The 288,358-nt window shown below is 41.9% G+C and overlaps 14 protein-coding genes and 2 long non-coding RNA genes across 23 annotated transcripts in view; 7 read left to right on the top strand and 9 right to left on the bottom strand.

Moving 5' to 3' along the window:
- grin3bb (glutamate receptor, ionotropic, N-methyl-D-aspartate 3Bb) overlaps positions 1-10,462 on the bottom strand; it is a 24,113-nt gene extending 13,651 nt beyond the window's left edge. The window contains exons 1-2 of the mRNA XM_074668353.1: positions 9,709-10,462; positions 1-199 (exon numbers count right to left, since the gene is read on the bottom strand). The exon at positions 1-199 is cut by the window's left edge and continues 433 nt beyond it. Coding sequence (XP_074524454.1) covers positions 1-199; positions 9,709-10,236 — 727 coding nt within the window. The 5' untranslated portion in view covers positions 10,237-10,462. The remainder of the gene's footprint in view (positions 200-9,708) is intronic.
- Positions 10,463-14,714: 4,252 nt separating this feature from the next.
- Positions 14,715-38,250, bottom strand: wdr18 (WD repeat domain 18). The gene is made up of 10 exons (XM_074668399.1): positions 37,980-38,250; positions 37,448-37,558; positions 37,222-37,355; positions 35,206-35,347; positions 32,444-32,587; positions 30,318-30,382; positions 30,110-30,234; positions 15,236-15,396; positions 15,082-15,150; positions 14,715-14,941 (listed from the first exon to the last, which is right to left on the bottom strand). Exons 1-10 carry the CDS (start codon positions 38,187-38,189, stop codon positions 14,813-14,815), a joined length of 1,290 nt encoding a protein of 429 aa, XP_074524500.1. The 5' UTR covers positions 38,190-38,250; the 3' UTR covers positions 14,715-14,812.
- Positions 38,251-49,758: 11,508 nt separating this feature from the next.
- Positions 49,759-57,472, bottom strand: stx6 (syntaxin 6). The gene is made up of 8 exons (XM_074669117.1): positions 57,268-57,472; positions 55,312-55,481; positions 55,141-55,235; positions 54,945-55,001; positions 54,624-54,752; positions 53,981-54,087; positions 51,856-51,950; positions 49,759-51,773 (listed from the first exon to the last, which is right to left on the bottom strand). The coding sequence occupies exons 1-8, from the start codon at positions 57,300-57,302 to the stop codon at positions 51,697-51,699; spliced, it is 765 nt and encodes a 254-aa protein (XP_074525218.1). The 5' UTR covers positions 57,303-57,472; the 3' UTR covers positions 49,759-51,696.
- Positions 57,473-58,527: 1,055 nt separating this feature from the next.
- On the top strand, positions 58,528-70,121 carry LOC141789024 (ELAV-like protein 1-B). The gene is made up of 8 exons (XM_074668287.1): positions 58,528-58,737; positions 60,741-60,790; positions 61,132-61,191; positions 61,305-61,473; positions 65,290-65,393; positions 65,963-66,116; positions 67,420-67,645; positions 69,515-70,121. The coding sequence occupies exons 2-8, from the start codon at positions 60,755-60,757 to the stop codon at positions 69,831-69,833; spliced, it is 1,068 nt and encodes a 355-aa protein (XP_074524388.1). The 5' UTR covers positions 58,528-58,737; positions 60,741-60,754; the 3' UTR covers positions 69,834-70,121.
- Positions 70,122-70,543: 422 nt separating this feature from the next.
- On the bottom strand, positions 70,544-71,605 carry LOC141788599 (uncharacterized). Its single transcript, XR_012598155.1, has 5 exons — positions 71,551-71,605; positions 71,338-71,427; positions 71,043-71,210; positions 70,793-70,909; positions 70,544-70,678 (listed from the first exon to the last, which is right to left on the bottom strand). It is a non-coding gene; the product is annotated as an uncharacterized LOC141788599 (long non-coding RNA).
- Positions 71,606-77,831: 6,226 nt separating this feature from the next.
- LOC141789418 (uncharacterized) lies at positions 77,832-148,989 on the top strand. Of its 2 annotated transcripts, XR_012598208.1 has the most exons (6): positions 77,832-78,327; positions 80,234-80,349; positions 147,482-147,592; positions 147,689-147,856; positions 147,971-148,087; positions 148,210-148,989. XR_012598208.1 is itself a non-coding variant. In XM_074668816.1 (5 exons), the coding sequence occupies exons 1-5, from the start codon at positions 146,846-146,848 to the stop codon at positions 148,437-148,439; spliced, it is 675 nt and encodes a 224-aa protein (XP_074524917.1). In that variant the 5' UTR covers positions 146,744-146,845; the 3' UTR covers positions 148,440-148,989. The 2 variants fall into 2 exon arrangements, 1 of the variants encoding a protein (XP_074524917.1); XM_074668816.1 differs by lacking the exons at positions 77,832-78,327; positions 80,234-80,349 and adding an exon at positions 146,744-146,894.
- Positions 85,367-87,191, bottom strand: LOC141789420 (uncharacterized). The gene is made up of 5 exons (XR_012598209.1): positions 87,034-87,191; positions 86,440-86,529; positions 86,179-86,346; positions 85,943-86,059; positions 85,367-85,822 (listed from the first exon to the last, which is right to left on the bottom strand). It is a non-coding gene; the product is annotated as an uncharacterized LOC141789420 (long non-coding RNA).
- Positions 88,434-92,847, bottom strand: LOC141789377 (phospholipase A2 inhibitor gamma subunit B-like). The gene is made up of 5 exons (XM_074668767.1): positions 92,789-92,847; positions 92,135-92,227; positions 91,875-92,036; positions 89,825-89,941; positions 88,434-89,709 (listed from the first exon to the last, which is right to left on the bottom strand). The coding sequence occupies exons 1-5, from the start codon at positions 92,838-92,840 to the stop codon at positions 89,534-89,536; spliced, it is 600 nt and encodes a 199-aa protein (XP_074524868.1). The 5' UTR covers positions 92,841-92,847; the 3' UTR covers positions 88,434-89,533.
- Positions 99,124-100,567, bottom strand: LOC141789375 (phospholipase A2 inhibitor 31 kDa subunit-like). The gene is made up of 5 exons (XM_074668766.1): positions 100,469-100,567; positions 100,028-100,138; positions 99,775-99,933; positions 99,509-99,628; positions 99,124-99,394 (listed from the first exon to the last, which is right to left on the bottom strand). The coding sequence occupies exons 1-5, from the start codon at positions 100,515-100,517 to the stop codon at positions 99,138-99,140; spliced, it is 696 nt and encodes a 231-aa protein (XP_074524867.1). The 5' UTR covers positions 100,518-100,567; the 3' UTR covers positions 99,124-99,137.
- LOC141789419 (urokinase plasminogen activator surface receptor-like) lies at positions 135,044-145,460 on the top strand. Of its 2 annotated transcripts, none has more exons than XM_074668818.1 (5): positions 135,044-135,114; positions 142,790-142,900; positions 142,996-143,163; positions 143,323-143,439; positions 143,562-145,460. In XM_074668818.1, exons 1-5 carry the CDS (start codon positions 135,066-135,068, stop codon positions 143,780-143,782), a joined length of 666 nt encoding a protein of 221 aa, XP_074524919.1. In that variant the 5' UTR covers positions 135,044-135,065; the 3' UTR covers positions 143,783-145,460. The 2 variants fall into 2 exon arrangements, with proteins under 2 accessions (XP_074524919.1, XP_074524918.1); XM_074668817.1 differs by lacking the exon at positions 135,044-135,114 and adding an exon at positions 142,232-142,329 and having other exon boundaries at positions 143,562-145,459.
- Positions 148,990-161,615: 12,626 nt separating the features above from the next.
- On the top strand, positions 161,616-163,259 carry LOC141788769 (phospholipase A2 inhibitor gamma subunit B-like). Its single transcript, XM_074667829.1, has 5 exons — positions 161,616-161,673; positions 162,267-162,377; positions 162,471-162,638; positions 162,791-162,913; positions 163,030-163,259. The coding sequence occupies exons 1-5, from the start codon at positions 161,625-161,627 to the stop codon at positions 163,257-163,259; spliced, it is 681 nt and encodes a 226-aa protein (XP_074523930.1). The 5' UTR covers positions 161,616-161,624.
- Positions 163,260-167,295: 4,036 nt separating this feature from the next.
- On the top strand, positions 167,296-168,793 carry LOC141789671 (phospholipase A2 inhibitor gamma subunit B-like). The gene is made up of 5 exons (XM_074669208.1): positions 167,296-167,615; positions 167,780-167,890; positions 167,989-168,156; positions 168,281-168,403; positions 168,526-168,793. Exons 1-5 carry the CDS (start codon positions 167,567-167,569, stop codon positions 168,747-168,749), a joined length of 675 nt encoding a protein of 224 aa, XP_074525309.1. The 5' UTR covers positions 167,296-167,566; the 3' UTR covers positions 168,750-168,793.
- A 1,541-nt stretch (positions 168,794-170,334) lies between these two features.
- LOC141789472 (urokinase plasminogen activator surface receptor-like) lies at positions 170,335-172,043 on the bottom strand. Its single transcript, XM_074668881.1, has 5 exons — positions 171,531-172,043; positions 171,259-171,369; positions 170,995-171,162; positions 170,707-170,829; positions 170,335-170,584 (listed from the first exon to the last, which is right to left on the bottom strand). Exons 1-5 carry the CDS (start codon positions 171,577-171,579, stop codon positions 170,355-170,357), a joined length of 681 nt encoding a protein of 226 aa, XP_074524982.1. The 5' UTR covers positions 171,580-172,043; the 3' UTR covers positions 170,335-170,354.
- A 1,450-nt stretch (positions 172,044-173,493) lies between these two features.
- LOC141789349 (urokinase plasminogen activator surface receptor-like) lies at positions 173,494-226,567 on the top strand. Of its 6 annotated transcripts, none has more exons than XM_074668730.1 (5): positions 173,494-173,535; positions 221,852-221,962; positions 222,042-222,209; positions 226,082-226,198; positions 226,316-226,567. In XM_074668730.1, exons 1-5 carry the CDS (start codon positions 173,520-173,522, stop codon positions 226,543-226,545), a joined length of 642 nt encoding a protein of 213 aa, XP_074524831.1. In that variant the 5' UTR covers positions 173,494-173,519; the 3' UTR covers positions 226,546-226,567. The 6 variants fall into 6 exon arrangements, with proteins under 6 accessions (XP_074524831.1, XP_074524830.1, XP_074524833.1 ...); XM_074668729.1 differs by lacking the exon at positions 173,494-173,535 and adding an exon at positions 199,244-199,320; XM_074668732.1 differs by lacking the exons at positions 173,494-173,535; positions 221,852-221,962; positions 222,042-222,209; positions 226,082-226,198; positions 226,316-226,567 and adding exons at positions 199,267-199,320; positions 214,460-214,570; positions 214,667-214,834; positions 214,932-215,048; positions 215,169-215,423.
- Positions 177,255-178,929, bottom strand: LOC141789521 (phospholipase A2 inhibitor gamma subunit B-like). The gene is made up of 5 exons (XM_074668950.1): positions 178,434-178,929; positions 178,161-178,271; positions 177,897-178,064; positions 177,609-177,731; positions 177,255-177,489 (listed from the first exon to the last, which is right to left on the bottom strand). The coding sequence occupies exons 1-5, from the start codon at positions 178,480-178,482 to the stop codon at positions 177,260-177,262; spliced, it is 681 nt and encodes a 226-aa protein (XP_074525051.1). The 5' UTR covers positions 178,483-178,929; the 3' UTR covers positions 177,255-177,259.
- Positions 226,568-234,316: 7,749 nt separating the features above from the next.
- Positions 234,317-236,808, top strand: LOC141788770 (urokinase plasminogen activator surface receptor-like). Its single transcript, XM_074667830.1, has 5 exons — positions 234,317-234,373; positions 234,507-234,617; positions 234,699-234,866; positions 236,372-236,488; positions 236,579-236,808. The coding sequence occupies exons 1-5, from the start codon at positions 234,325-234,327 to the stop codon at positions 236,806-236,808; spliced, it is 675 nt and encodes a 224-aa protein (XP_074523931.1). The 5' UTR covers positions 234,317-234,324.
- The last annotated feature ends 51,550 nt before the right edge of the window (positions 236,809-288,358 follow it).

A 288,358-nucleotide genomic window follows, 5' to 3' on the forward strand; every position in this document is an offset into this window, starting at 1 on the left:
AGACCCCACCTCCAACGTCCCACAATGCACCTCTACTGCTCTGACCGTCCAGCAGCTGCAGAAGATGACCAGACTCCTCCCACCCCCGACACAGAACCACGGTTCCTTCGCTCCAACCGGACCGCTGCAGAACCCTCAACAACAGGTCCGACAGACTGGACTCTGGAACCCCGGTCACCATCTGCAGGTGGTACTGGTTCTACACAGAACCAACAGGACCAGGAGATTCAGGAAGACCAGGACGACCAGGAAGACCATAGAGACCAGGGAGAAGAACAGAAGAACAGAGTTAGAACATTTGTAGATCGATCTAGAATCAAACAAATACAGAATTCAGGATCCAGACACAGACTTATCACGCTCTACTGTTTCTACTAAACTTAACTGTTTCTGCTGAACTCTGCTGTCTTAACTACTTACCCACTGATGATGTCATTAAATACACTTTAACTTTTTCAGCTCAACAACACAGATGTCTCTCTGTGCGACCGACCATAAATCACTTCCTGTTTGGCTCAATGTTTACATAGAAAACTATAATGTAGCTGTGTGAAGAACACAGTGGGGAAAATAAGTATTGAACGCGCCAATTTTTTTTCATCACATTTATTTCCAAAGATACAATTCAAACAAAATTTCTCCCACTCATTGGTATTAACTCAAATAATCCACACATGAAAAGAAATCACAACGTTCAGGTCCATAAATAATGATTATGGTGAATTAAGCACGATAACACAGGAAAAATGTGAACACGCTTGAACACGCTTTTTTGAAACCATTTGAGAGTCAACTTTGCCGTGTGCTTTGGATGGTTGTCCTGCTGGAAGGTCCAGCCACGTCTCATCTTCATCATCCTGGTGGATGGTGGTGGATTTCTCCTCCAAACATGGTCTGTAGTATGACAGCCCAAAAGTTCAGTTTTGGTCTCATCTGAACAGACAACATTCTCCCAGTATTCTACAGGCTTGTCAAGATGCTGTTTAGCAAACTTTAAACCAGCTTCAACATGCCTTTTCTTGAGGAATGGAGTCTTGCGGGCTGAGCGTCCATAGAGGCCATGGTGGTGGAGTGCATTGCCTGTTGTTTTCTCTGTAACAATTGTACCTGCTGCCTCCAAGTCTTTCTGGAGCACTTTCAGGGTGGTCCTTGGCTGGTTGAGTCCTCTTCTGACTATCTTTCTGACTCCCTGGTCAGAAATCTTCAAGGAGCTCCTGTGCGTGGCCTGTTGATGGTAAAGTGGTGCTTCTTCCACTTGTGAATAATGGCCCCAACGGTGCTGACTGGAATATTCAGGTGCTTTGATATAAGTCTGTAACCAGTTCCATTCTGATGCTGAGCAACAATCAGGTTGTGAATGTCTTCAGAGAGCTCTTTGCCTTTACCCATCATGAGGTGTGTGCTATTTAACTGCTTGGTGTAAAAAACACCTTTTTTATAGGACCATCAATTTGCTCTAGCCCAGCTGATGTTGGTTTGCACTAATTGGAAGTTAAAGTAATAATTTCAGATTTCAGGTGGTATGGTGCATTTCCTTGCTAAAGTATTCAGCCTTTCCATGGTGTGTTCAATACTTTTTAAGATGCTACTTGAGTGTCAGATTTGGATTGGTGGGGCCCTCTGAATCAAACCTTTTAACAAAAAGTCAGTCTTATTTTCCCCACTGTAAGTCAAATGGTTTTATTTGGAATGTTATAAACACTAAACAACTGTTTCTATGGCCCTTATCTCACTTTATTTAACACACACTGATCTGAAACGCAGAGGAAGCATCTCCACACCAGCTCTGCTTCTATTCCTACATATCCCATGATGCCCCAGTTTGCACCGGCCTTGAGGGGAAGGGGGGATTCAGCTGCGGGGGAACAGAGTCAGCTGATTTTATTATTCTAACCTCAGGGAACACTGACTGCTTCAGTCTGCAGAATTATCTTTAACGACTTATTTACATTTGTAGCTGGCTGTGGCTCAGGGGTGCAGCGGGTCTCCTGAATGTTTAATCCCAGGCTCCCAGAGCCCACATGCAATATCTCCCAGCAAACATCAACATCAGCCTTTTGCTTCTTTTCATACGAGAAAAGCCTAACACAACCTAATTTCTATTTGCTGAGGTGTAGCAGCGTGGGGGGAAAAAAACAAACTTTTTTTCTGGCACTAGGGGGCAGCACCTGAGGCCAAACACACTTAAAGCACTACCTGAATCTGTGCGAAAAAAAATTCTGTATCTGAACTGTTTATCAAAAGTAATCTCAGTAATGAAGGCCATCTTCATCTTTATCACAATCATCATCATCATCACAAAAATTACCATCATCACAATCAACATCATCATCTTCATCTGAATTACCATCATAATCATCTGTGTGCTCTCATCTGAGTTAACATCTGTTCCAAGGGTGTTTGTTCATGTATGGGAGTGTGTGTGTGTGGGTGAGTGTGTGTGTGTGTAAGAGGGAGAAAGAGAGTGTTTTGGAGGGTTCCCCAGCTTTACAGTTTCATCTCACTAAAAGCTTGTTACAGTCCAGAGATCAAGGAGTCTGGCTCTCATCCACTCCATCACTTCCTGTTTACATCCAACATTGAGCCAATCAGGCGGCTCGCAGCCAGCTGGGCTTCTTTGACGACCTCAACCAGGACTTTGAGTAATCGACATTTGTAAATTTCTTTATTAACAGGATTGAGATGAATCGTCTCATTTTCAAGGGGGTCATGAGAACCAGCCCACTGTGGACCAGATTAACAGGAGTAAACAACCTTTAAGATGAGAGCTCACAGACTGAGAGCCAGGCTTACAGAGGGTTATGTTAATGGTGGATCATGTTTACAGTGGTTCCCAGTTATTGAAGGTCACGTTTACTGTGGGTAATGTTAACAGTGAGTCATATTTCTAGTAAGTGCCATTAACAGTGGGTCATGTTAACTATGGGTCCCAGTTACTCAATTTGTGTGTACTGAGAGTACAGGTTAAGGTAGGTCATGTTCAATGCTGGTCCCAGTTACAGTGAGTCATGTTTACAGTGGTCCCAGTTAATGTGGGTCCCAGTTAATGTGGGTCCCAGTTACAGTGAGTCATGTTTACAGTGGTCCCAGTTACTGTGGGTCCTGGTTGGTGAATCCTTTTTACTATGGGTCAAGTTACTGTGGGCAATTTGACTGTTGTTAATGTTCACTGTGGGTCCCAGTAACTGTTGGTCCCAGTTCCTGCAAGTCCTAGTTACTGTTTGTCTGAGTCACTGTTGGTCCAAGTTACTGTTAGTCCCAGATACTGTGGGTCCTGGTTACTTTTTGTCTGAGATACTGTTGGTTCAAGTAACTGTAGGTCCCAGGACCTGTTGGTCCCAGTAATGTTGGTCCAGTTTACTGTGGGTCATGTTTACTGTAGGTCCAAGTTACTGTTGGTTCCAGTTCCTAATGGTCCCAGTTCCTAATGGTCCTAGTTACTGTTTGTCTGAGTTACTATTAGTTCAAGTAATTGTAGGTCCTAGTTACTGCGAGTGGTTACTTTTTTGTTTTCGTTACTGTGGGTCCCAGTGAATGCTGGTCGTGTTTACTGTGGGTCCAAGCTACTGTTGGTCCCAGTTAATGTTGATACCAGTTACTGCAGGTCACATTTACTTTGGGTCCCGGTTACTGTTGGTTCCAGATCCTCCGGGTCTTAGTTACTGTTTCTCTGATTTACTGTTGGTCCAAGTTATTGTGTGTCATGTGTACTTTGGGTCCAAGTTACTGTTAATCCCAGTTACTGTCGGTCCCAGTTACTGGGGTCCTAGTTACTGCTAGTCTGAGTTACTTTTAATCCTAGTTACTGTTGGTCCCAGATACTAAAGGTCAGGTTTACTTTGGATCCCAGTTACTTTTGGCCCCCTGTTACTGCTGTTGGTTCCAGTTACGGCCAGTCACGTTGGGGGTGGGGTGGGGGGGTAAGGAACATATTTTGGTCAATTTAGAAGGAGAGTAAGTGGGGGGTAGGACATGAAAAGCTTTAGCTGCTGTCTTCTCCTTTACAGACACTTTGAATGTTTATTTAGTATTTATGAGCAATTGTGGTATTATGTACCCTTAAATTGACTGTTTTTATTTTCAACTGTTTTCTTTGTCTGAAATAAACTGAAACTGAAACTTAAACAGTGGGCCCAGTTTCTGTGGGCTCTTGTTAGGGTGGATCTTGTTTACTGTTGGTCCCAGTTTCTGTTGGTCATGTTTACTGTGGATCCTGGATTAGATCTAGACCATGTCACAAGCAGGACTCAGTCTGACCTCAGGTACCATGAGTACACACCTGTGCAGCAATTAGAGAGTTACAGAGGAGAGGACAACTTCCTCTAAAGGACAGAAACCTGAAGCAGAACTCGACTCAGCTTAGACAGACAGCTGCTGAGACAACAAACAACAAACAAACAAACAAACAACAACAACAACAAACAACAATAGTTTTCACAGTCATGTTGGTCAGACAGAAATCTGCTGACATGTTGTGCTGCTTGTTGTTGACAGTTGTTGTGTTGGTCAGGTGTTTCAGTTGTAGATGTGTTTTTAAAATGTAGTTTCTGTGTTGTAGCATGGAACAGCTGTTAGCATGAAGAAAGCGGATTCAGGAGAGGGAACTCTCACTCTGATGTTTATTTATGAACCAGAGTCCTGACTCACTGAGAGCAAAGCCTTCTGGGAGAACAGCTGCTGCTCTCTGCTCCATGCAGAAAAATAAAACTGAAGGAACTTCAATCAGCTGATGAGCAGCCAATCAGCTGATAGGCTGCTACAGTTTGATCCCTCACATTCTGCAGTGGTATGAGGAGGTCCAAACCTCCCTCTGCTCCTCCTGAAGGACCTCCAGCTGGATCGGATCCTGATTCTGGAGGAAGCCAGCCTCCTCCCGACTATTTAAGATTTCTCTTTTCTGAAACCGATCTGAACAAACTCAGGCTGTGACTCCATCCGGTTTCCTGCTTCCTGTCCCCGTCACTCAGCCAAACAGCTCGCAGCAGATGCAGGTGTCACCGTGGAGTCATAGTAACAGCAGGAAGATCAAAGGGGCTCGCACAGGAGATTCAAGGGAGAGACACACTCCATCAGAGCGTGCACACACACACACACAGACACACACACACAGGCAGACATACACACACAGAACAGACAAAACAATCTCTCCTTCTCCGTCTCCCCCCTCTTCCTCTCCCTGGCTTTGAAGCTGGCTGGTTGCCATAGTAACAGAGAAGGTTATGTTCAAAGTTTTAGATTTCCCCCTGATGATACTCTTCATGTGTGTGCGCGTGAGAATGTGTGTTCGCGTATGTGTGTGTGATAAGCAGGCCGTGGTTCTGAGTGTAAGTAGCTAATTATCCGCTCGTTAAGTCTCTAACGAGGGACTCTTAACGAGATTCTGACATCTCATTCAGAGTTTAAACATCACTTCATCATTACGTCTTTTAAAACCTGCTCTTCTTCACTCATTCAAGACAACTTTTCCCAGGATGCAAAGGGTCAGGGTTATGTATTTATTGTAGTTTGAACGGTGACACCAATAACATTCAGTACCAATAACTGCTGACTGTGGGTTGGAGTCAACATTAGCCTTTAGCTCGTGCTCTATCACTCTTCTGTTTATCTTTCTTCTGCACTTCTGTCTTTTTCTGTCTGACAGTTAGGCTCCAGTGTCCACCATCACTACAAAATTAATCACAGAAATTGTTTTCAGCAGAGAAAAACACAGATTTTTCCATCTCTTTTCCTCATGTTTGTATTTGGAGTGGATCGTTACTTTGTATGGCTCATTTGTTGGTCGTGGACACCAAACTGGTTTTGTCTTCAGTGACATTTTTACTACTTTTCTCCTGAGTTTGTCTGGAGATCCTACATGTAACCATGGCTGCATTGTTTACATGTGAAATCAGCTGTTAGCAGCCTGTAGCATATCAATGCTAACTGGTGCAAGGCCGGATGTTTCCCACAAGGTGAGAAGAAGGAGGTGAGGATGACGTGCTGGTTCTCAGGTGTGAGCTAAGAAGTGATGACATGGACCTGTCCTTCCATCCATCGTTATTGGGAACGTAAGATCTATTTCCAATAAGATGGACGAGCTAGCTGTGCTAACCCAGCAACAGAGGGAATACCAGAAGGCAGAGCAGCATCATGCTAAGATACAGGATCCAGGAGACAGAGACTGAACAGACTGCTGAAGAAGCTCAGTCCTGGACCCTGTGGAGGTGGAGACTGGCTGACTGGACAACGATGGACAAGCTGTCAGTATCTATTTTCTTATGGAGCTTTTTACACTTTCTATACACGTTCTTACTTTTGTTTTCTTAATTGCTCCTCCTGAATTTCCCCTCAGGGTTAGATAAAGTGTTTTCTATTTTATTCCATTCTATTTCTATGTACTGTTATTATTTGTAGATAGACCGAACTTCTGGACAAACAGGCCCTAGACTTTCAGGGTTGGTACATTGGCACCCCACAGGGATCCGTCCTCAGCCCCATCCTCTACACCTGATTAATCCCTGACTGAGTCGCCTCCCACAAAGACAACATCCTCCTGAAGTGTGGGGATTTCACCACACTGATGGGACATGTCACTGGCCAGCCTGGTGTCATGGTGTGAGGACAACAACCTCACCCTCAACACAGACAAGACGAAGGAGACAACAGTGGGAGCCCCCAATGTCAACTGTCCTACCCCTCAGGCTGGAGGTCCAGGAGACTCAAACCTCTTTCTCCCCACTGCCATCCCACTCAACAACTGATGGGAGTCCACTGCCTCATGTACTTCATGCTAGTTTGCACATCATGCATTTCTATTCACATTTCCACTGCCTCACTCTTAGACTTGTTATATATTTGCATAAATTGAAATTGTTACTGTATTATAGATGACCTGTGGATGGTCTGCTGATGATCTGTGGAGGTCGTAGGATAGATGAGTCAGATCCCCTGATCTGCATAGTTATTTTTTTTTCTTTGCTTTATCCACTGATGAGTGTAATGGCGAACACAACACCAAACCTGCAGCCTCTACGGCCCCCAACCTTGTTTGAACCATGGACCAGTTTAACGTCAGGCAATATTTTCACAGACTTTCCAAAAGAAACTTTCCAAAGATGTTTGTTTTTCGTCCATTTTACTAGCGTGGGGATTTGGTGTCAGGAATGAGTCATAGACAGGTATGACGTAGAGATTGCAGGTCATTTTTCAAAATAAAACATTGTTCAGATAAATCAAACTGAAACAATTTAGGTTGAGTATTTTTTGTGTACCAATTGGCCCCTGGACCTGTACTGAGTCGCGGCCCAGGGGTTGGGGACCACCGCTCAACAGGACAAGTTTCACTGTTTTTTAAACTAAGATACTAACTGGCCAACTTTGAATGAATGACTAACTTAATTTCCCAGTAAAGCTACCTACTGACCGACTAACCAACTCACTAACTAATAATAAAATGTTTATTTTGGAAATTTAAAAAAAGTAAGACTTTTTTGCTAATTATGCAAAAAAATAAATAAATAAATAAATAAATAAATAAATAAATAAATAAATCACAGATTTAACTTCTTTGAAATTTCCAAAAATGATCAGAAAAAAGTAAAAATTAATTTCCAAAGCTAAAAAAATCAAATTATTATATAATAATTAATTAAAAAAAAAAATATTTTGACTAATTATTGTTATACATTTATACTGTGCAAATATAAACTTATAAATTAGCCACTATAAATATATAAATTTTTTTGTTAATATATCTAATGAATTGACTTGTCTGAACTCATATTTGCCTTCATTTATGGAGCTAATTAAATATTTTAACACCCTACACTTATATACACATATACATAATTTTACAAATATATACAGTATACACGCACACACATAAAATACACACACACACATATATACACACACATATATATATATATATATATTTATATATATATATATATATATATATATATATATATATATATATATATATATATATATATATATATATATATATATATATAGATAGATAGATAGATAGATAGATATGTTATTAAATCTTGTCTTTAGTCATATATTTTGTGGGACAGACTGTTCCAAAGTTAAATCCCGCAGCAGGAAGTAAACTGTATCTTTTCCTTGAATCCCAGTTTGATGTTTCACAACATCTGAAAACATAAACAGATTTGACCGTAGAAATAATGAGTTGGTGTGATCCAGGTGTCTGACTTTATGAGTAATTCTCACCGCAGGTTTTTTGAAGCATGGACAATGAATGCATTGAACATTTGTAGGTGTTGACCCAAATCTCTGCACGGTAACTTGAATACAGTAAAACCAGAGAACAGTTCAGATTGTGGACTGGTTTTTGACCCAGAACCTCTTTGACTTTGTTCAGTATTTAAATGTTTTTGATTTGTTTGGTCTACTTTTTTTTAAATGTGAGATTTCAAATTTCATTTCTCATCTACTGTTAGTCCAAGAAATTAATTTTCAGTAACCCTTCCTAAATTTTCCCTATCTATCTCTAAATGAATATCTGTGTTTCCTCTCTGGTTACCAAATGCCTTCTTTTTTTTTTTTTAGTTATACTTACTACTTTTTATCAAACCACATTTCTATTTAGTTCTTTTTTTTATTTCAGTAATGTTTTCAAATTCTCTCTGGAGCAGAAAATACTTAGGCTACATCATCAATGAAGGGTATTAGTTTGAAAACATGTGTTTCCCATAGGCTGTAAAAAGGCTCTCAGTGAGGTCTCCACAAAAACTGCTCCCCCTGGTGGCTGGCTGCAGTATGGGTCAAAAAATCCATCTCCCCAGTCATTCCAGATGGGCTGTGGTCAAACTTTAAAAAATTAATACACCTGGTAGAAATGTTTCTCACGTCTGATTGTTGTGGTTCTTTGAAGATATCATTTGGCTGCCTAGTATTCAAGTCCTCTTTTTTCTGAAAAGTTTTTTTTTCATCAGTCATAAAAGGTTAAAAACGAGGCTTTGTGTAAAGTTTAACAATGATTGGCAGCTGCTGTTGTGTATTTTTTTCGGGGATTGTAAAATATGTCGGGAGGTAGAGACAGGAAGTGATTAGACTCGAAAGAAAAAATAATTATTATCATTTTTGTCACCCAGCTTCACTCAGATTCTCCCAGAATCCCTCACAGTCTCTACTGCACAGACTCTGGCTGCACAACTGGCTGTACATCCTGTGACGGGGGAATTTTGGTGTTACCTTATATATTTCATTAACATACAATATAAAGGATTTGGGACCCAACACTGACCCCTGGGGGACACCACGAGAAAAGTTTAAAGCTGAGAAACAAAGTTCATCCAATTTCACAGACACAGCACCTGACCTCTGACCCCAAACTGTCCAGTGTGTTAATTAACACGTTTTTTGAGGCCAATCATGCAACTAATTAACTTACTAACTGACCTTATAACTAACCCACCGACTATTGACTAACTTACTTACTGACAAACTTACTGACTTACTAATTTAATAACTAATTAACTAAGGTACTGATTTAGTCTCAGCACAGAAACCTGAGACTTCTAACAGGTCAAGGTCAAACTCTTTCTATCACACACACACACACACACACACACACACACACACACACACACACACACACACACACACACACACACACACACACACACACACAGGCACAGAGTGACAGGAACCTGTGAGCGCACGCGCCGCCCTGGGTCCAGGTGTTGATCAGACTCGTACCTGTGTGCGGAGCGGCTCCTCGTGCTCGAACACGCTGAGGAACGGGATCTCCAGGTAGGAGGCCAGCAGGTCCACCTGTAGCAGCTCCTCGCGGCTCTGCGGGAAGGCAAGTACAGCGGAAACCCCCCGCACCACCACGCCCTCACACACAATCCGGATCACGGACTGTGGGTCCGCGGCGGCTGGCTGCCGGGAAACCAGCTCCAGACTCAGGTTGTAGGGCAGAATCCCGTCCCACTCCCGGTCCGGGTCCGGGTCCAGGTCAAGGTCCAGGTCCATATCCCTATCCCGCTCTCGGTCCCGCCTCAGAGCCGCCGTAGCGCGGCTGAGCGCCGTCTGGACCCGCACGCGAGCCGCGCGCTGTGCCGGCAGGAGCGCACCGACGCGCACCGAGTGTCCGATCTGCGTCAGGAGGTGACACGGCTCCGGGTGGAGGAGACACGAAGGCGCGAGGAGGAGCAGCAACAGGAGGAGGACTCGGAGAGCCTGGGACCCGGAGGAAGAGGAGGAGGAGGAGGAGAAAGACATCCTGCTGGGCTCTCCGCATTGCTCTGTCGCCACCGCTTCTCCTCCCGCTCCGCCGAAACACCGACAGGCTGCCGCTCCTCCTGCTGCTGAGGGGAGACTGAGACGGGAGGAGGGGGAGCCGGCAGGAGGGGGGGAGGCTCCGAAAACACAGGAGGTGCAGAGGAGATCCACAGAGAGTGAGAGAGAGGAGAAAAGATGAAAGAGGAGCAAACGAGATGGGAAGAGAGGAGAAGAAAAGAGAGGAGGCGCAGGAGGAGGAGAAGAAAGAAGGAGGTGATAACACAGGAGAAAAAGAAAAGGAGGTGGAGGGAGGAAGCTGGATGTCAAAACATGAAGGGGGTTTTTATCTAAAGACAGTAAGTGCAGGGGAGAGGGAGGAGGTGAAGAGGAGTAGACCAGGAGGCGCCCAGGGAGAAGAGGGAAAAGGAGAGGAAAGATGAAGGTCAAACTGGTGAGGAGGCGTTAAGGAGGAAAAGAGGGAGCGCTGAGGAAGAGAAATAAGGAGGTGAAGGAGAAAAGATGAAAAGGAGGAGAGGTGGAGGAGGAGGGAGTAAAAAGAAAGTCGGGAGCAGGGTGAAAAGAGGAGGAGGTGGTGAACAGATGAAAGGAGAAGGAGAGGAGGAGGAGGGAAGGAAGGGTATATGCAAAGGGAAGGAGTGGGAAGGAGAGGGGAGGAGGGAGAAAGGAGGAGAGAGGAGAGACAGGAAAGAAGGAGAGGAAATGAGGAGGAGTGAAGGAAAGAAGAGGAGATAAAGGTAAGGAGTAGAGGAGAGAGGATGGAGGAAAGAGGAGAGAGGAGTTGAAGGAAAGGAGGAGAGGAAATGAGGAGGAGTGAAGGAAAGAAGAGGACAGGAAAGAAGGAGGGAGGAGTTGAAGGAAAGGAGGAGAGGAAAGAAGGAGGGAGGTGATGAGAAAAAGGAAGCAGGAGAGGGAAGAGGGAAAGGAGGAAATGAAGGAAAGAAGGAAAGGGAAAGATAAGTCCAAGGGAATAAGGAGAGGAAAGGAAAGAGGAGGCACAGGAAAGGAGGAGAGGGAAGATGGAGGAAAGGAGGTGTCATGGGAGAAAAGGAGAGGAGATCAAGGAAAGAAGGAAAGAAGGGTTGAAGGGAAGGAGGGGAGGGAAAGAGGAGCTGAAGGGAAGGAGGAGAGGGGAGAAGGAGGAGAAGGAATGGAGAGAAGGAAGGAGGAAAGGGAGGAAGGAGAGAGGAGATGAGGAGGAGTGAACAAAAGTAGGAGATGGGAGGAGGAGAGACGAGATGAAGGGAAAGAGGAGATGAGGAGAGTAGGAGAGGGGAGGAGGAAAGAGGAGAGACAGGAAAGGAGGAGAGGAAAGGAAGAAGGTGATGAAAATAAGGAAAGAGGACATGAAGGAAAGAAGGAGAGGAAAGAAGGAAGGAGGAGTTACAGGAAAGAAGTATAGGGGAGAAGGAAAAAAGAGACAAAGGAAAGGAGGAGAAGGACGCTATTTTTGTTTATCATTATTTTGGCTCTGTGTGTGTGTGTGTGTGTGTGTGTGTGTGTGTGTGTGTGTGTGTGTGTGTGTGTGACATAAATACAGTTAGTGGTCTGGCTTCAGTACAGCATCCTTGGGCGGAGCCAGGAGAGTCCTGAGCCCTGATTGGTCGATCCAGCGCCTGTACTCTTTATCTTAAATCATCGTCTTCTTCACTTTAAACGCGACTCATCGTGAAAATCTCACGTCGTTTTTCTCTGACACGAGAAGTTACAGCAAAAACCCGGTGGAGATGACCCTAAACCAGTCTAAGCTCCGCCCCCAAACACAGCAGCTGTATATAAACAGCACAGAAAGTACGTAAAGGTGTGTTTGTTGTGTCTTTGATGATTCCCTTTGAGGAGCCTGAACACACACACACACACCTGCGAGCACCTGCTCCAGCCGTCAGCCGGTGTCTGCTCCAAGAAGAGATCAGGTCTGACTGATCTGGATTGGGCATCTTTAAGCTGGTGATCCTCAAAACCGCGGAGTCAGGCTGAGAAACATCTCCAGAGATGAGTCCAGTTCCCTCAGATCCACGTTCCTCACAAACATGAAAACAGGACAGCAGTCACAGGGAAATAAACAGGCTGTCCAACAGTCGAAGATTTATTACTGAGGAAATAATCTACAAACACACACTCCCTCACTCTCTGGCCTCACTTGTGCAGTATTAGTACACAGCAGCAGTATTCTTTGCTGCAGAGGATTTGGGGGAGAATCCGACTCGTCTTTACTCCGTGAGGTTTTGATTCGTCATCCTGAGAACATCACAGCTGAGAGCTGGGCCAGTGTTACATAACACTCGCTCATACACACACTCACACACACACACACACACTCACAGATCTTTATTATAAATCAAGCCGTTAAATGTGTCAAAACAAGCACCCTGAGGTCTCACTCTGATGTTTTTCTGCTGACCCTGATCAGATTAAACAATCCCGAGGTCTCACTCTGATGTTTTTCTGTTGACCCTGATCAGGTTCATCTCCATTAAAATCATTAAACTCTCTTTCCGAAGAGTCGTCATCTGACTGCAGGCAGATCTTCACTGACCGAACACACTTCCTCTGCACCCTCCTCTTCTTCTTTGGTGTCATCTCCCTGCAGTCGACACTTGGAGCGCAAACAGCTCAGTGACATTCAAAGAAAGGCTCTGATTCCCCCGACACTTTGAGTCCTGACACACCCAGACTCCAAAATCACAACATCAATAATTAATACAACAACGACCTCCTATTCCCCCTGCCTCATCTACAACTACTTCTATTCTGTCACTATTACCACAAGAACTAGTTCTGGTTGGTTCTTGGTAGTTCTGATTGGCAACTGTAGTTCTGGTTGTTTGGGGTAGTTATAGTGGGTTAGGGGTAATTCTGGTTGGTTATTAGTAGTTCTGGATTGTTTATTTCAGTTCTGGTTGGTTATGGGAAGTTCTGCTAGGTTAGTGGTAGCTCTGGTTGGTTTTTGGTAGTTCTGATAGGCTATAGCCGTTCTAGTAGGTTAGTTTTAATTCTGATTTCTGGTTGGTTTTAAGTAGTTCTAGTTGGTTAATGGTAGTTCGGGTTTGCTAGTGGTAGTTCTTGTTAGTTTTTAGTAGTTCTGGTTGATGAGTTGTTTTTGTGGTTTGTTAGTGGTTGATCTGGTAGGCAATGATAGTTCTGCTAGGTTGGTGGTAGTTTTGGTTGGCCAGTGGTAGTTCTGGATTGGTAATGTCCGTTCTAATTGGTTTTTGGTAGTTCCAGGAGGATAGCGGCAGTTCTGCTAGGTTAGTTATAGGTCTGGTTAGCCAGTGGTAGCTCTGGATGGTTCTTGGTAGTTCTGATAGGCATGTGGCAGTTTTAGAAGTTAAGTGGTAGTTCTGGTTGGTTAGTGGTAGCTCTGGTTGGTTTTTGGTAGTTCTGGTTTGTAAGTGGTAGTTCTCGTTAGTTTTTTTGTTTTTCTGGTTGATGAGTGGTAGTTGTGGTTTGTTACTGGTAGTTCCTGTTATCCAGTGGTAGATCTGATTAGTTCAAGCTAATTGTAGTTTTTCAGTGGTTAATCTGGTAGGCAATGATAGTTCTGCTAGGTGAGGTGGTAGTTTTGGTTGGCCAGTGGTATTTCTGGATTGTTAATGTTGTTTCTGGTTGTTTTTTTTTGTAGTTCCAGTAGGTTAGTGGCAGTTCTAGTTGGTAAGTGGTTATTCTGAATCCTGGTTGGTTATTAGTATTTCTAGTTGGTTAATGGTAGTTCAAGTTGGTCAGTGGTAGATCTGGTTTGTTGGTAGTTCTGGTTTGTCAGTGGTAGATCTGATTTATTCTTGGTTATTGTGGTTTGTCAGTAATTGGTCTGGTAAGCAGTGGGAGAGCTGGTCCGTTAGTGGTGGTTTTGTTGGCCAGTGGGAGTTCTGGTTAGTTTATTGTAGTTCTGGTAAACAAGTGGTTGTTTTGGATTGTTAGAGGTAGTTCTAGTTTTGTAGTAGTTCTGGTTGGTTAGTGGTAATTTTATTTGGCTAGAAGTAGTTCTCGTTAGTTTTTTGCAGTTCTGGTTTACAAATGGTAGTTCTGGTTAGTAGTAGTTCTAGATGGTCAAGGGTTGTTTTGGTTATCCAGTGGTACATCCGATTGGTTCCTGGTAACTGTGGTTTGTCAGTGGTTGATCTGGTTGGCAGTTCTGCTTGTTTAGTGGTAGTTTGGTTGGCCGGTGATAGTTTGGGGTAATTATTGGTAGTTCTGGTGTGGTGGTAGATCTGGCTAGTTATTGGTAGTTCTGGCTAGTTAGTGGTAATTCTGGTTAGTTAGTGGTAGTGCTGGTTAGTTAGTGGTAGTTCTGGTTAGTTAGTGGTAATTCTGGCTAGTTAGTGGTAATTCTGGTTAGTTAGTGGTAGTTCTGGTTGGTTACTGGTAGTTTTAGTTTCTCTCGGCTTTTTGAGCAGTACAAACACTTACAACACATTATCAAAAAAGTTTTTATTTTGAAAAACGGACAAAAAAACAAACTTTCAGACAATGTTCACAAGTTTATCTCAAGTTTATGTGTGTTTGTGTATAATGTTTAGCTGCATGTTGTGTGTACACAGTGTGTATAGTGTGTAGTTGTCTACGTGGGCTTGGTGAGCAGCTGGCTGCTGAAGTCGTAGAGATCTTTGTTGACTTTCTTCAAAGTTTGGACTTCTTCTTCCAGCTCTGCCACACGGACCTTTGAGTTCTCTCCATCACCAAACACAGACTGGAACACACACACACACACACACACACACACACACACACACACACACACACACTACAGTTATTAACTCTGTAAATAAATTTTGTTTGCAAACATTTTGTGATGTCCCATCTCGTCACCAGAAGCCCCGCCCACCTCACCTTATCAGCGACGGCGTTCATTAAGGAATTCAGCCTGTCAACTTTCTGTAGGTATGACTCCTCCTCTTCCTGAAACAAAGGAAGAGCTCTTCAAAATAAAACCCCAACAGGAATAACCTCCCCCTTCCCCTCTCACTTTTTCCTGCAAACTCACCTGTGTGTAGACCCCGAGCCGCACGCACACCTCCCCGGCCTCGCCACCATCCTCGGCGGCGTGCAGGTGGCGGCTGAAGCGTGGCAGAGGGAGGGCAGGGCGGCTATCAGGGAGGAACATGTTCGCCGGAGCGGCCATAATGACAGCGTTGGTCACTGGACCTGCACACAAACAGGAAGTGATGGTGTGACAGGTGAATATAAACTCTGACGGTTGGACAGGTGAATACAAACTGACGGTTGGACAGGTGAATAGCTGGGGCTCATAAATACTGAAATACGATATCAAAGCTGCAGCTTTTGTCTGCCTGAGCAGAGAAGACTGTTCATCCTCAGGACGAAGACGTGCTCAGAATATTTAAGCCCGAGCTCTCACTCTGTTTTTATTCCACAGAACAAATCTGAACACCTGAATAAAAGATGGAGACACCTGGGAGACAAAGAGCAGGGTGAGAAAATGAAAAAGAAAATAAAATGACCTCCAGGGGACCTCACAGCTGAGACAGGAGGGAGGTGTGTGTCATCCACCTCACAGCTTCCAGGATTTAAAAGATCTCCTGCTAACACCTAGCGCCTGATACCACAGCACACATTCAGACAGAGACGGACCGACATGATACAGTCGATCCTGCTTCATTGTTTTGGCCAATCAGTGAATTATTCAGCATTGATGGAGCCTTCGCAGTGTAACTCTTCTAATCCCCAGACCATCAGGGATGCTGGCTCTGAAACTGAGAGCTGAGATCAAGCCGGGGGCCCCCCTCCTCTTTAGAGCTGAGGACACAGAGTCCAGGGATTTCAGAAAGACTGTCAGATTCTCAGTCCATCTTCAACAGGGTCCATCTAGAGAAGTCTCCACTGTTTCTGGATCAGGATGATATCTGTACTCTGGCTCGACAAACGCCATCAGCTCTCTGAAGCCTTCACCTTCGACAAAACTTACCAGGAGCAGATCTCCAAGTTAGCATTTGGGTTATTAGCAAGCTAATCTTCTGGGCTTTGGTTTAATATCACATATCTGTCACTGCACATTAACTTCAACGTTTTTGTTGAAGGACTTTCAGACGTCACTTTTCTTGACTGACATGTCGCAGGTGTAGCAGACACTTCTGGATTTTTTGTGCTTTTGCTTTCGGTGTAAAAACATGTTCCTAGAGAGTTGCCAAGACCACATGTTTGTATCTTGTTAACTTTTTTCCTGCCTAGCATACTCAGTTAGGCAAAGACGGAAAGCTGGGTCACACGTGTAACGCTGTGTAGCCCCGTTTCCACTGAGTAGTCCGGTTTAGTACAGGTTGGATCAGTAAGCCTAGTCCTGTTTGTGTTTCCACAGCCAACCCTGCCCCCTTGTGGTAGGCAGCCTTTAAGCCGGATGCTGGTAGCTGTATCAGCTTCACATAGGGATGGGTACCCAATTAGGTACTTTTACAGGTACCAACTGAATTCTGTCAAAAGTGGAATCAAAAGGTACCATGTTTAAGTACCTAAACCCATCATTGTGACTGTAAGGGAGTTGAGGAGTAGGCCATTTTCCATGCTGGACATGAACACAGCATTGCAAGGTTAAATATTAACATATAAATATGTTAAATGGAAAAAAATATATACTTTATTATTGAACAAATTATTATTTTTTTCCCACATAAACACAAAAAAGTACTGAAAATGGATGCTGTTGAGTACCGGTACCTGGCATTGGTACTGTATTGTTTCAAATGTAAAAGGTACCCATCCCTAGCTACACAATGGTGCAACAGTGTACCCCGCTAATAAATCCAACAAAGAAGAAACATGTGACACAGTAAACAAAGAGCAACGATGGAAGACATCCAGCATCCTCTCTGTGATTGGCATGTGGCTCTTTGATACAAAGAACAATCAAGTTTTGTTTCAGAGAAGTCTCCCGGAGAAATACAGCCGCTGCAGCCACAGAGGAAGTGACGATTCCTTCAACCAATCAATCGACTACAGTGTTTCTAGCTCCACCTTCTGGGATCTGATTGATTTGGTATGGCACTGCAATGGAAGGGTCCCAAAAAGTGGGACGGTTCTTCTTAGTTATTTGGTGATCTGTCTCGGGATAAATCAGTGGAAACACCACAGAATGCGCACCGTACCAAGAGGAACTAAACTGTATGGTGGGGCTTTGGTGTTAAAGTTATGTCGCCAAAAGCAGCGCTGATTAAAAAAGTTACTCGAATGATAGGGTCAACAGCAAGTATTCGAGTACTCAATTACTCAATCACTCGTACCCATCCCCACTACAGAGTCACGTCTGTTCCTCATGCAGTGCTGGCTGAGGGTCTCAAGATCTGGTCCATCCATTCTTGGTTTTGGTCCTTGACCCTGTTGTTCAGAGGTTTCTCCAGACTCTCTTTATCTTTTAATTACATTTCTGTATATTTTGTTCTGTAGATGTTGAAATCCACTAATCCTCCATCATTTTACTCAGAGGAACACACACAGCATCTATTGTACACCATTTCTCAAGACTCAACATTGCGTTGGTCGATCCTCCTTTCAATTCAAAGCTCGGCTCGACCAGAACACCGTGCCTGGTTGTGACGGGGTCGCTTTGCTAAAAAATGAGGGGAGATGAAAAGTGAACAATAAAAAGGAACTGAGTAACGATAATAATGTTAGGCTTGGTTCTCTATGGTCTTGATGTAAGTCCCTGTGTTTAAGGTTTGTAATGGGTGCGACAAAAATGACATTATTGGAAAATCAAGTTGATAAAAGGGAGGATGTTGTGTGGGGGACGGAGGATACAAAGGAGCCGCTAGGCTGGGGGATATTCCTTCTCGGACCTGGGGTGAGATCGTTATTTTTTTCACCAAAAGTATTTTAGGTAGGAGGAGTGCAGACGTGCCTCTGCTTGCTCCTGCTGCTTACTGCTTTGCTTTGCTTTTAAATCATTCTACTTTTTCTACAAGTCTTGGATATGATTTTATTCTCTTTCTTTAATTGAACCAAGACTTTTTAAATCATTTTATGTTTTTTTTTTTTTTTTACAACTTATCTGACGAGCCTGCGACTACAATCTTCTCAACATGCTGGAAGTGGAGTCTCCCTGTGAAAGCTGTCGGATGTATCAACAGGAAATCTATGCACTAAAAGAAAAGATTTTTGCCCTGGAAACTGAAAAAGGACTTCATGAAACACTCCCAGTGGAACCCAGTGGTAAGAAGTCCACTTTTACTTTCAAAGGAAAGGGGGAAAAAACGACTACCTTCAATGTAAAGCTAAATGATACCGTGTCTTTTCCGAGACTCTGCAGAGACATTTATGATGAACTTGGTGCTAAGCCAAAGCGAAGTCAAAATGTTGGTATCAATGGAAGATGTGCAGCATCACCCGTAAAGTTAACAAACAGATTTTTGCCACTGTCAGAGCCAAATGTAATGGACTACAACAAACAGAGAGCAAACAGCAAAATTCCTGTGCATAACAGTAACCATGAAGCCAGTACAAAGCAGCAGACGGACAGAAAAACTGTGCCACAAGTCAAGGTCAAAGATACCCTTGTGCTTGGAGACGGAGCCATATCTGATATAAGCATGAACAGAATGGTTACTTGCAGCTATCCCAGTGCCACTGTCTCTGACATCACTAAACTCCTACCCAAGGTACTGGCAAAACACCAAGGGGTGAAACGGCTGATTGTTCACGCAGGTGCAGTGGACGTCAGGAAGGATCAGTCTGAAATCTTAAAGAAAGACTTTGATGAGCTATTTGAGAGTCTTGATAAACTGGAAATAACAACGTTTATTAGTGGACCTCTCCCAAATATTGACAGGAGGATAAACAAATTCAGCCGGCTGCTTCAATTAAACACATGGCTGTCTGGAGTCTGTGAGTCCAGGGGACTGCATTTCATTGAAAACTTTAACCTTTTCTGGCAAAGAGACGATCTGTTTAAAGGAAAAGGCCCACACCTGAACAGAGATGGAGTGAGTCGACTGACGGATAATCTTCTCCATGCTCTGCGGCATCATAAAAGGCCGAGACCTGGCCCTGTGCTCCCAGAAAAGGAAAGGAGTGAGAAAAGAGCTCCTGCCTTGCCACCCAAGGACCCAGCAAAAGACTCAGCCACAGCAGCACCTCCAGCATCCAGAAAACAGGATTCAGACGCAGCGGGACCTCCACTGCACTCACCACAGCCTTCACCACGGCCCTCAACACAGCCTTCATCGGGGTCCTCAACACGGCCCTCACCAAAGCCTTCATCGAGGTCCTCAACACGGCCCTCACCAAAGCCTTCATCGAGGTCCTCAACACGGCCCTCACCAAAGCCTTCATCGGGGTCCTCAACACGGCCCTCACCAAAGCCTTCATCGAGGTCCTCAACACGGCCCTCACCAAAGCCTTCATCGGGGTCCTCAACACGGCCCTCACCAAAGCCTTCATCGGGGTCCTCAACACGGCCCTCACCAAAGCCTTCATCGAGGTCCTCAACACGGCCCTCACCAAAGCCTTCATCGAGGTCCTCAACACGGCCCTCACCAAAGCCTTCATCGAGGTCCTCAACAGGGTCCTCACCAAAGCCTTCATCGGGGTCCTCAACAGGGTCCTCACCAAAGCCTTCATCGAGGTCCTCAACACGGCCCTCACCAAAGCCTTCATCGAGGTCCTCAACAGGGCCCTCACCACAGCTTTCACCACAGCCCTCACCACAGGCCTGGGACCCGCCTGCTGCATCTACACCCTCCGGAGACGCTTCGCTGTCGTTCTTGTCTCCACCCTCACCCATGAGACTACCTGATCACCTTGAAAGCTTGGTGAAATCAGGGATCAAAATGGTTCCCCTCACGCCAGATGTGACAAGGTCAAGGATTTTATGCTCCAAAAAGAATCCAGCCCCCCTCCCACCCCGGGCTACTCCACCAACCAAAGCCCCCCCAGCTCGGCCCCCACCATCGGTGCCCACAGCTGTTATCACCAGCAGCGTCACTGCTGTTGTCTAGGACACTGAAGGCCTCTGTGTTGCTCTATCCCATATCAACCAGAGGCCCAGGGAGGAAGTGTTGTCTTCTTCAGCCATAACAATCATCAAACCCCGCAGATTAGAAAAGAGAGGGACAGTCAGACTGTCCCATCAGAGAAATCTAATCCATATCCCTTGTAAGAACACAGCGCCCACTTCAACCTTAGTTAATCTTAAACATGCAGTACTCAATGTCAGATCTTTAAATAACAAATCACTTTTAATTAATAATTTTATTTCCTCTTATGATCTTGATTTTATGTTTTTAACTGAGACATGGCTTGACAAAAACACAGCTAAAGCAGTCCTGATTGAGTCTAGTCCACCTCATTTCAGTTTTGTGTCTGAAACACGACAAAACCAGAGGGGTGGGGGAGTCTGTGCCATATTCAGGGACAATATACTCACCCGCAAGTTGTGGTTTGGAGTTTTTTCATCATTTGAGTATGTGTCATTCAAAATGGAGCTAAAACAGTCTTCCATACTTTATATCACCATCTACAAACCACCTCAGAGTTGTTTTATTGATGATTTTACCGAATTTCTTTCAGTTGTGTGCACTGATTTCGACTGTTTGGTCATAACAGGGGACTTGAATGTGCACCTGGATGTAGCCCATGACAAACAAGCCAGAGAACTCACTGCTGTCCTTGAGACGTTTGGTTTAACTCAGCATGTAACTGAACCCACCCACAGCAGAGGACACACTTTGGATGTGGTCATTACTAAGAATGTTTTCATTTCAAAAGTGGATGTTGTCGATGTTGCTCTGTCTGATCATTTCTGTGTTTTCTTTGACCTGTCTGTTACACCCAAACCAGCATTTGGGTCTGCAGTCGTTAAGAGGAGACTCATCAATGACAGCACAGGGACACAGTTCAAGGAAATGATTCAGTTTGATGATGCCCTGTGTTCTAATGTTGATGACCTGTTGAGCTCTTACACGTCAAGTGTTTTAAATGTTTTGGATACCATTGCTCCTGTCAAGGTTAGAATGGTTAAAGATATGCAAAAGGCGCCATGGAGAAAAGAAGACTCAGTCAGGGCACAGAAAAGGGAGTGCCGTAGAGCTGAGCGGAAATGGCGCAAGTCAAAGCTCCAGGTTCATTATGAGATCTACAAAGAAAAGTTATGTGTGTTTAACCAGACTTTACGTAGAACAAGAGAAAACTATTTTTCTCAAATCATCAAAAGCTACAGTAACAACTCTCGTGTCCTGTTTGCTACAGTCAACAGATTAACAAATCCTCCAGCTTCACTGCCCCCAGAACTCATTTCTACATCCAAATGCAATGAGTTCGCAATATTCTTTAACGACAAAGTTCAAGCCATTAAAAGTACAATAATTCCATCAATACAAGGAACTACTCTGCAGCCACTTAGACACCCAGAACTGACACATTTCTCATTAGTAACTAACAAAACAGTTGAAGAGATCATCTGCAATCTGAGTCCATCAACGTGCTGCCTTGACGAGTTACCCACTAGATTTCTAAAGTCTGTGTTAAGCAGTTTGTTACCACAACTCGCTCATCTGGTCAACATCTCCCTTCAGACTGGAACATTTCCAAAGGCCTTAAAAACTGCTGTCATTAAGCCTCTCCTGAAGAAGAGTAGTCTTGATGCCACAGTACTGAATAACTACCGACCTGTATCAAACCTGCCATTCTTAGGCAAAGTCCTAGAAAAAGTTGTATACCAACAGCTTACTGACTTTCTCCTGCATAACAATGTGTTTGATACCTTCCAATCAGGCTTTAGGCCCCACCACAGCACTGAGACAGCTCTGGTCAAGGTGACAAATGATATCCGCCTGAACACAGACGCAGGCAAAGTCTCAGTCTTAGTTTTGCTGGATCTGAGCGCTGCCTTTGACACTGTTGACCATGTGATCTTATTACAGAGGTTAGAAAACTGGGTGGGAATATCTAGTACTGCTTTAAACTGGTTCAAGTCTTATCTCGAGGGCAGGACTTTCTTTGTTGAAATTGGTAACTGTGTCTCAGACCAAATGGCCCTGACCTGTGGTGTTCCCCAGGGTTCAATCTTGGGACCCCTATTGTTTAATTTGTACATGCTCCCATTGGGTCAGCTAATACGCAGCTGTAATGTGTCCTACCACAGCTATGCTGATGACACTCAGATCTACGTGTCAGTGACGGCAGGCGAACATGGGCCTGTAGATTCACTCTGTCGCTGCGTTGAACAGATCAGTATGTGGATGCAGAACAATTTCCTCCAGCTGAACTCAGACAAAACTGAAACCATTGTCTGTGGCCCACAGAAACAAAGAGAAAGGGTTATCAGTCACCTTCAGACTCTCTCTCTAAATGTGAGTAACCAGGTTAGAAATCTAGGGGTGATATTGGACTCAGACCTGAACTTTAACAGCCACATCAAATCAATAACATCAGCGGCTTTTTACCATCTCAAAAACATTGCGAGGATTAAAGGAATAGTGTCTAAACCTGACTTAGAGAGACTGATCCACGCATTTGTCTCCAGCAGGTTAGATTACTGTAACGGCCTGCTCACTGGACTCTCAAAACGAGCTGTAAGACAGCTGCAGTACATCCAGAACGCTGCTGCTCGGGTCCTGACCAGAACCAGGAAATACGACCATATAAGTCCAGTGCTCAGGTCTCTGCACTGGCTTCCTGTGGCTCAGAGAATAGACTTTAAAACAGCTCTGCTTGTTTACAAGTCCCTTCATGGTCTAGCACCAAAGTACATCTTGGACATGCTAGAACCATATGAACCAACTCGGTCTCTGAGAACCTCAGGGAGGGGTCTCCTGCTGGTGCCCAGAGTCAGGACTAAACACGGTGAGGCTTCATTCCAGTTTTATGCCCCCAAAATCTGGAACAGTCTGCCAGAAGATGTGAGACAGGCCTCAACTCTGACAATGTTCAAAGCCCGGCTGAAAACAGTTCTGTTCAGCATAGCATACAACACCTGAAGTATTTTATCTGCACTCTCCTCTTCTAATTTAATTAATCATTTTTAATGTTTTATGGTGTGATTTTATGCAATGATTTTATTTTGCCTATTGTGATTTTATTTTATGTTAGCTGTAAAGCACTTTGAATTGCCTTGTGTATGAATTGTGCTCTACAAATAAACTTGCCTTGCCTTGCCTTGCCTATTTTCCTGGTATACCGGAGTATTATTTTCGATCGATCATTCTCCTTTTGGACTATTTTTCCTTTGTTTTGTGGCGTTTTGAGCCCAAACTCTCAGGGCAGGAAGTGCGCGGAAGCGAGGAAGGACTTTTCTTTTATTTAAAAAAAGACTCTTGAACACAAACAGTTTTCTGGGGAATTGTGGTTTTCGTTCGAGGGTTTTTTGGGGGTTATTTCAAATTCATGAAGTCTCAGTTTTGGACAGTATGTTGTGTTTTTTTTTTTATCTTATTACTGAGACGTCTGCTGTCTCGGACATTAGAGAGCACGTCATTGAAAGAAAGTTTTTTTTTTTTGCTTATAACGATTTATGGTTGGGATATTAGTTGTTAAAAGATCGGGAAAGGTTGAACGGTTACTTTCAAATTACTGAAAGTCTAATCTGAGGGTTCACAAAGACTATCATGTTCCAATAACGAGTCCCCCTTTTTGATGTCATGTGGTGACAGAGGCTAAACGTTACATGGTTTTTAAAAATCTATCACTTCTTTTTATCTCTTCAAGAAATCCCTTTTATTCACGTAAAAAACCTGATGACAACACAGATCTGTGATGAACTGTTGATAAATTATTGATAATGAATAGTAAGTAGCATTGATGACAATAGGTAAAACATAACAGTTGTATATTACCTTCATATATAATTGTGAATTTTGAGGGTCTGGGTCACAGGGAACAGCTGGACCCAGAGTGTATCGTGCAGATGTTGTTGTCTGGTAATGAACTGTCTGGTTCTTGTGTTTCCTGTTAAGTCTTCAAAATCAAGATAATCCATCTTAAGGGACGATCCTTCAAACAATTAAATATATAGATAAATAAAATACGTAAATGAAATTACAAAGGACCCTTGTGGTTTTCAGGAGCTCACTCAAACCACCTTCCCTCACGGCACTGACAACCCAACAACATCGCAGGAAGTGTGACTCTGAGCTTTAAACTGCTGATGAGCGATTCACAGATTTATGTTTCAGGTTGGTTTTAAAAAAGCTGTTAAAAGGTTTCCTCACTTCAGCTCAAAGTCCCCCATTAATCATCAGACTCCTCCTCCTCCTGCAGTAAAAACCGTCTGTGATGGAGGACGCACGCTTGTTCCTCAGAGTAAAGTAGGTTTCCTGCTTGTTGTGGTCATAGAAACTGGATAATTATCTCACACTCAATTACAAATATCGATAGGCTGCTGCGTTCCAACTGCAGGAATTACACTAATGGTCTGAAAGAGGTCCAGCATGGGGACACAAATCAGACTGAGAGTCTGAAGAGCTGCCAACACACTGCAGAGAGCTGGGCATACACACCCAGTCCCACTCCAACACACACTCACACACACACAAACACAACCACACATCATCTTAGGAAACATCCAGAAAACTCAGTTTAAAGCCAGACAATAAAAAGTCTGAACTGACTCAGTTTACCTCATAAATCAGCGTGATGCGTTCAGGTGACTCTGTATAAATCAGTGTGATGCGTTCAGGTGACTCTGTATAAATCAGTGTGATTTGTTTGGTGTATGTGTATCAATCAGTGTAGTGTGTTCTGGTGTCTGTGTGTGTTAACCAGTGTGATGTGTTCAGGTACCTCTGTGTAAATCAGTGGGATGCATTCATGTACCCCCTTAAAAATTAGTGTGATGTGTTCAGGTACCCTTGTATAAATCAGTGAAAAAATTAGCGTGGTGTGTTTATGTGTCCCTGTAATAATCAGTGTTCTGTTCAGGTGCCTCTGTATAAATCAGTGTGTTGTGTTCAGGTGCCTCAGTATTATTCAGCGTGATTTGTTCAGTGTAACAGTAATAATCAGTGTGATGTGTTCCTGCGTCCCTGCAATAAGTATGATGTTTTCAGGTACCCCTGAAAAAATTAGCGTGATGTGTTCAGGTGTCCCTGTAATAATCAGTGTGATGTGTTCAGGTACCCCTGAATAAATCAATGTGGTGAGTTCAGGTGTGACTGTAACAATCAGTCGGTGTGTTCAGGTGTCCCTGTATAAATCAGTGTGATGTGTTTGGGTGTCTTTGTAATTATCAGTGTGGTGTGTTCAGGTGTCTGTGTATAAAGCAGTGTGATGTGTTCAGGTACCTCTGTATAAATCATTGTGTGGTGCATTCAGGTGTCCCTGTTTTTATCAGTGTGATGTGTTTAGATGTCTGTGTAATAATCACTGTAGTGTGATCAGGTACCCCTGAATAAATCAGTGTGGTGTGTTCAGGTGTCTATGTAATAATCAGTGCGATGTGTTCAGGTGCCTCTGGATGAGTCAGTGTGATGTGTTCAGGTACCCCTGAATAAATCAATGTGGTGTGTTCAGGTGTCTCTGTAATAACCAGTGTGATGCGTTCAGGTACCCCTGAATAAATCAGTGTGATATGTTCAGGTGTCTCTGAAATAATCAGTGCGATGCATTCAGGTGTCCCTGTATTTATCAATGTGATTTGTTAAGGTACCCCTGTATGAGTCAGTGTGATGTGTTCAGGTACCCCTGAATAAATCATTGTGATATGTTCAGGTGTCTGTGTAATAATCAGTGTGTTGTGTTCAGGTGTCTCTGTAATAATCAGTGTGATGTGTTCAGGTACCTCTATATAAATCAGTGTGGTGTGTTCAGGTGTCCGTGTAATAATCAGTGTGTTGTGTTCAGGTACCTCTATATAAATCAGCGTGTTGTGTTCAGGTGTCCGTGTAATAATCAGTGTGTTGTGTTCAGGTACCCCTGAATAAATTGGTGTGATATGTTCAGGTGTCCGTGTAATAATCAGTGTGATGCGTTCAGGTACCTCTATATAAATAAATCAGCGTGTTGTGTTTAGGTGCCTGTGTAATAATCAGTGTGATGCGTTCAGGTACCTCTATATAAATCAGCGTGTTGTGTTCAGGTGTCCGTGTAATAATCAGTGTGTTGTGTTCAGGTACCCCTGAATAAATTGGTGTGATATGTTCAGGTGTCCGTGTAATTATCAGTGTGATGCGTTCAGGTACCTCTATATAAATCAGTGTGTTGTGTTCAGGTGTCTCTGTTATAATCAGTGTGATGCGTTCAGGTACCTCTATATAAATCAGCGTGTTGTGTTCAGGTGCCTGTGCAATAATCAGCGTGATGCGTTCAGGGCCCCTCCCCCTCTCTTATCAGTCTGCAGACTGAGGGACTGTGGGAGCAGACGGTCCGGCTGGAGGAGGATTATATTCTGCTGACGCTCCGTTTGAAGTGAGAGGATTTGGTTAATTACAAAGTGTCAGTCTTCATCACGGCGAGACGTTCTCCTCTTCATGTTCCTGTCAGATCGATTATTAGGAACAGGACCAGAGAGCGGGACCGGCTCCAGAGACAGACACAGGGAGAAAGCCACAGAGATAGAAAGAGAGCCACAGAGGGGGGGCTGATGAATAAACCAACAGCTCAACCAAAAAGGAGTCAGTCCACTGCAAAACACTCTGACCACACACTAACACCCTGATAACCAGGACACACCATCAGCTAGGGCTGCAACGACGAATCGATAAAACTGATAAAGATCGATTAGTCAAAGCTTCAACAACGTTTTTCCATAATCGAGGCACTGTGCTGCGTCATTTCTGTATTAATTTGTCTTCAGTTTATTGTCTTCTTCCTTTTTGTCAGGTTATTTAGCGGTTAGCAGCTAGCTGAAGGTGCATTACTGCCACCTACTGGACTGGAGTGTAGATTACCTGGGCTGTGGGGCTGTATGCGTCACATGTAAACAGATCAGCGTGGCGGAGGAGAAGTGGAGCTGGCAGGTGAGAGAAACAAGTAGTGTTGTTGTAGTGTTCGATACGATACCGGCCTAAAAAATTTTGATATTGATACTAAATATTCCGTTGCTAGGCGCTACCCAAGTAGCTGCATGTTGCGGCAGCTCTCTCGTCTTTGTCCGTTTCTTGTAATTTTTTTGTCTCTTTTTCGCCATCTTTGTATTTGGAGTGGATCATCACTTTGTATGGTTCATTGTCGGTCGCGGACACCAAACTTTTAGTGGCTTCGGCGATATTTTTTACTACTTTTCTCCTGTGTTTGTCTGGAGATCCTACATGTAACCATGGCTGCACTGTTTACATGCAAAATTAGCTGTTAGCAGCCTGTAGCATGTCAATGCTAACTAGTGTAGGGCTTGATGATTTCCCTCGAGCTGAGGAGGAGGAGGTGAGGACGACGTGCTAGTTCTCGGATGTGAGCTGGGAGGTGACGACGTGGACCTGTCCTTCCATCCATCGTTGTTGGGAACGTGGGATCTAGCCCCAGGGGATGGACGAGCTAGCTGTGCTAACCCAGCGGCATCGTGCTGTTCACGGACGTGCCTGACGGAGCTGACATCGGACGCCGGCCCCACATTGGAGGAGCTTCGCCTGCTGTGGGCAGACAGGATCCAGGAGACAGAGACTGAACAGACTGCTGGGGAGGCTCAGTCCTGGACCCTGTGGAGGTGGAGACTGGCTGGGCTGGAGAGTGGTGGACGAGTGGTGGACGGGGGATGTCGTCATCTAATTTCTTATGGACTTTTTTTGCACTTTCTATATTCTTTCTTACTTTTGTTTTCTTAAATGCTGCGGTGACTCCTGTATTTCCCCTCGGGGATAAATAAAGTATTTTCTATTCTATTTTATTCTATTCTAAATCGATATCATGGCAGACCTTAAACATCAGAAAATGAATAGAACAAGCAGCTTGAAGAGAAGGCTGCCTCAAGTGAGTTTTCTGACATCTGTTTGTGTGTATGTGGGGCTAAGGGGGATTTGCAAATTGTGCTAATATTTCACACACACACACACACACACATAGATTATAGATTACATGCAGAATCAATTCCTGGAGGGAACCTGAACTCATTTATTATTCTCAAGTATAATTTAACTAAATAGAAAAACAGAAAACAATAACTGTTGTACAGAAATGAGCAGGTAAAATAACCGTGCCAGACTTTAACATCCATCTATTGATTTCATGCTCAGCACACTGTAGTTTAGCTCACACTGTGTGTGCTGAGACACTGAAAGCACACTTTTAACATGAATACTCTAAAAGAAATGTATCCGTGTTATTTAAGCTCTTCGCAAGCAGAGTAATGCCAAATTTCGCTCTGTGCACCGGCTTTTTCGACAAGCTGTGGCTGGTTCACAGGAGCGCTGGAAACTTGAACCCATGTCTGTATGTTTGCATGCAGCTTAAGAAATCAAACTGTGAGCTAGTCAGCACGAGATCAGATAATTAAGATGCTCGTTAACAACTTCGTTCGACTGAAAACAGCTGTGCATCGACACATGTAGCTAATACAGGCTCACTGTCAAACTTCACAACAACACACACACTTTGGAAAGAGAGCAAGTCTCCGCCCACATCAGAGAGGAGAGAGGACCCAGCTGGGTGGCTGCAGACTCACAAGTTGCCTGAGTCAAAATGTCTCTGATTCAGACGAAAAAAAATGCCTTGGAGGATCGATACTTGAAACACGTGGTATTGTTCACTTTTTGAAAACAGGGGGTATTGATACTTTCTCAGTATCGATGTATCGTGCAACCCTAGAGACAAGTAAACACGGGAGTAATGGCAGAGCTAAGGAAGCTGTTAGTCCAAAAACTCCAGAGGTTAGGAGAATTTCACACTGATGTAACCGGGTTGACATTTATTTATTTAGTCCGTCCGGTCCTTTACGACCAACTTCCTGTCACGTAGTGGCGTCATCACGCACGTAGTGTAACGTCATCACGGACTACAATCCCGAGGGGTCCGCGGTCGTCCAATCATTGCGTTCGTAGCGCCTGTTACAAGAGCTATCAATTAACCTGCTTACTGGTTACACTGAGTTTATTAAATCGTCACCCCGTTTGAAAACCATGAGGAGTTCATTAAACCAACGTTAGCATTAGCGTTAGCTGCTACAGATAGTGGTAGGGCAGAGGGGGTGAACTGTTTAACCCGCAGGTGAAAAGATTTATTTATTTATTTACCTTTTTGGCCCATTAAGTTCGTAATCTGATGACATAACAATAAATTTTCTGTTATTTTGCCCAATACATTCGATACATTCATATCACTTTTTATACTTTATGAATGTAGCATCTGGTCAGTTTAATTATGTTTTTTCTTTGTTTATATCATTAAGCAAAAAATATTTAGTGAATTTTACTATCATTTTGAATTCTCATATTTTTTCCGATTCGATTCGATTAATCGTAAAAATAATTGAGTAATCGATTACTAAATTAATCGTTAGTTGCAGCCCTACTATCAACGAACTCTAAACACCGTAACAACTAGGGCTGGGATTATATGCTATTCTTGCCATTTGACTCTATTACGATTTTTGGAGCGTCTATTCGATTAAAATTGTGATTCTTCGATATTTATGATTTTTGCGATTTTTAGCTTGCTTTTGAACACCACACCATGTGGAACGATAAATCATAATATTGTCTACGGATTACATCAGGAGCCAAATTTTCCTATAAAATGCACATCATGTGAGTCAGAGAGGAACATTTCGCCCTCTGCTGGAGAAAAGTGGTAACTTTTTTCCATTCCAGTTTATAAACAAAGACTGAAACGAAGAATTTGAATTAGGATCAGTCTTACAGGATGAAAAGGGGATTTTTGCTTTTTGTCACAATGTTACACAAACCTGACCGCACTCAGAACAACCAGGTCAGACCTGAACTTCAGTTATTTCTGCGCTGATGATGTCACAAGGGGCGTGGCTTACCTTTGTGGGCCAGGCAGCGGATGCTCTGTTTGCTTTGGATGTCCCAGAGTCTGACCGTTTCATCGTGTGACCCTGACAGGAGGAGCGTCCCGTCCATGGACACAGAGAGACACGTGACCAGATTCCTGAGAGACGGAAAGACAGTCTCACACACTGCAAAAATACACCCAACAAATAGCTCTTTAAAAAGTTAGAAATGTGGTTTCACCTGTGTCCTTTGAACACCTGGTTCCCCTCGTTGTCGGACGTGAAGGACTTGTCCCGACCGAGACTCTGGAGATCAAAAAACAGAAAATTCACACAGGTCAACTTAATCGACACTAGCCTGTTATAATCTACGAAAGGCCTCTGTGATCGAGGTTTTAATTCAAGGACAATCCGCAAAACACCCTCATCAAAGTCATAATCTCATGAAAACAATCCCCCAAAATAACCACGGTATCAGTGCTCCAGCGACAGGAGCAATGGAGGGAAAGGGAGTGTGTGACAGAAGGGGTGAGGAGGGGAGAGTGTTTACGCTCCGGCGTTTGTTTGCAGGATTAGCTGTGCAGATTTAAAATGTAAATCCTGTTTGAATAGAAGCGACAGAGCGAAGAGGAGGAGAACCAGTGATGAAGATGAATGAATGAAACGACTCTCCAAGATCCATCCAGAGTGACACGCTTGGTGTGTCAGATCCAGATCAATATTCAGACCTCCTACGTATAAAAACCACGACTGATTCAACCCTGAACGACACCTCAGCTCAGAGATTTTCCTCTTTGTCAGACCGTGATCAGAGCTCAATCAGAGCCGTCATCACAGTGATCGAGCCTGCATTCATTAGAGATAACGACTCATTAAGAACATTCAGACTTTTCGTTTAAAGGTTTGATTCAGAGGGCCCCACCAATCCAAATCTGACACTCAAGTAGCATCTTAAAAAGTATAGAACACACCATGGAAAGGCTGTATACTTTGGCAAGGAAATGCACCATACCACCTGAAATCTGTCAGTAATTATTACTTGAACTTCCAATTAGTGCAAACCAACATCAGCTGGGCTAGAGCAAATTGATGGTCCTATAAAAAAGGTGTTTTTTTCACCAAGCAGTTAAATACCACACACCTCATGATGGGTAAAGGCAAAGAGCTCTCTGAAGACATTCACAACCTGATTGTTGCTCAGCATCAGAATGGAACTGGTTACAGACTTATATCAAAGCACCTGAATATTCCAGTCAGCACCGTTGGGGCCATTATTCACAAGTGGAAGAAGCACCACCTTACCATCAACAGGCCACGCACAGGAGCTCCTTGAAGATTTCTGACCAGGGAGTCAGAAAGATAGTCAGAAGAGGACTCAACCAGCCAAGGACCACCCTGAAAGTGCTCCAGAAAGACTTGGAGGCAGCAGGTACAATTGTTACAGAGAAAACAACAGGCAATGCACTCCACCCCCATGGCCTCTATGGACGCTCAGCCCCAAGACTCCATTCCTCAAGAAAAGGCATGTTGAAGCTGGTTTAAAGTTTGCTAAACAGCATCTTGACAAGCCTGTAGAATACTGGGAGAATGTTGTCTGGTCAGATGAGACCAAAACTGAACTTTTGGGCTGTCATACTACAGACCATGTTTGGAGGAGAAATGGCTCTGCACATCAGCCAAAAAACACTACACCAACAGTGAAGTTTGGAGGTGGAAGCATCATGGCATGGGGTTGTTTCTCATCTCATGGTGTTGGCAAACTTCATATAACTGACGGAGCAATGAATGGAGCCATGTATGGGGAAATTCTTGATCTGAATCTGCTGCCATCCACCAGGATGATGAAGATGAGACGTGCCTGGACCTTCCAGCAGGACAACCATCCAAAGCACACGGCAAAGTTGACTCTCAAATGGTTTCAGAAAAAGAAAATCAACCTGTTAGAATGGCCTAGTCAATCACCTGACTTCAATCCAATTGAACATTTGTGGAAAGAAGTAAAGAAAAGGGTTCACCAGAGGGCACCAAAGAATATTCCAGATTTAAAGACAATCTGTGCAGAGGAATGGGCCAAAATCATACCTGAGCAGTGTGGGCCATTAGTTCAAACATACAAGAAGCTTCTGGAAGCTGTCATTGCAAACAAAGGCTTCTCCACTAAGTATTAGATGAGTCTCAGTTAGCGTGTTCAATACTTTTTTCCTGTGTTATCGTACTTAATTCACCATAATCATTATTTATGGACCTGAACGTTGTGATTTCTTTTCATGTGTGGATTATTTGAGTTAATACCAATGTCTGGGAGAAATTTTGTTTGAATTGCAGCTTTTGGAAATAAATTTGATATCTCTAAAGTGGGACACTTACCTGGCTGCATAGAGACACCTGGTATATGTTGCCGTCGCTGCCTCCACAGAACAGGAAGTATTCACAGGGGTCAAAGGTCACAGACATAATTTCCACATCGAACAGAACAGACAGGAGCAGCTCACCTGAGGACAACTCCCATACCTGGAAAACAATAAAAATCGGTCATGTGACGCAGGGATTCAACTCAAACACCAACTAACTTAACCAACTCAATCCCCATGTGTGACCTCACACGTCCTCAGCGCTGACCCATGGTTAAAGCATCTTTCCCTCACTCATACCTCAGCCTCTGGAGTTCACCCTCATCACACATCACTCACCTCGTTTTTAAGTTCTGGTTTTGGTCTAGAGGAGCGGTTTCAGAGACCTGGAACTGAACTGTTTCTATTTATAAAACATGAATCTCTGACTTCAATATAATTTTTTGGAGAAGAGACGACAGCTTCTGTCCCCACAGGGCGACCAACCAATCAGGAGACAGACAGTTGAGACAAGCAGTGAACACTCAGAGCCTCTGGGAGGATTTATCAGCACACACTGTAATTCACTTCCTGTTCAGTAACATTGTGACAATGTGAGGAAGAGTTTTATCTCCACTGCCTCTCTCTCTTTTAATCAACACATTCACTCTGTGACGGAGACAATCAGCGGCAGACAGACATCATCACGAGACATCAGACCAAACTAACTCAGACCAAACCAGGAGGTCTGCTGAGCTGTGATGTGATTAGACAGAGATGCAGAGACAGATTTGGAACTTTAGAGCTCCTCTGCAGTGGCTCCTTGTAGCTTTAAAAAATATTATTGATTAAAGAATAGTTATTTTTCTTACAGAGGGTATTGATGATTAAAGACACTGACACTAAATAAAATCCTGTGTTAACATTTAGTTGAACTAAATCTTCATCCCATCTGTCAATAAAGCCTGCCACCGCTCTACTTCACCTCCTACAACATCAACAGCCCACCAACTTTCCATGCACCTGTGGCTAACCTCAAGTTTTACAACCCTGGGAAGATAACTACATCTACAAAAAGACTAATCTGGAAGAAAGTACAGATTTTAATTCTGTGAGGATGGATTAATTAAACTGACAACGTGCTGGATTAATATACATAAATTAAAAGTGGCAAGAAATTAGCAAACAACAAAAAATGGTAAGTTGAGCGATATTATCAATATATACTATGAGATTTAATTATTTAGAAATTTTTGCCTTTTTTAGAAAGTGAACAAATTTTTGAAATTTCAAAGTAGTTTAAATATAAAACACATTTTTTCCATCTCAAATATTTTAATTTTTGCAATTGAAAAAAGAAAATGCAATTTTTGAAATTTTAAGTTTTAACATCCTTGATATTGCAATGCATTTTTTTTTTGCAATTTTTTTTTTCTTTTTTGGAAATTTCCGCACATTTTTGAAATTCTACGAATTTTGTAAATTTTTTTCCAAATTTTTGAAACAACATTTTTAAAATACTTTTAACTTTTTGATTCTTTTTGCAAATTTTTAAAATATTTAATACATATCTGAAATTGTTTGCAAATTTGCAAATTACGTTTTTTTTAAACAAATTTAACTTTTTGATTCTTTTTACAAATGTTTTAAATCTTGATAACTTCAACCTTTTAGATTCTTTTTTCAAATTTATGAAATTTTAATAAATATCAGAAAAATTTTGCAAATGTTATAAATTTTAATAATTTCAACTTTTTGATTCTTTTTGCAAATTTTTGAAATTTTAACAAATATCTGAAAAATTTTGAAATTTCAATAATTTTAACTTTTTTATTCCTTTTGCAATTTTTTGAAATTTTAACAAATATCCGAAATTTTTAAATTTTTATTTCTAATTTTATTTTTTGTACATTTCTGAAATATGCAAATTGATTACAAATAAAAAAAAAACTAAGGCATCACATGTAACATTTTATAAAAATTAAAAAATATTTTCTTTTTGATAATTATCTGAACTATGTATAGAATTTTATACACTTATTTGTCTTTGTTGTGTAGGTAAAGTACATTTTGTGGCTCCTGAATGACTTCAATTCAGGTGAGCTGAGGCAAAATGGCTTCTATGAAAGTTAAAGTACCTGTGGTACCTGTCCAGGTGTGTGTGCTCTGTAGTGTGCAGCAGCAGGCTGTAGTCCGTAGGTGGACTAACCCCTGACACACGAGACACTATGTCAATCCAAATTATCAACCAAAAATAACTGAATCCCCACTTCGCCTTGGCAGACAGATAAGTTCATGGTGTCAGCAATCAGACGTAGCCGACCGCCTAGCAAAGGTCAATATGGACTTCTGGGACCTGCTAGTCTACCTTTAGACCAGTTGGTTAACAGCAAATGGTTTTTAGAAAACCAAAAAAGTCACTTTAGCTCAGTATATTCAAGTTTAAGTTCAAAAATGTATATCCAAAACAAAAATCCTATCCAACCTGTATGACAATACGACTCCCGCTGCCACACAATGAATAAACAGGAAACTCTGACTCCAACAGTCCTGGGATCCAACGCCAAAGTTAATCCACTGAATGAAATGAGTCTTCTTTATAGGTTAGATCAGAAAGTAAGAAAAAAATGCAGCAACGCCGACCAGGGTAGCTCCACTCATCTTGAAAAAGACCTTCTCAGGTCACTTAAACACTGGCTGAACCTTTCCAAACCCTCCCATACAGATCCTCTGGCGTAAATCCACCAGCTGAGCACATGAATACCTGTGTTACCTGGACACCTGTTTGAATGGACTTACTTTGACGGTCTGGTCTAAGGAGGCGGTGGCCACCCTGGCCTGGGCTCCCATCAGGCCACAGTGCAGGTCTGTGATCGGCAGGGAGTGACGGGACAGGACGTGACGAGGTTCAGGGGTGTGGTTCAGATCAAGCTGGATCACACTGAAGCGCACACACACACACACACACACACACACACACACACAGACACACACACACACACACACACACACACACACACACACACACACACACACACACACACAGACACACACACACACACACACACACACACACACACACACACACAGACACACACACACACACACACACACACACACACACACACACACACAGACACACAGTATGTGAAAATTTATAAGAATGACTGAACAATGACTGAAAGTTGTTTAATATCAGGTGTGATCAGGTGTGTCCAGGACCCGTTAGCACGTCCAACCATTAGCGTGGAAAACAGACAGATTGATTAGCAGTAGCATGAGTGGATAAAACCCCAACAGAGCATCATTGCATTGGAAACAGCATTGCTGCAGTGCTTGATGCTTGAAGCAGCTTTCATATTGCTTATGCTGTTTTTACCAAAACTACTTTATTTATAAAGCACTTTTAAAAACAACCACGACTGTAAACAAAGTGCTGTACAAGTAGATAAAATATAAACGTAAAAACTATGGTGGCCCTGAAGTGCAAACCACAACCACAAATGACTTAACACAACTGCAAATTAAAAAACACAACAGTAAAAAAGCAAGTTATTTGCGGTTGTGGTTTGCACTTCAGGGCCACCATAGAAACAGATAAGAAAAACACACATAAAAGAAAACATATTAAAAACAACTAAAAGCAAATAAAAAGAATGAGACTAGGCAAAGAATTTACGTTTCCTAAGGTTAAAAGCCGATGAATAAAACTGTTTTTTACACACACAAACTTACTCTCCTAATGTTCCCTGTCTCTTTGTTCGTTATCTGAATAACTCGCTGATAACAGCTTTTATTATTCTATATTCTTGTTATTAAATGTCCATTTCTTCACAGAGAAAAAATGTTTTTTTTTTTATCTTCTCTCAGTCACAGCTTGACATGTGTATCGTTGTTGATGTGTAGTAGGCATGCACAATTCAAATTTGCTTGATAAGAGTTTTCCTGCTTCTCCCCTAACCAGTGTTGCCACAGTTACCTTAAAAAAGTAATCGATTACTCCTTTAAAAAGCAACTAAGTAAGATTACAAGTTACTTTATTAGTTACATTCAGCAGCTGCCAACATCTGGAGCAGTAGGATTTGACAAAATTGTGCGAATACCATTAAAATGAATAATAATTTGAGTCTCCCTGTCATGTTTTAAAGTAATATGCAGACACTAACTGTACAATTAAAAACAAAAATATTCATTTTATACATTTTGAATTTCAAAATACAACTTAAGTTAGTTAAAATAAAATAAAATTTTAGATTTAATTTAGATTAAATTATTTATTATTATCATTATTATAATTTTTTTAAATGCTTTGTTTTAGTGTAGTTTGGTTTTTATCAGTTTCTTTTTTTTTCTTTAATTTTTATTGATAAAGCTATAGCCCATTGATCCTGTATTTGTAATACAATAAGCAAAAATAAATGTTACTGGAACGTGGGCTCACATAATCCTCACATCCTTTCCTCAAATCCTTTACCTATACCTATATATATATATATATATATATATATATATATATATATATATATATATATATATATATATATATATATATATATATATATATATTATCTTTTTTTAATTTTCACTTTTATTTATTTTTTAATTTTGGCAGTTTTGGTCCTCCATACGCTCAGGCACCAAAGTCCCAATCCACACCTGCCTTAGTTTCATGGTGTAATTAGCTTATTATTTGCAGTCGTGCATGCGGCTAACGCTATGGCTAAACAGGCTGTTCCATAATAGTGTGTCAGGACTAATGGTCCCGTTTGTGTAATGAATGGACCAGGTGTGACTGGGTTTGTTAGGGTGCCTCACCTGGAGAGACTCCACACCAGGGCCAGGTTGTCTTTCCCTCCAGAAACAAAGTGGCTGCTGTCGTCTGTGAACTTCAGGCAGGTGACGTCCTGGTAGTGACGACTCAGGACTGACAGCAGCTTACCTGTAGGTACCTGAGCCAATCAGAAGCCAGACATGACCAATCAGAGAAATTAAAAAAAAAACCTCTTCAGTCAGAAACAGAGGATTGGATAGACGGACAGACCTCCCATAGGTAGATAGACTCAGCTACAGCTGCGGTGAGGAAGAGACCGTTGGGTGAGGTGGTCAGACAGGTGACCACACCTGGGCACACGATCTTGTGCTGCAGCTGATCCTGGAGACAAACAGGAAGAGACATGAGCCTGAAATCTCCTCAGAGCTTTTACCTGAGCATTCAGAGATCAGAGCAGGCAGCATGACACGAAAAAGTCAAATTCATCCAAAAATCTAAAGGTGGCAGAACAAAGTTTGATGTAATAAATGTGTATCTACATCAAAACAGAAGATTAAAGTTAGTTTGATCCAGTTTTGGTCCAATACACTCAGCTTATTGTGTCTTTAAATCCTAAATGTTGTTGAACCCTGTCAGTGCAGCTCTTCTATTGTGTTGTATTATACTCCTTGTTCCCGCCACTCAGCCCACACACACTCTCCTGCCGGTTCAGGTGTGTTTTCTGAGACCGATGAATTCGCGGTGGTTAAGGTGTCTCCTGTGATGCTCAGGTGCTCTCTGCTGTCTCCAGGTGGACGCTTACCTTCCTCTGGATCTCCCACACATTGATGAAGTTCTTGCCGAGCTGGGCGGACAGCAGGAACCCTCCGCGGAGCACCGCGAGCGTCCGGGCCGAGCTGTTCCCGCCCCGGTAGGAGAGGAGGCTGGAGCCGCTGTGCAGGTCGAAGACCGAGCAGTTCCAGAGCTGAGAGCCGGAGTCACTGCTCACTATCACCTCCAGAGGAGCCGCCATGTTGACTCCAACACAACTAAACACACGAGGGAGGGACGCAAGCGTCGGATGCTCTGTTTCCTGCCGAGGTGCATTGTGGGGGATGTAGGAACAAGACACTGAAAGTCTGACGTGAAGCCAGCTGAACTATGGATTTACGAGGGGGAAAAGAGAGGAAACAAGTAAAGAGGAGAGGAAATAGGAAACAGAAAATAGAGGGGAGGAAACAAGGAGACACGGAAAGAAGGAAATGAAGATGGGAAATAAGGAAATGAAGAGAGGAGAGAGGTAACAAGACAAGAAAAGCAGAAAGGAAAAAAGAAAATGAGGAGAAGAAACAAGTTAAGATGAGAGGAGAAAGGATCTAGTGAATGAAGAGAGAAACTAAGAAACAAAGGGAAGGAAACGAGGACACAAGGGAAGCAGGAGATAAATATTGGAAACAAAGAAATAAAGTGATGAAATTAGGAGACAAGGACAGAAGAAGATGGAGGTAGGAAACAAGGAAATAAGAGAGGAAACAAGAGGGAGAAAAGAAGGGGAGATAGGAAACCTGGTGAATAGGAGAGGAAACAAGGAGATAAGAAGAGGAGATAGGAAACAAAGAAATTAAGTGCAGAAATGAGTAGAGAAGGAAAGGAGGAGATGGAGATAGGAAAAAAGGAAATGAAAATAGGAAGGAGGAAACAAGACAAGTGGAAAGAAGAAAGGAAACAAAGAAATAAGGACAAGACAAAAGTAAAGATCAGAGGAGATAAGAAACTAGTGAATGAAGAGAGAAACTAAGGAACAAAGGAAAGGAAACAGGAAACTAAAGAACTAAATGAGGAAACGAGGACACAAGGAAAGCAGAAGATATATATTGGAAGCAAGGAAATAAAGTGAGGAAATGAGGAGACAAGGAAAGCAGACGATTGAGATAGGAAACAAGGAAATGAAGAGGTGAAACAAGTAAAGAGAAGGGGAGATGGGAAACCTGGTAAAAAGGAGAGGAAACAAGGAAATAAAGAGAGGAGATAGGAGACTAAGAAATTAAGAGAGGAGATGAGGAGACAAGGAAAGAAGGAGAAGGAGATCAGAAACTAGAAAGTAAGTGAGGAAATGAGAAGACTAGGAGCAGAGGAGATGGACATAGGAAGCAAAAAAACAAAGAAAGGAAACAAGTAAAGAGGAGATTGGGAACTAGGGAATGACGAGAGGATCCAAGGAGACAAGACATAGAGGAGATGGAGAGAGGAAACAAGGAAATAAAGAGAGGAAAGAAGGAAATAGAGAGGAGAGGAAATGAGGAAATGAATAGAGAAGGGAGGAAATATATGTGTGTGTGTGTGTGTGTGTGTGTGTGTGTGTGTGTGTGTGTGTGTGTGTGTGTGTGTGTGTGTGTGTAAGGCCAATTAGTTCTGACAAGTTGCTTAGATTAATCCTCCTTCGTCTGTCACAGCAGCCAATCAGAGGTGCTGATGTCATCCCTCCCCCTCCCCCACCGTGTGTCCCTGTGTGATCATGTGTGTTCATGTGTGTTCATGTGTGTAGGACATTGTGAACGTGTGTGTGTACGTTAGTCTCACTGTGTGCACCTGGTTGCTGTGGTAGCAGCAGTGTGAGGACGACGCTCATATGAATCGCCGCTGCGTTCCTCTGAGAGCTGACCACAACCTGTGGACCCCCAACACACACACTCAGTGAGTACACACACACACACACACACACACACACACACACACACACACACACACACACACACACACACACACACACACACACACAAACACTGACACAAGAATCACACAGACTAAACAGTAATTTCTAAAATACACACACATGATCATTAAGACACACACTATACGACACTGTTTGTCTAAAGTTCTGAGTCTTTTAAAGTGGTTTCTTTCTTTACAGTGCTGCTGTTTGTTGTTTTGTTGCTAGTTTTTGATTTTTGCTTGTTGTTGTTGTTGCTTTTATTTGTCATTTTGGTTGCTTGTTATTGTTGTTGCTTGTTTTCTGTGTTGTTGCTTGTCATTGCTCATTATGGTTGCTTGTTGTTAATGTTGCTGGTTGTTGTTGCTGGTTGTTGTAATTATTTGTTGTTGTCTTTGCTTGTTGTTGTTGCTTGTAGTTGTTGCTTGTTGTTAATTGTTGTTCTTGCTCATTTATGCTTATGGTTGTTTTTTTTTGCTTGCTTTGTTGTCATTGCTCTTTGTTTCTTCTTGTTGCTTGTTGATGCATGTTGTAGTTGTTCTTGGTTTTTTTTGCTTGTTGTTGCTTAGATTTGTCAATTTTGTTGGTTGTTGGTTGCTGGTTGTTGTTGCTAGTTGTTGTTTCTGTTACTTGTTGTTGCATGATGTTTGTGTTGCTTGTTGTTGTTGTTTGTCACTGTTGCTTGTTTTTGTTGCTGCTTTTTGTTGTTGCTTGTTGTTAATTGTTGTTGTTGCTTGTTGTTAATTGTTGCTGTTGCCTGTTGTTGTGTCCGTTGCTTTTTGTTGTTGCTTTTTTTGTCATTTTTCTTGCTAGTTGTTGTTTTTGTTGTTGCATGTCATTAATTGTTGTTGTTGGTGTTGTTGTTGTTGTTCGTCACTGTTGCTTGTTTTTGTTGCTTGTTGTTAATTGTTGTTGTTGCCTGTTGTTGTGTCAGTTGCTTTTTGTTGTTGCTTTTTTTGTCATTTTTTGTTGCTTGTTGTTGCTAGTTGTTGTTTTTGTTGTTGCATGTCATTAATTGTTGTTGTTGATGTTGTTGTTGTTGTTTGTCACTGTTGCTTGTTTTTTGTTGCTGCTTTTTGATGTTGCTTGTTGTTAATTGTTGTTGTTTCTTGTTTTTGTTGCTGCTTTTTGTTGTTGCTTGTTGTTAATTGTTTTTTTTTGCTAGTTGTTGTTGTTTTGCTCTGAAGGTGTTGCGTTTCATGTTTTTTTGTGTTTGTTGATTTTAACAGTTTAAATCAGTCTTTTAGCTGAAAATTTGAAGAAATAAAAAAATTGGTAAATTTTATAATGAATACATGAACAGGGTCAAAGGTAAACGCTCATCTGCCCAGATTTACCTGTTCAGGTGCAGGAGTAACAGTCTGGCCTGTTTGGAACTGTCGAAGGTTTCATGATGGACCAGTTTTAGTAAAAGCATTTATGGCTTACTCTCCACAGGTCGGGGGTCAGATTGCATCCTTCCATCCAGGAAAGGTTGGAGGTAACGCCTTCCTCACTCCAACACTTGAGTGATTCCCCAAACAGCCAATCAGGTGCCAGAAAAACTCAGAGGCACCGCCCCCCTGTGACTTCTCTGCCCCGTCGTTTACGGTTCGAGGATGAGACGGAAACGGAGGCAGAGTGTCGTTACCTGGAAAGACTGGGACAGAGGAAAGGGACCAGACAGCGCGGGACAGGTGTCCTGGTCTCTAAACCTGACCTGAACCTTTATATAAAGGGCTCCTCAGGGACAGGGCCTCAGGGGGTGGGGCTTGTTGGTGAAGGACATCAAAAAGGACGGCTGTCAGGGGCACAGGTGGGCCAGTTTGGCTCCTGCAGGACAGGTTTAGGAGGCGGAGTCAACCTGAATCTCTGTCCTTACCCACCTGTACCTGAGGAGCAGGTGAGGAGACTTCACAGGCCCCACCTCAGGCTACGAACCGAGCCAATCAGAGAGACCTATATTGGCTCTGTCACATATAGTGAGCCCTGTAGGGGAGGGGCCAAGGCAGGGCAGTTTACCCAAAACCAGGTGAGGAGGGGGGCTGAAGTTAATGGGAACCATGTGACCATTTCTCAGGCCACGCCCACCCCAGATCTGCCAATGAATCCCTACAGCCTCAGCCAGGTAACCACGCCCACTCAGCTGTCAGGGTGCCTGTTACCTGCCTTTACCTGTCCCCCCACCTCATCTTCTCCACCTATGACATCAGAGATGATGTCACAGAGTATTGAGCCCAGCAGCACAAAGGTCAGGAAGAACCAACACCCGGACATCAAAAAGAACCAGAACCAGGAAAAAAACCTGAACCAGGACAGGAACCAGAACCAGGACAGGAACCAGTCCCAGGAGGAGCAAAGAAAGCTGACTGAGCCCCACAGTGAGCTCTGTTTGGGGGCGGAGCCAAAGGAGGGGAGCAAGTGTAGGGAGGTCAGCCTAAAGAGTTCAGCTTCCTCCTCGTCAGCAGGAAGGAGCTCAGGTGAGACAACAGGTGAGACAACAGGTGAGACATCAACCCTTTGTCAGCACCGTCTCACAGTATGACATCATCTTAGTTCAGCTAAAACATGGAGATGACGTCATCATTATATCAAACTGTAACTTCCTGTGTTCTTTGAACAGCAGACAGCCAAGCTCCACCCATCTCAGGAAGCGCCAGTGAGGAGTTCAAACAGCCAATGAGAGCAGAGCTCCAGGTCACTGACGCCTCACTTCCTGCTCAGTGAGTGTGAGAGATGGAGCACTGCAGAAATCAAAACATCCTGATTCTAGAGATGGTGACCAAGACAAGAACCAGAGAACCAAAACACTTTCTAATCATTTTGATCCTTTCATCCATCATCAAACATCCATCCATCACCACTGACATCCAACCATCACCTCAAACATCCATCCATCACCTCAAACATCCATCCATCACTGCTGACATCATCTATCACTGCTGACATCCATCCATCTTCTCTGACATCATCCATCACTGCTGACATCATCCATCACTGCTGACATCATCCATCACCTAAGACATCCATCCATCATCTCTTACATCCATCCATCACCCTAGAAATCCATCTATCACTGCTGACATCCATTTATGACTTCTTACATCCATCCATTACCTAAGACATCCATCCATCACCTCAAACATCCATCCATCACTAAGACATCCATCCATCATCTCCGACATCCATCTATCACCTCTAACATCCATCCATCACCTCAAACATCCATCCATCACCTCTAACATCCATCCATCAACTCAAACATTCATTCATCAACTCAAACATCCACCCATCACCTCAAACATCCATCCATCACCTCTAACATCCATCCATCACCTCAAACATCCATCCATCACATTTACATCCATCCATCACCTCAAACATCCATCCATCACTGCTGACATCATCCATCACTGCTGACATCATCCATCACCTAAGACATCCATCCATCACCCTAGAAATCCATCTATCACTGCTGACATCCATCCATGACTTCTTACATCCATTCATTACCTAAGACATCCATCCATTACCTAAGGCATCCATCCATTATCTTTGACATCCATCCATTATCTTTGACATCCATCCATTATCTTTGACATCCATCCATCACTGCTGACATCCATCTATTACTGCTGACATTTATCAATCACCACAAACATCCGTCAATTACTGCTGACATCCATCAATCATGTCTGAAATCCAGCCATCACTACGTCATCCATCACCTAAGACACTAGGGATGTCCAGATATCGATACTAGGTATTTTGCACTTAAGTTTACTTTAAAAAAATACTGAAACTCTGACAGTTGTTGGTTTTATTGTGCACTTTTAATACATATATATTTTAATATTCATCATAAAAAAAATCAAAACTCAGAGAGAGTTGTTTGTGTTTTATTTGGACCTTATGTCAGAGTGACTGTGCTGTCTTTGATCATCATGATCTGTCACAGCAAATTGAAATTTTATGTATCAAAAGTGCTAGTGGTATCAGTACTCGGTATTGGTGAGTACTCAAGAAGGAGTACTTGTACTGGCATCGGTCTGCATAAAATGTGGTATCAAACATCCCTATTTGACATCCACCCATTACTGCTGACATTCATTAATCACTTAGGACATCAATCCATTACCTGAGACATACATAATTTACCGCATCCATCCATCACTGCTCACATCCCTCACCTAAGACATCCATCCATTATTTTAAAAACCATCTTATCATCACCTTAAACATCCATCCATCCATCCATAACCTGTAACACCCATCACCTCTAATTCTATCCTTTACTACTAACATCCATCCAACAAGAAAATCCTCTAAATCCATTACCTGAGATAAATAAAGCCATTACCTTAAACACCCATCCATCTCCTCTTACATTTTTTATACCTAAGATATTCATTGAACACTTCTTACATCCATTAATCACCTCTAAAACTTAGTCATCAGCTTTAATATCCATCCATCACCTCTAAATTCATTTTTAATTTCTTCCATCCACTGATAACTTAACCATCCATTTATCACCTTTAACATTCATTCTTTACCTCTAACATCCGTCAAACACCTTGTACATCAATCAATTACTCACCTCGTTCATCCATTTCTTACCTTTAACATTTTGTATTTTCCATGATGACTCTAAAGATTTGAGATTTCTTTTTTAAGGAATTCATGATTCACTTGTAATTTACTCTACAATTTGTCTCTTGAATTTTAGAACTGTAGTTTTTTGTCATGTCATATGGTGAATTTTATTTATGCTTTTTAATTTCAGCCCCATGAACAGAGGTGAACCTGCTCGGCTTTCTTTGCGTCGACTTTTTGCTAGTGTCAGACTGAAAAGGACCCGGGCTTCCAGCCTAGAACGTCTCAGCTCCACCTGCTCTTCACAACCATTCACCACCAACACAGAAACCTCATCTGCCTGTTTGGGGAAGTCCTCCAGTCTGCCAAAGACATCGCCATCTTTACAGTCCATTAAGGTGGTGAGAAAGTCTACAATCCTACCTGGGTCTGTTTCGGTCAAATTCTAAAATAGACTGTATCATTTTAAGTCTATGACAGTCCAAGTCTATAATAAACTTCAACAGTCAAAGTTTAAAACAGACTAAGTCTATAAAAGTCTGTAACAGTCTAAGTCAGGGGTATTCAATGTTTTTCAGACCAAGGACTTATTAACTGATGAAGAGACAGACCGTGGATGGACCCCCTTACAAAACTGTGTGTGACTGAATATAACAGTGTATAAGAGTTGTTAACAGTCTATTGTCTAAGTCTTTAATAGTCTAATTTTAAAACATTCTACAACAATCTATAACAGTCGATAATAGTCTTAGTCTATAAAAGTCTAAGTCTATATAAGCCTTGAACAGTCTAGCTCTATAGCACTCTAAGTCTATATAAACCTTAAACAGTCTGAATCTATGAAAACCTTTAACAGTCTAAGTCTATTTATAAGTCTAAGTCTATATAAACCTTTAACAGTTGAAGTCATAGAAGCCTTAAACAGTCGAAGTCTATATATCCATCTAAGTCTATATGAACTGGACAGTCTAAGTCTTCAACAGTCAAAGTCTTTATATAAGTCTAAGTCTATATAAACCTAACAAGCGAAGTCTTAAACAGTATAACTCTCTATATAAGTCTATATCTATATAAACCTCAAACAGTTAAAGTCTTTAACAGCCAAAGTCTATATACAGTCTAAGTCTATATAAACCTTTAACAGTCCAAGCCTTTAACAGTCTAAATCTATAAGTCTAAGTCTATATAAACCTCAACAATCTAATTCTATATAAAAGTCCAAGTCTATGTAACCCTAACAGTCTTACTCTATAACAGTATAACTCTATGTATAACTCTGAGTCTATATAAACATATAACAGTCTAAGTCTATTTAAAAATTCTGGTCTGTGTAAACCTTTAACAGTCGGAGTCTTCAACAATCTTAGTCTATATATATATATATATATATATATATATATATATATATATATATATATATATATATATATATATATATATATATATATATATATATATATATATATATATATATATTTATATATATATATATATATATAAGTCTATACAGACCTTTTTAAGTCTAAGTCTATGCATAAGTCTTAGTCTATATAAACCTTTAACAGGCTAGGTCTTTAACAGTCCAAGTCTCTATATAAGTCTTGGTCTATATAAACCCCACTAGTCTTACTCTATATATAAGTCTAAGTCTAGATAAACCATAACAGTCTAACTCTTGAACAGTATAACTCTCTGTTTAAGTCTAAGTCTATATAAACTATAACAGTCTAAGGGCTCTAATTTCGTGGCACTGGCACTAAGTTTATTTATAAGTCTAAGTCTATATTAACTTTAACATTCAAAGTCCTTATATAAGTCTAAGTCTATATTAACTTTAACATTCAAAGTCCTTATATAAGTCTAAGTCTATATTAACCTTACACAGTCTAAGTCTTTAACAGTCGAAGTCTATTTATAAGTCTTAGTCTATATAAAATTAACAGTCTAAGTCTTTGTATAAGTCTGAGTATAAATAAACCTTTAACAGTCTAAGTCTTGAACAGTGTAGGTCTATATGCAAGTCCAAGTTTATAAACCTTTAACAGTCTAAATCTATATCAAGAAGGCTTGGTCTATATAAACCTTTAACTGTCTAAGTCTATATGCAAGCCTAAGTTTATAACATCAGATAACGGTCTATTGTAGTCTTAGCCTTTCACATTCTTTAACTGTCTTTAACAGTCTATGGCAGTCCAAATCTTGAGAACGATCCTCAGTGACTGTTTTCAGCTCTGTCTTTCTGCGATAATTAAGCTCCAGTGATGTGAAGTTTCTGAGTAGTCTGAGCCACTGCAGCGTCCAATCAGTGAGCGACACTCTTAGATCCGTCTCCCCTCTCCTCTGAGCACAATCAAGGCTTTGAGATGTCCCTCGTTATGGCAGCTCAAAAAGTACTTCCAGTGCCGTGAAGGAGAGAAGAGACTACAGTTTAACCCTCGGAGACACACCCTATAACAGGCTAAACCTGTGCTGTGTTTTTGGCATCTTTCCTGCAGGGGGCTCCCTTCTATCCGTTGAGAAAGTCGTCATCAGTCCAGAGTTTGAGGTCAGAGCAGAAGAAGAAGAAAGATCGATCGTGTGACTACAGACCTGCTGCTGATCAGTAAAAAACATCATCACTAACTGATCAATACTAAAAGAGAGCAGCATTAGATATTATCATGACCTCTCTCTGCCTGTCTGTCTGTCTCTCAGGTGTGCTCAGAGGTGTTTCAGTATCGAGGACGTGGCTTCACCATCCTCTGTGCGTTCTGTGGGTCGGGTTCTCGAGGTGTGTCCTGACGGGACGTTTCTGTTGGAACTGAATCGACCTGAGGACCGGATGTTTGGCTTCATCATCAGCAGAGGAAGAGGACGACCAGATCCTGGTACTGCAAACACTCAGCAAGGCCCAGATCAGAGTGTATAATCTAATTTCTTTGACAAAGACAACAACATAGATGGTATAAACTTACACTCATATGTTTATACATGAGACAGGACAGCAGAGGAACTGTAAAATGTGCTGGAGTGTTCCTACATGTTCGTCAGGGTACTAGTCCTTATTAATAAGATTATCAAAACCTTTCAGATCAGAGTAATACAGCTTACCGTTGAGGAAGTGTGTGAGCTGTATTAACAGGTCTGTGCTCTGCAGGTGTGTACGTGGAGGACATGGTGGACTGCAGCACTAAGAAGCTGTACTCTGGTCTGCTGGCAGTTGGGGATGAGATCCTGGAGGTGAACGGGCAGGAAGTCGCTGGTCTCAGTCTTGATCAGGTGACCCAGCTACTGACTCAGGAACCAACAATAACCGTCCGTGTTCAGCATCAGCAGTGAGGAACACCCAGAGAGGGAAGCAGCTTCACTGTACGTTCACTGACTGTTGATGTACTGACTGTACATCCACTGACTGTGTGTCCAACGACTGTTCATCTACTGACTGTATGTCCATTGACTGTACTGTTCATCTACGGCAGGGGTCACTAACTTTTTGAGACCGAGGGCTACCTCACTGCAAACAAGTGGCATGAAGGCTACTTGTCTGATTAAAACTTTCTAAACGAAATTGTACAGATCATGTTTTAATGATTATATTGTGGTAGAAGTGGTAATACTATGTGAAGAGACTGCTTAGAGGTCAATGTAAATTATTTCACAATAACTATTAATGATTTACAGAACAGTGATGGTAAGAAGGAGCTCCATTGTGAGCAGTGCTGTGTTTTGGATCATGCCTCGTCGGCACCTTGAGTGGTTCTTGCAGGTACCAAGTTGGTAACCCCTGATCTACTCTCTGTATGTCAACCGACTGTTTATCTATTGACTGTTCATGTACTGACTACATCCACAGACTGAATGTCCAAACACTGTATGTCCACCAGTGGCGATTGCTCTAAGACTGCAAGGGAAGCTCAGCTTCCCCTAAAATGTCCCTAAAAAAAGTGTTGATATGTTCTGCTGTGTGAACATTTCATTGATAAAATCTGCGCTAGAATTCCTTCATCTTTAGTTCAGAATCAGCTCCTATCACAGCTAACTGGCTCCACCTCCTTCTCATTCATCCCTGCAGTGTCTCAGCGCTTCAACATAGTGGGACGCTGAGCGTCTTCTGACTTCAGCGGGGAAGCGTAGAGTGGGTTGTTCCACTGTGGAAACTGAACGGTCATTGGATAAACGCTGGGCTTTGTCCCGCCCATCGGACGCTCAGCGTCTCTGGGGGTCTATGAGGCAGTGGGCTGGCCTAGACGCTGGGCTTCTGCATGATGATTGGATGATCTGTCTGAGGCTGAATCCCTTTTTGATTGACAGTGAAATGAGCCAGTCAGCAATCTTGAAGTATGACCCTCCACCGGAGCATCTTCTCAGTTGTTCTTGTCTGATCCAGAGGCTTTATCGATCCCCAGCGAGTTTACCTTTCTTAAAAACGACGAGCGTTGAGAGAACACTGGTAAAATCCCTGGAAAATTCACCTGGTTGGTACAACAGGTTCACAGATCATTTTCTTGAAAAGGAACAGAGGGTAGAATTTACGTTTAAATAAATAAAATTTATGATGTAGGCCGGAAAAGAATGAGCTTCCCCTCCGTGACTGACCAGCAGCCCCCACTGATGTCCACCTAGAGCAGGGATGTCAAACTCGTGCCATGGAGGGCCAAGAGGCTGCAGGTTTTCTTTCCAACCAGAAACTCCACCAGCTGATTACACTGATTACCTCACCTTCAAGCAGAGAGCAGGGACTAATCAGTGAAACCAGCAGGTGAAGTTCTTGGTTGGAAAGAAAACCTGCAGCCTCTTGGCCCTCCATGGCACCAGTTTGACATCCCTGATCTAGAGAATGTCCATTGACTGTGTGTCAACTGCATGTTCACTGACTGTACATTTTATAACTGTATGTCCTCTGACTGAATGTCCATTTACGGTATATCCAATGACTGTATGTATGCTGACTGTGCGTCCACTGACTTTATGTCCACTGATTGTGGACACTGTGTAAGGACTCTGTCTACAGCGAATGAATGTCCAGTTGCTGTTGTGGGACTTTATGTTTGATACTGGTTGCCTGATGAGAACACAACATTTTTATGCAGTATTGCTATGCGTACTACAGTGTTTTAGTACACTGTGCAGCGAGATGTATCCATCTATTTATGTGAGAGTATTTTAATGCTTGTTGCTTTTTTTATTTTTCATCTTAAATAAATGGAATCTTTTGACATTTCTTCTGTCGCACTAGACATTATTTCTAATGATAAAAGACATTGTTTCATCTCAAAATGTGAAATCTTTTAGATTTTACCTCTAAATGGAAAAACTGAAAAGTGACAGGAAACAATGCTGTAATAACAGTCAGCCTTTATTTTCTCTGAACCAGATGGTTGAAAAACAAAATTCATTTTCAGACATTTAACTTCAGTCAGAAAGAAGAAAAAAAAAACACAAAAACACACAAACTTCAGTCATTCAGAGATCAATGAAACACTTAAACTTCAGTCATCAAAGTGTTCTTACAGTTTGATTCAACACAAGCCAACAAATTATTGAGAAGTCGATTTTATCATTATTATTACTATTATTATTTTTTCAATAAAATGATCTTTTTGGGTTCCATGGTTGTTTTTTTGTCTGTGACCCACTTTGACCTTATATAAACAGTCTCAGCATCTGTCTGTCTGTCTGTCTGAGATATTGTCTGTCTAACATGAGTCTGGTTCTGCTCGAGGTTTCTGCCTGTGAAAAGAAATTTATCCTTTCTCTGTAACGTCTGTTTTCATGTTATTACTGTAACACAGGTGAAGAGTTTTGACCTGTTCTGTTTGTGAGGAGGCTACAGGAAGATGACATTTGTTGTGAAGTGGTGCTTTATAAATAAAGAACGATATTCAAAGACATAAACATAAGATCAGTCAGGAAATGAAAAGCTCGTATAAAGATGTGAAACCAAAGATTTTACTGTTGGAAGCACTTCCTGATAATACGTGGTTTTAACTGTTTTCATGTTGTTTCAGAGATTTTCAAGCACAATCTTATTCAGTGATTCATTTCGCGCGTACCACAGATGGTGGGAGGATGTGATTGGCTGCTTGTCTCTCGCTCATCTACCACCTGATTTCCTGCTCGAGCGTCACAATAAGAGCCTCCCAGGGGCTTAGTGGAGAAGGGCTTTTACTTTGAAGCAGCAAGAGGAAGTCTGAGGTTTCACTGAGTTAACAGCAGAACAAACCACAGATCAATAAAATGATAATAAACAAAGTGAAAATAAAACATTAAAGAATTCAGTCACTTAAATAAAACTGTAAACAGGAAGTCTTAGTGTTCTTTCAGATAGTGTTTTTAGATCCATCTCATCACATCCTCAACATGAACCAATCAGAGAGGATTAGACCTGAAGAGAACCCAGGACACACTGAACTGGTTAAACCAGGGTCAGTCAACTGGTTAAAGTGGTTAAACTTGAGTCAATGAACTGGTTAAAGTGGTCAAAGAGAGTGGAAAGTTATTAACTATGAGATCTGATGATTAAAACTCAGTCACTAAATATTAGGCTGAGGTTAAAAAAAGTTAAACTGAAGCTAAGAAAGAGTTAAAATGACAGTAACACTGGTTAAACTGGAGTTTTATTACAGTTAAATAGTTTTATTTTGATTTGTCGAAGTTAGAATGGACGAACATTTGGCTTTCATTGCAGCTCAGTTTTGCTTTCAAATACTTTTCAATTGCAATTAAATATAAGTTATACTGGTTTAGTTGGAGTTGGGTTAAACGTAAACAAGCGTTTTTAATGGAGTTTAGTTTGAGTTAAACTGTGTTTTTTTTAAGTCCAGTTTAAGATAAACTTTTTTAAGTTAAACACTGGTTTTACTGGAGCTTAGTTTAACTGTTTTCTGTTTAAGTTGAGTTTAAGTAAAACAGTAGTATTACTAGAGTCTAGTCTAGGTTTAACTGTTGTTTTAGTGGAGTTTAGTTGTGGTTTAGTTGGACTCAAACTGTAGTAAAAACAGTTACTTTCAGTCTTGGCAATTAAATATCAAAACAAATATTAATTTCAAACCATGAAACACATTTTATGCCTGGTTTGACCTTTGACCTTCGCCACAATTCAACAACCACTCCATGAAATGAAAGTGACTGTTCAGTCTGACACTCCTGTAAGGTCTGATTGAGAGTCCGTTTAAGACGAGTAGAGTCCAGTGTAGTCTAGTAGAGTTTGAAAGAGTCGAGTTCAGTTAATCCAGTAGACACAGCAGGACGATGAGATGGGGGGTGGAGTCATCAATCAGAGGATGAAGAAGAGGAGGATGACCACAAAGAGGATGGCAAGCAACACACCGATAGCACACCACTGCCGACGGTCTGTAACACAGAAAGAAAAAAAACATCTCAGGCAACTTGAACCCAAAAATGGGTTGACATCATGGGCTGCTGGGGTCATTACCGCTGGTCATGTGAGACACTTTTGCCAGTTTCTTCATGACATTGTCCAGTCTGGTTTGAGTGTTGTCCACATCATGAGTGAAGTCGTCCAACATCCTGCAAGCAAACCACATTTCAGCTCCACAGGTTCGACCAGGAAACATGACACAAGCAAGATATCTGATATAAACATGGTGTCCTTATCTAACTCCTTTAACATCCTGATTAAACTCCTGCAAAAATAGTTTATTGTTCGTTCACACTCGCAAATATCCTGTTCACAATTTTTACTAACCAATTCATATGCTGTAATAACCTTTTCACCGTCCTCAATATCCTTTTCACACTCCAAAATATTTTGTTCATTCTCCGAAATATCCTGTTCACTCTCCTTTTCACACTCTGAAAATATCTAGTTCATACTTTTAAATTTCCTGTTGGTACTCCAAAGTATCCTGTTCACACTGGTACTAACCAATTCATACTTCTTAATATCATTTTCATACTCCAAAATATCTCATTCATTCTCCATAAAATCCTGTACACACTCCTAAATATCTTGTTCATACAAATGAATATCTAGTTCACACTCCAAGATATCTAGTTCACACTCCAAGATATCTAGTTCACACTCCAACAAACCAATTTATGTGCCATAATAACCTTTTTACCGTCCTTAATTTCCTGTTCACATTATTAAGTACCTTGTTCATACTAATAAATATCTTGTTCGTACTTCTAAGTATCCTGTAAACACTCCTGTTCACACTCCACAATATCTTTTTCATTCCAATATATATTTTGTTCATTCTACTTAATATCCTGCTCATGCTCCCTAATATCCTGTTCACACTCCTAGATATCCTGTTTCCACTCCTAAGTATCCTGTTTACACTCTAAAATATCTTGTTCATTCTCCGTAATGTCCTGTTCACATTTTAAATATCTTGTTCATACAAATGAATATCCTGTTCACACTGCGAAATATCTTGTTCGTACTTCAAAATATCCTGTTTACACTCCTCAGTATCCTGTTCATACTCCTAAATATCCTGTTCGTACTTCTAAGTATCCTGTAAACACTCCTGTTCACACTCCACAATATCTTGTTCATACTTGTAAATATCTTGTTCATTCCGATATATATTTTGTTCATTCTACTTAATATCCTGCTCATTCTCCCTAATATCTTGTTCACACTCCTAAATATCCTGTTTACACTTCTTGGTATCCTGTTCACACTCTAAAATATCTTGTTCATACTCCTAAATATCCTTTTTCACACTCCTAAATATCTTGTTCATACTAATGAATATCTTGTTCATTCTAACATATATTTTGTTCATACTCCTGAATATCCTGTTCACCATCCTAATTATCCTGTTCACACTCCAAAATAGCTTGTTTTTACTTTTAAATATCCTGTTCACGCTCTTGTTCACACTCCCAAATATCCCGTTCACACTCCAAAGTATCTTGTTTGTATTTCAGAATATCCTGTACATACTCCAAAGTATCCTGTTAACATTCCTACTAACCAATTCATACTCCTTAATATTTTTTTCATACTCCAAAGTATCTTGTTCATTTTTCTTATTATCCTGTTCACACTCTGAAATATCTTGTTCGTACTTCTAAATATCCTGTTCGTACTTCTAAGTGTCCTGTAAACACTCCTGTTCATTCCAAAATATCTTGTTCATACTTGTAAGTATCCTGTTCACTCCTAAATATCCTGTATACACTCCTAAATGTCCTGTTCCTACTTCCAAGTATCCTCTTCAAATTCCTAAATATTCTGTTGATACTCCTTAATATCTTGTTCATACTCCTTTATGCCTCCTTTGTTCTTTCTTAGTATCCTGTCCATGCTCTCCATCCATTTAATGTCCAAAAACAAAAGGGTCTTGTTCTATCTTGTTTTACACTATAAGTTAACACAACCAAACAAATCCTTTTCATTCCACCCTGTCCTGTTCTCAGCCTCAGATGTGTTGTTGTCACCTTGACCTTTTCATGTATTTTGAACGTTGAGTCTAGTATCTGTTGGATGTCTGATGCAAACTGGACAGACAGTGTCGGTTAAAGCTCAGGGATGATGAAAACAGTCAGATGTTAGAGTTGGTGGTCGTTCTCTGTGAGCTTACACAGATTGTTCGTCTAACTCCATGCCGATCCTCTCAGACATGTTCTTCAAGACTCCGATTGTTCCCGACACGAGCTCCAGCTGTTCATCCTGCTGCTCGGCAATAAGCTAGCACAACACACACATTAAAGAAAGATTACATTAATAACCTTATTTTAGCTTCAGCTGACAAAAACAGATGGTTTAGTTTTAACTCAAAACAGTGCAAAGACATTTTTTGATAAAAATATCTGCTCATTTTAAATGTGATGAAGTTTCAAAAAGGTGTTTCAGGAACATGTTTCTATCATATGTCATCAGCTCGCCCTTTAACATCTCACTGCAAATGTTTGTGAAGCAGGAAACCAGTTTCTGAGCTTCCATCTTTCCGTCTTAGACACTCAGACTCTGTGTGGTCTCCCAGTTATGTGAGTAACTTTTTGGTAATGACCCGGGTTAGTTAGAGATGTTCCTCCGGCTATTTTTGTTTAGCATTACACCACTTTTCACTGATTGGTTGTTCCTGAACAAACTGTTAGAGTTTGTCACAAAATGACTTTTTTCACACAACATCAGAAAGGTTTTGACTTTTTTTAAAAAAGAGTTTTGTTTGTTTATAGTGTGGATAAAACTTCAGGTCTCATTATTTAGCAGTGTGTCTGTACCTGCTGCTGCACCTGCTGCTCTTCTATAAACTGGGAGTTGGCGTTTTGCAGTTGTCGGTCCAGTCTGCTGAATTTATCAGGTCCAGGCTGCCAGATTGGACCCTGAGCACCGCGTTCACCAAGCAGAGCCTGAAAGTCACACACATCAATCATCAGACACCATACAGTCTAATTACCCAGACCTCCAGGGGCCTCAAGGACTTTAATTTCAGTTTTATGGGTCAGTCTGAGGTTTTTAAGCAGCCGTGAAGTCTGACTTCAGGTGTGTGTATAACTTATGACCGAGTGTGAGTGTGTGTGTGTGTGTTTCAGGTGTGTTACCTGTTTATTCTTCTTGTCAGGGGCAGCAGTGGGGCTTGACATTTGTTCCTTCATCTCCTGAAAGAGCCAATCAGATAGATTTGTCAGATTAAACTCAGCCAATCAGAAGCCCCCCCCCTTCATGTGAGGACTGTTAGAGGGAGTGTTCACCTGAGCAGATGGGCACACAGGTAAGTTAATAAAGGAGTAACTCTACCTTGACGGTCTGCCTGGTGGTGCTGATGAAGGCCTTCCTCTTCATCAGCTCTGCAGTGTCCAGGTTAAACTTCTTTGGGTTGGACTCTACGATGCGTTCAAAGACGGTTAAGAAAAACTTTTAAAATGTTCAAATGTTCAAACTTTGGGGCTTTGAGGGTTTAAAGGATATTGATTGTCTCGTCCAGGTCTTCCAGGTCCCACTCGATGGAGCGCAAACTGTTCCTCAGCTCATTGGTTGTCCAGTCCATTTCCTCCTTGGAGGCTCCGCCCCCTTCTTGCAGCAGTTCCCTCCATCTATGATGGAGGCTTTGTGCTGCGTTCACTGCTTTAAGGACTTCCCTGTTTAAACAGAATAAAACAATGACTATTGAACTTCTGTCTCCTATCTCTCTTAATCTCTCTGTCTGCATATCTCTTAGGGATGGGCTGATTTTCACATTTTTGAATGTTTGAACAGTATGTGTGTTTACATCATGCACAACAGCTTATCTACACTGTCATACACAACTCCCACTTGTGTCTTGGTAGTTCATGTCCTCCCGTGGCTTGACAAACCACTGTACTCTGCAGTGCCTCTGCAGTCGAGATGTGAGTGCAGCCCAAAATGTTTGCAAAAAGTATGGGGGTTTATTGCGAGGGAAGGAAAAAGTCTTCCTAAAAACCCTCAGGGGGCTCTGTAACTTGGAAATAAATCTGATTTTGAGAAAACAAACAAAAAGCAGCAACAACAACAAATGGCCACACCGGTGGTTCAGGCCCTTGTGATTTCACACATCGACTACCGCAACTCCCTCCTAGCAGGCCTCCCTGTACATTCAAACCTCTGCAGATTACCAAGAATTCAGCAGCTCGTCTGGTCTTTAACAAACCCAAAACAGCACATGTCACCTCGCTGTTAATCTCTCATCACTGGCTTCCAGTAGCAGCACCAATCAAATCCAAAGCTCTTCTTCTGGCTTACAAAACATTAACAGGGACAGCTCCTTCCTACCTGGGGTCCCTCATCCAGGTCTACACTCCCTCTGGTCCTCTACGCTCTGCTTGTGAAAGACGCCTGGTGCTCCCAGCCCAGCGCGGCTCCAAATCACTAGCCAGACTCTTCTCCTCTGTTGTTCCCAAATAATGGAATGAATTACCTAACTCTATACGATCCACAGAGTCTCTTTCTACTTTAAGAGATGTCTGAAGACTCATCTGTTCAGGGAACACTTCGACCTTAATCTGAGCCTTCTCCTCTTTGTCCTCAGGGGTAGAATGAGCTGGAACGTCTAAGACCCAGCTCTTAGTGAAATTTCAGCTTTGATTACTGAATGTTGTTGAAGGTTGAAGTATACGGTTGCAGCAATTAATTGTGGATAGTTGGCTATTTCTACATAAACAAAATTTCTTGCACTTAATGGCAGCACCTGCAGCCAAATCACTTGTAGCACTTTGTCATTTCTTTATCAGTACACCAGCTAATGGCCTGGCTTATCACTTCATCCAAAACTTAAACAAGCTAGTCTGAGTCAAGCTTTTTTAATACTTCTCTGCCAATGAAAGGCTTTAAAACTCTCCATCAGAAGCAGATGGGTGACATCACAGAGGATGGCCATATATTTTACAGTCTGTGGTTTACGCCTGTAGGTGATGCTACACACCTGACTGCTTCACCTTGCTATTAGCTGATCCTAGGTAAGAACACACCTGAGACAGGAGGTACTTTACCCCTTCTCCACCAACCTAGGAAGGTGCCTGATATTGATACTGCCTTCATGTAACCTGCTGAAGTGAAACAATCCAGAGACCCTTATCACAACAATGAATTCAAAGACAAAACCCTAACACTGCCCAGAATGGCCATAGTAAATGTGAGACAGTGATTGGGGGATCATGTGTAATGCGTTATTTGATATGTGGGAGGATTTCTACTCAGTAACAGCTCTTCAGCACCTGGTGGCTTTCTGATTATCATTAACGACCTCTCTCAAAGAGCATTAGCTCCTGTTAGCCCAAATTACGTCTCCAGAGGCTAATAGTAGGCACCACGTTCATAATTGTTCTGAACAGCCTTTCTTACAGATAGCGTTAGCTCTAGTTAGCATCCTCGTTAGCATTAGCTCCAGTTAGCTCTGTATGAACTGACCCTTTGACGACGAAAAACGGGTCTTCCATGGACATGTTTCCGGCTCAGTTACAGCGCAGCTCCATTACAAACAGTTTACACTCCGGATCCGTTCGGACTAACCGAACCTTGCTGAGTTTATCCTGGGTTAAACTTTATCTCGGGTCAGACTTGGTTCGGACCCATCGGTGCAGCGGCTTTTCATCCCTTTGTTTACATGCAGCACAGGAAATGACGTTGTCACTGTACCATGCAGCCTTAGGTATTTAAATAGTTAATTTTTTTCAAACTTAATTCCTCATTTAAATAAAAAATACAACATATATTATGTTGGCTTTCAGAAAAAAATACCGGACAAATAATATGTAATTAACATTCTTTTAATTATAGCCAAATTTTGACATTTACTGTTAAAGATTTGGTAAACAACGACCAAATATTATGTTTTCAAGGCCATATTATTGTCCTTATAAAAAAAATGTTGCAAAAAGTTCAAACGCCAAAGCGTAAAAAATAAAATATGATTGAAATTTTTTTTTTATTTTTTTTTTAACCTTTTACATTTCTGCTATTTTTTCCAGTTGTTAACTTGATATATACCTGATGAATTCCGTGACTTTTGAAACTGTATTTCTCCCAAACGTTTTGTAAGATTTCTGCAAATAGTTTGTCAATATGATAGAATAGAATAGAATAAAATAGAATAGAATATTATTTATTGATCCCCCTTGGGGGATTTTTTTTTTGCCACAGCAGCTCACAAAAAAAAAAAAAAAAAAAAAAAAAAAAGAGTGCAATGGAGTGCAAAAAAGTGCAATAATAATAATAATAATAATAATAATAATAATAATAATAATAATAATAATAACAACAATAATAATAATAATAATAATAATAATAATAAAAATAATAATGACGAGGAAAAACTTAAGATTCAAGGAATTTTTGAAGTAATTACAAAAACAGGATAGATGTTTCATTATAAATTAAAAAAGTAAAATTGTGAAAAATTAAGACTCTTGGAGGAACAATAAAAATAAAGCATGATTGAACTGTTATTTTTTCTTTCAATCATCTGTGCTTGTTGTAAATTAATTATTTATGTTTTTTTTAATTTATTATGGTCATTGATGTGTATCATTGTTAGCAAGATTTTATCTATGGCACTGCACACTTCTGTACAGTATGTGGCGGTACAGACCTAGAAGCTATCTGCTATGTATCCTTTATAAAGCTGAAGAAGAGAAGGAAGCGTAACATCTCGCGTTAGTTGCCAAAGAAGTCTTTTTAGACGAACATCTCGCGGTACTTCAGTCAGAGTCAGTTTGTAGCGGTTTGTAGCTGGTGTGTTGAGTGATAGCCGCGGCGTTTTTAAGCTAAACTGCTTCATTTAAAAAAAAAAGGACAACGAAGAAGAAACGTGTGATATTAGGCTTCAGTCAGCGTCATACTTTTCACCACTTATCCTCTACCTGTCCGCCGAAACTTCAGGTAAGAATCTTTATCACTTTGCTGTTTTAGCTCCCGCCGTTAGCCACTGGGCGCCTTTGTGTGACCGAAGTGCTAACGTTAGCATGTTGTGAGCATTTTCTGCTGTTTAGGAGCATAAAGCGCTGAGACACATGTTTACTCCTTCAGTTTTATGACGATGACTTAAGGTCTGAACGAATGATGCTGGATCATGTTTGGCTGTATATTAAGCGGCCATGATTTTATGCAAGAGCACACACGAGGGTAGATCACACCGAATATAACATCACAAACATTAACTGTCTTTCACCCGTAACACACACTACACACGTCTGTATGAAATATTTCATAGAGGTGGTGAAACAGAAAAACACGCGCGGTCAAACGTGACCTCAGACAACAAACAATAATCGAGGCCAATCAACGCTGTCAGCCAGCCACGGTATGTTTGAGTTAACTAAATATTAAAAAGGTATTTGGGTGCAATCACAAAGGGTACAATATAGAAAGAATAGTAGTGGCTCTGATGCAGATAGGTGTGTACAGCAATTGTATTGACACCACAAACCTGAGAACCACTGAATCAGGCCACGCCCCCTATAATTATGGGCAGCAAATATGGCCCAAGGCGTCTTAAATATTGTCCAATTTAGTGGTTTGTTTACCTACTCCATGGTGTTCACATTGTTCTGCAGACTCCTCCTTCAGCACTTCTGGGCTCCCGAGACCCACTTCCACCAAGCGGCTCAATTTGGTTTGCAGTACAGTATGCATCCTGTGGCATTTCCACTGACTAATCCCGGGAAAGATTCCCAAGTAACTGAAACAGAAAGCCACGCTTTTTGGGACCCCATATCTGGGATCTAACTTGATCCCAAAAGGTGAAGCTACAACACTGCAGCCCATTGATTGGTTGAAAGAAATACCACTTACTGTGTGACGACAACATGGCAGATTATCGACCGGGCTGATATTTGGCAATTCGAGGCACATTGACATCTGTTATTTTTAAGGCTGAACAATTGATCGATTTTAAACCAACATTGCAAAGTAATAGGATGTAGTTTTCAAATCACAAAGGCTGCAATTAGAGAAAAAAAGTTTCATGTACACAGACCTGGAGGGAATATAGTAACTTCAAAAAGTCAAAAATGCTGTTTTTTTGCTGGCGAAAAAACACCCCCCTGTGGGCCACAAAGATCCATGTAGTCACTTTTTTGTGTATGGTTTGTTACTCTTGCTGACAACTGGAGGTCAGTAAAATTTCACAGTGTCCCTTTTTCTATTTCAATTAAGAAATGCAAAAAATACTTGTTTAAATGCTAACAGTATCTTTTTTTGGTTGGTCATACTATAAAATGACTTAAAACTTGTGTTAAGTGAACGATGCAGAAGAAAAACGTCCCCCCCCCAAAAAATCGTATGCTCAATCGCAATCGCAATATTGATCTAAAAAATTAGATTATTTTCCAAAATTGTTCAGCCCTAGTTATTTTTCAAATCTGCTGTCTAATGAAAAAATTGGTTTCAACTGGATTGTATTTTTAAATCATTTCACTCTCTCCAGCATTGGCCAACCCACAGTACCATCTGATTGGTTACAAGCAGAGCCATGGCTCTGATAACAGCCAATCAGCAGTGAAAGCTGTGCATGCACAGTGCTGACACTCGCTGAGGAAATGACAAAAGGTGGAGAAGCTGGGTTTCATAGAACTTTATAAGACACTCTGCTTAGTCTGGGGTTTATTCATTAAACATATGCTGAAAGGAATTTAAATGAAGTCAAGTTTTGGAGTTTGAATTAGTCAAAATTTGATGGCAGTATTTTCACTTTTACGGCAAATGAGTATCTGCCTCTTGACTACTAATTATTGGTATCGATATCAGCCTGATGTTTGGTGTTTATTCGACACAAATGTTTAAACCAGCCTTTAGATGACCACTGATAAACAACTGTAACTTTTTATGACAGATTACTCTCAGTCACTGCAGGGCTCTCAGTAACACTGAGCCTTCTGTTTCAGACGCAGGGGGTCTCATGGCGCTCCGACGAGGACACATCCGGTATCTGAAGGTGAGACGATCTATTTCATGGGTTTTTGTAATATCCAATGACTTTTACTTTTATTAACATGATACACAATCTATTTTAGAAAATGCTGCTTTTAGGTTGATGATTGTGAAATAAGATATAGAGTAAATGAGAATGTATCCCTTTATTCAGTCATTCATGTTTTAACACCTGTGCTTGTACCATCTTCTCATAGAAGTAACTAGAAACCCTTCAATTTAACAAAAAATAAAGGAAGTGTTTGAAGTGCAGCTTATTTGACAGTTGCACTGTGCAGCACATCAGTAATTCTGTGTCCCTTCATCATTTGTGTGGATTTATTTTGGTCGGTGTGTGTGTCACAGGTGTGTGAGGTGCAGTCTCAGGGTGATATGGGCCCACACTCTAAGGGAGGAGCAGGAAAGGTGACCTTTCTCCTTCCACTAAACGAACCATCATGCACATCATGTGACCCTTGTTTGCCTAAAATGTGTCAGGTGTGAGGATGATGTCATAAGGGTGAAAATGTGTCTTCCAGGAGCTGTATAATAACGGCTACAGTGAGGAGATAATGGAGGACGACGATGCCAGAACCAACCTGATTGTGAACTACCTTCCCCAGAGCATGAGCCAGGACGAGCTCAGGAGCCTGTTCAGCAGCGTGGGCGACGTCGAGTCGGCCAAGCTGATCCGAGACAAAGTGGCAGGTGAAAACAGTTCTTCAAGTTCTTCCGGACCAAAACAATAGGTTTATTTAATACAGCAGGACTACTGTAGTACTAAAGCAGGGCTTATGTAGAGCTGAATGAGGAATAACACAGAACTATTGCTTATCCAACGTAGAACTCAAGCAGGCTGAGAACTGCGCTAAAACTTTGTATGACTAGTGATACCTCGGTACTTCCTGTGAGCCGTCTGTCTGCACAGTAGTTTGTTTAGAAAGATAAAGCATTAGTTTGGATATAAGTTGTAACACCACTGAAGGTGTTTTTTGACCACAGGAACTTCCCCCAAACAGTCTTTGTCAATACAGCCCCAACCAATGTTTTGTTGGGACACCAACCAAAAACATCGACAAGTTAATAAAACTTTATTTTATTAACAGAACTCAAAATCCACACAAAATTAGAAGTCTGATCTAATCTTAATTCTCAGTCGTCTTCTGTGGTGTGATTTTTGCTGAATGGCCTTTGCCGTTGCTATATTGCCCTCTACTGGTCGAGCAGTGTTTCAGTCGCTTATTTTTTTTCCTCTTCTCATAAATAACCTGATCTACCCAGGCCTTGTAGTTCTGGGGAATATTTACCAGAATTGAAAGTTCCTGAACCTTCTGGTCGAAAAACACCTCAATCCAGAAACACTGAATGTCACTAACTGCACCGCTCTGTAGCTACAGCAATAACAGTAGTGACATCTCTGCAGTAGTTTTAGCTCTTGTTGTGATACCTTCTGTGAACTCTTCCCTTTTCTCTGCAGAAGTTTTGATTTTGTTTTTTTTTTGTTTTTACTTTCATTTTCAATGGGCAGCTGTTTTAGAATATACTTTTCGAGAACAGTTCTGTGATATTTCACCTGTTTTTGTTTTGACTGTTTTTTTTTTTTTTGGTAATGTTATTTTTTTTCACCCCAGCTGTAGTGACCACTGTTGCACATGTATTGAATGGTCACTGAACAAAACAAAAATCACTTTCTTTTTATTTTAATATTTTTACAGAAAAAAATGACCATACTGTTAACATTATATAACTGTTACTGAGATTTTTTTTTTTTGCATTTATTGATTATTTAATGGCATTTTGAAATGTTTAATTGTTTTCATTTTTTTTCAGGATTTGAAAGTGTTTGTAAAGTTTTGATAATGTAAGAAAAATAATTGTTCTGAACACATCAGGGAATCTGTGGACTGAACAGGGTTAGAGAGTAAGCTCCCAATCACTGCACACACATAACAACTTACGACTGTCTCACTAAGAGTAAATCAATCAACAAGTGATTTATTTTGTACGTTTTACGTTGGGTCATTTTAAAAAACTCACACTAAGTTCTGTGTGAGTGTACGCTCTGTTTGGACGTGTTGGAGTTTTGGGCCCTGTTTCTACCAAGTGGTACGGTACGGATCAGTATGGTTTGGTACGGTACAGATCCGTGAAGCCTGATCCTGTTCAGGCTTCCACAGCCAACCGTCCCCCCACTTGGTAGGTGGCATATAAGCTGAGTGCTGATAGCTGTGTCAGCTACTTAATTGCGTGACCCCATAGCAGTGCGGCACAGTGTACCCCACTAATAAATCCAACAAAGAAGAAAACGCAACACAGTAAACAAAGGGAATCGAAAACCAGTTCCTGTTGAGAATTGCTAAGAAATGTTTCAATCCATCGAAATCGTTAACCTTTGTGCTTAACAATTCCTTTATCAATTCTTTACTTTGTGCGGGAGCTGCTTGGCCTTACGTCAACTAGTCTGCTGCAGCTAGCTTAGCTTAGCTGTTAGATAACGTTTCCCAAGAAAACTCTGATTCAGGATTTTCAGCTTGAAGTTTTACTGAAGAACTGACTTCTTAAAGAAATGTACCTCACTCTCTCTTAGGAGATTCATATTTAGTACATTTATGGGTGTAACGGTACACAAAAATCACAGTTCGGCATGTACCTTGGTTTTATGGTCACGGTTCGGTACATTTTCAGTACAGTATGGAACAACGCACAACCATTTTCTTGTTTAGCATGTTTATTAAACCAAAAACTTGCCATTATACAGCGAGGGGGGGGATCTCCAAGCTCCGGTTGGTCGTTAGCAGCAGCCACGACGCACAATTCAGACACAAGCTCCTGTGGCTACAGAAGCTCTTTGATATTCATCTTCTGATTGGCTCACCGTGAGACGTGGTATGCACATGATCGCAAAGCATGAATCACAGACCACTTTCCTCATGAATATTAAAACGCCTTCCCTGCTCAGCCAATCATAGACGAGTACTCAAGTGAATATTAAAGAGCCATGTGCAGCAGCTAACGTAAACTTACTGTACCGAACCGAACAGCCTTATGGAGCGGTTCGGCACGGATACATGTACCATTACAGCCCTAAGTACATTCAAAACGGTATAAACCACCTTATTTTACCAAAATAACAAATAGGGCAAGCTTAGTGCTTACGCATTTGGGAACTGCATTGATATGCTAGCAGTTAGCATACATCAGTATAACTTCAGCTTAAGAATAGAATTTCAACTTTCATCACAGAAACATATCACATCAACTCTTTGTAAAAAATACTGAAAATTGCAAATGTCAAAAGCTAACAGGCTAATGAAAGGCTCATGGCTGACTTCATAAATACGGAAAGGTTCCTAACAACTTAAACCATTGCTATAACCACTTTGAGACACTAGATGGCCTACTTGAATTATTAATATATCACAATACAGCGCATCAACGTCACATTGTGAGTAAAATAATTTGGTAGTTTTGGGACCTGTCCTGCGTACCGTACCGAGATGAACCAAACTGAACCACTTGCTGGAAAACCAGGCTTTACTTTGCTGTTCCATTAGCGCGCTCTGTTGATGGACTTAACACATTTCTCTGCCTGAATCGCTTTGATCAGCTATTATGGTCTGCAGCTTCAAAGAGACAAAAATCCACCCAAACTTAAAGCAGATTGATTTTAAGAGACGATGACGACATGCTGTGAACACAAGAGGAGACCTGTAAGAGCCAGTGTTTACAGAGGAAGGAGGAGACTCCATGGACCAGAGGAGAGAGGAGAAACTTCTGAGATTACGGGAGAGCTCCTGCTGTCGGGGACCAGCAAGACTTTTGAATCGGAAACAGCTGCCGTCTGTAATCACCATCCATTCCCTCAATTTTTACAATCTTTATTAGAAAAGCTGAATGGAAGTGTCTCTTCATAGGAAGGTTAGCTTTTCTTTCTTTACTTTTTTTTTTTTGCATGCAACACAACCCATGGTTCACATCTTTTTTTTTTGTTATCAAACACTTTGTAAACTGCTGAAGTGGAAACAACAAACTCTAAACACATCACCGTGTCCAAATCATCAGGGTGAGACTGTGATGATAAAATTATCTTAAACTAAGAAGAAAAATTCAGAACATTTCAGAAATTTGTTCCTTAAAGACCCGAACAGCTGACCGGTGGTCTGCAGGCAGAGAAATATGTGTTTTATTTCCATGAAACTGCCAAGACAAAGTTTCCAAAGAAACATTCCCAAACAGAGCGTTCACTCACACCAACACCAGCGCCCCCTGTAGACGATATACTTTTTATAAAAAGCAACTCACTTAAAAAGAAGGGAAAGAAGATCCTTTGACTAATTTCTCCGAATTTAAAAACAGTCCAGTCATGCGGTTTCTTGGCTTGTTCAGAACAACTTGTGCCTGTTTTTCCAACGCTGTGAAGAGTTCTGTGTTTTCTTGTTCTCAGTGTGTGAATCTCCAGAATGTGCGGCTCCTGTAACAGAGTTTTGTTCTTTTATTTTGTTGTTTTCCTTTGTGTTTCTCTAGGCCACAGTTTAGGTTACGGCTTTGTTAACTTTGTTAACCCTAGTGATGCAGAGAGGGCTATCAGTACCCTCAATGGCCTGAGGCTACAGTCTAAAACTATCAAGGTAAAGTGCAAAAGGTGCTCTTTGATTTTCCTGTCTCAACTGATAGATGTGTTATGTTCCCTGGACAGTAGAGGGCGCTGTCACCTGCACACTGTCTGATGAGGGGATGAAGGTATTTTTTAACTGTCATGTTTCTTTTTTCTGACACCGTAAATTACTCTTACCTGTTTGTTTTTTTTAAGTCAACACTTGTCAACACTGAATCTGTGAATTTTATTCAGTTCAGTGTGACAATGTGCCGAATTTTGTTTTCAGTTTATGCTTTTTTGTTTTTTGGACAAGTGTGTAACTTTCTGAGCCTGTTAAATACTTTTATTTATTTATTTTATTTACTTAAGTTTTTTTCTATTATTGTTTTTTTGTTGGGGGGCTGGGTATGGAAAACTTTCTTTTTTTGAACATTTAATGACATTAATTTCTGGCTTTTTTTAAAAACTGTAAACATGTCTAAATGTAATGATGGATGTACTTTATCTGTTTTTTTTTTTTTTCTTGTTTTCTTTGTTTATTTTTTTCATACTCTGCTTGTTGTGGTGACAGAGTGAACACTTCCTGTTCTCTCCCTGCAGGTTTCGTTTGCACGGCCGAGCTCAGACACGATTAAAGATGCTAACTTGTACATCAGCGGGCTGCCAAGAAACCTGAGCCAGACTGACCTTGAGGACATGTTCGCTCGCTTCGGACACATCATCAACTCCAGAGTGCTGGTGGACCAGGCCTCAGGTACTGCACATGCTCAGGAACCATGCAACAGCTCAGTGCTACAGCGGGTTAGCTTATTGCATTAACAGAATCTGTATAAACACAGTCTCTGTAGCTGACCACACTCAGCATCTACCTGATGACACAACAGTCTCAGCTCGGATATCAGCGTATCTGGCTGATATCTCCACATGAATGAAGGAACAACACCTTCAGCTAAATCTGTCCAAACTGAGCTCATTGTCCTTCCAGCTTGTCCCTTATATCAGTGTCTTGCTTGATTCTAATCAACTTGTGCTCTGTCAGAAACCTGAGTGTCATGATTGATGACCTTTGAGGCAAATTCAAAGGTCTTACAATTAGGGATGGGTACCGAGTTAGGTACTTTTATAGGTACCGACCGAATTCTGTCAAAAGTACCGAGTACCGATTCACATAAAATCAAAAGGTACCATATTTAGGTACCTAAATGCATCCCTGTGACTATGAGGGAGTGGAAGAGTAAGAGATTTTCCATGCTGGACATGAACACAGCATTGCAAGGTTATATATTGAAGAATGAATATGTTAAATTGAAAAAAATCATGTATTTTATTCTTCAATAAATTGAATTTTTTTTTACCACTATAACACAGAAAGTACCGAAGATTGGTACCATTGAGTACCGGTACCGGGTATAGGTACCGTGTCCTTTCAAATGTGAAAGGTACCCATCCCTACTTACAAAATATTACAAGAGTGGCTCGTGCCTACCTGGGGTCTCTCATCCGGGTTTACGCTCCTTGGCCCACTACGCTCTGCTTGTGCTCCCGGCCTTGCACGGCTCCAAATCGCTAGCCAGACTCTTCTCTGTTGTTCCCAAACTATGTAATGAGTTACCTAACTATACGATCCACCGAATCCCTTTCTACTCTGAGATGTCTGGAGACTCATCTGTTCAGGGAACACTTAGGCCCTTAATCTGAGCCTTCACCTCTTTGTCCTCAGGGGGAGAATGAGTCAGAAAGTCTCAGACCCAGCTCTTAGGGAAAATTTAGCACTCCTGTTGAAGGTTGAAGCATATGATTTTTGATTGTAGTTAGCTTATTTTACATGAAAAAAATGTGCTTCTACTTCTTGCACTTGATGGCAGCACCTGCAGCCAAGTACCACTTACTAAGGTTTTCCCTTCTGTCTAACACCTTGCCTGCTATTGTTGAATTATATAACTTGTTGGTCACTTCCGTACCCAGATTTGCATATTTCAAAGATTGTACGTCTTTAGCTAAATTGTTTCAGGTTGATCATCTAATTTTGAGTAATTAGATTCTCGCTTGCTGTTTAGGTCTGTCCCGAGGCGTGGCCTTCATCCGCTTCGATAAGAGGGCTGAGGCAGAAGATGCTGTCAAACACCTGAACGGACACACCCCACCTGGAAGCTCTGAGCCCATCACAGTCAAGTTTGCTGCCAATCCCAATCAGACCAGGAACTCCCAGATGGTGTCACAGATGTATCATGGCCAATCACGCCGCTACGGAGGACCAGTCCATCACCAGGCCCAAAGGTTCAGGTAGGCACAACAAGCACCACTGGTGTTTTTGAGTTTTCTACAAATTGATGTCTGAACCCGATCGTAACCTTGGTACCAAGATATGACTTAACTGTGAAAAGATCTCAATAATAACCAACCCAGATACAGTTTCCAGATAAGTTAAAAATAATGTACTGTAAGAAGGATCGGTTTAAATTGGACTGCAGCGTCAACGCTTTAGTCTTACTTTAATGTTATACTCCCTTTCAGCAGACTGTCTGCTACAATTTGGTGTTAGTTGCAGGTTTGTACAATAATTTGTTTCCTGACAGTGTTGAAAATCATGATGACCCGGTACATATTGCGTATTCTGGATCTTAATATCCAGAATATTGCCAGGATCTGGATCATACTTTTACATCTGTCAGAAATTATGGTGACCTTGTCTTGTATTGGTTTGCAAAGCAATCTGACCATTTATTGTGGAGTTTTATACAGGAGGTGCTCGACTTCCGTGGTTCTCAATTTACGCCGTTTCATCTTTACGCCAATAAATATATGTATGTAAGACAATAGAGAAGGAATCAGCGCCGTCTCAAGTCCACATATGGTGAAAACGGCCCTATCTCACAATAATAAAGAATCGTTTGAAAAATTCCTGGATCCAGAAGGTGATCCCGATTGCCTTTAAAATTTAACCACTTCTTTCTTATCTAATTTTGAACATTTCCTGAAAATTTCATCAGAATCTGTTCGTTACTTTTTGAGTTATGTTGTTCACAGACAAACAGACGAAGAAACATAACCTCCTTGGTGGAGGTAAATATTTTGTTGGACCGCCTTCAGCTTTGATTACAGCCCTCATTCCCTGTGTCATTGTTTCACTAAGCTTCTGCAATGTCACAAGATTTATTTCCATCCCGTGTTGCATTAATTTTTCACCAAGATCTTGCATTGCTGAAGGATCGAGTCTCACCGCTGTCAATCAGCAATCAGTGAGGCTAACGAAAAAGAAAGGCTTCAGTTTGCTAGGGAGCAATGGAAGAAGATCTGATGAGTCCAGATTGACCCTGTTCCACAGTGATGGGTCATTAGGGTAAGAGGAGAGGCAGATGAAGTGATCACCCATCATGCCTAGTGCCTACTGTCCAAGCCTGTGGGGTCAGTGCTATGACCTGGGGTTGCTGCAGTTGGTCAGGTCTGGGTTCAGCAACAGTCTGTGCTCCAAGAACGAGGTCAGCTGACTACCTGGATATACTGAATGACCAGGTTGGTCCATCAACGGGTTTGTTCTTCCCTGATGGCACGGCCATATTCTAAAATGACGGATTCATGGGGTTCAGGTTGTGAAAGAGTGGTTCAGGGAGCATGAGACATCACTTTCTCAAATGGATTGGCCCCCACAGAGTCCAGACCTGAACCCTGCTGAGAATCTTTGGCGATATTTCTGTCTTGTCCAGTAGGGGTGTTTGGTAGATTCCCGCCAAAGCAGAGACAGGCGAGTAATCTGGCATATATCGAATGCTGATTGCAGAAATGGAGCAACAGATGCAATTTTACGACAATTCCTTTGCGTTACATCCTAAAACTGTTGATGGGTTGTCCGGCCCTCAACCTGCCGACTGACCACTGCCACCCACACTGTACTTCTTCCGTTCAGAAGTCTGGGTCCTTTCTGTCCCATTCAACATGGAAATATCTTGTACTGAGTCAAAGTTTTAGGAAGGACTTAGTCAATATTTCTGCTGCCATGTTGAAACGGGATACGGCGCTCACCCTCTCGTATCAGACAAGAATAATTTAAGCTTCAATAATAAACACGTTCCTCTTCCTGTTTCTCACCTGAGGTCAGAGTACTGACCGCTGCACTCTGATTGGCTCTTTACTATGTCCCCTGTTTTATTTCAGGTTTTCACCGATGAGTGTGGATCACATGGGAGGTGGGGGTGGAGCCTCTGGGGGCTCGTCCTCCGGTTGGTGCATCTTTATTTATAACCTGGGGCAGGACGCAGACGAGGCCATCCTGTGGCAGATGTTCGGGCCATTCGGCGCCGTCATCAACGTGAAAGTGATCCGAGATTTCAACACCAACAAATGCAAAGGGTTTGGCTTCGTGACCATGACAAACTATGAGGAGGCTGCCATGGCGATCCACAGCCTGAACGGCTACCGACTGGGAGACAAAGTCCTGCAGGTGTCCTTCAAGACCAGCAAGGGACACAAATAGAGAAGGATGGAGGAGAAACTGGGCAGAGGAGGAGAGGAAGGAGGGAGGGATGGAGGTGGGGAGGAGGAGTGTGAACTCTCCCAACAGGAGAGACATTTTTCTTGTCAGTCCGATCGGCTGTTTGTGGTTTTCAGAAGCTGTGATTGTGTTATTGTGAGTTCCTGTTTTTTTTTTCCCAGCATGCTTTGCTTCTCCAAACTGAAGCCATTTCTTTGTAAACTGATTTTATTTTCTCTGATTTGTTACTTGTTTTTAAATCGCAGCTTCATTGTGATGGACTGTTCAGTAATAAATCTGTTCATGGATAACTTCTGTCGCGTTGAATCTTTCTGCTTGTTGAGTTAAATTTTAGCCTTTAGCTCGTGCTCTATCTCTCTCCTGTTTCTCTTTCTTCTGCTCTTCTGTCCTGTTTCTATCTGACAGTTAGGCTCCAGTGTTCACCATCACTACAAAATTAATCACAGGAATTGTTTTCAACAGAGAAAAACACAGATTTCTCTTCTCACGACTAAAGTGTGGGTGGAATGCAGGAAAAAAAGATCAAAAATGAAGAATAAATCCAGGAGTCTTTGTTTTTATTCTTTATTTTTCCTCTCTGACATGATGGTTTTGGTTTCAACAGACAGAAAGAGCAACCAGAGCAAGCAGCAGAGAAATCACACTCAGTTTGTCTGCGGGAGCTGAGTTACACAGGCTGGTTTCACAACATTCAGGAGCAGAGAAACTTCTTTCAGAATCTTGAACTTTATTCAGGAGTAAAGCGCTGAGTTTCAGCTCAGTTTGACCCTCACAGAGGTTTGCAGATGCACAGCCATGGAATGGATATGTCCTATTTTGCCCAGTCCCTGTGGAAAAAAAAAAAATTCTTTCCATTTCCTCCTATTCTTTAAATCACCACTGGGGGGCAGTAGAGAAACATGCAGTGAGAGAAACTGAAAAGCTACATCTCGAACACTCACTGTATACAACCATGCAGCGGTCCTCAGAGCCCACACACTGTTGTGTCCGGTTACAGGATGGATCTGATATTGGGCAGGTGAAACACTGCAGACCATTTGGTTTCTGTTTATCAGGAACTGAAACAGAAGGAGAAAAATGTGGCTCAGTTTTCCCTAAAAAAGTAAACCGGAGAGGGTTGAAGATATTCTAAGTGCGGGTGATTTTTGAAGCTGTACTTTTCTGGCAGAAAAAACAGAAAAATGTACTCACAGGGGATAGATTTGTTGTTGCAGCCGTCTGTGGAGCAGCACTGAAGAGATACAGTCCACCTGGTGTTATTGTAGGCCAATGAAACTGATTGGTCTCCTTCATTGCAGAGGGAAGATGGCGTACAGGTCCTTAAGTTCATTTTCACGTCCAGCCCATTGTCAGTAATTACTTAGCACCAAAAACAAATAAATAAAAATAAAATTAAAAAATGTTAGGGTTCATGGATCCATGTCAGGGAAGATTTTATTTTCTTTTGACACAAAAAAACTTAAAGACACATTTTTATTGTTCTTACATCGTCTGGCAGCTGATAAACACTGCTCATTGGAGTCACAGGGCTGTAGGTCTGAACCACGAGAATCCTGCACACACTTCAGAGCTTCAGCTGCAGAGAGGAGAAACAAGGACAAACTATATATTAATAAATAACACATGCTTCATAAATCATTTCAGGTTGAATCAAAGCTCTAACACTTGCATAAAGCCTGATGGGAAAGAGTTGAGTTACCAGAGCTGAAGAGCATCCAGATGAGAGGGACACACAGAGTCAGCTTCATCACGATGAGTCTCTGAACAGACTGTGAGACTTCATCTGATACAGAGCCTCTGGTTCAGAAGAGGAGGATACCTCCCTCCGTGGGCGTCTCCAACAGGAACTCTTAAACTCTACAAACAATGATTATAATCTGGATCGGGACCTATGGTGTCTCTGTGGATGATGAAGTCAGTATAAAAACACGTTTCCACACCCTGTTTTTGGTCCAAGCACTACAAGCCGTTAATGTCTCTTATCAAAGTTTCTCTCTACTCATTGTATTCTGCTCTCCTCCCACTCAAAGCTGTCTTCACAGGCCTTAATGTCTTGCAAATCAAGGACAAGTTCCAGTAACCCGAGCCTTCAAACCAATCCACTCCTCACCAGATTGTCCACTAACGGCGTGTGGTATTCCAGAGTCGGCCTCCTGAACAAGGAATCAGGATCATTTTCAGTCTTTTGCAGCCAAGTCTGGGAGTTAACTGCCTGGTGTGGACCATGTAAAATATATACATTCACCAGCCACTGGCCACTTTATTAGGTACACCTTGCTGGTACCGGGTTCCCTTTTTCCTTCAGGACTGCCTTAATCCTTGGTGGCATAGATTCAACAAGGTCCTGGAAACATTCCTCAGAGAGTTTGGTCCATATTGATATGATAGCATCACACAGTTGCTGCAGATTTGTCGTCTGAACATCCATGATGAGAATCTCCCGTTCCACCACATCCCAAAGGTGCTCTATTGGATTGAGATCTGGGGACTGTGGAGGACATTTGAGTACAGGGAACTCATTGTCATGTTGAAGAAAGCAGTCTGAGATGATTCCAGCTTTATGACATGGAGCGTTATCCTGCTGGAAGTAGCCATCAGAAGATGGGTACACTGTGCTCATAAAGGGATGGACATGGTCAGCAACAATACCCAGTAGGCTGACTACTCCTTTTTTTTTTCTTTTTTTTTTCTTTTTCCTCTTTTTCTTTCCTTCTTTTTTCTTTTTTCTTTTTCCTTTTTTTTCTCTTTTTATCTTCTTTTTTTTCTTTTCCCCTTTTTTCTCTTTTTTTTCTTTTTCTTTCTTTTTTCTTTCTCTTTTTTCCCTTTTTTTTCTTTTTTCCCCTTTTTCTTCTTTTTTTCCTTATTTTCTTTTTTTCCTCTTTTTTCTGTCTTTTTTTCTTTTGTCCCCCCGTGTTTTTCCTTTTTTCTCTTTTTTTTCTTTTTTTTTCTTTTTTTCCATGGACTTTAAACCATGCTCAGTTGGTACTAAGGGGCCCAAAGTGAGCTAAGAAAATATCCCCCACACCATTACACCAGCAGCAGCAGCCTGAACCGTTGATACAAGGCAGGATGGATCCATGCTTTCATGTTGTTGAGGCCAAATTCTGACCCAACCATCTGAATGTGGAGCAGAAATCCAGACTCATCAGACCAGGCAACGTTTCTCCAATCTTCTATTGTCCAGTTTTGGTGTTGCTGTGTGAATTGTAGCCTCAGTTTCCTGTTCTTAGCTGACAGGAGGGTCACCCGGTGTGGTCTTCTGCTGCTGTAGCCCATCTGCTTCAAGGTTGGACGTGTTGTGTGTTCAGAGATGCTCTTCTGCAGACCTCGGTTGTAACCAGTGGTTATTTGAGTTACTGTTGCCTTTCTATCAGCTCCAACCAGTCTGTCCATTCTCCTCTGACCTCTGGCATCAACAAGGCATTTTGTCCCACAGAACTGCTGCTCACTGGATATTTTCTCTTTTTGGGACCATTCTCTGTAAACCCTAGAGATGGTTGTGGGTTAAAATCCCAGTAGATCAGCAGTTTGTGAAATACTCAGACCAACAAACCATGCCACGTTCAAAGTCCCTGAATTGAATTAACTTTTATTTATCTACTAATGTTTATTTTGCTGAAATAAATACCCAAAGTAAACAAAAACCTGCTGGAACACTGTTTTTTTGTCACTGAATGATTAATAAAGTGAAGCCTGATTGCAAACATGCATGAAACAGTAACTTCACTGCTATGTGTGAAAACAAAGTAATTTATTATTTTAGCTTTTACACGGTCTTTTTAAGAATGAACGAGTGTCAGTGTTAGTTAAGGTCTAATTGAGGATATGTTGTGCAATATCAGGGTCTTTGGGGGTCACTCCCTGTTTTTCTGCCGCCTAGAGATCAGAGCAGACTGAACAGACTTGTGTAATCATTAAGCCATTTGTTTGCTAAATGGAAACCCAGCAGCTCTTTCTGAGTATATAAGTGCTTCAGCACTGACTGTTCTGGGCTTTGACATCAAGATGCACGTAATAACCAGAACCTGTGTCCTATTCTTATGGATTCAAACACTGATGTTAGTCAAGAGCCAAGGTAAGATCGCGTATTTCAGGTAAATTCCTTTAACAAAACCACTTCATTTTTGTTTTACATTTTGTCTGGTGAATTTATGGGAATAAATGTCTTTATTTATGGTTTATGCTCCATCACAGACTGTAGGAGTAAGGAGTTTATAGACAAGCTTCCTTCTGATTCGAATTTCAACACAACCTCTATGGAGGACATTTACCCCGACTCAGCACAATTGACAGTGAAATGCAATGGGAACTACAGTGGTTTCGCCCAGCTGATGTGTTACGAGGGACGATGGATAGAGTGGATCAAGAAGTGTCGATGTAAGCGACGAAACTTGCCTTTTTTATTCATTTTGTCTCGTCACTTATGAGTACAGTGGAGAAAATAAGTATTAAACGTGTCAACTTTTTTGGCATTACATTTATTTTCCAAAAGCTGCAATTCAAACAAAATTTCTCCCAGACATTGGTATTAACTCAAACAATCCACACATGAAAAGAAATCACAACGTTCAGGTCCATAAATAATGATTATGGTGAATTAAGTACGATAACACAGGAAAAAAGTATTGAACACGCTAACTGAGACTCATCTAATACTTAGTGGAGAAGCCTTTGTTTGCAATGACAGCTTCCAGAAGCTTCTTGTATGTTTGAACTAATGGCCCACACTGCTCAGGTGTGATTTTGGCCCATTCCTCTGCACAGATTGTCTTTAAATCTGGAATATTCTTTGGTGCCCTCTGGTGAACCCTTTTCTTTACTTCTTTCCACAAATGTTCAGTTGGATTGAAGTCAGGTGATTGACTAGGCCGTTCTAACAGATTGATTTTCTTTTTCTGAAACCATTTGAGAGTCAACTTTGCCGTGTGCTTTGGATGGTTGTCCTGCTGGAAGGTCCAGCCACGTCTCATCTTCATCATCCTGGTGGATGGCAGCAGATTCAGATCAAGAATTTCCCCATACATGGCTCCATTCATTGCTCCGTCAGTTATATGAAGTTTGCCATCACCATGAGATAAGAAACAACCCCATGCCATGATGCTCCACCTCCAAACTTCACTGTTGGTGTAGTGTTTTTTGGCTGATGTGCAGAGCCATTTCTCCTCCAAACATGGTATGTAGTATGACAGCCCAAAAGTTCAGTTTTGGTCTCATCTGACCAGACAACATTCTCCCAGTATTCTACAGGCTTGTCAACATGCTGTTTAGCAAACTTTAAACCAGCTTCAACATGCCTTTTCTTGAGGAATGGAGTCTTGTGGGCTGAGCGTCCATAGAGGCCATGGTGGTGGAGTGCATTGCCTATTGTTTTCTCTGTAACAATTGTACCTGCTGCCTCCAAGTCTTTCTGGAGCACTTTCAGGGTGGTCCTTGGCTGGTTGAGTCCTCTTCTGACTATCTTTCTGACTCCCTGGTCAGAAATCTTCAAGGAGCTCCTGTGCGTGGCCTGTTGATGGTAAGGTGGTGCTTCTTCCACTTGTGAATAATGGCCCCAACGGTGCTGACTGGAATATTCAGGTGCTTTGATATAAGTCTGTAACCAGTTCCATTCTGATGCTGAGCAACAATCAGGTTGTGAATGTCTTCAGAGAGCTCTTTGCCTTTACCCATCATGAGGTGTGTGCTATTTAACTGCTTGGTGAAAAAAACACCTTTTTTATACGACCATCAATTTGCTCTAGCCCAGCTGATGTTGGTTTGCACTAATTGGAAGTTCAAGTAATAATTACTGACAGATTTCAGGTGGTATGGTGCATTTCCTTGCCAAAGTATACAGCCTTTCCATGGTGTGTTCAATACTTTTTTCCTGTGTTATCGTACTTAATTCACCATAATCATTATTTATGGACCTGAACGTTGTGATTTCTTTTCATGTGTAGATTATTTGAGTTAATACCAATGTCTGGGAGAAATTTTGTTTGAATTGCAGCTTTGGAAATAAATGTGATGAGAAAAATGTTGACACATTCAATACTTATTTTCCCCACTGTATCTTTGTTTATTGTTTATGCTTTATCACAGACTGTACGCGCCAGGAGTATATAGACGGTCTTTCTTTTGATTCCAATTTAAACACAACCTCTTTGGAGAAGGACAGTTACCCCGACATGGAACAAGTGAGAGTGAACTGCAATAAAGGCTACGAAGGCTTCTCCAAACTGTTGTGTTTCGGGGGAGGATGGTATTCATTAGGAGTCGATTGTAAACGTAAGTGACAAAATTTAACTTTTGGAAATCTGTGTATGTGCCCAGTTTTTTGTAAACATGAAATGATAAAACACAGTGATTCGTCAAGGGGAGGCCCATTTCAATCTGAAACCTTAACCCAAATAATAATCAAAAGTTGACCTGTACTAAATGAACTGTACTTTTGACCTTATCAGAAAAATAAATGGTTTATGGGCCACTGAAAATTCTGACTTTTCTCTCAGAACTTTGACAAGAAAAATCAGACTTCTGAGATTAAAGTCAGGATTTAATCCAAAAAGACTTTTTTTTTTTTTTTAAGTTGGCCAAACCTCTATGGTTGCCTTACTGGTTCAACTTTTGGTGCAACTTTCCGCAGCATGTCTCCACATTCCCTGACTTTTTTTAGCTGAATTCACTCAAACAATGGCGTCTTGTATATTTTTCAAGTTTAACTACAGTGTTTGCTATTTTGGAATTCATTAACACATTGTATATTGAATTTTCTCTCACTGCATTCTCCAACAGCATCTTCCAGTGACGAATATGAACCATAATTGTTAGAGATCCATGGAAGCTTCAAAAACCCAGACATGAACTGTGTTTTGGTACTTTCTGCATGTGTAAAGGATGGAATACAGAGAAAGAAAAGACGGGTCTGTTGTTTTTGTGGATGAGCTTTCTGACACAACTGAACTGTTCTGCTCCTGTAAATATGAGCATACATGTTGAATAAAAAAATGACCTTGCTGCTGTAGCTTTTCGTGTGTTGTATTAGGTTTGATGTGTATATATTCAGTCACATGAGTGTGTTTCTGGTTTGTTTCTCTGTTTGTAGCAGTCTGCTGTTGCTAGCTCTCACTCTGTATCAATAATTCTAAAATAGAAGATCATCCACATTATCATTAACAAATCTTGGGAAATGTCCCCATTCTAAGTTAGCATTAGCGCTAACTAGCTGACTAGTCGACTATCGTTACCATTTGTGACCCAGTTATTAGTCGATCCCGAGGTCTTTCAGAGGAAAGTGAGATGACGCTTTCAAGATATAACAAAATGTGACAATAAACTACATAAGCAATAGATGAATTTAGAAATTTAGATGGCTGAATCAATTCAAGAATAAAAGGAATTAATTTAAAATTATAGAAAAAAATCTTTGAAAAATAATAAGCTGACTTGGGGAAAATGGGAAGGAGTAACAAAGCAAAAAAAGTGTGTGTGTGTGGAAGGCTGCATTCACAGCAATTAATTTCTATGGTCGTAATACAACACTTGAGGATTTGCATTAACGAAAGAGGTGTTAATTTACTTTTAAGCGTAAAGCAAACCTGATTACACCTCAATCAGCTCAACTGGTCTTCCTCCTTGGTGTAGATCACGTACTGGGCATGCCACTCTGATATGAAGTTGAATTTTAACATTGAACCTGAATTTTGAGAACTAAAATATAACTTAAGATTTAATGAATATAGAGCGTTGGTTAAATACAGCTTCAAGGCAAATTAATTCAGTTTCTCAACTTTAAATTCAATATCAGATCATGCTTCTCAAATTCAACACAATACTTAAAATTCAGTTTCTTGTGGCACAAATCTCAGCGCTACAAAACAGATTATCTGGTTTGACTCTGTGTGTTCTTGTTACCTTCCTCTGATTGGTCAGTTTAGAAACACGTCACGTTTCTTTGATTATGATTGGTCGAGGGGCGGGACAGAAGACGAGCCATGGAGAGGAGCGAGAGAAGCGGGGAAGACTTGAGCTCTCCTTAACAAGCTGCGTGTATTTTCTAACCGACTAGCCATGAGCTAAAAAACTGAGTTACGTGGATGAAGTGGGTGTTATTAAGCTGCCATGGAGCTACCGGTTTTAATTAGTCTATGTTTGGTCGAAAGCGAACGGCCATCTCCTCTGCTACAGCTTGTTAGCCCGTAAGCTAATTCGATGCTAGCGAATGTACGATAGTAGAGCTGCCGCTTAGCACCGCTCGTGCGCGGGAAAGGACGGACACAGACCTGACGTTTCCCTCATGCTTTGTTTCTGGAATGTTCTTCATTGCCACGGCTGAGAGCCGGTGCTGACGTTGCTTCATGGCCGCTGGGATGTGCTTCGGACTGTTCTCCAGTGCCTCAGAGAGGAGCTGCGGACGTTTCTTCCTCCGCTGACGGAGAGTGGAGTTTTCAGCGCGGCTGAACCGAGTTACTAACCCTGAAATGACCGTTAGACTTCGGTGAGTAGGTTTGCGTTTAAATTATGTTAGAGTGGGCCCACATTGGAGTGTTAAGAGTGTAGAATAATGTTTTCTGGCGGATTTAATCACTTAAAGTGAAATAGTAAATGCTGGTTGTTTCTTATGATCAGTTTAAATAGTGTTAGGGTATTTTATGGATAAAAGAGTTTGATACGGTGGCCCTAGAGTGCCTTATTTAAGTTACAGGGGTGCCCGCCAAACATTTGATTTAGCTTATGGTGGTTTTTTGATACTCTAAATGAGTGATGGTAGTGTGATTTGTTTGTTTTCATTTGCTGAGAAGCCAGTACAATGACATTTGTCAAGGCAAGGCAAGTTTGTTTATATAAGACACTTCAGCAAGGTAATTCAAAGGTGCTTTACAGAGATACAAATCAGCAAAACAAAGTTCAAGAAAACACTTATTAATTAATTAAAATACGTAAAAATACAACAAAACAAAATAAAATGGCAAAAAGAAGGCTTAAATAGGTTTAATAAAATCATTTTTTTTTTAAAATAGCCTATTAAAAGCTGCTGTAAAAAAAGGTGAGTCTTTCACATTTAAAGGAGTTGATATTTTCTGGCACTTTGTTCCAGATATTTGGAGCATAGAAGCTGAATGTTGTTTCTCCATGCTTGGTTCTGACTCTTGGGACTGAAAGCAGACCTGATCCAGATGACTTGAGTGGTCTTGATGGTTCATACTGGATTAGAAGATTGTGGATATATTTTCAATCCATCCTCTGACAAACAGGGAGCCAGTTCAGAGACCTCAGAACTGGACTGATGTGATCCAGTTTCTTGGTCTTAGTGAGGACTCGACCAGCCGCAGCTGTCTGACTGATTTTTTTAGGGAGACCTGTCCTCAAGCCTTCTGAAGATAAAAGCATGGACCAGTTTTTTCAGGTCCTGCTGAAACTTTAGTCCTTAAATCCTCAACATCTTCTTTAAGTGATAGTAGGCTGACTTTGTAAATGCCTTAATGTGTTTGTTAAAGTTCAAGTCTGATGATCACACCCAGGTTTTTAACTTTAACATCTGGAGCTGCTCACTGACTTTAAATCTCTGATCTGGCTCCAAAAAACAACGACCTCAGTTTTATCTTTGTTTAGCTGGAGTGAATTTAGGCTCATCCACTTTTTGATTTGTTGTTTGTTAATAAATACTTGAAATTGTATAGTTACCACTCGGTCAGTTTGATAAGGATTTTGCTGTGTTTAAAGGAAAAACAAGTCATCTCATTAGAGTTGATTATTTCTTAATTATAAATGAGGTAGCAATAAAAGGAATAGCATGAACATGAGTTTAAAAAGAAAAACCACGGGTGCTGTATCTAAGAATGGCTGATACACAGGAAGTGTTACAGAAAAAAAAACATAACAGAATATAGAAATTATGGTGGAAAAAAAGCCTGTTACTGCAGGCATTAAACAACCTTAAATAAATTGTTCAATAAATGAACAATTCACAACAAAAATCATAAACATTACAAAGCTAAATCTCAAAAAATAGAAGGAACAGTCCCACACAGTGTTTTCCAAAAATAAAAGAACTGAATTTAAAATAGGAGATAAAAACTGAAGAATAAATCCGATTGTCTTTGTGTTTTTTTTCTTTACCTCTTTGACCTGCTGGTTTGGGTTTTAATGGACAGAAAGAGCAACCAGACCAAGCAGGAGAGAAACAACACTCAGTTTTTCTGCTGGACTTAAGTTACACAGGCTGGTTTCACAGCATTTAGGAGCAATAACAAATTTTATTTATTCATTCTTGATTTTTAAGGAGTAAAGCCTTGAGTTTCAGCCCTGTGTGCAGATGCACAGCCGTGGAGTTTAAAGGTTACACCAAATTCAGTTCCTGTAGAGATAAATAAAAAGATGTTCCTCTTTCCATTTCTTCCTAGTCTTAAAAGCACCACTGGAGGGCAGCAGAGACACATTGAGTGAGAGGAGCTGAACAGTTGCATCTTGAAGACTCAACATTTGCAGGAATGCAGCAGTCCTCAATGCCCGCACACTGGTGAGTCTGGTTACATGATAAATCTGATAGAAAACAGGTGACACACTGTAGACTGTTTGTTTTCTGTTCATCAGGAACTGAAAAAGAAGGAGAAAAACGTGACATAGATATACATGAAAATGTCTGCTTAGAGCTTGATATTACACTCGGTAACTACATGTTTTTTGGCTGCCTGACAGTTGTTTGACATCTCTGTCGCACTGACCACCGTTATATTAGCTTTAGCATCATAATTCCTCCTCGGTTCTCTATTAATTTGCCCAACTTTGATCCACTTGGCTCTGGGACGATCACCGCCCAATCGCGTCCTATATTCTGGTCACTACGGTAAGTCTGATTGGTACCTGTTTACTCACTGGCGGTGAAGATGTGAGTCCAGAGAACTTTCCAAACATGCCAACATGACTTAAAGTGTCTGAAGCACAGAGATGAAAATAAAAAGAAAAGAAGAGGAGGAAAAAGGGAAGAGGTAAGGTAAAAAATATTAAATAGAAGCATCAGTTGTTCTGCATCAGTTATCCAGCACAGTGTACCGTGATGAGCCCCAACATGGCACAGCTAATCAGGAAAAAGCCAGTTTTATATTTCTGTAGCTGGGGCAGCATGAAGGGCTCTTTACTGTTATGGATCATTTGTAAAGATTAAAGCGGCTCAGTAGGTGTCTACATTTAGCCTTTTTAGAGCCTTTAGCATATGTTTTAGCCTTTAGCTAGAATTTAATATTTAAAACTGTGTGACTGTTTTTGCGTGAAGTCTGTGCTTAGATCTTTAGCTTGTATTCATGCATTTAGCGAGTATATTTAGAATCTAGCCAATGTTTTAGACTTAAGCCTGTGTTTAGTCTAAAACAAATCCTATGTTTTAGCCTTTAGTCTGTGTTTAAGCCTTAAGCCTTTTGTGTTTAACTTGCCTCTAACCTTTTAGCTCTTGTTTTAGCTTTAAGCTTAGGTTTTAGCCTTTAGCCTATGTTTTAGCCTTTAGCTAGAATTTTAAACTTAAAACTGTTTCTGAGTGAAATCTGTGCTTAGACCTTTAGTTTGTATTTATGCATTTAGTGAGTGTATTAGTACTTTAGCCAATGTTTAAGACTTAAGCCTGTGCTCAAGTCCAAATCCTGTGTTTTAGCCTTTTGCCCGTGTTTTAGCCTTTAGCCCATGTTTTAGCCTTTGTTGTCTTTAGCTTGCCTCTAACTTTTTAGCTTTCAGTTTAGGTTTTATACTTTACTCCTTTTTTAGCCTTAAGCTAGAATTTTAAACTTAAAAACTGTGTGACTTTGTTTTTGCGTGAAGCCTGTAGTTAGACCATTAGCTTGTATTAATGCATTAGCCAGTATATTTGAAATTTAGCCCATGTTTTAGACTTTAGCCTGTGTTTAGCCTGTGCTTAAGACTTTAGCTCGAATTTTAGACTTAAAATGAAGTTGCTGTGTTTTTGCTTTAGGTTTGTGATTATACTTTTAGCTTCTAACCATACTTTTTGCCAGTGTTTTAGCATTTAGCCCATGTTTTAGCCTTTAGCCTGTGTTTAGCCTTTAGCAATTTTTTTTAGACTTAAAAATGTGTTTTAAAAATGTGCCTGTATTCAAGCCTTCAGCTCATGGGAAACCTTTTGGTCCCTGATTAAGCCTTTAGCCAGTGCTTTAAGGCTGTATTCAGACCAGAAAAGTCCTTTGGTCCACTTGTTTGGTCTGGACCAAAAGCGGACTTTATTTTATTTCGTTTGTTGCGGTTCATATTCAGACTGTACTTTTTGCAAGTGGACTATATTCTGTAAACACATCCACGTGTGTGACGATCAGTGCTCTCATTGGACAGCACTGACAAAGGGCAGCACACAGAATACAGACCCGGAAATGGAGGTAAACATGGAAGTCCTACATGCCGGTCTCCTGGTCTGTGTGTTTGTGCTCTTATTAGAGCTGCAAAATCATTTTCAGTTTCAAGAGCAGCTCCTTCAAAGCAGGCTTAACAACGCTCCATTTCAAATTTTGGAACAGCGAAGACGAATGCGCGCAGCAAGGAGACGCTATGCTCTGCGTGTCCTGACCCACAACATGCTAGCAACAGCGTGGCTAAACAGAAGACGGAGGACCAGGTATGAACTAAAGAACTACATTCACTACGAGCTGCGAGTGAAACACGGCTACCACGAACCGCACCAGAGTTTGTTTGGAAGCGGACTGAGACCACCTCAAAAGTGGGTCTTGGTCCGGTTGTTTGGTCTGCACCAGGGTTTGTTTGTGTCTATTCACACCTGCATGGAAAGTCCAGACCAGTGTGGGAAACAAACCCTGGTCCATTTAAAGTGGACCAAACAGTCTAGGTATGAATACCACCTTAGACTCAAATCTGTGTTCTAACAGTTGCCCTGTGTTTAAGCTATTAGCATATGTTTTACCCTTTAGCCAGTGTTTTAGTGTTAAGCTTTTGTGTTAAGCTTTACACTACGATTTCAGCCTTTAGTGCCTGTTTAACATTTATCCTGTGATTTTACTTGTGTTTAAGGTCTTAGCCCATTTTTAACCATGGACTTGTTTGTTTTTTGGTCTTAAGCCTGCCTCAAACCTTTTGCCTGCTTTAGCTTCAAGCTAAGATTTTAAGCTTGTAGCTAGAATTTTAGACTTGAAACTGTGTAACTGTATTTTTTGCATTAAGTCTGTGCTTACACCTTAAGATTGTATTTAGCCAGTGGTAAAGCATTTGGCCTATTTTTTACCCTTTGGCCTGTTTTTTAACCCTTAGCTAGTTTTAGACTCGAAACTTTTTCAAGCATTTCCCTGTGTTTTAGCCTTTAGCTCATGTTTCACCCTTTAGCATGTGCTTTTTTTCTCAGCTAGTGTTTTAGACGCAGCTCTGTGTTTTAAACATTTGCCTGTGTTTTAGCCTTTAGCTAATGTTTACCATTAAATCTGTGTTGAAGCCTTTAGCCAGGGTTTTAGCCTCTAGCCATTTTTTAGCTTCGGGCTCATATTTGAGATGTGGGCCTGTTTCCGGTTTAAGCCTTTGTTTTTAGCTTTTCACTTGCATTTTAGCTTTCTTTTTCTGCCTAACATTTACTCTGTGCCTTAACTTGTGTTTAAGGTCTTAGCCTGTGTCTTTAGACTTTGTCTCAGCCTTTAGCTACAATTTTAGACTTAAAACTGTGTAACTGCATTTTTGCCTTCAATTCTTTGCACAGATCTTGAGCTTGTATTTATGTCTTTAGCCAGTGGTTTAGCACATAGCCAATGTTTTAGACTTAAGCCTGTGTTTTAGCTTTAAGCTAGCGTGTTACACTTGAAACTGTATTTTAAGCATTTGCCTGATTTTAGCTTTTAGTTCACGTTTTACCCTTTAGCCTGCGTTGTATTTTAGCTCTTAGCCTTACGCTCATATTTTAGATCTGAGCAGGTGTTTTAAGTTTAAGCCTTTGCTCTACGCTTAAGCCCGTGATAAAGTCTTTAGTTTTTGTTTTACCCTGTATCCTGTGTTTTATCCTCATGTTTTAGCCTTAAGTCAATTTTAAAGCCTTTGGAGTGTTTTAGCCTGTATTTTAGACCCTAGCTCGTGCTCATTTTTAACTCTATATTTTACTCTTTAACATTTTTTAGCCTTTAGTTGTTTTACTCTTTAGCCTGTGTCAACCAACTGGACTGAAGTATAAACTCTGAGGCTGTCTACAAGAAAGGTCGAGCTGCCTCTACTTCCTGAGGAGGCTGAGCTCTTTTAACAGTTGCAGGATGATGCTGCGGATGTTTTATGAGTCTGTGGTGGCCACCGCTATCCTGTTTGCTGTGGCATGCGGGGGCAGCAGGCTGAGAGCATCGGAAACAGACTCGACAAACTCATCTGGAAGGTCAGTGACACTACTGGGGTGGAGCTGGGCTCTCTCACGGTGGTGTCTGAGAGGAGGATGCTGTCAAAGTTGCAAAGCATCTTGGACAACGTCTGGCATCCACTCAACAGTGTACTGGTCAGACACAGGAGCACATTCAGTGCAAGAGTGATCCCACCACGTAGCTTCACAGGAAGACACAGGAGGTCATTCCTCTCTATAACTCCTCCCTTTGAACTTTTCTTTGGACACTGGATTAAAAAAAGAGCTTCAGCTGTAGAGAGGGGGAGTAGGGCTAACTCGGCATCTTGATAAAAAACATGCTTCAGCTGCATTTGAGGACCGCTGTGATGACAAGAAATGTTAACAGACTGAATGTTACACAACGGAAGACCTTGATCGAGTGCAATAGTTCAAAATGCCAACAGAAAAGCACATGCAGACTCTGTTTTTACCAAAGTTCACGAAACATGACCCCCCTCCAATGACGTGGGACTTGAGCGTACCCTATGCCCATGTTCAGACCGATAATTGATTGATCTGTGCGTAGATGTGAGCGTGAATGTGTAAGTGCCTCTATTGGAGTTTCTCTCTTCTCTCTGGATTCTGCTTCCACTCAAATCTGTCTTTGGAAACCCTCATGAACACTTTGGATTGAAGAAGATTAGCTTGTGTCACCAATCAGTTTGGTTATGATCCAGAAATATCCCAAGTTTACATTAACCAGCAATTCACTAGCAAAGGACCACACATCAAATTGGCGTTTGAATAGTTAATTTACACAGTGTGAATAAGAACTACGATGATTGTATCATATAGGTGTTGTGGGGAAGCTTCAAAAAGGAGTCAGCCGTAGCTCTTGGAGTCTGGACTTTTACCCATCTGAGATCTGTTCAGTCGTTAGCCCCACTGCAGGTAGGTTCAGACCCCCCAGGTCTCTAAGGATTCAGACACTTTAGTGTCTCACATATCAACTCTTGGACAAGTTTGTTACAGCAACTTGAGCCTTCAAACCAAACCAATACAATACAATATAATACAGCTTTATTTATATAGCACATTTAAAAGAACCAACTGGGGTAGCCAAAGTGCTGCACAATATAAACAAAGCAAGGATATCAAATATCATATGAAATGGATATATGTCTATATGTTAAGCCTTTAAATTCGCCCTAACAACATGTGTACACAAACTCAGCTGGCGTGATATTTGAGCGTACCCTATGCTAACATGAAGATTGATTACTGATCGATCCGTGCGTGGATGTGAGCGTTTACCCGTTTTTGGATGAACACACATTTGATAAATGAGGCCAGTGTTTTCTAAAAAGAAAAAAAAGCAGGTAAAAAGGAGATCAAAAATGAAGAATAAATCCAGATGTCTTTGGGTCTTTTTCTTTATTTTCCTCTCTGACATGCTGGTTTTGGTTTCAATGGACAGAAAGAGCAACCAGACCAAGCAGCAGAGAAATCACACTCAGTTTGTCTGATGGAGCTGAACTACACAGGCTGGATCCACAACATTTAGGAGCAGTGAATCGAAAGTCTTCAACATGGATATATTTAGTGAACAATAGCTTGAGTTTCAGCTCAGTGTCACCTTCACAAAGGTTTGCAGATGCACAGCCACTGAATGGAAAGGTTACAGCTCCGTGAGTCACTGTAAATGAATAAAGAGAAGTTATTCTTTTCATTTCTTCAAATCCTTAAAATCTCCACTGGAGGGCAGCAGAGAAACATTCAGTAAGATAAACTGAACAGCTGCATCATTTAGACTTACTGTTTACAAAAATGCAGCGGTCCTCAATGCCCACACACTGTTGTTTCTCCAGATCAGACTGAGACCATGGATCATGGGTGGAACACTGCAGACCGTTTGGTTTCTGTTCGTCAAGATCTGAAACAGAAGAAAAAAAAATGTCTGACTCAAATTTCCCTGAAAAAATAAACTGGACAGGTTTGCAAAGAAATTTTTAAAGCTGTGCTTTCTGGCATAGAAAACAGAAAAATACACACAGGGGATATCTTTGTTGTTGCAGCGGTCTGTGGAACAGCACTGAAGAGAAGCAGTCGTCCTGGTCTTGTAAAAGCTCATTGAAAACGATTGGATGCCTTCATTGCAGAGGGAAGACGGTGCACAGATCCTTATGATCTTATTCACGTCCCTTTTATTGACTTGAGAAGCTTAACACACACAAAAAAACATGGGTCAGTGCAGGAGCATTACATCTTAAAGTGACTCAATAAAAAACTTAGACACATTTTTATTGTTCTCACATTGACAAGCAGCTGTTAAACACTGCACGTCAAGATCACAAGGCCATGGGTCTAAGTTGAAGGAATCCTGCACACACTGCAGAGCTTCAGCTGTAGAGGGGGGGAAAGGAGGACAAACGATGTGTCTTCATTATTAAAAAAAAAAGCAGCACATGGCAGAAAACTTTCATCTGGTGCAGCGGTCGATTCATGCATCAGTTCAAAACACCAACAGTGAAACATATTCACACTTTTTTTAGGATGGAAATGTTCAGTTTGAGGTAAGTCTGAGCTGAAAGTGGGCTGATAAGAAGAAACTTCAAACATGAAGTGTCACCAACAGCAGATTAGAGAAACTTAAAATACACATTTGTTGTCAGTTTGGCTCTTTCAAGAGACCAGACCGCCTTCCTTCTCTTCCTGGTTTTGTTCCCCCTGTGGGGATCCCACTCCTTCTGACCAGCAGTTCACAAAACCTGATCCCTATCTGAACAGGAAATGAATCAGACAAATCCCTCTGTTGTCTGTAAACCAAGTCTGGTTCTGAACCAAATCATTTCAGGTTGAATCAAAGCTCTAACACGTCTATAAAGTCTGATGGGAAAGTTCAGTTACCAGAGCTGAAGAGCATCCAGATGAGAGGGACACACAGAGTCAGCTTCATCACGACGAGTCTCTGAACAGACTGTGAAACTTCATCTGATACAGAGCCTCTGATTCAGAAGAGGAGGAGACCTCCCTCCGTGGGCGTCTCCAACAGGAACTCTCAAACTCTGCCAACAATGTTTATAATCCACGCCTGGAGTTGCAACAAACACGACAAAAACTGCAGTCAGAAGGAAAAAGTGTGAGACTTCATGAACAATGGAGAGAAGAAATGAAACAATGAAGTTGAGGAACTTTAATTTATCTGGATCGTGACTGAAGTAGATATTACAAAACGTTTCCACACCGTTTGTTGCCCCGAAGCACTGCAAGTCCGAACCTGCGCCTTATAGGATGAGAAGGTGTTGTTGTCTCCTATCAAAGTTTCTCTCTTCTCTCTGGATTCTGGTTTTGTGGCACGCAGATCTATTTTAACAGGACACATTTAGGACACGGTCACACTGGCAAACTGTGCCGTGCATAAGCACGCTTCAGCCCTAAAGCAGGTTTTGAATGGCCAAAACGGCATGATTCACTTCTTTGCTTTGGCATGCTTCAGAGAAGTGGGCTTTGGTTTACTTCATGCATGAGCACAAGCACGCGGACAGCACGTGTGATCCTTGACTTATGATTACTGCAAGCACATCCCTCGACAATCAATTTAAACGAAGCGGGGTGTTAGGACTTACCATAAGTCCCTAAAGTTGTAGCAGTGTTTTTGTGTTTCATTGTGCTGACTCTGATGAAATTGCGCTTTATGTAAACATACGCGTCACGATGATGTAGGCGGGCCATGTGCATGTGTGATACCCGCTAAAGTCTGGTTCATATAGGGGTTGTGTGACCGCTGGCCGTGCTGTCCATCCGGGGAACAGCGCTGCGGGGGGGGCAGGCAATTGTGCTTAAACACGGCACGGTTTGGATGGCCACTGTGACTGCTCCCAAACTCAGGAACCCTTGCCACTGTGACCGCTCCCAAACTCAGGACACCCCCAAGAATGCTAACATATGGGTGGAAGGCTATGAGCTTGTCACAGCTTTGGCTGCAACCTCAGTTCCCCTGTTTCTCCTCAGCGTCTCCATCCGCCTCCTTGCCACCTGAAACACCTGTCTCCCAGCTACAATCAAACCTGCAGTGTATGATCACCAGTCTTCCATTCACTCCTTGCCAGAATGTTTGCTAACCACCCGTGGTATTTCAGAGTTGGCCTGAAGCTGTATCAAGTTTTTAAGCTGCTCTTGTTGTGTAGCTTTGATGGTTAACATTGTAAAATGTAAAACAGTCAAATATTTAAGAGAAATCAAGTAAGGACACAATATACAGCATCATGGACACAATGAACATCAAACCATCCCACAAAGTCGGCCGCTTTATTAAGCAAGGCAAGTTTATTTTTAGAGCACAGTTGGTACATGAGTCAACTCTAGTTTCTTTACAGCTTCATTAAATTACAAGAAGGCAAAAATAATGATATATAGAGGAGAATGGGGTTAGTTATCTCACTTATCACTTTAGTGTGAATTGCTCATCATCAAAACATCTGTCACTAATTATTCTTACATCAAGTTGAACCCAGAGATGTTGGCTTGAAATGTGTATACCTCTCATTTTCTAACTTGGAATTGTTTTTCACAATGCTCTTTTAATGTGAAACATCTTTCAAAAAAGGTAAAAAAGATTAACTAAATTTGAAACTGAATTCATCTTTACACGAACTAAGCAAGGAACATGGACAGGAAACGAGTCGTTAGATGAACCCTCAGTTTGTAACATACAAATATATGTGACAACCAACTGCAACTGAAATTTTTTGCTAGCATCAAGGCCAACAACCTTGTAACAAAAAGTTTTCTCGCAAGTAATCTAAATTGAAGCTTTTTAAGGGTAACTATAGTTTTGTCCACTATTGTATAAAAGCCTAGAAGAAAACAACTGACATGAAAAACACAAAAAGTCTTCTCATATCAAGTTTAGCCATTGTAAGCCGCGTTTCCCTGGTGTGACACGGTTTGGTACAGTTAAGCCTGATCCCGTTTGTGTTTCTTTTGACCAATCAACGGTCTGCAGTGTTGTAGCTCCACCTTCCAAGGGCAGATCGGTTCAGTCTGGCACCCATACGAAAGGGTCCCAAAAAGTGGTACGGTTTGTCTCGGTTATTTGGGGATTTGTCCCAGGATAAGTCAGTGGAAACGCCACAAAATTCATGCTGAACCGGTCTGCTTGGTGTAAACGTGGCTTTACTTTAAAAAAGAAGACCAGGTGAGCTCTGATCCCAATTCTGTAACTTTTCATACCTCAATTTGGTGGCAAGATAAAATGAATGTGGCAACTCACCTGTGTGACATCTAACCCATTCTCCCGACTGTTGTGAATTACACGTGTTTATAGTTCACCATTCACCTATCTGACATGTTGGTTTTGGTTTCAGCAGACAAAGAGCAACCAGACCAAGCAGCTGAGAGTAAACACTCAGTTTGGATCTGAATTACACAGGCTGGTTCCACAACATTTAGGAGCTGAGAACTGTAGTCTATGATCATAGATTGATTGATAGGTCAAAGCCCTAAATTTCAGCTCAGTGTCACCTTCACAAAGGCTTGCAGACGCACAGCCATGGACTAGATGGGTTTCAGCTCCTTCAGTCACTGTAGACAAATAAAAAAAAGTTATTTTTTCCATTTCTTTCTAGCCTTAAAGCACCACTGGGGGGCAGCAGTAAAACATTTAGTAAGACAAGCTGGCTGCATCATGAAAACTTACTGTTTACAGTAAGGCAGCGATCCTCAATGCCCACACAGTCTAGGGTCTGGTTACAGGGTACAACCAATGGGTAACAGGTGACACACTGCAGGCCGTTTGGTTTCTGTTCTTGAGGAACTGATACAGAAACAGAAACAGAAAGACGTGACACAAATTCACCTGGGAATGTAAACTGGAAAGCATAGGGAAGATACTGTATGGAATGCCTCAAATACATCAGATCAGACCGCGGTCCGGCTTCACTCCGTTGTATGACGACTGCTTGTGAACTTGCAGTCAGCTGGAGTCCTGAGACCAAGGAGTTCCCAGGCTTCCCACCCCATTGATAAGTCTCTCTTCATTCATGTTGGGCTGTAAAACCCCAAACCTTTTGAATCATAGTCTGGCTCCACTCATTGCCCCTCATTTATTAAACGTGTGTACGCTCCTGTCTACGCATAGTTTGGCATTTATTTATCTGAACGTGGGTGTGGGTACGCTCTAATATTGCGCCAGGTCTGAGTTCGTGTACGCAAGTTTCATGCCAGTGGGCAGGGCGGTGCAGCGAGGAAAATCCGTCTGGAGGAGAGTTATTAGATCATAAGAGCGCAAAACATTTTCAGAAACAAAAACTGATGTTCTTAGATGAATATTTAGATCCTTGAATTAGATATGGCACCAAGAATGTTTCTAACATTTCACTCTTCTTCTGCCAATCTATAAAATACATCGCTGTGAAAGAGCAGCAGCAGTGCTGTCAGCTGATTTCTCCGTATAAAAGATGTGTTTCCTCTATTAGTTTACTTAAAAAGATTAAAATTAAGAATAGAGATGCTGCAGAGTCTGCAGCTTCTTTCAGAGCTCAAACACATTGTTCAAAGCCAACTTTCCGAACTTACTTTCTGAACCTGAACGGAAACATTTAATAATATTGTGGCTTCTAATAGTCAAATATCACAGATTAATTAAACATGGTATAAACCAAGGATGTGTAAATCAAATGTTTGTAACTCTACTATATTATTATTATGTTTTAAGAGTTCTTCTGCTTCCTCTCTACCTCTGTTGATATGGCGTTGTCGAATACCAGCACGGAGGAGTCCCCTTTTTTCTGTAATGCATCTACTCCATGTCATAAATTCAGTGGGTTCGGCCAGCTGAACCTTGAATATTTAGGAGCGTGTTATGTAAATTATGATTGTTTTCAGCTGCCACATTTATCAACACCTGATCAGGCGCACGCCGTAATTGGCCGTGATTGGCCCTGGTACGCACGTTTCATAAATCACAGATGAACATTGTGGTTAGCTTGTTTTTACACTCAGATCTGCCAATTCCTATGCAAGATTGATAAATGAGGGCCAGTATGTCCATTTGTCGTCTTAGTCAAGCTAAATACGATCTGGTTTTGACACGGCTTGTTTTATTTTGAAATTCACTGGGTGTTTTCAGGTAGTTTCCATGCACAACTTCCCTACCTGCTCAGTCAGAATCAGAATCAGAATACTTGATTGATGCCAGAGGGGAAATTTCATTTCATTTACATCCTTTTTAAGACATTTAAGAAAACAAACATGGGGAAACACAGAAATGTGATGAACCTAGGAGCTGCCAGCTACCCAGCGCCCCTTTACAATAGATATGACAAAAACAACATTGGGAGAACAGAGGGGGGAAAAAAAAAATCAATTCTAGACCACTCTCAACAGGGTGCGTAGTTTGAGATTGAGAAAAAAGAAACAGACATGAAACTCGTGCCAGCCAATCATAATGAACCCCTGTCGTTCAGCTGTGACATTTGAGAATATGAAGCTCTGTTTCCAAGTGTAAACATGAAACTGCAGTTTTCCAAAATCTTGTTTTTATGTTGTTCTGTAAAAGAAGTCATGGTCGTTCAATATTTCTAGAAAATGATAGGTTTAATTAGTAAATGTTGTATCATGCATGTTTGCATAAACATTTGCTTATGAAAATATTGATAACTATGTTTATTAAAGTTAGACTCAAGAGAGTTTGCAAAGCAAGTTTTAAAGCCGTGCTTTCCTGGCAGACAACAGAAAAATCTACTTACAAGGGATGTCTTTGTTGTTGCAGCCGTCTGTAGAACAGCACTGAAGAGATGCAGCTATCTTCACATCATTGAAGCTCAGTGAAAGTAATTTAGTGTCTTCACTACAGAGGGAAGAGGGTGCACAGGTTCTGCTGGTGGTATTGTCACCCATCCGATTAAAACCTTGGCAAAATTAAAGGGAACATGAATCAATGATAGAGAAGGTTTCATCTTTAATCGACTGATAAAAGACCCAAAAACACGTTTTTTTTGGCTCTTACGCTGCACAGCAATTGTTAAACACTGCACATCAGTAGAGTTACAGGGCTGTGGGTCTGAACCATGAGAATCCTGCACACACTCCAGAGCTCCAGCTGTAGAAAGGGGAGAGAAGGACAAATTGTCCTGATTCAAACCCTGACATGCTTTGGCAGGGTTACAGGAAAAAAAAAGTAAACAGACTATGAACTTTGCACAACAGAAAACCTTCATCTGGTGCAGCGCTCGATTCTCAAAACAGTTCAAAATGTCAACAGAGAAACACATGCAGACTTTGTTTTAGGATATAAATGTTAAGTTTGAAGTTAATTTAAGCTGCAAGTGGGCTGATAAGAAGAAACTTCAGACTTAAAGTGCCACCAACAACAGATTCATTTTTAAATCACTAAATCATACAAAAAAATTGGTCTCTGATTTTTCAGTTATTTTTTTGAGCCTATTTAGGAGACCACTACTTTCAGGTTTTGTTACCCCTCTGGAGACTCAACTCCACACAACCAGCAAATTTATAAAACTTAATCCTTCACCGAACAAGAAATTAATCAGAGTAATCCCTCTGCTGTCAGTAAACTAAGTCTGGTTCTGATCCAAATTATTTCAGGTTGAATCAAAGCTCTAACACTTTCATAACGTCTGATGGGAAAGAGTTGAGTTACCAGAGCTGAGGAGCATCCAGATGAGAGGGACACACAGAGTCAGCTTCATCATGATGAGTCTCTGAACAGACTGTGAAACTTCATCTGATACAGAGCCTCTAATTCAGAGGAGGAGGAGACCTCCCTCTGTGGGCGTCTCCAACAGGAACTCTCAAACTCTGCCAACAATTTTTATAATCCACGCCTGGAGTTGCAACAAATATGACAAAAACTGGAATAAGAAGGAAAAAGTGTGAGACTTCATGCTTTATGCTTCTGGGTTTGTTCCACGCAGATCTGTCCCTGCAGTCCACAAGAACTCAGGAAGTCTTTAAAACCCCCATGAATGCTTACTTTTTGAATGGAAGGCTACTAGCCTGTCACCAATCCAACCTATCCCAAGGCTATGGGAAAATGCTTTTATAACTCACTTGTCTCTGACACAATTAGATCTTCCCACTTTCCAGTGAGTGCAGGTTTCTTTTTCCCCGCACTGACTTCCTTGGTTTAAACAATAATGCTCTAATAAACAAGTATCCACTACCTCTGCTTTTGATTCTCTCCATGGTGCCACCGTTTTCTCAAAAGTCTCCCAATTTTCACATCAAATGGAACCAGTGTCTTACAGTAGTCTGTGTCCTCCAACCAATCCCCCTTCACTCCCTGGGTCATTGCTGATGATCAAGCCTTTGCCTCCTTGTTACTTGGCACACCCAGCTACAATCAAGCCTGCAGTATATGAACACCCGTCTTTCATCCACTCCTTGCCAGATTGTCTGTTAACCACCTGTGATATTTCAGTAGGCCTCAAGAACTAGGAATCTGGATAATTTCAACAAAGGACTACCTGCCCCCCCTGGACAGTTCCCCCCCTCTGCAACCCCACCCGTACTGACTATCCGTGAAGAGGATGTGTGCCAGCAGTTCCAGAGACAAAAGATCAAGAAGGCTCCAGGACCTGATGGTGTCTCCCCCTCATGTCTGAGGGCCTGCGCGGACCAGCTGGTCCCCATCTTCACCCGGATCTTCAACAGATCTCTGAAGCTGTGTGAGGTGCCCTCCTGCTTCAAACGCTCCACCATCATCCCAGTCCCGAAGAAACCCTCCATAACAGGACTGAATGACTACAGGCCCGTCGCCCTGACATCTGAAGTCATGAAGTCTTTTGAACGTCTGGTGCTGAGCTACTTGAAGGACATCACAGGACCCCTGCTGGACCCCCAGCAGTTTGCCTACCGGGCAAACAGGTCAGCTGAGGATGCAGTCAACATGGGACTGCATTACATCCTACAGCACCTGGACTCTGCAGGGACGTACGTGAGGATACTGTTTGTGGACTTCAGCTGGGCGTTCAACACCATCATCTCCAACATCCTCCACCACAAGCTCTCCCACCTTTCTGTGCCAGCCCCCACCTGTCAGTGGATCTCCAGCTTCCTGACTGGCAGGACCCAGCAGGTGAGGCTGAGGTCCATCACATTCAGCACACGGACAGTCAACACCGGCGCCCCCCAGGGGTGTGTGCTCTCCCCACTGCTCTTCTCCCTCTACACTAATGACTGCACCTCAGGGAACCCTCTGTGAAACTCCTGAAGTTTGCGGACGACACCACCACCATCATCAGTCACATCCAGGATGGTGACGAGGCCGCTTACAGACAGGAGGTGGAACAGCTGGTCCTCTGGTGTGGTCAGAACCACCTGGAGCTGAATCCGCTCAAGACTATGGAGATGACAGTGGACTTCAGGAAAAAAAACCCTCCTCACCATTCTTAACAACACCGTGTCTACTATAGACTTCTTCCGGTTCCTGGGATCCACCATCTCCCGGGATCTGAAGTGGACCTCCCAAATAGGCTGTTTTCGAATTCGCCTACTATATACTGCTTATGAAAGTAGTATGTAGTAGGCACTGCCTACTACATACTAATTTCATAAGCAGTATGTAGTATGACTGTTCAGTTGGATTAAGTTTTGTAGTATGCTACTCTGGTCTTCAGTTTGAAGAAAACGGAAGTTGGCTACTGCTGACTTTTTTTCCCCAAAAAACTTTATTGAAAATGTACAAAATAAACCACGAGTAACTTATCTGCAAATATATTGCCAGTGAGAGCATTTTATATTAACTTTCAGTGGTGGAGATGATGAGGATTTAAAGATAAAAAAGAAATGTCTCTTACATTTCTATTCCTCTGCTACTCCGGTTGTTGTTGCTCTGCTCTCTGCCATTTTCACTTCTGATATGGGACCAGGCGCGTTGCATTGTGGGTAACAGTAGGCGAAGCAGACTGGTCTGATGCATACTGTGGATTTTTTCTGATTCAGTACGTCATCAGGGTGTTTTTCTCATACTGCATACTGCATACTGCATACTGCATTTTGGTTGAATCAGTAGGCACTGCTAGTATAGTATGCGAAGAAGGCACAGCAGAGGTTGTACTTCCTCAGACAGCTCAGGAAGTTCAACCTGCCCCAGGACCTGCTCATCATTTTTTACACCTCCATCATCCAGTCTGTCCTGTGCTCCTCCATCTCGGTTTGGTTTTCCTCAGCCTCCAAACACGACAGGCACAGACTGCAACGAACTGTCAGGGCTGCAGAAAAAATCATCGGAGCCAGCCTGCCCTCCATCCAGGACTTGTACAGGTCCAGGACCAGGAAGCGGGCTGGTAACATCTCTGCAGACCCTTCACACCCCGGACACAAACTGTTTAAACTGCTTCCCTCTGGCTGGCGTTACAGAGCTCTGTGCGTCAAGACGTCCAGACACAGGAACAGTTTCTTCCCCCAGGCTGTCACTCTGATGAACACTTAACCTGCCATAAAACAACTCATATACCTCATGTATAGCTACAACCTGTTTGTTTCTGTTTCTATTGCACGTTCATCTTCCATTCCCTGTAGCAAATTGCACATTTTTTATGACATTTATTCAGTGCACTATTTCTTATTTCTTAAATCTTAACTTAAATTGTGTCTATATTTTGTATTTACTCTGTGCAAAGTTCTTTATTTAATATTGTAATTATTATTATTCTTCTCTACTACTTAAGCTCTATTTTTTCTACTTTTGTAATTCTATTCACAACGTTTGTACTGAGAGAGTGCAGTTTAAACCGGAGTCAAGTTCCTTGTATTCTTGAAAATACTTGGCGAATAAAGGTGATTCTGATTCTGATTCTGATTCTGATAATTTAGCGTCTTTTTGTAACCTAGCCTGGGAGTTCAAGAGCTGAATCTTATGCATTGAAGCTGCTCTTGTGGTGTAGCTTTGATGGTTAACATAGTAAAATGTGAAATAGTCAAATGTTAAAGAGGAAACAAGTGAGGACACAATACACAGCATCTTGGACACAACGAACATTAAACCATGGCACATAATAGGCCGCTTTATTAGGCAAGGCAAGTTTATTTTTAGAGTGCAATAGGCACACGATTCATTTCTAGTAGCTTTACAGCTTCATTAAATTACAAGAAGGCAATAATTAAAAAAGCTATGATATATGGGGGGAATGGGGATAATTGTCACACTTACCACTTTAGTGTAAATTTATTATCATCAAAACGTCTTTCAAAAATTATTCTTACGTTAAACTGAAACTGTAGGCGTTAGCATTTTATGGCATTTCCACTGACTGATCCCGGGACAGATCCCTAAATAACCAAGACTAACTGTCACACTTAATGGCACCCTTCTGTAGGGGTTCCAGACTAAACCAATTCGATCTCGGAAGGTGGAGTTACAACACTGCAGACTGTTGATTAGGCAAAAGAATCATCACTTACCCCGCGGCTGCGACTGCATTTCTCTACACAGTCTTCTCTGAGACAAAGCTTGATGGCACTTTATATCAAAGAGCCACATGCTGATCACAGAAAGGACGAATTGCTGGATGTCTTCCATCGTTGCTCTTTTGTTTACCCAGTTGCGGTTTTCTTCTTCGTTGGATTTAAGCGAGGTTCACTGTGTCGCGCTGCTGTGGCGTCACGCTATTGTTTAACAGATGCAGCTCTTGGCATCTGGCTCTTTTCAAACTGATCTGTGTTGATGTTGAATGGATGTCGAGAGGAACCCAGTGTCAATGTAAACACTTGAATAGTTGGAAATCTGGGTACACACCCATATTTTTGTTAACAGGAAATGATACACACAATTGGACGAAAAGTGGATCTTCTCTTATCTTTTATAAAATCAAATGATTTGCCAACTGTCTTCAACTAGGGCAGGCACATTTCAATATCTAACCATAATCTGAAACCCTTACCCAGAAAACAACCAAAAATTACACCTGTGATTTTGTCTGTCATAAAATATTGGTCAAAAAATGTCCAATGAAATTCAAAATTGTAGGGTGAGGTTTTCCAGGAGGTTCCCTGGAATTTTGACACAATCTGCACCTGCGTCACTTTCATGGTGTACTGGATTAATTATTTGCAGTCGTACGCACAGTTAACGCTATGGTGGAATGGGCTGTTATGTACGTTAGGACTAATGGTTTGTTTAATGCTAAATACAGGCCCTGTGATTGGATCAACCTTTGGAAATGTGCGTCAATTTATCTGCAAGTCGTGAGGCTCTGAATAGGGTAGATGATACACAACTCATCAAAGTCTCAAGGTCAGTTAAAAAATTACACAAATTTACGTCTTGCACTGTTAGATCTTGAAAGGGTTCTAAGTAGAACTTCATAAAAGCACTATAACATATCCATACCAGGACTCTACCTCAGCTCTTTCTTTGCATGAAAAATATTTATCTTTAATTTGTTGCACCCTGTAAATAATTTGCACTACTTTGCCATATACATCTTGTATCTTAGGCTGTCATGGCACTGCTACTGTATGGCACTGGGTTTATAGGTTGTTTTCATGTTTATTCTGATCTATTCTGATTTATTCTGATCATATTTCATTTCCTTATATTTTCACGTTTAAATTTCTCTCTACATTTTTTATTATCCTGACAGTTTCATACTTTTTTAAATCTTAGAGTGATTCTGTAATAAAGGGTACATTTCATGTCTGTGGGATATACTTATCAATTTTACGAAGTATTAATTTCAAGCAATGACCAATTTTACAATGGGTCATTTGGGTGATATTTCACTTTTATCTAATACAGAAAGTTAACATGTTCATCATTAATTTAGCCAAAAATGCAAATCATGTTTTGGAATTTGCATTTTTTGCGCTGTCCTATTCCTAAAATGTAAAGTTTGCTCTTATTTGTTTAGAATAATCATCAAAACATGACAAAGGTGTTTTTAAAACTATTTTTAATAGTGCCATCTGTGTTACCAATTGAAAAAAAAAAAAATCAGGAATGGTTTGCTCCAAAGTCACATGACCCAAATCAGCTGAGGTCCCATGCTTTTTGGTGGGAACCTTGAAGAAAGTGTGGCATATTTCAACTCATCAGTATTTTATCAGAGTAACTGTACATGGGGCGCATTAACTGTTCATCAACTTTGTCATTAACATTTTCTGCTGTTCTTACTATAAATGTATGAAAAAAAACTGAGAAGCAAATGAGCAGAAATATGAGGTGATGGAGGTCAGGTGGTGCCCTGTTCAAGGTCAAAAGTTAGCATAAGGGCCAAAAAAACGAGGGAATGTCGACTGTGTTAGCATTACAAAATTTAATGGTGTCGAGATGGGTTTGTCCTGTCAACTGTGTTACCCTGTCAGCCGTGTTACATGTGTTTTCAACCGTTACTTGTAATCTTTGAGCCATAATTCTTTTACATTTTGTCTAAACTGTCATATGAGTAATGAAGGACATTCCTGGGAACTTAGTTTTGCATAGAAATGTTGAATTACTTTCAGTTCAGTATAATATGGGCTTATGTTGGAAAAAATAATCACATCTTTGTAACACAGCTAACAAAATAACAAAATTATGCTCAAATTTTTTTGTGTGATGTAAATATTTAAAAATTCATAGAGCTTAAGCTTGCAAACTAATGAACTAATGTACTGTCAGAAGAGAAGAACAGTATTTTGATTTGTCTGTGTCTCCCTGCAGCAGCAAATTCAGACAGTAAATTTAACTCACAGAAACAGACTCTTATCTTTGATTGTCACTCAGAGGAACTTTGTTCACTTGGTAAGTCTTGGTAAGTGTTCACTTTGTTTCATAACCAGCCTCACAGCTTAAAGTTAAAGACAACAAATTAACAAATCATAAGCAAAGAACATAAAACAGTGAAAAGATGATTCACATGTTTTTAATCTGCTTTTGTTGTGACGCTGCTTTGATGGTTTAATAGGAATAATAATCCAGTGTGTAAAAAAGACACAACACACAACATCATAGACAAAACAACCATGAAACCACCACACAGAGTAGGTCTCTTCATTAGTGCTGTGAGTTACACCTGTGTCTGTAGTCCACCATTAGCCAAGACAGAAAGAGCAACCAGAGCAAGTGGTATAGAAATCACACTGAGTTTGTCTGATGGAGCTGAGTTACACAGACTGCCTCTGCAACATTTAGGAGCAGTGAATCCCAATTCATCAACCAGGAAATATTGAGCGAACAAAAGCTTCAGTTTTATCTCTGTGTGACCTTCACAGAGGTTTGAGGATGCGCAGCCATGGAGTGGACGGGCTACACCCCGGTGTGTCCCTGTAGATGAATGAAAGAAATAACTCTTTCAATTTTTTTTGTAGTCTCAAAATCACCACTGGAGGGCAGCAGAGCATTCAGTGAGAGAAGCTGAATAGTTGTATGAAGACTTACCATCGACAGCAATACAGCGGTCCGCAATGCCCATACACTGAAGTGTCTGGTTACAGGATCGATCTGGAGAACAGGTGAAGCACTGCAGACCGTTTGGTTCCAGTTTAACAGCAGCTGAAACTGAAAGAGAAAGACGTGTGACATAATTCTATATGTTGTTTATTAGTGCAGGTGTGTAGTGTGTGTCTGTGTGCATGTTTTGAAGTTTGCTAAGAAAGTTGTAAAGCTGTACTATTCTGGCAGAGGAAACAGAAAAATCTGCTTACAGGGGATAGGTTTGTTGTTGCAGCCATCAGTGGAGCAGCAGTGAAGAGATGCAGTGATCTTGGAAGTAAAATAGCTCATTGAAAATAGTTGGGTGCCTTCATTGCAGAGGGAAGACGGTGCACAGATCCTTCTGATGGAAAAGAGCTTCATCGAATCTTCTATAAAATTTAACCACAAAATACATGGACCCATGAGGGAGATTTTATCTTACATTGGCAATCAGTGACTAACAGACGTGTTTATTGTTCTCACCTTGATAAGAAACTGTTGCACAGTGAACATCAGGAGAGTTACAGGGCTCTGGGTCTTTACTGATATCTTCATTAGACCGATGGTCTTCCTGCACACACTTTAGAGCTCCAGCTGTTAGAGAGGGGCGAGAAGGACAAACTGTGTATTAATATGGCAGCATCACAAGACTGCTGCACTAGAAAGAAAATGTCGATAAATGCTACACAAAACGACTTAAAGTGCAGCAGTCATTTCAAGCAACAGTTTAAAATCCCAACAGAGGAACACATGCAGACTTTATTTAACCTAAAACAGTTCACAAAACCTGAATCTTTAACAGGAAATGAATAAGACAAATCCCTCTGTTGTCAGTAATCCAAGTCTGGTTCTGATCCAAATAATTTCAGGTTGAATCAAAGCTCTAACACTTGCATAAAGCCTGATGGGAAAGAGTTGAGTTACCAGAGCTGAAGAGCATCCAGATGAGAGGGACACACAGAGTCAGCTTCATCACGATGAGTCTCTGAACAGACTGTGAAACTTCATCTGATACAGAGCCTCTGATTCAGAAGAGGAGGAGACCTCCCTCTGTGGGCGTCTCCAACAGAAACTATCAAACTCTGCAATCAATCTTAATAATCCACGCCTGGAGTCACAAAAGATACGACAAAAACTGGAATAAAAGGAAAAGTGTGAGACTTCATGAACCATGGAGAGAAAAAAATGAAACAATGAAGTTTAACCTCAAAGTCAGAAAGTTTGTTTATCTGGATCATGACTGAAGTTGTTTCTGTGGCAACCCTGTTTGTTGCCTCAAGCATTGCAAGTCAGAACCTGCTTCTGATAGGGCAAGAAGCTGTTAGTGTCTTTGATAGTAGTTTTCATTTTTTTAAATTTGCATTTTCATTTGAAATATGTCTGGTATTTGGCAAACCATTTCTTGAAAATCTGAATTATGTCACACAATAAGATATCTTTAAGATGAAAATGAAAATCACACATTTGGCATTTGGCAATGCGCCTATAATATCTAAATTAAAATGTATTGCCTTTATTGTATTTTTATTTGAATCATGTCCTAAATAGGCTTCCATACAAACTGAGCTCACCTTCTCATCCCACAAATACATGTTTGTAACAAATATGGCCCTCTGTTTTATAGAAGAATAAACAGGTGAGCACTGCAAGTCAGAACCTGCATCTGATTGCACAAGAAGCCGTCTTTTTTTTAGTGTCCAGTGTGTCTCTTTTAAAAGTTCTCTGTTTTCTGGAGAGAAAAAAAAAAAAAAAACTTATCGTGAATCATATAAACATCATTGGAGATCAGTTCAGTCATCAGTCCCACTGTAAGGTTCAAACCTCCCAGGTCTCTGAGAATTCAGCCCACTTTAAAGTCTCACAAATTAACCCTTGAACAAGTTTGTTCCAGCAACCTGAGCCTTAAAACCAATCCACTCCTCACCAGACTGTCCACTTACCACATGGTCTTCCAGAGTCAGTCTTTCTTGGAACCAGGATCATTTTGGACCTTTGTAGCCAACTCTAGGGGTCAATTTTGTTTAGTGCCTGACCATCAGCCTGCCCTCCCCCCTCTACCTGAAATTCATCCTGTTAAAGGTAGGGTCTATAGGAATTGTTGTTAGTTGTTAGTCAACACAACATTCAAACTGGACTCCTCCTTGTGGCTTAGTGCCAGCAGCAGCACCCACCCACAGCCTTCAACCTTGGCTACGTGAACACACTCACTAACCCAACAACCGCCTGCAGCATCACATCCAGTTTCCAGCTAAAAACACAACAATTGCATGGAAAATTATGTGCCTTGTATTTTCACTTGGTGTCACTGTGACTGCAGTTCAATGATCGACGTATAGATTTGTTTGGATGTCAACCTCTGAAGGAGCCACACTAACTTCCTGTTACATGTTTTCGGTCGTTGGGTGATCATTTTTAATACCCAAATAAGGACTAAAGAGCAGAATTACATCGCAATATAAAACCTGTTTCTTGTTGGCAGGAAGGAGCTCCTCAGCTAACGGCAAATATTTGTGTGAAAGTGTGTTCAAGCAAGGACATGGCATGGCATGACTGGATCGGATGATGGCACAAAAGGAATGTCACTTTGACCCCTTGCCAAGGATGAACCCTTTGCTGAAAACTATAGCACTCAGTAACTTTAAACCTCCAGTGTGTCTACAATATACTGACTGTATTGGGAGATGATGAAATTAAACCCCATTAGACAAGTCTTTTCATATCTGAACCATGCTTAGGCCCAGAACACAGTCAAACTCCTGTTGGGTTTTTTTTCCATTATGGTAAGAATTGTTTTTTTGTAGGTACTGAACTGATACAAAGGCCAGATTCTCTGATTCTTTCAATGATATTGTATCCTGGAGTATTCTGAAGTAGCTGTAACAGTCACCAGACCTTAACCCTGTTGTATCCTTTTTTGTAATATAACAGAGGAGCCAGGCCAGGAGTCAAAAGTTTTGAGGTTTCACTCCCTAAAAAGGAGCAGGCGAGGATCATCATTTGGATGTGAAACCAGGGAACTCCTCATTCTGTGACTCCAGCTGTCTGGACGTCCTGATGCGTGCCAGACCGAACATACAGTGGGTGTGAATTACCATATGCAGCCAACACACAATGGAGCTGAGCCAGACTGGTGTATTCCTAAGTGGACATTTTTTTTTGTTGACTTCAGCGCCTCCTGGGTTGAAAAAAGAACCAATTTGCTGATTGTATTCTGTTCTAGTTCACGATGTATTAGTTCATAAAGAGTCGTCCTGAAGCCACTCCTTTGATATCTTGGCTGTGTCATCAGGGTTGTTGTCCTGCTGAAAGATGAACCATCGCTCCAGCCTGTCTCTGGATGCCGAAAAAACATCCCCACAGCATGATGCTGACACCACCAGGCTTCACTGTGGGGATGGTGTTGTCTAGGTGATGACTAGTGCCTGGCTTCCTCCAAACATTGCGCCTGGCATCCACGCCAAAGAGTTCAATCTTTGTCTCATCAGAGCAGAGTTTTCTTTCTCATGGTCTCAGAGTCCTTCAGGGGCCTTTAGGCAGACTCCAGGTGGGCTGCCATGTGCCTGATTGAGTGAGTTTGGTGGCTAACACCCCAAGCCAGAGGGCTAATACCCCAAAATGAAGGGATGGATGACTTTATAATGTTTCACACTCAAAGGAAGACTGTCATTGTGACTGTTTTATGTTTTTTTTTATTTTTTTATTTTTTTATTTTTATGTTGTAAATGTACACAAACAGGAAACACATGTTGTTGGGAGCACATCTGTGCACAGCCTTGTGTTACAGGACTGAACCATAGACTGTATAAAACATGGCATAGTCTCCCCAATGTCACCTGTCTGTTTCTGAAACGGAAAATTAAGCAGATTGGCTATCCTGGCCATGTTTGTAGTGGCAAGGGCTTCGCATACAGCTATAGGGCGCCTGTCGATCTCAGGAGCCTCACACCTGCCTTCTCAAATGCCTCCAGAGAAATCAAAACACAAATTGAGTACAAAGCCTGCAAAAATACTACTGTGGCTCTGACTCAGCTCACCTCCTGTTTAGGTGAAGGCTGACTAACCAAGCTGTCGTCTCTGATAAAATTTTCCTCCTAGCTCCCACAGATTATTAGGGTCCTCGCCCAGAGTGACAAGGGCACTATTATATTTGGTGAATTTTTTTCTTATTATGCTGTCCGGTCTTTGAGCTCTAATTTGACCTCCCCAAACATGCTCAAAAACTTACCAAATGTTGTACACACCTCAGGATCGGCAAAGAATTTGATAAAATACCAAACTTGACCCCCAACATCCCATAATATCCTCGCAAGGTACACCAAATCGGCCCTAACAGCCAGTAGGAATGCCGTACAAAGATGAAACCAAGGTCAAAATGTTTGTCTCATTGAGATGCAAAAATCACACACTGATACCCCTGACCTTTTTCCAACAGAAAGATGGCTATTTGCCTTTCAAAATAAAATTTTCACACTATTTTCGCCTTCAATCAAAATCTGAAAAGTCAGAAACCGTGAGTAGTATCGGCTTCAAATTCCCCCACATGACAGACTGGACCATGCTCTACAAAAGTTATTTGGGATTTCTTTCTCAAACGGTTTTCGAATGGCCCTCAAAGTCGGTCAACTCATAAGAAACCCCATTAAGAATGAATAGGAGCAAAAGATCAAGTTGCAGGAATTTGGCTTGTACAGAAATAATTAAGTCATACAGCTTTAAAATTCACATAGATGGATTCCTGACAAAATTTTCTATAAAAAAAACATTTTTTTTACACATTTGGTTAAAATTGTGCCATCTATGATGAGTAGTTTGCAAAACTTTTGTGCATGTCATTCCCTCTGCTGCAGCACTTCTTTGATGTCACACTCATTAGGAGCTGGTCATGTGACTCACTGAAGGCGGGAAAAGCTCAATTTTTCACACACACAAACACACACACACACACACACACACACACACACACACACACACACACACACACACACACACACACAGATTAAAAAGAAATCAAACTTTCACAGTGGAGGTAAGAGCAGCTTCACAGACCTGCAGGAGGGACTGGTGAGAGCATGAAAACCCGTCCAACGCTGCTTCCTTTTTTTTTTAGACACACTTAGTGAAAATTGTGCCATCTATCATCACTTCTTTCTCAAACACTTATATTGTATTTCTATTTATATATTCTTGATTGATTTTATTATTTCAGTCCTTACAATATTATCATATAAATGTGAACTGTGTGTTTAAAAGTGATTGTTTCATAACAAAAGACATTTATTCACATGGGATCACAACCAATCGGCTTGTCTCATGGTACAAATAACCAAAAATTCCAGTCACCCTGTGCGTAATTGCGCATAAGCCACTAATTTCTTGGCCAGGCAACAAAAACGCCACAAATGAAGTTAATGAGATCAGTTTTTAGCTGAACTAGTTTGCAGAATTGAAAATGTTTCATTATCTTTATCTGACACAGGTTGGTCTGTCCCTCTGTCAATTCTGCCTGAAACTGAAGCAGACCCAGTACAAGCTCCACCCCCTCCTCAGTCTGTGACAGGTTCAGGTTCAGGTTCAGGCTGGAGTCTGCAGCTTCTTTCAGTGCTCCAAACATTTTTAAAAGCCAACTCTAAACTTTTGGACCCGAACGGAAACAATAATATTTTGGCTTCGAATAGTCAGATATCACAAATTAATTTAAGTATAAGCAAAGGAAGTGTGACGATTGTGAATGATTGGCACGTTTTATAAATCACACTTGAGTGTCACGAAAGCTCATTTTTACAACCAGATCTGCTCCAATTCTCACACAAGATTGATAAATGAGGGCCATTGAATCCAGGTTTCTTTGAATCTTTTTCTTTATTTTTCCTCTCTGACATGCTGGTTTTTGTTTCAACAGACAGAAAGAGCAAGCAGACCAAGCAACAGAGAAATCACACTCAGTTTGTCTGCTGGAGCTGAGTTACACAGGCTGGTGTCACAACATTTAGGAGCAGTGAATTCCATTTTATTAATATGGATAGGTTGAGGGTACAAAAGCTTGTGTTTCAGCTCAGTGTCATCTTCACAAAGGTTTGCAGACGCACAGCCATGGAGTGCATAGGTATCACTAGGCTCAGTCACTGTAGATGAATAAAAAAAAGTTATTCTTTCCATTTCTTTCTAGTCTCAAAATCACCACTGGAGGGCAGCAGAGAAACATTCAGTGAGAGAAGCTGAACAGCTGCATCATAAAGACTCACCATCTACAGCAGTGCAGCGGTCCTGATTTCCCACACACTGTTGTGTGTTGTTACAAGATAGATCTAATAGAGAACAGGTGACACACTGCAGACCATTTGGTTTTGGTTCTCCAAAATCTGAAACAGAAGAAGAAAGATATGTGACACAGATTTACCTGAAAATATTAAACCGGGGGGTTGAAAATATTGTATTTTTGTGTGTGTGTGTGAATGTGTGTGTGTGTGTGTGTGTGTGTGTGTGTGTGTGTGTGTGTGTGTGTGTGTGTGTGTATGTATGTGTTTTGAAGTTTACGAAGAAAGTTTTAAAGCTGTAGTTTCCTAGCAGAGGAAACAGAAAAATCTACTTACAAGGGATAACTTTGTTGTTGCAGCCGTCTGTGGAGCAGCAGTGAAGAAATACACTCCTCCTGGCGTCATCATAGCTGAATGAAAATAATTGGTCGCCTTGATTGCAGAGGGAAGATGGTAAACAGGTCCTTCTGATGAAATAGTGCCCCATAAGTGTCAAATCTAAGCACAAAATGAAAGGATACATGAACTCATACAGGAAAAGGTTTCATCTTAAAACGAAAATGCATGACTTAAAGACACATTTTTATTGTTCTTACCCAGGAAGGTAACTGTTGCACAGTGAACATCAGGAGAGTTACAGGGCTCTGGGTCTTTACTGATCTCTTCATTAGACCAGTGCGCTTCCTGCACACACTTCAGAGCTTCAGCTGTAGAGAGGGGAGAAGGACAAACTATGTGTATTTATATGGCAGCATCACAAGTCTGCTGCACTAGAAAGAAAATGTCATCAGACAATGCACACAGAGAAACACATGCAGACTTTGTTTAAAACCAAAGTTCACCAAACCTGATCGGAGCTGACCAGGAAATGAATTTGACAAATCCCTCTTCTGGCAGTCAACCAAGTCTGGTTCTGATCCAAATCATTTCAGGTTGAATCAAAGCTCTAACACTTGCATAAAGCCTGATGGGAAAGAGTTGAGTTACCAGAGCTGAAGAGCATCCAGATGAGAGGAACACACAGAGTCAGCTTCATCACGATGAGTCTCTGAACAGACTGTGAAACTTCATCTGATACAGAGCCTCTGGTTCAGAAGAGGAGGATACCACAGTTTCTACACACCCTGTTTGTTTCCTCCAGCGCTGCAAGTCAGAACCTGCGTCTGATTGGACAAGAAGCTGTTAGTGTCTCTGATCTGAGTTTCTCTCTCCCCTCTGGATTCTGCTTTTGTTCCTCTCCAATCTGTCTTCACAGGACACAATAACTCAGGAACTATTGGAAACCTCCATGAACACTTTGGATTGAAAAGCTGTCAATTTGTGTCACCAATCAGTTTGGTTATCTTTTAACTTTCACCTTGATCCATTGGCCCATTGGAGATCCCAATGTAGGTTGGTTCAAACCACTTGGGTCTATGAGGATCCAGCCCGCTCTAATGTCTCGCAGATCAACTTGGACGAGTTAGTTCCAGCAACCTGACCAATTCACTCCTCACCAGACTGTCCACTAACCATCAGCCTCTTGAACCAGAAATAAGGATCCTTTTTAGCTCTTTGCAGCCAAGTCTGGGAGTTAATTGTGTTCAGTGCTTGGCCTTCAGCCTCCCGTATCCACCCACTATGGCTCTTCCTCAAAAGTTCTCAGTGAACTACAGTACATTCAGAATCCAGCTTCCTGTCTACTAACCCACTTCCATTCTTCACAACCTCCACTGGCTTCCTGTTCCCCACAGCATCCAGTTCAAAGTCTTTCTACTGACATTCAAAGCCCTCCTTAACCAACCCCCACTATCTTACTGACCTGTTCCACCCCCATAACCCAACCCACAGTCTGCATGAACCTCTTTTCCCCAACGCATAGGACCAAGCATGGCGTGGCGTGACAGAGCTTTCACCATAGTTTCCCCTCTCCTCCGGAAGTCTTTACTCAAACACATCCACCACTGCTCTGACCTTTCCACATTTTAATCCCTGCTCAAAACTCAGCTTTTTAGAACTGCGTTTAACTGTTGATGTCTGAATTGTGTTATTGTGTTTTGTATTTAATACATCTTTTCATGTTTGTTTTGCATTCTGAATAATGTGTTTCATTACTTTATTTTTTCTTTATCAGATCCCCATTAGCTGCTGAAATTAACAGCAGCAACTTTTCCTGGGGTCTCCCCAATCTCATCAACCAAAGAAGCAGTAAACATCAAACACTTTAACATTATATCACATTCATACTAACAAATACACACAACACAGATTGCCGCTCAATACCTAAAAAAGAATAATAATACTAAATAAATGCTCACTTGACAATGCATTTTCACAGTTATACATGTTGGGTAAACAGAAACAATTTCAGCTTTTCCTTAAAGCACATTTTATTACTATCAGAGACCAGAAAAAAAAGGGTAAGGCATTCCATGCCACCATTGCTCTGTAACACATCATCCTCTGTTTAAAGTTGGTTCTACACCGGGGCAACACCAACTGATGTTCCGAAAATTGTCGGGTGAAATGATAATGAGTTTCTGAAAAAAATTCTAAGGTCCTGTGTAGTACTTTGAATAGGGCTGTACAAAATAGATGTATCTTATTATTATTATTATTAAAAAAAGGAGTAAAGAGCACAATTACATCACAATATAAAACCTGTTTCTTGTTGGCAGGAAGAAGCTCCTCAGCTAACGGCAAATATTTGTGTGAAAGTGTTCAGGCATGGACATGGCATGACATGACTAGATCGGATGATAGCACAAAAGCAATGTCATTACCAGATTTCACAAACCTCCGTTTGCCCCACAGACACACAAAGAGATGTCACTTGAAGCAGCCTTCCCTTCAAGCTGCGTATTCTATTTATTTTCTGATGTTATAGGTTTTGCCGTGGTATCGATTAAGTATCGGCATCAAAATTCTATAGGCAGATATCCTATCGAATTTTTGGTATTTTATATATATATATATATAATAATTTTGGTATTGTGACAACACTAATCAGAGCAGTTTTCTTTTTCATGGTCTGAGGGCCCTTTGGGAGCCTTTTGGCCAACTCAAGGTGAGCTGCCATGAGTCCTTTACTGGACACTCCAGCATACAGGCCTGATTGGTGGATTGCTGCAGAAATTGTCCTTCTGGATGGTTCTCCTCTCTCCACAGTGGCCTAATGGAGCTCTGATAGAGTGACCATCGGGTTCTTGGTCTCCCCCCCCTGAGTAAGGCCCCTGTTCCCCAGTGGCTGCATGTGTAATATTTTTGGGGCCTGTGGGGCCGTCAAAAAGAGGACTGAATGGGCGGCAGTGTTTGGGAGAGACACTAGACTGCTCTTTTCTGTGGCCATGGTTTGGGGGTGGAGACATGAAAAATGACAGTGTGCTGTTTGTGACTTTGAGTGTTTTCTGACAGTGGAGATGGTTAGAGAGGTGAGCGGTTCCTGTGTTGGGAGGGGGGCTTTGGTCACCTGTAGGCAGAGAGTGGGTTGCCGGGTTTAGTAAGTCCTTGTGCTGTATTCCCAGAGCTGTCAGCATGCCTTGCTTCATCTGCACACTTCCTTGCCACACCTTTATGCTGTTTTCTGCACGTCCGCTGTCAAGCTGTTGACCATCACACAAAGGAGGTCACTTCATACCTGTGTTTGTAGTCCACCAAAGCGTACACAGTGTTTTCCAAAAATAAGACTTGCAGATAAAATGGAAAAAAGATGAGAATGAATCCAGGTGTCCTTGTGTCTTTTCTTTATTTTTTCCTCTCTGATTTGCTCCTTTTAATGTCAGTAGACAGAAAGAGCAACCAGACCAAGCAACAGAGACATAAAACTCAGTTAATCGCTGCAGCTTTGTTACACAGGCTGGTCTCACAACATTCAGGAGCAGAGAATTTCATTTCTGCCCAATCTAGAACAGTCCGAAGGTGTAAAGCCTTGAGTTTTGGCTCAGTGTCACCTTCACAAAGGTTTGCAGACGCACAGCCATGGAGTGAAGTGGCACCAGCAGGTTCAGTCACTGTAGAGGAATAATAAAAAAAAAAATCTTTCTAAATCTTCCTAGTCTCAAAATCACCACTGGAGGGCAGTGGAGGAACATTCAGTGAGCTGAACAGTTAAATCATGAATGCTTACTGTTGAAACGAATGCAGCGGTCCTCAGTGCCTGCACACTGTTGAATAATGTTACAAGATTGATTGGTTAGAGAACAGGTGTAACACTGCAGACTGTTTGGTTTCTCTACATCAGGATCTGAAACAGAAGGAGAAAGTCATGTGACTCAAACTCATCTTAAAATGGAATTTAAGGCTTGCTATGAGAGTTGTAAAGCTGTACTTTTCTGTCAGAGAAACAGAAAAATCTGCTTACAGGGGATATCTCTGCTGTTGCAGCTGTCTGTGGAACAGCACTGAAGAGATGAAATCACCCTGGCACCATCACAGGCCCAAATAATCCACACATGAAAAGAAATCACAACGTTCAGGTCCATAAATAATGATTATGGTGAATTAAGTACGATAACTCAGGAAAAAAGTATTGAACACACTAACTGAGACTCATCTAATACTTAGTGGAGAAGCCTTTGTTTGCAATGACAGCTTCCAGAAGCTTCTTGTATGTTTGGACTAATGGCCCACACTGCTCAGGTGTGATTTTGGCCCATTCCTCTGCACAGATTGTCTTTAAATCTGGAATATTCTTTGGTGCCCTCTGGTGAACCCTTTTCTTTACTTCTTTCCACAAATGTTCAGTTGGATTGAAGTCAGGCGATTGGCTTATTTTTATAAACTTCTCCTGGCAAACAGTTGGTCAGTATAACTAAATGGAAAATGGACCAATCACAATTTTCCTTTTGATGGTATCTGGGTAAATCAGCGACACCTTCTGGCAGGCAGGGCCTTCAGTAACTGCAATGAATGCCTGTGTAACTGAAGCGAATGTGGACACAATTTGACAATGACCGCTGTCTTAGCCAATCATATTTTGTTAAGTTGTGGGCAGGATAATTTCCTGTCATCTTCTATAGGAATACTTAATAAATAAGCGCCTAACTGTAGCTGTAAGTGAGTGAGGAGAAAAGAGAAGATCTAGTTGGCAGAACGTGAAGAGAAATGGTGGAAAGTAATAGAGAAGACTGTGTGGTTGCTGGATTACTTGAAACTCCGTTTTCAAGGCTGTCTTTTCAAGAAATGCTTGAAATTATCCAAAAAGGTTGACCATCACCCAGTTTGTCAGGATTAGCAGTCTAACCTCGGCGCAGGGCGGAATGCACCCTCCGCAGCTGTAATTTAGTGACAAGCGCACATGTGCGCATGCCTCAGAGGCAGGTTTCCAAAGTGTCAGGCACATTTTAATGCAATAAACAATCACAGCAATCACTATTTAATGTAACCGTCTGAACCAACATATACATTTGTATCTATATTAACTGTCCCGTCACACTTGATGTCGGATTCAAGCCGTTTGTCATAAAGGAAACTTAACCTGACGGCAGCTGTGAGTTTGATGCACATCTTACAAGTCAACCATAAACACCCTTTACATCTGGTACTGAGTATATATCTGGCCTCTCTCGTTTCATTAAATTTAAAGAAAAAAAAGGAGAAAAAAGACGGAGTAAAAAAAGAGCGAAAATAAATGTAATTTACTCTGGATGTACCTGTTATTTCCCATATTTCTCTATTTTAGCCTTTATTTTTAATGTGATCTAAAATGATGGAGTACATTATTTTAAAGAGGATGAGGAGGAGACACCGGGAGAGTATGCAATATAACACTTATGGTATGCACAATTTAAGCACAAATTTGTACGTACGCACTGTGAATGAGGCCCATTGTGAGCATAGTGATTGATTTTAAGTTGATTTTTTTTCAATTTTATATCTTAATTTTTTTTGATTGTTTGAAGTTGTGTTAGGTGTTGCAGTGTTTAGGCACATGATAAATTTGTAATCCCGCAAAACTATCAATATACTGAACTTCCATGTCACATGATTCTGGCTATTGGTTTTATTTCTTTGTTTATTGCCACGTGTGGTCCCATGGTCCTACCAAAGGCCCAGTGGCTGGGGCCACGGTTCGCCACTGTAAATACATGTTATTTCCAGAGCCACAGACATCACCGACAGTAGTTTTTATATCACCACCCTCACGGGACACAGCATTAACAGAGGAACCAAGTATAAATACCTTGGTATTTGGTTAGATCAAAAACTCACCTTCAGGTGTCATATTGATTCTCTGGCCCCCAAACTAAGACAAAGAATTGGGTTTTTCTTCAGTACAAAACTAACTTCCCATTGCGAAGTAGAAAGCGTGTTATTGAAGCTTTCTTCATATCTGTTTTAGATTATGGTGGTGTTGTTTATAGAAATGCCTCTGCCTCTACTCTTAAACCCCCAGACCCCATTTATCATTCAGCCCTCCGATTCATCTCTAGTGAAGGTTGCCCCACCCACCATTGCTCTTTATATGAAAAAGTAGGCTGGGCACCCCTGAATGCAAGATGTGACAGGCACTTGTTCTTATTCATTTATAAAGCCTTACTTGGTAAAATGCCATCATACATAACATCTCTTTTAAAGCAATCTTATAATCAACATCCAACATGATGAAATGACCTTCTGATGCTTGAAGTTCCAGGGGTGAACACTTTATTTGGAAGAACTGCTTTCAGCTTTTCTGCTGCTTTCACCTGGTACAAGAAACATTTAAACTACAAGAGCTTGTTTCTTTTGGTTAGTTTAAAGCAATAATAATGAATCACGCTGCTTTTGAATGTAGCTGTTTTTAACTGTGTTGTTCTATTGTTGTTCTCTGTACTCTCAACATCATTGCAAATGAGGGACCACCCACAATGATTTTTCACGATTGAACAAAGGTTGAATGAATGAAACAAACAACAACAAAAAAAGGTGTCTTTGTGTCTATTTTATTTTATTCTTTATTATGCATTTAGTGTCAGTAGACAGAAAGAGCAACCAGACCAAGCAGCAGAGAAATCAAACTTAGTTTATCTGCTGCAGCTTTGTTACACAGGCTGGTTTTGCAACATTCAGGAGCAGAGAATTTTATTGTTGCCCAGTCTAGAACACTCTGAAGAAGTAAGGCCTTGAGTTTTGGCTCAGTGTTACCTTCACAAAGGTTTGCAGACGCACAGCCCTGGAGTGGAGTGTCGCCACCACGTTCAGTCACTGTAGAGGAATAAAACAAAAAGTTCTTTCTATTTCTCCCTAGTCTCAAAATCACCACTGGAGGGCAGCCAAGGAATATTCAGTGAGCTGAACAGTTAAATCATGAATGCTTACTGTTGAAACGAATGCAGCTGTCCTCAGTGCCTGCACACTGTTGAATAATGTTACAAGATTGATTGGTTAGAGAACAGGTGTAACACTGCAGACTGTTTGGTTTCTCTTCATCAGGATCTGAAACAGAAGGAGAAAGTCATGTGACTCAAACTCATCTTAAAATGGAATTTAAGGCTTGCTATGAGAGTTGTAAAGCTGTACTTTTCTGGCAGAGAAACAGAAAAATCTGCTTACAGGGGATATCGTTGCTGTTGCAGCCGTCTGTGGAACAGCACTGAAGAGATGAAATCACCCTGGCACCATCACAGGCCAGGGAAAAGGATTGGTTTCCTTCATTGCAGAAGGAAGACGGCGCACAGATCTTTGTGGTGAAATTCACAGACAGCTGATTGTTTCTAAAATCTGAGCACAAAAAATTAAAGGGTACATGGACCCATGCAGGAGAAGACATCATCTCAAATTGGCACAGTGAACAACTTGAAAACACATTTTTGGTTCTTACGTCGGTTGGCAGTTGTTAAACACTGCTCATCAGAGTTACATGGCTTTGGGTCGAAACTGTGCTCACACTTCCTAGCTGTAAAAGAAAGAAGGAAAAATAATGTTTATTTATATAAAAAGAACATATCATTTGACAGCATTACATGACTGCTTCAATGAAAAAGACAGACTATAAAACAAACTATAAATGTTAGAGAACAGTAGACCTTCGCCGGGTCCAGCATAAGGGTTACAGGACTGTGGGTCCAAACTGTGCACACACTCCAGAGCTCCAGCTGCAAAAAGGGGAAAGAAGGAGAAATTACGTTTCTTAAAAAAATATCTTAATAACCATTGGAAGTATTACTGGACTGCTGCAATGAAAATAAAATAGAAACAGATTATAAATGTAACACAACAGAAAACCTTCATCAGGTGCAGCGGTCATTAAAGGCAACTGTTCAAAATTTCAACAGAGGACTACAAGTTGAGTTTGTTTAAACTGAAGCTCACAAAACACAATCCCTAACAAGAAATGAATCAGACAAATCCCTCTGCTGTCAGTAATCCAAGTCTGGTTCTGATCCAAATCATTTCAGGTTGAGTCAAATCTCTAACACTTGCATAAAGCCTGATGGGAAAGTTGAGTTACCAGAGCTGAAGAGCATCCAGATGAGAGGAACACACAGAGTCAGCTTCATCACGATGAGTCTCTGAACAGACTGTGAAACTTCATCTGATACAGAGCCTCTGATTCAGAAGAGGAGGATACCTCCCTCTGTGGGCGTCTCCAACAGGAACTCTCAAACTCTGCAAACATCTTAAAAATCCACACCTGGAGTCGCAACAAATACAACAAATACAACAAAAACTGTGATTAAAAGGAAAAAGTGTAAGACTTCATGAACCATGGAGAGAAGAAATGGAACAATCAAGTTTCCCCTCAAAGTCCGAAAGTATGATTTATTTGGATCATGATTGAAGTTGTTTCTGTGGCAACCCCTGCCTCAGGCACTGCAAGTGAGAACCTGCTTCTGGTTGGACAGAAGCTGTTGGTGTCTTTTATAGCAGTTTTCATTTTTACATTTGCATTTTAATTTTAAATGTGTCTGGTATTCAGCGGACTTTAATCTACCAAATCAACGCTTAGACAAGATGGTTTCAGCAACCTGAGCCTTCAAACCAATCCACTTCTCACCAGATTGTCTGCTGACCACGTGGTATTTCAGGCTTTCTGGGAATCGGGCCCATTTTGGATCCTTGTAGCCAACTCTGGGAGTTAATTGTGTTGAGTGCCTGACCTTCAGCCTGCCCTCCCCCCTCTATGAGAAATTCTTCCATTTAAAGGTAGGGTCTGTAGGAATTGTCGTCAGTTGTTAGTCGACACAACATTCAAGCAGGGGCTCCTCCTTCTGGCTCAGTGCCAGCAGCAGCGCACACCCACAGCCTTCAGCCTTGGCTGCGTGAACACACTCACTAACCCAGCAACCGCCTGCAGCATCACATCCAGTTTCCAGCTTAAATCACAACAATTGCATGGAAAAATATGTGCCATGGATTCACTGGGTTGCACTGCGACAGCAGTTCAATGATCGACGTTTAGATGTGTTTGGATGTCAACTTTTGAAGGAGCCACGCTATCTTCCTGTAACATGTCAAGATGTTAAAGTTACGTGATCATTTTTAAAATCTAAAAATGGAGTAAAGAGCAGAATAACATCATGATATAAACGTGTTTCTCGTTGGCGGGAGGGAGCACCTCAGCTAACGGCAAATACTTGTGTGTAAATGTGTTCGGGCAAGGACATGGCATGGCATGACTGGATCAAATAATGGAACAAAAAACATGTCACAAGTGATGAGCAGTGCCAGGTGTCCTCCAAACATTGATGCCTGGCTTTCCCGCCAAAAAGTCTAATCTTGGTCTCAGAGCAAAGTTTGTTCGTTTCCATGGTCTGAGGGCCCTTTGGGTGCCTTTTGGCAAACTCCAGGTGGGCTGACATGAACCTTTTACTGGGCAGGGGCTGCCACTGGACACTTCAGCATACAGGCCTGATTGGTGGATTGCTGCAGAAATTGTCCTTCCTGGATGGTTCTCCTTTCTCCACAGAGGCCTGCTGCAGCTCTGATAGAGTGACCATCGAGATGTTGGACTTCTCCCCGAGTACGGCCCTTGTTCCCAATTGGCTGCATATGTAATCTTTTTTTATAATGTGGGTTTATAAGTTGGGAAATTGTGTCAAGGGGATCTCAAAGGACTGTTGTAAATTGTTGTAGTGAGACTGTTGAAGTCATTGTCTCACTGTGGACCCTTGAGTGGGATACATAACCTGACACACCAGACGAACAGTTCCATATGTAGTCATGGAAATATTTCACTTGTCCATCTGGGTAGCAGTTCTTTAGATTTGTTTTCAGAGGCGGGACCTTCAAAAAATCAGCAGCTGGTGATTGGACAACCGTTCTGATTGACACACTCAACACAGACCAATCCACATGAAGCTACGGTATGATGTAGCTTTTGTGCACCGCTGCTGAGAAACAACAGACAAACAACTACGGGAACACGTGAAACAGCTGTGATAATGGCGTGACATGACTGCTGCTGCTGTTTGTGTAAAGTTAACCCAAGAATCGAAGGAACGCTTACAAGTACGAAAGTCTGCTGACGTCACATCTGCTCATCACTTCCTGACCTCCCGCCGCTCCTGCCGCTCCCACAAATCCCCCCACTCTTTCCTGATTGGGCCGGTCAGAATTTAGCTGAGTGAAATTGTTGGTCAATGGAGCCTGGAAAGATGGATCTGGAGGATTTCAGGAAATTAATCAGGCAGGTCCATCTGCTCTGCAAGGTTAGGGGATAGAGGACCTGCATTTATTTCAACTAATGACCTGATGAGACTCACCTGTGTGAGGATGAGGGGAACACTGTGGAGCTGTTAAAAAGAGGACTGAATGGGCAGCAATGTGTGGGAGAGACACTTAACTGGTCATGGGGCTGGGACATGAACAATGACAGAGTGCTGGTTGTGACTTTTAGGGTTTCTGACAGTGGAGAAAGTCAGAGAGGGGAGCGGATCCTGCGTTAGGAGGGGGGCTTGTAGTCACCTGTAGGTTGAGAGTTGTTAGTAAGTCTTTGTGCTGGATCCCCAGAGCTGTATCTGGGCGCATCTTCGCCACACCTTCATGCTATTTTCTGCACGGCTGCTGTCAAGCGTTTGGCCTGCCCTGCTCCTGCCGCCAGCACTTCTGGAGCTGTGGAAGAGTCCATGTTCAGGCCCAGTTGTGATATGTTAAAGAGGGAATTGCTTACCAGTGTGTCTTTTCTTTCTTTGAGTGTGTGTGAGTGGTTAGTGGCACCTGTGGGAAAGTGTTGCAGAAGGTGTGGGAACCTCTCCTAAGCCTAAGGCTGGAGAGGTGAGACAAAAAGATCACTGGATGAGGAGCTCTTAATTCAGAATTAAGATTTGCCTGCTGTAGATGCTTGATTTCAGAATAAAAGCGTATGTCTTTTCCACAACGTGGTCTGTCTTAGGCAATGTCCAAACATAGCCTGGTATTTGGGAAACTTCATATATTTTTTCAACCTTGACTACGTGAACACACACACTAACCCAGCGACCGCCTGCAGCATCACATCCAGTTTCCAGCTAAAAGCACAACAATTGCATGGAAAATTATGTGTCATGTATTTTCACTGGATGGCGCTGTGACAGCAGTTCAATGATCGACGTATAGATTTGTTTGGATGACAACTTCTGGTGGAGACACACTAACTTCCTGTTACATGTCAGGACATTACAGTTGGCTGATCATTTTTAAAATCTAAATAAGGAGTAAAGAGCAGAATTACATCACGATATAAAACCTGTTTCTTGTTGGCGGGAAGGAGCACTTCAGCTAGCAGCAAATATTTGTGTGCAAATGTGTTCAGGCAAGGACATGGCACTGCATGACTGGATTAAATAATAGAACAAATAAATGTCACTTTGACCCCTTGCCAAGGATGAACCCTTTGCTGAAAACTAAGGCACTCGGTAACTTTCAACCTCCAGTGTGTCTACAATATACTGAATGTATTTTGAGATGATGAAATTAAACCCCATTGGACAAGTCTTTTTATATCTGAACCATGCTTAGGCCCAAAACACAGTCAAACTCCTGTTGGATTTTTTTCCATGATGGTAAATATTTTTTTATTTTGGTAGGTACTGCCATGATACACAGGCCAGATTCTCTGAATCTTTGAACAATACTGAATGCTGGAGTATTCTGAAGTGGCTGTCACAGTCACCAGACCTTGACCGTGTTGTATCCTTTTTGTGATTTAAAAGAGGAGCCAGGCCAGGAGTCAAAATGTTTGAGATTTCACTGCCCAAAATGGAGCAGGCGAGGATCATCATTGGGGTGTGAAACTGGAGAACTCCTCATTCTGTGACTCCAGCTGTCTGGATGTCCTTATATGTGCCAGACTGAACACACAGTGGGTGCGCATTACTGTATACAGCCAACACACAATGGAGCTGAGCCAGACCGGAGTTGTGTCTGGTGTATTCTTGAGTGGACATTTTGTTTGTTACTCCAGCGCCTCCTGTGGCGATAACAGAACCTCTTTGCTGATTGTCTTCTGTTCATGTACAAGAAGTAATCATTCATAAAGAGTCATTCTCTTACACGTACTCTTACAATACACTGATATCATGCTTAACTGGTAGACACATGTATCAAATGTATGCTTGAGGATTCATCAGCGCCTTCACTTCTTGCGGCATCTGAGAATATTTGGAGTTAGCAGAAACATTATGATGATCTCCTACAGAGCATCCATTGAGTCGGTCCTGCGCTTTGGGATAACCAATTGGTTTGGGAATCTGACAGTTAAACATAAAGCTCAAATATCCAACTTGGTTAAGGCAGCAGGGAAGGTTATAGGGCAGCCCCCACCCTCTGCCCCCCAGGACATGTATGACCAGTCTGTTATTTGACAGGCCATCAACATCATAAATGATCCTTCTCATGTGCTGCACTCCCAATTTGAATTGATTTGAATTGAATTGAATTGATTTTTATTTCGGTCGTGTCAGCACACATATATAACATCACACATTGTCAAATGGATGATCACATTGTACATGTCCGAAAGGGAAGACGGGAGAAGCAGAGCCTATCTAGTCCCGTCCCCATTAACTCAGTATTTAGTCTTGTCTTTTTCACATATCGTCAGAGTAATAGAATTTTTCATTGCATTTACAGAAGTTTGACGTAATTATTTATTGTTTTTTAGTGTCCATAGTTGATCTTTAATGTCCAATCCTGTTTTTCACGTGAGGCATTGTCTTTTAGTGTCCATAGTTGATCTTTAGGTTACGTTGCTAGGCCCTGCCCAAGTAGCTGCCTGTTACAGCAGCTCTCTCGTCTTTGTCTGTTTCTTGTAATTCTTTTGTCTCTTTTTCGTCATCTTTGTATTTGGAGTGGATCATCACTTTGTATGGTTCATTGTCAGTCATGGACACCAAACTTTTTGTGGCTTCGGCAATATTTTTTACTACTTTTCTCCTGTGTTTGTCTGGAGATCCTACATGTAACCATGGCTGCATTGTTTACATGTGAAAGCATGTCAATGCTAACTAGTGTAGGGCTTGATAATTTCCCTCGAGCTGTGGAGGAGGAGGTGAGAACGACGTGCTGGTTCTCCAATGTGAGCTGGGAGGTGACGAAGTGGACCTGTCCTTCCATCTATCGTTGCTGGGAACGTGGGCTTATCTAGCTCCGGGGGATGGATGAGCTAGCTGTGCTAACCCAGCGGCATCGTGCTGTTCACGGACGTGGCTGACGGAGCTGACATCAGACGCCGGCCCCACATTGGAGGAGCTTCGCCTGCTGTGAGCAGACAGGATCCAGTAGACAGAGACTGAACAGACTGCTGAAGAAGCTCAGTCCTGGATCCTGTGGAGGTTGAGACTGGCTGGGCTGGAGAGTGGTGGACATGGTGTCGTCATCTTATTTCTTATGGACCTTTTTGCACTTTCTATACTCTTTCTTACTTTTGTTTTCTTAAATGCTGCGGTGACTCCTGAATTTCCCCTCAGGGATAAAAAAATTATTTTCTATTCTTTCCTATTCTATTTTAATGTCCAACTCTGTTTTTCACGTAAGGCATTGTCTTTTAGTGTCTATAGTTGATCTTTAATGTCCAATTCTGTTTTTCACGTAAGGCATTGTCTTTTAGTGTCCATAGTTGATCTTTAATGTCCAATTCTGTTTTTCATGTAAGGCATTGTCTTTTAGTGTCCATAGTTGATCTTTAATGTCCAATTCTGTTTTTCACGTAAGGCATTGTCTTTTAGTGTCCATTTGAGCTCCTAAACTCAGGAAGGAGGTATAGGACCCCTTTCTGTGCACTAAACTGTTACAAGAACTCATTTACCCCACATGCTAGGCTTAATCAACAAGCAACTAGAGGGACACAGACAGACAAGCCGGAGGACTTGAGGGCTCACACTATGGAAACCATGTAATGTCCGGGAATGGCAGTGTGGGGTGTGCATATGCCTGTAAGTTTTTTGGTTTTTGGAAGGGTGTTGTGTTTGTCTGCACTGTATCTTGTTCACACTGTATTGACTATTGTATGTGGTGGCCTGGGGGGGCCTGTCCTCCAAGACAAGTTTCTCCTACAGGGGACCAAATGAATTCATATTCAATTCGATACAAATCCTGAAGCTGCTCCTTTAAAATCTTGGCTGTGTGTTGTTGTCCTGCTGAAAGATGAACTGTTGCCCCGGTTTAAGTTCCAAAGCGCTCTGCAGCAGGTTTTCATCCAGGATGATTGTGTACATTGCTGCATGTATTTTTCCCCCAACCTTGACCGGTCACCCAGTTCCCGCGGCTGAAAAACATCCCCACAGCAGGACTCTGCCACCACCATGCATCACTGTGGGGATGGTGTTGGGATGGTGTTGTCCAGGTGATGAGCAGTGCCAAAAAGTCAAAAAGTCTACTCTTGGTCTCAGAGCAAAGTTTTGGTTTTCATGGTCTGAGGACCCTTTGGGTGCCTTTTGGCAAACTCCAGGTGAACTGCCATGAGTCTTTCACTGGGCAGGGGCTTCCACTGGACACTCTAGCATACAGGCCTGGTTGGTGGATTGCAGCAGAAATTGTCCTTCTGGATGGTTCTCCTCTCTCCACAGAGGCGTACTGGAGCTCTGATAGAGTGACCATTAGGTTTTTGGTCTCCTCCCTGGGTAAGGCCTTTGACCCCCAGTGGCTGCATATGTAATCTTTTTTTTAAATGTGGGTTTATGAGTTGGGAAAATTCGGAAAAGATCGCGGGTACATGTGGCCGAAAGAGCTTTCTCCATAGGGTGGCCGGGATCTCCCTTAGAGATAGGGTGAGAAGCTTGGCTATCTGGGAGGAGCTTGGAGTAGAGCCGCTGCTCCTCCACGTTGAGAGCAGCTAGATGAGGTGGCTCAGGCATCTGATGAGGATGCCTACCACACGCCTCCCTGGGGAGGAGACCAGGGGCAGACCCAAGACATGCTGAGGAGACCACGTCATTCGGCTGGCCTGGGAACGTCTCAGGATTCCCGGGAAGAGCTGGACGAAGTAGCTGGGGAGAGGGAAGACTGGGCTTCCCTGCTTAGGCTGCTGTCCCCCTCGACTCGACCCAGGATAAGCAGAAAAAAATGGATGGATGCTTTTGAATGTAACTGCATTTAACTGTCTGGTTTTATTGTTGTTCTCTGTACGCTATACATCATTAATAAAAAAAAGAGGGAACACCCGCAATGACTTTTCACAATTAAACAAAGGTTGAATGATTGAAAAAAAAGACTGGATCCAGGTGTCTTTGTTTCTTTTTCTTTATTTTTCCTCTCTGATTTGCTGCTTTTAGTGTCAGTAGACAGAAAGAGCAACCAGACCAAGCAGCAGAGACATAACACTCAGTTTATCTGCTACAGCTTAGTTACACAGGCTGGTTTCGCAACATTCAGGAGCAGAGAATTTTATTTTTGCCCAATCTAGAACACTCTGAAGGAGTAAAGCCTTGAATTTTGGCTCAGTGTCACCTTCACAAAGGTTTGCAGATGCACAGCCATGGAGTGGAGTGTCACCAGCAGGATCAGACACTGTAGAGGAATAAAACAAAAAGTTCTTTCTATTTCTCCCTAGTCTCAAAATCACCACTGGAGGGCAGCAGAGGAATATTCAGTGAGCTGAACAGTTTAAATCATGAACACTTACTGTTGAAACGAATGCAGCGGTCCTCAGTGCCTGCACACTGTTGAATAATGTTACAAGGTTGATTGGATCGAGAACAGGAGTAACACTGCAGACTGTTTGGTTTCTCTTCATCAGGATCTGAAACAGAAGGAGAAAGTCATGTGACTCAAACTCATCTTAAAATGTGATTTGAGGCTTACTATGAGAGTTGTAAAGCTGTACTTTTCTGGCAGAGAAAACGGAAAAATCTGCTTACAGGGGATATCGTTGCTGTTGCAGCCGTCTGTGGAACAGCACTGAAGAAATGAAATCACCCTGGCACCATCACAGGCCAGGGAAAAGGATTGATTTCCTTCATTGCAGAAGGAAGACGGCGCACAGATCTTTGTGGTGAAATTCACAGACAGCTGATTGTTTCTAAAATCTTAACACAAAAAGTTAAAGGGTACATGGACCCATGTAGGAGAAGACACCATCATAAACTGACTCAATGAACAACTTAAAAACACATTTTTGGTTCTTACGTTGATTGGCAGTTGTTAAACACTGCTCATCAGAGTTACATGGCTTTGGGTCTAAACTGTGCTCACACTTCCCAGCTGTAAAAGAAAGAAGGAAAAATGATGTTTATTAATAAAAAAAAAGAACATTTCCTTTGACAGCATTACAGGACTGCTTCAATGAAAAAGTGTAAACAAACTGTAAATGTTAGAGAACAGTAGACCTTCATCGGGTCCAGCATAAGGATTACAGGACTGTGGGTCCAAACTGTGCACACACTCCAGAGCTCCAGCTGTAAAAAGGGAAAAGAAGGAGAAATTATGTTTCTTAAAAAAAAAAAATCTCAATCTCTTTGGAAGTATTACAGGACTGCTGCAATGAAAAGAAAATGGAAACAGACTATGAACGATTCACAACAGACAACCTTCATCAGGTGCAGCGGTCATTTTAGGCAACAGTTCAAAATTTCAACAGAGGAACACACAGAGACTTTGTTTAAACTGAAGCTCACAAAACACAATCCCTAACAAGAAATGATCAAGCTAATCCCTCTGCTGTCAGTAAACCAAGTCTGGTTCTGATCCAAATCATTTCAGGTTGAATCAAAGCTCTAACACTTGCATAAAGCCTGATGGGAAAGAGTTGAGTTACCAGAGCTGAAGAGCATCCAGATGAGAGGGACACACAGAGTCAGCTTCATCGCGATGAGTCTCAGAACAGACTGTGAAACTTCATCTGATACAGAGCCTCTGATTCAGAAGAGGAGGAGACCTCACTCTGTGGGCGTCTCCAACAGGAACTCTCAAACTTTGCAGATGTTAATGTCATTATTTTTCTTCTCCTTCATCTTCTTCTTTATCTTCTTATTATTATGTTTATATGATGACTGAAGTTGTTTCCATGGACCAAGTCAATGTCAAAATTTGTTTGCCGATCATTTGTTGTCCCAAGCACTGCAAATCAGAGCCTGCTTCTGATTGCAAGAAGCACTTCAAAATTAGCCCTCCAATTTCCACTCTCTCTGTTGAATCATTTGAACACATTGCTTTCAAACTACTACTTCCATATTGACAACAATAACTGCGAAAAAGCCTCCTTCTTTCTCAACCTCACACAACATGTTAAATTCCCCGCCCACTCCCATGGCTACACCTCGGACCAGTCTCACCCGTCAAAAACTCACCAGCTTCATTTCTGACCACCTCACCATAGTGTTTGATATCCACCTCCCTGTCCCTTCCGCCAAAGAAAAATGCACCATACCCTTCAGAGACATCAATTCCATCCTGCCCCAAAACTTCTCAGCCTCTGTCTGGAAGTGTGAGGTTTTTTATTAGAGCATTTTAACAATTCATTTTAATATCCTGTCTTTGATTTTGCACTGCAAATTTTATCTTAAAATCTGTTTTTATCTTAAAATATGTTTTTTAAAATCTGTTTCAAAATCTATTTTAATCTTTTTTTTTGTTGTTGTTTTGTTTTATTTTATCTTTTTAATAAATCTCATTTTTAATTGAATTTTAATTGTTTTCTATAATTTGTTCTGCCTGTAAAGCACTTTGAATTGCCATGCTGAAATGTGCTATAGAAATAAACTTGCCTTGCCTTGCCTTGCCTCTGTCTGTACTTCCATGACCATGACCCCCCCTCCATCATCGGTTAGCCAAGAACACCTTGCCAACCACTATAACAATGCTCTCTTCACCTGCCTCAATACACTAGCCTCCTTAAAAACCAGAACAGTTACTTTTACTCACTCAGCCCCTTGGTTCACCTGTGACCTCCACCATCTGAAAGCACAAAAATGCAGACTTGAAAGACTCTTTAAGAAAGCCAGACTCACAGTACATCTTCAAGCATACACAGACCACCTCCAACTGTACAAATCTGCCCTTATCCAGGCAGATACCTTGGATTGGATCAGGCTGATTTTTGCACTTTTTAAAGTATCAGTGATCGGGAACACAAGACAATGCCAACGCATCAGTAAAACCGAGCGCTATAAGTGCGTCCAACTTCATAAAGTTGATGAGAAAATGATAAAATAAGGTACAGTGATGGAGAACAGCAGCCACACTTAGCTTTGTTACAGAGCACATGTGCACAACCAGATATGTTACAGCAATAACATCAGCTTTACAGCACCCTACGGTATCTCCACAGGGACAAACGGTTTAAATGGCGAAAACACCTCCGTGACTGGCACGTGTCAGCAGTTTGGAAATACATCAAACTTGAAAGTGAAGACAGTCCAACAGCCACATCTATGCTCTGTGATCTTTTCAAGAGTTTTTCAGCTCGACCAAAACACCCCAAAACAACACGCAACGTAGTTCACTTACAGAGGAAAGGCTGCTCCACTGTTTCCGGGCTTCAAAAGAATGGATGAATAATGACAGAGATAGGACGACAGAGCCCAGAAAGCTCAGGGAAGAAGGTAGGACGCAGGTTTATGCCATCTCAGTTATCCACGGTATCTCTTTTCTGTTCAGACACTCGGTTTAGCAGCCTGCTTCACTGAAGCTGTACAGTCCGTAGTAACATGTGAGGATGTGATAATGGTGAGATCAGTTTGACAACAGAAGTTTGTCTGGCGTTTTACTAGATTGATCCCTCACCATGGATGGTTCGGGTCAGTTAAAGTTATAATCCAGTTTGTAGAAAAATAAATATTTCCATGAAAGGGGAAAAACATGAGATAGTCCCGTCGGTGTCTAATATGTACTAAGTCTCTGTCCATCTTCTGAGAGTTGCATTCAGGGCAGCCTCTGATGTTAGCATACTTTAGGAGAAACCCCCCTCACCATTCTGAACAACACCGTGTCTACTGTGGACTCCTTCCGGTTCCTGGGATCCACCATCTCCCGGGACCTGAAGTGGACCTCCCACATAGACTCTATCAGGAAGAAGGCACAGCAGAGGTTGTACTTCCTCAGACAGCTCAGGAAGTTCAACCTGCCCCAGGACCTGCTCATCATTTTTTACACCTCTATCATCCAGTCTGTCCTGTGCTCCTCCATCTCGGTTTGGTTTTCCTCAGCCTCCAAACACGACAGGCACAGACTGCAAGGAACTGTCAGGGCTGCAGAAAAAATCATCGGAGCCAGCCTGCCCTCCATCCAGGACTTATACAGGTCCAGGACCAGGAAGCGGGCTGGTAACATCTCTGCAGACCCTTCACACCCCGGACACAAACTGTTTAAACTGCTTCCCTCTGGCCGGCGTTACAGAGCTCTGTGCGTCAAGACGTCCAGACACAGGAACAGTTTCTTCCCCCAGGCTGTCACACTGATGAACAGTTAACCTGCCATAAACAACATATATACCTCATGTACAGCCACAGTCTCTCTGTTTCTGTTTCTATTGCACATTCATTTTCCATTTTCATTCCCTGTTGCAAATTGCACTTTTTTTATGACATTTATTCAGTGCACTATCTTCCTAACTTAAATTGTGTATATATTGTGTATATATTTTGTATTTACTCTGTGCAGAGTTCTTTATTTAATATTGTAATAATTATTATTCTTTTTCTACTACTTAAACTCTATTTTTTCTACTCTTGTAAATTCTATCCACGTTTGTACTGAGAGAGTGCAGTTTAAACCGGAGTCAAGTTCCTTGTATTCTTGAAAATACTTGGCCAATAAAGGTGATTCTGATTCTGATTCTGATTCTGATTCTGTATTACATGCTAACAGTTGTCCACCGTTCAGGGTTTGCTGGAAGCCGTAAGAAGCGTAGATTTTTTTTTTTCAACTTAACTGGGATTCAAAGCGATGTTGATGAAATTCTCCTGTCTTTTGTGGTATGTTGAGACATTTTCCAGCTTTGTGTTTGATACATTTAGGTCGACTCAGAAACTTGAGAATCTGATGATTACCCCAGTGTCTTCAGTTTTTGGATTGGACAGACTTTCTCACTTCTTCAGCAAAAGTTATCTCCAAACCCAAAAACTGGATCAGGACTCCGTATCAGCGGGTACTCAATATTTTGGGCAAAAAATGCTGATCGGGACATCCCTAACCAAAAGGCCAAACCAATAGCAAACTACTCAACCCTATCGATGATGGGGTTGACAAATGCAACTCCTTCCTCTCATTCTTCAGTCGGAAATTGACTCTTTACACAAGTCCTTATCCACACCACCCCCTGTCCATGTCTCCTCCATTCCCTCTTTTAACTATACAACTATTTATGTATTCATTTTGGCTTTTTTAGCCCTCAAAACTTAATAATGTTGTGAACTTAGGTTTTGGGATAGAACTGAAGTGGACTTGAATCTGGAGCATTTTCAAAACAAACAGACAGCTTTAGTCACCCCCAATCAAATCAATTAGATTTTGATCCATTGCAACACGTCTATTGACTTTTCTACAAATAATTACCTAGAGTAAACCAAAACTTGACTGAAACTTTTTTTGTGTCACTGACTTATAAACAAAGCAAACCTGATCCCACACAGTTGTTAAACAGTAATTTCACTGCTATGTGTGGAAAACTCATGTTATAGCTTTTGAATGGTCTTTTCAATTATTATATTTCTGTTGGTGTTTGTGACATAGTGGATCTGATACAATCTTTGGTTTGTGGAGAATATGAATCAATAGTAGGAGTGCGGGATATGGCCAAAAATTTAAATCATGGTATTTTTCCTTCATATTGCGATAACAGTATTATATTACGGTTTTCCAACGTGAAAAAGTGAAGTCTTTTCAAAAACTGATTCTGGCTCTGTTCTGTGTTATAAGTGTTCGCATCCTACGGAGCAGGTGGAAAATGTCTAATATTGTGATAGAAAAAGGCCTTTGCCCACAATGTGCTGAAGGAAGAGGAACTTTTTCCATTTCAAGCTTAAAGTGACTGTGCTGATGAGCAAACTGAGTCTGAGGAATGATGAAAACTTACAGAAAAAAATAACTTTTTGCATTTTATTCAAAAAGGGTGAGAATTTCTGTTTTCTGAAGCCTGTAAGGTTGTCTAATGAAGCACTAAAGATTTCTGAGCTTTTTTTCCTCTAAACACTGCTGGTGTAACACAGACGGCTGTGGCGTGAGACAGAACATTTCTCTGATGAGATTTTTCCGCCGCTATCAGGGTTTTTTCAGACATCAAATAGGCAAACACAGAGATACTGACAGATCGGTGGTAGTGATTTTGACTGAAGAACAGAGGACGAGAGTTCGGATTCAGAGCCTGAACCACGACCAAAAAAAACAAGAACAGCTTTGTCAATCCAAGGTAGGATTCCCGAATCATTCAATACTGTTTTTATATAGTTATCATCATCACTCACAATGAGTAAAAACAATAACCTGTCCCAACAGAACAACATGATGTGGCGCTGGACAGCGCTCAGGCTTCATCCTCAGAACAAGAGTCGATCAAAGGCGTTTTGTAGCTACATGTTTATTGGTCACAACAGTGAAAACAAACTTATGGCAAACTAGCACAACACTTGTTGTACCTTTCCCATCAGCAGAAACACCTGCTGACGTGACAGCGGACACTCTATCAGACGCACCAGAGCAGGCTGGCTATTTATGCCTTAAATCCGTCAAAGCTCGACAAAACACATATTTTACGTTGGCACGTATTTTATTGATCTCATTTTCTTTCAGTCAACTTTTCATTCATTCATTCATCCATTCAAACTTCTAAATTCTCTCATCCATCCATTTCATTCAACCTATCCATTTATTTCCTTCCGTGCATGAGTTCATGACGGGCTCCTTCGGCATTCTGCATTGTCAGTTCAGCGCAAGCTTTTCAAGAATTCATTCAATCACTCGTAGACATAACTTTGGACATTCATCTAGTCTTTCATTCAAACATTTAAACTCTGTCAGTTTCTTCATTCAATCTTTCATTAATTTTTTTGTATCTAATAGTTCCTGCCAGGCCCATTCAGTATTCTTCATTCATTAGGTCAGTGCAAGTGTTTCAACAATTCATTCAACCATTTTCAGCATTCATAGTGCAATTTCTTAAGAAATGGCCATTCTTCTTCTTCTTCTTCTTCTTCTTCTTCTTATTATTATTATTATTATTATTATTATTATTAATTCTGTTATGATAATTTATTATCACCAGGACCACCAGGAGCGTTGCTCTTGGGTCCACTTTTCCAGAAAAAAATTACGACAAAAAATGTAAAGATACGTGCTCCTTACTTCCACTGGGTGGCGAGGTGTAAAGAGAAGAATTACATCACAATGTAAAGCCTGTTTCTTGCTGGCAGGAAGGAGCACCTCAGCTAACGGCAAATATTTGTGTGAAAGTGTGTCAGTGAGCCAAGGACATGGCATGTCATGACTGGATCAGATAATAAAACAAGAAAAAAGGCCCTTTGACGCCTTACCAAAGATGTACTCTCTGCTGAAAACTAAAGCACAGGGTAAGTCAAGGTTTTGGGTATAGCCACATTTGATTTGATATTGCAACCATGTTTTTGAAATTCAGGTAGTAATTTCAATTTGCAATGGAAGTTGAATAATTTTAAGACTGTTTTTCTCTGCTTACAGCAAACAGATCAGCTGATATAATCAACAAATACATTTGATTTCATTTCATTTGTTTGTTTATTCGAACAGGTTAAAGACATAACAAAACAACAGAACAGAGAGGAATAAGATGCACAATGTGTTTAAGCAGAAAAAAAAACAAGAAAACAAAAACCATTAAAGAAACAACTCTTATAACTTAGATCTTTATACCTTGTTCGAAATTCGAAAATGGAAACATGAAGTGTGCAGCTCACAGAGAAAAGGTGTCAAGGTGTTTATCAGCACAACACTGCCACCTACTGGACTTCTGGTTCGTTTATGGCTTTGAGTCTGGATGCTAAAGGAAACACTACTCACTGCCCTCACCTTGATTTTCTTCGACATCATTTTTCTGGAGGAAAGACCTGTTGCTGGAAAAGTTCTGACGCTCTATCTCTTTTTAATTAGCAATAAGAAGTTTAAAAGTAATTTAACAGATATTTCCACAAAATAAATCCAAAAAGGGAAACAAGCCCAACATGAGCTCACCTAATCATAAGAAAACCCCTGGTAGCACAGTTTGCAACAAGACACAGGTGAAACAGATCAGAAGGACAGGGCACACAATCACAAAGGACGGTTAAAAGACACAGTAGTCAATGAAAACAACAATACAATGAAACAAGGCCAAGATGCCATAGACAGGAAGTAATGCAAACCTCAGTCTTTAAACCAATGATTTTAGTTGATTTCGCAAGTTTTAAAGAGACAGCATCAATTTAAGCCAGTCTCATAACGAACAAAATTTTCTCACAGTAACTTTAAATGAAGAATATATTAACAAGCATCATAAAACAAACAAAAAAAAAGCTAAATCTGACAGAAAGTTAGGAACAGGCACACACACAGTGTTTTTCCAAAAATAAGACAAATGTATAGGCGATCAAAAATGAAGACTGAATCCAGCTGTCTTTGTGTCTTTTTCATTATCATACCTCTTGACGTGCGGGTTTTGGTTTTAATGAACAGAAAGAGCAACCAGAGCAAGCAGCAGAGAAATCACACTCAGTTTGTCTGATGGAGCTGAGTTACACAGACTGGTTTCACAACATTTAGGAGCAGAGAATCGTGATAAATCACCTTGAAATGATCGATAGAATAAGGCACTAAATTTCAGCTCTGTGTGACCTTCACAAAGGTTTGCAGAGGCACAGCCGTAGAGTGGATAGGTTCCCGAACTGCCGGAGACTGTAAATAACAATAAAGGAAAAATATTCTTTACATTTCTTACCAGTCTTAAAAGCATCACTGGGGGCAGCAGAGAAACATTCAGTGAGCCAGGACAGACAGTTGCATCTTGAAAACTTACTGTTTGCAAAAATGCAGCGGTCCTCAATGCCCAGACACTGATGTTTCACCAGGTCAGACTCAGCCCATGGAAAACGGGTGTAACATTGCAGGCTATTTGGTTTCTGTTCATCAAGATCTGAAACAGAAGCAAAAACATATGTGACACAGATTTACCTATGCAGTCTTTGGGTGTGTGTGTATTTTGAAATTTGCAAAGAAAGTTTTAAATCTTTATTGTCTGAGAAAACAAAAAAAATGTACTTACAGGAGATATTTTTGTTGTTGCAGCCGTCTGTGGAACAGCACTCAAGAAATGAAGTCATCCTGAGATAATCAAAGCCCAGTGAAAATGATTGGTTGCTTCCATTGCAGAAGGAAGACGGTACACAGGTCCTACTAGTGGTATTCTTCGACAGATGGGTGTGACTAAATTCTTAGCAGAAAAACAACAAAAACAAACAAGTTTACATGGATCCGTGCAGGAGAAGACTTTATCTTAAATTGACACAATAAATGACTTAAAAACAAATTCTTCTGGTTCTTACCTTGAAAGGCAAATGTTAAACACTGCACATCAGAGTTACAGGGCTGTGGGGCTGTGTGATGGTTTTCCTGCACACACTTCAGAGCTTCAGCTGTAGAGAGGGGAGAGAAGGACAAACTGTGTTTATTAATAAAAACACGTCATTTCATGCAGCAGTTGAAAATTTCTACAGCATGCAGACTTTGTTTAAATAGTTACCAGAGCTGAAGAGCATCCAGATGAGAGGGACACACAGAGTCAGCTTCATCACGATGAGTCTCTGAACAGACTGTGAAACTTCATCTGATACAGAGCCTCTCGTTCAGAAGAGGAGGAGACCACAATTTCCACACACCCTGTTTGTTTCCTCGAGCTTGGCAAGTCAGAACCTGCGCCTGATGGGACGAGAAGCTGTTAGTGTCTCTTATCAAAGTTTCCCCCTCCTCTTTGGATTCTGCTTTTGTTCCACTCAAATCTTCCTTCTCAAGTCATAATAAGGAACTTTTGGAAACCCAAAAGTGAATGCTAGAATTTGGTATGGAAGGCTATTAGCTTGTCTCACCATCCCAACTTTTCCCAGTTCATCATCAACAGTGGAAACCACTTTGGATCGTCAGAGTCCACCTCAAACCTCAGCTGGGCTGGAAGGTTGGAAGGGTTGTTTGTTGGATTTTGCCATTCCTCATGTTAACTGCCACTCCATCCTCTGAAAGAGACTGTAACACCTGGCAATAAACCACCAGACCTTTTCAATGTCCCTTCAGAATATCATCATTTAAGTCTTCAGTGAGGAAGGGGTCCCATCTCTACCACCTCATCGCCTCCATGACTGTGCAAATGAATCACTTCTTGGAGCTTCTTTATCCACCAATCTGCTCTGTAACCTGTGCAAACCGTGTCAAGATAGTAAAGCTGGATGATCATTTTTTAAACCTAAATAAAGATGTGAACGTGGCATGGTTGTTGATGCCAGACAGGCTGGTCTGAATATTTCAGAAACTGCTGATCTACTGGGATTTTAACCCACAACCATCTCTAGGGTTTACAGAGAATGGTCCCAAAAAGAGGAAATATCCAGTGAGCAGCAGTTCTGTGGGACAAAATGCCTTGTTGATGCCAGAGGTCAGAGGAGAATGGACAGACTGGTTGGAGCTGATAGAAAGGCAACAGTAACTCAAATAACCACTGGTTACAACCGAGGTCTGCAGAAGAGCATCTCTGAACACACAACACGTCCAACCTTGAGGCAGATGGGCTACAGCAGCAGAAGACCACACCGGGTGACCCTCCTGTCAGCTAAGAACAGGAAACTGAGGCTACAATTCACACAGCAACACCAAAACTGGACAATAGAAGATTGGAAAAAGGTTGCCTGGTCTGATGAGTCTGGATTTCTGCTCCACATTCAGATGGTAGGGTCAGAGTTTGGCCTCAACAACATGAAAGCATGGATCCATCCTGCCTTGTATCAACGGTTCAGGCTGCTGCTGGTGTAATGGTGTGGGGGATATTTTCTTGGCTCACTTTGGGCCCCTTAGTACCAACTGAGCATGGTTTAAAGTCCACAGCCTACCTGAGTATTGTTGCTGACCATGTCCATCCCTTTATGAGCACAGTGTACCCATCTTCTGATGGCTACTTCCAGCAGGATAACGCTCCATGTCATAAAGCTGGAATCATCTCAGACTGGTTTCTTCAACATGACAATGAGTTCCCTGTACTCAAATGTCCTCCACAGTCCCCAGATCTCAATCCAATAGAGCACCTTTGGGATGTGGTGGAACGGGAGATTCTCATCATGGATGTTCAGCCGACAAATCTGCAGCAACTGTGTGATGCTATCATGTCAATATGGAGCAAACTCTCTGAGGAATGTTTCCAGGACCTTGTTGAATCTTTGCCACCAAGGATTAGGGCAGTTCTGAAGGCAATAGGAGGTCCAACCTGGTACTAGCAAGGTGTACCTAATAAAGTGGCTGGTGAGTGTACATCACAATATAAAACCTGTTTCTTGTCGGCTGGAAGGAGCATCTCAGTTTAAGGCAAATATTTGTGTGAAAGTGTGTTCAGCTAAGGACATGGCATGACATGACTGGATCAAATGAAACAAAAAATGTCACTTTGACTACTTGCCAAGAACATACCCTTTGCTTAAATCTCAATCACCTCCTAACTCTCAACCTCCTGTGTGTCTACAATACATTGACTGTATTTGAAGATGATGAAATTAAAACCCACTAGACAAGTTTGTTCATTTTTGAATTGTGGTTAGAGGGATATAATCTTAAAGTATATTCAAAAAACTTGAATGCTCAGTCAGTTAGTTTAAAATCATTTAAAGCTTATTTTTTACAGTGTAGTAGACTGATGAAATCAAATCATAGTCTTGTTTTGCACAGTAATAGATTTTTATGAGTAACATTGGTTGCACCAAGTGACATCAGTTTTATTCAAACAGAATAAAATAGAAAAGTTGTTTTCCATCAGATACTTAACTGTGTAGAATATCACAATATATTGTATCGTGACCCAAATATTGTGACGTGTATTGTACAGTGAGGTTTTTGCCAATACTTACCCTTAGTTATCACGGTGATCCTTGTTGTGATATATCAAATAAATGCAGGTATTTTTGTATTTTGGACACTAGGTGCCCCTGTTTGTTTGTGCGTCTGTGTGGAAATCAGAACATTTTGGAGGTGAGGCATGTGAAAACTTTCCACTTGAAAAGGAACACACGAGGGGGTGAGGCTGCTAAAATTACGTCATTCATCTGTGCGGAGCTGTGCTGACTTCAGGAGGAGGCTCAGAGTACATCCAAGGAGTCATTTGAGGTGGTTCAGGTGTTTGGTATTGCTCAATAAGGGGGAAAACTTACTTGGCAGAGTTACAACATTCTTTGTCTGTGGATGACCCGAAGGCTTGAATGAACGAGCTCCTTCTTGATTATGGCTCACTTTCAGACCTGATTTGTGTCTCTGTTCAGGGTTATCACCTCCCTGCAGCAGCTGTTTCTGAAAGTAAAATAACAAAGACTACAATACAGATGTTGTATTTCGCAAATGTGGCAAGATGGGGAGTTATACTCCCTACCACAAGGGGCAGTTGCCAATAAATACACCTAGCTGGCATCATTCTTTCCCCTCTTCCTCTTCCTCTCCCACGGAGCTGGCAGACAAGTGTGTGTGTTGGTGTGTGACGTTATGTCTGCAGAGCTGGGTTCCACTCTAAGGCCCCGTTTACACGACGCCGAAAATGGTCGATTCCGCAAACATTTCGTTGCGTTTTGGCCTTCCGTTTAGACGAGACCACGTTGCGTTTTCAGTGAAAACGCAAACTTTTGAAAACGCTCCCCAGAGTGGAAAGATCTGAATCTGCTCCTCCATCCAGCTCCGTGTAAACACAGAGCGGAGCGTCTCAGGGTGAAACGCTGACGTCACCGCATGCGCACTCGCAGTTTTAGGTGCAGGCTCCGCGCTCAGCCACATTTCAAGTTGAGCCAGTAGTTGGCGATAATGCGCGTTATGGTTGGATTGCCGACCGTCTCACACAACAAAACGGCAGAAAAAGAAAGAACAGAAGAGGAGACTTCTCCTCCTGGAGTCGTATGAACGCGGATCGTTTTCACGCCGTCCTCATGTAAACGCGGGTGGTATTTGAAAACGCAAAGGAAGAATCGTTGCGGGAGTCTCCGTGTAAACGGGGCCTAAGTGTGATGCGACTGGGAACTGGTCTTGTGAAGTCCATGTTGCGATTCCTGAAGTCATCAGAGTCTGGGCTGCATGCTTTTGTACGGGATTAATTTCTTATCTTAAATCAAGAGCATTTTTAATTGATTTGAGAGCATTATTTTATTGATCTTTTGGGGGGAGATTTCTCTCCAGTAGCGGGGAGGGAAGTGGGCAGGGAAGGGTTTGAGGGTATTTGCTCCGGTGGACCATTCAGGTCAGACTTGCTCCTGATTGGTCAAAAAAGGGAATGACATCAGTAAACCCCCCAAATCCGAACAGCTCGTTTTAGGTCAGCATTTTACATTCACAAGCTCTACTAAGTACAGGTTTTGTCATTAAATATCACATTTTGTGGGCTGGGAGGAAAGACAAAGACCCACAAATTTCACTAAAAGACTTAAAAAAGTGATTTTTGCACAATATGGGATCTTTAAAGTGTAGGGTTTGAATGAGATTAACTCCACACAGCTCATTTCATATTTTCTTTCAACATGGATCAGACAGTAATTTGTAGAGTTGGATCCTTCTTATTCCAGTCTTTGTCGTATTTGCTACGACTCCAGGTGTGGATTATTAACGCTGTTTCCAGAGTTTGGGAGTTCCTGTCGGAAACGCCCACAGAGGGAGGTATCCTCCTCTTCTGAATCAGAGGCTCTGTATCAGATGAAGTTTCACAGTCTGTTTAGAAACTCATCGTGATGAAGCTGACTCTGTGTGTCCCTCTCATCTGGATGCTCTTCAGCTCTGGTAACTCAACTATTTCCCGTCGCTTTATGCAAGTGTTAGAGCTTTGATTCAACCTGAAATGATTTGGATCAAAACCAGACTTGGTTTACTGACAGCAGTGGGATTACTCTGATTCATTTCCAGCTGAATTAGGGATCAGGTTTTGTGAAGTGCTGGTTAGGAGGAGTGGAAAGCCCACAGGGGGAACAAACCCGGAAAAGAAGCAAGGCATTTCGGTGTCTCTGAACAAGCTTTGAAGAACCAAAAAAGCCGACACAAATTTTAGATGATGTGGATAAAAAAGGAAGTTTTCACACAACTTGTGTCTGTTTTTCCTCTTTACAGCGAGAGCTCTAAAGTGTATGCAGGGTTCTTACACTTCAAATGATAGGACCGATGAAGTCCCACAGCCCTGTAACACCAACGAGCAGTGTTTAACAGTTGCAGTGCAACGTAAGGATAAAAATGTGTTTTTTAGTCAATTAGTGTGTCAATTTAAGATGAAATCCCCTGCACAGGTAACCAAAATTAACATTTTGCGCTTAGATTTTAGAGGCAACCAGCTGGAGGAGAGTATCACCAAAAGGAACTGTGCACCGTCTTCCCTCTGCAATGAAGGCAAGCAATCATTTTCAATCAACTACGATGATTTCAGGCTGACTGCATCTCTTCAGTGCTGCTCCACAGACGGCTGCAACAACAAAACTATACCATGTAAGTGCAAATTTGAAAATTTTTCCTTTTTTCCCCCAAAACAAAAGGTCGTAGAAGACGTCTTCAACCCTCTTCAGTTAATATTTTCAGGTAAATTTGTCCCACATATCTTTCTCTTTCCATTGCAGTTCTTGATGAACAGAAACCAAACGGTCTGCAGTGTTTCACCCATTATCCATGGGCTGAGTTTAACATTGGGGAACAACAGTGTATGGGAATTCAGGACCGCTGCATTGTTGTAAACGGTGAGTCTTTATGATGCAGCTGTCCAGCCTGTCTCACTGAATATGTCTCTGCTGCCCTCCAGTGGTGCTTTTGAGACAAGGAAGAAATGGAAAGAATGATTTTTTTGTTTTTATCCACAGAGTCCTCGGCCACTCAATTTCAAGGATGTGCATCTGCAAACTTTTGTGAAGGCAACACTGATCTGAAACTCAAGGCTGTACTCATTCGTTCAGTTGATGATTGGACAAAATCACTATTCTCTGCTCTTGAATGTTGTGGATCCAGTCTGTGTAACTCCGCTCCAGCAGACAAACTGAGTGTTATTTCTCTGCTGCTTGGTCTGGTTGCTCTTTCTGTCCATTCAAACTAAAACCAGCATGTCACAGAGTTTAATGGTGCACTACAACCACAGATGTAATCACAGTATTTATAAAGCAACCTGCTTTGTGTGATGGTTTGATAGTTGTTGTGTCCATGATGCTGTGTATTGCCCTCACTCATTTCCTCTTAAACATTTTCCCATTTTCCCATTGTAATAATCAAAGCAGCACTGCAACAATGGCAGCTTAAAAACCAATGATTCAACTTCACACTGTTGTAAGGTCTTTGCTTATCATTTGTGCATTTATTGTTTTCAATTTAGACCTACTGTCAGGCTGGTTATGGTATAGAATGAATTGAGTACTGATGCATATGTATAACATCCAAGGGTAGAGTCTGACTGTTTCTGTGAGTTATATTTACTGTCTGAAACAGCTGCTGCAGGGAGACCATAACAGCATGGGTGATTATTTTTTTTTATTCTTATTTTATTTTTTTATTTTTTTCACATCATTTTTGGTAAGATAACTGAAACAACAAATATACAAGAAGAAATTAAATATAATAAATTAATATTAAAAAAATACTGTAAATCAGTTTACTTCTCTTTTAAATGGAGACACATTTCTTCACAACATACTGTTGGAAAGTCTGAACCACTGGGTGGGGCTATCTGTGTCTGTAATAAAATATATTATTATTATTATTATTTGTATTATAATTATTTCTATTACTATTTGTATTGTTATATTATTATTATTATTATTATTATTATTATTATTTGGTAGATTTTTGTACTGATATATGTAGCTCCAGCCTTGCTCTTGTGAGACATGATACTGGTTCAGTGTTTATGTTATTGATTGTCTTACTGTAAAATGCTAGTGGTGTCTGATAGTGGTGTATGTGTGAATTCTGGAGGTTGGTAAGCTACAAGAGTCCAGCGTGAGCTCTGGACCTCATTTCACATTTTTTTACGTTATTTTTCAGCAGATATTTGACATGGGTAAAATCCTCAATCCGTGCCGGCAAGTATTGCAGCTAAATCTGCTGAGGACAGCGTCCTCCCACTCCGTCGTACATCTGCGGGTCAAGTCTCTTTCAATGGCTCAACAACCTGGGCCTTTCTATTGTGGAGCATCGCACGTCTTTGATCAGAAAATATTTATATATCTTAATATTATAATATCTTTTGCTACAATACTACTAAAACTCGTCACACTACTACTACTTTCAAAGAAATAAATACGGCTTCACGTATTATAGCGAAATGACCCTCAAGCGTTCGCTGGTCCAGCCTCCGCCATGTTGGTCTGCTACGCTGTTTCCACGGTCATTTCCATGACGATGCATGTCCATCATCTTTCGGGCGTGGAGCCAGGGGTATGAAGGAAGAGGCGGGTCTGAATTAGTTATCAACAACCTTTCCACTCGTTTTCTCCCAAACCGCTGACTACACCTTTAAAGAATAGCAGCAGTGTGGAGTAATGAATTGACAAGAGGCCCCCTTTTTCCATAGTACATGCTAATGTGAAAAAGGTAAACTTTGACACAAGAGGCCCCCTCCTCACATTGTGTCTGTTGCAAGAACTTCATAACACCATTCGGACCTCATTTTTGTCTTTAATAACTGGAAATTTTACATCTTTCTGGACTGATAGGATAAATGTGGCTCATATTGAGTATAACATGACAATTTCACTTAAATGCAAGACAAAAACACTCAATAAGATTTTGTTTTTTCAGTGCATTTTTTTTATAACTGACATATATATATATATATATATATATATATATATATATATATATATATATATATATATATATATATATATATATATATATATATATATATATACACACCTTTAATGTTCCAGTCTTATTTTATTGAAAGTTGTTGAACAATACCTGTGAAACAATAAAATCTTTATGTTTTAAATTTAACAACCAATAAAGTGTGAGGGTGGGCCAATCACCAACCCCTGATCACCGATCACCGATCCCCCAAAATTAAGGAAATCGACACCGATCGATCGGTACATGTCTAGTGTTAACATTCATTCAGGGAAAACAGGTGGCGCTTTTGGCAGAGTTTCAGGAGCACAACCACACCTCAGCCAGTATTTAAACCCTCCGAGCCTGCAACATCCTGTTTGCTCTTGCTGCATACACCCCTCACCCCTCCCCTTTTTCTCTTGGTTCCTACTGCTTTCCTTCTCCATGGGGTCCACCGTGCCTGGGAGCTATGACGGACTCTTTTCTGAAGCTTCCTTAAAATGTTTTCATCATACAACATTTAATTCCTAATGAGGGGCTTGGGCTTGGCTATGAGCCCCTAATGTTCTTCCATTTGTTGATTTTTTCTTCATCTTCCGGACAATCCAATCAGACGCAGGTTCTGACTTGCAGAGCTCGAGGAAAACAAACAGGGTGCGTAGAAACTGTTGTATCCTCCTCCTCTGAATCAGAGGCTCTGTATCAGATGAAGTTTCACAGTCTGTTCACTCTGTGTGTCCCTCTCATCTGGATGCTCTTCAGCTCTGGTAACTCAACTCTTTCCCATCAGACTTTATGCAAGTGTTAGAGCTTTGATTCAACCTGAAATGACTTGGATCATTTCCCCTTGTGGGATCCCCACAGGGGGAACAAAACCAGGAAGAGAAGGGAGGTGGTCTGGTCTCTTCCTTACAAGTTTTCCCTGTTGGTTTTTTGATCCGATTCCTGAAATGACGGGTCTATAGTTGTGTAACATTTTCAATCTGTTGACATGTTTTGTCCATTGCAGCAGTCCTGTAAAGCTGCCAAAGCATATGGTTTCCATTAGTACACATAGTTTGTCCTTCTTTACCCTCTGTACAGCGGAAGCTCTGAGGTGCTGATGCTATAAAAAGCCTTTGTTTTCTGACAGCAGAGGGATTTATCTGACTCATTTCCTGGGCAGTTAGATAAAGTCTGCATGTGTTTCTCTGTTTGCATTTCGAAGAGTTTCATGAAATAACTTCTTCTGTTGTGTAGCGCAGTGGCAAACCGTGGCCCCAGCCACCGGGCCTTTAGTAGGACCATGGGACCACACGTGGCAATAAACAAACAAAGAAATAAAACCAATAGCCAGAATCATGTGAAATGGAAGTTCAGTATATTGATAGTTTTGCGGTATTACAAATTGATCATGTGCCTGAACACTGCAATACCTAACACAACTTAATATTATTAAAAAATTGAAAAAAAAAAATCAATTTAAAATCAATCACTACGCTCACAATCCGCCTCATTCACGAACAGTGCATAAGCACAAATTTGTGTTTAAATCATGTGTACCTTTAGTGATTTACTGTATACTGTCCAGGTGTCTCCTCCTCATCCTCTTTATAACAATGTACTCCATCTTTTTAGATCACGTTAAAAATAAAGACTAAAATAGAGGAATATGGGAAATAACAGGTACATCCAGAGTAAATTACATTTATTTTGTCTCTTTTTTTCTCCATCTTTTTTCTCCTTTTTTATTTGATTTTAATGAAACGAGAGAAGCCAGATATATACTCAGTACCAGATGTAAAGGGTGTTTATTAGTGACTTGAAAGATGTGCATCAAACTTCCAGCTGCCGTCAGGTTAACTTTCCATTATGAAAAACGGCTTTGATCCGACATCAAATGTGACGGGACAGTGGATATAGACACAAACGTAAATGCTGGTTCAGACCGTTACATTAGATACTGATTGCTGTGATTGTTTATTGCATCAAAATGTGCCTGACACTCTGGAAACCTGCCTCTGAGGCTTTGTTGACATGTGCGCACATGTGCGCTTGTCGCCAAATTACAGCTGCGGAGGGTACGCTCTGCCCTGTGCCGAGGTTAGACCAGGTTGGAGCTGGCGAGCTTTCAGCGCAATTTCAAGCATTCCTTGAAAAGACAGCCTTGAAAACGGAGTTTCAAGTAATCCAGCAACCACACAGTCTTCTCCATTACTTTCCGCCATTTCTCTTCACGTTCTGCCAACTAGATCTTCTCTTTTCTCCTCACTCACTCACAGCTACAGTTAGGCGCTTATCCATTAAGTATTCGCGAATCCCCGGAAGATGACAGGAAATGATCCCGCCCACAACTTAACAAAATATGATTGGCTAAGACAGCTGTCATTGTCAAATTGTGTCCACATTCGCTTGAGTTACACAGGCATTCGTTGCAGTTGCTGAAGGCCCTGCCTGCCAGAAGGTGTCGCTGATTTACCCAGATACCATCAAAAGGAAAATTGTGATTGGTCCATTTTCCATTTAGTTATATTAACCCACTGTTTGCCAGGACAAGTTTATAAAAATAATATAAAACTCATTGCTATGATTTCAGTGAGTAAAATTAATAAATAAAATAAAATAAAACAAAATAAAATAATTATTTAGGAGTACAAAAATTCTTTCAATATTTTTTATTATGCCTTCACTGAAGACCTTGAAGGCCCAGAGGGTTCCCCTCTGGTGTAGCGTTTATCGTGTGTTGATGTTTTATTTTCTTTGCAGCAGTCTTGTGATGCTGCCTCATTAATACATAGTTTGTCCTCCTCTCTCCTCTCTGACAGCTGAAGCTCTGAAGTGTGTGCAGTATTACTCCAGAGACGGTGATGAGGGTAATAAAATCCCATCCCGGTGTAACTCTGGGGTGCAGTGTTTAACAGCTGCTTTTCAACGTAAGAACAGTGTTTTTGTTTTGAGTCATTTATTGTGTTGATGAAATTTTCTCTTGAATGAATTCATGCTTACTTTATTTTTTTATGCTTAGACTTTAATAAGAATGACCTGAAGAAGAATTTCACCTCAATGACCTGTGCACAGTCTTCCTTCTGCAGTGAAAGCAACGAGTCGTTATCATTTAGCTACGATGTTTTCAGGATGACTGCATCTCTTCAGTGCTGCTCCACAGACGGCTGCAACAACAAACCTATCCCCTGTGAGTAGACTTTTCTGATTTCATTGCCAGGAAAGAACAACTTTAAAACTTCACATAGCAAATTTCACACGCAACTCTCCAGTTTACAATTTTGGGTTAATCTTTGTCACTATCTTTTTCCTTTTATTTCAGATGTTGAGGAACAGAAACCAAACGGTCTGCAGTGTTTCACCCGTTATCCATGGGCTGAGTCTGAGCTGGTGAAACTGCAGTGTGGGGGCATTGAGGACCGATGCATTGTTCTTAACGGTGAATCTTCATCATGTAACAGCTGTTTCTCTGCTGCCCCCTTGTGGTGCTTTTGAGAATAGAAAGGAATGAAAAGAATAATTTCTTTTTGTTCATCTACAGAGACTGAATATGGTGTAATCCATCCGTTCTACGGCTGTGCGTCTGCAAACCTTTGTGAGGATCAAGCTGATCTGAAACTGATGGCTGTCTTCTTTCAATCAGTCCTTGGTGATCCAAGACGACTCTCTGCTCCCAAATGTTGTAAAACCAGCCTGTGTAACTCAGCTCCAGCAGACCAACTAAGTGTTGTTTTTTTTCCTGCTTGGTCTGGTTGCTCTTTCTGTCCTTTAAAACCAAAACCAACGTGTCAGAGAGGAAAAAAAAAAGACACAAAGACAGCTGGATTTATTGAGTGTATCTGTTTCTAATATTTTGTGAGATTGAGTTTTGTATTGTTTTATGATGCTTGTTAATAAAGTCCTCATTTTAAAGTGACTGTGAGGAACTTTTGTTGGCTATGAAACAGACTCAAACTGATGCCAATGCCTCTTTACAGATACTTGAATCCCCTGAAAACTTTAATCCAGTTTTTGTTGTATTTGTTGCGACCCCAGGCGTGAGTTTTTAAGATTGTTGGCAGAGTTTGAGAGTTTCTGTTGGAGACGCCCAGGGGGGAGGTATCCTCCTCTTCTGAACCAGAGGCTCTGTATCAGATGAAGTTTCACAGTCTGTTCAGAGACTCATCATGATGAAGCTGACTCTGTGTGTCCCTCTCATCTGGATGCTCTTCAGCTCTGGTATCGTAACCCTTTCCCATCAGGCTTTATGCAAGTGTTAGAGCTTTGATTTAACCTGAAATGATTTGGATCAGAACCAGACTTGATTTATTGACAGCAGTGGGATTACCCTGATCTATTCAAAGTTCATTTAAGGATCCTGTTTGTGAGCTGCTGCTGGTGAGGAGTGGGATCCTCACAGGGGGAACAAACCGCAAAACAGGAAGGGAGGCGTTCTGGTCTCTTCCTGAACAGCCAACTTATAGCTTGCATTAGCTTTAAACTGAACATTTTCATTGTAAACAAAGTCTTCATGTGTTTTTTCTTTTGATATTTTGAGCTGATTCATGAAATGTCAACTGGACTCGATGAAGGTCGTCTGTTGTGTAACTCTTATAATCTGTCAACATTCACTTTCGCTGTCCCGGCTTGTGGATATTTTTAGTAGACATAGCTTGTCCTCATTTCCCCTCTTTAACAGCTGAGGCTCTGAAGTGTGTGCAGGAAAACCTCATGTTCAGTACTGTGAGTGTTACAGACCCACAGCCCTGTAAGTCTCCTGATGTTCACTGTGCAACAATTGCTTATCAAGGTAAGAACCAAAACATGTCTTCAAGTCACTGATTGTCAATTTAAGATGAAATCTCTTCCTGTATGAGTCCATGTTCTCTTTCATTTTGTGCTCAGATTTCACAACCAAACGATCGGGGTCCCATTTCTTCAGTAGAACCTGTGCACCGTCTTCCCTCTGCAATGAAGGCAACCAATCGATTTCAATGAGCTTTGGTGATCACAGGATCACTGCTTCTCTTCAGTGCTGCTCCACAGACGGCTGCAACAACAAACCTATCCCTTGTAAGTAGATTTTTCTGTTCTCCCTTCCAGGAAAGTAGGGCTTTAAAACTTTCTTGGTAAACTTCAAAAAACGCCCACACTGAGATACAGTATCAACCCCCTCCAGTTTACATTTTCAGTTTATCAAAGTGTGTCGCTATCTTTCTCCTTCTGTGTCAGATCCTGATAAACAGAAACCAAATGGTCTGCAGTGTTTCACCCGAAAACGAGGGTATGAGTCTAATCTGGAGAAACTCCAGTGTGTGGGCATTGAGAACCGTTGCAGTATAAGAAAAAGTGAGTTTTCATGATGCAGCTGTTCAACTCACCTCACTAAATATTCCACTGCTGCCCCCCAGTGGTGCTTTTGAGAAAAGGACCAAACGGGAAGAATAATTTATCTTTGTTCATCTTTACAGATGATCCTACCGATCCATCCAGAGGCTGTATGTCTGCAAACCTGTGTGAAGAGGAAGCGAATCCAAAATTGATGGCAATCATATTTCAATCATTCATCGCTGATGCAGAACATCGCTCTAATCCTGGATGCTGTGAAACCAGCCTGTGTAACTCAGCTCCAGCAGACAAACTGAGTGTGATTCCTCTGCTGCTTGGTGTGGTTGCTCTTTTGATCCAGTAAAACCAAAAACAGCATGTCAGGGAGGGAAATTAATACACTCTGTTAGATTTACGTTCTATTATTGTTGATGCTTGTAAGTAAAGTCTTCGTTTAAGTGACTGTAAGGAATTTTTTTGGTTATGAAACAGACTCAAATTGATGTTGAATCCTCTTCACAGATACTGAAATCACCTGAAAACACTGGTTTTAAGTCTGATGATTTGTGTTTATGAATTTGTTTTTCATGCCAGTACAGTTTTACCATATTTTAATTAATACAGTGACTGTGAGGAAGTGTTGTTTCTTTCTTATTATTATTCCACACGCGCTTTGAAAACTTATTAGACCCCTTAAACATGCTCAAAAGCTCACCAAATATGGCACACATCCCACAATCACAAAAACATTCAATATGATACCAAACACGACTCCTAGCATCCCATAATATGCTCTTTAGCGCCACCTAGGCACACTATAACAGCCCTATCGGCCAGTAGAAATGTCGTACAGACATCAAACAATGCCACAATGTTCGTCTCATTGAGATGCAAAAATCATACAATGACTCCCCTGACTTATCTTAAACAGGAAGTTGTCAATTTCCCTTTCAAAATAAGACTTTGCTGCATTTTTACCCTTTCTGCCAAAATTATCTCCTCCAAAACCATAAGTGGTATGGGCTTGAAAATTGCTCACATGACAGACTAGACCCTGCTCCACAAAAGTTGAGTGGGACTTGGACATTTCAGACCTGGTGTTTCAATGACGAGCACTCAAAGTAAGTGAACCCTCCCAGCTCCCTCCATGTAAACGGACGGGAAAACACTTTTCATCTAGTGCAGGCTGCAGATTTAGGCCTCTGGACAAGAACGTAAAAGTTATACAGCTTTAAAAATCAAATGAATGGATTCCTAAAAAAATTTACTATGAAGTATCATATATTTTACACTTATTAGCTCATCATTCTGGCCTTAATGATAAGTTGTTTGTAACCTTTTGTGAATTTGAATCCTCTCTGCTCTGATGACGTCACACACTGATTAGGAGTTCAGTGCAGCTGCTCATGTGACTAACTAAAGAAGGGAAAATGCTGTTTTTCATGCACACATTATAATTGTATTATATATATAACGTGTATGACCTCCAACATCCCATAATTTCCTCTCCACCGCCACCTAGGCACACTAAAACGCCTCTCGTTTGCACTGGGAATGTCTTACAGACATCAAACCGACATCAAAATGTTTGTCTCACCGACACAAAAAATCATACGCTGACATCCTGACCTATACCAGACAGGAGGTCGGCTATTTCCCTTTAAAAATTACATTTCCACACATTTTTACCCTTTCTACACTCTGATCATTTATTTTAAACCCCCTAAGCATGCTCAGAAACTGACCAAAACTGGGACACACATTATGAGCACCCAAAATTTAGATATGATACCAAACTTGACTCTCAACATCCCATAATATATAATATATGATATATAATATACTAGAGGGCCATCTAGGCACACTAAAACAGCACTAACAGGGGCTAGGTATATCATAGAGAGATGAAACCAACACCAAAATGTTCGTTTCATTGAGACGCACAGAATGACAGAACAGCAGGGGGGACCGGCATGAGCCCCGAGGACCTGTCTAACACTGCTTGCAGCTTTATTTAGTATTATTTCTGTTTGTTTTTTTAAAATATTTTTTTATTATTTTAAATAAATAATACATTACAGGGGTCTCTATTTTTTTCTTGTTCTTTAATCATTTTTAAAGACACTGATTTCAACTTTCTACATTAGCACTCACTGGGGTTTCCAGAGGTGCCTGAGTTACTGTGTCCTATGGGGACAGATGTGAGCAGACAGAAGGCAGAATCCAGAGAGGAGAGAGAAACTTTGATCAGAGACACTAACAGTTTCTCAGCTCATAGCCTTGAAACTCTGAAGTGCTGTGTTCACCAATTGCCAATCGAGGTGGAAAACATATAAATGTGTTTTCAGTCATTAAAACTGTATTTCCACCAAGCAGTCTGGTTTGGATCTGTACAGTTTGGTATGGGTTGGATTGGTAAAGCCTGATCCTGTTTACATTTCCACAGCCAGTGCGTTAGCTGGACGGTGATAGCCGCATCAGTTACAAAATAGCGTGACGCCATAGCGAAAAAAAATGAAAAAATAAAAATAAATAAATAAATAAGTAAATAAGTAAATATAAAGCCATGGGCATCCCCGGGGCGCCGCAGGAACCCCGCTGTGCTACTTACCCAAAACCCAAGGCAGCGGATCCCCTTTACCCCATGCCCCAGGGGGCACCATAGAAACAGGGGTGTGAGAAGAGCCCCCTACCCCACCTCCCCTGCTCTGTAGTGTGTGGATGTTGGTGATCCGAATGCAGTTAAAAAGAAAAGTTAAAATTGGGGAGTGGGGACCGCGTAGCTCATGGGGCAGTGCCCTTCAGGTGGTTAGCTCAAAGAGCCCTGCCCACCATATACCACTTGGCCCACCCCCCAAGGGTCTCTGTGTGTGTTGTGTAGAGTAGTTGGTACCATGTAGGGATGTCTAAGTGCAAGTAAAACTGAGGCGCAAGTCTTATCAGGGTGCAGCAGAAGTGGTCCCAAAGGACCTCCCCCCGGCAGCATTTTTTGACGTTGATACGTTTCACAGTGAGGTTTTTTTCTCTTAACAAAAACAGGGAACTACTTTTATGAGAGACACTGACAGCTCCTCATCCAATCAGACACAGGTTCTGACTCGCTGTGCTCAAGGAATCAAACAGGGAGTGGAAACTCTTTTTTTTTGTATATGTTCACTTCATTATCTGCAGAAACATCTTCAGCCGTGATCCAGATAAACAAACTTTCTGACTTTGAGGGTGAACTTTATCGTTCTAGCCTCAAATTTTTTCCTTCTTTTTCCAGTTTTTGTCGTATTTGTTGGAACTCCAGATGTGGATTATTAAGGTTGTTTGCAGAGTTTGAGAGTTCCTGTTGGAGACGCCCACAGAGGGAGGTATCCTCCTCTTCTGAATCAGAGGCTCTGTATCAGATGAAGTTTCACAGTCTGTTCAGAGACTCATCGAGATGAAGCTGACTCTGTGTGTCCCTCTCATCTGGATGCTCTTCAGCTCTGGTAACTCAACTCTTGGAATTAGAGATTCTGTTTGTGAAATACTGGTGGTGCGGAGTGGGGTCCTCACAGGGGGAACAAAACCAGGAAGAGAAGGGAGGTGGTCTGGTCTCTTCCTGAACATGCTTACAGCTCGTGCCTGCATGTTTTTCTCTGTTGGAACAGATTCCTGAAATGACCGGTCTCCTGTTGCGTAACCTTTTCAGTCTGTTGACATGTTCTTTCCATTGCAGCAGTCCTGTAACCCTGCCAAAGCATATGGTTTCCATTTGTACGCATAGTTTGTCCCTCTTTACCCACCGTACAGTGGAAGCTCTGAGGTGCTAAAGCCCTGACAACCAGCCTTTGTTATCTGACAGCAGAGGAATTTATCTGGTCCATTTCCTGTGCATTTAGAGATCCTGTGTTATGATCCGTTAAAAACAAAGTCTGCATGTGTTTCTCTGTTTGCATTTTAAAGTGCTTCATGAAATGACAGCTGCACTGCTGTGTAACATTTACTGTCTGTTGATGTTTTATTTTCATTGCAGCAGTCTTGTGATGCTTCCTCATTAACACACAAAGTTTGTCCCTCTCTCCCCTCTCTACAGCTGAAGCTCTTAAGTGTGTGCAAGAAGAGCTCATGTCTGGTATGGAGACCAGTACAGAGCCGCAGCCCTGTAGCTCTCCTGATGTTCACTGTGCAACAATTGCTTATCAATGTAAGAGCAATAAACGTGTCTGTGAGTCACTTATTGTCAATGTAAGTTGTAATCTTCTCCTGTATGGATCCATGTTTCCTTTCATTTTGTGTTTAGATTTCACACTCACTCCGCCAGACTACTATTTCATCACTAGGACTTGTCTACCAACTTCCCTCTGCAATGAAGGCAACCAATCATTTTCACTGAGCTATTATAAAGCCAGGATGAGTGCTTCTTTTCAGTGCTGCTCCACGGACGGCTGCAACAAAAAAGATGTCTCCTGTAAGTAGATTTTACTGTTTTGACTGGCAGCTTTAAAACTCTCTTTGCACACACAACTCTCAAGTTTACATTTTCAGGTAAATCAGTGTGACTTTCTTTCTCCTTCTGTTTCAGTTCTTGATGAACAGGAGCCGAACGGTCTGCAGTGTGTCACCCGTTATCCACGGCCTCAGTCTGATCTGAAGGAACTTCAGTGCGTGGGCATTGATGACCGTTGCATTGTTCTTAACGGTGAGTCTTCATGATGCAGCTGTTCAGCTTCACTCACTGAATATGTCTCTGCTGCCCTCCAGTGGTGATTTTGAGACTAGGATGAAATGAAAAGATTGATCTCTTTCGTTTTATCTTTACAGGGACTGAGTATGGCATAACCCGTCCATTCTATGGCTGTGCGTCTGCAAACCTTTGTGAAGATCAAACTAATATGAAATTGCTGGGTTTCCTCTTTAAATCAGTCCTTGGTGATCCAGGACTGCTCTCTGCTCTTGAATGCTGTAACACCACCCTGTGTAACTCAGCTCCATCAGACAAACTGAGTGTGATTCCTCTGCTGCTTGGTCTGGTTGCTCTTTCTGTCCATTAAAACCAAAACCAGCACGTCAGAGAGGAAAAATAATGAAAAAGGCACAAAGACACTTGGATTCTATGAGTGTATATTCTGCATACTCTATTACATTTAGTTTTGTATTGTTTTTGATACTTGTAAGTAAAGTCCTCAATAAAATTACTGTGAGGAAATTTTGTTGGTTATGATACTCAAAAGACTCAAATTGATGTTGATGCCACTTTACAACTTACCATATCAACTGAGACCATCAGAATAAATACTGTTTAATAGGATCCTCGGCCACAGGAAGAGAGCACTATTGTTTTTCGTCCGTTTCTTTTTTACTATTATTGCTGTGAATGCAAAAAAAATGTTTTTCTTCTTCTTCATTCTTCTGCCCGTTTTTTTAGACCGCTACTGCTCCTACAAACTTCAACCGATTTTCACCGTTCAAACTTCAAAATGTGTGTCTCAGTGAGGACAAGTCTGCTATGACTTTTCAGAAACTTTTCACTTATACTTTCAGAGATATTCAACGATTTACACAATTTTGGTCTCATAGAGATGAATGCAGAATTTTCAAAATTTGCTCCCTTCGGGACATTTTTTCAGCCTGCTTCAAACCCTTCTCATTCAGTCATATATTCAGCTACACACTTCATTCAAACTTCAAAATATTAATCTATCTTTTGGCTTCATTCAGTGGGTTTCAAATGTTTTCTTGCATTCAAAGTTTCTTCACAATGACCCTTCAAAGGTCATGATGTATTTCAGCTCTTCTTGATGTATTTCGTGTGTATTGCACGGAATGTTTCAGCTTAGAGTGGGAGATTCAAACAACAGAGTGGGGAGAGGGGGAAACAATACCTGGAAAACTTCTAGAAAAACTGCTCTCTTGGTCACAATTTTTGCCCCACATAGGCATATTATAGAGTTTCCTGCTCAATTGCTACTCTATGCCACCAGTGCCTCTGCGCCCCTTAGTGGATGGATGTGGAATAGCTACATAGAAACTGAAACTGCTGAGAAACCAGAGAATTGAAACTCGGGAAAATAGACATAAATAAATAAATAAAAATAAATTCTTGGGGTCTCTGTTTTTTATCTGCTTTAGTCAGCTTGTTATTACATTATTTTTTTAAGACACAGATTTTTTTTTTCAACTCTTATGAGAGACACTGACGGCTCCTTGTCCAATCAGATGCAGGTTCTGACTCGCAGCGCTCGAGGAAAACAAACAGGGTGTGTAGAAACTGAGGTATCCTCCTCTTCTGAACCAGAGGCTCTGTATCAGATGAAGTCTCACAGTCTGTTCAGAGACTCATCATGATGAAGCTGACTCTGTGTGTCCCTCTCATCTGGAAGCTCTTCAGCTCTGGTAACTCAACTCTTTCCCATCAGGCTTTATGCAAGTGTTAGAGCTTTGATTCAACCTGAAATGATTTGGATCAGAACCAGACTTGGTTTACTGACAGCAGAGGGATTACTCTGATTTATGTCTTGTTCATTTAATGAATTGAATTGAACTGAATCGCTGAATAATTGCGATCGCTTTTAGTCTGTTGACATTTTCTTCCTAGTGCAGCAGTCTTGTGATGCTGCCATATTAATACACATAGTTTGTCCTCCTCTCCCCTCTCTACAGCTGAAGCTCTGAAGTGTGTGCAGGAATACCAATTTTCTACTGATAAGAAAGACCCAGAGCCCTGTAACTCTCCTGATGTTCACTGTGCAACAGTTGCTTATCTAGGTAAGAACAATAAACATGTGTCTGTAAGTCACTGATTGTCAATTTGAGATGAGATCTCTTACCTGTATGGGTCCATGTATCATTTAACTTTGTGCGTAGATTCAGCAGAAAATCCGCTGGACTTCTATTTGATCAGAAGGGCCTGTGCACCGTCTTCCCTCTGTGTTGAAGGCAACCAATCATTTTCAATGAGCTTTGATGATTACAGGATGACGTCTTCTCTTCAGTGCTGCTCCAAAGACGGCTGCAACAACAAACCTATCCCTTGTAAGTAGATTTTTCTATTTTCCCTCTTCAGTTTACATTTCAGGTAAATCCGTGTCACATATCTTCCTCCTTCTGTGTCAGATCCTGATGAGCAGAAGCCAAATAGTCTGCAGTGTTTCACCCGTTATCCAGGGTCTGAGTCTGAGCTGGTGAAACTTCAGTGTGGGGGCATTGAGGACCGCTGCATTGTTGTAAACAGTGAGTCTTCATCATGTAACTGTTCAGCTTGTCTTACTGAATGCTGCCCTCCAGTGGTGATTTTGAGACTTGGAAGAAATGGAAATATTAATTTCTTTATATTCACTTCCAGAGACTGACAGAGGTAGAACCAGTCTTTTCCATGGCTGTGCGTCTGCAAACCTTTGTGAAGGTGACACTGAGCTGAAACTCAGAGCTTTAATCGATCGATCCATCAGTGGTGATGAAAAACGATTCTCTGATCTCGAATGTTGTGGATCCAGTCTGTGTAACTCGGCTCCAGCAGACAAACTGAGTGTGATTTCTCTGCTGCTTGCTCTGGTTGCTGTTTCTGTCTGTTGAAACCAAAACCAGCATGTCAGAGAGGAAAAATAAAGAAAAAGATTCAAAGACACCTGGATTCAATGGTCCTCATTTATCAATCTTGTGTGGAAATTGGCACAGATCTGGTTGTGAAAATGACAGCAGCATGGATGTGACAAACTGAATTAGAACAGAGTTTTTAAAATCAATTTACACATCTTTTGCTTTTACTTTGATTAATTTATTTGTGATATTCGACTATTAGAAGCCACGATATCATTAAGTGTTTCCGTTCATGTCCAGAAACGTGGAAACCAACACACAGTTTAAATTTCCCTAAGAAACCCGGTTCAGATCCCAATCACTTCTACAACCTCCGCCACAATTCTCACTCATCATTCATCTCCAAAATTCTTGAAAAAATAGTTTCCAGCCAACTTCATTCTCACCTTACTCATGTAGCTGATATCAATGTCAGAATGCCAGCATTCCACTGGAGCAAAAGTATAACTTTTAAAAGACATCTAAACTTACAAATTGTGACTTTAAATCTAAGTCGGGGCACCACCCAATTTTGGAGAAAACAGGGAAACTTCAGAAAGGTTTACTGTAAGAATTCTGTGATTTAATGATTTATAGAATTATGTTAATTATCAAGTCTTGATATCAAAAGGCTTCTACATCAGTTGTGAGCTCTTTTGACTGGTGTAGAGAGGCCGTAATTTCAACCACACAAAGACAGAAAGCAATCTTTAGATATGAAAAGTAAATGTACTAACTAAAAGAAGAAATATGTGCATGAATAAATGAGCAGGTGAAAGATATGTAAGGATAAATGTGTAAAGGAATAAAAAGTGATACTGATCATAATAAAACGGAATAAATGGAAGAAAAACCACACACCTAATCTAATCTAACCCACCCAAGATCTATGGGCATTGACCACGCTAGTCAAGTAAATGCAAGGTTGCCTCACACAAGTCCGGAGGGTCGATGGCGGCGACAGAGATGACAGAGTCCTGCTGCAGGTCAGCTGAGTGTCACAAAGGTGATGTCTGATGAGTTGAGTCCGTAGTGACAACAGTGGTGGCTGGAACAGCGGCACTGATGCTGGGTGTTGGGTCGAAACTTTGGCAGAGTCCTAAAGTTGAATCACAGCAGGGGGAGCCATGAGCAGCGCTGGTCTCCTGACATCGGAGCGTGGGGGGATCCCGCATATCAGCTGTTTATCCTGTACAGTGTCCTTGGGTGTTTGTAAGGCGCTCATAAATATAATGTTTCATTATTATTATTTTTATTATGATGATGATGATGATGATGACAATATTGTAAGGACTGACATAATAAAACAAAAGAAAAATATATATGTAAAAAAAGAATATATAAATAGAATAATATAATTTGTGAGAGCTAGAAGAAAAATGGGCTTTATGCACAGATCACTTCCTCATTGGCGTGCGGTGGCATGGGTATTTCCTGTTGGTGAAAGAAGCAATAGAAAGTGACAATAGACGGTGTTATGATGGCAGAGATTAAATAAATAAGGTGTTTTTCTGGGGTGGCCTAAAGTTTTTCTCAATAATATACAGAGAATCGTTCAGGTATCTAGAACAACAACATGTAGCTAGTCGTATAGACATAGACATTTTAAAGTCTTTGTATAAAGACTTTAAAATGTTTTTATTTGTTAGGAGCTTTAGGGGTAATTTGCTAACAGCAGCTAGCCTGAGATAGAACACTTACTATCGTGTTTTAAGTTGACAGATCCAAGTCAATCATACTTTAAAGTCAGTTTAATCTTGTGTATAAACCTCTGACTTCATTTCTTTGTACTTTTGTTAAAGCATACGGTTACAAGAGATCTCCCTGAGAGCCCTCTGATATATACTAGTGGGTAGCCAGCAAAAAAGCAACTTTCATCAATCAGTTTAATCATGTGTATATAACTCTGACTTCATATGTTTGTACTTTTATTAAAACATAAGGTAAAAACAGGGCTACAAGACATCTCCCTGAGAGCCCTCTGACAAATAACTCTCTGACAAGATATATGCTAGCGGTTAGCATACATCGATAAAACTATCAACTTTCATCAATGAACACTCAAACAAGTGTAATAGTCTTGCACAAGAGAGTCATTTTTAATCCATTCAACATGTTATATAGCTCTTAATCTACCAAAAACAACATAGAGCACTTGGCGCCAGCTTGGTGCTAACGTACCTCAGGAATTCCATTGATACGCTAGAAGTTAGCATAGATTGAAAAAACTTTTTTCCAGTAGAATACACACCAACAAATGTACATAACTTCCTCACAAGACATTCATTTTCAGTCATTTCATTAATTTGTATTCTGTGCATGTTCTGTTTCCAAAGCATTTTGGTCTTTTGAGTGTTCAATCTCTGGCATGCTGCTACTGTTGTTGCTGTTAATTAATGCTGTTGCTATGGCTACTGGAAGAAGAACCAGAAATAACACACATGGGTGCGTAAAGAGGTTGTCCTTGCCTCGCTGTTTTGACCAACCCTGCCTGTATGTAGACAAAGCCATTTACCCCAACAGTCTCACTTCAACAAGTGACAACAACAAGCGTGGGTGTGTGTTTGTGAGTGTGCAGGTGTGTGTTTTTCAGATAGTTACACAGACAGTGCGGCAAGCCAATGAAAACAACTCTTATCATCATGATGAAAAACAACAGGAAGTCAACTGTTTCCATTAGAATGTTTTATTTTACAGTGTTCTGGGCTTAAGCTGAGGTCAGATATGAACAAACTGTCCAATGGGGTTTGATTTCATCATCTCCAAATAAAATCACTATGTTGTAGACACCTGGAGGTTTAAAGTTACTGAGTCCTTGGCAAGGGGTCAAGGTGACATTCCTTATGTGGCATCACATGATTCTGTCATGTCCTTGCCTGAACACACATGCACACAAATATTTGCCGTTAGCTGAGGAGCTCCTTCCTGCCAACAAGAAACAGGTTTTATATTATGTTATTCTGCTCTTTACTCCCTATTCTATTGAAAGCTCTGTTACCCCAGTTTATGTGCTTGGTCCTATGGGGTGGGGATAGGATGTTACGGTTAGAGGAGCAAAGACTGTGGGTTGGGTTATGGAGGTGCAGCAGGTCAGTAAGATAGTGGGGGGTTAGTTAGGGTGGGCTTTGAATGTCAGTAGAAAGACTTTGAACTGGATGCTGTAGGGAATGGGGAGAGAGTGAAGGTTGTGAAGAATGGGAGTGGGTAAATAGACAGGAAGCTGGACTATGAATGTACTGTAGTTCACTGAGAACTTTTGAGGAAGAACCATACACTCACCGGCCACTTTATTAGGTTCTGCTAGTACCTGGTTGGACCCCTTTTTACCCTCACAGCTGTCTTAATCCTTGGTGGCTTAGATTCAACAAGGTCCTGGAAACATTCCTCAGAGAGTTTGCTCCATATTGACATGATAGCATCACACAGTTGCTGCAGATTTGTCGTCTGAACATCCATGATGAGAATCTCCCGTTCCACCACATCCCAAAGGTGCTCTATTGGATTGAGATCTGGGGACTGTGGAGGACATTTGAGTACAGGGAACTCATTGTCATGTTGAAGAAAGCAGTCTGAGATGATTCCAGCTTTATGACATGGAGCGTTATCCTGCTGGAAGTAGCCATCAGAAGATGGGTACACTGTGCTCATAAAGGGATGGACATGGTCAGCAACAATACTCAGGTAGGCTGTGGACTTTAAACCATGCTCAGTTGGTACTAAGGGGCCCAAAGTGAGCCAAGAAAATATCCCCCACACCATAACACCAGCAGCAGCAGCCTGAACCGTTGATACAAGGCAGGATGGATCCATGCTATCACGTTGTTGAGGCCAAATTCTGACCCTACCATCTGAATGTGGAGCAGAAATCCAGACTCATCAGACCAGGCAACGTTACTCCAATCTTCTATTGTCCAGTTTTGGTGTTGCTGTGTGAATTGTAGCCTCAGTTTCCTGTTCTTAGCTGACAGGAGGGTCACCCGGTGTGGTCTTCTGCTGCTGTAGCCCATCTGCCTCAAGGTTGGACGTGTTGTGTGTTCAGAGATGCTCTTCTGCAGACCTCGGTTGTAACCAGTGGTTATTTGAGTTACTGTTGCCTTTCTATCAGCTCCAACCAGTCTGTCCATTCTCCTCTGACCTCTGGCATCAACAAGGCATTTTGTCCCACAGAACTGCTGCTCACTGGATATTTTCTCTTTTTGGGACCATTCTCTGTAAACCCTAGAGATGGTTGTGGGTTAAAATCCCAGTAGATCAGCAGTTTCTGAAATACTCACACCAACAACCATGCCACGTTCACATCCTTAAAATAATCATCCAGTTTTGTTTTTTTGACATTGTTTGCACAGGTTACAGAGCGGACTGGTGGATAAATGAGCTCCAAGAAGTGATTCAATTGCACAGTCATGGAGGCAATGAGGTGGTAGAGATGGGACCCCTTCCTCACTGAAGCCTTAAATGATGATATTCTGAAGGAACATTGAAAAAGTCTGGTGGTTTATTGCCAGGTGTTACAGTCTCTTTCAGAGGATGGAGTGGCAGATAGTTAACACGAGAAATGGCAAAATCCAACAAACAACCCTTCCAACCTTCCAGCCCAGCTGAGGTTTGAGGTGGACTCTGACGATCCAAAGAGGTTTCCACTGTTGATGATGAACTGGGAAAAGTTGGGATGGTGGGACAAGCTAATAGCCTTCCATACCATGTGTTAGCACTCATGAGGGTTTCCGAGAGTTCCTTATTATGACTTGTGAAGGAAGATTTGAGTGGAACAAATACAGAATCCAGAGAGGAGGGGGAAACTTTGATCAGAGACACAAACAGCTTCTCATCCTATAAGGCGCAGGTTCTGACTTGCAGTGCTCGAGGAAAACAAACAGGGTGTGTGAAATTGTGGTATCCTCCTTTTCTGAATCAGAGGCTCTGTATCGGATGAAGTTTCACAGTCTGTTCAGAGACTCATCGTGATGAAGCTGACTCTGTGTGTCCCTCTCATCTGGATGCTCTTCAGCTCTGGTAACTCAACTCTCTTTCTCTTTTTGTGATAAATGAATGCTTCATCCAATGAAGCTCTTCTGTTCTCTAACGTTTGTCTGCTGACATTTTCTTTCTAATGCAGCAGTCTTGTGATGCTGCCATATTAATACACATAGTTTGTCTTCTCCCCTCTCTACAGCTGAAGCTCTGAAGTGTGTGCAGGAAGACCACAGGTCTGATTTTAAGAGCAGTAAAGACCCAGAGCTCTGTAACTCTACTAATGTTCACTGTGCAACAGTTGCCAGTCCAGGTAAAAACAATAAAAATGTCTTTAAGTCAGTGATTGTGGTTTTAAGATGAAGTCTTTACCTGTGTGGGTTCATGTATCCTTTCATTTTGTGCTTAGATTTGATAAACAATCCGCTGGAGCCCTATTATATCAGAAGGACCTGCTTACCGTCTTTCCTCTGCGGTGAAGGCGACCAATTATTTTCAATGAGCTATGATAATGCCAGGCTGACTACATCTCTTCAGTGCTGTTCCACAGACGGCTGCAACAACAAAAATACGTCTTGTAAGTTTATTTTTCTGTTTACTCTGCAACTTTCTTTGCAAATTTCAAAACACACACACACACACACACACACACACACACACACACACACACACACACACACACACACACACACACACACACACACACAGGAACCATAACATATCTTCAACCATCTATAGTTAAACATTTTCAGGTAAATCTGTGTGTCACGTTTTTCTCCTTCAGTTTCAGCTGCTGATAAACAGAAACCAAATGGTCTGCAGTGTGTCACCTGTTCTCTGTCAGATCTATCCTGTAACAAGACACTACAGTGTGTGGGAGTTCAGAACCGCTGCATTGCTGTGAACGGTGAGTCTTCATGATGCTCAGTTTCTCTCACTGAATGTTTCTCTGCTGCCCTCCAGTGGTGATTTTGAGACTAGGAAGAAATTGAAAGAATAACTTTTTTTTTTTCATTCATCTACAGGAACTGAGTATGGTAAAACCTATGAACTCCGTGGCTGTGCGTCTGCAAACCTTTGTGAGGGTGACACTGAGCCGAAACTCAAGCTTTTGTTCGCTCGATCCATCAATATTGATCATGTTACATTCACTGCTCCCAAATGTTCTGGATCCAGTCCGAGTAACTCAGCTCCAGCAGACAAACTGAGTGTGATTTCTCTGCTGCTTGTTCTGGTTGCTCTTTCTGTCTGTTGAAACAAAAACCAGCATGTCAGAAAGGTAAAATAAAGAAAAAGATTCAAATACACCTGTATCCTATTGCCCTCATTTATCAATCTTGTGTGAGAATTGGCACAGATCTTGTTGTTAAATGAGCTTACCGCAACACTCATGAGTGATCTATGAAATGTGCCAATCACAGCGTAAATATGGCATTTTCCTGCCTTCAGTGAGTCACATGACCAGCTGCACTCAGCTCCTAATGCAGTGTTTCTCAATTCCGGTCCTGGGGCCCCCCTGCCCTGCATGTTTTAGATGTTACCCAAATCCAACACACCTGATTCAAATGATCAGCTCGTCATCAAGCTCTGCTTGAGCCATTAGCTGTGTCCCAATTCAGGGGCTGCAGCCTACGGAGGCTGGATTTGAAGACCGATTACGTCACAGCGGTGCGTCGGAGGCTGTCCCAATACGGAGGCTCCTCCAAATGCGGCCGACGAATCTGTCCTCCGTTTCGGGGGCCGCGAAGGACGGGTTTGGTGAATCCTTCATAGCCTCACATATCCCAAGATTCATTGCGTATGGATGCCGAACATGATGGACACGGCTGAACTCCAAAAGGAGTCCTGATTTATACAGATATGAAGGATTTCTGGCAACAACTATGTGATTGTGTTTTTAAAACGTGAAAGAATATTTTGTTTTTCTGTGTGAAAATGTGTTGTTTGGGCTCTTTTCAAGTAATATACAGTGGAAAAACAGTTCTTTATGAATCTTCTCATTATTTTATAAAAATATGTCCATAAATGTAAATTCTCTTGGGAAAAAAACTCACTTGGAGTTTTTATTTATTTATTTATGTATTTTTTTACAGGGAATTCACAAAAGACATTAAATCATTTCAGCAGCTTTTATTTTATACTTATTTATTTATCATCCCCCCAGCACTTGATCAAATGTTGAAAATGTACGTTGTTGCCTTACTCTCATGTAAATGGTAGATCTATACTCTATCAATAGGGATAATAATAATACAAATGATATAATGATAAAAATGATGATAATAATAATGATAATAATAATAACAACGCAAAGTAATAAAAAGATAGTAAAAATCATCCTGTTTAAATGTGAGGTTTTGGTTTACGTGTGTTTAAAAGTAATGTAAGCCTGACAGGTGAGGGCGGTGCTGTGTGACGTCGAGGGTGACAAACAGGAAATGCTTCGTAGACCAGACCGTCTCAATTCAGTTCGGCCTTTGCGGTCTTCGCAGGCTATAAAGGCCGGGTCCTCCGAAGGCTACAGCCTCCGTAGGCTGCAGCCCCTGAATTGGGACACAGCTACTCATTTGAATCACGTGTGCTGGAGTAGAGTAACATCTAAAACATGCAGGGCAGGGGGGCCCCAGGACCGGAATTGAGAAACACTGTCCTAATGAGTGCGACATCAAAAAAGTGCTGCACCAGAGGGAGAGACAAGCAGAAAAGTTTGGCGAACAACTTGTCATAGATGACACAATTTTGACCAAAGGTGAATAAATATATGAGATTTTTGTAGGAAGTTTTGTCAGGAATCCATTCATTTGATTTTTAAAGCTGTGCAACTTTTACTTTTTTGTCTAGAGGCCTAAATCTGCAGCCGTCATGGTCAGAAATGAAAAATCCCATCTGTTAACATCGAGGGAGCTGAGAGGGTTCACCGACTTTGAGGGCTCACCATTCGGAAACCGGGTCTGAAATAACAACTTACTGAATACATTTTGTAGAGCAGGGTCTAGTCTGTCATGTGAGCAAATTTCAAGCCGATACCCCTTGTGGTTTTGGGGGAGGTAATTTTTGCAGAAAGGATAAAAATGCAGCAAAATCTCATTATGAAAGGAATATTGCCAGCTTCCTGTTGGATATAGGTCAGGGGTGTCAGTGTATGATCTTTGCGTCTCAATGACACAAACATTTTGGTGTTGGTGTCATCTCTGTACGACATTCCTATAGCCTGCTAGGGCCGTTTTAGTGTGCCTAGGTAGCCGTAGAGGGCTTATTATGGAATGTTGGGGGTCATGTTTGGTGTCATTTAAAAACTCTCTTCCTGCAGCTGAGGACCCTAAGTAGGGTCCTCAGCATGAGCAGAGGGCACCCTCTGGCAGACCTAGAAGGTGCCCTATTGTATTCCCTCCGTTTCTTTCTAAATATTTCGCGCTCCAGTATATCGCTTATTAGAGACCCTAAACATGCTAAAAAACTCACCAAAATTGGCACACATATTATGTGGGCCCAAAATTTATATTTGATACCAAACATGACCCCCCAACATCTTGTAATATTCTATCTAGTGCCAAAAAAACTCTCAAAAACACACTAAAACAGCCCTAGCAGGGGCTAGGAATGTTGTAGAGAGATGAAACCAACACCAAAATGTCCGTCCCATTGAGACGCACAAAAAAAAAAAAACGCAGGCCACTATGGCCCTATCTTGCACAGGAAGCCAGCAATTTGCCTTTCAAACTAAGAGTTCGCTGCATTTTTACCCTTTCTGCCAAAATTATCTCCTCTGACACCACAAGTCCTATTGGCTTGAAATTTGCTCACATGACAGACTAGACCCTGCTCTACAAAATCTATTCCGTAAGTTGTTTTTTCGGACCCGGTTTCCGAATGGCGAGCACTCAAAGTCGGCAACCACTCTCAGCTCCCTCCATGTTATGTCATGACCCTCTGTCGTGTCTTTATTTTTTAGTATTTGTTTTGTTAGTTGTATCTCTTCCCTGTGTGTGTAAGTGCGTGCGAGTGAACGGCACAGGTGGAGATGGAGGATTGGCTCTACAGTCGTTTTGTTTGGTGCTCGGCTGGAGGACGGGATTTGTGGAAGAGCTGTGTTTGGAGGGACCAGACATCTCCATCTTTACAGTTTTTCTCGATTGTTTGCACACATTTTCTGAAAGGATGCCTCATATTCTCAGAACTCTACACACAAATCAAAAAATCACTCACACATTTCTCAAAACCCCTCAATTCTCCTGCAAAATGAACTTAACAACTTTCCAAAACAGTGTTTATTCTTCTCAAAATGGTGTTTTGTCTCCATATGACACACACAAACCACTATATGAACAAACATTTATAAGAACCAGTTGAAAACTGATGTGCTCAGTGGAAACCACTGTGATTACATAATATTCATCATGACTCAGGCCTTTTTGTGTTCAGTGCGACACTTCTTGCAAAATATTTTAGAATTGTTTTTTTGTTTTTTTTGACTCAGAACACTAAATGGCCGATGGTGTTCCTTCCCCTTCTATGTCTTTTTGTGAGGCTGAATCCAACCTCATCAATAAAGACAAACTGGTGCTCCGCTGCAGCCACCTCTAGCTCAAGGACTCTCTGAAACATACAGGATAATATCAGAAATAGGCATGGAGTGGTCACTATTGTGAAATACATTCATTATGATTCCAATACTAAAACATGTATAATATTTACAGTTTTCAGGGTATGCATCAGTTACAGGATTGTAGAGGACTTACTTGCACATAGTTATATCACAGTTCTTTGACTCTGTCTGAATTGCGTTCAAACGGAACTCTGTAGACTTGTTTCATCTTCAGATAATTTCTTTGAAAGACACGGTCCAGAGTGGATAAACTTATTCTATCAACATTTGGAAAAATGTAGTAAACTTCTTGTTTTCACAAAGAACACAATGCCACTCAAAACCGTAAAATGAATATTCCTGTAATGAACACTGACTCATCACATGGGTAAACACCTGTCACACATTTTTACAATTAGCAATCAGAGCTTTAGCATAAAAGGGCAACAGGTGAGTTTCTCTGTTTTGGAACAAGGGTGGAATGGTATAATAATGGATAATATGTAACTCCTCACATTGCCACTCACAGTTGCTATCATTAAGGCCATTCTCATGCAAGGTTGTTTGTCACACTGTATATATACCCTGCATACCTGAATAAAGTTGCGAGAGTCGGACGATTGCACCAAGCACTTGTTTGCCGTCTCCTTTCTTTCTCCCTTTGATCAAAGATTTGGGCTAAGCCCAACTGTTTTATTTTGTTGGGCTAGACCCAACCTAAAAGTTTGTTGGAACAGATTCCTAACCCACACTTTAATATGAGATTATCAGCACGAATATAGGTTATTCCTAAATGCTACTCCTGGCCTGTGAAGACAGATTTGAGTGGAAGAAAAGCAGAATCCAGAGAGGAAAAACAAACTCTAATCAGAGACACAAACAGCTTGAGGAAACAAACAGGGTGGGGAAACATGTTTTTTACTGACTTCATTATCCACAGAGACACCATCGGTCTTGATCCAGATTATAAAAGTTGTTTTCAGAGTTTCAGAGTTCCTTGGAAACAAACGGGGTGGAGGCGCCCACAGAGGGAGGTCTCCTCCTCTTCTGAATCAGAGGCTCTGTATCAGATGAAGTTTCACAGTCTGTTCAGAGACTCATCGTGATGAAGCTGACTCTGTGTGTCCCTCTCATCTGGATGCTCTTCAGCTCTGGTAACTCAACTCTTTCCCATCAGGCTTTATGCAAGTGTTAGAGCTTTGATTCAACCTGAAATGACTTGGATCATTTCCCCTTATGGGATGCCCACAGGGGAACAAAACCAGGAAGAGAAGGGAGGTGGTCTGGTCTCTTCCTGAACAAGCTTACAGCTCATGTCTGCATGTTTTTCTCTGTTGGTATTTTGATCCTATTCCTGAAATGACCAGTCTATAGTTGTGTAACATTTTCAGTCTGTTGACATGTTCTGTCCATTGCAGCAGTCCTGTAACACTGCCAAAGCATATGGTTTCCAATGGTGCACATGGTTTGTCCTTCTTTACCCTCTGTACAGCGGAAGCTCTGAAGTGCTGACAGCATCTGAGTCATTTCTTGGGCAGTTAGATAAAGTCTGTTAAGTCATGTTTCTCTGTTTGCATTTAGAAAGTGTTTCATGAAATGACAGCTGCACCCGATTAAGGTCATCTGTTGTGTAACTTTTATCGTCTGACCAAATTTTCTTTCCAGTGCAACATTCTTGTGACGCTGTCAAAGCTTGTGTTTTTTTTTTATTATTACACATAGTTTGTCCTCCCTCCCCTCTCTACAGCTGAAGCTCTGGAGTGTGTGCAGGAATACCATAGGTCTGATGCTATGAGCAGGAAAGGTCCAGAGCCCTGTAACCCTCCTGGTGATGATTGTGCAACAGTTTCCAATCCAGGTAAAAACAATAAAATGTGTCTTTAAGTCACTGACTGTCAATTTAAGATGAAATCTTTTCCAGTATGGGTTCATCCTTTGATTTTGTGCTTAGATTTGACAAACAGTGGGTCGGAGCTCTACTCCGTCAGAAGGACCTGCTTACCGTCTTACCTCTGTAATAAAGGGGACCAATCATTTGCATTGAGATACGGTGATGTCAGGCTGGCTGCATCTCTTCAGTGCTGTCCCACAGACGGCTGCAACGACAAACCTATCCCCAGTAAGTAGATTTTTCTGTTTACTCAGTAACTTTCTTTGCAAATTTCAAAACACAGACACACATAGGAAGACACACACACCAAGATAACATGTCTCAGCCCTCTCCAGTTTATATTCCCAGGTAAATCTGTGTCACATGTCTTGATCCTTCAGTTTCAGATCTTCATAAACAGATACCAAACGGTCTGGAGTGTTTCAGCTGTCCTCCATCAGATTCATACTGTGACCAGAAACATCAGTGTGTGGGAATTCAGGACCGCTGCATCATCTTAGATGGTGAGCCTCCTTGATGCAGCTGTTCAGTTTCTCTCACTGATTCTCTGCTGCCCTCTAGTGGTGCTTTTCAGATGAACAAGAAATGGAAAGATTAACTTATTTTTATTCATCAACAGCAACTGACCGTGGTAGAACCAATCGACTGCGTGGCTGTGCGTCTGCAAACCTTTGTGAAGGTCACACTGATCAGAAAGTCAAGCTTATGTTGACTCAGTCCATCTATGTTGATGATTTGGAGTTCACTTCTCCTAAATGTTGTGACACCAACCTGTGTAACTCAGCTCCAGCAGACAAACTGAGTGTGATTCCTCTGCTGCTTGCTCTGGTTGTTTTTTCTGTCAGTTGAAACAAAAACCAGCAAGTCAGAAAAATAAAGAAAAAGATTCAAAAACACCTGACTTCAATGGCCCTCATTTAGCAATCTTGTGTGAGAATTGGCGCTGATCTGGTTGTAAAAATGACCTTACAGCCAGGGGCGTAGCTACAATTAGGCAAACACAGGCAGTTGCCTGGGGCCCCAAAATTCCCAGGGGCCCCCAAAGCATCTCTTAAAAACTGATTTATGAAGTTCTCTTCAATTGAAAGCATTTCTTTTTTCTAAATCTTACTTCACATGCTTCAAAATCCATCAAAAGGCTGAATCTTTAATGATGGTTTTGGGTCCTCCCCCTCCCTTCTTATTCAATGGGCTATTCCATGTTACAACACATCTGACAATTTGATTCAGGAAGAAAGTGGTAAAGAACACTTTTCCCCATTTTTTTCTTATTTTCAACCAAGTGGGAAATAAAAACAATGTTGCTCTGAGATCTGAGATAAACATATCAGACACTTAGGATTTTAAGGACTTTATCTAGCCCAGGAAACAGGATCATTTTCTCAAACTTTTTGAGTTGGTGATAAACATTATTGTACAAAATCTCTTTTTTGGAAACATAACTCACTGGACAGGGAGTCAAATAAAAATACATTCACTTTAAAATAATATTACCAAAAAGTATGATAACTGTTAATATCACCTCTTTATCTTTTATTTATTATTTATTATCTATTTATTTATTTAGCCTTTTTTCGGTTGCTAGGCGCTACCCAAGTAGCTGCCTGTTGCAGCAGCTCTCTCGTCTTTGTCCGTTTCTTGTAATTTCTTCGTCTCTTTTTCGTCATCTTTGTATTTGGAGTGGATCATCACTTTGTATGGTTCATTGTCGGTCACGGACACCAAACTTTTTGTGGCTTCAGCGGTATTTTTTGCTACTTTTCTCCTGTGTTTGTCTGGAGATCCTACATGTAACCATGGCTGCATTGTTTACATGCGAAATTAGCTGTTAGCATCCTGTAGCATGTCAATGCTAACTAGTGTAGGGCTTGATGATTTCCCTCGAGCTGAGGAGGAAGAGGTGAGGACGACGTGCTGGTTCTCGGATGTGAGCTGGGAGGTGACGACGTGGACCTGTCCTTCCATCCATCGTTGTTGGGAACGTGGGATCTCGCTCGGGGGGATGGATGAGCTAGCTGTGCTAACCCAGCGGCATCGTGCTGTTCACGGACGTGGCTGACGGAGCTGACATTGGACGCCGTGACACATCGGAGGAGCTTCACCTGCTGTGAGCAGACAGGATCCAGGAGACAGAGACTGAACAGACTGCTGGGAAGGCTCAGTCCTGGACCCTGTGGAGGTGGAGACTGGCTGGGCTGGAGAGTGGTGGACGAGTGGTGGATGGGCTGTCGTCATCTAATTCCTTATGGACATTTTTGCACTTTCTATACTCTTTCTTACTTTTGTTTTCTTAAATGCTGCGGTGACTCCTGAATTTCCCCTCGGGGATAAATAAAGTATTTTCTATTCGATTCTATTCTATTCAGTAGATTTTTTTTCCAGTTTTATGTTGTGCTTGATATTTACATATTTTTTCTTTACTAAATTATTTTTTTCAATTTTTACCTATTGTAATGTTTTTCACTTCATCCTTTCTTGTTTGTTCCTGTTACTCTGTAAATTCCCCAATGTGGGACAAATAAGCTGCCAGTTGACCATAAAAGATTTCAAATCCAGGACAAAGTGGACTAAATTATGTATTCACTTTGTTCAAAATCAAACTAAAGTACAGAACTTGAGGAAATGCATATAGTTGCGTTAAGTTACCACGTACAAGATTAGCACTGTCTCATGCCTTGATTCTTGGAAAGAGAGAATCAAGGCATGAGGAAGATGAGTTACAAGGACATGGAGGGCCCCATTGACTGGGTTTGCCTTGGGCCCCCAAACCACTAAATACGCCCCTGCTTGCGGCAACACTCACGTGTAATATATAAAATGTGCCAATCACAGCATACGCCTGATCAGGTGTTGATAAATGTGGCAGCTGAAGACTGTTGCAATTCAAACAACACACCCCTAAATATTCAAGGTTAAGCTGGCCGAACCCACAGAATTTACAACATGGAGGGACGCATTACTGAAAACAGGAGACTGCTCTGCTAGAGATTGACAACACTGAAGTAACCAAGGTGGAGAGAAATGATGCTGTGTTGTTCAGCAGCTGGAAAAGTGGCGTTGGGGCGAGTCAGAAAAAACCTACACACCAATGTTGACCCGGGTCTTCCCTATATTATGGTCATAGACCTTCTTTTTCATTTTATGCTCTTCTGTCCTTTTTCTTTTGGGATGTTTTTCGGCCATTGCTACAGTTGGTATCACACCGCTTTCTTACGCTAACTGCGAACGCTATGCACCAGCCTTGTCCTTGAATAACTCGGCCAACAATTAACGAAAAAACAAGAAAAGTCACAGCACACCATTCCCGATCAAGCTGCACGTTTTGATGTTTAATTTGTCAGGGGTTTCTTAAAGCTCTAAGAGGAGACGAGCCCCCAATAAATCAATCAGCACCTCCAGACAGCTGGAGTCAAATACTGATGAGTTCCCCAGATTCCCGCCCCAATGATGATCCTCTCCTGGTTCATGTTGGGCTGTGAAACCTCAAACCAGTTGACTCCTGGTCTGGCTCCACTTTTTGTCAAGTTTTAAAAAGGATACAACTGGGTTCAGCTCTGGTGACTTCAGAATACTCCAGGATACAATATCATTTCTAGGACTCAGAGAATCTGGCCTTCGTATCAGGTCAGTACCTACAACAACAACAAAAAACTTAAATCATCATGGAAAAAAGCAACAAGAAGTTGTATGTTTCATTAAGAATGTTTCATATCACAGTGATGATTAATTTAATTTCATCATCTCCAAATACAGTCAGTATATCGTAGACACACCGGAGGTTTAAAGTTACTGAGTGCTTCAGTTGTCAGCAAAGGGTTCATCCTTGGCAAGGGGTCAAAGTGACATTCCTTTTATTACATTATCCGATCCAGTCATGCCATGCCATGTCCTTGCCTGAACACACATCCACACAAATATTTGCCGTTAGCTGAGGTATGTAATCCTTCCCATTGACAAGAAACAAGAAAATCTCCCCCACACCATTACACCAGCAGCAGCAGCCTGAACCGTTGATCCAAGGCAGGATGGATCCATGCTTTCATGTTGTTGAGGCCAAATTCTGACCCTACCATCTGAATGTGGAGCAGAAATCCAGACTCATCAGACCAGGCAACGTTTTTCCAATCTTCTATTGTCCAGTTTTGGTGTTGCTGTGTGAATTGTAGCCTCAGTTTCCTGTTCTTAGCTGACAGGAGGGTCACCCGGTGTGGTCTTCTGCTGCTGTAGCCCATCTGCCTCAAGGTTGGACGTGTTGTGTGCTCAGAGATGCTCTTCTGCAGACCTCGGTTGTAACCAGTGGTTATTTCAGTTACTGTTGCCTTTCTATCAGCTCCAACCAGTCTGTCCATTCTCCTCTGACCTCTGGCATCAACAAGGCATTTTGTCCCACAGAACTGCTGCTCACTGGATATTTTCTCTTTTTGGGACCATTCTCTGTAAACCCTAGAGATGGTTGTGGGTTAAAATCCCAGTAGATCAGCAGTTTCTGAAATACTCAGACCAACAACCATGCCACGTTCAAAGTCCCTTAAATCACCTTTCTTTTCCATTCTGATGCTCGCTTTGAACTGCAGCAGATCATCTTGACCATGTCTACATGCCTAACTGCATTGAGTTGCTGCCATGTGATTGGCTGATTAGAAATTTGTGTTAATAAGCAGTTGGACAGGTGTGCCTGATAAAGTGGCTGGTGAGTGTATAAGATGCTATTGCAGTAATCAATTCAGGATGAAATAAAGGCATGTATGAGGGTTTCAGCAGCAGAGAGGGGGAGTAGGGGCAGCTGTAGGAGGCTGGAGGTCTTTAAAATGGACTAATGACTGGTCAGATCTCCAACAGGCCAATGGATCAATGTAGAAGCTGGAAGATAACCAAACTGATTGGTGACACAAGCTACTATCCTTTAATCCAAAGTGCTCATGGAGGTTTCCAAGAGTTCCTGAGTTATTGTGTCCTGTGAAGACAGATTTGAGAGGAACAAAAGCAGAATCCAGAGAGGAGAGAGAAACTCTGATCAGAGACACTGACAGCTTCTTGTCCAATCAGACGCAGGTTCTGACTTGCACAGGGTGTGTAGAAATTGTGGTATCCTCCTCTTCTGAATCAGAGGCTCTGTATCAGATGAAGTTTCACAGTCTGTTCAGAGACTCATCGTGATGAAGCTGACTCTGTGTGTCCCTCTCATCTGGATGCTCTTCAGCTCTGGTAACTCAACTCTCTTTCTCTTTTTTTTGATAAATGAACGCTTCACCCAATGAAGCTCTTCTGTTCTCTAACGTTTGTCTGTTGACATTTTCTTTCTAGTGCAGCAGTCTTGTGATGCTGCCATATTAATACACATAGCTTGTCCTTCTCTCCCCTCTCTACAGCTGAAGCTCTGAAGTGTGTTCAGGAATACCACAGGTCTAATGTAGAGAGCAGTAAAGACCCAGAGCCCTGTTCCTCTACTGATGTTCACTGTGCAACAATTTCTTATCGAGGTTAGACCGATTAACATGTGTCTTTAAGTCACTGATTGTTAATTTAAGATTAAATCTTTTCCTGTATGGGTTAATGTATCCTTTAATTTTGTGCTTAGATGTGTCAATCATTAGTGGGGAGCGCTATTTAATCAGAAGGACCTGTGCACCGTCTTCCCTCTGCACCAAGGGCGACCGATTATTTTCAATGAGCTATGATAACACCAGGATGAGTGTATTTCTTCAGTGCTGCTCCACAGACGGCTGCAACAACAAAGTTATCCCTTGTAAGTCGATTTTTCTGTTTTCTCTGCCAGAAAACACACACACCTGCACTGAGATACAATATTTTCAACCATCTCCGGTTTAACATTTTCAGGTAAATTTGTGTCACACATCTTTCTCCTTCAGTTTCAGCTGCTGATAAACAGAAACCAAATGGTCTGCAGTGTGTCACCTGTTCTCCGTCAGATCTATCCTGTAACAACACACAACAGTGTGTGGGAATTCAGGACCGCTGCATTGCTCTGAACTGTGAGTCTTCATGATGCAACTGTTCAGCTTCTCTCACTGAATAATTCTCTGCTGCCCCCTAGTGGAGCTTTTGAGACTAGGAATAAATTTACCGAATAACTTTTTTTTTTATCCATCTACAGTGACTGAGCGTGGTGAAACCTATAAACTCCATGGCTGTGCGTCTGCAAACCTTTGTGAAGGTGACACTGAGCTGAAGTTCAAGCTTTTGTTCGGTCGATCCGAGAATATTGATAATATGGATTTCTCTGCTCCTAAATGTTGTGGATCCAGTCCGAGTAGCTCAGGTCCATCAGACAAACTGAGTGTGATTTCTCTGCTGCTTGCTCTGGTTGCTCTTTCATAGAGGTTAATGGTGGACTACAGACACGGGTGTAACTCAGCACTAATGAAGAGACCTATTTTGTGTTGTGGTGTCATAGTTGTCTTGTCTATGATGTTGTGTATTGTGTCTTTTTAAAAACTGGATTATTTTTTCTATTTTAACAACAAGAGCAGATTAAAAACACGTGAATCATCTTTGCTCTGTTTTACGTTCTTTGCTTATGATTTGTAAATATACGCAAACAGAAAACACATATTGTTAGAAGCACATCTCTGCACAGCCTTGCTTTACAGGACTGAACCATAGACTGAATAAAACTTAGACATAGTCTCCCTGACGTCACCCGTCTGTTTCTGAAACGGAAAATGAAGCAGATCAGCTATCGGGGTCATATTGGTAGGGGTAAGGGCTTTGCGTAAATTGACCCTTAGCTGTGCCTCTGATTGGGCGAGCTTGCGATCTTAACAATTTTTGGAGAATTTTCTTTGTAGCTCTCACAGTTTATTAGGGTCCTTGCCCAGAGGGACGAGGGCACTATTGTATTTGGTCTGTTTCTTATTGTTCCATTGAGTTTTTGAGCTCTAATTTGACCCCCTAAACATGCTCAAAGACTCACCAAATTTTGCACACACCTCAGGATTGACAAAAAATCAATAAAATACCAAACTTGACCCCAGCATCCCATAATTTCCTCTCTAGCGCCACCTAGTCACACTTAAAAGGCCCAAGTGGCCATTAGGAATGCCGTACAAAGATCAAACCAAGGTCAAAATGTTAGTCTCAATAAGACTTAAAAATCATACACCGGTACCCCTGACCTATTTCCAACACGAAGCCAGCTATTTGCCTTTCAAAATAAAATTTTCACACTTTTGTTGCCTTCAAACAAAATCTAAAAAGTCAGAATCCATACATGGTATCAGCTTCAAATTCTCCCACATGACAGACTGGACCGTGCTTTACAAAACTTATTTAGGATTTGGTTGTTTCTCAAACAGTTTTCGAATGGCCAGCCCTAAAGGTTTGTCAACTCATAAGAAGCCCTCTCAGCTCCCCCATTAAGAATGAATAGAAGCAAAACACCAAGCTGCAGGAATTTGGCTTCTACACAAAATAACTAAGTTCTACAGCTTTAAATTTCACATGGATGGATTCCTGACAAAATTTCCAACAAAAATATGTTTTTTCATTCACATTTGTTTAAAATTGTGCCATCTATGAAGAGTTGTTTGCAAAACTTTTGTGTGTGTCTCTCCCTCTGCTGCAGCACTTCTTTGATGTCAAGCTCATTAGGAGCTGAGTGCAGCTGGTCATGTGACTCAGTGAAGGCGGGAAAATGCTATGTTTTTCACACACACACACACACACACACACACACACACACACACACACACACACACACACACACACACACACACACACACACACACACACACAAACACAAACAGATTAAAAAAGGATCAAACCTTCACAGTGGAGGTAAAAGCAGCTTCACAGATCGGCAGGAGGGACCAGCGAGAGCATGAAAACCTGCACCAATTCTCACACAAGATTGATAAATTGAGCCATTGAGTCCAGGTGTTTTTGAATCTTTTTCTTTATTTTTCTGACATGATGGTTTTCGTCTCAACAGACAGAAAGAGCAACCAGACCAAGCAACAGAGAAATCACACTCAGTTTGTCTGCTGGAGCTGAGTTACACAGGCTGGTTTCACAACATTTAGGAGCAGAGAATTCCATGTCATCAATATTGATGGATCGACCGAACAAAAGCTTGAGTTTCAGCTCAGTGTCAGCTTCACAAAGGTTTGCAGACGCACAGCCATGGAGTGGATGGGTTTCATCATACTCATTCACTGTAGATGGATAAAAAAAAAAATTATTCTTTCAATTTCTTCCTAGTCTCAAAATCACCACTGGAGGGCAGCAGAGAATTATTCAGTGAGAGAAGCTGAACAGTTGCATCATGAAGACTCACAGTTCACAGCAATGCAGCGGTCCTCATTTCCCACACACTGTTTTTTCTTGTTACAGGATAGATCTGACAGAGAACAGGTGTCACACTGCAGACCATTTGGCTTCGGTTCATCAGCAGCTAAACCTGGAGGAAAAAGATGTGTGACATGAATTTACCTGAATACATTAAACCAGAGATGGTTGAAAGTATTGTATCTCAGTGCAGGTGTGTGTGTGTGTGTATTTTAGTTGACAAAGAAAGTTTTAAAGCTGTAGTTTCCTGGCAGAGAAAACAGAAAAATCTACTTACGAGGGATAGATTTGTCGTTGCAGCCGTCTGTGGAGCAGCAGTGAAGAAATACACTCCTCCCTGTGTCATCATAGCTGAATGAAAATAATTGGTCGCCTTGATTGCAGAGGGAAGATGGTACACAGGTCCTTCTGATTAAGTAGAGCTCCTCACCAATGATTTTTGAATCTAAGGACAAAATGAAAAAATACATAACCCATACAGGAAAATATTTTTTCTTAAATTGACAATCAGTGACTTACAGACATATGTTTATTAGTTTACCTAGGTAGGAAACTGTTGCACAGTGAACATCAGTAGAGTTACAGGGCTCTGGGTCTTTAAGGATCTGTAAAGTGGACCAGTGGTATTCCTGCACACACTTCAGAGCTCCAGCTGTAGAGAGGGGAGAGAAGGACAAACTATGTACAAAGATATGGCAGCACCACAAGGGTTACACTAGAAAGAAAATGTCAACAGACAAACGTTAGAGAACAGAAGAGCTTCATTGGGTGAAGCGTTCATTTATCAAAAAAAGAGAAAGAGAGTTGAGTTACCGGAGCTGAAGAGCATCCAGATGAGAGGGACACACAGAGTCAGCTTCATCACGATGAGTCTCTGAACAGACTGTGAAACTTCATCTGATACAGAGCCTCTGATTCAGAAGAGGAGGATACCACAGTTTCTACACACCCTGTTTGTTTTTCCTCGAGCGCTGCGAGTCAGAACCTGCATCTAATTGGACAAGAAGCTGTCAGTGACTCCGATCAGAGTTTCTCTCTCCTCTCTGGATTCTGCTTTTGTTTCTCTCAAATCTGTCTTCACAGGACACAATAACTCAGGAACTCTTGGAAACCTCCATGAACACTTTGGATTAATGGATATTAGCTTGTGTCACCAATCAGTATGGTTGTCTTCCAACTTTCACCTTGATCCATTGGCCTGTTGGAGATCTCACTGTAGTTAGGTTCAAACCTCCCAGGTCTACGAGGATCCAGTCAACTTTAAAGACCTTCAGCCTCCTACAGCTGCCCACTACTCCCCCTCTCTGCTGCTGAAACCCTTATACATGCGTTTATTTCACCTAGCATCTTATACACTCACAGGCCACTTTATGAGGTACACCTGTCCAACTGCTCACTAACACAAATTTCTAATCAGCCAATCACATGGCAGCAACTCAATGCATTTAGGCATGTAGACATGGTCCAGATGATCTGCTGCAGTTCAAAGCGAGCATCAGAATGGGGAAGAAAGGTGAATTAAGGGACTTTGAACATGGCATGGGTGTTGGTCTGAGTATTTCAGAAACTGCTGATCTACTGGGATTTTAACCCACAACCATCTCTAGGGTTTACAGAGAATGGTCCCAAAAAGAGGAAATATCCAGTGAGCAGCAGTTCTGTGGAACAAAATGCCTTGTTGATGCCAGAGGTCAGAGGAGAATGGACAGACTGGTTGGAGCTGATAGAAAGGCAACAGTAACTCAAATAACCACTGGTTACAACTGAGGTCTACAGAAGAGCATCTCTGAACACACAACACGTCCAACCAATGATGATCCTCTCCTGGTTCATGTTGGGCAGTGAAACCTCAAACCAGTTGACTCCTGGCCTGGCTCCACTTTTTGTCAAGTTTTAAAGGGATACAACTGGGTTCAGGTCTGGTGACTTCAGAATACTCCAGGAAACAATATCATTTCTAGGACTCCAAGAATCGGTATTCGTATCAGGTCAGTACCTACAACAACAACCACAAAAAACTTTTGTCATCATGGAAAAAAAAAAACAAGAAGTTGTCTGTTTCAATAAGAATGTTTAATATCACAGCGATGAAACTTGTCCAGTGGGTTTGAATTTCATCATCTCCGATACAGTCAGTATATTGTAGACACACCGGAGTTTTAACGTTACTGAGTGCTTGAGTTTTCTGCAAAGGGTTCATCCTTGGCAAGGGGTCAAAGTGACATTTATTTGATCTATTATTTAATCCAGTCATGCCATGTCATGTCCTTGCCTGAACACACATTCACACAAATATTTGCCGTTAGCTGAGGAGCTCCTTCCTGCCAACAAGAAACAGGTTTTAAATTGTGATGTAATTCTGCTCCTTACTCCTTATTTGGGCTTAAAAAATGATCACCCAACTTTAATATCTTGACATGTAACAGGAAGATAGCGTGACTCCTTCAGAGGTTGACATCCAAACAAATCTATACGTCGATCATTCAACTGCAGTCACAGTGACACCCAGTGAGAATACAAGGCACATATTTTTCCATGCAATTGTTGTGATTTTAACTGGAAACTGGATGTGATGCTGCAGGCGGTTGCTGGGTTAGTGAGTGTGTTCACGTAGTCAAGATTGAAGGCTTTGGGTGTGCGCTGCCGCTGGCACTGAGCCACAAGGAGGAGCCCAGTTTGAATGTTGTGTTGACTAACAACTAACGACAATTCCTACAGACCCTACCTTTAAACTGTCAAGTTTCACAGTCTGTTCAGAGACTCATCATGATGAAGCTGACTCTGTGTGTTCCTCTCATCTGGATGCTCTTCAGCTCTGGTAACTCAACTCTCTTTCTCTTTTTTTTTGATAAATGAACGCTTCACCCAATGAAGCTCTTCTGTTCTCTGACATTTGTCTGTTGACATTTTCTTTCTAGTGCAGCAGTCTTGTGATGCTGCCATATTGATACACATAGTTTGTCTTCTCTCCCCTCTCTACAGCTGAAGCTCTGAAGTGTGTGCAGGAATACCACATGTCTAATGTAGAGAGCAGTAAAGACCCAGAGCCCTGTAACTCTACTGATGTTCACTGTGCAACACTTTCCTATCCAAGTAAAAAAAACAATAGAAATGTGTCTTTAAGTCACTGATTGTGGTTTTAAGATTAAATCTTTACCTGTGTGGGTTCATGTATCCTTTCATTTTGTGCTTAGATTTGATAAACGATCCATTCCCGTTCAATCCCATCCAAAGGACCTGCTTGCCGTCTTCCCTCTGCGGTGAAGGCGACCAATTATTTTCAATGAGCTTTGATTTTAACAGGCTGATTAGATGTCTTCAGTGCTGCTCCACAGACGGCTGCAACAACAAAAACACTTCTTGTAAGTTTATTTTTCTTTTTACTCTGCAACTTTTTTTTTCAAATTTCAAAACACACACACACACACACACACACACACACACACACACACACACACACACACACACACACACACACACACACACACACACACAGGAACCGCCCCACACCAAGTTAACATATCTTCAAACATCTTCAGTTTAACATTTTCAGGTAAATCTGTGTGTCGTGTTTTTCTCCTCCAGGTTCAGATGCTGATGAACAGAAACCAAATGGTCTGCAGTGTGTCACCTGTTCTCTGTCAGATCTATCCTGCAACGAGACACAACAGTGTGTGGGAATTCAGGACCGCTGCATTGCTGTGAACTGTGAGTCTTCATGATGTTCAGATTGTCCCACTGAATGTTTCTCTGCTGCCCTCCAGTGGTGATTTAAAGAATAGGAAGAACTGGAAAGATTTTTTTTTTTCCACAGGGACTGTGTATAATAGGACCCATCCATTCCATGGCTGTGCGTCTGCAAACCTTTGTGAAGGTCACACTGATCTGAAACTCAAGCTTTTGCTTGGTCGATCCGAGAATATTGAGAATTTGGATTTCTCTGCTCCTAAATGTTGTGAAACCAGCCTGTGTAACTCAGCTCCATCAGACAAACTGAGTGTGATTTCTCTGCTGCTTGCTCTGGTTGCTCTTTCATAGAGGTTAATGGTGGACTACAGACACAGGTGTAACTCACAGCACTAATGAAGAGACCTACTTTGTGTGGTCGTTTCATAGTTGTCTTGTCTATGATGTTGTGTATTGTGTCTTTTCAAAAACTGGATTATTTTTTCTATTTTAACAACAACAATAGCAGATTAAAAACACGTGAATTTTCTTTGCATTGTTTTACATTCTTTTCTTATGATTTATTCATTTATTGTCTTTCTGTGAGGCTGGTTATGAAACTGAGTGAAATGAGTACTAATGCCTGTAACACCACATTATGTAATAATGTTGTAGATTTTCATTTTATTATGTAACTACGTTGCTTTGTGTAACAATCTGCTACATTTTGTTATAAAATTCCTTCAAGCTAATATGCCATGGACTTTGCTGTATAATTTAATTAGTTCTTACATATCACATAACTTGTCACAAAAACTGGTGTTGCACTTTTTTTTTTTTCAAGAAAATGTATGAATTTGGTGCATGATGTAATAAACCACCAAAAAGATGTATTCATCAGAAAACAATGAAAAACAAACAAACAAAAAAACATTATACCATCAGATTGCTATTGAAACCTAAATCAAATTAAAGCTGCAAGCAGTGTTAGACAGGTCCTCGCACTCTCACCTGGTCTTCTGCTGGTCTGTCATACCTGTGTCCCCTCAACTGGCAAGGTATTACCTCCCCCATCAGGGTTTCATCCCTTTCTGGCCCTCTTAGTGCTATAACAGTTGATACCATGTATTATTTCCTCTGCTGAGTCACATGACCAGCTGCACGGAACTCCTAACCAGTGTGTGACATCATCATGGAACTCCTAATCAGTGTGACATCATCACACAACTGCAGCAGAGTGAAGAGTGAACTTAAGTCACAAAAATTTTGAAAACAACACCTTATAGGTGCCACAATTGTAATCAAATCTGTTTAAAAACATGATATTTTTGTAGGAAATTTTGCCAGGAATCCATCCATGTGAATTTTAAAGCTGTAGGACTTTTAGTTTTTTTTTTTTTTTTTTGTGAAGAAGCCAAATTCCTGCACCCTGGTTTTTTGCTCCTATTCATTCTTAATGGGGGAGCTGAGAGGGCTACTTAAGAGTTAACCGACTTTAAGGACTTGCCATTCGAAAACAGTTTGAGAAACAACAAAATCCCAATTAACTTTTGTAAAGTAGGGTCCAGTCTGTGATGTGAGGGAATTTGAAGATGATACCATGTATGGTTTGTGACTTTTTAGATTTTGTTCGAAGGCGACAAAAGTGTGAAAATTCTATTATGAAAGGCAAATAGCTGGCTTCCTGTTGGAAATAGGTCAGGGGTAGCAGTGTATGATTTTTGCGTCTCGTTGAGACAAACATTTTGACCTTGGTTTCAGCTTTGTACAACATTCCTACTGGCCACTTGCGCCGTTCAAGTGTGCCTTGGTGGCGCTAGAGAGGAAATTATGGGATACTGGGGGTCAAGTTTGGTATTTTATTGATTTTTTTGTCTTTGAGCATGTTTAGGGGAGCAAATTAGAGCTCAAAAACTCAAAGGAATAATAAGAAACAGACCAAATACAGTAGTACCCTGTTTGAAGACAAAGGTGTGAAGCTGCAGCACTATTGTTGTTCAGTCCAAGCGGCAACCTCTGGTCCAAAAATATGAGACAATGTGGAAGTGCTAAAATCTGCTGTTTCTCAAGTGACTGCTTGAGGCTGGCTCCAGAAGTTCAGGAAGTCACATACACACCAAGCCAAAAAAAAAGCAGTTTTCACTGCAGAACGTAACCTATTTACAGCCTGGTTCACAGAACGTGCCCCTGAGTTGCTATTCTACTATCGCTACACACTGTACAGGGGGGTGAAATTTTTTCTAACACGGCTATTATAGGATATTAAGATAGCAAGCTCTCCCAATCAGAGGCACAGCTCAGGGTCAGTGTACGCAAAGCCCTTACCCCTACCAATATGGCCCCGATAGCCAATCTGCTTCATTTTCTGTTTCAGAAACAGACAGGTGACGTCAGGGAGACTATGACTAAGTTTTATTCAGTCTATGGTTCAGTCCTGTAATGCAAGGCTGTGCAGAGATGTGCTCCCAACAATATGTGTTTTCTGTTTGTGTATATTTACAATATTAAAAATAAAAACATGAAACAGTCACATTGAGAGTCTTCCTGCTACGGTGTTGTCGATCTCCAGCAGAGAAGTCTCCTGTTTTTTGTAATGCGTCGCTCCATGTTGTAAATTCTGTGGGCTGAACGTTGAATATTTAGGGGTGTGTCGTTTGAATTGCAACAGTTTTCAGCCACCACATTTATCAACACCTGATCAGACGTATGCTGTAATTGGCACATTTTATATATCACACGTGAATGTTGCTGTATGCTCATTTTTACAACCAGATCTGCACCAATTCTCACACAAGATTGATAAATGAGGGCCATTGAATTCAGGTGTCTTTGAATCTATTCCTTTATTTTTCCTCTCTGACATGATGGTTTTGGGTTCAACAGACAGAAAGAGCAACCAGAGCAAGCAGCAGAGAAATCACACTTAGTTTGTCTGATGGAGCTGAGTTACACAGACTGGTTTCACAACATTTAGGAGCAGAGAAATCCACATGATCAATATTGACGGATCGACCGAACAAAAGTTTGAGTTTCAGCTCAGTGTCACCTTCACAAAGGTTTGCAGACGCACAGCCGTGGAGTGGATGGGTTTCATCATACTCATTCACTGTTGATGGATAAAAAAAGTTATTCTTTCCATTTCTTCCTAGTCTCAAAATCACCACTGGAGGGCAGCAGAGAATTATTCAGTGAGAGAAGCTGAACAGTTGCATCATGAAGACTCACCGTTCACAGCAATGCAGCGGTCCTCATTTCCCACACACTGTTTTTTCTTGTTACAGGATAGATCTGACAGAGAACAGGTGTCACACTGCAGACCATTTGGCTTCGGTTCATCAGCAGCTAAACCTGGAGGAAAAAGATGTGTGACATGAATTTACCTGAATACATTAAACCAGAGATGGTTGAAAGTATTGTATCTCAGTGCAGGTGTGTGTGTGTGTGTATTTTAGTTGACAAATAAAGTTTTAAAGCTGTAGTTTCCTGGCAGAGAAAACAGAAAAATCTACTTACGAGGGATAGATTTGTCGTTGCAGCCGTCTGTGGAGCAGCAGTGAAGAAATACACTCCTCCCTGTGTCATCATAGCTGAATGAAATTAATTGGTCGCCTTGATTGCAGAGGGAAGATGGTACACAGGTCCTTCTGATTAAGTAGAGCTCCTCACCAATGATTTTTGAATCTAAGGACAAAATGAAAAAATACATAACCCATACAGGACAATATTTTTTCTTAAATTGACAATCAGTGACTTACAGACATATGTTTATTGGTTTACCTAGGTAGGAAACTGTTGCACAGTGAACATCAGTAGAGTTACAGGGCTCTGGGTCTTTAAGGATCTGTAAAGTGGACCAGTGGTATTCCTGCACACACTTCAGAGCTTCAGCTGTAGAGAGGGGAGAGAAGGACAAACTATGTGTATTAATATGGCAGCATCACAAGACTGCTGCACTAGAAAGAAAATGTCAACAGACAAACGTTAGAGAACAGAAGAGCTTCATTGGGTGAAGCGTTCATTTATCAAAAAAAAGAGAAAGAGTTGAGTTACCAGAGCTGAAGAGCATCCAGATGAGAGGGACACACAGAGTCAGCTTCATCACGATGAGTCTCTGAACAGACTGTGAAACTTCATCTGATACAGAGCCTCTGATTCAGAAGAGGAGGAGACCACAGTTTCTACACACCCTGTGCGAGTCAGAACCTGCGTCTGATTGGACAAGAAGCTGTTAGTGTCTCTGATCAGAGTTTCTCTCTCCTCTCTGGATTCTGCTTTTGTTCCTCTCAAATCTGTCTTCACAGGACACAATAACTCAGGAACTCCTGGAAACCTCCATGAACACTTTGGATTAAAGGATATTAGCTTGTGTCACCAATCAGTTTGGTTATCTTCCAACTTTCACCTTGATCCATTGGCCTGTTGGAGATCTCACTGTAGTTAGGTTCAAACCTCCCAGGTCTCTGAGGATCCAGTCAACTTGAAAGACCTTCAGCCTCCTACAGCTAACCACTACTCCCCCTCTCTGCTGCTGAAACCCTCATACATGCCTTCATTTCACCTAGCATCTTATACACTCACTGGCCACTTTATGAGGTACAGCTGTCCAACTGCTCGTTAACACAAATTTCTAATCAGCCAATCACATGGCAGCAACTCAATGCAGTTAGGCATGTAGACATGGTCAAGACGATCTGCTGCAGTTCAAAGCGAGCATCAGAATGGAAAAGAAAGGTGATTTAAGAGACTTTGAACGTGGCATGTTTGTTGGTCTGAGTATTTCAGAAACTGCTGATCTACTGGGAATTTAACCCACAACCATCTCTAGGGTTTACAGAGAATGGTCCTAAAAAGAGAAAATATCCAGTGAGCAGCAGTTCTGTGGGACAAAATGCCTTGTTGATGCCAGAGATCAGAGGAGAATGGACAGACTGGTTGGAGCTGATAGAAAGGCAACAGTAACTCAAATAACCACTGGTTACAACCGAGGTCTGCAGAAGAGCATCTCTGAACGCACAACACGTCCAACCTTGAGGCAGATGGGCTACAGCAGCAGAAGACCACACCGGGTGACCCTCCTGTCAGCTAAGAACAGGAAACTGAGGCTACAATTCACACAGCAACACCAAAACTGGACAGTAGAAGATTGGAGAAACGTTGCCTGGTCTGATGAGTCTGGATTTCTGCTCCACATTCAGATGGTAGGGTCAGAATTTGGCCTCAACAACATGAAAGCATGGATCCATCCTGCCTTGTATCAACGGTTCAGGCTGCTGCTGCTGGTGTAATGGTGTGGGGGATATTTTCTTGGCTCACTTTGGCCCCCTTAGTACCAACTGAGCATGGTTTAAAGTCCACAGCCTACCTGAGTATTGTTGCTGACCATGTCCATCCCTTTATGAGCACAGTGTACCCATCTTCTGATGGCTACTTCCAGCAGGATAACGCTCCATGTCATAAAGCTGGAATCATCTCAGACTGCTTTCTTCAACATGACAATGAGTTCCCTGTACTCAAATGTCCTCCACAGTCCCCAGATCTCAATCCAATAGAGCACCTTTGGGATGTGGTGGAACGGGAGATTCTCATCATGGATGTTCAGACGACAAATCTGCAGCAACTGTGTGATGCTATCATGTCAATATGGACCAAACTCTCTGAGGAATGTTTCCAGGACCTTGTTGAATCTATGCCACCAAGGATTAAGGCAGTTCTGAAGGCAAAAGGGGATCCAATCCAGTACCAGCAAGGTGTACCTAATAAAGTGACCAGTGAGTATATGGTTCTTTCTCAGAAGTTCTTGGTGAACTACAGTACATTCATAGTCCAGCTTCCTGTCTACTTACCCACTCCCATTCTTCACAACGTCCACTCTCTCCCCATTCCCTACAGCATCCAGTTCAAACTCTTTCTACTGACATTCAAAGCCCCCCCTAACTAACCCCCCACTATCTTACTGACCTGCTCCACCTCCATAACCCAACCCACAGTCTTTGCTCCTGTAACCATAACCTCCTCTCCCCACTGCATAGGACCAAGCACCTAAACTGGGGTAACAGAGCTTATAATGAAATAAGGAGTAAAGAGCAGAATAAAATCACAATATAAAACCTGTTTCTTGTTGGCAGGAAGGAGCTCCTCAGCTAACGGCAAATATTTGTGTGAATGTGTGTTCAGACCATGACATGACATAGCATGACTGGATCGGATGATGGCACTTAAGGAATGTCACTTTGACCCCTTGCCAAGGATGAACCCTTTGCTGAAAACTGAAGCACTCAGTAACGTGAAACCTCCGGTGTGTCTACAATATTTTGTGTAAACAACACTTGTTGATTGCCCATTTCCATTAAAAGGGAATATGTGGCTTTGACTTCTCAGGTCTATATCGCATTTTTTTTGGCTTTATTAAATTCTTTCCAGTTTCAGACCAATGGAAATGAAAATGCCTTCTATATACTACTTTCATACACTGTATGTATCAGGCAAATTTGAGAACGGCCTGCGTCTTCCTTGTGACATCACACATATGTCTTTGTTCCAGTGGTTTCCATGGTGACGATAAATCTCCATTCATTTAAATGGGAGTGAAATAAAGAAATCTTTTCATTTCCATTGGTCTCAAACTGCAAAAGAATTTAATAAAGCCAAAAAATTGTGATATACAAGTGAAAAGTCAAAGCTGCATAGTCCTTTGTAATGGGAAATGGGCAATCAACAAGTGTTGTTTACACATAAACATCTACTTTATTGACTTCAGATGTTATTTCTGTGAACTTTAACTGTATATCATTAACTCATCACAAGTAGAGCTTCCATTATAACCCTATAGAGACTCTGTAACAATACTGAAAAAAATATGCCACAAAAACGGCAAAAACTCCCCCCAAAAACACTAAAAAAACACCATAAGTGGCAGCCATCTTGAATTTGAAGGTTCAAATAAGGTCAAATCATTATACAACCCTGAAATATGTATTGCTCAACAAAAATAAGTTCTGAAAACATGTATTGTCCATCATTGTAGGTCGAGCCTTTAAAGAGATCATTTCCATGACAGCCATTCTGGATTTTGGCCTCTGAAAAATTTAAAAAATACACCCCGGCTAAATTTGTTTTTTTTTAGCCCTCCTAGATGACAAATCCATTGAGAAATGGACCTTTGCTCACCGTGGTCACGTTTTGGTCCAAAATGACCCAACTAGTAGTCCAAGTGCTGTGCTGATTGAAGTCCATACAGGAAATAAAGGCTGTAAGAAACCAGGGACACCAGAGATGTGGGGTCTTGATAAAAGGGGGCGGATCCACAGGGGTGAGATATGGAGGAGCACGTGTCACAGGACATGAGAAGATGTGTAGGAGTGCCCAACTCGTCATGTTCTGACGGGACTCATAGAATAGAATAGAATAGAATAGAATAGAATAGAATAGAGTAGAATAGAATACAAAATACTTTATTTATCCCCGAGGGGAAATTCAGGAGTCACCGCAGCATTTAAGAAAACAAAAGTAAGAAAGAGTATAGAAAGTGCAAAAAGGTCCATAAGAAAATAGATGCCGACATCCCGTCCACCACTCGTCCACCACTCTCCAGCCCAGCCAGTCTCCACCTCCACAGGGTCCAGGACTGAGCTTCTTCAGCAGTCTGTTCAGTCTCTGTCTCCTGGATCCTGTCTGCTCACAGCAGGTGAAGCTCCTCCAATGTGGCTCTGGCGTATAAATCCGATGCCACGTCCGTGAACAGCACAATGCCACCGGGTTAGCCCGGCTAGCTCGTCCATCCCCCGGGGCTAGATCCCACGTTCCCAACAATGATAGATGGAAGGACAGGTCCACGTCGTCACCTCCCAGCTCACATCCAAGAACCAGCACATCGTCCTCACCTCCTCCTCCTCAGCTCGAGGGAAATCATCAAGCCCTACACTAGTTAGCATTTACATGCTACAGGCTGCTCAAAGCTGAGTTCACATGTAAACAATGCAGCCATGGTTACATGTAAGATCTCCAGACAAACACAGGTGAAAAGTAGTAAAAATATCGCCGAAGCCACAAAAAGTTTGGTGACAATGAACCATACAAAGTAATGATCCACTCCAAATACAAAGATGACGAAAAAGAGACGAAAAAATTACAAGAAACAGACAAAGACGAGAGAGCTGCTGCAACAGGCAGCTACTTGGGCAGCACCTAGCAACGGAAAAAAGCGTGTCAGGTTGTCACCAAATACCCAAGTAGCCGCCCATACCCAGGGAGACCACGGCCTAGGGCACCCTCAGAGCCACCAGGGCACCCGAGACCCACCAAACGGCCCCAAAAGCCACAGGGTCCAGATCCATCTCCGGGACCCAAGGAGGCACCAACCTGACCCACCAAGGGTACCAAGGAAGACAGCAGGTCAACCGGGGCAGCAGCCCCCCTGCAGACAGGACACACCCCAACCCACCACCCGTTCACCCGGCCTCCAGCCCCCCCATCACCCTGCCGCAGGCCAGAGGCCCCCAGCCCCCCGGGAGCCAATATCCTGGGGCCAGGCCCCCCCAGGAGGAGGACATAGGCAGCAGCCACAACAAGGCCAGGTGAGGTAGAAAGAGGGGCAGTGGTGAGATCGTTGTAAGGTCCTGCCCCCCAGGAGAGCTGAGGCTGAGGCCTCAGAGGAGTGCCAGATCCAGCAGGGCCCACCTTCCTCCCCAGATACGGCCCCAGGCCCACACCCATGGACTCCAGAGCCCAGCCGCAACCAGAGACCACCGCCACCACCCCAGTAGATGGAGGCTGCTCCCCAGCACAGAGCCGTGGCCACAAAAGGCCGGACGCCACTAGCTGTACCAAGTATAAAGCCGTGAAACACCCCCTGTCCCTCCCTATTATTATGTATCTTTGCTCCCAAACAAAGATACAATAACTTTCCCCATTCTGATGCTCGCTTTGAACTGCAGCAGATCATCTTGACCATGTCTACATGCCTAACTGCATTGAGTTGCTGCCATGTGATTGGCTGATTAGAAATTTGTATTGATGAGCAGTTGGACAGGTGTGCCTCATAAAGTGGCCAGTGAGTGTATAAGATGCTAGGTGAAATAAAGGCATGTATGAGGGTTTCAGAAGCAGAGAGGGGGAGTAGTGGGCAGCTGTAGGAGGCTGAAGGTCTTTCAAGTGGGACTGATGACTGATCGGATCTCCAACAGCCCAATGGATCAAGATGGAAGTTGGAAGATAACTAAACTGATTGGTGACAAGCTAATTTCCTTTAATCCAAAGTGTTCATGGAGGTTTCCAAGAGTTATTGTGTCCTGTGAAGACAGATTTAAAATGAACAAAAGCAGAATCCAGAGAAGAGAGAGAAACTCTGATAAGAGACACTAACAGCTTCTTGTCCAATCAGACGCAGGTTCTGATGCAGGTTCTGACTCGCAGCACTCGAGGAAAAACAAACAGGGTGTGTAGAAACTGTGGTCTCCTCCTCCTCTGAACCAGAGGCTCTGTATCAGATGAAGTTTCACAGTCTGTTTAGAGACTCATCGTGATGAAGCTGACTCTGTGTGTCCCTCTCATCTGGATGCTCTTCAGCTCTGGTAACTCAACTCTTTCCCATCAGGCTTTATGCAAGTGTTAGAGCTTTGATTCAACCTGAAATGATTTGGATCAGAACCAGACTTGGTTTACTGACAGCAGAGGGATTTGTCTGATTCATTTCTTCTTCAGTTAAGGATGTGTTTTTCTGTTGGTTCTTTGAACTGATGCCTGAAATGACTGCTTCACCTGATGATAGGCTTCTGGCGTGCAACATTTTGAGTCTGTTGACATTTTCTTTCTAGTGTAACCCTTGTGGTGCTGCCATATCTTTGTACATAGTTTGTCCTTCTCTCCCCTCTCTACAGCTGAAGCTCTGAAGTGTGTGCAGGAAGACCACTGGTCCAATGTTAAGAGCAGTAAAGACCCAGAGCCCTGTTCCTCTACTGATGTTCACTGTGCAACAGTTTCCGATCTAGGTAAGAACAATAAACATGTGTCTTTAAGTCACTGATTGTCAATTTAAGATGAACTCTTTTCCTGTATGGGTCAGTATCCTTTTATTTTGTGCTTAGATCTGACAAACAGTCCGCTGGACTTGTATTTCATCAAAAGGAGCTGCTTACCGTCTTCCCTCTGCGGTGAAGGTGACCAATTATTTTCAATGAGCTATGATAATGCCAGGCTGACTACATCTCTTCAGTGCTGCTCCACAGACAGCTGCAACAACAAAAATACATCTTGTAAGTTTATTTTCCTGTTTACTCTGCAACTTTCTTTGCAAATTTTAAAACACACACACACACACACACACACACACACACACACACACACACACACACACACACACACACACAGAATACATGGTATTAACTGTTATAGCACCAAGAGGGCCAGAAAGGGATAAAACCCTGACAGTGGAGGGGAAGTAATCATGACAGACAGGCAGAAAGGACAGGCTGGAGCCTGAGCCTTGAGGATCCGTCTAATGCTGCTTGCAACTTTAATTTTGTCCAGTCTTTGAGCTCTAATTTGACCCCTAAAAATGCCCAAAAACTCACCAAATTTTACACACACCTCAGGATTGGCAAAAAATTCGATAAAATACCAAATTTGACCCCCAACATCCAATAATGTCCTCTCTAGCGCCACCTAGGCACACTTAAACGGCCCTAGCTGCCAGTAGGAATGTCGTATAAAGATGAAACCAAGGTCAAAATGTTTGTCTCATTAAGACTCAAAAATCATTCACCGGTACCCTTGACCTATTTCCAACAGGAAGCCAGCTATTTGTCATTCAAAATAAAATTTTCACACTTTAATCACCTTCAAACAAAATCTAAAAAGTCAGGATCCATACATGGTATCGCCTTCAAATTCTCCCACATGACAGACTGGACCGTGCTTTACAAAACTTATTTAGGATTTGGTTGTTTCTCAAACAGTTTTCGAATGGCAAGCCCTCAAAGTTGCTCAACTCTTAAGAAGCCCTCTCAGCTCCCCCATTAAGAATGAATAGGAGCAAAACACCAAGCAGCAGGAATTTGGCTTCTACACAAAAAAACTAAGTTCCAGATTTAAAATTTACATGGATGGATACCTGACAAAATTTCCTACAAAAATGTATTTTTTCATTCACATTTGTTTAAAAGTGTGCCATCTATGAAGAGATGTTTGCAAAACTTTTGTGCGCGTCTCTCCCTCTGCTGCAGCACTTGATGTCACGCTCATTAGGAGCTGAGTGCAGCGGGTCATGTGACTCACTGAAGGCGGGAAAATGCTATGTTTTTCACACACACACACACACACACACACACACACACACACACACACACACACACACACACACACACACACACACACACACACACACACACACACACACAGGAACCGCCCCACACCAAGTTAACATATCTTCAAACATCTCCAGTTTAACATTTTCAGGTTAATCTGTGTGTCACGTTTTTCTCCTTCAGTTTCAGCTGCTGATAAACAGAAACCAAATGGTCTGCAGTGTGTCACCTGTTCTCTGTCAGATCTATCCTGTAACAACACACAACAGTGTGTGGGAAATCAGGACCGCTGCGTTGCTTTTAATGGTGAGTCTTCATGATGATCACCTTCTCTCACTGAATAATTCTCTGCTGCCCTCCAGTGGTGATTTTGAGACTAGGAAGAAATTGAAAGAATAACTATTTTTTATCCATCAACAGTGAATGAGGATGGTGAAACCCATCCACTCCATGGCTGTGTGTCTGCAAACCTTTGTGAAGGTGACACTGAGCTGAAACTCAAGCTTTTGTTTGGTCGATCCATCAGTACTGATGATGTTAAATTCTCTGCTCCTAAATGTTGTGAAACCAGCCTCTGTAACTCGGCTACAGCAGACAAACTGAGTGTGATTTCTCTGCTGCTTGCTCTGGTTGCTCTTTCTGTCTGTTGAAACCAAAACCAGCATGTCAGAGAAATAAAGATAAAGATTCAAAGACACCTGGATTCAATGGCCCTCATTTATCAATCTTGTGTGAGAATTGGTGCAGGTTTTCATGCTCTCGCTGGTCACTCCTGTCGGTGTGTGAAGCTGCTTTTACCTCCACTGTGAAGGTTTGATCATTTTTTTATCTGTTTGTGTGTGTGTGTGTGTGTGTGTGTGTGTGTGTGTGTGTGTGTGTGTGTGTGTGTGTGTGTGTGTGTGTGAAAAACATAGCATTTTACCGCCCTCACTGAGTCACATGACCAGCTGCACTCAGCTCCTAATGAGTGAGACATCAAAGAAGTGCTGCAGCATAGGAAGAGAGACAAGCACAAAAGTTTTGCAACTCTTCATAGATGGCACACTTTTAAACAAATGTGAATGAAAAAATACATTTTTGTAGGAAATTTTGTCAGGTATCCATCCATGTAAATTTCAAAGCTGTAGAACTTAGTTTTTTTTGTGTAGAAGCCAATTTCCTGCAGCTTGGTGTTTTGCTCCTATTCGTTCTTAATGGGGGAGCTGAGAGGGCTTCTTAAGAGTTGAGCAACTTTTAGGGCTGGCCATTTGAAAACTGTTTAAGAAACAACCAAATCCTAAATAAGTTTTGTAAAGCACGGTCCAGTCTGTCATGTGGGAGAATTTGAAGCCGATACCATGTATGGATCCTGACTTTTTAGATTTTGTTTGAAGGTGATTAAAATGTGAAAATTTTATTTTGAATGGCAAATAGCTGGCTTCCTGTTGGAAATAGGTCAGGGGTACCGGTGTGTGATTTTTGAGTCTTATTGAGACAAACATTTTGACCTTGGTTTCATCTTTATACGACATTCCTACTGGCAGCTAGGGCTGTTTATGTGTGACTAGGTGGCGCTAGAGAGGACATTATTGGATGTTGGGGGTCAAATTTGGTATTTTATCGAATTTTTTGCCAATCCTGAGGTGTGTGTAAAATTTGGTGAGTTTTTGGGCATTTTTAGGGGTCAAATTAGAGCTCAAAGACTGGATTAGTTAAAGTTAAAGTTAAAGTTAAAGTTAAAGTTAAAGTTAAAGTTGCAAGCAGCATTAGACGGATCCTCAAGACTCCTGCCTGTCCTTTCTGCCTGTCTGTCATGATTTTTTCCCCTCCACTGTCAGGGTTTCATCCCTTTCTGACCCTCTTGGTGCTATAACAGTTAATACCATGTATTATTTCCTCTGCTGAGTCACATGACCAGCTGCACGGAACTCCTAATCAGTTTGTGACATAATCACAGAAGAAGGAGGATTCAAATTCACAAAAGTAACAAACAACTCGTCATATAGGCCAGAATTTTGACCTAATCTATGTAAAAATGTGATATTTTTGTAGGAAATTCCCACAGGAATCCATTTATGTCACTTTTAAAACTGTACAACTTTTACTTTTTTTATCTAGAGGCCCAAATTGACCTCGGTTTGAGGGGAAAATCTAAAAAGTTAATGTTGCTTAAACAGTAATATCTCAAAAAGCGTAAAACGTATCTAAAAGTTAGGTCAGACATGAATAGCTTAAAGATCAGTGAATATTTTAAATCTAAAATAGGGTCTGTGAGTGGAACTATGCTGAAGTTTTTGCATCTCAAAGTTAAGGAAGAACCAGGGAGTAAAGTCAAAGATTCCCATTCATTTTCTATGGGACTTTTTCCTGCATTTTTTGCGAAAAACTCGGCCAAAAATTTACGAAATAACAAGAAAAGTCATAGGACACCATCCCCAATCAAACTGCACGTTTTGACATTTAATTTGTCGGGGTTCTTCCAAAGCTCTAGGAGGAGAAATTAAAAACTGGAAACAAGCAACAATAAGTTCTCTGTTTCACTAAGAATGTTTTATATCACGGTGATGAAACTTGTCCATTGGGGTTTAATTTTATCATCTCCAAATATGGTTAATATATTGTATACACACTGGAGGTTTACAGTTACTGAGTCCTTGGCAAGGGGTCCAAGTAACATTCCTTTTGTGTCATCATCTGATCCAGTCATGCCATGCCATGTCCTTGCTTGAACACACTTACACACAAATAATTGCCGTTAGCTGAGGAGCTCCTTCTTGCCAACAAGCAACTGAACACAATTAACTCCCAGACTTGGCAGCAAAAGACTCAAAAGGATCCTAATTCCTTGTCCACAAGGGCTAGTGGTTAGTGGACAGTCTGGTGAGGAGTAGACTGGTTTGAAGGCTCAGGTTGCTGGAACTAACTTGTCCAAGGGTTAATCTGCGAGACTTTAAAGTGGGCTGGATCCTCATAGACCTGGGATGTTTGAACTTACCTACAGTGGGATCTCCAACAGGCCAAAGGATCAAGGTGAAGGTTGAAAGATAACCAAACTGATTGGTGATGCAAGCTAATGTCCTTCCATCCGAGAGTTCCTGAGTTATTGTGTCCTGTGAAGACAGATTTAAGATGAACAAAAGCAGAATCCAGAGAGGAGAGAGAAACTCAGATCAGAGACACCAACAGCTTCTTGTCCAATCAGACGCAGGTTCTGACTCGCAGTGCTCGAGGAAAACAAACAGGGTGTGTAGAAACTGTGGTCTCCTCCTCTTCTGAATCAGAGGCTCTGTATCAGATGAAGTTTCACAGTCTGTTCAGAGACTCATCGTGATGAAGCTGACTCTGTGTGTCCCTCTCATCTGGACGCTCTTCAGCTCTGGTAACTCAACTCTTTCCCATCAGGCTTTATGCAAGTGTTAGAGCTTTGATTCAACCTGAAATGATTTGGATCAGAACCAGACTTGGTTTACTGACAGCAGAGGGATTACTCTGATTCACGTTTTGGTTAATTAGGGATCAGGTTTTGTAAATTTTGGTCTAAACAGAGTCTGCATGTGTTTTTCTGTTGGTACTTCGAACTGAATACACATAGTTAGTCCTTCTCTCCCCTCTCTACAGCTGAAGCTCTGAAGTGTGTGCAGGAATTTCAGTGGTCTGAGGATGAGATCAGTGAACACCCACAACCCTGTTCCTCTCCTGATGTTCACTGTGCAACAATTTCTTTCCAAGGTAAAAGAAGAATTTAGTCTTGTTTGTAAGTCACTTATGAACAATTTAAAATTCAAATCTTCTCCTTCATGGGTTCATGTATCCTTTAATTTTGTGCATAGATTCAATAAACAATCCGAAGAAGTCCTTTTTCATCAGAAGGACCTGTGCACCGTCTTCCCTCTGCGTCGAAGGCGACCAATTCTTTTCACTCAGCTATGGTAATATCAGGATGATTTCATTTCTTCACTGCTGCTCCACAGACGGCTGCAACAACAAAGTTAGCCCTTGTAAGTAGATTTTTCTGTTTTCTCTGCCAGGAAACTACAGCTTTAAAACTTTCTTTGTAAACTTTGAAACACGCTCATCTTTAACCTTTATATTTTCAGGTTAATCTGTGTGTCACTTTTTTCTCCTTCTTTTTCAGATCTTGATGAACAGAAACCAAATGGTCTGCAGTGTTTCACCTGTTCTCGGTCAGATCTATCCTGTAACAAAACACATCAGTGTGTGGGCATTGAGGACCGCTGCATTGCTGTGAACGGTGAGTCTTCAAGCTGTTCAGCGTCTCTTACTGAATGTTTCTCTGCTGCCCTCCAGTGGTGATTTAAAGACGATGGAAAATGGAAAGAAAAAAATCATTTATTCATCCACAGAAACTGAGGCTGATGGAACCTTTCCACTCCGTGGCTGTGCGTCTGCAAACCTTTGTGATGGTGACACTGAGCGGAAACTAAGGGCTTTAAACGATCAGACATTTCATGGTGATGAAAAACTATTCTCTGCTCCTAAATGTTGTGAAACCAGTCTGTGTAGCTCAGCTCCAGCAGACAAACTGAGTGTGATTCCTCTGCTGCTTGCTCTGGTTGCTCTTTCTGTCTGTTAAAACCAAAACCACATGTCAGAAAAATAAAGAAAAAGATTCAAAGACACCTGAATTCAATGGCCCTCATTTATCAATCTTGTGTGAGAATTGGCGCAGATCTTGGTTTGAAATGACAGCCGTGGATGTGACAAACTAAACTACAACAGAGTTTTATCACATTTTATTTACACTTCCTTTGCTTATACTGTAATTAATTAATTTGTGATATCTGACAATTAGAAGCCAGTAAATTGATGTTTCCTTCCAGATCCAAACGTTAAGAGTTGTCTTTTAAAAATGTGTTTGAGCTCTGAAAGAAGCTGCAGACTCCAGCCTGAACCTGTCACAGACTGAGGAGGGGGTGGAGCTCTCACCAGGTTGACGTCAGTTTCAGGAAGAAGTGACGGAGGGACAGACCAACCTCCATCATGTCAGATAAAGATAATGAAACATTTTCAATTCTGCAAACTAGTTAATCTAAAACTGATCTCATTAACTTCTTTTGTGGTTGTTTTGGTGCCTGGCCAAGAAATGAGTCACTCATGCGCAATTACTCACAGGTAGACTGGAATTTATGATTATTTGTTAATTTTATTTGATTATTATTAGGGTGGCGAGGCTCCGCCCTGTTGCTATGGCTGCCTTTTACAGCAGCTCTCTCTTCTTTGTCTATTTCTTGTAATTTTTTCGGACTCCTTTTCGTAATCTTTGTATTTGGAGTGGATCATTGCTTTGTATGGTTCATTGTCGGTCATGGACACCAAACTTTTTGTGGCTTCAGTGATATTTTTACAACTTTTCTCCTGTGTTTGTCTGGAGATCCTACATGTAACCATGGCTACATTGTTTACATGTGAAATCAGCTGTTAGCAGCCTGTAGCATGTCAATGCTAACTGGTGCTAGGCCTGATGTCTTCTCACAAGATGAGGAGAAGGAGGTGAGGACGACGTGCTGGTTCTCAGGTGTGAGCTAAGAAGTGACGACATGGACCTGTCCTTCCATCCATCGTTATTGGGAACGTAAGATCTACCTCCAATAAGATGGACGAGCTAGCCGTGCTAACCCAGCAACAGAGGGAATACCAGAGGGCAGAGTAGCATCATGCTATTCACAGACATGGCTAACGGAGCTAACACCAGACACCAAGGCCACATGTGAAGAGCTTCACCTGCTGTGAGCAGACAGGATCCAGGAGACAGAGACTGAACAGACTGCTGAAGAAGCTCAGTCCTGGACCCTGTGGAGGTGGAGACTGGCTGACTGGACAATGATGGACAAGCTGTCAGCATCTATTTTCTTATGGAGCTTTTTACACTTTCTTTACACTTTCTTACTTTTGTTTTCTTGATTGCTGCTGTGACTTCAGTTTTGTTGTACCTGTTATAATGACTAAAAAGTTCTATTCTATTCTATTCTATTCTATTCTATTCTATTTGTCCGAAAACGGATTAGTTGTGCTCCCATGTAAATGAACATCTTTTGTTATAAAACAGTCAATTTTTCATACACAATTTACGTTTATATGATAATATTTCAGGGACTGAAATAATATATATATTTTTTAAAATAAAGAATATATAAATAAAAGTAGTAATATAGTCTGTGTGAGCTAGAAGAAAAATAGGCTCTATGCACAGATGGCTATCCCATTGGCGTGCGGTGGCATGGGTATTTCCTGTTACTGAAAGAAACAGTAGAAAGTGACGGTAGATGGTGTTATGAAAGCAGAGATTAAATAAATACTGTGTTTGCTGGAGTTGCCTAAAGTTGCCAAGTTGTATAAAAGCTTTAAGATGTTTTTATTTGTTTGGAGCTTTGGAGGTAATTTGCCAACAGTACCTAATCTGAGCTAGAAGAATTACTTTTGTGTTAAAAGTTGAGAGCTTCAGGCCAATCATACTTTAAAGCCAGTTTAATCATGTGTATGAACCTCAGACTTCATGTGTTTGTACTTTTATTAAAACATAAAGAAAAAACAGGGCTACAAGACATCTCCCTGAGAGCCCACTGATATATACTAGCGGGTAGCCAGCAAAAAAGCAGTTTTAATCAATGAGCACAAAAACAAGTGTAATAGTCTCACGTAAGAGAGTCATTTTTAATCCATTCAACATGTTATTTAGCTCTGAATCTACCAAAAATGATATAGAGCACCTGGCACTAGCTTGATGCTAACGTAAATCAGGAATTCTATCAGTATGCTAGCGGTTAGCATACATGATAGAACTTTTTCCAGCAGAATATACACACAAACAAATGTTCGTAACTTCCTCACAAGAGCTTCATTTTTAGTCGTTCCATTAATTTGTGTTCTGTGCATGTTCTGTTTCCAAAGCATTTTGGTCTTTTGAGTGTTCAATTTCTAGCGTGCTGCTGCTGCTGTTGTTCTTAATGCTGTTGCTATGGCTACAGGTTGAATGTGCAGAAATCACACACATGGGTGTGAAAAAATGTTTTCTGATGTTATGTGTATGTTTATGTTGTATGTGTGTGTTTGTGAGTGTGCAGGTGTGTTTTTTTTTAGAGAGTTACATAGACAGTGCAACTCTTATCATCATGGAGGAAAACAACAGGAAGTCGACCGTTTCCATAAGAATGTTTTATTTTACATTTTTTGGGGCTTCAGCTGAGGTCAGATACGAACAAACTGTCCAATGGGGTTTGATTTCATCTTCTCCAAATACAATCACTATGTTGTAGACACCTGGGTGTTCAATGTTACTGAGTTTTTGGCAAGGGGTCAAAGTGACATTCCTTATGTGCCATCATCCCATCAAGTCATGTCATGCCATGTTCTTGGCTGAACACACATGCACACAAATATTTTCACACAAATATTCCCAGACTCCCCAGACTTGGCTGCAACAGACTCTAAAGGATCCTGGTTCCTAGAAAGCTGACTCTGGAATACCACATGTGGTCAGTGGACAGTCTGGTGAGGAGTGGACTGGTTTGAAGGCTCAGGTTGCTGGAACTAAGAACGCGGTCACACTGGCCATCCAAAACGTGCCGTGCCTAAGCACGATTGCCCCCCTGCAGCGCTGTTACCCAGCTGAAGAGTACGGCCAGCAGTCACACTACCCCTATATGAACTAGACTTTAGCGGGTATCACACACACACAGCCCGCCCTCGTCATTGTGAACCATCTGCGGTCACACTGGCCATTCCAAATGTGCTTTACGGCTGAAGCGTGCTTAGGCACGGCACGGTTGGCCAGTGTGACCACGTCCTCACTCATCAAAGGGTTGATCTGCGAGACTTTAAAGTGGGCTGGATCCTCATAGACCTGGGAGATTTGAACCTACCTACAGTGGGATCTCCAACGGGCCAATGGATCAAGGTGGAAGTTGAAAGATGACCAAACTAATTGGTGACACAAGCTAATATCCTTCCATCCAAGAGTTCCTGAGTTATTGTGTCCTGTGAAGACAGATTTAAAATGAACAAAAGCAGAATCCAGAGAGGAGAGAGAAACTCTGATCAGAGACACCAACAGCTTCTTGTCCAATCAGACGCAGGTTCTGACTTGCAGCGCTCGAGGAAAAACAAACAGGGTGTGTAGAAACTGTGGTCTCCTCCTCTTCTGAATTAGAGGCTCTGTATCAGATGAAGTTTCACAGTCTGTTCAGAGACTCATCGTGATGAAGCTGACTCTGTGTGTCCCTCTCATCTGGATGCTCTCCAGCTATGGTAACTCAACTCTCTTTCTCTTTTTTTTGATAAATGAACGCTTCACCCAATGAAGCTCTTCTGTTCTCTAACGTTTGTCTGTTGACATTTTCTTTCTAGTGCAGCAGTCTTGTGATGCTGCCATATTAATACACAGTTTGTCCTTCTCCCCTCTCTACAGCTGAAGCTCTGAAGTGTGTGCAGGAAGACCACATGTCTAATGTAGAGAGCAGTAAAGACCCAGAGCCCTGTTCCTCTCCTGATGTTCACTGTGCAACAGTTTCCTACCTGGGTAAGAATAATAAACATGTGTCTTTAAGTCACTGATTGTCAATTTAGGATGAAATATTTTCCTGTATGGGTTCATGTATCCTGTCATTTTGCACTTAGATGCGACAAACAAGGAGCCCTATTTAATCAGAAGGACCTGCTTATCGTCTTCCCTCTGCAATGAAGGCCACCAATTATTTTCATTCAGCTATGTTAACACCAGGATCATTGCATCTCTTCGCTGCTGCTCCACAGACGGCTGCAACAACAACAAAGTTATCTCCTGTAAGTAAAATTTTCTGTTTTATCTGCCAGGAAACTACAGCTTTAAAACAACCTAGCAAATTTGAAAAGACAGACACACACACCTGCACTGGGATAAAATATTTTCACCGCAGCAGTCGGCGCTCACACACACACACACACACACACACACACACACACACACACACACACACACACACACACACACACACACACACACACACACACACACACACAGACGCACTCGCATATTCACTCGTCCAATGTGAATCTACATAGACTGGCCACATAAAACGTCAGGTAATTGATTAGTTTTCTTTAATGTTTAATTTTCTGCTTATGCTATTTGTGGTAGTTTTTTTTCCACATATCTTCCTTCTCCTGTTTCAGATCTTGAAGAACAGAAACCAAATGGTCTGCAGTGTTTCACCTGTTCTCCACCAGATCTATCCTGTAACAAGACGCATCAGTGTATGAGATTTCAAGACCGCTGCATTGCTGTGAACTGTGAGTCTTCATGATGTAACTGTTCAGATTGCCTCACTAAATGTTTCTCTGCTGCCCTCCAGTGGTGATTTTAAAATGTAAAAGAAATGGTAGAATAACTTCTTTTTTTTTCTTCTACAGTGACTGAGTATGGTGAAACCTTTTCACTCCATGGCTGTGCGTCTGCAAACCTTTGTGAAGGTGACACTGAGCTGAAAATCAAGCTTTTGTTCCCTCGATACCCCAATATTGGCAAAGTTAAATTCTCTGCTCCTAAATGTTGTGAAACCAGCCTGTGTAACTCAGCTCCAGCAGACAAACTGAGTGTGATTTCTCTGCTGCTTGCTCTGGTTGCTCTTTCTGTCTGTTGAACCCAAAACCATCATGTCAGAAAAATAAAGAAAAAGATTCAAAGACACCTGGACTCAATGGCCCTCATTTATCAATCTTGTGTGAGAATTGGTGCAGGTTTTCATGCTCTCGCTGGTCACTCCTGCCAATCTGTGAAGCTGCTTTTACCTCCACTGTGAAGGTTTGATCCTTTTTTAATCTGTTTGTGTGTGTGTGTGAAAAACATAGCATTTTCCCGCCTTCAGTGAGTCACATGACCAGCTGCACTCAGCTCCTAATGAGCTTGACATCAAAGAAGTGCTGCAGCAGAGGGAGAGACACGCACAAAAGTTTTGCAAACAACTCTTCATAGATGGCACAATTTTTACTAAATGTGAATGAAAAAACATGTTTTTGTTGGAAATTTTGTCAGGAATCCATCCCTGTGAATTTTAAAGCTGTAGAACTTAGTTTTTTTGTGTAGAAGCCAGTTTCCTGCAGCTTGGTGTTTTGCTCCTATTCATTCTTAATGGGAGAGGGCTGAGATGGCTTCTTATGAGTTGACCAACTTTTAGGGCTGGCCATTTGAAAACTGTTTGAGAAACAACCAAATCCTAAATAAGTTTTGTAAAGCACGATCTGGTCTGTCATGTGGGAGAATTTGAAGCCGATACCATGTATGGATTCTGACTTTTTAGATTTTGTTTGAAGGCGACAAAAGTGTGAAAATTTTATTTTGAAAGGCAAATATCTGGCTTCCTGTTGGAAATAGGTCAGGGGTACCGGTGTGTGATTTTTGAGTCTCAATGAGACGAACATTTTGACCTTGGTTTCAACTTTGTACGACATTCCTACTGGCAGCTAGGGCCGTTAAAGTGTGCCTAGGTGGCGCTAGAGAGGAAATTATGGGATGCTGGGGTCAAGTTTGGTATTTTATCAAATTTTTTGCTAATCCTGAAGTATGTGCAAAATTCGGTGAGTCTTTGAGCATGTTTAGGGGGTCAAATTAGAGCTCAAAAACTCAACAGAATAATAAAAAACAGACCAAATACAATAGTGCCTTTGTCTCTCTGGGCGAGGACCCTAATAATCTGTGGAGCTAGAAGCAAAATTGTCCATCAGAGACGACAGCTTGGTCATTCAGCATCCACCTCCACAAGAGGTGAGCTGAGTCAGAGCAACAGTAGAATTTTTGCAGGCTTTGTACTGAATTTGTGTTTTGATTTCTCTGGAGGTTGGCCGGTGTTTGAAGACAAAGGTGTGAAGCTGCAGCATTATTGTTGGTCAGTCCAAGTGGCAACCTCCGGTCTAAGAACATGAGACACTGCAGAAGTGCTAAAATCTGCTGTTTCTCTAGTGTCCCCTTGAGGCGGAAGTCGCATACACACCAGGCCAAAAAAAGCCATCTTCAAAGCAGAAATAAACCACAGCCTGGTTCACAAAACGTGCCCCTGAGTCGCTATTCTACTGTCGGTACACAGTGTACAAGGGGGTGATTTTTTTTCTACACGGCAGTTCAGAGGATATTAAGATCGCAAGCTCGCCCAATCAGAGGCACAGCTCAGGGTCATGTGATCAACAGGTGCCCTATAGCTGTACGCAAAGCCCTTACCCCTACCAATATGGCCCCGATAGCCGATCTGCTTCATTTTCTGTTTCAGAAACAGACGGGTGACGTCAGGGAGACTATGACTAAGTTTTATTCAGTCTATGGTTCAGTCCTGTAAAGCAAGGCTGTGCAGAGATGTGCTCTCAACAATATGTGTTTTCTCTTTGTGTTTATTTACAATATTAAAAAAAACATGAAGCAGTCACACTGAGAGTCATCCTTTGAGTGTGAAACATTATAAAGTCATTAACCCTACTAGAAAATATCCAAAACATATTTAGTAATCGGGAGAGTGGCTATCAATTAAGAGGGGACAATGGCTTCAAAATCAAAAATATACCAATAACTTTAAAAAGCGTCTGTATATCTCAACAAGTGTCAAGCTTTGGAACAATCTAGGTGAGGAACTCAAGACCAGTCGAATATCTATCAGTTAAAAAAAAAAAGGTACAAAAACACGTTACTTTTGGGGTACAGTGGATAGTGATCATTCATGATTATTACCAATAATTAAATTATATAGCATGGCAATGAGAGGCAGAGAAGCCAATTTGAATGTATGTTTGTATTTATATATATTTATGTGTTTATATATATGTGTGTCCCTTGACACACAAATTCTGTCCCTTGATGACCTCATCAGTCAGTATACACAGCTGTGTGGTTACCATGGTGATCATGACGTCACAATGGGCGATGATGCTTTAATGGAACATTGGAACTTCTTTGTCAGGTTGGACGTGGGGCCGAAAACCCTGCGCTTGTGTCCAGACTGTAGGGTCTATCTATCTATCTATCTATCTATCTATCTATCTATCTATCTATCTATCTATCTATCTATCTATCTATCTATCTTTCTATCTTTCTATCTAGCAAGAAATGAGGGCAGGACAGGATCTACAAATGTAGTTACGAATGGAGCTGAGAAGAAAAAGTAGGTCAGACAAAAAATTACCACAGATTACTGGTAAATGAAGTTTTCTCTCACATTTGGCCATTTTTGGCCCACCATTACCATTTTTTGACAAAATAATCCTTTAGTAATAAGCAGGAGGAGTCAGGGAATGTTTAAATTCATTTTTTTACATTTCTACAGTGAAGATTTTGGAAGTTATTTGTTGAAGAATTTGTAATATTTCAGAGCAGCCTCCTTCACTCTAGCTGAAGAAGTTCCACACTCTAGGAGCTGAGGGGAAAATCTGAAAAAATTGCTGTTACTTAAACAGTGATATCTCAAAAACTGTAAAAGATATCTAAAAGTAAGGTCAAACATGAAGAGCTGAAAGATCAGTGAACATTTTAAACCTAAAATGGAGTCTGTCTGTGGAAGTATGCTGAAGTTTAAGCATCTCAAAGTTAAGGAGGAATCAGGGGGAAAGTCAAAGATTCCCATTCATTCTCCATGGGACTTTTTTTGCGTTTTCCGTGAATAACTCGGCCAAAAAGTAACAAAATAACAAAGTCATAGAACACCATTCCTGATCAAACTGCACGTTTTGATGTTTAATTTTTCGGGTTTTTTTCCAAAGCTCTAGGAGGAGAAATAAAAAAAACTGTTAAAAAAAAAAAAAGCTACAAGAAGTTGTCTGTTTCACTAAGAATGTTTTATATCACAGTGATGAAACTTGTCCATTTGGGTTTAATTTCATCATCTCCAAATACAATCACTATGTTATAGACACCTGAAGGTTTAAATCTACCGAGTCCTTGGCAAGGGGTCAAACTGACATTCCTCTTGTGTCATCATCTGATCCAGTCATGCCATGCCATGTCCTTGCCTGAACACACTTACACACAAATATTTGCCGTTAGCTGAGGAGCTCCTTCTTGCCAACAAGCAACTGAACACAATTAACTCCCAGACTTGGCAGCAAAAGACTCAAAAGGATCCTAATTCCTTGTCCAAAAGCGCTAAAGGTTAGTGGACAGTCTGGTGAGGAGTGGACTGGTTTGAAGGCTCAGGTTGCTGGAACTAACTCGTCCAAGGGTTGATCTGCAAGACTTTAAAGTGGGCTGAACCCTTATAGACCTGGGAGGTTTGAACCTACCTGCAGTGGGATCTCCAACGGGCCAATGGATCAATGAGAAAGTTGAAAGATAAACAAAATTAATTGGTGACACAAGTTAATATCCTTTAATCCAAAGTGTTCATGGAGGTTTCCAAGAGTTCCTGAGTTATTGTGTCCTGTGAAGAAAGATTTAAAATGAACAAAAGCAGAATCCAGAGAGGAGAGAGAAACTTTGATCAGAGACACTAACAGCTTCTTGTCCAATCAGACGCAGGTTCTGACTTGCAGCGCTTGAGGAAAAACAAACAGGGTGTGTAGAAACTGAGGTATCCTCCTCCTCTGAATCAGAGGCTCTGTATCAGATGAAGTTTCACAGTCTGTTCAGAGACTCATCGTGATGAAGCTGACTCTGTGTGTCCCTCTCATCTGGATGCTCTTCAGCTCTGGTAACTCAACTCTCTTTCTCTTTTTTTTGATAAATGAACGCTTCACCCAATGAAGCTCTTCTGTTCTCTAATGTTTGTCTGTTGACATTTTCTTTCTAGTGCAGCAGTCTTGTGATGCTGCCATATTAATACACATAGTTTGTCTTCTCCCCTCTCTACAGGTGGAGCTCTGAAGTGTGTGCAGGAAGACCACTGGTCTGATGAAGAGAGCAGTAAAGACCCAGAGCCCTGTTCCTCTACTGATGTTCACTGTGCAACAATTTCCTATCCAGGTAAAAACAATAAAAATGTCTTTAAGTCACTGATTGTCGTTTTAAAATTAAATCTTTACCTGTATGGGTTCATGTATCCTTTCATGTTGTGCTTAGATTTGATAAACAATCCGCTGAAGCCCTATCCCATCCAAAGGAGCTGCTTACCGTCTTCCCTCTGCAGTGAAGGCGACCAATTATTTTCAATGAGCTATGATTATGCCAGGCTGACTACATCTCTTCAGTGCTGCTCCACAGACGGCTGCAACAACAAAAATACGTCTTGTAAGTTTATTTTTCTGTTTACTCTGCAACTTTCTTTGCAAATTTCAACACACACACACACACACACACACACACACACACACACACACACACACACACACACACACACACACACACACACACACACTGTTATAGTTACTGACCATACACCTCTCTGGGAGGATCTGAGTTTGTCTTGTAGGTTCCTGGGGATCGGTGAAGCTCCTGTCCGACACCAGCTACTACAGCTTTGGATTTGGCCTGCTGGTTTCACCTTAACTGTCGCCACAGCGCCAAACTTCAGACTGCGTCTGTTTCTCTCTCCCTTTCTGTGTGCGTGTGTGTGTATCCCCCCCCCCCCCCCCCCCCCCACTCTCTCTCCTCTATCTGTCTCTCTCTAACCCCAACACAGTCGAGACAGATGTCTGTCTAACATGAATCTGGTTCTGTCCGAGGTTTCTGCCCGTTAAAGGGAAGTTGTTCCTCTCCATTGTAACTTGCTAAATGCTGCAAAGTCCTGTACTCATGGTGGATTAAGATGAGATCAGACTCCTTATCTTGTCTTGATGTTGGGTTTCTGCTAATAAAATTGTATTAACATTTATGGGTCTAGACCTGTAAATGATTTTGTAAAGTGTCTTGAAATAACATTTGTTATGATTTGGCGCTATATAAATAAAGATTGATTGATTGATTGACACACACACACACACACACACACACACACACACACACACACACACACACACACACACACACACACAGGAACCCCCCCACACCAACTTAACATATCTTCAACCATCTTCAGTTTAACATTTTCAGGTTAATCTGTGTGTCATGTTTTTCTCCTTCAGTTTCAGCTGCTGATAAACAGAAACCAAATGGTCTGCAGTGTGTCACCTGTTCTCTGTCAGATCTATCCTGTAACAAGACACTACAGTGTGTGGGAAATCAGGACCGCTGCATTGCTCTGAACTGTGAGTCTTCATGATGCAACTGTTCAGCTTCTCTCACTGAATAATTCTCTGCTGCCCTCCAGTGGTGATTTTGAGACTAGGAAGAAACTGAAAGAATCACTCTTTTTTTTTTTTTTTTATCTCTAGTGACTAAGTCTGGTAAAACCTATCCTCTCCATGGCTGTGCGTCTGCAAACCTTTGTGAAGGTGACACTGATCTGAAACTCAAGCTTTTGTTCGGTCGATTCATCAATATTGATCATGTTAAATTATCTGCTCCTAAATGTTGTGGATCCAGTCCGAGTAACTCCGCTCCAGCAGACAAACTGAGTGTGATTTATCTGTTGCTTGCTCTGGTTGCTCTTTCTGTCTGTTGAAACAAAAACCAGCATGTCAGAGAAATAAAGATAAAGATTCAAAGACACCTGGACTCAATGGCCCTCATTTATCAATCTTGTATGAGAATTGGTGCATCTGTTTGTGTGTGTGTGTGTGTGTGTGTGTGTGTGTGTGTGTGTGTGTGTGTGTGTGCGAAAAACATAGCATTTTCCTGCCTTTGGTGAGTCACATGACCAGCTGCACTCAGCTCCTAATGAGTGTGACATCAAAGAAGTGCTGCAGCAGAGGGAGAGACACACAAAGGTTTTGCAAACAACTCTTCATGGATGGCACAATTTTAAACTAATGTGAAAGAAAAAACATATTCTTGTTGGAAATTTTGTCAGGAATCCATCCGTGTGAATTTTAAAGCAGTAGAACTTAGTTTTTCTGTGTAGAAGCCAGATTCCTGCAGCTTGGTGTTTTGCTCCTATTCATTCTTAAAGGGATAGTTCGGATTTTTTGACATGAACCTGTATGGCATCCTCATCTATAGTTATGTACATCAGCGCTGTCTTACCCCTGTCAGTGTCCTGTGACCCGAGATCTGGTTCGGTTTTGGTTCAGAGGAAAGTAGTCTGGCAACATGGCTGGGGTCACGAAAATAAAGCGTTTTTCCTCTCAAAATAAATTGTGTTCAAAAGAGTGATAAATTTGCATCACAAAACTGCAAACCGGAAAAAAGTCAGGCCCCGTTATCGATTGGCACTACTTTCTGGTGCGTATCACTGCGCCGCGCGGTGCATCCAGCTGACCGGCGCGCGTTGTCACCGTCATTACAACTTTAAAAAGTTGACGATAACATGTCTGACTACGATCCTGATGAAGATGACATTACATTCAGCACAGAGCCAAGGGGATTTATTTATGAACCCGAATAAACTGATACTGAAATTCGTCGGATGGAGTTTGTACGGGTGGAGAGAGACGATCACAGTCATGTCGCTCCTGGAGCCACAGCTGGATCAGTGAAAGAGAGGGTGACAGACAAATGCTGGTGCACTTGTCAGAAGTGTGCAGCGGAGTCCGACACTGGGTCGGGTACTCGCAAAAACAGCTGATTTACGGGTGGTTTTTAAAACCTTTTTTTCTCCGGCTTCGGATCTGGGTGGAAAAAATAACATGCGGGTCGGGTCGCGGGTTTTAGTTTGACACATCAAAATTAAAATAATAATAAATGGGACGAGCCCGCGAGCTAGTTCAGGCAGTCAACTCGAGCAGCACTGCTATTCACATACCACGTGTCTCACACGTCATAACCATCTTGCAATCACACTCTCTCAATTGGGCGGTCTATTTAAACGGGGAGTCTCTCATCCCTCTCTGCCTGTCAATGTCCTGGCTGCCCTGCGTTTGTAATGCTGCATGTTTCTTTGCCCCCACCACCACCCCAGCAACCACCTGCAGGCTCCGGGGGGAATTATGTTCACAATGTTTTGCTCATCACTCCTCAATGTCACCATGTAAACTTAATGTGAGGGGTGATGAGGCCGGAGCCTGGACACCAAACATAAAATATATTTGCTGCTAAATAAACAATTCAAACGTGAGTTGTCTGACTGAAATACAATAAAATAAAAACGTAAGTTGTAAGCTGGTGTAAGGGCTGTGACCATATAGATTCTGGCTTCAAATCCGTAACATGGTGGAAGGCTGAGCCACGCTATCCAGTTCTTATACTGCATCCATGGTTGTGACATGATCACGGCTCATACCTGCCGAGCGTCGCTTAAGTCTGGACAGAAAGTAAGTCTACTATTACACATGTAAAGGTCCTTTAAGAGATTAAAAGTTTAAAAGCATTAAACGTAAAAAAAAAAAAAAAAAAAAAAAAATTTTACAGTTGTATGTGAGAAGATCACAGAGGGTTGATGATGGCTCCAGCTGTGGCTCCAGGAGCGACATGACTGTGATTGTCTCTCTCCACCCGTACAAACTCCATCTGACAAATTTCAGCATCAGTTTATTCGGGTTCATAAATAAATCCCCTTGGCTCTGTGCTAAATGTAATGTCATCTTCATCAGTGTCGTAGTCAGACATGTATCGTTAACTTTTTAAGTTCTAATGACGGTTACAACGCGTGCCGGGCAGCTGGATGCACCGCACGGCGCAGTGATACGCACCAAAAAGTAGTGCCAATCCATAATGGAGTCTGACTTTTTTCCGGTTTGCAGTTTTGTGATGCAAATTTATCATTCTTTTGAACACAATTTATTTTGAGAGGAAAAACGCTTTATTTTCGTGACCCCAGCCATGTTCCAGCAGACAAACTGAGTGTGATTTCTCTGCTGCTTGGTCTGCTTGCTCTTTCTGTCTGTTGAAACCAAAACCAGCATGTCAGAGAGGAAAAATAAAGAAAAAGATTCAAAGAGACCTCAATTCAATGGCCCTCATTTATCAATCTTGTGTGAGAATTGGCGCAGATCTTGGTTTAAAATGACAGCCGTGGATGTGACAAACTTAACTACAACAGAGTTTTATCACATGTTATTTACACATCCTTTACTTATACTTTAATTAATTAATTTGTGATGTCTGACAATTAGAAGCCGCAATATTGATGTTTCCTTCCAGATCCAAACGTTAAGAGTTGTCTTTTAAAAATGTGTTTGAGCTCTGAAAGAAGCTGCAGACTCCAGCCTGAACCTGTCACAGACTGAAGAGGGGGCGGAGCTCTCACCGGGTTGACGTCAGTTTCAGGAGGAAGTGACGGAGGGACAGACCAACCTGCACCGTGTCAGATAAAGATAATGAAACATTTTTAATTCTGCAAACTAGTTCATCTAAAACTGATCTCATTAACTTCTTTTGTGGTCGTTTTGGTGCCTGGCCAAGAAATGAGTCACTCATGCGCAATTACTCACAGGTAGACTGGAATTTATGATTATTTGTTAATTTTATCCATCCATCCATCCATCTTCTTCCGCTTATCCGGGGTTGGGTCGCGGGGGCAGCAGCCTAAGCAGGGAAGCCCAGACTTCCCTCTCCCTAGCCACTTTGTCCAGCTCTTCCGGGGGGATCCCAAGATGTTCCCAGGCCAGCCGAGAGATGTAGTCTCTCCAGCGTGTCCTGGGTCTGCCCCGGGGTCTCCTCCCGGTGGGACGTGCCCTGAACACCTCACCAGGGAGGCGTCCGGGAGGCGTCCTCATCAGATGCCCGAGCCACCTCATCTGGCTCCTCTCAACGCGGAGGAGCAGCGGCTCTACTCCGAGCTCCTCCCGGATAGCCGAGCTTCTCACCCTATCTCTAAGGGAGAGCCCGGCCACCCTACGGAGGAAGCTCATTTCGGCCGCTTGTACCCGCGATCTTGTTCTTTCGGTCACTACCCAAAGCTCATGACCATAGGTGAGGGTGGGAACGAAGATCGACCGGTAAACAGAGAGCTTCGCCTTCCGGCTCAGCTCCCTCTTCACCTCGACAGACCTGTGCAGAGTCCGCATTACTGTGGACGCCGCACCGATCCGCCTGCCGATCTCTCGCTCCATCCTTCCCTCACTCGTGAACAAGACCCCGAGATACTTAAACTCCTCCACTTGGGGCAGGATCTCATTCCCGACCCGGAGAGGGCAGTCCACCCTTTTCTGGCTGAGGACCATGGACTCAGATTTGGAGGTGCTGATTCTCATCCCAGCCGCTTCACACTGGGCTGCGAACCGATCCAGAGAAAGTTGAAGGTCACAGCCTGATGAAGCCAACAGGACCACATCATCTGCAAAAAGCAGTGATCCAATCCTGAGGTCACCAAACTGGACCCCCTCGACACCCTGACTGCACCTAGAAATTCTGTCCATAAAAGTTATGAACAGAATCGGTGACAAAGGGCAGCCCTGGCACCGGTCGTACAGGGAACGGACGGCTCGTAACAAGCAGCCCGACACCCAATACTCCCAGAGAACCCCCCACAGGACTCCCCGAGGGACACGGTCGAATGCCTTCTCCAAGTCCACAAAACACATGTGGACAGGTTGGGCAAACTCCCATGCACCTTTGAGGACCCTGCTGAGGGTATAGAGCTGGTCCACAGTTCCACGGCCAGGACGAAAACCACATTGCTCCTCCTGAATCCGAGGATCGACGATCTTACGGACCCTCCTCTCCAGTACCCCCGAATAGACCTTACCAGGGAGGCTGAGGAGTGTGATCCCCCTGTAGTTGGAACACACCCTCCGGTCCCCCTTCTTAAAAAGGGGGACCACCACCCCGGTCTGCCAATCCAGGGGCACTACCCCAGATGTCCACGCGATGTTGCAAAGTCGTGTCAGCCACGACAGACCCACAACATCCAGGGCCTTAAGGAACTCTGGGCGGATCTCGTCCACCCCCGGGGCCCTGCCACCGAGGAGCTTTTTAACCACCTCGGCGACTTCAACCCCAGAGATGGAAGAGCCCACCCCATCATTCCCAAGCCCTGCTTCCTCCAAGGAAGGCGTGCCGGTGGGATTGAGGAGGTCTTCGAAGTATTCCTTCCACCGATCCACAACATCCCGAGTCGAGGTCAGCAGCGCACCGTCCCCACTGAGCACAGTGTTTACAGTGCACTGCTTCCCCCTCCTGAGATGCCGGATGGTGGTCCAGAACCTCTTCGAAGCTGTCCAGAGGTCATTCTCCATGGCCTCACCGAACTCCTCCCATGTCCGGGTTTTTGCCTCGGCGACCGCCGAAGCTGCATTCCGCTTGGCCTGTCGGTACCTGTCTGCTGCCTCAGGAGTCCCACACGCCAAAAAGGCGCGATAGGACTCCTTCTTCAGCTGGACGGCATCCCTCACCACTGGTGTCCACCAGCGGGTTCGGGTGTTGCCGCCCCGACAGGCACCAACCACCTTATGGCCACAGCTCCGATCAGTCACCTCAACAATGGAGGCACGGAACAAAGTCCATTCAGACTCAATGTCCCCTACCTCCCCCAGTTGAAGCTCTCCCGGAGGTGGGAGTTAAAGCTCTCTCTGACGGGAGATTCTGCCAGACGTTCCCAGCAGACCCTCACGATACGTTTGGGTCTACCAGGTCTGACCGGCATCTTCCCCCACCATCGGAGCCAACTCACCACCAGGTGGTGATCAGTTGACAGCTCCGCCCCTCTTTTTCCCGAGTGTCCAAGACATGCGGCCGCAAGTCCGATGACACGACTACAAAGTCGATCATCGAACTGCGACCTAGGGCGACCCAGGGTGTCCTGGTGCCAGGTGCACATATGGACACCCTTATGCTTGAACATGGTGTTCGTTATGGACAACCTGTGACGAGCACAGAAATCCAACAACAAAACACCACTCGGGTTCAGATCGGGGGGGCCGTTCCTTCCAATCACGCCCCTCCAGGTTTCACTGTCATTGCCGACGTGAGCGTTGAAGTCCCCCAGTAGGACGAGGGAATCCCCAGACGGAGCACTCTCAAGCACTCCCTCCAAGGACTCCAGAAAGGGTGGATACTCTGAACTGCTATTTGGACCATAGCCACAAACAACAGTCAGGATCCGTCCCCCCACCTGAAGGCGGATGGAGGCTACCCTCTCGTCCACCGGGGTGAACTCCAACGTACAGGCACTGAGCCTGGGGGCAACGAGTATCGCCACCCCAGCCCGCCGCCTCTCACCATCGGCAACTCCAGAGTAGAAGAGAGTCCAACCCCTCTCGAGAAGGCTGGATCCAGAGCCCTTGCTGTGCGTTGAGGTGAGGCCGACTATGTCTAGCCTGAACTTCTCAACCTCGCGCACCAGCTCAGGCTCCTTCCCCGCCAGAGAGGTGACATTCAGCGTCCCTAGAGCTAGCTTCTGCAGCTGAGGATCAGACCGCCAAGGTCCCTGCCTTCGGCTGCCGCCCAACTCACACTGCACCCGACCCCTATGGCCCCTCCTGCGGGTGGTGAGTCCATGGGAATTGTTAATTTTATTTGATTATTATTAGGGTGGCTAGGCTCCGCCCTGTTGGCTATGGCTGCCTTTTACAGCAGCTCTCTCTTCTTTGTCTATTTCTTGTAATTTTTTCGGACTCCTTTTCGTAATCTTTGTATTTGGAGTGGATCATTGCTTTGTATGGCTCATTTTTTGGTCATGGAAACCAAACTTTTTGTGGCTTCAGTGATATTTTTACTACTTTTCTCCTGTGTTTGTCTGGAGATCCTACATGTAACCATGGCTACATTGTTTACATGTAAAATCAGCTGTTAGCAGCCTGTAGCATGTCAATGCTAACTGGTGCTAGGCCTGATGTCTTCTCACAAGATGAGGAGAAGGAGGTGAGGACGACGTGCTGGTTCTCAGGTGTGAGCTAAGAAGTGACGACATGGACCTGTCCTTCCATCCATCGTTATTGGGAACGTAACATCTATCTCCAACAAGATGGACGAGCTAGCTGTGCTAACCCAGCAACAGAGGGAATACCAGAGGGCAGAGTAGCATCATGCTATTCACAGACAAGGCTAACGGAGCTAACACCAGACACCAAGGCCACATGTGAAGAGCTTCACCTGCTGTGAGCAGACAGGATCCAGGAGACAGAGACTGAACAGACTGCTGAAGAAGCTCAGTCCTGGACCCTGTGGAGGTGGAGGCTGGCTGACTGGACAATGATGGACAAGCTGTCAGCATCTATTTTCTTATGGAGCTTTTTACACTTTCTTTACACTTTCTTACTTTGGTTTTCTTGATTGCTGCTGTGACTTCAGTTTTGTTGTACCTGTTATAATGACTAAAAAGTTCTATTCTATTCTATTCTATTCTATTCTATTCTATTCTATTCTATTCTATTCTATTCTATTTGTCCGACGAGCGGATTAGTTGTGCTCCCATGTAAATGAACATCTTTTGTTATGAAACAGTCAATTTTTCATACACAATTTACATTTATATGATAATATTTTAGGGACTGAAATAATATATATATTTTTTAAAATAAAGAATATATAAATAAAAGTAGTAATATAATCTGTGTGAACAAGAAGAAAAATAGGCTCTATGCACAGATCGCTATCCCATTGGCGTGCGGTGGCATGGGTATTTCCTGTTACTGAAAGAAACAGTAGAAAGCGACGGTAGATGGTGTTATGATGGCAGAGATTAAATAAATACTGTGTTTGCTGGAGTTGCCTAAAGTTGCCAAGTCGTATAAAGGCTTTAAAATGTTTTTATTTGTTTGGAGCTTTGAAGGTAATTTGCTAACAGTAGCTAGCCTGAGATAGAAGAATTACTTTGGTGTTTGAAGTTGAGAGCTTCAGGCCAATCATACTTTAAAGTCAGTTTAATCATGTGTATACACCTCTGACTTCATTTGTTTGTACTTTTATTAAAACATAAGGTTACAAGAGATCCCCCTGAGAGCCCTCTGATATATACTAGTGGGTAGCCAGCAAAAAAACAATAAAAACACAAACAAGTGTGATAGTCTCGCATAAGGCAGTCATTTTTAATCCATTCAACATGTTATTTAGCTTTGAATCTACCAAAAACAATATAAAAACACCTGGTGCTAGCTTGATGCTAATGCACATTGGGAATTCTATTAGTATGCTTGCGGTTAGCATACATGATAAAACTTTTACCAGCTGAATATGCACCAACAAATGTTCATAGCTTCCTCATAAGAGATTCATTTTCAGTCATTTCATTAATTTGTATTCTGTGCATGTTCTGTTTCCAAAGCATTTTGGTCTTTTGAGTGTTCAATCTCTGGCATGCTGCTACTGTTGTTGTTGTTAATGCTGTTGCTATGGCTACAGGAAGAAGAAGAACCAGAAATAACACACATGGGTGCGTAAAGATGTTGATGTCGTATGTGTGTGTTTTTTTCAGAGAGTTACACAGACAGTACAACTCTTATCATCATGTAGAAAAACAGGAAGTCAACTGTTTCCATGGGAATGTTTTATTTTACAGTGTTTTGGGCTTCAGCTGAGGTCAGATGTGAACAAACTGTCCAATAAGGTTTGATTTCATCATCTCCAAATAAAATCACTATGTTGTAGACACCTGGGGGTTTAAAGTTACTGAGTCTTTGGCAAGGGGTCAAAGTGACATTCCTTATGTGCCATCATCCGATCCAGTCATGTCATGCCATGTTCTTGGCTGAACACACATGCACACAAATATTTTCACACAAATATTCCCAGACTTCCCAGACTTGGCTGCAATAAACTCTCAAGGATCCTGGTTCCTAGAAAGCTGACTCTGGAATACCACATGTGGTCAGTGGACAGTCTGGTGAGGAGTGGACTGGTTTGAAGGCTCAGCTTGCTGGAACTAACTCGTCCAAGGGTTGATCTCCAAGACTTCAAATTGGGCCAATGGATCAAGGTGAAAGTTGGAAGATAACCAAACTGATTGGTGACACAAGCTGATGTCCTTCCATTTGAATGGCTCAGTTCCTGAGTTATTGTGTCCTGTGAAGACAGATTGAGTAAAACAAAAGCAGAATCCAGAGAGGAGAGAGAAACTCTGATCAGAGACACTAACAGCTTCTTGTCCAATCAGACGCAGGCTCTGACTCGCAGCACTCGAGGAAAACAAACAGGGTGTGTAGAAACTGTGGTATCCTCCTCTTTTGAATCAAATTTTCTATGTGACTTTTTCCGGCATTTTTTGCGAATAACTCGGCCAAAAATTAACGAAATAGCAAGAAAAGTCATAGGACACCAGCCCCAATCAAACTGCACGTTTTGACATTTAATTTGTCGGGGTTCTTTCAAAGCTCTAGGAGGAGAAATAAAAAAACTGGAAACAAGCAACAAGAAGTTCTCTGTTTCACTAAGAATGTTTTATATCACAGTGATGAAACTTGTCCATTGGGGTTTAATTTTATTATCTCCAAATATGGTTAGTATATTGTATACACACTGGAGGTTTAAAGTTACTGAGTCCTTGGCAAGGGGTCAAAGTGACATTCCTCTTGTGTCATCATCTGATCCAGTCATGCCATGCCATGTCCTTGCCTGAACACACTTTCACACAAATATTTGCCGTTAGCTGAGGAGCTCCTTCCTGCCAACAAGCAACTGAACACAATTAACTCCCAGACTTGGCAGCAAAAGACTCAAAAGGATCCTAATTCCTTGTCCAAAAGGGCTAAAGGTTAGTGGACAGTCTGGTGAGAAGTGGACTGGTTTGCGAGACTTTAAATTGGGCTGGATCCTCATAGACCTGGGAGGTTTGAACCTACTTGCAGTGGGATCTCCAATGGGCCAATGGATCAAGGTGGAAGTTGGAAGAAAACCAAATTGATTGGTGACACAAGCTAATGTCCTTCCATTTCAGATTGAGTAAAACAAAAGCAGAATCCAGAGAGGAGAGAGAAACTCTGATCAGAGACACTAACAGCTTTTTGTCCAATCAGACGCAGGTTCTGACTTGCAGCGCTCGAGGAAACAAACAGGGTGTGTAGAAACTGTGGTCTCCTCCTCTTCTGAATCAGAGGCTCTGTATCAGATGAAGTTTCACAGTCTGTTCAGAGACTCATCGTGATGAAGCTGACTCTGTGTGTCCCTCTCATCTGGATGCTCTCCAGCTCCGGTAACTCAACTCTCTTTCTCTTTTATTTATTTTTGATAAATGAACGCTTCACCCAATGAAGCTCTTCTGTTCTCTAACGTTTGTCTGTTGACATTTTCTTTCTAGTGCAGCAGTCTTGTGGTGCTGCCATATTAATACACATAGTTTGTCTTCTCCCCTCTCTACAGCTGAAGCTCTGAAGTGTGTGCAGGAAGACCACTGGTCTGATGTTAAGAGCAGTAAAGACCCAGAGCTCTGTAACTCTACTGATGTTCACTGTGCAACAGTTTCCAATCCAAGTAAAGAGAATAAAAATGTGTCTTTAAGTCACTGATTGTCGTTTTAAGATGAAGTCTTTACCTGTTTGGGTTCATGTATCCTTTCATTTTGTGCTCAGATTTGATAAACAATCCGCTGGAGCTCTATCCCATCAGAAGGACCTGCTTACCGTCTTTCCTCTGCGGTGAAGGCGACCAATTATTTTCAATGAGCTTTGATTTTTACAGGCTGACTACATCTCTTCACTGCTGCTCCACAGACGGCTGCAACAACAAAAATACATCTTGTAAGTTTATCTTTAATTTATCTTCAGTTTAATATTTTCAGGTTAATCTGTGTGTCACGTTTTTCTCCTTCAGTTTCAGCTGCTGATAAACAGAAACCAAATGGTCTGCAGTGTGTCACCTGTTCTCTGTCAGATCTATCCTGTAACGAGACACTACAGTGTGTGGGAAATCAGGACCGCTGCATTGCTGTGAACTGTGAGTCTTCATGATGTTCAGATTGTCCCACTGAATGTTTCTCTGCTGCCCTCCAGTGGTGATTTAAAGAATAGGAAGAAATAGAAAGTTTTTTTTTATCCATCCACAGTGACTGAGCGTGGTAAAACCTATCCACTCCATGGCTGTGCGTCTGCAAACCTTTGTGAAGATGACACTGATCTGAAACTCAAGCTTTTGTTCAATCGACCCATCAATATTGATGACATGGAATTCTCTGCTCCTAAATGTTGTGAAACCAGCCTGTGTAACTCAGCTCCAGCAGACAAACTCAGTGTGATTCCTCTGCTGCTTGCTCTGGTTGCTCTTTCTGTCTAGGTTAATGGTGGACTACAGACACAGGTGTAACTCACAGCACTAATACAGAGACCTACTTTGTGTGGTGGTTTCATGGTTGTTTTGTCTATGATGTTGTGCATTGTCTTTTTTAACGCTGGATTATTTTTCCTGATTAACTACAACAACAAGAGCAGATTAAAAAAAAAACATGTGAATTATCTTTGCTCTGTTTTACATTCTACACTTGTGATTTGTTCATTTATTGTCTTTAACTTCAAGCTGTGAGGCTGGTTATGAAACTGAGTAAACTGGATATTGATGCCTCTGAATGACGATTAAGGATAGAGTCTGTTTCTGTGAGTTATATTTGCTGTCTGAATCAGCTGCTTCAGGATAATGACAGGATGGTGAACATTTTTTTTTATTAAAAAAAGTTGGTGTCTATGAAAACAGCTGTCACAACAAACTTACAAGAAGAAATTTTGAAAAAAAGGAATAAATCTTACACCCCTGAAAGCCTGTTCTTATTCTTCCTCTAAACTGAGACACATAACACATAAACAGGAACGTGTATTTATTTACAGTGGGGAAAATAAGTATTGAACGCATCAACTTTTTTCTCATCACATTTATTTCCAAAGATGCAACTCAAACAAAATTTCTACCAGACATTGGTGTTAACTCAAATAATCCACACATGAAAAGAAATCACAACGTTCAGCTCCATAAATAATGATTATGTGGAATTAAGTACGATAACACAGGAAAAAAGTATTGAACACACCATGGAAAGGCTGTATACTTTGGCAAGGAAATGCACCATACCACCTGAAATCTGTCAGTAATTATTACTTGAACTTCCAATTAGTGCAAACCAACATCAGCTGGGCTAGAGCAAATTGATGGTCCTATAAAAAAGGTGTTTTTTTCACCAAGCAGTTAAATACCACACACCTCATGATGGGTAAAGGCAAAGAGCTCTCTGAAGACATTCACAACCTGATTGTTGCTCAGCATCAGAATGGAACTGGTTACAGACTTATATCAAAGCACCTGAATATTCCAGTCAGCACCGTTGGGGCCATTATTCACAAGTGGAAGAAGCACCACCTTACCATCAACAGGCCACGCACAGGAGCTCCTTGAAGATTTCTGACCAGGGAGTCAGAAAGATAGTCAGAAGAGTACTCAACCAGTCAAGGACCACCCTGAAAGTGCTCCAGAAAGACTTGGAGGCAGCAGGTACAATTGTTACAGAGAAAACAATAGGCAATGCACTCCACCGCCATGGCCTCTATGGACGCTCAGCCCACAAGACTCCATTCCTCAAGAAAAGGCATGTTGAAGCTGGTTTAAAGTTTGCTAAACAGCATCTTGACAAGCCTGTAGAATACTGGGAGAATGTTGTCTGGTCAGATGAGACCAAAACTGAACTTTTGGGCTGTCATACTACAGACCATGTTTGGAGGAGAAATGGCTCTGCACATCAGCCAAAAAACACTACACCAACAGTGAAGTTTGGAGGTGGAAGCATCATGGCATGGGGCTGTTTCTCATCTCATGGTGTTGGCAAACTTCATATAACTGACGGAGCAATGAATGGAGCCATGTATGGGGAAATTCTTGATGTGAATCTGCTGCCATCCACCAGGACGATGAAGATGAGACGTGGCTGGACCTTCCAGCAGGACAACCATCCAAAGCACACGGCAAAGTTGACTCTCAAATGGTTTGAAAAAAAGAAAATCAATCTGTTAGAACGGCCTAGTCAATCACCTGACTTCAATCCAACTGAACATTTGTGGAAAGAAGTAAAGAAAAGGGTTCACCAGAGGGCACCAAAGAATATTCCAGATTTAAAGACAATCTGTGCAGAGGAATGGGCCAAAATCACACCTGAGCAGTGTGGGCCATTAGTTCAAACATACAAGAAGCTTCTGGAAGCTGTCATTGCAAACAAAGGCTTCTCCACTAAGTATTACATGAGTCTCAGTTAGCGTCTTCAATACTTTTTTCCTGTGTTATCGTACTTAATTCACCATAATCATTATTTATGGACCTGAACGTTGTGATTTCTTTCCATGTGTGGATTATTTGAGTTAATGCCAATGTCTGGGAGAAATTTGGTTTGAATTGCAGCTTTGGAAATAAATGTGATGAGAAAAAGCTGATGCTTTCAATACTTAATTTCCCCACTGTAAACATTGTTGGCAGAGTTTGAGAGTTCCTGTTGGAGACGCCCACAGAGTGAGGTCTCCTCCTCTTCTGAATTAGAGGCTCTGTATCAGATGAAGTTTCACAGTCTGTTCAGAGACTCATCATGATGAAGCTGACTCTGTGTGTCCCTCTCATCTGGATGCTCTTCAGCTCTGGTAACTCAACTCTTTGCCATCAGGCTTTATGCAAGTGTTAGAGCTTTGATTCAACCTGAAATGATTTGGATCAGAACCAGACTTGGTTCACTGACAGCAGAAGGATTACTCTGATTTATGTCCAGTTAAGGATCCTGTTTAGTCTCATTCTGAACAGCCAACTTTCAACTCGGGTTACCTTTAAAATGAACATTTTCATTTTAAACAAAGTCTTCATGTGTTTCTCTGTTTGTATTTTGAAGCTGATTCATGAAATGACCGCTGCACTCGTTGAAGGTCGTCTGTTGTGTAACATTTATAGTCTGACGAAATTTTCTTGTGTCGCTGTCGAAGCATGTGTTTTTTATTATAACACAGTTTGTCCTTCTCTCCTCTCTACAGCTGAAGCTCTGAAGTGTGTGCAAGGTATCCACATGACCAATGAAGCGACCAGTAAAGACCCAGAGCCCTGTAACTCTCCTAATGTTCAATGTGCAACAGTTGCTCATCAAGGTAAAAACAGTTAACATGTCTTTAAGTCTCTGATTGTCAATTTGAGATGAAATCTCTTCCTGTATGGGTTCATGTTTCCTTTATTTTTCTGCTCAGATTTGACAAACACTGGGTTTAAGTTGTATTCCATCGTAAGGACCTGTGCATCGTCTTCCCTCTGCAATGAAAGCGACAGTGTGTTTTCACTGGGCTATGATAATGTCAGGACGACTGCTTCTCTTCAGTGCTGCTCCACAGACGGCTGCAACAACAAACCTTTAACCTGTGAGTACATGTCTCTGTTTTCCCTTCCAGGAAAGTACAGCTTTAAAACTTTCTTTGCAAATTTGAAGCTCCGAGATAAATTTGTGTCATGTTTCAGATCCTGATGAACCCATACCAAACGGTCTGCAGTGTGTCACCTGTTCTCTGTCAGCTCCATCCTGTAACCAGACACAACAGTGTGCAGGAGTTCAGGACCGCTGCATTGCTGCAAACAGTGAGTCTTCATGATGCAACTGTTCAGCTTCTCTCACTAGATGTTTCTCTTCTGCCCTCTAGTGGAGCTTTTGAGATGAGACAAAAGTTGAAAGAGTAATTTCTTTTTACCCATCTGCAGTGACCGACAGTGCTGGGACCTATCCGGTGTATGGATGTGCGTCTGCAAACCTTTGTGAAGGTGACATCGATCTGAAACTCAAGCTTCTGTTTTCTCAGTTTGTTCATTATGATGAAGTGAAATTCACTGCTAATGATTGTTGTAACACCAGCCTGTGTAACTAAGCTGCAGCAGACAAACTGAGTCTTATTCTGCTTTGCTTAAAGCTGCAGGGAGACAATAAGAGCATGGGTAAAAAACAGCTGACACAACAAACTTAGGAGAAGAAATGGCATAAAAGAAATAAATGTTATACAGCTGTAAAGCCTGTTTTTATTCTTTTAAACCGAGCAACATTTGTCAATAACATGTGTTTATGGGATTAGCAGCAGAGCTCAGTTAGTATGGAAGCCTACACTGAAAAAAAGAAAACAGTTGGACCAACTTAAATTATTTCTTTAATCGGTAACACCTAAATAAATTAAGTTATTTGAAATGAAGCTAAAAGATTCAATCAACACAACTGATTTAGTCAAATGAACTTAAAAATTTGACTGTTCTTAAATCAACATTTTGCATCAATCAAACTTAAGGTTTTCAGTTGTTAAAACTTCAAAGTAAAATCTGGCGAGGTGTTTTTACACTTTATTGCACTGTAAAAATGTGACAAGTAAAAGGGTTAGTTAATAAAGATAATAGTTTTAAGTTGAGTTTACTTTACTTCTACTTGTAAAGTTTACTTTACAGCCTATTGAATCAACTCATTTCAAACCGTGGGTGAGGAGGGAGTGCAGTGGATATTAGACCCCGCTGTACATTAAGATGTTAACCTGCCAAGGGCACAGGCTTTCTGTCTGTGCCCTGTGGTAAGGACTGCGTACCTTTAATCGTCTTTAATTTTTTTAACATGTTAAATGCATGGCTCCACCATTTTCCATTGTACGATTTTGAAGCCAAAATTCCCCCGTCACAGGCGCAGACATTGTAGCAGACACTGTGAGAAATTCTGGGAGAATCTGAATGGAGCCGGGGTGAAAAAAAGAATAATAATATTTGTTTCGAGAGTCTAATCACTTCTTGACTCTACCTCCAGACATATTTTACAATCCCTGAAAAAAATACACAAGAACATCAACTGTCAATAATCGTTAAACGCGACATAAAACCTCATTTTTAGCCCCTTTAACTAATGAAAACAAAACTCTTCAGAAAAAGAGGACTGGAATACAATTCAGCAAAATGATATCTTCAAATCACCACAACAACCAGACGTTGGAAACATTTTTATCAGGTGTATTCATTTTTTTAATTTTGACCACAGCCCATCTGGAATGACTGGGGACGTGGATTTTTTGACCTATACTGCAGCCAGCCACCAGGGGGAGCAGTTTTTGTGGAGGCCTCACTTCGAGTGGAGTTGTGTAACTGTATCACCCAATACTGACACCTACTGGATCTCAAACATTATTACAGAGACTCCACTGGCGTACTGATTCAGTGACACAGAAAACACATGAAATGATTTGAGTTTTCATATTTCATATTTTAAACTGTATTGGAATCTAAATTTAATACGTGGTTGATATCTAAATTAAAATGAAATTGACATAAATGATGATGTTGCTTATGCGCTTGAGGCAAGGAGGGTTTCTTTCAAAGTTTTGCCCAAAAAACAAACATTTTTCAAATGTCTTCTCATTCGGGCAATTCCGTTTCTTCCGACACAGGTCAAGCGGAAACTAAGAGGAACAGGCACAAGTAGCCGACTTGTTTTGACTTGAAAAAATAATTGAGATGACAGAACCATAGTTTTAAAAAAGGGCGTACTCAGGGGAAATTATAATTTGGGAGTGGAGCGAGAGAAGGGGTTAAAAAGCAGGAGAGTTCCTCCTAAATCCGGAGTGTTGACAGATCTACCCACCCTGGCTCCCTCAGCCAGACACAGGAGCTGCAGATTTAATATGAGCAAGTTTTGAGCGGTGTGTGGGTTAAAACTGGAGTTTTTAGGAAAGGAGTAAACCGACACTACTGCAACGTCAGAGATGGAAAAGGCAAAAACATGTTATCATCTGTTGGGAACGTGGTGTTTTTTCCCTCACCTTGTAAATACTTAATTAATAATTTATCAACTCCCCACACCTGTCATTGTGTATAATCACCAGGGTACTTTGGATAAACACAATTAAGTCCTACACAGAGTACTCTTAAAAATAAAAACATCTGACCCCCTGTTTTTACCTGTTTTCACCTTGTTACCTGGCGTTCGTTGATGATGATAAGAGATGACGAAGAACGACTCAGTTCTCAATTGACACTAAGATTTTTTGATTACAAATGAACCTCGAATTTACAGATCTGGGTTCAGTTACCTTTCCCTGTCATCAGACATATGCTGGGGTAAAAGAACCCCCTATCTTGTCCCTCGAACCCTTTTATCATTCTTTTCAGCTCCTAGTTTAGACGTGTCATTTCCCTAGTCTGAGTCTTCTGGTGCGCGTCACTTCACCGCCTCTGTGCTCGTTCACGTTGTTGTTCTCTTGGGGCGCAGGACAGCCATAGATTTCCTAGAAGAGAGTTACGCATACAGACACTTGCAGGCTCACACACTCATGGCTTTTGTAAAGACAGACCTTTAACTTCTTGCCTTCTATGTCTGTTTTCCTCAAAACCACAGTTTCAGGTATGCAGTTAAACTTCCTGTTTTTATCCCTTACACTTTCAGATTATAAAAAACATTGTTGCACGCCTCGGGCTTCCTCATTTTAAAACTGAAAACATAATTTATTTGAGAAACACACAATCATACGAGAATACTTCTTCATCACAGCTCAAAGCTAAAATCCTCATTTTATGACTTTTATTTCTTTTTAGTTCTGGGTGATCTGTAGCCTCTCAGGAGCTTAAAACCATCTGTAAAGAAACCTGTTAATTTATGACCCCATATGAGCACATTTTGATAATATTTTAGCAAAGCACATATACACAAGCTAGATATTCTAACACATCATGTCCCAAAGCAAAACATGCTCAAAAACTGGTCCTGATCTAACATTGTACTTAGAGCTAGGTAAGGTTCTCATGAGGCTAGAAAATTAGTCAATTTAGGCGTTGGTTTGTGGCCACGCCCATCGATTTACATAAATTATTTAAATATGTTTTCATCACCAACGTGTGTAGTATATAAAAGCCAAGTTTGGAGTTAATAAGATGAAAAACCTCAGAGTAGTTCATTCAAATATGCACCCCATAAACGTTTATTTCCTATTGCCATTTGGGGGCGCTGTACTATTAGGTGAAAATAATAACGTGGATGCATCCAGGTCATAACAATGAACGAGATATTAAAATTTTTAAATATCTTTTAATCCTCCATGTGTGTAGTATACACAAGCCAAGTTTGGACAAGATCCGAGAAAAAACCTCAGACTAGTTTGTTCGAAAACAAACCCTAGGAATCATCAAAATCGGATGTTTACGTCCAAATAACAAACTTCATGTTCTGAATTCACTACGGCTGTAAGAGACTTTTTTGTAGGAGGAGGCATGACAGCTCGGCACACAAAATTTCAGACCTGTAGCTCAAAGTAGCCGGACAGGCTGCAGTTCTAAGCCACCAGGGGGCGCTATGAAGCTTTTTTTTTTTTTTCTTTTTTTTGCCAACACTTGATCCATACATTTTTTGCCATGACTGAATTTTGTGGCTATGTAGGGGAGACCGGGTATCGTAACATGGGGAGAGTTGTAACACCACCAATTCCTCCAATCAGGGATAAGATAGGAGTCATATGATCATTTCAATGTTTACCCACTTCCACTCTGATCCCACTGACTGTCAGGGCTGGAAACACGAACATACAGATTCTGTTGAGAAAAAAACTGATTTTGAAGTTGAAAAAAAATGTTTGTTTTTTTTGTTTTTTTTGACTGAGACTATATTTTGTTTAGTTCTCTTTCTATTCCAGATGAAACAATTTGACTTATTAAAGAATAAATTGTAGTTTCTCAGGCTAGAAGTGATCTAATAAGCTAATGCTAATACAGCTAGCTAAACACTGGCTGACAGGGGTTGGGTTGGTTGTAACACATCTTTAAAAAGTGTGAGAACCATCCCCTAATCTATGACTAAGAACATTTTCCTGATTTTGATAAGGTTACATAACGCCTCAGCAGTGGAAAAGAAAAACCGACAGAGGTGTGCCTACAAATAAGCATCTGATGAAATCACAAAGAACAGGAAGTCAAGGTTTTCTCTGAGGGCCAGGAGGAAATGTTGCTCCTTAAAAAAAGAAAAAAAAAGGCGCCACTCTAGGTTTACAAACAACCATTTGTGACTTTGATTAAACACACACACACACACACCAAGTTTTTGTTAGACCTATGCGTTGTTCACCCAGCTACACTGTAGTGTTTGAGCGTACACACTGTTAAAGATGATCTCTTGAGTCAAACAGGAAGTGAGTAATAGAGAGACAGTGTTCTATTTCATTAATCCTCTTTTTGAGGGGTGCGACTTCTTTTTGTTTTTGTTTTTTGTTTTTGTTTAACTGTTTTCCCCAAAAACTTAAAAAAGTGACTCAGGTCTAAGGTCCCATATTGTGCAAAAATCACTTTTTTAAGTCATTTACTGAAATTTGTGTGTCTTTGTCTTTCCTCCCAGCCCCCAAAGTGTCATATTTAATGACAAAATCTGTTCTTAGTAGAGCTTGTGAATGTAAAATCCTGACCTTAAACGAGCTGTTTGGATTTTGGGGATTTGCTGATGTCAGCGATTCCCTTTTTTAGACCAATCAGGAGCACATACTGGAGAGAAATCTCTGCACAAGCTTCCCATCTCAGAAGAAGACAGACTAAGTGTCTAGAGTTCATTTATCAGGAAATGTTCCAGCTACACTCAGTAAAACTGTGCATGTGTGTGCTAGTCACTTCACGGCCGACTACTTTTCCAACTTTGGACAGTCCAACAGAGGGCTAGCCAATAGACTGGTCCTGAATCCAGACGCATTACCAACCATCCTCCAACAAACCTGGGACCCTGGAAATGTGAGTATTTTAAATGCTGTGTGCTGTGGAGCAGATGGAAGAGCTTTTCCTCAGTGTCCCCCCTGTCTCTGTGTTAGCTTCAGGATGCTAACTTTAGCTGCAGTTAGCCTGTTGTTTTAGCCTGTAATGTTACGGTAAACCAGCTTCTCTGTTTTCTGAACATTGTGCACTCGGAGCTCGTGGTGCCGCTCTCAGTGACGTGGAAGAGCGGGGCGGTATCAGCGGTGGCTCATTTACATATGAAGGCCACGCCCACTAAATCAGAGCGTTCTGAACAGAGGGGCTATGAGAGCCTGGAAACAATGCTGCTGTGCTTGATTTATTGGCTTTTTGGACCAAAACATGTTACTACCATTTCATGAAGACATCAATGATCCAGATTGAACTGCAGGAAAGGAGCAGGATATGGGAACTTTAATAAAGTCTCTTTCAGTTTGTAATTAGCTGGTGTTAGCTGGCACGGTCCAACAAAGCAACACTCACTTTTTGCGATGTCCTAAAGGGAGAGAACAAACCTCTCACATCCTGTTGTCCCGGTCGGTGACCAACCATAAATATAGAAACATGATGTCCCTCCAATTTGACGTATAAGAAGCTAGCAACAACATGAAAGTCTGTGTCACCAAGCGAAAAGAGATTTACATTTCACACACACCTAGAAACCTTAGAGTGACAGTTATTGTAATAAGCTACCATAGCACTTAAATGTAGCTATTTTTTAAGGCGAGTGTTTTTAACTTACTACTTACTGACTCTAGGATTTATCCTGAGGATACAAAAAAACACCTATGAGAGACACTGACAGCTTCTCGTCCAATCAGAAGCAGGTTCTGACTCGCAGTGCTCAGGGCAACAAACAGGGTGTGGAAACTTTTCTGCTTTTTTATTATGGTGACTTCATCGTCCTCAAAAACAACTTCAGTCATGATCCAGATAAACAAACTTTCTGACTTTGAGGGTGAACTTCTTCATTCCAGCTTCAAATTTTTTCCTTCTTTTTCCAGTTTTTGTCGTATTTGTTGCGATTCCAGGCGTGGATTAAAAAGATTGTTTGCAGAGTTTGAGAGTTTCTGTTGGAGACGCCCACAGAGGGAGGTCTCCTCCTCTTCTGAATCAGAGGCTCTGTATCAGATGAAGTTTCACAGTCTGTTCAGAGACTCGTCGTGATGAAGCTGACTCTGTGTGTCCCTCTCATCTGGATGCTCTTCAGCTCTGGTAACTCAACTCTTTCCCATCAGGCTTTATGCAAGTGTTTGATCTTTGATTCAACCTGAAATGACTTGGATCAGAACCAGACTTGGTTCACTGACAGCAGATGGATTTGTCTGATTTATTTCTTGAGCTGCGGGTCGGGAGGAGTGGGATCCTGACAGGGGGAACAAAACAACGAAACAGGAAGAGAAGGGAGGCGGTCTGGTCAGCCCACTCACAGCTCAAATTACACTCAAACTGAACATTTTCATCTAAAACAGAGTCTGCATGTGTTTCTCTGTTTGTATTTTGAGCTGATTCATGAAATGCCCGCTGCACCAGATGAAGGTCGTCTGTTGTGTAACTTCTATAATCTGTGGACATTTTCTTCCCAGTGCAGCAGTCCTGTGACGCAGTGAAGCATGTGGTTATTATTAGCTAGCATAGCTTGTCCTCCTCTCCCCTCTCTACAGCTGAAGCTCTGAAGTGTGTGCGGGAAGACAACTGGTCTCATGTTGACAGCAGCAAAGACCCAGAGCTCTGTAACTCCACTGACACTCACTGTGCAACAGTTGCTTATCGAGGTAAGAGCCACAAACATGTGTCTGTAAGTCACTGATTGTGGGTTCATGTTGATCATGTGTCCTTTCATTTTGTGCTTAGATATTACAAACAATATCCTGGGGCTCTATCCGCTGGTGAGGACCTGTGCACCGTCTTCCCTCTGCGATAAAGGCGACCAGTCGATTTCACTATGCTATGATAACACCAGGTCGACTGCTTCCTTTCAGTGCTGCTCCTCAGACGGCTGCAACAGCAAAGTTATCCCTAGTAAGTTGATTTTTCTGTTTCCTCTTGTAACACTCAGCCTATGTCCACCACATTACATCAAAACAAAGGGGGACTCGTTATTGGGGCATGATAGTACTTATATAGTCTCAGATTTGTTTTGTCAAACTTTGAAAATAACCATGTAACCTCTCCCGGTTTTTAAATAACTAATTACCACCATCATAAATCCTTATAAACAAAAAAAAAACACTTTCTCTCAAGGATGCGTTTTTTAATGCCCACGACAGCAGACGTCTCAATAATAAAATTAAAAAAAAGGAACAAAATACCGTTCAAAACTTAGTCTTCATGAAAGTAAAATTATCCCCAAACAACCCTCTAACAAAAACCAAACTTCCCCCGAAAACTGTCCGTGTTAAAGAGTCTTTTTTATTTTTATTAGTGCTGGGCAAGTTAACACGTTATTTTTGCGTTAACTCTTCAATCTATTAACGCCGTTGAATATTTTATCGCACATTAGTGCTAACCGCGGTGGAACCGGAAGTGAAATTGGCGGAAAAACACGATGAGTAACCAAAACAAGCATGGAGAAGAGGGGCAACGCCACGGAACTTAAAGGCGCTCGCCACTTAGTGTATCAGTCCGCGCGCACGGCGTGCCAGATATAAACAAACGCAGGTAGTCTGCCAGGACGAAGAGACACGATGAGAACTAGAGCCTTATTTAGCGGTGTTTTTGTGTGAAAGTAACGTGCTGAAAATTCTCTAAATAAAGCGTGAATGCAGACCGATATCAGATTTTTTCAGTGGGAGTCCGTTTATTTGTGTTTTTGGTCAAGTAAAATATGGCCCCGTCTGAGTGCAGAGGAAACCTGCAGAGGAGCAGGGAGGGGGTGTTTGGTGTGAGCGCTCTGGGCTTCTGCTGCACAAAAACACTGCTGTAGGGGTAATTTCTGCCCTAAACCTTGTGATAGGACCCAACTTGTTCCATCCTGGAGAATCACTTTAATGCCCTGACAGTGGCAATAAGCTTTAATTTGGTATTTACATTTTGTAAATTTGATTTGCACTAAATATGTGATTTAACTATTACTGTATAACAAGTACTGATCTAGTGTTTGCATGACAGATGTTATGGCACTTTCACAATGCGATTAATTAAGATTAATCAGGGAAATCATGCGATTAATTACGATTAAAAGTTTTAAACGTTGCCCAGCCCTAGTTTTTATCATAAGAGAAGTCCTCCTTCGACTCCCTGCACTTCCTGCCCCAAAGGTTTGGGCTCTCAAAAATCCACAAAATAAAGGAAAAATAGTACACCAAAAATGATCGATCAAAATTAAAACACTGGTATACAAGGAAAAAACTTTATGTGGGAACAAAAAAAAAACCAATCCATCTCACCCATTCGATCGATCCCACTCATCTCCACGGCCACGCGGCTCCTTCGTCCACAGAAAGGTCAGAGAGGAAACGGCCTCCACAGTAGACACCACAGCTCAACGTCTTTTCTTCGGGATTAGTTTCAACGACTTTTCGTGACTGTTCATTTAGGGGAGACTGGGGACAGTTGCAACACTTTTTACATTACCCTCAGTTACTCGGGTAATATTTGGACTAGTCTCACCAAATCTTTACATTTTAAACCTACATCTGTCTGCTAAATGCCCATACCATTTAAAGATGGCTACATATAACATATTAATCACAATATTAATTTGAATTGAATTGAGGAATTCAGACGTTGCAACTGACCCCAAACCTGGGGACAGTTGCAACACAGATCAGGGACGGTTGCAACATATAAAAAAAACATTAATTTTTCACTAATTATCCTCAGTGTTTTGTCTGAATAGGACAAATACCAATGTTATGACATAGAGTGGGCTCAAATTCAATGTTCTTTTCTGTACAGCTTCAAGGTATTTAATTAGTTTCGTTTTGTTTAAAACATGGGCCTACCTTGAGTCAACGTGCAGATGTTACTGAAGCTATAAAAACTCAATATTACATTTTGGGACAAAAAGAAAGGAATAATTTCTTTTTTTACAATCTCTCTAATAGATGATTCATTCACTATATGACAAGTTTATATGACACATACAATATACAATAATAACTAATTGCTAATTTTTGCTTAACAAGTTATTTGGGAAATTATTCTGTTTATCATTAGAGTTAGTTTCTCCATATGATTGCCTGTTCTGTTCATCATACCATACCATACCATACCAGCTTTATTTATAGAGCACTTTTAAAAACAACCACAGCTGTAGACAAAGTGCTGTACAGGTAGATCAAATGAAATGATAAAAACAGGTAAGTAAAAACAGACAAATAAAAGAAAAACATTGTAAAAACAATAAAAAGCAAATAAAAAGCAAGTAAAAGGGAATAAAAGAAAATAAAAGAGAATAAGACCAGGCAAAGAAACTAAGTCTCGCTGGAGTTAAAAGCCAAAGAATAAAAATGGGTTTTAAGACGTGTTTTAAAACATGAGCAATAAAATATATTAATTTTGCCTATTTTGAACTAAAAATCTTAAAAAATATGGTTGTGTGGTCTCTTCTAATATTACTAACCTAATAGCACAGGGTTGCAACTGTTGCAACTGTCCCCATGGTACCAAACATGACAAAACACTATGAGCTAGCTAGCCACATTGACACTGACACATGCTCACCATGTCATTTAATAGTCATCAAACAGTGATTCAAACTAGAAAGGTTTGGATCAGTGGCGTGGCGTGGGGATTTTTTTTGAGGAAGCCAAGTGAGACAAAGCCTCTAATCTGTATGATTTTTAGGGAGTGGGGTACATAAAAGACTTTGTTGCAGCTTGTATATCGCTTTTTCATGTAATGGAATGACCTGTTAGAGCGCCCAGAGAGCGCTCATTTTACTTACTTAGAACACCGACACACGCCTTTTCACTCTCCCACCCTCACTCACTCATTCACACGCGTACATTGTCCTCTTGACTTAGCTTAAATGTCTTATTTATTTACTCAACCGCCCACTTAAACACACAACCTGCCGCTTCATGCACACTGCTAATGTTCTAACCTCTGATTTCATTCAGTGGCTTGATGATGACGGTACTGTGATTTGATTGGTTTGAGGCCAAAGACAGGGTGGCTTCCCTTGGCACAGTCTTGGTCAATCACAGATGAGCAGTGTCATGACCACGGCCTCATCTGATTGGTTAATCATTCTTTTTTTTTTCACCAAGGGACGCCAACTCAGCTTGGCTTCCTTGCAGGCAACAGTGTGCAGTATCATATTTTCACCACTTATTCACAGCATAACATTTAGGAGGGCGCTGTTTTACACATCGTAAAATGCTCAATAACTAGAGGAGAGAAATAAGGAGGAGATGACAGTGATGAAACACAGAAGAATTATCGAAACTGTTATAAAGGAGTATTTTCATTAAAACACAGCTACAGTCTGAAAAAAGTGAGGAAGCATGGCTTCCCTTGGCCTCCGGGAGAAAACGCCACTGGTTTGTATTCATTCATACATAAGGTCAGGACAGTATGACAAAAAAACAGCTCATGAAAAAAGCTACTTTCATACCTCCAAAACAACTTAACTTGATAGAAGCAGGACCAGATGCTCAATATGGCCTCTCTCTTCTTGGTGGGTAGAGGGTCTAACTGAGCATGTGCAGTATTATTTTTATTGCATCCCTCACATACTTTAAGTACAGGGACTTACATCAATACCATTGAGAACCAAGCCTAACCTTATTTTTTGTTACTCAGTTCTTTTATTTTCCCTTTCATTTCCACTCATTTTTTTTCAGCAAGGTGACCCTGTCACACTGCCAGGAGAATACAGCTTTTAAACTTTTTTTTTTTTTTTTTCAGGTAAAGTTGTGTCACATGTCTTGTTCCTTCTGTTTCAGCTCCCAGTAAACAGAGACCAAACGGTCTGCAGTGTGTCACCGTTTCTGTATCAGATCCGTCCGAGTACAGGACAGAGCAGTGTGCAGGCATCGAGGACCGCTGCATTATTGTGAACGGTGAGTCTAAATCATCTAACTGTTCAGCTTCTCTCACTAAATGTGTCTCTGCTGCTCTCTAGTGGTGATTTCAAGAACAGGAAGAACTTAAAATATTTTATTTTTATTCATCTACAGCAACCGACACCGACGGGAGCCATGTACTCCGTGGCTGTGCGTCTGCATCCCTTTGCGAAGGTCACACTGAGCTGAAACTCAAGCTGGTGTTCGCTCACTTCATCCCGGTGGATAAAATGTCATTCGGTGCTCCTGAATGCTGTGACACCAGCCTGTGTAACTCAGCTCCATCAGACAAACTGAGGGTGATTCCTCTGCTGCTTGCTCTGGTTGCTCTTTCATGGAGATAAAACTCACTGCACTAATAAAGAGACCAATCTGTGTGATGTTTTAATGATGTTTGTTGTGTCCTCATTTGACTATTTGCTGTTTTAACCGTCAAATCAGCGCCACAACAAGAGCAGATTACAAACATGTGATTCATCTTTCCACTGTTTTGTATGTAAACCTGTTTCCAACAGAAAAAAAAATCAGAAAAGCAAAATAATAATAACACGTATGGTAAGTCATAATAAAAAGATACGAATCAATCGATCAATTTTAAATCGTAGAGCCCTTTACAACAGGTTTTAAGCCTGGATTTAAAAAACCCCAAATCTGTAATGGTGTGTATTTCAAGCGGTTACACTGCAAAAACCTGAAATTCTATCAAGTGTTTTTGTCTTATTTCAGTAACATTTATCTGACCAGTAAAGAAAAACTATTGTTTCAAGTTATTTAAAGACAAAAATGAGGTCTGAATTGCTGTAACACGTAACAAGAGGAAAGTTACTCGTATTAAGACATTATTCTAGTATCAAGCAAATTTTTCTTGTCCCATTGGCAGATTTTTTTTACTTGTTCCAAGCAATTCAGCCCTCATTTTTGAACAACTTAAAATTATAACATAAAATAAGACATTTTTCTGCACTGCAAAAAACCCCCCAGCAATTTTATTAAGTGTTTTTGTCTTATTTTCAGTAGAAAATTGTCTTGTTATACTCTATATGCGCCACATTCAACTGATCAGTCCAGAAAAATTTATTGTTTGAAGTTGCTTAAAGACAAAAATGAGGCCGGAAATTCTTGAAACAAAACAAAATCTGCCAATGGAACAAGAGATATTTGCTTGAAAATTACTCAAAACTAGAATTATGTCTAACTACAGTACAAGTGACTTTTCTCTTGTTCATTGGCAGTGACACAGCTAGGCGCCGCCCTGTTGGTTGTAGCTGTCTGTTGCAGCAGCTCTCTCTTCTTTGTCCGTTTCTTGAAATGTTTTCGTCTTTTTTCGTCATCTTTGATTTGGAGTGGATCATTACTTTGTATGGCTGGACACCAAACTGGTTTTGTCCTCAGTGATATTTTTATTTCTTTTTTCTCCTGTGTTTGTCTGGAGATCCTACATGTAACCATCGCTGCATTGTTTACATGTGAAATCAGCTGTTAGCAGCCTGTTGCATGTCAATGCTAACCGGTGCAAGGCCGGATGTTTCCCCACAAGCTGAGGAGAATGAGGTGAGAACGGCGTGCTGGTTCTCAGGTGTGAGCTAAGAAGTGACGACATGGACCTGTCCTTCCATCCCTCGTTATTGGGAACGTAAGATCTATCTCCAATAAGATGGACGAGCTAGCTGTGCTAACCCAGCAACAGAGGGAAACCAGAGGGCAGAGTAGCATCATGCTATTCACAGACATGGCTAACAGAGCTAACACCAGACACCAACACCACATTAGAAGAGCTTCGCCTGCTGTGAGCAGACAGGATCCAGGAGACAGAGACTGAACAGACTGCTGAAGAAGCTCAGTCCTGGACCCTGTGGAGGTGGAGGCTGGCTGACTGGACAATGATGGACAAGCTGTCAGCATCTATTTTCTTATGGAGCTTTTTGCACTTTCTATACACTTTCTTACTTTGTTATATTTTCTATTCTAGGGGAGGTGTGAGGGTTCACAACAGAGTTTATAGTACTAAAAAACACAAGCGCAATGTCCCTTAGCAGCAATAATATTTGACAAGTGCTTGGACTTTGCCTCTGTCACATCCCTCTGATACTGAGTGAGACTGTCCCTGAGCGATACGAAACTGCCCGAGTAGAGTCACTCAACCAGGGACCAGCCTTTGGTTTGGATGACTAGTGCCTAAAAGTAGCAATCATTTCCCAGGATCCCAGTGAAGGTGGAATAAAAAGATGACAGAAAGCTGTGGACGCTCAGGAAGAACTTTCCCGTAAAGGGTAAAAACGCAGCAGGAAACTCCTCAGCCAGCAAGAGAAGAGAAGGGAAGAGAAGGGGGCGGTCTCTTCCTGAAACGCCCACTTTCAGCTCAAATTACCAAACATTTTTATCCTCAAAGAAGGTCGTCTGTTGTGTAACACTTTTAATCTGTCAACATTTTCTTCCCAGTGCAGCAGACCTGTGACGCAGTGAAGCATGTGGTTTCTCTTCGTTTTCACTTTGTCCTTCTGTCCCCTCTCTACAGCCGAAGCTCTGAACTGTGTGCAGGATTCCCACAGATCTAGTGAGCAGAGCAGTAGATTCCCAGAGCCCTGTAAATATCCTGATGCTGTCTGTTTAACTTCTGCTGTTCAAGGTAAGAGAGTTTCACCGTCAGTTTTAGATGAAATCTTCAGCACAGCTTCACGTCTGTCTCACCCTTCCCTTCTCTATAAAGTTTATGTCGACGATGTGCTGCGTTTGGATAAAACCACGAGGTCCTGTAGTCCTTCCTCCATCTGCAGTGAAGGAAACCAGTTATTTTCCATCAGCTATAGCTCTTACAAGCTGACCTCCTTCCTTCAGTGCTGCTCCACAGACGGCTGCAACTACATACGTGTCCCATGTGAGTATTTTCCTATTTTCTCCGTCAGGACAGTACTCTGAAAAACTTTATGAAGTCCAAAATTAGTCCTTTTCCCCTAGAACAAAAAACATCACACAAAATTCATTCAGATCCAAAAATTCAAGTTTCAAAACTCAACAACAAAAAGATTCAGGTTGCTCAAATTCTGTTTTAAATTGAATGCACCAAAATTCTGATCCAAAAATTCAAGCTGAAAAAGCTCAGATCGTGCTACCCAGGACAGGGAAGGCAATTTACCGTATTGACATGAATATAAGAAACATTTTTTTTCTGCTGAAAACTATGTGGACAAACGGGATTGTTGCAACAGTAGAGAGGAACATTGAAAATTTCTGAACTCACACACCCTCCTGTGAGTCTTTTGGAAACGGTGGTTTGAGAACCATGATCAGGGCCGGCTCAAGCGGGTATGAGGCCCTGAGTGAATTTCATTCAGGGGGGGGCCCTTCCACTTAAAGGGATAGTTCAGTTTTTTTGAAGTGGGGTTGTATGAGCTCTATGTGACCACTAAGGACATTAGATACAGTAGAAAGGTGTCTCCTCTCCCTCAGTAAGACACAAACTGTAATCGATGGTGACGAGGAAATAGACGCTAACAGGGAAAGACCGTACCAAATTCAAAGGCTATTTTCTCTGCCTACAAGAACTAAAATCAAAAAGTAATACCACAGTTTAAGAGTACGATACATAAAATATTTTTTTAAGTGCATTAAGTCTTCGTAAATATAAACATTTATCTGGACCTAACTAACTGGTCATGTGTCCTTCCGCGCAGCGCTAGTGCGCTCCGTCCCTCCTCCTTTCAGCTGTAGGGAATGTAAACAAGCTATGCTTCGGGCTCTGGTTTTAGCCTCGTGTAAGTTTGATCAAGTATCGTAATTCTTTTGTTTGTACTCTAAGGATTGTGAGGCAGCGTAGGAAATTCAAAATGAGTGACTATGACAGCGACGATGAAGTTCCGTTCACTTTGGAACCAAAAGGATACCAGTATGAACCGGAGCACACAGAAGAGGAGCTGCTACAGATGGAGACTGAAAGGAATACAGAGGAAACATCCACGGACACTGGCCGGATTAAAACGTTCAACAGGCCGCATATGGCCCCTGGGCCATAGTTTGCCCATGCCTGGGCTACACCCTGAGTACAACGTCCCCATTTTTTCACGTTATTTTGACCTTTTGAAAAAAAAGTTTCCTATACTTGTGTCAATACGGTAAAGTGCCTTCCCTGTCCTTTTGACTTAGGATAGAACTTTTCAACTTAAATTTTTCTGATCTGAATTTTTGATAAGTGAGTTTTTTTTCAATACGAATTTTCAGATATATTCAGATATATTCAGATACATGGTTTCCATGGCAAAATAATTCAATGCAATGACTTCAGTGATTCTTCAATTTCAGTATTTAAAATTCAGTGGCTGTTAAAATTGAAACAGTTATGTCTCCTTTTTGCTTTCTTAGTCATGAGATATTTTTAACCTTTTCCAGTTTATTATTTCAGATAAATTTGTGTCACCTGTCTTTGTCCGTCTGTCTCAGATCCTGATGAAAAGCAGCCAAACGATCTGCAGTGTGCCACCAGTGATGAATGGGGTCTCCCTCAAAACCAGACTCTAAAGTGTGTGGGCATTCAGGACCGCTGCTTTGCTTTAAACGGTGAGTTTCTATGATGCGACTGTTCAGCTTCTCTTACTCAGTGTTGCTCTGCTGCCCTCTAGTGGTGATTTTAAGAACAGGAAGAAATGGAAAGAATAATCTCTTTTTATTCATTTGCAGTGATTGACGGTGATAAAACCCGTCTCCTCCGTGGCTGTGCGTCTGCAAACCTTTGTGAAGGTGACACTGAGATGAAGCTCATGGGTGTAATCGTTAATAAAGTTGAAGATTTCAAAAGAGTAAAATTTTCTGCTCTTGAATGTTGTGAAACCAGCCTGTGTGACTCAGCTCCATCAGACAAACTGAGTGTGATTCCTCTGCTGCTTGCTCTGGTTTCTTTATCATGGAGGTGAACGATGGACTACAGACACTGATGTAACTCACAGCACTAATAAAGAGACCTATTTTGTATGATGGTATGATGGTTGTTTTGTCTATGGTGTTGTGAACATAATGTAACCCATTTTCAAACATCAAGTTTTGGCAACTTTTAGAAACCTGACCATTAACCGTCCTTTAGTTCCATAAAGCAAACTCTAAACTTAAACAACTCCAACCTTAACTGAACGAATGTCAGGTCAATCATATTTTATGAGTAGGCATACTCATACATCTCCTACCAAAAAGCAAAAACATTTCTTTAATTTCCAAACTTTGAGGGGTATTTTTTTGTGCTCATGTGCTTGAAACTCTTAAGATTATTCTTTGTTACTTTCTTCTGCCACTAAACCCCAAATTGCATGCCTTCTGCTTGAAATAAGCACAAAAGCACCTAGCCACAAAATTCAGTCACGACAAAAAATTTATGAATCCAGTGTTGGCAAAAAAAAAAAAATGCTCCATAGCGCCCCCTATTGGCTTAAAACTGCAGCCCCTATGGCTACTTTGAGCTACAGGTCTGAAATTTTGTATGCAGAACTATCATACCTAGTCCTACAAAAAAGTCTCTTACAGCCATAATTAATTCAGAACAGGAAGTTCGCTATTTGGACGTAAACATTTGATTTTGACGATTTATGGGGTACACACTTGAACAAACTAGTCTGAGGTTTTGTCTCAGATCAACTCTTAACTTGGTTTGTGTATACTACTCAGATGGAGGATTAATGGTATGGCCACACCAAACGCAAATTTGGCGCGATTACATACTAAGTCAATGCAAAGACGCGTTTAGCCGCCGATCTGCCTCGGGCGGCGCGATTCGCGCGTTTGGCGCTGCGCGTTTAGAGCGTTCACGCGTTTGGGCGGTAGACGCGAATTCGCTCGAGTTCAAAATATTCCCCCACGACGTCATTGTTTTGACGACGTTGGGGGGCAACTGCCGCTTGCTCCGGCTCCAACTCCGCCGGAGGATGGAGGAGAAAACAATCTGTGCGGTGTGTCATCATCCAGAGTTATACGATACGACGTGTGTACTCTACAGAGACCGGAAAAACAGGAGCAGGCTTTGTTGAAAGTCTCTGAGGAGACAGGTTTTGAATGTAAGTTCTGAAAACATTCGTTCCCAGCTGGATTTGCCTGTACGGGCTATCACTGAGTCCGACTGTGTTTTCCTCAGCGGAGTTTTGAGCCTGATAGAGAGGAGGGAGGAGCGGGGCAGGGGCAGAGCCAGGGAAAAGATGGAAGTTCTCTGTGCTCCTCTCTTTCCTCCACCCCTTCATTATCCCCAGGGAGACCTCCGGGAACATGGGTCGGGGGTACGGGGGGTCGGGGGTACGGGGGGTCGAGGATGAGATCGCAGGGAACAGCCAAGCAGGGCCAGTGGAGGTGGATTACCAGGGAGAGGAGCAGCCCTTTATGGTGATCTCCAAAGCTTTCACACACTCTCCTGTCATGCTTTGGAAACCACAGCTCATTGTTTTTCAGCTGCTCTTTTGGGCTTTCGGTCTTTAAATGAACGAGCTCTCTACTCCGCATGCGCAGTACAGCGCATTCGCGTGTTCGCGCCTCAGCTTGTCAAAAAAGTCCAGCGGCGAGACTCGGGCGTTCACGCGGCACGTGACAGGCCATTCGCGCGAGTAAATTTGCGTGTTAGCGTTTGGTGTGGCCGCGGCATTAAAGATATCAAAAGATATTTATTATCTCGATGGGCGTGGCCACATGTTCAGTGTTACGACCTGGATGCATCTATGTCATTTTCACCTAAATGTACAGCTTCCCCGAATGGCAATGGACCTCAATGTTTATTGAGTACATATTTGAATGAACTACTCAGAGGTTTTTCATTTTATTAACTCCAAACTTGGCTTTTATATTCTACACACATTGGTGATGAAAAGTTATTTAAAGAATTTTTGTATCTCTATGGGCGCGGCCACAGATGACCCGACAGGCGAGGGCCTACTTATCGCTGCTTGTAGCTTTTATTTATATTTGGTTACAGAAATAAATGGGTTAGCCAGGAATAGGGAGCTAGCTAGAAGTAGCTAAGTGACTACACATTATTATACCCTAGCCTTTATGATTGTGAACCTCATCACTCACCAGGAGAAACTGATTCAAGAATCATGTTTACGGCTTCTTCTGCGCTTAAGTTTCTGTTTCTTCCTGAAGCAGCTGCCATCATGAAACCACAAATGAAATTAATGAGATCATTTTTTTTTTTTCAGTGAACTAGTTTGCAGAATTTAAAATGTTTTATTATCTTTATCTGGCACGGTGCAGGTTGGTCTGTCCCTCCATCACTTCTGCCTGAAACTGACACGGACTCAATGAGAGCTCCGCCCCCTCCTCAGTCTGTGACAGGTTCAGGTTCAGGTTCAGGTTCAGAGTCTGCAGCTTCTTTCAGAGCTCAAACACATCTTTAAAAGACAACTTTCCACGTTTCTGGACCTGAACAGAAACAATTATAATATTGTGGCTTTTAATAGTCAGACATCATGGATGAATTGATCAAGGTATAAACAAAGGATGTTTAAATCAAATGTTTAAACTCTGCTGTATTTTAGTTTGTCACATCAACGCTGCTGAATCACTGCAGTTATTTCCTTGCAGGTGAGTTTTTCTGATTTGCTCTATTTTATCGGCTGCCAAACAACACGGCGTCATTTCTCTCTACCTCTGTTGCTATGGCGTTATCGATTACCAACATGGCACCACACTTTTCCAACTTTATCGAGTTTCTCTTTAAGTGTAAATCTAATTCTCTCCAAGTGAAGTGTTAGAGGCAGAAATGTGTTTACAAAAGTGCCGCACAGACAGGAAATGGTGTTTGTTGATCTGTCAGGATAAAACTCTAATCAGAAGCAGGTTCTGACTCGCAGTGCTCTGGGAGTGGAAACTTTTCTTTTTACTATGATGACTTCATCATCCTTACAGACAACTTCAGTCATGATCCAGATAAACAAACTTCCTCACTTTGAGGGTGAACTTCATCGTTCCAGTCTCACACTTTTTCCTTCTTTTTCCAGTTTTTGTCGCATTTGTTGCGACTCCAGTTGTGGATTATAAACATTGTTTGCAGAGTTTGAGAGTTCCTGTTGGAGACGCCCACAGAGGGAGGTCTCCTCCTCTTCTGAATTAGAGGCTCTGTATCAGATGAAGTCTCACAGTCTGTTCAGAGACTCATCGTGATGAAGCTGACTCTGTGTGTCCCTCTCATCTGGATGCTCTTCAGCTCTGGTAACTCAACTCTTTCCCATCAGGCTTTAAGCAAGTGTTAGAGCTTTGATTCAGCTGATTCATTTCCTGTTCACTTAGGGAAGCATGTGGTTTCTCTTAGTACACGGTTTGTCCTTCTCTCTCCTCTCGACAGCCGAAGCTCTGAACTGTGTGCAGGATTCCCACAGATCTAATAAACAGAGCAGTAGATTCCCAGCGCCCTGTAACTCTTCTGATGTTCAATGTTTAACTTCTGCTGTTCAAGGTAAGAGTGTTTCACCGTCAGTTTTAGTTGAAATCTTCAGCACAGCTTCATGTCTGTCTCACCCTTCCCTTCTCTATAAAGTTTATGTCGACGATGTGCTGCATTTGGATAACACCAGAAGATCCTGTGCTCCCTCCTCCCTCTGCAGTGAAGACAACCAGTTATTTTCCATCAGCTATAGCTCTTTCAAGCTGACCTCCTCCCTTCAGTGCTGCTCCACAGACGGCTGCAACAACATACCTGTCCCTTGTAAGTATTTGTTCTGTTTTCTCTGTCAGGACATTACTCTTTAAAGCTTTTCCCCTAAAACACAAGGTCATGTACGACAGTAAAGAATTGCATTGAATTATTTTGCCATGAAAACCATGTATCTGAATCTATTTGTCTCTTATTGATCAGGGGTCTGCAACCTTTACTTTCAAAAGAGTCATTTAACCTCAGCTCACCTGGATTAAAGTCATTCAGGAGCCACAAAATCTTTATATTCACATTAAAACAAAAAGTGTATAATCAAGTAAATAATTTTCGAAGTGAGAAGTTTTTGTGTTTATAAAATTCTCCATGTGATTTCATGGTTTTTAATTTAAAAAAAATGGCAATATTGGGGAAAAAAGAAATTTGTAATTTCATAGATTTCATAAATTTGCAAAATGTATAAAATTCCAATAAGTTTGAAATTTACAAAAACATTAAAATTTTAAAAATGTGTAAAATAATAAACATTAAACTAAAAAATGTGCAAAATTTTCGTTATCTCAAAAAATAGCTGAAATGTCATAAATTTGCAAACGAACCCAAACAATGGAATTTGGAAATTTTTCTTATTTTCCAAAAAATTGTAAAACCTTTTTAAAATTTCAAAAAAGGGGGAGTTAGATTTAAAAAAAAAAATCAAAAAGTTTGCATAATTTTAAAAAAAATTAAAATTCTTTTTCTCAATTTGCAAAAATGTCAAAAAAAAAAAAAATGTTAAAGAAGTTGGTGAAAATGCCATAAATTTGCAAACAAACCTAAACAATGCAATTCAAAATTTTGCTTATTTTCCAAAAAATATGTCAAAAAAAAAAATGTTCAAGAAGTTGATGAAAATGCCATAAATTTGCAACCAAACCTAAACAATGCAATTTTAAAAATTTTGCTTATTTTCTGAAAAAATTGTAAAACTTTTTTGAAATTGCAAAAAGGGGGATTTAGATTTACAAAAATGAAAAATTAGCTGAATGTATTTAAAAAATAAAAATAATTTTAATTTATTTGCAAAACTGTAAAAAACAAAATGATCAAAAAAATTTTATATTAAAAAAAAAATGGTGAAATGTCATAAAAAAACTTTAATTTTTCAATTTCAAAATTTTGCTTTATTTCCAAAAAAATTTTGAATTTTCTTACAATTGCAAAAAAAAAAAAAAAAAAAAAAAAAAAAAGGGGGGGGGGGGGGGGGGGGGGTTCATTTAAAAAGAATTCAGACATTTGCTTAATCTTAATGATAATAATAGTAATAATATTGGAATTCTTTTTCTTAATTTGTAAAAATGTCAAAAAAAAAAAAAAACGAAATAAAAAATAATTCAAAAAATCTCAGGTAATTGCACATGATCACAAAATAATTTAAAAGCTCTATTTCAAGAGGTGATACATTTTTAGTACAAAATGTTGAATTATGATTTTACTTAGTGTCTGTGTTGTCATCAATAATGAATATTATCAAAAAATTATTTTCCCTAAAACGAAACGTCTTTGTCCGTCTGTTTCAGATCCTGATGATCAGAAACCAAACGGTCTGCAGTGTGTCACCAGTGATGCATGGGGTCTTCCTCAAAACCAGACTCTAGACTGTGTGGGCATTCAAGACCGCTGCATTGCTTTTAAGGGTGAGTCTTTACGATACATCTTCAGCTTGTCTCTCTGATTGTTTTATTTCAAGGACAAAATGGGAACGACTTGTATTTCTTCACCTACAGAGACTGAAAGAGGGGAAATGCTCATACGCCGTGGCTGTGCCTCTGCAAACCTCTGTGAAGGTCCCACTGAGCTGAAACTGAGGGCTTTATTTGATCAGTCGATCCACGGTGATGAAGAACGATTCTCTGCTCCTGAATGTTGTGACACCAGTCTGTGTAACTCAGCTCCATCAGACAAACTGAATGTGATTCCTCTGCTGCTTGCTCTGGTTGCTCTTTCTGTCTGTTGAAACCAAAAGTGAGCTAAAAATAAGACACAAATATTCTGTGAGATTCAGTTCTGTTTTTTTTTTATGATGTTTGTTAATAAATGCTTCATTTAAAGTGACTGTGGGGAAGTTTTGTTGGTTAAATCTCCCTTTTGACGCATCACTGCTTCCATGGACGGATGACCAACCAGTCACTGTAACTGTAACAAATGCTAGTTTCTGAATAAGGGGAAGTGAAGACCCCCAGGTTGGACCCCCTTTTGCCTTCAGAACTGCCTTAATCCTTGGTGGCATAGATTCAACAAGGTCCTGGAAACATTCCTCAGAGAGTTTGCTCCATATTGACATGATAGCATCACACAGTTGCTGCAGATTTGTCGTCTGAACATCCATGATGAGAATCTCCCGTTCCACCACATCCCAAAGGTGCTCTATTGGATTGAGATCTGGGGACTGTGGAGGACATTTGAGTACAGGGAACTCATTGTCATGTTGAAGAAAGCAGTCTGAGATGATTCCAGCTTTATGACATGGAGCGTTATCCTGCTGGAAGTAGCCATCAGAAGATGGGTACACTGTGCTCATAAAGGGATGGACATGGTCAGCAACAATACTCAGGTAGGCTGTGGACTTTAAACCAGGAGTGTTTGGCTTCCTAACTTAAAAAGGGAAGACAGTAGAGCTGTTTTCCCTCTTTGAAAGAGCTGACACTGTCACAGTTAGGACAGTAGGGGGCAGGAAAGCTCCTTCATACAGGGAAAGTAGATGAGGAAACCAGAAAGGATCCCTGGCAGGAAGGTAGCAGGCATGTTCAGGAGGACAATGCACGCTTCAAATAGGTCTTTCTTGTTCTGATTTAGAGGCAAATATGAGAAAAGTTCTACTTGGCAATCAGCAGCATCTTCAGAAAAAATGCTACATACTGCTATAAAGGTGAGTGGTTTTAAAAAGGAAGAGATGAAGGAGCATTTTCAAATGAATCAGGTTCTTTAAGAGTGTCTCAGAGAGGCTGAGTCTCTCAGGAGGAAAGACAGGCAGAGGTTTGCAAGTCTGGTGAAAACTTTTGAGAAAATTGTGGGTTTAGGAAAAAAAGAGTTCCTCAGTTCCTTAAAGTTCCATCAGATTCACAAGCCTCCTTTTTTCCCAGATGCTGGAGCAGTGACATCAATTTACAAAAAGCAAATCGACCAGGACAGGAAGTTGTGCACGTAAACCACATAAAAGTGCCAGTGACTTTCAAAACAGATCAAATGTCGGTGAACCCAGATGGTTTTTAGCTTGACTACAATAAAAAATTGACGTGATGGGTGAAGTCCAGTTGAGGTTTTACAGCCCAGCTGGTTGGAGGTCCTTATCATAGACTGAAAAAAATGGATGTCATATTGTGAGGCCTTCACAAAATCTGGCTGGCTGCAGTATAGGTCAAAAAATCCATCTCCCCAGTCATTCCAGATGGGCTGTGGTCAAACTTAAAAAAATTAATACACCTGGTAGAAATTTTTCTTACGTTCGATTGTTGTGGTGATTTGAAGATATCATTTGGCTACCTTGTATCCAGGTCCTCTTTTTTTTAAAACAGTTTTGTTTACATTAGTTATAAGAGGTTAAAAACAAGGTTTACGTAACGTTTAACGATGATTGACAGCTGCTGTTCTTGTGTAATTTTTTCAGGGATTGTAAATTTGCCGGGACGAAGAGTCAAGAAGTGATTAGACTCTCAAATGAAAAAAAAAATTATTATTATTGTCACCCGGCTCCACTCAGATTCTCCCAGAATCCCTCACAGTCTCTACTGCGCAGACTCTTGCTGCCAATGGCTTATGGGGGAATTTTGGCTTCAAAACTGTACAATGGTAAATGGTGAAGCCACACTGTCCACTCTATATACAGTCTATGATCCTGATTTGTGTCAGACTGAACATGCAGTCAGTGTGAGTCGGCAGATGAGAGAGAAAGCAGCAACACGTGACATACTGGACACACATCTGGTGTTTTCACAGCGGTAGATTATCCTGACCCCTAGAGGTCATAGTATGATCAAAAGACTTCAACACTTTGAAGAGTCTCTGTTAGCAGGGCTCAGAAGACAACCATTAGGGTCAGTATTGCTCATGACCCTGCAATTGAAAACAGACATGACCCTGAAGTGGAAATCACTGCTTGGGTTCAGGAACTGCTTCTTCTCTGGGCCAGAGCTCGTCTAAAATGGACTGAGGCAGAGGGAAACTGTTCAGGATCAGACTAATCTACATTTTAAATCCCATTTTAAATCATGGACCCTGTGTCCAGAGGAGTAGAGAGGAGAAGGATCATCCGGCCTGTAGGGATGGGTTCACACTTGAAACGATACGGTACCGATGCCAAGTACCTGGCAATCAGTATTGGTACTCAACGGTACCAATTTTCGGTACTTTTTGTGTTTATGTGGTAAAAAATATCATTTTGTTTCATAATAAAACTTAAATTTTGTTTTCAATTTAACATATTTATCCTTCAGTATATAAGCTTGCAGTGCTGTGTTCATGTCCAGTATGGAAAATCAACTACTCTCCTTCTCTCACAGTCACAAGGATGTGTTTAGGTCCCTGAACATGGTACCATTCGATATTGTGTGAATCAGTACCTGCTACTTTTGAGAGAATTTGGTCGCTACCTATAAAAGCTTTAGACTGGTTCAAGTCCTACCTCGAGGGCAGGACTTTCTTTGTTGAAATTGGTAACTGTGTCTCAGACCAAATGGCCCTGACCTGTGGGGTTCCCCAGGGTTCAATCCTGGGACCCCTATTGTTCAATTTGTACATGCTTCCATTAGGTCAGCTAATACGCTGCTGGAACATGTCCTACCACAACCATGCTGATGACACTAAGATCTAATTCAATTAATCATTTCTAATGTTTTATGGTATGATTTCATGCAGTTATTTTATTTCGCTTACTGTGATTTTATTTTATTTTAGCTGTAAAGCACTCTGAATTACCTTGTGTATGAATTGTGCTCTACAAATAAACTTGCCTTGCCTTGCAGTACCTAATTTGGTACCCATCCCTAATTGTTGGCACACTGTTCAAAAGCCAGCATCTCTGGTATCATATGGGCGTGAATTAGTGGCTACACAGACGTACATTTGACCCTGTCCCAGATTTTTTTGACATGTTTTGCTGCCATTAAATTCAAAATTGACGTTGACGTTTCAAGGCTTGTTCTGTTGCTTCTGAAGGGAGCGTGGACAGGTGGGTGGAGGAAGGCACAGGCAAAGGTGAAACCAAATAATCGTGGGAACAGGCGCTGAGTGGTTAATGAGGTGTATGAACACAGTTATACTTAAATAAAACAAACACTATATGGTTATTATTATGGTATGTGCCTCTGATGAGTGTCACACACCTACCTAAAGAATAACAAACACAATGTGATATCTTAAAGGACTATTGTTTAAAGCTAAAGTAGGGAGCAACTTTGGCGTCACTTGAATAATCAAACAGTAATTCTAGCACAAACCTATAATTATCTAGAATGATCCATTCACGATGACCCCATTACTATTCTGATGCACAACATATACACACCCCTTCTAATGCCCAAGATGGGTCCAAAAGACCTACTTTTATTTTCTATTAATAATGGAGCGAAACATCGGTGAAGGGTGGCTCCCGGCGGATGACCCTGCAGCTGGAGTGAAGACCCCGTCGGAGGTGCGTCAGGCAGCAATAACAGGCAGTTTGATCCACCTACCTGAGCTACATGTTGCAATTCTGGCCTGCCAGTGACAACTGAGAACAGAGCATTTGGCATCCAGGAAAGACTGGCTGGCAGACAGCACCAGGGGTGGAAAGGCTAGTTTCCTACTCCACATATCTAGGTGGTATAACTTCCTAGATATCCTCAACTAACCACAAGCAGAAGAAAGAAAAGACAGTCCGAAGGTCCACCGAGAGGCGGGATGGAAGAAGGACCAATCAGGACCGATACGACGGCATCGACTAATATGGCAATGGCAATGACAAAGGACCAGCGAATCCTTAGAGAGTGCACCTGAGGGTGGGAAAGAGTCACAACTTACCAAGGTCTGCGCATCCATCAGGGCAAGGCCAAACATGGAGGAAGCAGCCAGATGCAAACTTGCACGCAGGGTGTGCAACTTCACTCGCACAACCCCCAGCAGCACTTGAACATTCCATCTCAAAGGGCACCCACAAGAGAGGCAGAAGGAAAACCACTCCGAAAACCTAAGGTCATGTGGCCCAAAGCCAATGACAAGGAGGCTTGGGGGCGCTTTGAATCAAATCTTGTCCCTGTCCTGCAGAACTCCTTAAGAGGCAACTTAGCATCCAAGCTGAACATGTTTCGTCACATCGTCTACGAGGAAGGAGTCCAAAGGTTTGGGACAAAGCCCATGAGGAGAAGCAGGCCAAACCAGCTTGGGAGACGGGAGCGGGAAATCCATCAGTTGGTAAAAGAGCATCGCCTTCTTCGCAAGTTCTGGAGGAAAGCCAAAGAAGAGGAGAAGGAGGGACTGAGAAGCATCTGGAAGGAGATCAAGGCAAGACTGGCACACCTCAGACGAGCTGAGAGGAACAGGAGGCGCAGGGGCCGAGAGATCCCTTCAGTTATTCCCGCAGCCTCCTGGACGAGAGTAGGTCTGGAACCCTGATGACAACAGAGCAAGAGCTGGAAGACTTGATTCAGAGTCAGCTGAGCGACAGCCTAAGGGATGTCCCACTTGGATCTCCAGGATACTTACCCCAGCCCCCAGAACCATCCTCTCCATTTGACACCTCACCCCCAAAGTGGTCTGAAGTCAAGCAGGTGATCAACCATGCAAGAGCTGCTTCAGCACCTGGTCCCAATGGCATTCCTTACAGAGTATACAAGAGCTGCCCTGGGCTGCTAAAGCTACTTTGGAGGCTGATCGGCGCAATTTGGAAGACTCAAGCCATTCCATCAGAATGGAACAGAGCAGTCACCATGTTCATCCCGAAGGAGAAGGATTCCAAGAACATCAACCAGTTTAGAGGCATTGCCCTTCTGAACGTGGAGGGGAAGATCTTCTTTTCGGTGATGGCCAAACACATGACAAGTTACCTACTGGTGAACAACTACATCGACACCAGTTGCCAGAGGCAGGCAGGAGTTCCGGGATTCCCTGGTTGCGTGGAGCACTCAGCAATGATTTGGGAACAGATTCAATCAGCCAGAGAAACAAAACAAAAACCGATCTCCACGTAGTCTGGCTTGACCTAGCCAACGCATATGGGTCTGTACCCCTCCACCTGATCACTTTTGCACTCCAGTTCTTCCATATCCCAGCCCCCATTCAAAGCCTGATCAGGGACTGCTTCAGTAACTTCTTCCATCTTCCCAATCCTGTTCACGGCGGCGTTTGAGGTTATCCTTATCGGCAGTAGACAAGTAGCCCGTGGAGTCAAAACACAGTTAGGGCATGGGCTCCCAGCCCTTCGCAGCTATATGGACGATGTTACCACTCTTCTTCAGACAGCTGCATGCACTTCCAGGCTCTTGAAAAGGTTGGAGGAACTCCTCTCCTGGGCTAGGTTAAAGATCAAACCATCCAAGTCCCGCAGCCTCTGGATCCGCAAAGGAGTCAGGAATGACAACATCTCCTTCTTGGTGAGTGGTGAGATAATTCCACGGGTGACAGAACATCCAGTCCGAAGCCTTGGCAGGCTCTACATGGCCGATATGTCAGACAAGCACATGGTTGCCACAGTAACAGCCCAGCTTGAGGACGGTCTGAAGAGGATAGACCTTAGCTACCTCCAAGGAATATTCAAGATCTGGTGCTACCAACACACCCTCTGCCAACGTGTGATGTGGCCTCTAAAGATCTGCGACATCACAGCCTCAGTGGCAATGCAAATGGCTTGGTCTCCCAAGGTGCCTGTCAAATGTGGCACTGTTTGGCAAAAACAGACTTGCGCTACCACTGAAGTCCATCAGCCTGGGCTACAAGCAGGAAAAGGTGAAACTGGTCCTTCAACTCAGGGACTCACAGGATCCAACCATCAAGAACGCCAGGGTCCAGGTTCGAACAAGACGCAAGTGGGATGCAGCACAAATGGTTGACCAAGCCATTAGCCAACTGAAGCACCAGGAGGTCATGGGAGTGGTGAAGTCAGGCAGGGCTGGTCTCAGCTGGTGTCCCACGGCCAAGATGTGGTCCAAAGCAAATGCGAAGGAGAGAAAAGAGCTGGTAATCCCAGAGGTGGTGAGGATGGAAGAGGAGGCCTACAAAATCAAAGTGGTTGGGCAGTCCCGGCAGGGAAGGTAGACAAACTGGGAGGCAGTGGTTAGGAGGTTTGTCACATGGGCTGACATGTGGCAGATACCACAAGCATGTTCCTCTCGAAGTTGAGGAAGTAGGACAAGTATGCAGAGCTGGCAGCCACCTGTGTACAAAGTGGATGGAGGGCTTTTACATTTCTGTTGAGGTGGGCTGCCGTGGCTACACAGGAACATCAGACCAGCGCCTCTTCAAACCCCTGGGCATCAGATGAACCAAGCTGAAAAGGGCCATTAGAGACATTGTGAAGGTGAAACCAAATAACCGTGGGAACAGGCGCTGAGTGGTTAATAAGATGTATGAAAACGGTTATACTTAAATAAAACAAACATTATATGGTTATTATTATGGTATGTGCCTCTGGTGAGTGTCACACACCTACCTGATGAATAACAAACATAATGTGATATCTTAAAGGACTATTGTTTAAAGCTAAAGTAGGGAGCGACTTTGGCGTCACTTAAATAATTAAACAGTAATTCTAGCACAAACCTATAATCATCTAGAATGATCCATTCACCATGACCCCATTACTATTTTGATGCACAACATATACACACCCCTTCTAATGTACAACATGGGTCCAAAAGACCTACTTTTGTTTTCTGTGAATTTGTGCTTCATGACTGTTTCTTTGGTTTAACTTAGAAATCAATCCAGGTTTTTTTTAAATGTTCAAAGTATTCTTGTAAAATCTTTTTTTCATCAGACCATTAGTCCATGTTCTTTTTCTTTTTTTTCCCTCTTTTTTTTTTTTACCATCATAATAGGTTTTGTATGATAACATCAACTTTTCGCACGAGTCAAAAATGACCCATTCATCAAAGTGTGATTTTGTATGAATTAACTCCAGGAAAGGAGGAAAGGTAGGAAAAAACTGCATCAAATTATTTAATGTCTGAAACTTGTTTATGATTTTGTCACAAACCACTAATAACAGAAGATATGGATATTAAACTTACACAAACGGTGTTCATTGGCTTCAGGAGTTTACAGTCTCAGGGACCAGACCCCTCTTGGTGAGCCTGACCCAAAAAGATATTTGGTAAAGTTTAATAATTCATTTTCCCAGGATCCAAACAGAAAGATGTACTGAAACCATTTTTTTTATTCTATTCTATTTTTTTAATTTCATCATACCTAAAGTCATATCATCCATGTAACATGAACACTGTCGGAACCAGGGGCGGCATTATGGGTGGGCCCAGAGGTCTCAGGCCCATCCACTTTTCAACAGGCCCACCCTAAGCTTTTCTTTAAGTAAAATAAAAATAAATAAATAAAAAAAAATCAAAAAAAAAAAAAAAAAAATCATATATATATATATATATATAAATATATAATTATTAAATTGATTTTTTTTAAATCAAAATTGTGTAACTTTACATTTGTTTCTTTAGTGTTAGGTGGCAATCTCTGTTAGCAAAAAATTGTTCAAAAAAATTGGGAAAAAATTACCAAACAGAGTAATGACATATTCAGCCTCATGTTACACCGGCGAGACAAGAGAATGACTTTGAGAAAGACTGTAGAGTTTTTTTTTTTTATGTAACTGTGGTTGACGTCCCTGCTCTTACAGCCAGTAACACACGGACAAAAAAGAAAAAAAAATCAAATATTTAAGGCGCAAAACGCAGCCAAATTTATTTTAAAACAACAAGTAATTACAGTAATAGATTAAATTTTAATATTCAAAATCCACTGACTTCAAGTACAGGTTTCCTGAAAGTTTCTGTTTCATTTCTCCTTCTCTTCTCGGACTTTAACAGTGTCTGATGTGATTTTGAAGGAATGACTCTTAGTGAAAGATGTCATGGCACCTGTCAGTCAGGTGAGCCAGGAGGATTAAGTCTGATTAACTAACCGCTCACACGTTAAAACCCTTTGTGTTTTCCTGCTGATGCTCGTGTGTGTGTGTGTGTGCAAACAGGTAATGGTAATGTGACATCCTCATGTCACATTACCTCGTGTGTTTTGTCTGTTTGATTTTGTTTTCCTGTCCCGAGTGAGTGTTGAACTTTTTTGGTTTAATCAGATCATTCTTTTAAATTATTTTCAGCCTCCAAGTCGCGATGACTTCCTGTTGCCGAAGTAAACTGACAGAATTCTTAGTAGAGCGCACATTGAAACCCTCTGGTGCGTCGTGGTGACTGCAGTGTTCAGCTGTTTACAGTCATTTTCTCCTAAATGTAATGGTTTCTATGGTGGAATTGAACAACAGTCTGTTGAGTGCTCTCTGCTGCCACACTCCGTTGAGCTTCATTCAGTGGTCAGTCGGTGTAACTACAATTTAGTTTTCTCCGACTCCAAGATGACCCTCCTGGGGACCCCTGCTGGCCTAATCTGTTAATCCTTCTAATTCAACACAACCCTGGACCAGTGGTTCCCAACTTTTTCCAAGTCAGGGAACATTTTTAAGTTTCAAAATTTTACATGGCCCAACTCTGACCCCACTAATACAGAGGCCATACAAGTACTTTTTTTTTTTTTTTTTTTTTTTTAATTTATTTACTGATGATTGAGCACAAAGGACTGAATTAATTACTGCAATGCAGTCTTGCTACTGTACTTGAAGGAAAAACAAACAAAACAAAATAACTAAAAAATAATTAAAGGAATATTCAAACATTTTTATTATTCTCTTAAACATAAAAGAGCTATAACACTTAAAAAATTACTCTGTATATTTTTAATATCTATAGCATGGCTTTGTTTTGGTTTGGTTTTATCTAAACATGTGCAAATAATTAAACAGAACGTAGTCCATGATTTAAGAAAAGTAAACAGACAAAAAAACAACAACAACCAAGGAACCAAATGAAATTGTTATTTGCATCTTCAAAAGGAGTGAGAGGAAATCAAAACCTAGAAACAAAATAAAAATAATAATAAGAAAAAAATATATGGGAATATTTACATATATAATATTTAAAAATAAAATAACGCACAGCAGGGACAGAAAGCTCAGTCTTAACTTTGAGCATCAATGGGTCTAAAGATTGTTTTTTGGTGAGGCGATTTCCAGTGAATTCTTGATAAACAGCAACTTTACACACTACTGCATAGGCTTCATTTTCCCAAATGTGACTGGATGTGACTTTAAAATAATGCATAAATGATCCAAGTAGAGAGAATCGGCATTACAGCACACCTGGATAAAACTCGTTTTCTATTTTCAGTGACTTTGAAGATTTAGGCATAAACAATACTTTATTTAATGTTCAAATTGATGACTACCACCCACTGCTGAAATTACAATGAAATCAAAATATTTAATAAATGTGCATGTGCATACTCTCACAGGTGTGTGCATGTGTTATTTAACTCAATCAATGAATAGAGTAAATTATCGATGTTGAATGGCTTATTATTGGTATTAAAATAGAAATTAACAATGGTCAGGCGTGGTATCAGTTATTAGTCACAGCAGAAACAAGCTGCTCTGTCTCCTACAAACTACGTCAGGACAGACTGAGCCTGGACATCATTTTCTCAAGAGAATAAAACCAAACAATGGAAAAAAAAAAAGAAAAAATAGAGCTCACGTTATTAAAATGTATTCGGCTGAAGGTTGAAGTTTTTTTTAGACTTTAAGCCCTTAAAGAAATAACACATTTTAATGAACAGTACATCAGCAGTCCCTCCTGTGAAGCTGCATGATTCTACACCCACTAATTAATGTGCACGAGTACGTAATTAACATGTTTGTGACATAACCTTGAATTACATAATTAGTTTTGGCGGCAAATTAGCCAGGAATGTGACAGGCTAATGCCGGGCTCACATTACTTAATAGCAGAGTCACTCGTCTTTCCTCGGCACAACCCAAAGCCACACCCCTCAGCAGCTGAGAGCAGAGGCAGTCAGCAAAGAACCAGGCGCTCTGACAAAGCAGCGAGTGGAAGTCTCTTTAAGCTTTGAACTCTGAATTAAAGCTCCATTTTGTGCCTTTTTGAAGAGCATACTGTGATTTTCTAACATGTTGATGATGCACAGAGTTGTAATGAAAATCATCAGGTTAAAATAGACGTAGCAAATAAAGATTTACTTTCACAACTCGGTAATGATATTCAGACACGGAGAAGACGATCTGCTGAGTTCAAACTGAGCATCAGAATGGAGAAGAAAGATGATCTAAGAGACTCTGAACGTGGCATGGTTGTTGGTCTGAGTGTTTCACAAACTGTTGATTTACTGGGATTTTCACCCACAACCACCTCAAGGGTTAAAGGCAAAGATCTTCAACCTGTGGCTCTTTGACTCCTTTGCAGTGGCTCCTTGTAGCTTTAAAAATATAATAGATAAAAGGAATTTTTATTTTCCCTAAAGAGAGTATTGATGATTGAAGACATCGACACTAAATAAAACCACGCATTCAGATTTTGTTGAACTCAATATGTAGCACCTCTTGCAAAAAAAAAAACCTTTCAATTTTTTGAGATTTTTTGCAATTTTTTGGAGTTCAATTTTTTGATTTTTTTTTATTTTTTGTTGAGGAAAAAAAATGTTTTGAACAATTTTTACAAATTTCCAATTTTTTTTGAATTTCTGCAAATTTATAACGTATTTAAACACATTTTACAGAAAACTACTAGCAAACTTTTGAAATTAGTAAGTTTTCTAAAAATTTATCAAATCTAAAAATCAAACATTTTTGCAAATTTATGGACTTTTGGCAAATTTTTTGAAATTTCAACAGTTTGGGAATTTTACAAATTTTTGCACATTTTTTTTTCATCCATTGATTTTCTTTTTTTATTACAACTTTTTAAAATGTCATTTACTCACAAAAATGTATAACAGATTTTCAAATCTTCTTTTAAATTTGCAAATTTCTTGACATGTTTTTTCAAGTTTCGAAAAAACATTTTGCTCGAAGAATTTTTGCAAATTTATTTATTTTTTATTCCTGCAAATTTGATAATTATTTAAACACCTTTTTAGAAAAAAAATATTGCATATTTTTGAAATAAGTATATTTTCTTTAGAATGTACCAAATTTTTGAAATTACAGCTTTTTGCAAATTTATGAAATGTTGGCAGTTTTTGAAATTTGAGAATTTGGGGAATTTTGCAAATTTTTGCAATTTTTTCAAATTAAATTTCTTGAAATTTTTGCTCATTTTTGAAAAAAAATGCATTTTTTAAAATATAAATTCACAAAATATATATTACTCTTTTTCAAATCTTCTAAATTTGCAAATGAATTTAAAATAAATAACAATTGACATCACCTGTAAAATTTTATTAACAAAAGTCTTCTTGTTTAGATGATTTTCACTAGATTTTTACTATATTTAGACTTTTACAAACTTTTTGGTCTTTATTGTGAACATAAAGTAGATTTTGTGTCTTTGGATTGATTGTAATCTAGGTGAGCTGAGGAAAAATGGCTCCATTGAAAGTAAAGGTTGCTGATCCCTGGTCTAAGGAAGTGGTCCCCAAATGAGAAATACCATGTGAGCGGTAGTTCTCTGGGGCTAAGACGCAGGTAACTTTTTGATCCGTCATTCGCTCACACCAGAGGATAATCTGGGCCAAACATCAGGGTTGACTAAATGTCTTCACCGATTGTCGGGAGGGCTGAAAAGGGTTCAATCAACCTATGAATCCTGTAATGTGAGCCAGGCTTCAGAACAGGAAACTGAGGCTACAATTCACACAGCAACACCAAAACTGGACAATAGAAGATTGGAAAAACGTTGCCTGGTCTGATGAGTCTGGATTTCTGCTCCACATTCAGATGGTAGGGTCAGAATTTGGCCTCAACAACATGAAAGCATGGATCCATCCTGCCTTGTATCAGCGGTTCAGGCTGCTGCTGGTGTAATGGTGTGGGGGAGATTTTCTTGGCTCACTTTGGGCCCCTTAGTACCAACTGAGCATGGTTTAAAGTCCACAGTACCGTACCAAGACAAACTGAACTGAGGAAACAGGGCTTTTGGTACCACTCTTTACTCTTTCTTCCTGTTTTGACTCTTCTTACTTAAAAACTTCTTCACTAATGAACTGCCTTCTGGTTGCCTTAGTTTCTGTCTTGTTGATGTTGTCTGTATCTCCTCTGTTGTTGTCGGTCCTTTCACATTTCTCGAGGACTGAAACGATAAACGGTGAGGAGTGGATGTAATGATGCTCCGGACAACGGTGTTGAGTAATAAAACAAAGAACAATGAGCTGATGCGTTTAAAGGGCAGTGCCTTAATTAACAGGGCACATTTAAATTAAAGAAAGCCTTTGTGAAGGCCGAAAGAGTGAAAAACGGGAGTGTGTGGGTGTGATGCTACGCCCAGTGTAAGGGACAAAGGTGAGGATGGAGTCATCGCACCTTGCGTCATAATTGCTGGGTGCAAATTAGCCGAGCGAGCTCCTGTTAGGAAGGAAAGAGCAGCTATGTAATGAGTCCAGAGCTATGTCAGGTTTTATGGGACTGACAAAACAGACCAATAACTAATGACTTTGTGTGGTTGATGGACGATGACTGACAGAATGAAAACAAACATTAAGGACATAAAACTCTGAATCTAAGACGGATAAGTGTAAGCTAGGTGACACTAAGAATTTAAATCCACTCAGAAACAGCTCGTACCATCACTTTCATCAGGGTTATGTCACAGATAAGAGCCTACAGGTGTTGTTCAGGTATCAGATGATGAGGTAGTGAATCCTGATTATAGCCTGTTGGTTAATAGGATTAGAAGTGTGAGCTCTGCTGCTCTGATATTATCGGTTACATAATCCTGATTGCACAAAAAGCCAATAAAACACAACATATAATAAAGCAGGCCTACTACAACGACATTAGTATTCTCTTGTTATGGTAATTACCTGCTGAAATAAGTGGATAACTTGTCATTACTGCTGAAATAATAATGATGATAATAATAAGATCCTGTAAAACATAGATTTTTGCCCATCACACTAAGAATATTAAAAGTTAAGCACACAGGTACCGCTTTCCAGTAAACCAGACCCTGGGCTACTTTCGAGCCAGTATCTTATTAAGCCAAGGGCGTAGGTTTGGTCTCAACATTGGTAGGGACAATATAACAGCATAACCTGCATGTACACTTTTTGCTGGGGACGGGACATTAATAAGACCAAACAGATTGGGTGAACGGGGGTCAGGGCTACATTTCTCACTAATATGAACCTAATTAATTGATAGGCTAAATAATCAATGCAAAATAAATCTGTATTGACTTAAACTAACTTTCATGTGTATTGGTTCACCTGATACACCATTCGATTCAAACCTTTATTTTCAAAAACTACTAAAGAAACATTTTGAAAACTTCCAGAATAAATGTCAGGATTTTATCAGCAAATTTAAATTGCAATATTTGAACATATTATATTAAGGGATTTTAATAACGTTCTACCTGTATGCATCTCGACAAAACAAACTGAAAAACAACGGTAGTACTTCGGCTGTCAAATCAGCCTCCAGTAGCAAGTTTCGCACGAGTAGGACATTTCAACAGAACAAGCTTCCTACTCGAGTTTTGCAGGTTAGCAAGTTCACAAAGTTTAATGTTATGCTAACTCTGATGCAGGTCGGACTTTCAGTAGCAAATTTAGTGGTGTGTTCCCCACCTCCACAACACTGACGTCTTTTTACATTACTTACAGTGGCTGCTGCTGGCCAAAAAAAACTTCTAATATCCCTCCTCTTCGAAGGAGGCGGCATGTTGTCGACACGTATTTCTGTCGGGGCTGAGTGAGTGTGCGTGTGCGCGCGCGCGTGTGTGTGTGTGTGTGTGTGTGTGTCATTAGCCAATCTAACGTGCGTTTGAGGAAAAAAAAATGGACCGGCACATTCAGCGAGTGAAAATGGGGTAAATTTAAGTCTGAACATTATGAAAATAATTCACTTAATAACGGAAGGGTCAATTCTATCCTTACAACATATGGGAAGACAATCTAAATTCCCTATATAACTGAACTCATTATATTATGCAAAAAGTTGCTTAAAAGTTGGTGGGGACAATTTGTGCCTCCTGAAAAGTTGGTAGTGTTATGTCACTACCGTCCCTATGCAAACCTACGCCCTTGTATTAGTTTTTTAGGTTTTAACCACTAAAGCAGCCCCAAGCCAGAAGTGATGTGACATTTGTGAAGGATTTATTCAAAATGAAGAAATCGTCTATGTAGGCCTGGGTGATGTATCGATTATATCGATTAATTTGAATTTTCCTTTGTGGACGATTAAAAAAAGGAAAAATTCGATCCCCCCCCCTACTATTGCTCAAAGAATATCAAGGAAAAAATCAAGAAAATTACATGATATGAAACATAGAAATTAATTTGCATTTCATTGAGGGAAATAAGTATTTGATCCCCCACCAACCATGAGCAATGCTGGCTCCCACAGACCACTGACATACTCCCAATCTCGGTGAAGTCATTACCTTCATGAGAGACACCCGTCCCAGATTGTCACCTATATAAAAATCCACCTGCCCACAGACTCAGAGACTCCAACATCTCCACCATGGGCAAGACCAAAGAGCTGTCTAAAGATGTCAGGGACTAAATTGTTGACCTACACAAGGCTGGCATGGGCTACAAAACCATCAGTAAGACGCTGAATGAGAAGGTGACGACTGGAAGAAGTACAACGTGACTGTCAATCGACCAAGGCCCGGGGCTCCATGCAAGATCTAACCTGGTGGGGTCTCAGTGATCATGAGAAAGGTTAGAGATCAGCCTAGAACTACACGGGAGGAGCTGGTTAATGATCTCAAGGCAGCTGGGACCACAGTCACCAAGAAAACCATTGGTAATACACTGAGACGCAATGGTTTAAAATCCTGCAGTGTGCTCAAGGTCCCTCTGCTCAAGAAGGCTCAGATCCAGGCCCGCCTCAAGTTTGCCAATGAACATATTAATGACTCCGAGAGAGACTGGGAGAAGGTGCTGTGGTCAGATGAGACCAAAATCGAGCTCTTTGGCCTCAACTCAACTTGACGTGTTTGGAGGAAGAGAAATGCTGAAAATGACCCCACCATCCCCACTGTCAAGCATGGCGCTGGAAGCATTATGTTTTGGGGGTGTTTCTCTTCTAAGGGGACGAGTCGACCTCACCACATCGACAAGAAGATGAACGGGGCCATGTACCGCAATATCTTGAGTGACAACCTCCTTGCCTCCGCCAGGACACTGAAAATGGGTGGTGGATGGGTCTTCCAGCACGACAACAACCCACAACATACAGCCAAGGAAACAAAGGAGTGGCTCCATAAGAAGCACATCAAGTTTATGGAGTGGCCTAGCCAGTCTCCTGACCTTAGTCCCATAGAAAATCTATGGAGAGAGCTGAAGCTTTGAGTTCCCAAATGCCAGCCTCAAAACCTCCAGGGTTTGGAGATGATCTGCGGAGAGGATTGGGCAAAAATTACTCCAGATGTGTGTGCCAACCTAGTAAGCAACTACAAGAAACATCTGACTGCTGTGCTTGCCAACAAGGGTTTTGCCACCAAGTATTGAATAATGTTTTGCTAGGGGATCGAATGCTTATTTCCCTCAATGAAATGCAAATTAATTTTTATTTTTCATTTCATGAAATTTTCTTGATTTTTTTCTTGATATCCTTTCTAACACTGTTAAAATAAATGAAAACTTTCAAACTCAGCGGGGGGTCAAATACTTATTTCCTCCACTATATACATATATATATATATATTAGTGCTGGGCAAGTCAACGCGTTATTTTCGCGTTAACCCGTCAGTCTATTAACGCCGTTGAATATTTTATCGCACATTAGTACATGTTGCTCACATGCTTTTATTTTGTAAATTTATGTTGCTGACTGCGGTGGAACCGGAAGTGAAATTGGTGGAAAAACACGATGAGTAACCAAAACAATCATGGAGAGGAGGGGCAACGCCACGGAACTTAAAGGCGCTCGCCGCTTAGTGTATCAGTCCGCGCACGGCGTGCCAGATATAAACAAACACAGGCAGTCTGCCAGGACGAAGAGACACGATGAGAACTAGAGCCTTATTTAGCGGTGTTTTTGTGTGAAAGTAACGCGCTGAAAATTCTCTAAATAAAGCGTGAATGCAGACCGATATCAGATTTTTTCGGTGGGAGTCCGTTTATTTGTGTTTTTGGTCAGGTAAAATATGGCCCCGTCTGAGTGCAGAGGAAACCTGCAGAGGAGCAGGGAGGGGGTGTTTGGTGCGAGCGCTCTGGGCTTCTACTGCACAAAATCACTGCTGTAGGGGTAATTTCTGCCCTAAACCTTGTGATAGGACCCAACTTGTTCCATCCCGGAGTATCACTTTAATGCCCTGACAGTGGCAATAAGCTTTAATTTTGTATTTACATTTTGTAAATTTGATTTGCACTGAATATGTGATTTAACTATTACTGTATTGATTTACTGATACTGATTTAGTGTTTGCATGACAGATGTTATGGCACTTTCACAATGCGATTAATTATGATTAATCAGGGAAATCATGCGATTAATTACAATTAAAAGTTTTAATCATTGCCCAGCCCTAATATATATATATATATATATATATATATATATATATATATATTTATATATATATAATGCTCCAAAAAGGGCAAAAACCTTCCCCATAAACCATAAAAAAAACACAAAAAGTGTTAGCCATCTTGAATTTGAAGATTAAAATAAGGTCAAATAATTATGTAACCCAGAAATATTAATTTCTTAACAAAAATAAGGTCTGAAAACATGTAGTGTCCATCATTGTAGGTTGAGCCTTTAAAAAGACCAATTCCTTGACAGCCATTTTGGATTTTGGACTCAAAAAAATTTCCCCGTCTTTTCTTAAAATACTCCTTCGCTAAATTTGTTTCTTAGCCATCCTTAACGACAAATCCATTGAAAAACGAAGCTTCACTAACGGACAGTGAGTTTTATGGTTTTGTGCCTTTGTCCCTGAGGACCAGCTTCCTCATTCGCAGACTGGAGGGTGACGGCCTCATGAGCCTTTGGTTGCAAGTATGTTGGCGAGGGACGGTTGATGGCTACATTTAAGCCTCTACACAACTTTGAGCTGCCCGGTCATCTGGCTTTTTGACCTAAACAATGTGAAACAGCCTCACTGTTATATGTATGCCTTTTCTCTATCTGCAGAAAAAAAGAGATTATTTCAGGACAGATATTCGAGGCAGGAGGTGAATTACTACAGTTGGTCCCAAACATAAACATAAACAGCCGAGCTAGCATAAAATGATGAGTTATTGTACGTTACATTCCTCTAAGGCTCCACAGGTGAGCGGTGAAACTGGTTGGCAGACTGGTTGGCAGGTGGGCGTGCATGTGCAGGATGACAAAAGCCCAGAGGTTAAATTACTGCAGGACGAAACAAAAGCGAGGCACACCGCACACGGCAACAAGCAGGAACTGGCAAACAAAGAAAGAAAGAGCAACAAAACCACAGGCTGAATGTGGATCCTTCCTTTAAATCCAGTTCATAATCCCATTGAATACTTCCTCTCACTGCAGCCTCCTCTTTAAATAAAAGGTTTTAACCCAGAGGATAAACAGATTTTGGACCACTCTAACTCCCCTTACCTGAAAGCATGAGCACACCTGCTTCACTGACTCATTGTTAGTATTCAGCATCATAAAAAACACATTTATCCTCAGGAGGAAGTTACAGTTACCTTCAAACAAGTAAACAAGATAAGTAAGAATATCAACACACAGTACAAAGAGATTTTAATCCTCTATGGCACCACGTTGCCTCCAGGCAACCTACCTATTTTTGGCCCTATACATTCGCACAATCCATCCCAGTTTTTATGAAATTCTTGTAAAAAAGGAGAGAAGACCTTAAGGAACCAATAGCAGTGTTTGAATTTGTCATGTGACTCTCTGGACGTCAGGCAGAATGCCTTTTTTGCAGACTTTCTTGCAAGGACCAACTCGGCCAATTCTCAAAACTGTTCGAAAACTTTTTATAACCAAGCCTCTCTGAGTGTAGAAAAAAATCATAATTTCCGATTTAATCTCTAATAGCTAACTTTACTTTTTTGTTAATTAATTTAAGGAAAGATTTGAAAATTTAAATGTTACCCCGAGGCAAAGTCTGTCTCCTGAAAGCCATAGAAGTTAAGCCTTTTTGCTGAATAGTTCACGTAAAGTTAGATAAAGAACAGGCGGTCCTTGAGGTATTATGTGTTCCTACAATCCACATAATAACCCGAAATTCCACGTAAGTCAGATTTTCACCCTAAATACCGGCTAAATCTCTAAATAACTATCCAGATACATGTATTATACTTAATATGCATGTTAAAACAGTACAGAAATTAAAATAGACATTTCAAACAGACAATCTACACTATGACGCGACATGAGACAAAGAGGACCATACTGTTGACCACGTAGCACACGCGTCAAAAACTAGTATGCATTGTAGGAGCTTACAAACACAGCAGCGTCACTTTGAAACCTTCTATATTTTCTAACGTACATATAATTATTGCCGTTGTGCAGTCGAAACAACGCAAGTTGAGAAACACGGAAGTTAAGAACCACATAAGTTCAGACCTCCTGTATTTGAGACTCCTTGACCCATTCATTTCAATGGGGCATTCCTCAATGGTACAGAGTTGCTTTAAGGCAACATTCAGACATAAAATTTTTAAATATTCAAAAAAAAAAAAAAAAAAAAGGAAAGACCTAAAGGAATCAATAAGAGTGTTTGAATTTGACGTATGACCAGGTCATACTGGAGGTGTAGGGGTTTAAAAAACTAACTCTTATTAGAGTTATTTTTCAAGTTTTTACACTTTTTATGGCATGCATTGGGATTTGCTGAGGCCATTAAGTAGTATTCATGTGTTTTTTTTTAAAAAGTGTTGAAATATTAATAAATGACTTTTTTTTTCATTTTTGATTATTATGGTACAGTGTTGCCTCAAGGAAGCAACCTACCCAAAATATGTTAATTTTTTATTTTTTTATTTATATTATGTTTATTTCATTGATTTTAAGACAAAAAGCCACCATATATATATATATATATATATATATATATATATATATATATATATATATATAAGTTAGGGCTGTCATTTCAACGCGTTAATTACATTAATTAATTACACCGCAAATAAACGCGTTATAAAAATCAACGCAGATTAATCTGGATCCCAAACCCGCGAGGCGTTCAAAGACGCACTTATTTTCAAATGTCTAGCATTTACAAACCGTTTGTCCCACTTTGAAAAAGTGGTGTTCTCGTCAGATTTTCAAATTTCCTACGGTCCCTGAATGTATCACACCTGACGTCAGCAGAGAGAGCGCTGTTAAGGGGACTACCGTCCTCATCTCGTTTATTCACACGTCATTTTTGAAAATCTACAGAAAATCAACCATTTGCTCAATTCTGTAAAAAACAGGTAATTTAACACTCTTTACTGCATCAAACAAGCCCCGAATGATCGATAAATGTCTTGTATTTAAATCTAAGGAATTCTTTGAAAATTTGCTTCCATCTTCCTGGTGTCATGTTTCAGCTTGGGGCTGCTCTGCATCAATGAGCAACAGTTTGAGTGTTCAGAGCATGTAAAAATGAAAATACTTCACTTTTCTTTGATCCAAGACTTGAATTAAGTGTTTTGTACATAGTTCCTCACAGTTTTTAGCCTTTAGCCCTGGTTCTCCTGACCTCATAGAAGTATAGAAGGTCATATTGCAGTGAAAATTGAGTCCACATCGAGTAAAAATGTGACAGAAGCAAAAACCGTCCTAAAAATCATATCAGCTTATCTTAGGACTGTGTAGTTTCTGTAAAGATAGCACCGTAAAACTTTTTTCATGTGTTCCATATGCATCAGGGTACCTAAAAATGTGTTGTATATATTCCCACCTTATTTTTAAATGTGTTTTAATGTGTTTTAATGTAATTTTAATGTCCTGGAATTCAAATTCTTTATTTCGGGACCTTAAGCAGATATGAGATTAAAATGCGATTAATTAGATTAATTAATTACAAATCCTGTAATTAATTAGATACATTTTTTTAATCGCCTGACAGCACTAATATATATATATATATATATATATCTCAATCTCAGGTGCTCTGACAGGTTTGAAGACCGACAACATTTCTTAGAAGCCATCAATAGAGACCCCACATCACTACAAGACGCATCTTTCTGCTTTCCTTAGACTCCTGGTTTGTCCTGTTAAGGACTAACTAACTACACACAGCACACTACAGGATAATCAGGCTGATTTTTGTCCTGATCCCCCAATTACAGCACAGATTACAGCACATTACACTCAGGTGAAGACCCCCGCCATTGGTTAAAACTCAAAGCTCCAATTAAATTTGTTTAGTGGCATTGTAATTTTTTAAAAATCATCATCTATAGTTTTCTGTCTGCTGTTGGCTGTTAAAGCTCAGTTCTGTTTGTTTCAAAACATGCTGCAATATTAAGTTCATTCATGGTGTTTTTGTTCTAAATCAGCTCTCAGGTCGTTCAGCGGCTCAAAAAAAGCATTGTTGGATAGACGATATGTCCTCACCATAGACTATATATAGGGTGGACAGTGTGGCGCCACCTTTTACCATTACACAGGATTGAAGCCTAATCCTTTCTTGGCTCTACCTCTCGACATATTTTGTAATCCTCTGATAAAAAATACTCAAGAACGTCAGCTGTCAGTCATCATTAAATGCGGCCTCGTTTTTAACCTCTAGTAACGAATGAAATTTCAGAACAAAGAGGACCTGAGAACAAAGCAGCCAAATAATATCTTCAAATCACCACAACAATCAGACGTGAGAAACATTTCTACCGGGTGTATTATTTTTTCAAACTCTGACCACAGCCCATCTGGAATGACTGGGGAGATGGATTTTTTGACCCATACTGCAGCCAGCCACCTCACTTTTTTTTACAGTCCATGGTCTCTGTCACTTTTATTTCTGACAGTTCAAATATGTTGCTACGGTTACAGGAGATTCTCTCTCTTGCCACAGTGAACATTTGTGCGCAACACTGTGCCGGTTTGCGCCTGCCTTTCAAACGTGCTAATATAGATCCAAAAACATAGACCACAACGTTTCAGGTTTGATAAATCACTTTGCGGATGCTGAATGATTACATTTGCACCCCCTCTTTTTGGATTAGTATTTTAGGCCTTTGGTTCTCTCAATTGAATAAATTTAAGTGTCCATTCGGACCCACGGACAGGGTTTGAATACGTAACACGATACGTAAGGAGTGCTTAAGCAACACTCCAGTCTGTGAGTTTCCTGGGCCATTACACTTTTGCTGCAAAGGTAGGCAGGGTTGTCCCATTGGAAGAAGACTACTGTAAGGGTTACAAAAGGTGCACAGGCACCAATAGACACACCTTCCAAACTATAGGTACAGAACTACACCCACCATTTCAATGACCCAGTTTTTATGTTATGAAAACCAAAACAGCTCAGGCGGGTGATGTGATAACAGCTTTTACCTGTGTTGAAGCCAGAAAATGATGCTAATCTGTGCTAAAGCTGTGGGTTTGCTCAAAGTTTCTGCCTTTCTGGGAATAAAATCAACACTTGAAATGTTGTTTAACAATAATCCAAGAAAGTTAACCACAGGAAATCAAAAAGGAAAGATCTTACCAAAATATTTTCTAAGCTTGGTTCCTCTTGTTGGTTTTGTTTATAAATTTAATATATAATTTTGTAGTTATTTACTGATTTTATCACAAACTGAACGCCCAGGGATGAATCATACAGCCGATAAAAACAAAAAATAATAAAAACCTAACTACCACTACGTTGCATAAATGATACCTGATACCCATAGTGGTCGGACATGCTCAAAGTGTAAGTTTGATAATTTTTTCGATGCATCAATGAAACACTAGTTAAAAACACTGCTTAAATTAAAAGGGTGTGTGAAGGTGTGTTTTTTCTTCAGAATGACAAAAGAGATGAGTTGGTAAATGATTGCTCTGTCGAATGCAAACACACCCAATCTCTATTTGTCCTGTCATTTAATTGTGTGTACCTCAGGACGCTTGACTATATAAAGTGCAGAGCAGCAGATGAAAATGCTTTGAATCACCATTCAGGAAAACTTCTCCAGAGTACTTCGGTTCATCATGGGGAGACTGATCCTCTCCGTGGTTCTAATCTGGGGACTCGCCAGCACAGGTAAGTCAATTTAATTTGATTCTTGTCTGCAGGTATTATGAAGATGAATCCAAAACCTTGTGTATTTATGGCTTTTTGATGCCTTTATTTGGAGAGGATTGGACAGTAAAGGGGTTGGAAATAGACCTGGACCACTTGTTTGAGGGTCATGGCTTTTGTACGTGGAAAAGCGTCTGACATAGCTTTTTATTGGGCACTCTTTGTAAAAGTGTGAAATTCAAAATTTCAACCCAAGAGTTTTAATAGATGACATAACAGTGTTTTTTATACTCTTGTGAAATATTTCACAATTTTTTATTTTTAAATTTTGGGCAGAAGAGACCACAAATAGTGCCTTACCCCATGACCACTGGACTAAACCGGAGCCCGAACTAAGAGACACCTTTAACAGGGCTGATTTAAGAAAGCTTCATATAAAATAACACTCTTGGTGTTGACGAGTGGACTATTTCAGCTTGTTGGATCTGGTTTTTTAACAACCAATCATTATTTATTTTAGATTAAGTAAATTTTCTGTTTGCACCTTACAACTGATTTGCACTATGTACATCTTATATCTTAGGCTGTCACAACACTGTGCTACCTGCACCGTGTATGTAGGCTGTGTTCTTGTTTATTTCTTTCTATTTCTTTCTATTTTCGTTTTTTCATTTCATTTATTTTTTTCTTATACTTTTTTTTATGTATTTTTTTTCTCCATACTGTTGGAAAAGAATAACAATATTTCAAATTTTCTGTACATATAAAGTGTTTATTATTATTAATTAATTAATTAATTAATTAATTTATTTATTTATTTATTTATTATTATCATTATTATTGTTGTTGTTGTTATTATTGTTATTATTGTGATTATCATTATGAGTAGTATTTATATATTTATTTATTTAATCATTGACTTAATTTTTAGTAATAGTTGTATCAGAAATACTTTATTTATCCCCCAGAGGAAATCTTTTTTTTTTTTTTTATAACAGTTACTCCAATTGAAAAAGTGTTAAAAATATACAAAGCACAAAATACAAAATAAGAGATATAAGACATAGCAAAGTACAAAACGATATAATAATGTATAAGAAGTGGTAGTATTAGTACCAAATATAGCCCTTTAATGGTAGAACATCTCTACCAGGACGGTCCAGCCTCAAAGTCACTATAGTCCCTTTAAAAAAATCCAAAGAAACCCGCCTCTTTAGATTACGTACGCACTGAAGTCTTACCCTAACTATCTACTTAGCTGCTGGAGATGTGGGTTGAACGTTTCATGAAGTCTCTGGATCAGTTGTTGCTTTGAGGCTCCGAATGAGGGATGTCAAATTTACACATACACAGCGACATCTTGTGGCTTTTGAAACTAACAACAACCCATTGGAAAAACTGAAGCAGCACCACGCCCCACTGGTAATCAGAGGTTTGGTTTAGTCAGTGAGAAAAATAAGTCCAAAAAGCTTGTGCATTTTTATCCAACTATACTGCATTAAATAGTATTAACTTTTCAGGAATCTAATGCAGTTCACTAACTTCCTGAAGTCACATAAGTAATGGTCAATATGAGTGTTACGGTTCATATGTCATGCAGTAAATAAATTGGGTAACTGCTTGCAGTTAAGATATTGTCATAGTTTTTCCTGTTTGAATAATTTAATCAAGGTTGACACGGACCATATAATTTTTATAAAATAAACACAAGTAACAGATATTTTTACAAAATGAAGAGTAAGAAAACTGTGTCCAAGGGATAAAAAATAGCAATATACTGCATTACATTACTGTTGAGCTATTTCATGTGTGCAGCATGCACTGACTTCTTTTCTCATACTAAAACAGCTGCTACATCAACGACTACCTCAGCTTCTACATCTGCACCAAGGACAACTGCTGATCCATCAACAACTCCAGTAGATACAACAACAAACACAAATGCACAAAAAACATCAACAGACCAGATCACATCAGCTGCTGTAGCATCAACAGTTGCCGTGACAACCAAAAAAGCTGATCCAACTACAGCAGATGCAAAAACAGATGCTCAAACAACCACAAGAGCAACTTCAACAACATCAGTTATATCAACAACAGCTGTTCGAACAACAACTACTGCTGGTGCCACAACATCAGCTGGTCCAAAAACAACTACTGATGGTGCCACAACAACTGTTGCTGCAACAACAACAAATGGTCCAACAACAACAGTTGCTGCAACATCAACAGCTGTTCCAACCACAAATGCTGCTGTAACAACAACTGCTACTAAGACCACCACAAGTGTTCCTCCTACAACAACAGCTGGTCCAACAACAACTACTGCTGGTGCCACAACATCTGTTGCTGCAACAACAACAGCTGGTCTAACAACAACTACTGATGGTGCCACAACAACTGTTGCTGCAACAACACCAGCTGTTCCAACCACAAATGCTGCTGTAACCACAACAGCTACTAAGACCACCACAAGTGCTCCTCCTACAACAACAGCCGGTCCAACAACAACCACTGCTGGTGCCACAACATCTGTTGCTGCAACAACAACAGCTGGTCCAACAACAACTACTGCTGGTGCCACAACAACTGTTGCTGCAACAACACCAGCTGTTCCAACCATGAATGCTGCTGTAACCACAACAGCTACTAAGACCACCACAAGTGCTTCTCCTACAACAACAGCTGGTCCAACAACAACTACTGCTGGTGCCACATCAACTCTTGCTGCAACAACAACAGCTGGTCCAACAACAACAGTTGCTGCAACATCAACAGCTATTCCAACCACAAATGCTGCTGTTACCACAACAGCTACTAAGACCACCACAAGTGCTTCTCCTACAACAACAGCTGGTCCAACAACAACTACTGCTGGTGCCACAACAACTGTTGCTGCAACAACAACAGCTGGTCCAACAACTACAGTTGCTGCAACAACAACAGCTGTTCCAACCACAAATGCTGCTGTAACCACAACAGCTACTAAGACGACCACAAGTGCTTCTCCTACAACAACAGCTGGTCCAACAACAACAACTGCTGGTGCCACATCAACTCTTGCTGCAACAACAACAACAGTTGCTGCAACAACAACAGCTGTTCCAACCACAAATGCTGCTGTAACCACAACAGCTACTAAGACCACCACAAGTGCTCTTCCTACAACAACAGCTGGTCCAACAACAACAACTGCTGGTGCCACAACAACTGTTGCTGCAACAACAACAGCTGGTCCAACAACAACAGTTGCTGCAACATCAACAGCTATTCAAACCACAAATGCTGCTGTTACCACAACAGCTACTAAGACCACCACAAGTGCTTCTCCTACAACAACAACTGGTCCGACAACAACAGTTGCTGCAACATCAACAGCTATTCAAACCACAAATGCTGCTGTTACCACAACAGCTACTAAGACCACCACAAGTGCTTCTCCTACAACAACAGCTGGTCCAACAACAACAGTTGCTGCAACATCAACAGCTATTCAAACCACAAATGCTGCTGTTACCACAACAGCTACTAAGACCACCACAAGTGCTTCTCCTACAACAACAGCTGGTCCAACAACAACTACTGCTGGTGCCACAACAACTGTTGCAGCAACAACAATAGCTGGTCCAACAACAACAGTTAGTGCAACATCAACAGCTGTTCCAACCACAAATGCTGCTGTTACCACAACAGCTACTAAGACCACCACAAGTGCTTCTCCTACAACAACAGCGGGTCCAAAATTAACTACTGCGGGTGCCACAAAAACTGTTGCTGCAACAAGAACAGTTGCTGGTCCAACAACAACAGTTGCTGCAACAACAACAGCTGTTCCAACCACAAATGCTGCTGTAACCACAACAGCTACTAAGACCACCACAAGTGCTTCTCCTACAACAACAGCTGGTCCAACAACAACTACTGCTGGTGCCACAACAACTCTTGCTGCAACAACAACAGCTGGTCCAACAACAACGGCTGGTCCAACATCAACAGCTGTTTTAACCACCAATGCTGTAACCACAACAGATACTAAGACCACCACAAGTGCTTCTTCTACAACAACAGCTGGTCCAACAACAACAACTGCTGGTGCCACATCAACTCTTGCTGCAACAACAACAGCTGGTCCAACAACAACAGTTGCTGCAACATCAACAGCTGTTCCAACCACAAATGCTGCTGTTACCACAAAAGCTACTAAGACCACCACAAGTGCTTCTCCTACAACAACAGCTGGTCCAACAACCACTACTGCTGGTTCCACAACAACTGTTGCTGCAACAACAATAGCTGGTCCAACAATAACAGTTGCTGCAACAACAACAGCTGTTCCAACCACCAATGCTGCTGTAACCACAACAGCTACTAAGACCACCATAAGTGCTTCTCCTACAACAACAGCTGGTCCAACAACAACTGCTGCTGGTGCCACAACAACTATTGCTGCAACAACAACAACAGTTGCTGCAACAACAACAGCTGTTCCAACCACAAATGCTGCTGTAACCACAACAGCAACTAAGACCACAACAAGTGCTCTTCCTACAACAACAGCTGGTCCACTAACAACTACTGCTGGTGCCACAACAACGGTTGCTGCAACAACAACAGGTAGTCCAACAACAACAGTTGCTGCAACAACAACAGCTGGTCCAACAACAACAGCTGGTTCAACATCAACAGCTGTTCCAACAACAACCACTGCTGGTGCCACAACAACTGTTGCTGCAACAACAACAACAGTTGCTGCAACAACAACAGCTGTTCCAACCACAAATGCTGCTGTAACAACAACAGATTCTAAGACCACCACAAGTGCTTCCCCTACAACAACAGCTGGTCCAACAACAACCACTGCTGGTGCCACAACAACAGTTGCTGCAACAACAACAGCTGGTCCAACAACAACAGTTGCTGCAACATCAACAGCTGTTCCAACCAACAATGCTGCTGTAACCACAACAGCTACTAAGACCACCACAAGTGCTCCTCCTACAACAACAGCTGGTCCAACAACAACCACTGCTGGTGCCACAACAACAGTTGCTGCAACAACAACAGTTGGTCCAACCACAAATGCTGCTGTAACCACAACAGCTACTAAGACCACCACAAGTGCTCCTCCTACAACAACTGTTGCTGGTCCAACAACATCTGTTGCTGCAACAACAACAACTGGTCCAACAACAACTGTTGCTGCAAAAACAACAACAGATGGTCCAACAACAACCACTGCTGGTGCCACAACAACTGTTGCTGCCACAACAACAGCTGGTCGACCAACAACATTTGCTGCAAAAACAACAACAGCTGGTCCAACAACAACTACTGCTGGTGCCACAACAACTGTTGCTGCAACAACAACAGTTGGTCCAACCACAAATGCTGCTGTAACCACAACAGCTACTAAGACCACCACAAGTGCTCCTCCTACAACAACTGTTGCTGGTCCAACAACATCTGTTGCTGCAACAACAACAACTGGTCCAACAACAACTGTTGCTGCAACAACAACAGCTGTTCCAACCACAAATTCTGCTGTAACCACAACAGCTACTAAGACCACCACAATTGCTTCTCCTACAACAACAGCTGGTCCAACAACAACTACTGCTGGTGCCACATCAACTTTTGCTGCAACAACAACAGCTGGTCCAACAACAACAACAGTTGCTGCAACATCAACAGCTGTTCCAACCACAAATGCTGCTGTAACCACAACAGCTACTAAGACCACCACAAGTGCTTCTCCTACAACAACAGCTGGTCCAACAACAACTACTGCTGGTGCCACAACAACTGTTGCTGCAACAACAATAGCTGGTCCAACAACAACAGTTGCTGCAACAACAAGAGCTGTTCCAACCACAAATGCTGTTGTAACCACAACAGCTACTAAGACCACCACAAGTGCTCCTCCTACAACAACAGCTGGTCCAACAACAACTACTTCTGGTGCCACAACAACTCTTGCTGCAACAACAACAGCTGGTCCAACAACAAAAGTTGCTGCAACAACAACAGCTGTTCCAACCACAAATGCCGCTGTAACCACAACAGCTACTAAGACCACCACAAGTGCTTCTCCTACAACAACAGCTGGTCAGACAACAACCACTGCTGGTGCCACAACAACTGTTGCTGCAACAACAACAGCTGGTCCAAAAACAGTTGCTGCAAATAAACCAGCTGTTCCAAACAAAAATGCTGCTGTAACAACAACAGATACTGAGACCACCGCAAGTGCTCCTCCTACAACAACAGCTGGTCCAACAACAACCACTGCTGGTGCCACAACAACTGTTGCTGCAACAACAACAACAGTTGCTGCAACAACAACAGCTGGTCCAACAACAACAGTTGCTGCAAAAACAACAACAGCTAGTTCAACAACAACTACTGCTGGTGCCACAACAACTCTTGCTGCAACAGCAACAGTTGGTCCAACAACAACAGTTGCTGCAACAACAACAGCTGGTCCAAAAACAGTTGCTGCAAAAACATCAACAGTTGGTCCAACCACAAATGCTGCTGCAACCACAACAGCTACTAAGACCACCACAAGTACTTCTCCTACAACAACAGCTGGTCCAACAACAACTACTGCTGGTGCCAAAACAACTGTTGCTGCAACAACAACAGCTGTTCCAACCACAAATGCTGCTGTTACCACAACAGCTACTAAGACCACCACAAGTGCTCCTCCTACAACAACAGCTGGTCCAACAACAACCACTGCTGGTGCCACAACAACTGTTGCTGCAACAACAACAGCTGTTCCAACCACAAATGCTGTTGTGACCACAAAAGCTGCCAAGACCACCACAAGTGCTCCTCCTACAACAACAGGTGGTCCAACAACAACTACTGCTGGTGCCACAACAACTCTTGCTGCAACAACAACAGCTGGTCCAACAACAACAGTTGCTGCAACATCAACAGTTGGTCCAACCACAAATGCTGCTGCAACCACAACAGCTACTAAGACCACCACAAGTGCTCCTCCTACAACAACTGTTGCTGGTCCAACAACAACTACTGTTGGTGACACAACAACTGTTGCTGCAACAACAACAGCTGGTCCAACAACAACAGTTGCTGTAAAAACAACAACAGCCGGTCCAACAACAACGGTTGCTACAATAACAACAGCTGTTCCAACCACAAATGCTGCTGTAACCACAACAGCTACTAAGACCACCACAAGTGCTTCTCCTTCAACATCAGCTGGTCCAACAACAACTACTGCTGGTGCCACAACAACTGTTGCTGCAACAACAACAGCTGGTCCAACAACAACAGTTGCTGCAAAAACAACAACAGCTGTTCCAACCACAAATGCTGCTGAAACCACAACAGCTACTAAGACCACCACAAGTGCTTCTCCTACAACAAAAGCTGGTCCAACAACAACTACTGCTGGTGCCACAACAACTGTTGCTGCAACAACAACAGCTGTTCCAACCACAAATGCTGCTGTAACCACAACAGCTACTAAGACCACCACAAGTACTTCTCCTACAACAACAGCTGGTCCAACAACAACTACTGCTGGTGCCAAAACAACTGTTGCTGCAACAACAACAGCTGTTCCAACCACAAATGCTGCTGTAACCACAACAGCTACTAAGACCACCACAAGTGCTCCTCCTACAACAACAACTGGTCCAACAACAACCACTGCTGGTGCCAAAACAACTGTTGCTGCAGCAACAACAGCTGTTCCAACCACAAATGCTGCTGTGACCACAACAGCTGCCAAGACCACCACAAGTGCTCCTCCTACAACAACAGGTGGTCCAAACACAACTACTGCTGGTGCCACAACAACTCTTGCTGCAACAACAACAGCTGGTCCAACAACAACAGTTGCTGCAACATCAACAGTTGGTCCAACCACAAATGCTGCTGCAACAACAACAGCTACAAAGACCACCACAAGTGCTCCTCCTACAACAACTGTTGCTGGTCCAACAACAACTACTGTTGCTGCAACACCAACTGTTGCTGCAACAACAACAGCTGGTCCAACAACAACAGTTGCTGTAAAAACAACAACAGCCGGTCCAACAACAACGGTTGCTGCAATAACAACAGCTGTTCCAACCACAAATGCTGCTGTAACCACAACAGCTACTAAGACCACTACAAGTGCTTCTCCTTCAACAACAGCTGGTCCAACAACAACAGTTGCTGCAAAAACAACAACAGCTGTTCCAACCACAAATGCTGCTGAAACCACAACAGCTACTAAGACCACCACAAGTGCTTCTCCTACAACAACAGCTGGTCCAAGAACAACTACTGCTGGTGCCACAACAACTTTTGCTGCAACAACAACAGCTGGTCCAACAACAACAGTTGCTGCAACATCAACAGCTGTTCCAACCACCAATGCTGCTGTAACCACAACAGCTACTAAGACCACCACAAGTGCTCCTCCTACAACAACAACTGGTCCAACAACAACCACTGCTGGTGCCATAACAACAGTTGCTGCAACAACAACAGCTGGTCCAACAACAACAGTTGCTGCAAAAACAACAACAGATGGTCCAACAACAACCACTGCTGGTGCCACAACAACTGTTGCTGCAACAACAACAGCTTGTCGACCAACAACATTTGCTGCAAAAACAACAACAGCTGGTCCAACAACAACTACTGCTGGTGCCAAAACAACTGTTGCTGCAACAACAACAGCTGTTCCAACCACAAATGCTGCTGTTACCACAACAGCTACTAAGACCACCACAAGTGCTCCTCCTACAACAACAGCTGGTCCAACAACAACCACTGCTGGTGCCACAACAACTGTTGCTGCAACAACAACAGCTGTTCCAACCACAAATGCTGTTGTGACCACAAAAGCTGCCAAGACCACCACAAGTGCTCCTCCTACAACAACAGGTGGTCCAACAACAACTACTGCTGGTGCCACAACAACTCTTGCTGCAACAACAACAGCTGGTCCAACAACAACAGTTGCTGCAACATCAACAGTTGGTCCAACCACAAATGCTGCTGCAACCACAACAGCTACTAAGACCACCACAAGTGCTCCTCCTACAACAACTGTTGCTGGTCCAACAACAACTACTGTTGGTGACACAACAACTGTTGCTGCAACAACAACAGCTGGTCCAACAACAACAGTTGCTGTAAAAACAACAACAGCCGGTCCAACAACAACGGTTGCTACAATAACAACAGCTGTTCCAACCACAAATGCTGCTGTAACCACAACAGCTACTAAGACCACCACAAGTGCTTCTCCTTCAACAGCAGCTGGTCCAACAACAACTACTGCTGGTGCCACAACAACTGTTGCTGCAACAACAACAGCTGGTCCAACAACAACAGTTGCTGCAAAAACAACAACAGCTGTTCCAACCACAAATGCTGCTGAAACCACAACAGCTACTAAGACCACCACAAGTGCTTCTCCTACAACAAAAGCTGGTCCAACAACAACTACTGCTGGTGCCACAACAACTGTTGCTGCAACAACAACAGCTGTTCCAACCACAAATGCTGCTGTAACCACAACAGCTACTAAGACCACCACAAGTACTTCTCCTACAACAACAGCTGGTCCAACAACAACTACTGCTGGTGCCAAAACAACTGTTGCTGCAACAACAACAGCTGTTCCAACCACAAATGCTGCTGTAACCACAACAGCTACTAAGACCACCACAAGTGCTCCTCCTACAACAACAACTGGTCCAACAACAACCACTGCTGGTGCCAAAACAACTGTTGCTGCAGCAACAACAGCTGTTCCAACCACAAATGCTGCTGTGACCACAACAGCTGCCAAGACCACCACAAGTGCTCCTCCTACAACAACAGGTGGTCCAAACACAACTACTGCTGGTGCCACAACAACTCTTGCTGCAACAACAACAGCTGGTCCAACAACAACAGTTGCTGCAACATCAACAGTTGGTCCAACCACAAATGCTGCTGCAACAACAACAGCTACAAAGACCACCACAAGTGCTCCTCCTACAACAACTGTTGCTGGTCCAACAACAACTACTGTTGCTGCAACACCAACTGTTGCTGCAACAACAACAGCTGGTCCAACAACAACAGTTGCTGTAAAAACAACAACAGCCGGTCCAACAACAACGGTTGCTGCAATAACAACAGCTGTTCCAACCACAAATGCTGCTGTAACCACAACAGCTACTAAGACCACTACAAGTGCTTCTCCTTCAACAACAGCTGGTCCAACAACAACAGTTGCTGCAAAAACAACAACAGCTGTTCCAACCACAAATGCTGCTGAAACCACAACAGCTACTAAGACCACCACAAGTGCTTCTCCTACAACAACAGCTGGTCCAACAACAACTACTGCTGGTGCCACAACAACTTTTGCTGCAACAACAACAGCTGGTCCAACAACAACAGTTGCTGCAACATCAACAGCTGTTCCAACCACCAATGCTGCTGTAACCACAACAGCTACTAAGACCACCACAAGTGCTCCTCCTACAACAACAACTGGTCCAACAACAACCACTGCTGGTGCCATAACAACAGTTGCTGCAACAACAACAGATGGTCCAACAACAACCACTGCTGGTGCCACAACAACTGTTGCTGCAACAACAACAGCTGGTCGACCAACAACATTTGCTGCAAAAACAACAACAGCTGGTCCAACAACAACTACTGCTGGTGCCAAAACAACTGTTGCTGCAACAACAACAGCTGTTCCAACCACAAATGCTGCTGTAACCACAACAGCTACAAAGACCACCACAAGTGCTCCTCCTACAACAACAGCTGGTCCAACAACAACCACTGCTGGTGCCACAACAACTGTTGCTGCAACAACAACAGCTGTTCCAACCACAAATGCTGCTGTGACCACAACAGCTGCCAAGACCACCACAAGTGCTCCTCCTACAACAACAGGTGGTCCAACAACAACTACTGCTGGTGCCACAACAATTCTTGCTGCAACAAAAACAGCTGGTCCAACAACAACAGTTGCTGCAACATCAACAGTTGGTCCAACCACAAATGCTGCTGCAACCACAACAGCTACTAAGACCACCACAAGTGCTCCTCCTACAACAACTGTTGCTGGTCCAACAACAACTACTGTTGGTGCCACAACAACTGTTGCTGCAACAACAACAGCTGGTCCAACAACAACAGTTGCTGTAAAAACAACAAAAGCTCATCCAACAACAACGGTTGCTGCAATAACAACAGCTGTTCCAACCACAAATGCTGCTGTAACCACAACAGCTACTAAGACCACTACAAGTGCTTCTCCTTCAACAACAGCTGGTCCAACAACAACAGTTGCTGCAAAAACAACAACAGCTGTTCCAACCACAAATGCTGCTGAAACCACAACAGCTACTAAGACCACCACAAGTGCTTCTCCTACAACAACAGCTGGTCCAACAACAACTACTGCTGGTGCCACAACAACTTTTGCTGCAACAACAACAGCTGGTCCAACAACAACAGTTGCTGCAACATCAACAGCTGTTCCAACCACCAATGCTGCTGTAACCACAACAGCTACTAAGACCACCACAAGTGCTCCTCCTACAACAACAACTGGTCCAACAACAACCACTGCTGGTGCCATAACAACAGTTGCTGCAGCAACAACAGCTGGTCCAACAACAACAGTTGCTGCAAAAACAACAACAGATGGTCCAACAACAACCACTGCTGGTGCCACAACAACTGTTGCTGCAACAACAACAGCTGGTCGACCAACAACATTTGCTGCAAAAACAACAACAGCTGGTCCAACAACAACTACTGCTGGTGCCAAAACAACTGTTGCTGCAACAACAACAGCTGTTCCAACCACAAATGCTGCTGTAACCACAACAGCTACAAAGACCACCACAAGTGCTCCTCCTACAACAACAGCTGGTCCAACAACAACCACTGCTGGTGCCACAACAACTGTTGCTGCAACAACAACAGCTGTTCCAACCACAAATGCTGCTGTGACCACAACAGCTGCCAAGACCACCACAAGTGCTCCTACTACAACAACAGGTGGTCCAACAACAATTACTGCTGGTGCCACAACAATTCTTGCTGCAACAAAAACAGCTGGTCCAACAACAACAGTTGCTGCAACATCAACAGTTGGTCCAACCACAAATGCTGCTGCAACCACAACAGCTACTAAGACCACCACAAGTGCTCCTCCTACAACAACTGTTGCTGGTCCAACAACAACTACTGTTGGTGCCACAACAACTGTTGCTGCAACAACAACAGCTGGTCCAACAACAACAGTTGCTGCAAAAACAACAACAGATGGTCCAACAACAACCACTGCTGGTGCCACAACAACTGTTGCTGCAACAACAACAGCTGGTCGACCAACAACATTTGCTGCAAAAACAACAACAGCTGGTCCAACAACAACTACTGCTGGTGCCAAAACAACTGTTGCTGCAACAACAACAGCTGTTCCAACCACAAATGCTGCTGTAACCACAACAGCTACAAAGACCACCACAAGTGCTCCTCCTACAACAACAGCTGGTCCAACAACAACCACTGCTGGTGCCACAACAACTGTTGCTGCAACAACAACAGCTGTTCCAACCACAAATGCTGCTGTGACCACAACAGCTGCCAAGACCACCACAAGTGCTCCTCCTACAACAACAGGTGGTCCAACAACAACTACTGCTGGTGCCACAACAATTCTTGCTGCAACAAAAACAGCTGGTCCAACAACAACAGTTGCTGCAACATCAACAGTTGGTCCAACCACAAATGCTGCTGCAACCACAACAGCTACTAAGACCACCACAAGTGCTCCTCCTACAACAACTGTTGCTGGTCCAACAACAACTACTGTTGGTGCCACAACAACTGTTGCTGCAACAACAACAGCTGGTCCAACAACAACAGTTGCTGTAAAAACAACAAAAGCTCGTCCAACAACAACGGTTGCTGCAATAACAACAGCTGTTCCAACCACAAATGCTGCTGTAACCACAACAGCTACTAAGACCACTACAAGTGCTTCTCCTTCAACAACAGCTGGTCCAACAACAACAGTTGCTGCAAAAACAACAACAGCTGTTCCAACCACAAATGCTGCTGAAACCACAACAGCTACTAAGACCACCACAAGTGCTTCTCCTACAACAACAGCTGGTCCAACAACAACTACTGCTGGTGCCACAACAACTTTTGCTGCAACAACAACAGCTGGTCCAACAACAACAGTTGCTGCAACATCAACAGCTGTTCCAACCACCAATGCTGCTGTAACCACAACAGCTACTAAGACCACCACAAGTGCTCCTCCTACAACAACAACTGGTCCAACAACAACCACTGCTGGTGCCATAACAACAGTTGCTGCAGCAACAACAGCTGGTCCAACAACAACAGTTGCTGCAAAAACAACAACAGATGGTCCAACAACAACCACTGCTGGTGCCACAACAACTGTTGCTGCAACAACAACAGCTGGTCGACCAACAACATTTGCTGCAAAAACAACAACAGCTGGTCCAACAACAACTACTGCTGGTGCCAAAACAACTGTTGCTGCAACAACAACAGCTGTTCCAACCACAAATGCTGCTGTAACCACAACAGCTACAAAGACCACCACAAGTGCTCCTCCTACAACAACAGCTGGTCCAACAACAACCACTGCTGGTGCCACAACAACTGTTGCTGCAACAACAACAGCTGTTCCAACCACAAATGCTGCTGTAACCACAACAGCTTCTAAGACCACCACAAGTGCTTCTCCTTCAACAGCAGCTGGTCCAACAACAACTACTGCTGGTGCCACAACAACTGTTGCTGCAACAACAACAGCTGGTCCAACAACAACAGTTGCTGCAAAAACAACAACAGCTGTTCCAAGCACAAATGCTGCTGAAACCACAACAGCTACTAAGACCACCACAAGTGCTTCTCCTACAACAACAGCTGGTCCAACAACAACTACTGCTGGTGCAACAACAACTGTTGCTGCAACAACAACAGCTGTTCCAACCACAAATGCTGCTGTAACCACAAAAGCTACTAAGACCACCACAAGTGCTTCTCCTACAACAACAGCTGGTCCAACAACAACTACTGCTGGTGCCACAACAACTTTTGCTGCAACAACAACAGCTGCTCCAACAACAACAGTTGCTGCAACATCAACAGCTGTTCCAACCACCAATACTGCTGTAACCACAACAGCTACTAAGACCACCACAAGTGCTCCTCCTACAACAACAGCTGGTCCAACAACAACCACTGCTGGTGCCACAACAACTGTTGCTGCAACAACAACAGCTGGTCCAACCACCAATGCTGCTGTAACCACAACAGCTACAAAGACCACCACAAGTGCTCCTCCTACGACAACAGCTGGTCCAACAACAACCACTGCTGGTGCCACAACAACAGTTGCTGCAACAACAACAGCTGGTCCAACAACAACAGTTGCTGCAAAAACAAAGACAGCTGGTCCAACAACAACTACTGCTGGTGCCACAACAACTGTTGCTGCAACAACAACAGTTGGTCCAACCACAAATGCTGCTGTAACCACAACAGCTACTAAGACCACCACAAGTGCTTCTCCTACAACCACAGCTGGTCCAACAACAACTATTGCTGGTGCCACAACAACTGTTGCTGCAACAACAACAGCTCGTCCAACAACAACAGTTGCTGCAAAAAAAACAACAGCTGGTCCAACAACAACTACTGATGGTGCCACAACAACTCTTGCTGCAACAACAACAGCTGGTCCAACAACAACAGTTGCTGCAACAATTACAGCTGTTCCAACCACAAATGCTGCTGTAACCACAACAGCTACTAAGACCACCACAAGTGCTCCTCCTACAACAACTGTTGCTGGTCCAACAACAACCACTGCTGGTGCCACAACAACTGTTGCTACAACAACAACAGCTGGTCGACCAACAACAGTTGCTGCAAAAACAACAACAGCTGGTCCAACAACAACTACTGCTGGTGCCACAACAACTGTTGTTGCAACAACAACAGTTGGTCCAACTTCAACAGCTGTTCCAACCACAAATGCTGCTGTAACCACAACAGCTACTAAGACCACCACAAGTGCTTCTCCTACAACAACAGCTGGTCCAACAACAACTACTGCTGGTGCCACAACAACTGTTGCTGCAACAACAACAGCTGGTCAAACGACAACAGTTGCTGCAAAAACAACAACAGCTGGTCCAACAACAACTACTGCTGGTGCCACAACAACTGTTGCTGCAACAACAACAGTTGGTCCAACAACAACAGTTGCTGCAACAACAACAGCTGGTCCAAAAACAGTTGCTTCAAATAAACCAGCTGTTCCAAACAAAAATGCTGCTGTAACAACAACAGATACTGAGACCACCACAAGTGCTCCTCCTACAACAACAGCTGGTCCAACAACAACCACTGCTGGTGCCACAACAACTGTTGCTGCAACAACAACAACAGTTGCTGCAACAACAACAGCTGGTCCAACAACAACAGTTGCTGCAAAAACAACAACAGCTGGTTCAACAACAACTACTGCTGGTGCCACAACAACTCTTGCTGCAACAGCAACAGTTGGTCCAACAACAACAGTTGCTGCAACAACAACAGCTGGTCCAAAAACAGTTGCTGCAACATCAACAGTTGGTCCAACCACAAATGCTGCTGCAACCACAACAGCTACTAAGACCACCACAAGTACTTCTCCTACAACAACAGCTGGTCCAACAACAACTACTGCTGGTCCCACAACAACTGTTGCTGCAACAACAACAGCTGTTCCAACCACAAATGCTGCTGTAACCACAACAGCTACTAAGACCACCACAAGTGCTCCTCCTACAACAACAGCTGGTCCAACAACAACCACTGCTGGTGCCACAACAACTGTTGCTGCAACAACAACAACAGTTGCTTTAACAACAACAGCTGGTCGACCAACAACAGTTGCTGCAAAAACAACAACAGCTGGTCCAACAACAACTACTGCTGGTGCCACAACAACTGTTGCTACAACAACAACAGTTGGTCCAACAACAACAGTTGCTGCAACAACAACAGCTGTTCCAACCACAAATGCTGCTGTAACATCAACAGCTGTTCCAACCACAAATGCTGCTGTTACCACAACAGCTACTAAGACTACCACAAGTGCTCCTCCTACGACAACAGCTGGTCCAACAACAACCACTGCTGGTGCCACAACAACAGTTGCTGCAACAACAACAGCTGGTCCAACAACAACAGTTGCTGCAAAAACGACAACAGATGGTCCAACAACAACCACTGCTGGTGCCACAACAACTGTTGCTGCAACAACAACAGCTGGTCGACCAACAACAGATGCTGCAAAAACAACAACAGCTGGTCCAACAACAACTACTGCTGGTGCCACAACAACTGTTGCTGCAACAACAACAGCTGGTCGACCAACAACTGTTGCTGCAACAACAACTGCTGGTCCAACAACAACAGTTGCTGCAAAAACAACAACAGCTGGTCCAACAATAACTACTGCTGGTGCCACAACAACTGTTGCTGCAACAACAACAGTTGGTCCAACAACAACAGTTGCTGCAACAACAACAGTTGTTCCAACCACAAATGCTGCTGGTGCCACAACAACTGTTGCTGCAACAACAGCTGGTCGACCAACAACTGTTGCTGCAACAACAACAGCTGGTCCAACAACAACAGTTGCTGCAAAAACAACAACAGCTGGTCCAACAACAACTTCTGCTGGTGCCACAACAACTGTTGCTGCAACAACAACACCTGTTCCAACCACAAATTCTGCTGTAACCACAACAGCTACTAAGACCACCACAAGTGCTCCTCCTACAACAACAGCTGGTCCAACAACAACCACTGCTGGTGCCACAACAACTGTTGCTGCAACAACAACAACAGTTGCTTTAACAACAACAGCTGGTCCAACAACAACAGTTGCTGCAAAAACAACAACAGCTGGTCCAACAACAACTACTGCTGGTGCCACAACAACTGTTGCTACAACAACAACAGTTGGTCCAACAACAACAGTTGCTGCAACAACAACAGCTGTTCCAACCACAAATGCTGCTGTAACATCAACAGCTGTTCCAACCACAAATGCTGCTGTTACCACAACAGCTACTAAGACCACCACAAGTGCTCCTCCTACGACAACAGCTGGTCCAACAACAACCACTGCTGGTGCCACAACAACAGATGCTGCAACAACAACAGCTGGTCCAACAACAACAGTTGCTGCAAAAACAACAACAGATGGTCCAACAACAACCACTGCTGGTGCCACAACAACTGTTGCTGCAACAACAACAGCTGGTCGACCAACAACAGATGCTGCAAAAACAACAACAGCTGGTCCAACAACAACTACTGCTGGTGCCACAACAACTGTTGCTGCAACAACAACAGTTGGTCCAACAACAACAGTTGCTGCAACAACAACAGCTGTTCCAACCACAAATGCTGCTGGTGCCACAACAACTGTTGCTGCAACAACAGCTGGTCGACCAACAACTGTTGCTGCAACAACAACAGCTGGTCCAACAACAACAGTTGCTGCAAAAACAACAACAGCTGGTCCAACAACAACTTCTGCTGGTGCCACAACAACTGTTGCTGCAACAACAACACCTGTTCCAACCACAAATTCTGCTGTAACCACAACAGCTACTAAGACCACCACAAGTGCTCCTCCTACAACAACAGCTGGTCCAACAACAACCACTGCTGGTGCCACAACAACTGTTGCTGCAACAACAACAACAGTTGCTTTAACAACAACAGCTGGTCCAACAACAACAGTTGCTGCAAAAACAACAACAGCTGGTCCAACAACAACTACTGCTGGTGCCACAACAACTGTTGCTACAACAACAACAGTTGGTCCAACAACAACAGTTGCTGCAACAACAACAGCTGTTCCAACCACAAATGCTGCTGTAACATCAACAGCTGTTCCAACCACAAATGCTGCTGTTACCACAACAGCTACTAAGACCACCACAAGTGCTCCTCCTACGACAACAGCTGGTCCAACAACAACCACTGCTGGTGCCACAACAACAGTTGCTGCAACAACAACAGCTGGTCCAACAACAACAGTTGCTGCAAAAACAACAACAGATGGTCCAACAACAACCACTGCTGGTGCCACAACAACTGTTGCTGCAACAACAACAGCTGGTCGACCAACAACAGATGCTGCAAAAACAACAACAGCTGGTCCAACAACAACTACTGCTGGTGCCACAACAACTGTTGCTGCAACAACAACAGCTGGTCGACCAACAACTGTTGCTGCAACAACAACAGCTGGTCCAACAACAACAGTTGCTGCAAAAACAACAACAGCTGGTCCAACAATAACTACTGCTGGTGCCACAACAACTGTTGCTGCAACAACAACAGTTGGTCCAACAACAACAGTTGCTGCAACAACAACAGCTGTTCCAACCACAAATGCTGCTGGTGCCACAACAACTGTTGCTGCAACAACAACAGCTGGTCGACCAACAACTCTTGCTGCAACAACAACAGCTGGTCCAACAACAACAGTTGCTGCAAAAACAACAACAGCTGGTCCAACAACAACTTCTGCTGGTGCCACAACAACTGTTGCTGCAACAACAACAGCTGTTCCAACCACAAATGCTGCTGTAACCACAACAGCTACTAAGACCACCACAAGTGCTTCTCCTACAACAACAGCTGGTCCACCAACAACCGCTGCTGGTGCCACAACAACTGTTGCTGCAACAACAACAGCTGGTCGACCAACAACAGTTGCTGCAAAAACAACAACAGTTGGTCCAACAACAACAGGTGTTCCAACCACAAATGCTTCTGTAACAACAACAGCTACTAAGACCACCACAAGTTTTTCTCCTTCAACAACAGCTGGTCCAACAACAACCACTGCTGGTGCCACAACAACTCTTGCTGCAACAACAACAGCTGGTCCAACAACAACAGTTGCTGCAATAACAACAGCTGTTCCAACCACAAATGCTGCTGTAACCACAACAGCTACTAAGACCACCACAAGTGCTTCTCCTTCAAAAGCAGCTGGTCCAACAACAACTACTGCTGGTGCCACAACAACTCTTGCTGCAACAACAACAGCTGGTCCAACAACAACAGTTGCTGCAACAACAACAGCTGTTCCAACCACAAATGCTGCTGTAACCACAACAGCTACTAAGACCACCACAAGTGCTCCTCCTACTACAACTGTTGCTGGTCCAACAACAACTGTTGCTGCAACAACAACAACTGGTCCAACAACAACTGTTGCTGCAACAACAACAGCTGTTCCAACCACGAAAGCTGCTGGAACCACAACAGCTACTAAGACCACCACAAGTGCTCCTCCTACAACAACAGCTGGTCCAACAACAACCACTGCTGGTGCCACAACAACTGTTGCTAAAACAACAACAGTTGGTCCAACAACAACAGGTGTTCCAACCACAAATGCTGCTGTAACAACAACAGCTACTAAGAACACCACAAGTTTTTCTCCTACAAGAAAAGCTGGTCCAACAACAACCACTGCTGGTGCCATTACAACAGTTGCTGCAACAACAACAGCTGGTCCAACAACAACAGTTGCTGCAATAACAACAGCTGTTCCAACCACAAATGCTGCTGTAACCACAACAGCTACTAAGACCACCACAAGTGCTTCTCCTTCAACAGCAGCTGGTCCAACAACAACTACTGCGGGTGCCACAATAACTCTTGCTGCAACAACAACACCTGGTCCAATAACAACAGTTGCTGCAACAACAACAGCTGTTCCAACCACAAATGCTGCTGTAACCACAACAGCTACTAAGACGACCACAAGTGCTCTTCCTACAACAACAGCTGGTCCAACAACAACCACTGCTGGTGCCACAACAACTGTTGCTGCAACAACAACAGCTGGTCGACCAACAACAGTTGCTGCAAAAACAACAACAGCTGGTCCAACAGCAACTACTGCTGGTGCCACAACAACTGTTGTTGCAACAACAGTTGGTCCAACTTCAACAGCTGTTCCAACCACAAATGCTGCTGTAACAACAACAGCTACTAAGACCACCACACGTGCTTCTCCTACAACAACAGCTGATCCAACAACAACTACTGCTGGTGCCACAACAACTGTTGCTGCAACAACAACAGCTGGTCCAACAACAACAGTTGCTGCAAAAACAACAACAGCTGGTCCAACAACAACTACTGCTGGTGCCACAACAACTGTTGCTGCAACAACAACAGTTGGTCCACCAACAACAGTCGCTGCAACCACGACAGCTGTTCCAACCACAAATGCTGCTGTAACCACAACAGCTACTAAGACCACCACAAGTGCTTCTCCTACAACAACAGCTGGTCCAACAACAACCACTGCTGGTGCCGTAACAACTCTTGCTGCAACATCAACAGCTGGTCCAACCACAAATGCTGCTGTAACCACAACAGCTACTAAGACAACCACAAGTGCTCCTCCTACAACAACTGTTGCTGGTCCAACAACAACAGTTGCTGCAACAACAACAGCTGTTCCAACCACAAATGCTGCTGTAACCACATCAACTACTAAGACCACCACAAGTGCTTCTCCTTCAACAGCAGCTGGTCCAACAACAACTACTGCTGGTGCCACAACAACTGTTGCTGCAACAACAACAGCTGGTCCAAAAACAGTTGCTTCAAATAAACCAGCTGTTCCAAACAAAAATGATGCTGTAACAACAACAGATACTGAGACCACCACAAGTGCTCCTCCTACAACAACAGCTGGTCCAACAACAACTACTGCTGGTGCCACAACAACAGTTGCTGCAACAACAACAGCTGGTCCAACAACAACAGTTGCTGCAAAAACAACAACAGCTGGTCCAACAACAACTACTGCTGGTGCCACAACAACTGTTGCTGCTACAACAACAGTTGGTCCAACAACAACAGTTGCTGCAACAACGACAGCTGTTCCAACCACAAATGCTGCTGTAACCACATCAGCTACTAAGACCACCACAAGTGCTTCTCCTTCAACAGCAGCTGGTCCAACAACAACTACTGCTGGTGCCACAACAACTGTTGCTGCAACAACAACAGCTGGTCCAAAAACAGTTGCTTCAAATAAACCAGCTGTTCCAAACAAAAATGATGCTGTAACAACGACAGAAACTGAGACCACCACAAGTGCTCCTCCTACAACAACAGCTGGTCCAACAACAACTACTGCTGGTGCCACAACAACAGTTGCTGCAACAACAACAGCTGGTCCAACAACAACAGTTGCTGCAAAAACAACAACAGCTGGTCCAACAACAACTACTGCTGGTGCCACAACAACTGTTGCTGCTACAACAACAGTTGGTCCAACAACAACAGTTGCTGCAACAACGACAGCTGTTCCAAACAAAAATGCTGCTGTAACCACAACAGCTACTAAGACTACCACAAGTGCTCTTCCTACAACAACAGCTGGTCCAACAACAACCACTGCTGGTGCCACAACAACTGTTGCTGCAACAACAACAGCTGGTCGACCAACAACAGTTGCTGCAAAAACAACAACAGCTGGTCCAACAGCAACTACTGCTGGTGCCACAACAACTGTTGTTGCAACAACAGTTGGTCCAACTTCAACAGCTGTTCCAACCACAAATGCTGCTGTAACAACAACAGCTACTAAGACCACCACACGTGCTTCTCCTACAACAACAGCTGATCCAACAACAACTACTGCTGGTGCCACAACAACTGTTGCTGCAACAACAACAGCTGGTCCAACAACAACAGTTGCTGCAAAAACAACAACAGCTGGTCCAACAACAACTACTGCTGGTGCCACAACAACTGTTGCTGCAACAACAACAGTTGGTCCAACAACAACAGTCGCTGCAACCACGACAGCTGTTCCAACCACAAATGCTGCTGTTACCACAACAGCTACTAAGACAACCACAAGTGCTCCTCCTACAACAACTGTTGCTGGTCCAACAACAACACTTGCTGCAACAACAACAGCTGTTCCAACCACAAATGCTGCTGTAACCACATCAGCTACTAAGACCACCACAAGTGCTTCTCCTTCAACAGCAGCTGGTCCAACAACAACTACTGCTGGTGCCACAACAACTGTTGCTGCAACAACAACAGCTGGTCCAAAAACAGTTGCTTCAAATAAACCAGCTGTTCCAAACAAAAATGATGCTGTAACAACAACAGATACTGAGACCACCACAAGTGCTCCTCCTACAACAACAGCTGGTCCAACAACAACTACTGCTGGTGCCACAACAACAGTTGCTTCAACAACAACAGCTGGTCCAACAACAACAGTTGCTGCAAAAACAACAACAGCTGGTCCAACAACAACTACTGCTGGTGCCACAACAACTGTTGCTGCTACAACAACAGTTGGTCCAACAACAACAGTTGCTGCAACAACGACAGCTGTTCCAACCACAAATGCTGCTGTAACCACAACAGCTACGAAGACCACCACAAGTGCTTCTCCTACAACAACAGCTGGTCCAACAACAACTACTGCTGGTGCCATAACAACTCTTGCTGCAACAACAACAACAGTTGCTTCAACAACAACAGCTCTTCCAACCATAAATGCTGCTGTGACCACAACAGCTGCCAAGACCACCACAAGTGCTTCTCCTACAACAACAGCTGGTCAAACAACAACCACTGCTGGTGCCGTAACAACTCTTGCTGCAACATCAACAGCTGGTCCAACCACAAATGCTGCTGTAACCACAATAGCTACTAAGACAACCACAAGTGCTCCTCCTACAACAACTGTTGCTGGTCCAACAACAACAGTTGCTGCAACAACAACAGCTGTTCCAACCACAAATGCTGCTGTAACCACATCAGCTACTAAGACCACCACAAGTGCTTCTCCTTCAACAGCAGCTGGTCCAACAACAACTACTGCTGGTGCCACAACAACTGTTGCTGCAACAACAACAAATGGTCCAAAAACAGTTGCTTCAAATAAACCAGCTGTTCCAAACAAAAATGCTGCTGTAACCACAACAGCTACTAAGACCACCACAAGTGCTCCTCCTACAACAACAGCTGGTCCAACAACAACCACTGCTGGTGCCACAACAACAGTTGCTGCAACAACAACAGCTGGTCCAACAACAACAGTTGCTGCAAAAACAACAACAGTTGCTGCAACAACAACAGCTGGTCCAACAACAACAGTTGCTGCAACAACAACAGTTGGTCCAACAACAACAGTTGCTGCAACAACAACAGCTGTTCCAACCACAAATGCTGCTGTAACATCAACAGCTGTTCCAACCACCAATGCTGCTGTTACCACAACAGCGACTAAGACCACCACAAGTGCTCCTCCTACAACAACAGCTGGTCCAACAACAACCACTGCTGGTGCCACAACAACAGTTGCTGCAACAACAACAGCTGGTCCAACAACAACAGTTGCCTCAAAAACAACAACAGATGGTCCAACAACAACCACTGCTGGTGCCACAACAACTGTTGCTGCAACAACAACAGCTGGTCGACCAACAACATTTGCTGCAAAAACAACAACAGCTGGTCCAACAACAACTACTGCTGGTGCCACAACAACTGTTGCTGCAATAACAACAGTTGGTCCAACCACAAATGCTGCTGTAACCACAACAGCTACTAAGACCACCACAAGTGCTCCTCCTACAACAACTGTTGCTGGTCCAACAACAACTGTTGCTGCAACAACAACAACTGGTCCAACAACAACCACTGCTGGTGCCACAACAACTGTTGCTGCAACAACAACAACAGTTGCTGCAACAACAACAGCTGGTCCAACAACAACAGTTGCTGCAAAAACAACAACAGTTGCTGCAACAACAACAGCTGGTCCAACAACAACAGTTGCTGCAACAACAACAGTTGGTCCAACAACAACAGTTGCTGCAACAACAACAGCTGTTCCAACCACAAATGCTGCTGTAACAACAACATCTGTTCCAACCACGAAAGCTGCTGGAACCACAACAGCTACTAAAACCACCACAAGTGCTCCTCCTACAACAACAGCTGGTCCAACAACAATCACTGCTGTTGCCACAACAACTGTTGCTGCAACAACAACAGCTGGTCCAACAACAACAGTTGCTGCAAAAACAACAACAGCTGGTCCAACAACAACTACTGCTGGTGCCACAACAACTGTTGCTGCAACAACAACAGCTGGTCGACCAACAACTGTTGCTGCATTAACAACAGCTGGTCCAACAACAACAGTTGCTGCAAAAACAACAACAGCTGTTCCAAACACAAATGCTGCTGTAACCAAAACAGCTACGAAGACCACCACAAGTGCTTCTCCTACAACAACAGCTGGTCCAACAACAACCACTGCTGTTGCCACAACAACTGTTGCTGCAACAACAACAGCTGGTCCAACAACAACAGTTGCTGCAAAAACAACAACAGCTGGTCCAACAACAACAGTTGCTGCAACAACAACTGTTGCTGCAACAACAACAGCTGGTCGACCAACAACTGTTGCTGCAACAACAACAGCTGGTCCAACAACAACAGTTGCTGCAACAACAACAGCTGTTCCAACCACAAATGCTGCTGTAACCACAACAGCTACGAAGACCACCACAAGTGCTTCTCCTACAACAACAGCTGGTCCAACAACAACTACTGCTGGTGCCATAACAACTCTTGCTGCAACAACAACAACAGTTGCTGCAACAACAACAACAGTTGCTGCAACAACAACAGCTGGTCGACCAACAACAGTTGCTGCAAAAACAACAACAGCTGGTCCAACAACAACTACTGCTGGTGACACAACAACTGTTGCCGCAACAACAACAGTTGGTCCAACAACAACAGTTGCTGCAACAACAACAGCTGTTCCAACCACAAATGCTGCTGTAACCACAACAGCTACTAAGACCACCACAATTACTTCTCCTACAACAACAGCTGGTCCAGCAACAACTACTGCTGGTGCCACAACAACTCGTGCTGCAACAACAACAGCTGGTCCAACAACAACAGTTGCTGCAACAACAACAGCTGTTCCAACCACCAATGCTGCTGAAACCACAACAGCTACTGCTGGAGCCACAAGTGCTTCTCCTACAACAACAGCTGGTCCAACAACAACTGCTGCTGGTGCCACAACAACTCTTGCTGCAACAACACCAACAGTTGCTGCAACAACAACAGCTGGTCCAACCACAAATGCTGCTGTAACCACAACAGCTACTAAGACCACCACAAGTGCTTCTCCTACAACTGTTGCTGGTCCAAAAACAACTACTGCTGGTGCCACAACAACTGTTGCTGCAACAACAACAGCTGGACCAACAACAACAGTTGCTGCAACAACAACAGCTGTTCCAACCACAAATGCTGCTGTAACCACAACAGCTACTAAGACCACCACAAGTGCTCCTCCTACAACAACAGCTGGTCCAACAACAACTACTGCTGGTGCCACAACAACTGTTGCTGCAACAACAGTTGCTGGTCCAACAACAACAGTTGCTGCAAAAACAACAACAGCTGGTCCAACAACAACTACTGCTGGTGCCACAACAACTGTTGCTGCAACAACAACAGTTGGTCCAACAACAACAGTTGCTGCAACAACAACAGCTCTTCCAACCACAAATGCTGCTGTAATCACAACAGCTTCTAAGACCACCACAAGTGCTTCTCCTACAACAGCTGGTCGAACAACAACTACTGCTGGTGCCACAACAACTGTTGCTGCAACAACAACATCTGTTCCAACCACAAATGCTGCTGTGACCACAACAGCTACTAAGACCACCACAAGTGCTTCTCCTACAACAACAGCTGGTCCAACAACAACTACTGCTGGTGCCACATCAACTCTTGCTGCAACAACAACAGCTGGTCCAACAACAACAGTTGCTGCAACAACAACAGCTGTTCCAACCACAAATGCTGCTGTAACCACAACAGCTACTAAGACCACCACAAGTGCTCCTCCTACAACAACAGCTGGTCCAACAACAACAACTACTGCTGGTGCCACATCAACTCTTGCTGCAACAACAACAGCTGGTCCAACAACAACAGTTGCTGCAACAACAACAGCTGTTCCAACCACAAATGCTGCTGTAACCACAACAGCTACTAAGACCACCACAAGTGCTTCTCCTACAACAGCAGCTGGTGCAACAAAAACTACTGCTAGTGCCACAACAACTGTTGCTGCAACAACAACAGCTGGTCCAACAACAACAGTTGCTGCATCATCAACAGCTGTTCAGACCACAAATGCTGCTGTAACCACAACAGCTACTAAGACCACCACAAGTGCTCCTCCTACAACAACAGCTGGTCCAACAACAACCACTGCTGGTGCCACAACAACTCATGCTGCAACAACAACAGCTGTTCGACCAACAACAGTTGCTGCAACAACAACAGCTGGTCCAACAACAACAGTTGTTGCAACATCAACAGCTACTAAGACCACCACAAGTGCTTCTCCTACAACAACAGCTGGTCCAACAACAACTACTGCTGGTGCCACAACAACTGTTGCTGCAACAACAACAGCTGGACCAACAACAACAGTTGCTGCAACAACAACAGCTACTAAGACCACAACAAGTGCTCCTCCTACAACAACAGCTGGTCCAACAACAACCACTGCTGGTGCCACAACAACTGTTGCTGCAACAACAACAGCTGGTCCAACAACAACAGTTGCTGCAAAAACAACAACAGCTGGTCCAACAACAACTACTGCTGGTGCCACAACAACTGTTGCTGCAACAACAACAGTTGGTCCAACAACAACAGTTGCTGCAACAACAACAGCTGTTCCAACCACAAATGCTGCTGTAACCACAACAGCTACTAAGACCACCACAAGTGCTCCTCCTACAACAACAGCTGGTCCAACAACAACAACTACTGCTGGTGCCACATCAACTCTTGCTGCAACAACAACAGCTGGTCCAACAACAACAGTTGCTGCAACAACAACAGCTGTTCCAACCACAAATGCTGCTGTAACCACAACAGCTACTAAGACCACCACAAGTGCTTCTCCTACAACAACAGCTGGTCCAACAACAACTACTGCTGGTGCCACAACAACTACTGCTGCAACAACAACAGCTGGTCCAACAACAACTACTGCTGGTGCCACAACAACTGTTGCTGCAACAACAACAGCTGGTCCAACAACAACAGTTGCTGCAAAAACAACAACAGCTGGTCCAACAACAACAACAGCTGGTGCCACAACAACAGTTGCTGCAACAACAACAGCTGTTCCAACCACAAATGCTGCTGTAACCACAACAGCTACTAAGACCACCACAAGTGCTTCTCCAACAACAACAGCTGGTCCAACAACAACTACTGCTGGTGCCACAACAACAACAGTTGCTGCAACAACAGCTGGTCAAAAACCAGTTGCTGCAACAAAAACAGCTGTTCCAAACAAAAATGCTGCTGTAACCACAACAGCTAGTAAGACTACCACAAGTGCTCCTCCTACAACAACAGCTGGTCCAACAACAACTACTGCTGGTGCCACAACAACTGTTGCTGCAACAACAACAGCTGGTCCAACAACAACAGTTGCTGCAACAACAACAGCTGTTCCAACCACAAATGCTGCTGTAACCACAACAGCTACTAAGACCACCACAAGTGCTTCTCCTACAACAACAGCTGGTCCAACAACAACTACTGCTGGTGCCACAACAACTGTTGCTGCAACAACAACAGCTGGTCCAACAACAACAGTTGCTGCAAAAACAACAACAGCTGGTCCAACAACAACAACAGCTGGTGCCACAACAACAGTTGCTGCAACAACAACAGCTGTTCCAACCACAAATGCTGCTGTAACCACAACAGCTACTAAGACCACCACAAGTGCTTCTCCAACAACAACAGCTGGTCCAACAACAACTACTGCTGGTGCCACAACAACAACAGTTGCTGCAACAACAGCTGGTCAAAAACCAGTTGCTGCAACAAAAACAGCTGTTCCAAACAAAAATGCTGCTGTAACCACAACAGCTACTCAGACCACCACAAGTGCTTCTCCTACAACAACAGCTGGTCCAACAACAACCACTGCTGGTGCCACAACAACTGTTGCTGCAACAAAAACAGCTGGTCCAACAACAACAGTTGCTGCAACAACAACAACTGCTGGTGCCACAACAACTATTGGTGCAACAACAACAGCTGGTCCAACAACAACTACTGCTGGTGCCACAACAACTGGTGTGGCAACAACTGTTGTGGCAACAACAACAGCTGGTCCAACAACAACAGTTTCTGCAGCAACAACAGCTGGTCCAACAACAACAGTTGCTGCAACATCAACAGCTACTAAGACCACCACAAGTGCTCCTCCTAGAACAACAGCTGGTCCAACAACAACTGCTGCTGGTCCAACAACTACTGTTGCTGCAACAACAACAGCTGGTCCAACAACAACAGTTCCTGCAACAACAACAGCTGGTCCAACAACAACAGTTGCTGAATCAACAACAGCTGGTCCAACCACAAAGGCTGCTGTAACCACAACAGCTACTAAGACCACCACAAGTGCTTCTCTTACAACAACAGCTACTGCTGGTGCCACAACAACTGTTGCTGCAACAACAACAGCTGGTCCAACAACAACAGTTGCTGAATCAACAACAGCTGGTCCAACCACAAATGCTGCTGTAACCACAACATCTACTAAGACCACCACAAGTGCTTCTCCAACAACAACAGCTGGTCCAACAACAACCACTGCTGGTGCCACAACAACTGTTGCTGCAACAACAACAGCTGGTCCAACAACAACAGTTGCTGCAACAACAACAGCTGGTCCAACAACAACAGTATCTGCAACAACAAGAGCTACTAAGACCACCACAAGTGCTCCTCCTACAACAACAGCTGGTCCAACAACAACTCCTGCTGGTGCCACAACAACTGTTGCTGCAACAACAAGAGCTGTTCCAACAACAACAGTTGCTGCATCAACAACAGCTGGTCCAACAACAACAGTTGCTGCAACCACAACAGCTATTCCAA

This window comes from Halichoeres trimaculatus, unplaced genomic scaffold (assembly GCF_033239565.1).
Source record: "Halichoeres trimaculatus isolate MK-OKI-2021-1 unplaced genomic scaffold, fHalTri1.1 fHalTri1_scaffold_4, whole genome shotgun sequence".
Taxonomy (NCBI): Eukaryota; Metazoa; Chordata; class Actinopteri; order Labriformes; family Labridae; genus Halichoeres; species Halichoeres trimaculatus.

Excerpts from the sequence above, each read along its gene's own strand:
- wdr18 (XM_074668399.1), bottom strand. The coding sequence starts at position 38,189 with ATGGCGGCTCCTCTGGAGGTGATAGTGAGCAGTGACTCCGGCTCTCAG. Across the intron at positions 37,559-37,979 it reads TGTGGGAGATCCAGAGGAAG|GATCAGCTGCAGCACAAGAT; the intron begins GTAAGCGTCCAC and ends GTTTGTCTCCAG. Across the intron at positions 14,942-15,081 it reads TGAACGCCGTCGCTGATAAG|TCTGTGTTTGGTGATGGAGA; the intron begins GTGAGGTGGGCG and ends TGTGTGTTCCAG.
- LOC141789521 (XM_074668950.1), bottom strand. The coding sequence starts at position 178,482 with ATGAAGCTGACTCTGTGTGTCCCTCTCATCTGGATGCTCTTCAGCTCT. Across the intron at positions 177,732-177,896 it reads CAACGACAAATCTATCCCTC|GTTTAGCTGCTGATGAACCG; the intron begins GTAAGTAGATTT and ends TTTTTCCTCCAG. Across the intron at positions 177,490-177,608 it reads CCGCTGCATTGCTGTGAACG|TGAATGAGTATGATGAAACC; the intron begins GTGAGTCTTCAT and ends ATCCATCAACAG.
- LOC141789024 (XM_074668287.1), top strand. The coding sequence starts at position 60,755 with ATGGCGCTCCGACGAGGACACATCCGGTATCTGAAG. Across the intron at positions 61,474-65,289 it reads GATCCGAGACAAAGTGGCAG|GCCACAGTTTAGGTTACGGC; the intron begins GTGAAAACAGTT and ends GTGTTTCTCTAG. Across the intron at positions 67,646-69,514 it reads CACCAGGCCCAAAGGTTCAG|GTTTTCACCGATGAGTGTGG; the intron begins GTAGGCACAACA and ends GTTTTATTTCAG.
- stx6 (XM_074669117.1), bottom strand. The coding sequence starts at position 57,302 with ATGTCCATGGAAGACCCGTTTTTCGTCGTCAAAGG. Across the intron at positions 55,002-55,140 it reads CCACCAGGCAGACCGTCAAG|GAGATGAAGGAACAAATGTC; the intron begins GTAGAGTTACTC and ends TGGCTCTTTCAG. Across the intron at positions 54,753-54,944 it reads CTGACAAGAAGAATAAACAG|GCTCTGCTTGGTGAACGCGG; the intron begins GTAACACACCTG and ends TGTGACTTTCAG.
- LOC141788769 (XM_074667829.1), top strand. The coding sequence starts at position 161,625 with ATGAAGCTGACTCTGTGTGTCCCTCTCATCTGGATGCTCTTCAGCTCT. Across the intron at positions 161,674-162,266 it reads CTGGATGCTCTTCAGCTCTG|CTGAAGCTCTGGAGTGTGTG; the intron begins GTAACTCAACTC and ends CCCTCTCTACAG. Across the intron at positions 162,639-162,790 it reads CAACGACAAACCTATCCCCA|TTTCAGATCTTCATAAACAG; the intron begins GTAAGTAGATTT and ends TTGATCCTTCAG.
- LOC141788770 (XM_074667830.1), top strand. The coding sequence starts at position 234,325 with ATGAAGCTGACTCTGTGTGTCCCTCTCATCTGGATGCTCTTCAGCTCT. Across the intron at positions 234,618-234,698 it reads TTTAACTTCTGCTGTTCAAG|TTTATGTCGACGATGTGCTG; the intron begins GTAAGAGTGTTT and ends TTCTCTATAAAG. Across the intron at positions 234,867-236,371 it reads CAACAACATACCTGTCCCTT|ATCCTGATGATCAGAAACCA; the intron begins GTAAGTATTTGT and ends CGTCTGTTTCAG.
- LOC141789419 (XM_074668817.1), top strand. The coding sequence starts at position 142,278 with ATGATGAAGCTGACTCTGTGTGTCCCTCTCATCTGGATGCTCTTCAGC. Across the intron at positions 142,330-142,789 it reads CTGGATGCTCTTCAGCTCTG|CTGAGGCTCTGAAGTGTGTG; the intron begins GTATCGTAACCC and ends CCTCTTTAACAG. Across the intron at positions 143,440-143,561 it reads CCGTTGCAGTATAAGAAAAA|ATGATCCTACCGATCCATCC; the intron begins GTGAGTTTTCAT and ends TCATCTTTACAG.
- LOC141789377 (XM_074668767.1), bottom strand. The coding sequence starts at position 92,840 with ATGATGAAGCTGACTCTGTGTGTCCCTCTCATCTGGATGCTCCTCAGC. Across the intron at positions 92,037-92,134 it reads TTTAACAATTGCTGTGCAGC|GTTTTAATCGGATGGGTGAC; the intron begins GTAAGAGCCAAA and ends AATTTTGCCAAG. Across the intron at positions 89,710-89,824 it reads TCGCTGCCTTACTGTAAACA|TGACTGAAGGAGCTGAAACC; the intron begins GTAAGTTTTCAT and ends ATTTGTCTACAG.
- LOC141789349 (XM_074668727.1), top strand. The coding sequence starts at position 214,027 with ATGATGAAGCTGACTCTGTGTGTCCCTCTCATCTGGATGCTCTTCAGC. Across the intron at positions 222,210-226,081 it reads CAACAGCAAAGTTATCCCTA|CTCCCAGTAAACAGAGACCA; the intron begins GTAAGTTGATTT and ends CTTCTGTTTCAG. Across the intron at positions 226,199-226,315 it reads CCGCTGCATTATTGTGAACG|CAACCGACACCGACGGGAGC; the intron begins GTGAGTCTAAAT and ends ATTCATCTACAG.
- LOC141789418 (XM_074668816.1), top strand. The coding sequence starts at position 146,846 with ATGAAGCTGACTCTGTGTGTCCCTCTCATCTGGATGCTCTTCAGCTCT. Across the intron at positions 147,593-147,688 it reads TGCAACAATTGCTTATCAAT|ATTTCACACTCACTCCGCCA; the intron begins GTAAGAGCAATA and ends TTTTGTGTTTAG. Across the intron at positions 148,088-148,209 it reads CCGTTGCATTGTTCTTAACG|GGACTGAGTATGGCATAACC; the intron begins GTGAGTCTTCAT and ends TTATCTTTACAG.
- LOC141789671 (XM_074669208.1), top strand. The coding sequence starts at position 167,567 with ATGAAGCTGACTCTGTGTGTCCCTCTCATCTGGATGCTCTTCAGCTCT. Across the intron at positions 167,616-167,779 it reads CTGGATGCTCTTCAGCTCTG|CTGAAGCTCTGAAGTGTGTT; the intron begins GTAACTCAACTC and ends CCCTCTCTACAG. Across the intron at positions 168,157-168,280 it reads CAACAACAAAGTTATCCCTT|TTTCAGCTGCTGATAAACAG; the intron begins GTAAGTCGATTT and ends TTTCTCCTTCAG.
- LOC141789375 (XM_074668766.1), bottom strand. The coding sequence starts at position 100,517 with ATGAAGCTGACTCTGTGTGTCCCTCTCATCTGGATGCTCTTCAGCTCT. Across the intron at positions 100,139-100,468 it reads CTGGATGCTCTTCAGCTCTG|CTGGAGCTCTAAAGTGTGTG; the intron begins GTAACTCAACTC and ends CCTCTCTAACAG. Across the intron at positions 99,934-100,027 it reads TGCAACAGTTTCTTATCAAG|AAGATTCGATGAAGCTCTTT; the intron begins GTGAGAACAATA and ends TAAATTTTATAG.
- LOC141789472 (XM_074668881.1), bottom strand. The coding sequence starts at position 171,579 with ATGAAGCTGACTCTGTGTGTCCCTCTCATCTGGATGCTCTTCAGCTCC. Across the intron at positions 171,163-171,258 it reads TGCAACAGTTTCCTACCTAG|ATTCAAAAATCATTGGTGAG; the intron begins GTAAACTAATAA and ends TTTTGTCCTTAG. Across the intron at positions 170,830-170,994 it reads CAACGACAAATCTATCCCTC|GTTTAGCTGCTGATGAACCG; the intron begins GTAAGTAGATTT and ends TTTTTCCTCCAG.